The following is a 280,969-nucleotide window of genomic DNA, read 5'->3' on the forward strand; positions in this document are numbered from 1 at the left end:
AGCGTTTAGCTCATTTTTTTTAATTTTAAAACTGGAAAACGGTACTTCAGTTGGCGTCTTTGTTTTAGTTTACCAAGAGACGCTGCTTCATCTACCGTTTCAATTTGTTTATTAATAAATTTACACTAAAACGCCACTTCGTTCAGCGTTTTCAAAACTTTTCTCAACCTTCCACAATTCAATTTTGTTGGGCTTTTGGTGATGGGCTTTTTCAATTTGCTAAGACCTTGTACAAACTTTTCGTTCAGCATCAAAAACATTATTTGGTCTCACGTTTTTTTTAGACTAGTTACTCCAATTAATTAGGGTTTAGGCTCGAGTGTTTAGGGCCAATTTAATTTATAGTACAAATTAATCATTCTGCAACCCAAAACTAAACCCTAAAAGTTAATGATTGTAAATTAATTTATTCCGCCGGCATCTCGGCTTCAGGGCCTTCGGCCCTTCAGCCTTGCTTGATTAGGGTTTAGGCTCGAGGGAGTAGGGCCGCCGGCCCTACACCCTAAATCCTAAACTCTAACCGTCGACCAATTTAATATACAGTACCAATTAATCTTTCTAAAACCCAAAACCAAACCTAAACCCTAAATGTTAACGGTTGTAAATTTATTTATTCCGCCGGCGTCTCGGCTTCAGGGCCTTCGGCCCTTCAGCCTCGCTTAATTAGGGTTTAGGCTCGAGGGAGTAGGGCCGCCGGCCCTACACCCTCAATCCTAAACCCTAACCGTCGGCCAATTTAATATACAGTACCGATTAATCTTTCTAAAACCCAAAACCAAACCTAAACCCTAAATGTTAACGGTTGTAAATTTATTTATTCCGCCGGCGTCTCGGCTTTAGGGCCTTCGGCCCTTCAGCCTCGCTTAATTAGGGTTTAGGCTCGAGGGAGTAGGGCCGCCGGCCCTACACCCTCAATCCTAAACCCTAACCGTCGGCCAATTTAATATACAGTACGAATTAATCTTTCTAAAACCCAAAACCATACCTAAACCCTAAATGTTAACAGTTGTAACCCTTTTACCGTCAACCAATTTAATAAACAGTACGAATTAATCATTCTAAAATTCAAATATAAACCCTAACTGTTAACGATTGTTAATTTATTTTATTAAATTTAACTAATATTTTTATATATTTTTAAAAAAACATGTAAAAGGGTCAAATATATATTTTATAATTAATTTGAAGGGGAGCACAAGTATTTTGTGTGTTTTTACGGGCAAAAAGAAAGATTTGCAAGCAAAAAAGAAAGATTAGACAGTGGGGAAAACTTTAAAACGCTAAATGCAGCCGCGTGTTCCCTCTTTTGTAAGACGCTATCTGCCAAGCGTCTCTACTGGTCATTTGGGGCCACTTTTACAAAATCGGTTATTTAGGGCATTAAACTCCAAAATCGTGTTATTTAGGCCCATTTTTCCCTTGTTGCGCTTGTTCAATTTAAAACGAGTGGCAAATGAGCTCATCAAACTCCCCCTACTTAACTGTTGTTCTGTCGCTTCTTCATCTAAAACACTGGAAACGAGTAGACTACAGAGATGCATCTATGGCCATCAACTCGCCTCAGAGACTCGTTCAAGAAAGATTACTTAAACAAACTCCAACTCAACTTTCGTCGCATGAGCTCTCACAAGCAACAAAACTCACCAGACTCTAGTTCCAGCACTACCCTCTTGAACAAAGATGATGTCAATAATAATAATAGTAAAGAAGATGAAGATGATGGGGATTCTTGGGTCTGTTGCAAGGACGTTCTTTTGATTTTCTCCCTGTGTTTCTGCTGTGGAGGTGCTTCTTCTTGCCCTGTTCTTGAATTTACTCATTCTTGATTTATTTTTGTGATTTTAGTGGGCTTTTTTTTATTTGAAGTGGGTTTTGTTTTGTTTTTGATTTGGGTTTATGGGTCTTGTTCGTTTTAATTTGTTGTTAAAATGGATTGTGTGAATTTGTGGTATGATGTGAATTCCCTGTTCTTAAGGATTGAAATTGTAGGCGAGTATATATGAAGGTGGATTGTAGTGGACTGTTTGTAAAAGATTAATTTAGTTTCTGATCATGGTTTGGCGACTTGGGTATAATTTTGGAATCTTTGCAAGTTTTTATGGTTATGAATCCCTTGTTGAAGTTTTTTTTTTTTTTTTTAAAAAATAAATTAAATTTCTGGTATGGTTTTGTGAGTTATGCTTAATTTAGCTGAGCAAGTAAAAGAATTATTGTGGGGTTGAAGTTGAAATACTAAGAATTCTGTTTGTGAGATTTGTTAGTCTTTTTTTACTAACAGGCGACCTTGTTTGCTTAGACTTTAAAGTATGCAACGTTAAGCACAAGTAGACACTACGAGTCTACGAGGAAGAATGAACAGTCAGTTGTTTCCACCATGATAAAATGAATTTAGATGTTGTAATAGAATGAATTCAGATGTTGTGTGTAGAGGGAGTTGAATCCTTGAGATCAAAACCATATACGCAACTTGGTCATCCAAATGAAATGTTAGTAAACTCCCAAAAGATATGACATCGAGGCTTAAGCATTTGCCTCCTAGTCTTTTCTTTGCGAGTTGTGTTATGTGATCAATGCTATTTCTTAATCAAGAGTCAAGATTATTAAATTCTACGATTGAACTTGGAAGTGATACATGACTCTCGCCCAACCTTTGATTTCATGTTATTTAGTAGGTGTTTTTTATTTTGCCAGCACTGTTTCTTTCAGTACACTTCCTTTCTTTTTAATCAGCTAACTCATTTCGTTTAATCAGTAGACCAGTATCGAAACATAATATGGCATGCTAAAGAAACACATTCTGTTTAACCCAACTTATTACAGGAGTTGAAAGGAAGCTGAGTGTGTATAACTTGTAATAGTGTTTTTGCAAAGGATTGATCTGTTTGAAGTTTGAAGCCTCATGTAGATTGGTAAACACTTAATAGGGTCCTCCGACCTACATTTCTGGGCTAAAATACTAAGCGATCAAGGATTTAGTTTTTCATCTTGATTCTGTTATATATTATTTTTGTTTCATGTCCAAATGGGAACCTTAGATGGACAAGTAATCTTATAGAGTCCCCTAATGATGGAGTGACATCGCTTCTCTAGTTCGAACTTAGGTATCCCTTGGATATGAAGCAAAACAGAGATCTTGTTCTGATGCGAGTGATGGGAATAGATGTTACTTTCCCTTATTTATTGAATGTGTTTAGTGCATCCTCTTGTAAAGGGTTACATCAGAACCTGTTTTTTCTTCTTCTGGAAACTGTGGGCCTAAAAACAGTAGAATAATTATTTTGACCGCCTCAATTAAAAAAGAGAGATGTATGTGTATATGTAGTAGATACTCTGGTAATCTTGATATAGATTCTCGTATCTTATTTTTCGTTGTTAGATCTGTTCTATCCTATTACTGATTATCCTAAATATGTCGTCTATGGATGCTTTATGTATAATTCAAATCGGACTGTAGATTAAACAGTTTTCTTGATACCAGATTTCAGAGGAAGCTTGTGTAGATCAGTGATGCAATTCTAATAGTTTAGATATAACATATATTTAAGTTTCTCAGTTTCTCTTCACAGTTTTGTTATGTTATTTGTCTTTCTTCCTATCCAGCTTGTTGCTGACTGGTTATCATGAAGAAATCATCATCGAGCTACTAGTTTGTTTAGACAGCCTGCAACATGGAATGACTACAGAACCATGTATGCGGTGCACTTCCGCAGATTTCTTGAACAACTTTATACATACAATTATGCATTGTTGAAAGAACTAGGTTTTACTGGAATTCAGTCTCATATGTTAATATATATTATACTGTAAATTGTGCTCCATGTTATTGATCTTATTCGGGATCTTTCTGATGGCCCTATTGCTTCACATCTTATACTTATTTAATTTGCACGCAGTGCAGTAGAATATCATGAATTATGAAGCTTGTGTGTGAGCGTACACTACACACACTCGTGATCAGCAGATATCTTTAAATTTCACCGTCTTCTACCCTCGTCTTGAATTCTCCAGATAGTCTAGCTACTAGGCCTAAACCCAACCGAGAAAAGAGGAACTTTACAGATATCTGTTCGTTGTGCTCAATTCTAATCAATGTTTGCTTCAAGACCTGAGAAGGGGTCTATAGATTGGTACAGATAGTAATGGCCTCAACCTGTTCTTTCAGTTGTACTCTGAGCCAGCTTCTTTCTGGGTCTCAAGCTTCTAATTCTCAGCTTCTCAGTGCTGTTCCGTATGATAGGTCATTTAATTGTATTAACTCACTCATTTCGTATTACAGTCATCTTGTATAAGTGTAACATCTTGGGATAGCTCTCATCCAGAAATTTGATGAAAATGATTCCAAATACCACTGCCGGAGAAAATGAGCTCGTCGCATCATATTATAATTCAAAATGCTAGGTTGTTCTACATTTGTCCTCTTTTCTTTTCTACTGTATCATTTTGAAACACTGAACGCAATTTCATCTAAGGCCAGATCTAGCCTTTTCCAATTTCATCTAAGGCCAGATCTAGCCTTTTCATAGCAAAACATAACACGATCTAGTAATTTTTTTCCAAGAAAACAAAATACTACATTATCCAGCATTGATAACTAATATTTGGATCATTTCTCCCAATTCTTTTGAAATTTTGTCGTCTTTTCTCCTAAACAAACTATATGTGTCGTGAGATTACTCGCTATCAATTTCATTAAATGATATGTTATCAGGTAAATTAAACTAATACATCAAATAGTAATATAATACAGTATTATAAAATATTCGATTTTTAATCCGATCAATCTTTCAAATTAATCTCCGATTAATTCCCGAACAGTACTTTCATCTATTAATCTTGATTTCCGATTTTTGTAATATCATCATTATAGAATTATAGAAATACGTTAAAAAAAGACAATAAAGGTGGTTTACAGCTGCGGTGAACCCAAGGTAATGTCCCTTGCCGGTTTTGACTCCGACGTAAAAAGTTCTCAAATTTAGTGCTTTGTTGGGCATGAGTATGACCCTACTTCACAGCGTCACTTCTATCAAAAAGAGTAAAAAAACACTGACAGTGTCACTGACATGAGTCACGTTATCACGCATTCACATGGCTGATTCAATAATTGAGTGTCAATTTTAATTTGTTGAATTGAAAATTTTAATTTTAATTGAGTGACAAGTAAATTTTGTACATGTAAATTTCAATTTAATCCATTTTTACTAAAACATGTTATTTAAATCTCAGTAAAAAAATTTATCCGGTCACTACATATTCGATGCCAATATGTTGTTGTACCCCCGCAGATATTTCCCTCTCTAACCAAACAATAGTGAGTCATGAGCTGAGACTTACCTAAACTTTGGAGAGAGTTCGATCCTGACTCAAGATAAATGCTGGCGGCATGCTTAACACACGCAAATCGGACGGGAAGTGGTGTTTCCAGTGGCGGACGTCTTCAATGAAAAATTAAATGAGATAATAACATATTATAACTAATAATATTCTCAGACTTCCCTATTAAATCATGTTATAATCATTTCAAATATGATAGAATATAAATTTGATATAAAATTTGTTACAAAACACCTTGTTACCAATTGACAATTATTGCGATTTAACTGGAATGGTTGCAGTTTACTTTTACATGATAAAATATGCGGTAGTAATCACATCAAAGTCTTGTTCAGAAAAAAATATTATGAAATCATATATTAAAAGTGTCTTAAAAAATATGTCAAAAAAATATATAAAAATCCAAGGGATATAGAAAGGCAATTAATATGACCAATATTATCGAAATAAATGATATTATAATTTAACAAATTTAACCGTATATTTCATGTCCAATTTTTCCAAAATTATTAAAAATACTAGGGTGTCACAATGTTTTGGCTAGTTTTGGAGACGCTGTTTGTATGTTCGACATGACAAAATATGCTTTTTAGACTAAAGATTTTAGCCCAATAAGAAAACAAAAAATTTACAAACAACTACAAGTAAATATTACTACAGTACAAGTGAATTCACATGTCCCAACAACTCTATACACAGTTATATACCAACGTAGGTTTTTCCGTATGCAGCGTAATCAAATAATTTCATATTTCATAAATAAAATAATACTTCTATACACAGTATATATACAAGTAGGTACGAGGGGTTGTAAAAATAGAGGCTCACTGCCGCATCACTGCAGTCTCTCCACTCAGTTTCTCTCATTTCCACCCAAATTAAAACCCTAAAACCCTAATTCAGTAAGTTTCTTCAATTTCCCCCGTCTTCACTATGACCCATCTTTAATTTTGATGTAAAGATGGTTTCTTTACACCAATCTGTTGTAAAGATAGCATCTTTTTATTAATTTGTTATGACCCAACTTTGATTTTGATGTAAAGATTGAATCTTTATGTCAATTTGCTGTAAAGATGCTATCGTTAATGTTATGATCGTTTCATCTGTCACAGTGCGTGTTTGTGCTGCAGTGCATTGTGAATTCTTGCTTATGATGTTCTATATGAATTGAGTTGTTTGGATTAATTGTTTTTCTTATTAAATATGTGATTTTGTGTTGGGATGTGTGTTTATGCTACACAGCATGTAATTCTTGCTTAAAATGTTCATATGTAGTATGGTTGGTTTGATTAAGTTATTTTCCCTATTAAAAATGTGATCTTTTGGGGGAATTGGGATGATTTCTTGTTTCTTGTTTGGTTGAATATTTGATTTGCCTTCGGAGCTATAATCTTTCAGTTTTTGTTTGATTGATCTGTCACATAATGTTTGTGGTTGTTTGTCTGTGCTACACAGCATTGCGATTCTTTCTTATATTGTCCATATGTGATTTGAGGGGTTTGATTAGATTGTTTTTCTTATTAAAAATATATCGTTTTTGGAAAAAGTCGGATAGTTTTTCCTATGGTTAGTTGGTTGAATATTTGTTGCCATTGGAGCTATCATTTTTTCTGGTGAGTGTAGCTTGATCTGTCACATGGTTCTCTTGTGCTCCTGACCATTGTGAATCTTGAATATATTTTCCGTATTAACTTTTGGGCAAATCAGTACAATTCTTCCTTCTATATACATAGAAGACCTCGATTGTAAGTATATATAGATAACTCTAGAGCCGAAAGAACTTGTCATATGTCATGGTTTAAAAACCATGGGACCATCTGATTTATGAGTTTAGACATAATTTACATAACTGCTGTTGTCTAATATCTATAAAATCATATCTGCTTATTTGACAGATTCTGCTATGAGTAGTTCTGGGGAGGATACGGACATAAGTGATACTGAAATTGAGGAGTATCAAGAAAAATCCTATGAAGAGCTGAAAAACGGGGAGAAATGTGTGAAAACATCAGATACCACTTTTGCTTGCCCTTATTGTCCAAGTAAAAAAAGGAAGCGAGATTATCAGTACAGGGAACTGTTACAACATGCTGGCGGCGTGGGCAAAGGCAGTTCAAAGCGAACTGCAAGAGACAAGGCAAACCATCTTGGATTAGCTAAATACTTGGAAATTGATATGACCGATGCTTCTGGTCCATCTCAGGCTTTGGCGAAGGTTGATAGTCCTGCAGAGTATGATGGTGACGAGGTTTTTGTCTGGCCATGGCTGGGAATTGTTGTTAACATTCCAACTGAATTTAAGGATGGACGGTATATTGGAGGAAGTGGTTCTAAGCTAAGAGACCAACTAGCCGCCAGAGGTTTTAATCCCACGCGAGTTTCACCTTTGTGGAACTATAGGGGTCACTCTGGCACTGCTGTGGTTGAATTTAATAAGGATTGGTCTGGGTTTACCAATGCCATGGCATTTGAAAAGGCTTATGATGCTGATCAACATGGAAAGAAAGACTGGAAAGCAAAAGGCCAGAAGTCTGGTATATATGGATGGGTTGCTCGTGCTGATGATTACAAGCAAGGTGGCATTATTGCGGATCATCTGCGTAAGATTGGAGATCTTAGGACTATATCGGAAATTTTGGAAGACGAAGCTAACAGGACTAGTAAACTTGTATTAAACTTGGCAAATGTGATTGAGGTTAAGCAGAAGCATTATGAAGAGATGCAAACCAAGTATGCTGAGACCACCAACTCTTTGAACAAGTTAATTGAAGAAAAAGATAAACTTAATCAATCATATAACGAAGGTTAGTTTTCCTTTTTTGTTGTATAGTTTTTTGTTTATAATAAATCGGAATCTGGGAGGGGTGAACTGATCAATCACAACAGAGATAGACTTCTTTATTAGGGATCACTGACCATATTGTTCTGTCATTATGTATTCATATTTAGTCTACCAAACTGGTTTGGTTGAATGCTTCTATACTATTGCATGATGCAGAGCTAAGGAAAATTCAGGATAACGCTCGGCAACATTTCCAGAAAATATTTAAGGAGCATGAAAAGAATAAGCAGCTATTAGAAACTCAAAAGAGAGAACTCGAAACGCGTGGTCAAGAATTGGAGAAACGTGAGACCCAAAATGAATATGAAAGAAAAAAGCTCGCTGAAGATATTGAAGAGGTTTGCCAGATGTTACTTTGTTTTCCGCATTCTATATATTGATTGAATTATATCTTTCTTACAGGTTGAATTGATCACTAAAAGGATCTTTTACATAGTAATATTCTCAAAGCTAGGTTTTTAGTGTAATTTCTGACTTGTTAAACCTGTCCTTAACCTGTACCCTATGTAAATCAGTAAATGCCTTCATTTTTTAATCAATATTGGCTGCTGGTTTTTGAAGTGCTGTAAGCTATCATTTTGATTGTCCATCAAGGTGTTAGAGTATGGTGGTACATATCTATCAAACTGAAAGGCTATATAGAAAACCCAAGTGTGACCGAAAGATGTAATTAGCAGCAGTATCATCCTTTTCGAAGCAATTGTAGTTATCCAGCCATATAAGGCACTCGTTTAAGACAGCGTTGAAGACAATGGCTTCCATTTAGAAACATACAAGTTAAATTTGTTGATTACTCATCACTTGCATTTACGTGAATTAACTATATGATCAAGATGTGGTAGCTTTACTTGTACTTAAAAATATGCAGACTAATTTTTCCTGGCATTGTTTGTGCAACTAAACACTGATGAATATATGCAAGAGTGTGCATAGTGACTGTTTATATAAAAGGAAAATAAATCTATGAGTACTATGTTATTCTCTGATTTTATTTTGTAATCGTGTGAGACCATGTATCTCTGCTTTCCAGAATTCAGTTAGAAATAGTTCCTTGCAACTGGCAGCTGATGCGCAAAAGAGGGTTGACGAAAGTGTCATGAAATTGGCAGCAAATCATAAGGTCTGTAATTGTTTATCTTGCTTTTAATGACTTTCTGCAATGAATTAATGTTCAAATATCGGAAACTTATGATTTTTAACTCAATTTTATTTCAGGCACAAAAAGAAGATTTGGACCGCAGGGTACTGCAACTGCAAACACAGCTGGATGCAAAACAAGCTGTTCAGCTAGAAATTGAGCAACTCAGAGGAAATTTAAATGTAGTAAAGCACATGGTGGGAGACGATGGGGATTTGGAAGTTCTTAGGAAGGTGGAAGATATACACAAATCCTTAAGAGAAAAAGAAGGAGAATATGAAGATCTACAAGCGTTGAACCAAGCTTTAATTATCAAAGAACGGAAAAGCAATGACGAGCTGCAGGAAGCTCGTAAGGAATTGGTTACTGTAAGTTTGCCTGCTAAATTAAGTATATATCTATGCCATATTATAAAATCCGAAGTAATGCATGTGTGTTTGGTTGATTTGTAATTTGGTATGGCGGGTTATAACCGTTAGATATCTTTATGGCGGGCTATAGCTGTATCTTAAAGTAAATAGATCACAGTCGTTAGATCCTATAGAAAATAATATTCTATATTTTAATATCTAAAATGCAACTAAGGTTTTAAGGTTCGAATCCCCGTCAACAACATATTAATGTCAAACACTTATATCATCTGTTTCAAACATACAAACATAACATATTGTAGTTTATTTTTTAAAAACATACACATATATTTTTTAATTTAAAATTATAATTCACTGTTTACTTTAGAAACGCATATAAAAAATTATATAATGGTAAAGAAGACTAATGTGCTAGTATATATTAAATTTCAGAGAGATCTTTAACTTTTTCATCGAGTAGAACGATATAGTGTGGAGCTTTGCTGTTTATGGTGTGTCTTTTAGTCATATTGGTAATTGTTTATATCTAACTATGGTTACCATTGATAAAGAATTTTTGATCTGTAATAAATATTATGTTAGTAAAGCAATCTGTACGTATATATTCTATTTTTTCCGTAGCTGAGAGATTTCTGAGTATGATCTGGCTTTCCTTACTTGTCCTAGGTAACTAGATATATATATAAACTATATATGTTAGATAAAGCTTCTTATAGTATCTAGCTGCTTCCGCTTTTATGAGGAAATTACTAATCATATTTTTATTGCAGGCATTATCAGATATATCAAAAAATTCTCATATTTCTGTGAAGAGAATGGGTGAGCTGGATCCCAAACCTTTCCTGGAAGCAATGAAGCGAAAATACAGTGAAGAAGAAGCAGAAGACAGAGCTTCTGACCTGTGCTCTATGTGGGCGGAACACCTCCGAGATCCTGATTGGCATCCATTAAGAGTAATCGAAGTAGATGGGAAGCATAAGGTATTATTGTTCATTTCTATTTATAATAGAAGCAGGAAACATGTTATAATGTTTATGTTGTTTTTGTAGAATATATCTTATGTTTTATATGTAGCACGAGTTAAGTGACACTTGCTAATCTGAATTTGGTTCATCCTTCAAGTTGGTACATGGTGTTTAATTTAAGCAGTTAGAAATTATATTTTAAATTTTTTTGAATCCTTGTATGTTTTTCATGTGCGTCCAGAAATTGCGTGCATTGTGTAGCTACTAGCTAATGATGGACATCAGCTGAAACACAACTAACAGTTGCAAGTCCCTTTAGTTTATTGACTGTCAATGTGTACCTTTCTTTGGATTAGAGTGGAAAATATTAACTTGAGTAAACGCTAGGATTTCATCCACTAAGTGTTCGGTAGGAAGTTCTTATGTTTCGCAATTTAAGACCTCTGGTATCACTTGCAATTTATGTGTGGAACATGTATTACATGGTATTTGCCAGTTAAAGACAGTTCTATGATAATGTTGTAACTTAGTTAGGTGTGTTGTATTTACTACCATGTGCTTAGTAGCATGAGATGGAAAAGAATAGAGTGGAAATTTTCTTATTCTGCTTGCTTTTGTAGTTTTCTTCTGTCGGCTTTTGTTTTGTATTGGAAAATCATATTTACGCAATACAGTAGAGCTTCGAGAGCCTCAGCATTCCCATTTCTTTTTCATAATAAACTTGGACAAGCTATTGATTTGTTTAGTTAATATATGGTATTCCCATTTCCTATTTTATGATAAACTTGGATATGCTTTTGTTTTTTGAAATTCATAAACTTCGATATGCTATTCGTTTGTTTGGTTAATATATGGTTTATTGGTTCAGGAAATAATTGATGAGCAAGATGAAAGATTAAAAAGCTTGAAGAAAGAACTTGGCGAGGACGCGTACAATGCAGTGACTGCAGCTCTAAGAGAGGTAAACGAGTACAACCCAAGCGGAAGATACATCACGTCGGAAGTGTGGAACTACAAAGAGGGTAGAAAAGCTACTTTGGAAGAGGGAGTTAATTTCTTACTTAAATTATGGAAAGATCGGATGGAAAAAGGGCTTTAAAATTGATTGTCCTTTACGGGGCACCTGTGCTTCGTGGAAGAAGTTTAATCTCTGGATGTGTATAACTATCTACCGGTGAATGATCCGGGCATCACTATGATGTATGGATCATGCTTATGTACTCTGTTTCGAACTTGGTAACTATGTGAGTGTTGGTTTGCTTGTTTGTGTATGGGTGTGCTCTGTTAGTCTATTTGGAAGAGCAGGATACAATATCAAGCTGAGTAAAATTTAGCTGAAATGATAATATGCTTGATGAGTTTGCAACATCTCTTTGTCAAATTTGTTTCATGTCTGATTTTTCTTTTCCCATATAAAAATTATTATCTTTATTTAGAAATAATATTAAAGTTCATTTGATTAGTGTTTCGGTTAATGAAAACTAACAGGAAGCTTAGACTAGTGTCTTTTTTAGAACACCAATTGAAAACATTTGCATAAACTAGCAAATCTAAAATCAATAGTTGTTTGAAAGCATTGTTTTAAAAGTCGGTGATTAATATTAATCCCTGTTTCGTAGCCGTGATTACATGAGAAACTTATTAGAAGTATGGCTGTATGGGTCGTGTGTAACATGTTCATTCTGGCAAGTATGAGAGATCTTGCAGTATCTGCTCCAAAACTATTGAACAAGCAAACAATCCGAGCCCCCAGAGCCCCAGTCCTGCTCTAGACATCGCCGTCTTGTTCCCAGTGTCGTCGTAATTCCTCTGGTACATTACATAAGCCATTGCTGGTGGAAGAACTCCATACAAAATCGTCATGCAGTAACCTCCCTGTTCACGAACAGAAAGCGGAGTTATTTTATTCAGATTGCTTCACATTGGAGGATGGAATGGAATAGAGGAGAAAATGAACGTACTGCAATGTCCGTGGCAGCAGAGCATGCATCTGGAACTATAGTTGACACACAGAGGGTTGGCGCGACCACCATTGTTGTTGCTGTCACATTTGCTTTATTCTTTCTCCACCATTTGCTTAGCCAATGTTGTTTGCTTGGTTCCTGCCAGATTTTTGCATTTTATTTTAGTACCGCCAGACTGAGTCTAGTCGATGAGAATAAGAACATCAAGCAGATCGTTAAGCACCTAACTGGAATTAGTTTCGAGGGAGGACTCTCTGATAGCGTACTTAGTTGTTCCTTGTAGAACTGAGAGAAGCTCAAGAGAGTCCCGATTATTGATGTTCCTATAGCTAGTAGAGAGAAGGCCTCTACCATAACTGAAACGCCAGGCCATTTCGCGCTATATCAAGCACAAAGGCTTATAACTGGTTAAAATCAAGATTTCAGATGGATCTGTGCACTCTAACTCCATAAGGAACAAGTAAAATCAAGTTACCTCATTAGCAGTTCAACAGGGTCTGTGAACTGGTGAGCCTGAGATGAGAGGCCAAGTGCTATCGCGTTCCAAACAAGAAACGCTAACAATGGAACTACACTTCCTAGCAAAAGAGAAGCCCTTATACGTCGTACATCCCCCTCCAAATATGCACAAAGAACTGCATAAATGGCATTGTCATTTGCCTTGCCCTAAATCAATCATAACAGAAATGCACACAAACTCAAAAGCACACACTCTTACCAGGTACAAGATCATGATAGACCAACGAAAAGATCATCACTGGAATCGTGGATGGAACTTTTGTCCAGTCTCCGTTTGCCTCAAATCCAGACCATCCTCCATATGCCACCACCAGAACCTCAATCAACGCAAGCAAACCTGTTTCACCAACTCAAACACATCTTAGCCTAACATACAGAAACTACCATGACATCGACGCAGCCACACTGTAAACAAACACAAGTCTAATTTCCAGTTTCAAATTCATACCTATCATAGAAACAGTGAGCCATTGGTTAACTTGATCAGTGGTGCGCGTTCCACCAACAGTAATCAGAGTACTGAAGATAGCAGTAAACAAGAAGGCTGAAGCCGACTCGGGAATATTTAACAAATGGTTAAGGATCTCCCCAGACTTAGAACTGTAAGCAATCATAGAAGTGTAACCTAAGAAAACATAGGTGACAGTAGCCAAGGAACCACCCAACTCTCCAAGTGACTCTTGTGCCATTGTTCTAATAGAAATTATTTCTAATTCATTCTCTTTTAAGCCACTCTTCTTATTTTTCTTTAGCAAACCAACATTCACTTCAACTAGCAGAAGTGCTTCAATCAAAAGAAATGCCCAACATACAGTAATTGATATTGTGCTTGGAATTAGCCCCTGTTTGTCAAAGTAAACTAATCATATAACTTGCGTAAACGAACATAAAGGTATCTAATTAAAATTTATGAAGAGTAAGAGATTACTGCAGGAGAAGTTTTCTTAGGGAGAGTAAGAATTCCAGAGCCAATGCTGGTGCCAATGATCAAAGCAACTGCACCAGCTATAGTTCCTTTCTTCGACGAACCGTCTGGAGTCTCTTCTTTCAGCTGTGCAAGCCATTTAAACTTTTTCTGCGGCTGCACAGCACGAAGCTTCAAACTATGTGTTGATTTTTCTCGTCGTAAACTGCAGGTGTAAGAATTGCCACAGGTGCTGCAACAGTAGGGTTAAAAATGGGGCGGGTTCGGGGCGGGGACTTCATTTCCCAGCCCCGCCCCACATAATTTTTTCCTGCCCCATCCCCGCCCCATTCCCCGCGGGGATTTATTTTTAATCCCCATCCCCACCCCATCGGGGACTTAATATAATTTCGCCCCGCCCCGCCCCGCTTCTATAATATTACACCTTTAAATAATTATTTTAAAATTAATTAATTTTTTCTTCAGAATTTAATAAAAATATAGGAGACATGTATATTAAAAGCAAAAAACTAATTATAATAGAAATCAAAGAGACATGTTATACATTGTAAAATTATAGTTTTGTGTATTAAAAATAATAATATTAAATATAATAAATATATTATATTAAATATAATAAAAATATTATATTAAATATAATTATTTATTTATATTAAATATATGTGGGGCGGGGCGGGGAATCCCCGCGGGGATTCAACAAATACCATACTTGCCCCATATTTTGGCGGGGCAGAAAATCATTCCCCGTCACTGCCCCATTCCCCATATTAGCGGGGCGGATCTGCCCCATTCGGAGCGGGTTAGGGCGGGTTCCCCATTTTCCCCACCCCATTTTTAACCCTATGCAACAGTCATTAAAATCACAAAAGCATGAGAAATTAGTGATCTAAAGCAAAGTGGATTAAAATGATTGTGAGCAGGGGTGGATCTAGACGCACAGGGGAAACGTATCCCCCTAATAATTTTTTGACAATTTTACACCATTCTAAATCTTACAAAATTATAGAAGTTCGCCAGAAAATTTGAATATATATAAGTGTTTTTCGAAAATTTGTCTGGTACCCGAAGAAACCAATCCTAGATCCGCCCTTGACTGTGAGAGTGAGGAGTTACATCATACATGCTGATATTTGACTGATCTTTTATGTTCTGGACATAACATGTTGCCCATGAATCCGATATTGTCTTGGGATTTACATGATTCTTTTGCTGAGAATGCAGAGAGGAAGGAATATAGTGTAAATTCATGAAGGCAAACAAGAATACAGAGTTTGAATGAAGATTGAAGGGCTAAATGGAATATGCAAGATTCTTGGAAGTGGGGTCCTTGAAAGAAAACATGAGTGGTGAGAATGAGCTTTCAACTAAAAGCAACCAATGCTAGAGTGAGTGGTAGGGCTAGGATATTTTGACTTGTATACCACATGTTAATCAACTCTATTCTTGATATTTTGTATGAAAATATACAACATTGTTTTTCCAGATTACTAGGCAGCTATTTCTGATATTCTGAAAGTAAAGGACATTCACAGTGACCGCGATTGGATAGCCCAAGTGGTGCGTTTATACTCTGTTATCACATATCCAGATTCGACTCTCGCTCACCCAAAGAAATTATTAGAGCAGTCCTTAAAAAAACTCCAGTAAATTCACTTGCAAATTACAAGGGAAAAAAAAGTGGACTTCAAGAGTCGAGACTTGTTTTTAAATAAATGAAAACACAATATACGACATACCTGCAACAGATTTTTGTTGCAGGGAAAAACACTACCTGATCCTGGAACCAGATAATGAAAATATGAAGTGAAACAACTGAGACAATCACAATGTCAGACCAATCTTTACAATCTGATCCAGCCAAAGAACAATATCACTTATGCCAGCGCGTTCGTTTGGATTTTCCTTCAGAGCCAGCTCTGCAACGTCTGCAAGTTTCAGCAATGGTTCCACATTTCTTGGCAAGGCTGTGTTTCTGTCGAAAATGGCAGCTGCCCTGCCCCGTCTTATTAGAGGCAAAGCCCAGTCGACGATGGCTGGAGGTTCAAATTCACATTCGTAAGCCTTTCTGCCACTCAAAATCTCCAGAAGAACAATCCCAAAATTATAAACATCATTTTCTGTACTTCCAGTTGAATCCGTGTCATTAACACTCAAAAGTCCGAAGTCAGAAACTCTTGCATCCCAGTTAGAGTCCAAGAGAATATTTGAGGCCTTCAAATTATGATGAACAATAGGAGGAGAAGCTACTTTGTGAAGGTATTCGAGCCCTTCTGCAGCTTGTAATGATATCTTCAACCGCAGATTCCAGTCGAGAGGAGAGAGTTCCCCGTGGAGATGATCATGAAGTGTCCCGTGTGGCATGAGCTCGTATACCAGTAACCTCTCCCCCATATCCGAGCAATAGCCCAGCAAGTTCACAATATGATTATGTCGGATATTGCAGAGAATGTCTAGTTCTGCTTCAAATTCCCGGCCATTAGTACGGATTATAGTGGCAGCATTAGCCCTTTTGACAGCCACTTGAGTACCATCAGCAAGTGTGGCTTTGTACACAAATCCATAGCTTCCGCGTCCAAGCTCATTAAACTCCTTGAAACCATTTGTAGCGTCTTTTAATTCTGAGAGACGGAACACCTGTGCAGTTCCAATTGTAGCTGTTGCAGAAATGGATAGTTCATGGTCAAGGCTGGGCTCAGCCTCCACAGACTGCTTGCGGAAGCAGGAGAAGCACTGTGATTTATCCTTGTCCTCATTAGAACTTGCAAAAAATAGAGGAATAACACAGCAGCCTGTGACAACTAAAACCAAAAGTATTACACAAGATCCAACGATAATCACTAACATCTTGATGTTCCGCTCTTTAGGTAGGTTCTTGGATGAAGAGTGAACCCCGCAGACATCCCAGCAAGACTCGCTCTGGCAGAGAGAACACGCGCTGCATATTCTGTCCACATTCTTACTACATTGGCTAGATGGGAAAAATCCTTTTGAGCAATTTGACCCACAAGGCAAGCAGATCTTCAAGTCTGGCTGAACACATACACTAGCCAATTCCGCTTCATTAAGAATACTAACATTGAATGAGAACTTACCATCACCACAAGAACTTGCAGAACAAATCCCCGGACTACATAACTGCAATGGGGGACTGTAATTTGGGGGAGACTGCCCTTGAACATCCCAACAATCAAGAACTAAATCCGCTTCCCTAACCCCACAACTCGTGGATTCAGACGAAGCAATTGCAGTAAAGCCATAATCTTTTGGGATTGCAGAAGACTTAATGCTCCCCCAACATTCAATCCCATGATCATCCTCTCGAATTCCGCAGAAATGATGGGCACCAGCTGATAAGGCCACAAAACTAATGCCTCCAGGGAAATCACCAAATTCCCTGGAATCTCCCCAGCATAACAACTCACCAGATTTACTAGAAATCCCACAAACAGAACCCCTCCCAGAAGCTAAAATCTTCACACTCCCTGAAACCCCCAATTTACCCGATTTCGGACCCCAGCAGACAACCCCTCCATCCTTAAGCACACCACAGCTAAACCCATCCCCAGAAACAATATCCCTAAAAACAGACTCCCCCACATAAGGCTCAAAAAATGAAGCATTATACACAAGAACATTATTTAAAAACTCCCAACAATCCACATTTCCATACTCAACATCACCATAATAAGACCCCCTAATAGCACAGACATGATTCTTGCCAGCAGCTATTTTCAAATAAGTACTAGACTTAAAACCAGGTTGAACAAGAAATGTACCAGGACTAGACAATGTCCAACAATAAGGCTCCGAACGATTCGCAGTGATGCCGCACAGAAACTCCTCTCCACCAGAAAGAGCCACCATAGCTGGCAAAGTACTAACATATGCCAAAGAAGAAGAAGATGATTTGTTATTGTTCTTCTCCCAGCAAATAATCTCTTGCTTACCACCTGCATCAATGGCACAGAAGAAACCATTCTCACCAAATGCAGCTGCAATGGGGCCTAATGAGCCATACCCAAATGCAGATATGGCCAGTGATGACAGCAGAATGAGCAACAACATTATGTGATTTTGGTTTTGAAATGCTATGAAACTCTTAGTATCATGGAGTTGCAGGGGAAAGTCAGTTTCGAGTTGGATTGCAAGAATAAATATATATAGTGGCCTACGGCCAAGTTTGGAAAATATGGTCTCAAATATTTTTTCAAGATTAATCGAGAAGGTACCGATTTTTCGAGATCAGCCGATGATGGAAACAGTTGAAGTAAAAGAAAGGGAAGAATCTGAACAAGTGGAATTGACTTGATAATATAGAAATGGATACATGCAAACTAAAAAAATATTCTGAATCTGAGACCAAACTAAGGATCGATCTGTCATGCATGTGTATAGCGGATCAAAGTATTAAATACAATGTATGTACATAAGTACTTATTGACTTGTATTTACAGTCAAATTTTTGCCCCTTTTTTCACTCTTGCTTATATGCAGCATCTATATTCTTTCAGCTCTTGCGTTTCTTAGGTGCTTGCAGACTATTTTATAAAAATGGCGCTTCATGCAAAGTTTGACATAACTATAAACTGGTCTCTCAATCTTGTAGAAATCGGAAATTAAACGAGTGACTTATCGATTTATAATTTATTTGAGATTTATCATATATTTCTTTGATTAAAATAATTTTTAAAATTAATCAGAGATTTTCAAATAAATAAGAATCTTTAAAACACCGCTCCGATATATATATCCTATCTCTCTAAGTTTTTTATGAATTTCAAATTATTTTTCTGAGGATATTTTTATAATTTTAAGATGATGTGAATAAATTTTAAGAAGAGCACGTCTCCCAGAGCAAACCGCCAACTCAAGTCAACACCAACCGGAGATGAAACAACGATCATGCAGATCAGTTGAAACTTAGGACGCCAGATGATGAAAAAATAATAAATGACGATTGTTTAAGCATCGGCATAATGATTAATTTGAACGATTTAGCAATAATTAAATTAGTTGAAATAATTGTGACTAGATGCTGGGAATTTAAAATTATAGAATGGTGGATACTCATGTATGAGCAAAGAGAATAATACGGAGGAAACAGGGTGTAGGAGGGGGAGATAACATCAGGCTAATGTTTTCTTAATATTGTCTTTTTGTCTCCTGCGCCATCTCAAGATCATGGAATTAACATCACAATATTTTAGCTGATTCTGTTCGGTGTCTTTCAAAGATCGTTTCTTCTCTTTCCGATTTTTTTGGTATAATTTAGCATTGATTGATTTCACACTAATATTGATTAATAATGAGTTCAATATTAGAGAAAAATAGTATATATAGAAAATCATAAAGCAAAATAAGGAAAAAAAAGAATAAATAAATAAGAGAGAGGTTAAGAAACATGATCGCTCCGGATCAGAACCCGCAGTACGTATGGGCGTCCATTAATATTACTTAACATGACTTGTGGTGATAAATTGAGAATTTAAAAAAATTGTTTAAATTTTTTTGACTTATTAATAATTTATAAATTATTAAAAATATAATAATAATAATAATAATAATAATAACCTATGACTTATGATTTTTTTATTAATTTAAAAATATTAAGTCACTAAAAAAAATATCTGAAATTAATTTCTTTTCTAAAAGTTAAAAACAACTTTACACCCTTTTAAAATTGCACCGAGAGGCTCTGAGGAAATGAAGCAAGAACTCATTGTTCCGGAAACCAGATATCAAACTAGACTTCTAAATATTCCAAATGGGATTCTATTTAAATAATCATTCAAGTGTGTATAAAATGAGTCAAGTGCTTTTAAGGTGAATCAAGTTGAGAAGCGAACATGTTAAGGTGAATCAAGTTGACTACAGAGGTGTTTAATAGTAGAAGTACTAAAAAAAGATACACCCTGTACTTTTTGTGCCCGCAAAACTCAGTCTAATTCCAATATATTTCAAGATTTGTCTCTCTTTTATTCCTCCGTATTTTGTGTGTGTTTAATTTAACTCGGTAGATCATCATGTGGCTTCAGGTATATAAGATTTAAGATCATGAAATATGAGATCGCCTCTTCTCGATATATAGTTTGAGATTAAAAGCTTAAAACACGGTCTGAGTTTGCTTAGAAAAGCCATTTTCAATATCTACCGAAGTTTTTTCGGTAATCCACCAAAATTCAGGTACGTGACACGACATGAAAGTAATTGCTTCTCCAATATACACATTCGATGTGCGGAAAAATGAAGGAAAAAAATTTGTGAGGCATAGGCCATCATCAGCATGTTAAAGAAACCAAAATCTAACTTGGAATACAAAATGTACAATGTGCCTAATCACCTCCAGGTACACAAAGTACAGATTAGGAATAATATAAACAAGTTGTATAACGAAATCAAAGACAGTGAACTAATTAAATTAGTTTCTCCAGACTCTACAGCTGTGAACTTAATGAACAGACTAGTACGGTAAGGCCAGTACGGGGTTTGACAATACGGAAAAGTTGACGTACGACTCTACTGATTAGATCTAATGTGCAGCACTAATTTGCCGTTAAGTTATTAAACTATAACCCCATTGGCTTAGTTGCAGCAAATTAAGAACTGCAAGTGCCCAAAAAAATAATTATTTGACGAGGTTATTCGTTGTCAGGTTCTCTTGCATAGTAAGAACTCAACCCCAATTAGAAAATGTGCATCTAACAAAAAAGACTAATAACACCATATAATAAGACTTATAGCAGCAAAATAGATTCGTCAAAAACAGCAGTGACCCAAACTTAAAATCGTTTTAAGCAAGGTCTTTTTTTACAAGCATTTTACATTGATAATTATAGCATAACATAGACAAACAACATATTCAGAGACTAAAAGCTGATCAAAATAAAGATTTAGAGTGGTGGTTCTGGCTAACAAGTACCAGATGACCATTACCACAGGAAACAGAAGTGAAACCACTACAAATTTCGGAAAACAGATATATACTTGATGTTATATATGAACTGCAGATCATCTGTCCCATTCCAAATTCTTAACTCGGGGATCCACCATCGGTGCATTAGCTATGCTTTTAGGGGGCTGATTGATGTATCGGTCCCAGCCCATAATGTGAGGTAAAGCAAACTGCAACAGCATGTAATTACTTGATGAGAATACAGAGATAATATAGCAGACACTTGCATGTAGAAACCGGTAAAGAGAACCTGCTTTAAAAGGACTAAAAACACAGACATGCATGTTCCAAAGATACTCGTATTGGAGGAGATGCGTACGCAACCTTATTTCCAGATGATAATAGGTAGTGGAGCCACTAAAAGCCTAGGGGTATGTCTGGAGACTCTAATTTGTTTTGGAATAAATGTCTTATATGTATCGCAGCATGCAAAACTTCTAGTAACCAAGCTGGTTTAAAAAGTTATTTAAGGTTCAATTCCATATGAAAGAGTGTGGGTTAAAAGAGCCCACTTCTACTTTTTCTTATCACCCTGCCTGTATTCAAATTCCTCTTCAGATCCTTGATTTTTTTTTTTAAAACATATGATTTTGAGTACCCTGCAAAAAATTTCTCCACAACCATTGACGATATACAAGGAAACTAGAGGATGCTTGACAAAATAGAACCTCAAATTCATGGTACATCGAGGCACTAAATTAGGAAAAGAACAAAGCAATCTCACAACAAGATAAACCTAAATTAGAATAAATCTTCTAGAGGATGCTTTTGTTGAAGTAATATATCTACATAAGTTGGTAAGTTTGCTAGTTGGAGAGTGTTAAGAAGAGCATGACAAAAAACAAGATGTTTGATGAAGTTGGTTTATGTCAAGGTAAAATTAAACAAGAGATAAAAATTTGTTCACAACTGCTATTACAATTTTCAGGAACTTCCCCAAAGTCAAGACTGTACCAAATTTAGTAAAACCAAGTTTGGGAACAATAATGAAGAAATCTATGTCTATATCAAAGAATTAGGTCCTACAAACAAATAAGCAAGAAACAAAAGATTTGAAGGCAAAATCGACTGGTTTTATAATAGAAAAATGGCCACATGCCAAAGAGCTCTTCTAGACTATTCTAAGTGGTATGAGCTTGGAAAATATTGATATTTACTATATCCAAGGATAACCTTATAGTAAATGAGGATGATGCATGGATGATATCCTTGTTTAATATACGACATAAACAGAAATAATAAATGTGTCTGTAAGTTGTTACGTATGATAAAAGTTTTGTCCGGCTCAACACTAAGGCCAACTAAGCGGTCGCTTAGGGCCCCCAACCCTAAAATGGACCTCAAAATTTTATAAAATCATATATATTTAGATAATAATAATTAAATTTTTGTTTGTAAATATGAAAAAAAAACAAAATATCTAAAACGAATATGAGTTATTGTACTTTAAAAAAAATAATATATATAACATGAAATATTAATAAATATAAATAAGATTAACTTAAAAATGAGAATTAAATGAATCAAATGATTTTAATTTTTTTAGTCATATGTGTATTAAGTACTTACTAAATATAATAAAATTTTATTATCTAAATATATAATATTTATTTTTCATAAGCTTTACATTATTATAAAATTATATTATTTCTATTTTTTTTGTTATAATACTTTTTTAATGTTTAATTAATTTAAATGTTACATTAATGTACAAATAAACCTAATAATAAATAAAAAGAACAACATATAAAATGGTATATAAATTTTGTGTAAAATATAAAGATAATTAATTATTATTTTATCATAAATAATTTTTGTGTATAATTATTTTATAATAATCTAAAATATATACTATTTTAAATAAAAAATATTTTTTATATATAGAGAAGGCTCATGTTCAAGTCTGCTTAATTAGAGCCTCATGTTCAAGTCTGTTTAGGGCCTCAAATTTAATTGAGCCGGCCCTGGATAAAACCCATACGTAAACAAAACTAAAATCTAATATAAAACAAAACAAATAGACAACTTAATCATTTAAACCAGACTATTCTCTCACCTTAACATGTACAAAGCTGCAATCTATTCCAAATGAATAAGTAGCAGTCCATTGAACCTATTATACATTCAGTTTAAAAGTAATTATTAATTTCTGCTACTTAAATTTAAAAATTTACCATGAACAAATATCACAAATGGAGAAGCATAGCTACTTACATCTTACTGAGGTTTTAGCTACCAGATATTTCCTCAAAAGATGTTACTATATCCTTTTTCCAGACAAACAAGAGACACTAATGGTTCACAGGCTCTACTATGACAAACATAAAACATAAAACAAGTACCGACAAATCACAACCAAGAATAAGTGCATAAAAGAAAGGTTGATATATATCATACACTGAAAGCTGTACGCATCACTGCAAATTCAGCTTTAGTAACAGGCACTGTAACTCGCTCGCTGATTTTCTGGACATTGTTCACAACACCTGCAACGAATATTCATAGATTGAGAATATAATTAGCAGTTGCTTTATAAGGCTATATCTCTTGTGATGATGATTGGATATTGAAACTTCTGTTATCTTGTACTTCACCCAAGTATATTAAGCTATACAACATGTAGCAACTACTGCAACAACATAAATCCCAATTAAATTACACTGAATATTGATTTGATGTTAAAAGTATATAATAGGTTACGATGTTACATGATCATACAATTACAAAAGGTTAGGTAATGTCATAACCAAATCGTTCTTCAAAAAAAATAATATGGCACTGTAAAAAAGATCTGGAATTTACATAGAGTGCCCGTTTGGGTGAACTGGAAATAATCACTTATGGCTTATAGTGACTTAATGAGATAAGTGCGCAGCTCAAATTGTCTGATTGGGTAATTTTATATTATAGTTGACTTATGAGTTATTAAAAATATAATAATAAAAATAAATTTAATAGATAATTTATTCAAGTGATGATATTAACTTTTATTAGAAAATTGATAAAGATAAAATAAATTGTTCATAAAAGTACATCCTACCAACTTTTGACTTTAAGTCAGTTTCTGGATTATTTTAATTTCAACTTAGTTGTTGACTTATTACACAAATAGCCCTTCAGCTTAAAATCGAAAATGGCTTTCGGCCCGCCCAGGCAAACAGGCTCATAGTTTGTATAGTTTCAGATTTAAGCAGGTACAGATACAGAATCGACTATTCAGACTTACTCAAAGATATGAAATAACCACTACCATCTGCATGCGGTTTTACTTGTAATGTCTTCCTCACTTGGCCAGCATTGCTGTAATATTAAAAGTTATATAAAATCCATATCAAGCGAATAATATTTTTGGAACGGCAAATAAGAAAAGTGATAAAAGTAAGAGGATACAAAATATCAATACAGGAGGATTTGGAATAAGAAATTTAAGAAATATAAAACGGGAAACATCTGAACTCGTTTGAAACACCACAGAAAACTTACCAAGAAAAGTAATGAAAACCAAATCCCAAGAATAAAAAACAACTAAGCGGGGATTACATAATCTCTGAAAAAGTAACTTGCAAGAAGAAGATAGTACAAATATAACTTTCTAAACAAATCCTAACTTTATAAGAGGTATTTCCAGATGTATTAATTAACTTAACTGTTAGGATTTAAATAGGCTAATAGTGACAAGTGAGGATTATTATAGTAGGAATAAGATGGTACAGTATATTTAGTTTGGAGGTAACCAGGTCATTTCACAGAAGTTGGAAGCTGGAATCTACAAATACTAGTACCGAATGTACTTTTTCTGTATGCTGAATGTTATCCGAAAAACTAAGTAGCTTTCCACCAATTTGTTTCTCTCTAGATTCTTGCTGCTTTCTCACTCTAAAAACTATCTTTTTCTGCAAGAATTTTTTTATCTCTCCCTAAAATCTGTTTTATCTCCAAGTCTCTGCCATAATTCTCTGTAATCTCTCTCTTCTACCTGTAATCTGCAATTTACTACTTAGTTTGCATTTGCATTCTCGATCACTTGCAGAACACACCAAAATACATCTATAGAATTCACTGAAAACTTTGTAGCTTCTGACAAACTAGAAAAAAATTTATGTCAAGTCTTTTCGTCTTTTACATAAAATTTATCCTAATAATGAACCTAAATTAATTCTTACGACTTATTTTAACTTGAGTCCAGCAGACATCAACTCAAAGCCAAAGCATTTCAATTGTTAACAAAATAAATGAACATACGATACTAGAAAATAGAAGAAGCATAATAACTAAAGAAAAGTAAACATCCAGTTTATCACAGATGTACCTTGTCTTCATTGAAGGATCATGAAAAAACTCACAAGCTTCGTCAGGACCCAAACTTATCAGTGACCCGATCTCCGTGGGTGATAAAGCAAAGAGCTATAAGCCTTATACACAGTCAGTTAAGTAAATTTAATATAAAAAAATACAGGTATAAAGGAATTAAATAAATATTAACAAATGAAAATGTTCTGTACAAGGAGCAAAACTTCGTCCCCGAAAAAGTAGGGAAGCAATAGATGACATGTAAAACTATTATCCCCCTTCTACAATCTTTCTTATAGTTGGTGTAAAATAACAATTACCTCAATGAATACACATCTAAATTTTTATGTATGAACACAGCACACTACCTTAAAAATACACCAACGCATTTAAATAATACACTTTACAAATTGCATATTTCAACTCGGCCCCTCTTTTCTAAGCCCCTTTCTCAGCTCAAAAAGGGGAATGGATGTGATGCATAGCACATATCATTGGGTTTTATTAACAAGTTTGAGAGAAAAGGGGAAGTGGCAGCAGTCCTTGTTCAAGGGATTGCGACATTCGCTCAAGGACTAATGACCAAAAGTTTCTGTAACTTCACCATTCTTTGAGGCTTCATTCACTCGCTCAAGGGGCTTCAGAGTTGCATCCTTTCCTGGGGCTAGAGCGGGTTACTTTTGGCTCAAACTTGTTTCCTGTTTATGCTCAAAACCCCGACTCAAGTGGTCATTTATTTGGTACCTCAATGGCCCTTTTATATTAGGGGGTTTCAGAGATCCATAAGAGCTACTATTGGATTTTGATAGTAAAAGTTGTTTCTCCCTTTATTAGGTATTTTGAATCAATTAACCTTACTTGTTTATATTATGGTATTGTTTATAATCAACATACTTTGGGTCCGGGTCCCTGGCAAGTGATTGTTGCAGGTTTGCAGCAAACTATCCGCTGTCTTTTATTGCGGAAAGACATTAACACTAGGTTTATTATGTGCATGCAGTGAGACCATTACCCACATTTTATATGCTTATTTCCAGGTATGACTGGTAGTCCACAAGTTATAAGACTGATATATGGTATTCTGCAGAATTAACAGATAATGGACATTAATTTTCCTTTTTTCCATCTTTTGGTACGTCCGTTGGTATCCTTCCACTTCCTACTTAATCACCCATAAACTCAAGATTCAAACTTCAAAGTACTTTTACTAAATAATATTATTCTAATACTCATGTATCACACCAGAATCATATTGACAGCACCTACAAATGAACTCAACACCAAGATGTACCTGCTTTTTTTCCCAATCGTATTTGCGTTCCCCAATAGCGGGGGAAAATGACAACATGATAGTACCTTGACGTTCAACTTTGAGACTTCCAGACTGTAAGAACAAGAAAAATCAACAATTAAATTTTGTACAGTATAAGAAATGAAAAGAGATGGCGTAATCTATATATATACACAGATAACGTGAATCAATTCGATATGCAAATTTTACAGATGAACACAAAACTGAGAACTAGAATCAACCTTTCACTATTAAAAAAACAAAGAAGAAAGAGAGAAGCAAAACTAATGGTAGAGATGAAGATAGGAAGTCATATGATATATTCTTGTTGACCACAAAAAAGGGTTTAAATCTCTTTCTTTAGGGACAAAGGGAGCATGTTACAAAGGTCTCCATCCATTCCCCACAATGTCCTCAATCTGAATGATCCTTGTCAGCTCTACCAATAACACAAATTGGAATGAACCAATTTCATCAATTGTAACCACTTCACCATTTAATTAACACAAAAAACTGATATGTTTATTTAGAAGTATTATAAGCCTCTGCATATATATAATTTTGCACTCATTTTATTATTTTATCCTATATGATCCTTCGATAAATTCCCAAGCGACTATTTTTGTCACTATGTACATTATTTTGAGCTGAAAATAAATTTGTTGTTCGAAAAAATGATCAAAATCTCCGGTCAATGGGATAATATAAGGACAAAACATGGTATGAATTAAAGCAAACTGGCCAAATTGAGGCATATTAACCCAAACAAACAAACATAGCTAATAAATTTTTAAAATTCCACTCGTTGACACTGACTTTTGTATGAATTGGTAATAACTCAATCGCTTATATTTTATGCTTTCACAAATATGGCACATTATATTAATAGTAATTTTTTGCATAAAAGGATTGTTTCGCTATATTAATAAAGGGTTTATGCAACCACACATCAAAATTCTGCACAACACTTTCTACTTCACACTTTGACAACCATAATAATGAGAAAATAGCAAATCCAATAATAAACTTTGGGGGTGTTTGGATGGTAGGTGAGAATGTGAATCAAGAATAAGAATGAGGGGTATGAGTAGCGCTGGCAATATTAGACCCGAGCCGACAACCAGACACAAATTATTATAGAACATATAAACTTTTTTTATTTCATATGTTCTTAATTATACTTAAAATTAAAGACAGTTTGGTCAATTTGACCGTTAAAAGTCGAGACGGACCAAATAAAAAGGGAAGGCGGGAGTACCAACAAACTCAAAAGAGCATTTTAAAAACATATATTATTTTATATTTTTTTGAAACTTTATTCCATAATAAAAAATTTCAATCCTATATTATATTCAAAATATTATCAAACCATATAATAGAACCTATAATTTTTTATAATTTCATATGTTAGTAATTATAATTAAGATTAATTAGTTGGAAAAAAAATCAATGATAGAATTTTCAATGTCCTTTTAAAATAATTTTCTTTGATTTTAAAATAACTGAAGAAGAATTTATACATATTATTTATTTTTAAATCATACTCTCTCCGTCCCAAAGAAAATGACCCTTTGATTTTTCACGCATTTCAAATTTTTTTGTTTTGTCAAAAAATATGGATCATATATTTTTACACAAAACAAAAAAGTTTGAAAAATATTATTTATAAGTACCCCTACCGAACACATTGAAATGCGTGAAAAAGTCAAACTGTCATCCTTTTTGGGACGGAGGGAGTATAAAATAAGAAATATATGTCAAATTTTAATTTTCTAATATATTCAAAAATTTGGGTCGCGCTCAAGAGAGAACCAGTCCTTAAAATGGAATCATGAAACCACTAAAATTCTGCTGCAGAACCCTAAATTTTAAATAGATTTTTAGGATCCAAATACATTTTTTTTCTTTTTTTTCATCGTTGTATGTGTTCCAAAATAATTTTAAAATAAATAGATATTGACATTTTTTGCATGTGAAGTTCTGCTGCAGAACCCTGACTAATACTAGAAATAAGGTAAGGATTCTATGGGTTCTCTCTCTAATGGTTCGCCCTTGAACATGACTCGCACAAAATTAATACATATCTATCAAAATATCCCGAGAATCTTAATGATATTAATATAAGCAAGTGGTGGACCATTAGTAAAAGTACAGATAACTGCATGTAATTAACATTGATTTGCTAGTTGAAAAATAGCCCCGGGCCCAGGGATAATACTGTAATCTCTATACAGTTGACTCTTGAAATAATTAATATGCAATTATTGTAATCTTTAATTCTTATACAACAAATTTTATATTCCAAGTCGCTGTTTGGTGTAAATATTTATTACCGAGGTCTTTGCCATCCCTATAAATACCAGCTCACTAAGAAAAGACTTTCACATCGCTCTTGCATACAGATATAGTGAGGGAAGAGAATATGGTAAGGCCAAAGAAAGACCGATGGACTCCAGATGAAGACATCGTGTTGGTATCTTACGTTCAGGAGCATGGTGCAAGCAACTGGAGCCTTGTCCCTAGAAATGCTGGTATATGTGTACAATTCTTTTAAGTAATTTATATGTCATGCTTTATATTTATCTGGTTATATATTAGTTTTATACAAATTTTTGCATGATTTGTATGATTTAACAGGATTGAATAGGAGTGGAAAGAGTTGTAGATTCAGATGGATGAATCATCTTCGTCCTGGCATTAACAGAGGAAAATTTACTCATCATGAAGAGCAAATAATTATCCATTATCATGCTCTGCTTGGCAACCGGTATCGCCACTAGACAGCTCGTTTCTATTGTTCTTTTAAACCAACAATCAAAAGAAGAAACTAATGATCTATGTGTTTTTAATATAAAATCTGAAAATCGCTAATTAAAATAGTAAATAAGATCTTAGAAAGATTTTAAAAAGATGTAATTACTTATAAAATATTATTGTATATAATATTAATTACGGATTTTGATTTCAATGTTTTTGTTTATTTACATGTATGTTCCATTTTAATGAAATTGAAAATGCTAAATTAATTCGGTTGCATATGCAGATGGGCAGATATAGCTGCACACCTGACTGGTAGAACTGACAATGGTGTTAAAAACTACTGGCATACCCATCTTAAGAAGAAGCTGGATATAGTTAATGGTCATGTTGATGAACCAATAGGGAATCCAGTTGCTGCGCCTGCTCTTGTTTATCAGGTTCCTCCTGTTCCGGCTCCTGCTCTTGTTTATCGGCTTCCTCCTGTTCCGGCTCCTAGTTTTGCACCAGGACGTGAGGGTTTTGACTACCCTTCCATTGCTCGGGCTCCTAGTTTTGGACCAGGACGTGAGGGTTTTGCGTACCTGCCCATTGCTCTGGCTCCTAGTTTTGCACCGGGACGTGTGGTTTTTGCCTACCCACCCAACATCTTTATTTCTGCGGGTCATGAGTCATGATCAGATCTCTTTCGGCCCATATTAAATTACTCATCATTTGGTCTGTGAATTTGGGTCCTAGTTGCTCGGTCATTTGCTAAGCTTACTTTCTTTCAGTTCGAAGTTCTAGTTTCGAGTTTGTTGGTGGTTGTGTGGATATTTTTAAAAAAAAATTATTAGCATTGGATTTTCTATTATTTTTTTATCAATGTAATGAACTAAACATTGAAGTGGTGTTCTTGTTTATGATGGATTTATGGTGTTTTATTATTGAGAATATTAATTAATTTGTAAAACCATCAAAACAAATCAAAATTTTTGTTTTGTTAAAACCAACATGGCATGTTGTGCTTAAATTGGTTATGAAATTAACTTCAACAAGCTCATTTCACCAAAAAAAGAGAAAGAGAAAGAGAAAAGAGAACTGCAACAAGTTCACATTAAACTGTCATTAATGAGCTCGACTCGTTAAAAATTTCTCAAATTTGTTCATACTTGAGTTTGGAAGGAGTCAGAAATCTTTTCTTAATTCCTCTCATTAATAGATCACATGTAAGAAACGCTCACAATAACTTACACAATTTTTTTAAGAGATTACTTACAAAGATTATGTTTCATCTACATAACTGAAGACGAAAATTAGAGTGGAAAACAAAAATATTAAATAAATAACTTGTTAACCTATATTATATATCTGTAATTTTTTTACCAACAGATAACTTATGAATATGATCCGAACAAACAGTTTCGGCAAACAGAGATAATCGTTTTAACTTTTAAGAAATATTATTTTTTCTTAAATCATACTCGCTCCGTCCCAAAAAGTATGACCCTACGACTTTTTCACGCATTTCAATGTCTTCAGAGAGGTACTTGTAAATATTATTTTTCAAATTTTTTTTGTTTTGTCTAAAAATATGGTTCTTAAATTTTTATACAAAACAAAAGTTTGAAAAATATTATTGATAAGTACCCCTACCAAACACATTGAAATGCATGAAAAAGACTAACGGTCATCCTTTTTAGGACGGAGGGAGTATAAAATAAGAAATATATATATATCAAATTTTATTTTTCTAATATATTCATAAAATTAATACATATCTATCAAAAATATCCCGAAAATCTTAATAATATTGATATGAGTAAGTGGTGGACCATTAGTAATAGTACAGATAAATGCATGTAATTAACATTGATTTGCTAGTTAAAAAAATATCCTCGGGGCCAGGGATAATAATCCATATACAGTTGACTATTGTAAAAATTAATATGCAATTATTGTAATCTTTAATTCTTACACAACAGATTTTGTATTCTAAGTCGGTGTTTGGTGTAAATATTTATTACCGAGGCCTTCGCCATCCCTATAAATACCAGCTCGCTAAGAAAAGACTTTTACATCTCTCTTGAATACGGATACAGTGAGGGAAAAGAATATGGCAAGGCCACCTAAAAGCCGATGGACTCTAGATGAAGACATCATGTTGGTGTCTTACGTTCAGGAGCATGGTGCAAGCAACTGGAGCCTTGTCCCTGGAAATGCTGGTATATGTGTACAATTCTTTTAAGTAATTTATATGTCATGCTTTATATTTATCTGGTTATATATTAGTTTTATACAAATTTTTGCATGATTTGTATGATTTAACAGGATTGAATAGGAGTGGAAAGAGTTGTAGATTCAGATGGATGAATCATCTTCGTCCTGGCATTAACAGAGGAAAATTTACTCATCATGAAGAGCAAATAATTATCCACTATCAGGCTCTGCTTGGCAACCGGTATCGCCGCTGGACAGCTCTTTTCTACAGTTCCTTTAAACCAACAATCAAAAGAAGAAACTACTAATCTATGTGTTTTAAATATAAAATCTGAAAAATCGCTAATTAAAATATTAAATAAGATCTTAGAAAGTTTTTTAAAGATGTAATTACTTCTAAATATTATTATATATAATAATAATTACAAATTGTGGTTTCAACGTTTTTCTTTGTTTAAATGTATGTTCCATTTTAATGAAATTGAAAATGCTAAATTAATTCGGTTGCATATGCAGATGGGCAAATATAGCTGCACACTTGACTGGTAGAACTGACAATGGTGTTAAAAACTACTGGCATACCCATCTAAAGAAGAAGCTGGATATAGTTAATGGTCATGTGTATGAACCAATAGGGAATCCAGTTGCTGCGCCTGCTCTTGTTTATCAGGTTCTTCCTGTTCCGGCTCCTGCTCTTGTTTATCGGGTTCCTCCTGTTCCGGCTTCTAGTTTTGCACCAGGACGTGAGGGTTTTGACTACCCTTCCATTGCTCGGGCTCCTAGTTTTGGACCAGGACGTGAGGGTTTTGCGTACCTGCCCATTGCTCTGGCTCCTAGTTTTGCACCAGGACGTGTGGTTTTTGCCTACCCACCCGACATCTTTATTTCTGCGGGTCATGAGTCATGATCAGATCTCTTTCGGCCCATATTAAATTACTCATCATTTGGTCTGTGAAATTGGGTCCTAGTTGCTCGGTCATTTGCTAAGCTTACTTTCTTTCAGTTCGAAGTTCTAGTTTCGAGTTTGTTGGTGGTTGTGTGGATATTTTTTTAAAAAAATTATTAGCGTTGGATTTTCTATTATTTTTTTTATCAATGTAATGAACTAAACATTGAAGTGGTGTTCTTGTTTATGATGGATTTATGGTGTTTTATTATTGAGAATATTAATTAATTTGTAAAACCATCAAAACAAATCAAAATTTTTGTTTTGTTAAAACCAACATGGCATGTTGTGCTTAAATTGGTTATGAAATTAACTTCAACAAGCTCATTTCACCAAAAAAAGAGAAAGAGAAAAGAGAACTGCAACAAGTTCACATTAAACTGTCATTAATGAGCTCGACTCGTTAAAAATTTCTCAAATTTGTTCATACTTGAGTTTGGAAGGAGTCAGAAATCTTTTCTTAATTCCTCTCATTAATAGATCACATGTAAGAAACGCTCACAATAACTTACACAATTTTTTTAAGAGATTACTTACAAAGATTATGTTTCATCTACATAACTGAAGACGAAAATTAGAGTGGAAAACAAAAATATTAAATAAATAACTTGTTAACCTATATTATATATCTGTAATTTTTTTACCAACAGATAACTTATAAATATGATCCGAACAAACAGTTTCGGCAAACAGAGTTAATCGTTTTAACTTTTAAGAAATATTATTTTTTTTCTTAAATCATACTCCCTCCGTCCCAAAAAGAATGACCCTACGACTTTTTCACGCATTTCAATGTGTTCGGAGAGGTACTTGTAAATATTATTTTTCAAATTTTTTTTGTTTTGTCTAAAAAAATGGTTCTTAAATTTTTATACAAAGCAAAAGTTTGAAAAATATTATTGATAAGTACCCCTACCAAACACATTGAAATGCATGAAAAAGACTAACGGTCATCCTTTTTAGGACGGAGGGAGTATAAAATAAGAAATATATATCAAATTTTATTTTTCTAATATATTTATAAAATTAATACATATCTATCAAAAATATCCCGAAAATCTTAATGATATTGATATGAGTAAGTGGTGGACCATTAGTAATAGTACTGATAAATGCATGTAATTAACATTGATTTGCTAGTTAAAAAAATATCCTCGGGCCCAGGGATAATAATCCATATACAGTTGACTATTGTAAAAATTAATATGCAATTATTGTAATCTTTAATTCTTACACAACAGATTTTGTATTCTAAGTCGGTGTTTGGTGTAAATATTTATTACTGAGGCCTTCGCCATCCCTATAAATACCAGCTCGCTAAGAAAAGACTTTTACATCTCTCTTGAATACGGATACAGTGAGGGAAAAGAATATGGCAAGGCTACCTAAAAGCCGATGGACTCCAGATGAAGACATCATGTTGGTGTCTTACATTCAGGAGCATGGTGCAAGCAACTGGAGCCTTGTCCCTGGAAATGCTGGTATATGTGTACAATTCTTTTAATTAATTTATATGTCATACTTTATGTTTATCTGGTTATATATCAGTTTTATACAAATTTTTGTATGATTTAACAGGATTGAACAGGAGTGGAAAGAGCTGTAGATTCAGATGGATGAATCATCTTCGTCCTGGCATTAACAGAGGAAAATTTACTCATCATGAAGAGCAAATAATTATCCATTATCAGGCTCTGCTTGGCAACCGGTATCGCCGCTGGACAGCTCTTTTCTACAGTTCCTTTAAACCAACAATCAAAAGAAGAAACTACTAATCTATGTGTTTTAAATATAAAATCTGAAAATCGCTAATTAAAATATTAAATAAGATCTTAGAAAGTTTTTTAAAAGATGTAATTACTTTTAAAATATTATTATATATAATAATAATTACAAATTGTGGTTTCAACGTTTTTCTTTGTTTAAATGTATGTTCCATTTTAATGAAATTGAAAATGATAAATTAATTTGGTTGCATATGCAGATGGGCAGATATAGCTGCACACCTGCCTGGTAGAACTGACAATGGTGTTAAAAACTACTGGCATACCCATCTTAAGAAGAAGCTGGATATAGTTAATGGTCATGTTGATGAAGCAATGGGAGATCCGATTGCTGCTCCTGTTTATCAGGTTTCTCCTATCATGGTTACTGTTCCGGCTCCTAATTTTGCACCAGGATGTGAGGGTTTTGACTACCCTTCTATTGCTCGGGCTCCTAGTTTTGCTCCGGCTCCTAATGCATGTACCAGGACGTGAGGGTTTTGCCTACCCGCCCAACATCTTTATTCCTTCGAGTCATGAGTAATGATCAGATCTGTTTCGCCCCATATTAAATTACTCATCATTTTGATCTGTTAATTTGGGTCCTAGTTGCTTGGTCATGTGCTAAGCTTACTTTCTTTCAGTTTGAAGTTCTAGTTTTAGGTTTTTGTTGGTGGTTGTGTGGATTTTTTTTGAAATTTTTATTAGCGTGGATTTCCTATTATTTTTTTATCAATGTAATGAACTAAACATTGAAGTGGTGCTTTTATTTATGATGGATTTATGGTGTTTTATTATTGAAAAATATTAATTAATTTGTAAAGTATCGAAACAAATCAAAATTATTGTTTTGTTAAAACCAACATGGCATGTTGTGCTTAAATTGGTTATGAAATTAACTTCTAACAAGTTCATTTCACCAAAAAAAGAGAAAGAGAAAAGAGAACTGCAACAAGTTCACATTAAACCGTCATTAATGAGCTCGACTCGGTTAAAAATTTCTCAAATTCAAGTTCATACTTGAGTTTGAAAGGAGTCAGAAATCTTTTCTTAACTCCTCTCATTAAAAATTACTTGTAAGAAACACTCACAATAACTCACACAATTTTTTTAAGAGTTTACTTACAAAAATATGTTTCATCTACATAATTGAAAATGAAAATACGAGTGGAAATAAATATAATACATATATTAACTTGTCAGACTATGTTATATATATATTATTTTTTTTACCAGCAAATAACTTACAAATTTGATCAGAACAAATAGTTTCAACAACCCAGAGTTAATCGGTTTAAGTAATATAAATAACCAAGCACAAAAAGAGCAAAAACATACTTCTAATTTACTGAATTGCGGGAGCCTAGGAGAAGCAGAGAGTGCAGCTTTCCCTTTGTAAATGTTATAATCCGCAAACACTACGCCCGAGGCTTTCCCTGTATGCACCAAAAACAAGCACAACACAGTCAAAAACGCAAAAACGAGACACCGAAAATTAAACTACTCGAAAAAAATAGAGTCCTAACCATCAGTAGACAAACTCTGCGTAGCGGTAGAGATGTAAGCCTTGGACATAAACCCCTGCTCCTTGAAACTTTTCGCAGCACTTCCCCTGAACAAAAACATTCAAGTTCATACACATTTTTACGCACACAGTAACACAATTGAAACTGAAGACGTGCTCTGAGCTCTATGTTGTATTTTAGTGTGTGTTGTAAACGGTGTAAGAAGAGTGAGATTATATATAGAATTACGAAATAAAAAGAGAGAGGATGTGTAATTACCGAGCAATTTGGTGTAGAAATGGTTGGGCACGTCGGAGAATCGCCGCCATGTTTTTAGGGTTTTACCGCCTCTCAGGGGTTTTGAGGTGCAATACTCCTTTTCGGGGAACACGATTAGAAGCGGTAGTTTAATCAAATCAACAAAATTTTAATTTAGAGAAAAATAGTCTTCCGGACACTTATTTTCTTAATAATTTTTTATAGACAGGTACTTTAAGAAAAATATAATTACTAGTATTTGTGCCCGCTCCGCAAGGGCAAGTAAAATGTTTCTTAAAAAATATGTTTATATAAATTTAATGTGATCTAAATAAATGTAGGAAAAACGCTTTTGTGTATATATTTTAATGTGATATTTGTTGATTTATGTAAACCTCTACTTGAAATTAAATTATGTAAAAGGTACTGGTAGATTAATGTTCTAATTTCATAAAAAATTGTTTGTGAGTTAATATTTTTTTTTAAATTTCCCAATATATTCGACTGTGGCTACAGGAATTTAGAATATTTCTGCACTTCCGCCCTACATAGTAAGGGGCCAGAGAATAATTACCGCATAAAGTAGCATTGGGCAGTGTTATTGATTAAAGTCAATGAGTTAATGCTCTTTAAACCTCACCTAAATTGAATCATAACCCCCATTTGTGAGCTCTATCTCTATCATCTTCTCTCCCAATTTCTTGTTTGCATGCAGGTAGAAGTTCAAAACAATATAATTTTTTGTATGCTGTAATGGAGTGCTCTGGGGTTATTGTGGAGAAATTCATGAAATTTCTTACTGCTGATGACACTAAGAAGGATGAGATGGTGAGGTTCTTACTCCTATGTTTTTTGCATGTGCTGATTTTTATAGTTTCGTCGGTTTGATATGTCTTTGTTATGATTTGTCTTTTTTTAACAGAAAGTTTCTACTGAGATTCTGAGGAAATATGGCTCAAGGATTCAACCATCTTTCTTTTTAAAATTTCGTAATGGATATGAAAAAACCGTTGTCTTTAACGAAGAGACGGGAACTTTTTATGGGCTTTTTTCAATATTCTACGATTTCAATTTGGAAGGGGGTGAGATGCTGCTTTTTGAGTTCAATGGGTCTCGTGATTTCAATGTTTTTGTAATAGGGAAAGACCTAAGAGAAATTGAATATCCTAATATAGTTCACTACATGCAGAAGAAGCGACCACGAGTGGGTATGAGTCTCTTTTCAATTTTCATTTTGTTAGTTTGATATCCTAATGGGTCCTGCATTTTCGTTGTTAGTTTGATTTCTTAATTTTGGGTATGTGTTATTTTATTTCTGTCAGTCTCTGTGCGCAATGGCGGTCTGAAATTTGTTCACATTGTGAGGGATGAGGATCCCTTGTTTGATGAGTGTGTAAGTATTCATTGTTCCTGTTGTTCTCCTTATGGAAATGAGTCCTGTTTTTTAAATTTAAGAAAGCAGTGTCCTATTTCTTTTCGTAAATTACACATGATTTAATAGTTGTTATTTTAGTACTCGAAATGTTTCATGAATTGTAGGAGCCTCCTTATTCTTTTAAGAAAGCACTCCCCATGCTCCCTGGATATCAAAGTTTCATCTTCAGTAATGGGAAGAAGATAGTTGGTGGATATAATCATGGAAGAGAAAAATTTCACAGCCTAAGGAAGTTTTGCGCCATTGTAGGCCTTGAGAATTTCAGGGAATTTAACGTGGTTTTGTTCAGTTATGAGGAGAATGGTGTGAGCACTGTATCTGTCTTTGATGACCTCTTTGTGGAGTTTATTTTTCCTGGAACACCAGTGTCAATGGGTATAACTTTATTAATTTTTTGTTGTTGTCAGTTTGTATAATTTATGAATTTTGACATTACATAAACCGTGTTGTATTTGTGACGTAGGGCTGAACTCAGAGAATATTAATGTACATCATCGTATTGAGATCAATGTGCAAGCTTGTCACATGTACAAATACAGTTACGGAGTGATACTTACCGAACTCTTTGGTTTGTATTTTTCTATTTCCTACTGTCTTTGCAAAATAGAATTATGCAATATGACATGAGTTGCATTGTGTTTTCATATAGGATGTATCGACTCAATATGCTGCTGTTACAAATGTTTGGAGCAAGAAAGATTACATAAGTGTTTATTCAGGGGATAGGGCGTGGAAGCTGCAGGTTAGGACACGGCCTGGCAACTTAAAGCGTACGACGATTATGGATGGGTGGATCCAGTTTAGAGATGACATGGGTTTGCAAGCCGGTGATGTTATTGTCCTAGAGTGTACTCTAGCTTCTTTCCATCATTTCTCTGTTGGTGTGTTGAAGAATGAGGTTGCCTAGCTGAATATCATGTATTAACTACTTTCATCCTTTAAAACCTGTGTTTAAACTAATTGGTTATGTTTAATGTAGACTATCAAATATGGATTCTGTCTAACTTCTGATTGCTTGAGACAGAGTTATATATTTTTAAAATTTATAGGCTACCATATGGAAATATAATATATCTGCCTGTTACATAGATTACTGGAATACTGATAATAGATTAGAGGTACAATCGACTGAGATGACAAAATGAACATGTTTCACATTTTAAAGTACTTGGGGAACATATAGATAGGAAGGGTAACATAGAACCATCGTGTCGTTGAATGCAGGTCCCTTAAAGTTGTGAGATGTTGTCGAGATGAATGCTTGTTCCAGAACTCTGTTAAGGCAGAAGTGAAAATTAGTGGTTAGTTTATTGTAACTGTTAGAGTTTTTAGACATTGGAGTTTTACCTGTGCTTGTGAAATTTCTGTTGCTTGCTGGACTGTGAATTTCCTTTCCTTCATTTTAGGAACCATGTACGATCCTTGGTATATGTCATTGCCAATATACATCTCCTCCTTTTCTTTAATATTAAATTCCCTTATTTCAAGCTTGATAGTGTAGATTCCCTTTTCCATTGTCTTGAAAGTAGCTGGAAACTTACCCTTCTCCTGTGTAGGAACAAAATAAATGTTGGTAATATGTTTTGTTTGAATGATGTTTGAAGGTTTAAACTGATATGTACCTCCTCCTCCATTTCAAGAACAGTCTTGCCAAATAGTTTTCGAATAGGTCGATCCATCAATAAAATATTGATCTCCCCGGTTTCATCCTTGGCAACGATGATGATAGCAAACCTAACAGATTTAGTGTTAGTAACTAATACTTATGTGTCTAAAAGTCATAGTAATACCTACTTCTTATCTGGGTATGGTACAATCCTGTTGTTGCATTTGCTGCATCTGTAAGTACTCTCAACTTGATCGATTTGCTTGTAGCATGTGGTACATTGTGAATAGTACCAAGGGTTTGATTCTTGAACTGCGGTTATCTGAACTTGACAGATTACCTCTTCCTGTGGGAGAAAGTGCACATTATTTAGTATTTGATATGAGTGCACATTATTAGATGTGTATATTAACACTATCTGCACCTCAATATAATCTTCGCCTAATGTCTTGATTTGTTGTATAGTTTTCAGCTCCGGTTCTTTTTTGGTTTGTACTATGCTTCTGTGCTCTATCTTGAACTCTGGTTGAGTACTCCTGCAAAAGATAAGAGGTTATTTAAATTTTGTATGAATGACTACATGAAATCTATAATCAGAGAATTGTAGTGACTATGCCTTACATTTTGCGTAACTGTGCAACAATGTGGTGGTTGTAGTTGATGTAGTAAGCCGTTGGTGAGAAGTTGCACATATCATATTCATCTTTTATATAGCATAAAACCAAAAGAAAAGCAGGATGAACACAGGGGTGTTAGTGAAACATGTTTATTTTAAAGACAGTGGGCATACCCTGGAAAATACCAACTTTCCCCGCAGCGATAATAACAATCAAAGGTTCTTCATATTTGGAGGAAGATATGTCAGACTGAAAGCACTCGGCCAAATTGTTCCAGAGGGTGATATTTAAGTAATTTCTGCAACATAACACATATGTAATTTTTTTTACATGTAATGTAAAACATCTTGTTTTCAGAAGTTACCTCCCATCAGCTATCGTCATTCTTATCTGGTATTTATCGACTCCTTGTTTAGTGTGAACCAACTTTAGATCCTCTCTTCTAGTGACAACTCCCACAACATCTGGATATATTAACATGTAATTAGTTCTGCAATAACTAATAGCATAAGTGGTGTGTATGTTTAAATACCAGCCAAATATTTAGTCTGGTTTGCGAAGCTCTTAATGTCACCCAGATCGCAGAACTCAAAACAATTTTTTGCTATGAAATAATCATTGTCGCCAAGCTCTTTTGCTCTTGTTTGGTTTGTAAACTGGATTTGTCTATCAGTCGTAACACATCTCCATTTGTCCGTCTCGGTGTAGTTCTTCACCTGAAAATTTGAGATTGCATACATCTTGCCGAGAATAAACACTTTCTGCAGCTTCTCCATAAGAAAAAGTGGTACAAAAGCTTCCATCCTAACATTCTAAGTGTGAAAAGATAAAAACTTAGTAGTGTCAAGTGTTTGAAACATAAATATAAAAATTTCTTGTGGTTGAAGTGTACCTTTGCATCGAGTAGCAGCAAATTGTAACCTTTATAAGGTTGTCCAGTTATAGTTACTCCCCTCCACTCTCGAATAATTCGGACCTTCACCTTCCAGTCCGTTCTTCCTGAATGAACATTATTTAGATATTCGTAGTTGTTTGACATTGCTTCCTGAATAATTCGAAGCTTTAGTCGAAGCTTAGTTTTGTGAGATGATATTGCTTAGTGTTTCTACAGTACTTCGTTTACTTAGGTCTGATTTGTATTAATAGGCAGTGAAGCTTTATTTTGATATGATAGGGAACCATATCATTTAATGGTTGCTATTAACTTCTGAAGCTGTTCGTACGAATTTAGTTGGACAGATTGAATTTAAAAGCTTCCCATGCTGCAAATACCAACTGGTTCACTGGTACTAACATTGTGTACTCTTCAAAAATAGTTTAGAATACAAACGATTGTCAACATAGCTATAACAAAAGAGTACAATAGAATGAAAACCAAAATAACGCATGCTGCAGCAACCATAAATAAGGACCATCTACCAGGTGCACATGTCAAGCCTGCAAATAAAACAAAAAATCAGTATATTGTTATTTGTATCATAATGGCGATTTACATGACATTTATATGAAGAACTTACAATTTTGGTCTTGACATTCTTCAGCTTTGGTTCAGGACTTTTCTCTGGTAAATCACACGGAACAACATCAATTTTTTTCCTTGCTCTACTTTTGTTCGTTGACTCTCCAGTGGCAGGACTCGTATTGTTCAATGTAGTCCTCGACTGAAAATAATTTCCAATGTGAGCATGTGTTATCTGGAATAATCAATTTGCATGGTTAACTTACATTTGAAATTTCAGTTTGTTTTATCAGGACAGAGTTTGTTTCTGGTGGATCATCATTGGCTGATATCTCCTCATCCGCAGATACTTTTACAGCTGTGTACACATTTGAACCTCCCACCACATTCTCCTTTGTGACATGAAGGGTGAAATTATAAGTTCTCTTCTCAAACTGGAGCAGTATGGGTGGGAATTTATCACCGTCACCAACCTGGTTTTTAAAATGAGCAGAGTGCTTTATCAAGATTCACCACTATGGTCAATTATATACATATAAAACATAGCGTGAATTTTACCTGTGTTTCATCAGCAAGAATATCGTAAACCGTTTTGCCAATGAAACGAGTCAGCTCGTCATCAGTGAAGAGGATGGGGACGGTACCAGTGTGGTCAGCGCATAACATACAAAACTCATACCTGCATATCATACATTCAGTATTAAATAAATGTGGTAACATTTAGAGGTATGTCCTGTTGTATTTATGTTCATACTTGCGGTCAGGATAAGGCTTAAATTTACCACACTTCATACATTTGAATCGTTTCTCCACCAGCTGCAGGTCTTGATCACACGGTACACAATAATTACTATACCAACCCATACTCTTATCAATTTTCTTCACATGTAGTTTGGCAATGACTCTTTTCTGTTCGCAGAAAGGTAAACATATTAGTAGTAATGAAATTGTATTAATCTGGTAAACTATTGATCTATAAATTGACCTCTATGTATTCGTCCTTCAGACTAAGGAGCTCTTTGACATTAAATTTCGGAACCTCGTCCTCAGCTTCTTCTATGAAATCAATTTGATAGAAAGTTGATTCCGCAAGACTGCAACATGATCATTCAAATTACACAAAGCCTTATGAATTCATAACAACTGATAATATAAAATTTCTAACCTTGTACGGATTCTTTTCACACAATGGTGATTGTTGTTGAGGTAGAATCGTGTTGCGGGGTAATTAGCTAAACTAACCTCGTCTACAAACAGGAATAATATTGTTACTGGAAAAGTAAAAAATGTATAAACACAATGGTGAAAACGTTAGTCTCTAAAGTAACTACCATTCCATTCGCTAATCTTTCCACTTGCTATTATGATTATGACAGGCTCCTCTTTTTTCTGTTCAAATGCTTCGAGAAGAGTATCCCCAAAAGCATTAAAGAAAGTAACATTAAGATAAGACTTTCCATCTGTGACAGTGAACTTGACAATCGACCCATTGATGCCATCTTTTGTGTACTCAATCTTTGTGGGCTTTGCATCAACAACACCTACCACATCTACCAAATAAATAAAAGAAGATTACTTTTTTTTTCCATAATTAATTTAAGTGGATATGTGACACTTTGCATACTAATGTAACTGTCCAAAAACTCACCAATAAGGAAGCGATTGTCCTTTTTCAAAGCGTAAACATCATCCAAACAATACAGATCAAAACTGAGCGGCTGAATTTTCAAACAGGTGTCTACAACTTTAGAGCAAAGAGTATCGGTGTTGAAGTAAATATGTTTCCCACTCCTAACTGCTCTATAGGTTTCATCCCCTTTGTAGAACTTCACAGAGAAATTAGATATTTCATAAAGTGCTCCTTCCTCCAAGTCTTTCTTAAATTTATCAGTTAGGGTAGCAGCGATGAAAGCATGGATCCTATGATTCTACATAACAGTAAAATTTTAACAATTATTTTGGCATTTAAAAAGTACTGACGCAGTTTTTAATGTCTAAAATAGGTTTAAGCTAACTTACTTCATCATCGATAAATACAACATTGAGACCTCTGAATTCTTTGGTTTGCTTATTAATTCCTTGCCATATAGCTTGAGCGCGTACAGAAATGGTCCAGTCATATCGTGAATCGTTCAGGGCAGACAAACTGGAGTGCTCTATGAAAGACATGTCTATCAGTGTGCAGCGTGAATTAAATCCTGAAAGATTGACATCAAAATCGTGTTCAGTTTATGAAGAGGTTATGTAGATCTGTTATATATGAAGCAATAAAGACAGTCGTACCTTGTATGGGAAGCTTGAAGATTTGGTGGTTGAAGCTGGAATGGAGAGTATTAAAGCTCCTGTCAGATCTATGCTATGAAGACCACACAAACTGTTGATAAGGGGACATCTTATCTGCTAGCCACTTTTGGCATTATTTTTTAAAAGAAAGGCTAGTTTCAATGTCTAAACACTACTTTGGAAGCTAACACTGCTTTTGACAAAACTGTGCTCTTCTTTTCTTCATTTATATTTATATAGTATATGATAACACAGCCACATTAATTGTATTTATTAATTATTGGACTTAAAAATAAGGGCGCCAAAAAAAACACAAATGTTCAAATTTTGGTGTACAAAAGCCTGTATTATCTTAGAGTATTTTAAGTTCCTATTTTAGATTTATTACACACCTCTCAAATAGTGATCATGACTTGAATAGAAGTGAATTTTAAGTCCACACGAATCGTGTTCATGCTCATGTCACGGTATTGAATGGGCAGACCCCTTATGGCAAATAATTTAACCACAAAAAATTACATATGCAGACCATGAACAAAACATCTGTACTGGTAATTTTAGATGACAAAAGGGTACCATTTAAGGTCCATTACTTCATTTACACTCTGAATTCAATATAGGATAATTCAATATAACAGAGTCACAAAAATTAAACAATGCAAGACTCTGTTTTCAAGTTTCACTTGCAAAGTACCAAAAGTGTACCATGTCCTTTTAGGTTGTGGAACATACAAAAAACCAAAAGGATGAATGCAAGACAACCTAAGGACATGGCAAATTGTAAAATACTTCTTTATAGACTACATTTGCAGTTATATTAGTAGTCAGACCCATTTGAGATTCAACAAAAATCCGAAGGCCTTCAGGAGATGTGACGCGGCTGATAGCAACATACAATTGGCCATGGCTGAACACTGGTTTTGGCAGATATAATCCAACTTTCTCTAGGGACTGCCCTTGTGATTTATTGATTGTCATTGCATAGCAGATTTGCAAAGGCATCTGTTTCCTCATCAGCTTGTACGGCAACTTCGAATCTGTTGGAAAAAGTTCCATTCGAGGGATAAAGTGTCTAGTGCCAAGAAAACTCCCGGAGATTACTTCACATTGAACACATTGAGGAAGTAACTTCGTGACCATCATCCGTGTTCCATTGCATAAACCAAGCGTTTGATTAAGATTGCGCATGAGCATAACGACAACACCAACTTTCAGTTTCAGTTCATGGCTAGGCAAACCAGGGACATTTAAGGAGTTCAAAAATTCGGGAGGAAAACTATTATTAAGCTCAGTCTCTGTACCAGGATAGTCTTCTGCATTATCAACACTATAATATGATTGTGATTCACCGGGAATTCTATCCACAATCAAAGCATTGACATGAGCCACTGTGTTGTTTGTGGGAGTTAGAATTGCTCGTTCGCTCAAGTACTTGGGATCATTATAGTGTTCTGCAAAATCAGAAAATGTGGTATCAATCATATCGGCAATACAGTTCTCATTACCTATATTGCAGAATTCAGATGGGATTTCAATATCATCATCAAACTCTCCATTCGATGCTTTCTGAATCTTCCCGTCTCCTATATCAAGAACCCACTGGGCAAACTTTTTCATGCGCTCAACTTCACCTTCGTTGCTTCCTCTATTAATACGCATGTTTTTGACCAAGGTATGGAGACTAACATTACTCCAAAGTTTTGATCGACTGATTCCAGCAGCAACAACCTCACTGCGGTTAGATCCGGGTATGACCGGTAGAATTTGTCGAAAATCACCACCAAGGACAATGTTAATTCCACCAAAAGGCAAGTGAAAGCGCCTAGGCTCAACAGACTTCATGATATCACGCAGAGAACGATCAAGACACTCGAACGCAAATCGGTGTTGCATTGGCGCTTCGTCCCAAATGATGAGGCTGGTACGATGCAGCAACTGTGCAATATCTGACTGCTGAGCTATGTTGCATGTAGAACAATCATCCAACATAATAGGAATCTTAAATCTGGAGTGCGCTGTTCTGCCACCTGGCAGCAGAGTTGCAGCAATACCGGACGAAGCAACAGGAAGAACTATCAAGCTCTCGGAGCGCAACTTTGATATCAAGGTCTTCCATAAATAAGTCTTCCCACAGCCTCCACTTCCGTAAACAAAAAAAAAACCACCATCAGTCTTCTGTAGTGAATCCATTATTGCGTTGTACACCTGCAATTGTTCTTCATTCATTTCAGAAATTAGAGACTTGTGCTCCTCTGCCATCAGATCAAGATTGTAAGATGTCTCCTCAATGATTAGATTATTCAGACCACAGTCTAAATAATTTCTAGGCGGCTGAGGCATGTCATTGAAATCGTTCAATGACTTCCCTATAGACTTGGGTAGCTTGTGAATTTCTGAAAAGAGAACACAGAGTAATATTACTAAACTAATTGAGGACAGTTAAATTTTAAACAATACATATAACGAAAAGATATAATTTGAACATTGGAGCACAAAGATATTACCTGCAAGGGCAAAGTACTCTATTTGTTTCTCATTCAACACCAAATTGGGATTCCCACTGACTTTTCTTCTAATTAAAACAATATCATCAGTCATGTGCACAGAATGGTCATTCCATAATTTCTTCAAATCAGTGACACGACAATTCACCATGATGTGTACAAAAAGTTCACGGATTTGGGGAGCTAATCCACAACTTGAACACTGCTGCAGGACTTGGTGCCATTCATTATCATCGTCAAGGAGTCCATACTCTTTACAGGCCTCCTGAAATGTTTGACACAGCTTGCCATTTACAGTCCGCAAGTCTTTAAACGAAGTAGGACCTCGGACCTTAGTCAGCAGCAAACGCAGGTACCACAACTCACCAGAACTGTGATTAGTGTAGAATAGTCTCCCAATTTGTACACCTCGCTTTCTCACATTCCAAACTGTATCAAGTTCATTCCACACATAATGTCTAGGGATCTCGTCGTATGTTAATTTCCTAGCTTCCGGATCAGTAGCATTCAGTGCAAAAAAAGCTTCCAACTGACTGCTTTTTTTTCTCTCCCTTGCAATCACCTTTGGTAATGGATCACTATCTTTGAATGTGCAACTTCTTTCCCCTGGTAAATGAAATGACAGACGCTGAACAGAGTGTGTACGATAGTGTATGTTAAAACCAAATATGCGATAGGCTGCCTCACATGCACATATATATCTACCATCAAAATATTGGTTAATCTCATCTACAGGAGAGTCTTTACTGGACTCGGCAGTATCCTTTTTTCGGCTCTTTATCTCAACTGTAGCTCGATCATGACCTTTGAGACAGTACTTGAAGATGTATTTGATACTACGTGTATGACAACATATCTCAACATTTATATGACATTGAAATTTCACCAGTATGTGACAGCCCGAGAATCCGGGGGCCTGGATTCTGACGTCACCACATAAAACCCATTTTTAAACACTTTCGAAAACCTGTAAATTTTTTTTTTTATTTTTTTTTTTCAAAAGATAATAAAATCAGAGAATTTAAAACCCGAAAACATTTAATAAAAGATTTGAAAGACGTTAAATAAAAGATTTAAAAGAGAACATCTTTACCCCCAAAACAACAGGATCGCTTCCAGGTTACAGTATTGAAATTAGAATCTACCACTATTATTACACAACATCTCTTACCAAATCAGATCATCTTCGATAAGAAGAATCACTGTCAACTATTCCAGCTATGACTTACACTTGAATCTCCCTCGCACAGCTCTAGCTTGCACCAACCTCATCAACTTTCCTGAACACTCCTCGACCACTGGATCCTCAACTCTGTCTCCTCGCCTAGCATTAGCCTTACTCACCATCTCAATCAATCATCTCATCTTTAAGCCTTTCTGAAATGGTTAGAAAGGAATAGCAAGGGTGAGCAACAATGCTCAGCAAGTAATAATAAACAATGATAGTTCTGAAATGATATAATAGAAGTTCACGAGTTCAAGATATAAAAGGATTCAACCTGAGTTCACGAGTTTAGGTATTGTATAAGAAAATCACAATACCTTGCAGCAATTGAATACTGAGGAATTCAATCTTTCCAAAAGAATTATTGAATTGGACTATCACATTTTAATTAAAACCAAGGTTAGGCAGCTGATCAGTTCCGCACTAACCCCGAGCAGGCCCCGCCATGCTCTATCACTGGATCCAAGGCACTCATTGGCCTAACATGACCACGAATCTGGTCCACAGGTTTATATAAAAACAATAATCCAATTCTCTAATTCAATTCAAGAAGCCAATGTAAATTAACAGAACATCATCATAAATATCATCAACAACAGAATAATTCCAATTCAAACTTTGATAATAATCTATTCATAAATCATGATCCATCATTTCATAAATCACAGTTCAGGAAATCCTCAACTATTCAGTATCCTCCATTATCGGCTAAGCAACTGAATTTAGCCTGCTAAACCAGCATGACAATGGCGGGTTGAATAATCAAGAAGATCCCAATTCATTCAAAGCTCTAACTATCACTGAGCAACACATGCTTCAATGACAATCTGAACTTCGAATTAATTTGTAAAAACGGAAATTCTTTAGAAACTTGAAGATTAGAAAGAATGGGTCAAAATACTCGCACTTTCGAACATTGAAAAGAAAGGTATGAATACTTGAAACATATACCAAAGGAATGGATCAGAATATTTGCAATATATCCAAGAGAAAGGTTTAGGATACTTGCAACACATCAAAAGAATGAATCAGAATATTTGCAATATATCCAAAAGCAGGGTGCAGGATACTTGCCTTAAACCTGACTCCAGTCTCATAGCTCAACCTCATCTTTCCACTTTCACAATCTATGCATCTCGTAATCTCTAGATCATCTCTAGCTATACTCTATTCGCCACATCGCTTCGCTTACTCGATTCATCCCTTATTCGCTTTGCAATACCATTCCGACTTTCTGACGTCTTCGAGCATACACGTCTCGTCCAAATCCTTTACGAGAATAAGATAATACTATAGTCACTAAACAATATATCGCATATACATATCACGTATATCGATACCCACTTATATACCCCTTTACCTATCAAATATCACTTAACACATAATCATGCTTTGACTCTACCATATAATCATATCATTCTCCACATAGCATATTATCAATTAAATATAATATAAATCTTATCGAAAATCCGACATCGTCTCGTCTATTTATTAGACTATCCACCTGTTATCCTATTTTGTCCAACAACCAATCAACCAATTCCAATTCCTATAATCCATATGTCCTTATCCAATATTAATCAAATCATGACACTATGTCATATAAGTCATTTATCACGTATATAATATCAGGAATAGCCATATATATCACGTAGTCATCAATTAATAACAATCCACTAACATATAATCACGTTAGGCACATTTAACAACAATTATTCACATTCTCGACTCCATCATATTATTATGTCATATTAAAATAGACTTTATAAGCTTTCATCTCTCTTTCGTTTCACTCGATTCCGACTTACGAATCAAAAGTTATGACCACAACCGTTTTCTGACTCCGCTCTCAACATATAATACCTTACACTGATAGCAGACAACACATTACACATTAAGTCTCCCATCCCAATTGATTTCAAATCAATTCCTGGGTTTAAAATGATTTTTCGGGAATTTTCTGGAATTTTTAAACATTTTTCGGAATTAAAATCGATAAAAGAATCACTTTTCGGATAAATAATCAAGTTCCAAATACTTGAAATTGGACTTGAAATCATTCATAAACAATAATAGAGCCTTGAAAATAATTTAGAAAAATATTTCAAAGCTCGAAACTATTTTTGGGATTTTTAAATCAAAAAGGAATAATTAAATCCAAATAAATAATCAATTAAAATCAATTAATAATTAATCAAATTAATTAACCAATTAATAATTCAATTAATTGATCAATTAAAATAATTAATTACTAATTAAATTAATTAACTAAATAATTTAGATTTATTTTTGAATAAAGAAATAATTAAAACAATTTTCAAAATTAAAAAGAATAACTAAAAGCAATTTTTTTGAAAATTAAAATACAAAAGGTTTAAATTGTAAAGTTTTCAAAACTTTTGACAGAGGTCAAAAGTGTAAACTGATGAAACTTTGAGGGATGTTTTGTAACAACGGAAACCCCAGTATGACTACTTCATCATCTTCACAACTAGGGGGACCTAATCGCAATTTTCGCAGCGGCACCCCCCCAATCGCCGTTGATTCGCCGGAAACGGCGCTACAGCGCTTCAACACGCACCAAAACCTCCAGATCACAAGATTTTACTGCCAGGAATCTAATCATAGCCTCATAATCCACAACCGATCATCACACATCCCGGAAAAGCTTGAAGAACAGCCGCCGGCGACGCTGCGTTTCCAGAACCCGGCGGCTTTTCTTCGATTCCAACACCCTATCTGATGCTACCAACAGATTTTACACCTCAAAATACACATGCTAGTACCTTCCAATCATACCCCGAACTACCAGATTACAAACCCCCAATTTCCAATTAAAAATATCCAAGAACACTCAAGAACATTCAAGAACACAACTAAATAATCAAACCCACTTTTCTAGGTGTTATGGAACTCAAAAATCAACATATAATATACCAAAACGACGAGAAAAACACGTTCTACAACATAGAAGCATCAAAACAATCAAACAACCAAGTTTGCAAAAATTCACTATTTAAATCTTAATAATTCGAATCTTAAAGCTTCAATTACTCCCTACCTGTGAATCTCAGGTTGTTTTTGATGATTGATTAGAGTTCTACTCTTCGATATCTTCGATTTGACTATTCGCACGCTTGATTCTGACTCCAATAATGCCTTCAAATCTTCGTTTGATTATGAAGAACACGAAGAACACCGCTCGGTTTCTCTCGGTATTCGTGAAAAGAAACTGGTGAAATGATTTACGGTTGAAAATCAGCTATAGAAAAGTCTATTTATATTTACAAATAATTGGTACCCCTTTGGATCGTTTATGACATGAAAATACGTATTTAATAGCTTTATATTAATAAAGCAGGGTCCAATCGGTACTGGTTTTCGAGATAATCATCAAAACGGGGCTTTTTAATCAGTCATTAGTATGCGGGTCCCATTTGCAATTATTACAAGATAAGAATTAATATAATAATCAAAATATCTAGTTTCACGCTTATCGAGACAAACTGGATAATTATCAACAATTAAAATACCCGAAAAACTCCGCCGGACCGACTCCGGGGAAAACCGTACTCCGGATCGAAAAAGTCAAAACACGAAAAGTGTCCGAAATATTCAAATTAGGCTAAAGGTCAGTTTTGTTGAAACTTCCGGGAAGAAAATTTGCTACCTCGTTACGAGTGAACGGTTTTACGGAAGTCAAATAATTAATAAATACATATAAATATACGCCATTAAATCCGTAAACCGATTATAAAATCATCTAACATTCCATAAATCGATATAAAAATATCCAAATAAACTATATTTTCTCCTGAGCATAAAGAAATTGAAATCTCGCGAATATAAACACATACGAGCATTCAGCTCAATAAACTAGATAACACAAAATTCACAAAAAAATATATAATAATCACATAATAATCATAAATCACCATAAATAATTAAACGAGCAATACCACAAGTAACACTTAGTCACATCCCACATATATTCACATAATATTCATACAGAATTTTCAAAACAATATATGAAAATCAGTTTTAAAAATATAATCATTTATCAATAACACAATAACCCGGGGTTTTAAATATAAAACTTTGAAAACTCATTAAACTGGAATAAAATATTAAATCTTATTCCCTTCTTTAAAGAAAAATCACTTTTAATACTAATAAAAATATTTTCTAAAAATCCGGGTCATTACAAGTAAGTCGCGGTTATACGGAACAACCCACTTATTGTCCAAATGATGTTCTTTTCCAGCTGTAGCCTTGGTAAAATCTTTCTTCCGACGTCTATAAATTGGAAATCCAGATTCATCAAATGTTGTGGTGGCGGCATATCTATTTCAACACAATTTTTAAATCATCAATACAATGTGGAACGGAAGAAAATGCACTAATACTTAATATTGATACTCTTCAGTTTCACTAAATACACATATACATTAGTCAAAATGTTGCAGTAACCAAATATGTAACATTGTAGTCCTGTAAAATGATTATGCAGCAAGTAAAGGATTAAAATATGTATGAGGTGCAATCAGGTCTTGCTGTTTCAACAACTATAAAACTGCAACCTCATGATAATATATTAAAAAAACTCTAAACCATTCCGTATTATAAACTGGTAACTAAAAAGGCATGCAATTAAAGTCTAAATATATTAAACTTGTAACTATAAAACCTATAATTCAAGTATGGAGATAGGAGATTACAAAGGTCCTGAGGCCAATTTATATGTTGCCCCCCCTGACTATAAGCCGTCCTGCTTCTCTTGCAGGTTGCAATTTATCACCAAAATTTTAATCTATCACAATAGTCATTTTCATGTTTTCAATTTGTCTGAATTTCAGACCAACCCCTTACATTATTAATAAGTTTAAAATTAATATATAGCCATCAAAAGCATCCTACAATATTTTTATGATAATAAATTGGTATTTTAAAATCATGATTATATTGTGAAATGGAAGAAATGCATTAAAATAAAAAACTTACTTTTTGGGATAGTGTCTTATACACTTGTAGTCTTTCATGCATGGTGATTTTGGATTTTCAGATCCACAGGGACCATGAATCATGAATGACTGGACAGCAGCAAAACCGGCTGGATCTGCAATGGGATCAGGAACCTCTGCACATACAAACTTGTCTACATTTGCTTGAAGGTATTTCTTCGAATCAGAACTTAACCATATTAACATATGGACATGAGGGAGTCCTCGTTTTTGAAACTCAACTACATACATCACTGCATAGATTAAAGAAAATCCCAAAAAATTAAAACAATGACATTGAAAATTAGCACATAACAGAACAGCTGCTTACTTATGTTTAATACGGAAATTACCTCCGATACATTTGCCAAAAAACTCTTTGTTCTTTATCTCATCAACTAATTGGTCGAGTTTTAATTTAAAAACTCGGGCAATAATATCGGGTGAATTCTGAGGAAGACAATGGGGCAGCAACTTCATCATCTCATTTATCTCGTCCCAAAGAGGATTGGTTGTCATTGTCAAGAAAATGTCTGGATGTCCGATGTAGCGACAAACAGCAAGGGCATCCTGAAAGTTCTGCTGCATATACCTTCTCGAACCAACGAAACCAGCTGGAAGTATGATACCTTTCCCAACACGGGATGCATCTGTATTGCCACTACGTAAAGAATCACAGAGCTGTGAATAAAGGTCAGACCGCAGAGTGGTCTGATGAGTACGTATATACCATAATCGAGCCTGTTCAATGGTAGAGAAGGCATCCACTATATACTGCTGAAATAAACGGCCGCCTAAATGCGGAGTCATGCCTAAGAAAGAGGTGAGGAACTTGCAGTCAAAGAATGATATACCTTGGTTCACAAATCAACTAAATGTATACATTGGAAAACTGAAAACTACAAACTGTAAAATGAAGAAGTAAAAGGGTAATATACCTTGGTTCATGCGCACCTGAAGCTTATACGCGTAGTACTCCTTCTGCGTAATTAGAACCCTTTTCCTTTTTTTCTTATTTTCTCCTGTACCATATGCCAAATGTATGTGAAAACCATCATCACCGTGGGGAAATAAAAGGGGATATTGAAGCGCCATAATCTTTGGATGAATGTCACTTATCCTTTCCAGACCCTCTTTTTTGGAATGAATAACAATGTCCCGATACTGAGAATTATTATCTTGGTCACCGGCCATGATTCCAGCAACATCATCTGCAGGCATTACATGGTTCTCCCTCCCACTTTCAGCTCTAGATATTTTCAGCGTGATTTCAAAATCAGAAACTTTATCCTGCTCAAATCTATCACGATGTGATCTGAATTGCTTTACCAACTCATTGGTTTCATCAAGCATTTTCATTAATCCATCAACAATGGCAGCATCAACTTCACGACCATCCCTCACATTAATCCATTTCATTCTATTGGAGACTTCATTGCTGGTGTCGTAAATATATAACTGGCAAAACTTGGGGTCATCACCATCATTAGGAATAAGGGAACCAAAGAGATGATGGTTCTGTCCGTTCAATCTGTATATGTATGGAGCTCCACCACAATTTATCGAGTGGTCCATCCTACCACCAGTCGAAGTGAAAGAGAACAATGCGTTATATATTCGTATACCGTCTTTAAATTTTGGACCAATCTTCTTGTCATTATACAACTGCCACAGGTATGAAGGAGTAGGCTTTTCCTTTGGAAGCCGTATTTCACCATTAGCACAACATAATGAAAACAGTGGCATTCCCTTTGTCACATTTTTGTTCGTACGTTCCTCCTTCCACATTATTGCATCACATTTAGTACACTTGACATTAGGTGGACCCAGGCTCGCATAATCAGAAGGAACTACAAAAAAGATATTGATTACACGTACAGAAACATAAAATTACAGAGCAAGCCAAACTGATTATGCAGATTAAGCAGAAAGAAAACTACACACCTTTAGCTTTATTTGCCATTCTTTCTTTGCACCAGGGATCTTCATCATTAAGAAACTCTGCATTCAGGTTGTCATATGGTTCCTTCTGTCATCAATATTTTAAAATAAAGGAACATAACTGCACAAATGTTTAGGCAAGAAGGGGTCTAACCATCATGTTCATACAAATCTGAAGAATGATCCACGTTGACATTCACTCGCGAGAACTCTGTAATTATTTACAACAACGTATCCATTTAATAAAGAAAACATACAATGGAGAACTTATAAAGTTTGTCCATGTACATACCAGCATCCTCCAGACAATGATCATTATGTGTAGTATCCTTTCCCATGTCAAAATTCAAAGCTTGAGGAATGCTTTCAAAAGACTTCTTCTTCTTACAATCCTTCTCGACAGTGGTTGATGATCCAGGGGGTGAAGAAACTTAGAAGGGAAAATAATACATAATTATATAGAATTCAGAGTTATGGTGATGGACACAAATATGTGGGAAGACATTAACTTACAAACAGAACACAAAGTAGATTTTGGTGTTTTCTCAGCAAAGCTTTCAGAAATTAAGGTCTTCAGTCTAGTATTTCTAACACCTGAAAGTAGAAAGATAAGGAAGCTGGCAAGTACAGGAAACTTTACAGGAGAACATGCATCATAAAATATAATATACTGACAAATATGACAACCTATATTATTAGACGCCGAAGGTGCGATAAACTTCCGCTTGCAACCATCCAAGGTACGTGATTCTTTTAACTGTGGACTATGATAAGTCTTCTTCACCTCAGCCGGTTTACCTTTGTTTGCAGTATACAAAGCTTGCTGCTGAATCGATATATTTTTTCCCAATGTCTCATTTAATGGATTTAATGGATGACCTATTGCAGATAATATGTTTGTCAAGTCTAAATATATTTAACTTTATTTCAGATAAACAATAAAACAGAGATATATATTCTAATACCATTCAAAACCGACAAAGGTTTACGCTTAAGAAAAGCTTTAGGTTCCCTTTTCGAAAATGGCGTGTCAAAAACATCTTCCTTCCGAGACATCGCTTGATTTTGATGCTGAGGACTAATATTCTCTTTCTCCGACAAAACAGCTTCATGACAAACATTTAAAAGTCAACAGCGGAAGTAAAAAAAAATTATAAATGCAATGTATGATTGTAAAAAAAAAATACATACATATGGAGCTGAGAGAAGGTCGATTTGCGACTTCTGAACATCCATAAGGCTTCATCATCGAAGTTCCGTAATTAACTGTCAAAAAAAACTATTGTAGCACTTATCCAAAGTGTGAATGTGAATGTAAATGCAGAAGACGGAGAAAAGAGTAAAATGACTCACAAACATCAAATAAAACAGGAGTTTTGTTTTTTGAAGAAATGAGCTCCGCAGGAGCTTTCCTTTTCTTCAAATGCAGGTCTGTTACTTCATCTAAAAGGCAGAAAATTAATAAGAAAAACCACAGACATTGATAAAGCCATACAAATAGACATTAACACTCACAAACATTATGACATTGGGGTAGTGAAGCTGAAGTTTTGTTCAAATCATCATTGCAAATTTGGACACCCTCTGTACCACAAATACAATGAAATAGCATTAACAATTAAATATACATTTTTTTCATGATTCCATAAATAAAAAAAGCAGCGCAACTAAACTATTACCTACAGCGGGAGAGGGAGAAATGTCATGGGAGTTTTGTCGTATCTTCATCATCGATAAATCATAATTAACTAAATATACACATAAAAAAACAGTGAAGCAAAGTAAGAGTGTGGACAACATATACAAAAATAAAGGTAAATAAAAACTCAATACATTAAATAAAAGCAGACAGAATAAATAACTCCACCTACCAACATGAACAACAATAAAACGAATTAAAATACTTTAAAATAAATGAAACAAATCTATTACAGGAATATTAATTACAAACACAAAAACTTACAGACATTGAAGAGTGTAGACCCGGGGTCCTTAAATTTGTCTAAAAAACGGTTGTCGAAACCCATACGTGCTCCTTCCAGATAAGCATCTCTCACCTAAATGAATGAAAATGAATGTATGTCAATAAATATGTCCACACGTGTATGAATGAATGAATGGCAGTTAATATGTCCACCCCTGAATTAATTATGAACTGTTGCTGAATCAGTTAAAGCAAAAGAAGGCAAGCAATTAACCTGGTTATTCTCCATCAATATCGCGAAAACGGAAAGAAGAGAGTTGCTCAGTGGAAAGCGGATGCGTGACGGATTACAAAACCACGGAGCAAAGCTGCGCTCCACCGATATGGAGGAGCTAATTTTAATTTTAATTAACCTAATCCCAATGTCGAGCAGGAGTTTTGAAGAGATGACTTTGGTCTGAACTGGTTTGAATTAGGAGATTTTGGGGGATTAGGAGGAAGTAAGTAAGTGGTGAGGAAGAAGCCACGTGGCCAGTGGCCGTATAAACGTAATAACAGAAAATGTAGAGGGACAAAGTCGACTTTTCGCAGGGAAAAAGGCAGTAGGATTTATAAAGTAGAGAGATATTGATTATTTTAAAAAATTTATTTCTGAATAGAAATTTAAATATTATATTTTCATCGAGGAACTCTTTTTTAAAAAACTTATATAATTATCTTTTATAAGAGTTTTAAAATATGTATCAAATTATTTTTACTTGGCGCATATAGTTCCCCGGAAGTAACATATATTTTATCCGTGTCCGGTGTAAAAACTAATTATTCAGCTACCGAAAAAATTATGAAGTAATCATATTAATATTAGATGTTCTATTTTTCCGGGGGGGGGGGGGGGGGGGGACTATACTAGGACCATAAATTCAATTTTAAAATATTAATTTTATAATAAAATATTAATTTATCGAATATGTTGAATCCTATTTCACATGAAAAGCTGAGTTTATAAATTGTTCAATTTTATATTTGTCCTTAAATTTCGTGTGTATTTCATATATTTACTCAAAATCAATTTGTCTGGTCTCTGAAGTCCAGATCTTTAAAATACTGATCGGTTGATAGTTGATTGTATACCCTACTCTGCATCTATCTTAGAAAACTTGGCATCCAAGCCTTTTTTGCTCTTGTGATTTGTTCTATGTTATTTTAAAGCTCACACCAGCTCTTAGCAAGAACTAGTTCGATGCAACCACCTCAGGTTCCCATTTTTGCAGTTTCTCTATTATAGTTATACAAGGGCTTGTCGCGGCAAAAGCTGAAAAGCATTACTAAAATTACCAACACAGCAGCAACAATAAATTGGTTTTAGACAATTAAGCTACTGTAACTTCAAACTTGTAATCCACACTCATAAGATATAGGTACACATTAGATATACAAGTTCAGTTTTTCTCATCAGGTACATGATAATAATGTTTACAGTCCTCTAGGGATGACGATGTCTCCGATGTTGTTGTGCCATGGGTCAGCCAAGTGAGTTGCCAAGTTCTCCAGTGGTCCTGTCCCGGGGTAAGCAGATTGTTGAACGCAGAATCCCACGAATGCCAGCATAGCCAGACGGCCTAAAAGCAAACACAAGTGATCAATACATTAGCATTGGTCTTAACAACTAGTTTCAGCTTGAAATTGATTAATGAGAAATGAAATTACCATTTTTGACTTCCTTGAGCTTCATCTCCTCGAACTTCTTAGGGTCCTTGGAGTAGCCTAGGGGATCAAAAGCGCCACCAGGGTACTTCTTCTTTTCGATGTCCTTCTCCATGCTTCGTTGGTGCTCAACAAAGGCGATAGCAAGGAACTCAATTGCCAAAATGGTGGGAAGGGTACCCCATGGGACTGGATTGCCCAAGTAAGTTGCTTGTCCTCCGGGAATGGCAGCCCATTCTTGAGCTTGTACCCAGTTTCCCAAGCCCAATGCCTCAGGCACCAGAATTCCTGGCTGAAATACCAATTAAGTTAGTAATTATCCCTATTTGTTATTTAAAAGTTTTTAATCTTTGCAATGCAATTTAGATGCATGTAATATGAAATAAACTTACAACAGCAAGCATAGCCCATCTGCAGTGGTAGAGCTCAGACTCCTTAAATCTCTCAAAATTTTCCGGGACTGTTGCAAGTCCTAGTGGATCAAATCCGAAATCTCTGTAAACCAGAGAAATTCGCATTAATTTAATACTTAGGTAGCTATATCAGCTACAAACACTAACTATATATCTGATCATTAATTTTTTTCTGCTGCAACATATCTCCCCTCTTTACAGGTTTTTATTATATAGGGTCAAGGTCCACAGCTAGCGTTGGCTATGACCAACTTACTTCCTATGTTAAGTTATCAAAAATAAGGTCAAGGTCAACAGCTAATGTTAGTTATGACCAACACTTACTACGCATGTTAAGTTATCAACTCTCGTAAAACATTAAAATCTTGCAGCAAAAAAAAGTAACGTACCCGGGTGTTGATCCGTCGAGGTGAGCAGGCCGGGGCTGGCCGGGCATCCACTCAGCAGACATAGAGAACTTGGAAGATGCACCATTAGCACTAACCATAGACATTGGCAATGCAGCTGCAAATTTAGACTTGGAAGAAGAAAGAACTGAAGGGTAAACAGCGGCCACGCCGCAGCTCATCAGAGACTGAGCCGCCATAGTTACTACAAAAGATTGTGAACTGAGAAAAATTGAGAGTTTGAGAGAAATAAGTGAGAATGATGAGTAGAATGGCTGGGAGTACAAGTATATGCAAGAGGAGTGGGATATATGTAAAATCCTAATGTTGAATGTTATTGGCTAGAGATGATTGTATGTGAGTTGTGATTGGTCCATGTGGAAACTGCTGGATATCGATCTGGAATATCTAGGGGATGTGTGGCCCTCAAATTTGTTCCACTTTTTTGTGGTGATGGTTCACTTGGAGCACACAAGTTCTCTTTTTTGTGGACTGCTTTATTTCTTGCTTCAACTTCCTTTTATATATTACTCCCGACTGTCATGCAAATTTTACAGCAGGGTAAGCTTATCTTGTTTGGGTTAAAAATAATCAATTATTAGTAATATGTTTATCGAAAAAACGGAAACAAAAAATGAGTCGGTTTTCGTTTTTTCATTTAATGACACCATAATATATAAAAAATTCAGGATTAAATCATTTAATAATTATTCGACTTAAAATATATCTTGACGCACGAATATTTTACTCCCTCTTATTCTTTTTACTTTGCCCGTTTCATATGTCGTCACTGTTCATGACACGAGACAAATTACTTATTTATGTCTAATCTATAAGACTAAATATAGTGATGAGTGATCTTATTGGATTCGTAATTATAAGTACTTTAATACGGTGAAATTTATTTATTCAATACTAATACGAAATTAAAGATATTAATAATGTGTTGGCAAACGTGACAAAAGCAAACGAGAAAAGTATTTAGGGACGGAAGAAGCAGTGATTTTCGAACCGAGGAAAGAATGATAACATGATGAAACACGGACAGGTATTAAGCATCAGTACTTACATATGGGGGTGGCAATCGTTTTGTTTCGTATACTTTCGTTTCGTTTCGTGTACTCGAAAGTAAAATCCGTATCCGCCCGTTATTAATTTCGTGTACCTAATTTGAAACCCATATCTGATCTGAATCGTTTCGTGTATATTTGGTGTACTTTTCGTGTATATTATATATAAAAATATTAATATATTTTTTAATCAAAAAATGGATTTAATATATATTTTTCTTTATAAATTTATTAAATATAAATGATATATTTATACTTGTATACAATTCTCTATAAATTTGTTAATGTATACAATATATATCCACACATACATATAAATATATACTTTTTACTTAATTATATATTTAATATATCATAACATATATATATATAATAAATATTATCTATAAATATTTCGCGTACTTTCGTGTATTTCGTGTACCCCAAATGAAAACCTATATCCGACACGAAATCTATCGTGTAATTTCATGTTCGTGTACTTTCGTGTTCCGTGTATCGAAAATCAAAACCAATATCCATTTTTTTGTGTCGTTTCGTTTCGTGTTAGCGTGTCACGTGTCAAATTGCCGGGCCTACTTACATATGAACACCACAGTTTTTATGTAAAATCTAAATAAAATTTCAATAATAGCCTAAAGATTCAAGTTTGGGTTGATTATGGTGTAATTTTTTTAAAAAGAATTAAATCTCTGTTCAAATTTCAGTCGATTTAGATCTTTTAATAATTAAATATTAATTTTCCCTTTTTGTATATTTAGTTAATTAATTTATTATATGTTAATATAACTACTAAATAGTTATAAATTATATTTAATATTTTTTACTTATTTATATAGTTATATATTTAAATAATTATGAAATATAATAAAATTGAATACTCTTGAAATTTATTTAATTCAAGTTAACAATAAATTAAATATAAAATAAAGACTACACTTGATATACGTGGGAACAATTTATTAATTCAGAGTAGTATAGAATATTTGTGAACAATATATTCTCGGTTGTACACAACTGAAATTGGCTTTTTCCTATGGTCACATTTTTCACCTCTATCTTCCGTAACTATGTACTTATGTTTTTTCACATATAATATTATTCTTAATACAGCTGATTTCAAATTATAAAATAAATTATATATTCAAAATTCTTATTAAAAAAATACATGAAATAGACATCTGAATAATATAAATCGAAGTTAAAGTGATTGTTATGTATTTAAATTAAATTCATAACCAAAATTTAATAATTTATATTTCACTCAATTTTTTTTATTTTTTTTTAACGTAGGAACCCGCAGCCGCTACCCTTCGGGTGCGCACTGGGTAAACCCACGAGCTCACGCAATAGCCTACAAACTACGATATTTCACTCAATTTGACTTTGATTTATATGATTTAAAAGTCTGTTTCATGTATTTTTTTACAATATTGTCAGATATTCAATTTATTTTATAATCTGAAATTAGTTCTACCGAATTTTACATGACATGGGGGTGTTATACGTGGAAAACCATAAGTATAGAATTACAGAGATCGAACTAAAAAATGTGATGATGTGATTCGGAAAAGCCAATTTCAGGAATGTATCACAGAGAATATCTTTTTTTATTTATTTTGGTCACTTAAGTAAAATGTTAAATTTTCCTTTGTTTTCTTTGTTTGAATGTAATATTACTCTAATTTAAATTTATTAAGATTTATATTAATATGAAATCTTATAATATCTCATTAAAAAATACTGTGGAAACTCTTTAAATTAATACTCAGTAAATTAATCGAGTTTGCGTAAGTTTTGAGTTATATCGGATTTTAACATCGCAATGAGTTTCAGAAGAATCAGAACAGTGTTGCTCCGTTTGAGTTAGCTTAAAAGAAGTGAATTCTTGCTTATAGTAAAGAGGTGGAGTAGAAGTGAGAAGTAAATAAATTAATAAAGTGTTTGGAAAAGAAGCAGAAACTATGAGAGAAGCTAGCATTCCCAGTTTTTTAAAAGTACTTCTACTTCTTTACACAAACGGGTTAAGAAAAACAGAAAAAAGTAGGGATCTTTTTAAAAATACCCATCTGTAAAATTATTTTTTTAAAAATACTACCATCTTTTTCATTGTTTTTAAAAATACCTTTTCATAAAATTTTTTTTCAAAAATACGATTTGCAACCTTTGCAACCTCATTTGCAACCTTGGGCGGCGCAGCCGTAAAAGTTGCAAATGAGGTTGCAAAAGTTGCAAATAAAAATGGAAATGAGGTTGCAAAAGTTGCAAATGAGGTTGCAAAAGTTGCAAATAAAAATGGAAAGTTGCAACAGTTGCAACTGCAATTACAACTAGTTCAACTGAAAACTGTAAGTTGCAAAAGTTGCAAATGAGGTTGCAAAAGTTGCAAATGAGGTTGCAAAAGTTGCAAATGAGGTTGCAAATGAAGTTGCAACTGAAAACTGTAAGTAACAACAGATGTATGGTGTGCCCCTGGCGGGGCCATTAGATTACAATAGAATCAACTGAATGCAACCATATGCAACTGAATACAATCATATGCAACCATATATGCAATTACAAATCCTGATTTCAAGTTCCAGTTTTCAAATGTCGTTTTCGACCTCATTTTCGGAATCGATATATATATATATATATATATATATATATATCGATTCCGAAAATGAGGTCGAAAACGACATTTGAAAACTGGAACTTGAAATCAGGAATTCGGTTGCATATGAAGTTGCAAAAGAGGTTGCAACACGGCTGGCGCCGCCTGGAGTTGCAGATGAGGTTGCAAAAGTTGCAAACAGTATTTTTGAAAAAAAGATTTTATGAAAAGGTATTTTTAAAAAGAATTCTGGAAGGTAGTATTTTTGAAAACAATAAAAGAAAAGGTAGGTAGTTTTGTAGATTTCCCAAAAAAGTACTTCTACTTCTTTACACAAACGGGTTAAGAAAAACAGAAACCAAAACCAGCTTCCAGCTTCCGCTTCTCTCAACCGAACAGACCCTGTATTTTGAGGACAAAAGAACTGGTTTTACGTTTATCTATTTCTCTTGCATACCAATCTCGTGATAGGTGTCCAAAACCAAAAGAAAAGAGAAAACGTCTCCGTATATTTTAAAATTAAAACAAGAATTTCCGAAAGAATAAAAATAATAAACGTCTCCGTATATTTCCAATACTTCTCCCCTCTCTACAATCTAAACAACGTATTTCCGTGTTGTTTATACATTGTTCTTCATAATTTGCTCGGATCGATTCATCTGCTCCTATCGCTTCAGGTACAATTTATACCCACTTTTATCTCTATATCTCCGATCAATCATTCACCGATCACATGTATTTCTCACTATTAATTCAATCGGTTTGACTTGGTTCTGTTATTGTATTTAACCGTCTCTTTTATTGGATCGTGCCGTGTTTTTATTCACTTTTTGTATGTTGATTTGTTTATATGCGTTGATTCAGTTGGTGATTCGAGTAATTTGTTTTGCTTGTGGTGGCGTGATTTGTGAGAGATTTGCAGATTTTTATTCAAGAGATTGATAATTTTCGAGTTATATATTTTGGTGTGATGATCGTTTTTAGTGTTTAATTGTTCCTATGAGGTCTGTATAATAGTTTGCAGGTACGATAAACGGAGAATTATGTCAGGTTTAATAGCGTCGTGCCTGTATCTCTAGGTTTTTATCGACTACATGCTATAAGTAAATATATGAGTTACGAATTTAGGCGGTAGGTGAGGACATGGATCTTTCGAATACAAATGATGTCCTAAAAAACATTGATGTTCACAGTATAGAGTCAATAGTCGGTACATTGTGGTTCATGGCCTTCTGGGCGTACTTACACAAAGTTAACAGCGTGGGAAGCTAGCAGCCTAGCATGAGACTTTGCTCGGTGCATGGTGGTGTTTATGCACCTTTTGCCTCAGCTTGCCATTTATGCTAGCTACAAACGAACCACGCTTCTAGGGTTATGAACCCGAGTAAGATTAACAAAAATGTGCTTTCCTGCATACTAGTTGTGAAACAAAAATTAGCTGGTCTGTGAGTTGATCAAAGTACCCCCTTGAAAGTGAAAAAGCTGATGGTGCCTCTGTTCTGGATAAGATATGTCAAGCCTCGATTACAAGCAACCAATGATTGTCACTTGGTCCATGAGGAGTGAGGATCGCTGTAGATTTTTTTGTGAAAACCGCTACAATAAAGATATGTCAAGCCTCACAAATCTTCCGGGACATTTAGTTCTAAATTTTCCAAATCCACATATGAAAGTACCGACAGGATGTAATCCTTAGCTAAAACATAATGGTTCCCATTATCCCACTATAAGCATATACACCCGACTCACCCACCTTCTTGGATCAAAAGGGTCAAAAGGGATGCCAATTTTCACAGAAGATCAACGTATGACGTTATTCTCGAAGCAGTATTGAACTGAACTAAAGCCTCTGCATTTGTTCTCTCTATTTTTACGGTTGTGACAAATAAAATCCCATATTTCAAAGTAATAGATACATCTTCAACTGATTTCTGTATCTTAAGAGCTATAATTTTTTCATTGTTGTTTAAGGCTCCTCATGTCCTAGGTTTTCTAAAAGTATATCCATCTATAATGGACAATTACATTATATTATTGACCAGACTGTGCTTATGAGAAACATGCACTATGTCTGAACTCTTCGCCAAACATGTCATGTGCGATCTTGTGAATGGAGCCATGAGCAAATTTTGGTGCATTTGCACAAATCCTATTATTTATCACCTCATATATGATGGTTATGTTGTCTTGATATCTTGCCCCTCAAACTTTTTTAAAGTGGCTTCTCTGATTTCTCACAGCTAATTGATCTGCACTTGCAAAACACACAGTAAGGTTATGGCAGTAAGGTCATGGCGTGGTCTTTCTGTTTTCAAGAGTGTACAACATACATTTGTGTTTCTCGTGTTAAGTTTTCCTTAAATCGCATCAATATTCTCTGAATTATGATATATCTTACAATGGTCACGCCTTCTCTCAGTATGGTCATAACTCGGGTCATGGGGTATAATGTTAATTCTGTACTTCTATGTTTATATTTCAGATGTTGAATAAAGTTAAGGTTCTTCACTAAATTACTACCTATGTCTATTTCATGCAAAATTTTCAGTCTATTCCCTTTTTTTGACAAGTACAGAAGTCGGTAGAACTTAAAATGTGAAAGTATTTTTCGTAAAAGGTAAAACTCTTCATCCAAGATTGAACTGATGGGCCTTGATTTATATGTTGCCTGATTGGGCCAGAAGAAAAATTAACATGTGGAATGATCTGCACCAGTTGCTCATAGTCTCATACTCTCTTGTGTAATGAAGTATTCCTCTATATTATGTGGCATCACCCTCACTATAATAACAATGTATAATATAAGATTGCAGATATGTTGACAATTGCAAAATGATATACAAGTGATCCAAAAATATCTATGTATTGATAGATAACTGCAATATGTTATACAATTTTCACTAAATTAGTTATCTGATCTGTTTAAAAGCAAATTATTTCCTCCCCAGGAAACCAAACTAAGTTTTGCCATCCCTGGTTTTACCAAGGGCATCAGAATTCAGATCACAAAGGTTCATCGTTGTTCAATGTCAATACTTGCAGAATGTGCTTATAGCTATATTATTATAGTACACAACATAACTCTTTTAAGTTGGAAGAAAGAGTGCATAGCTTTTAAAAATGTTTGAACCTTTTGATGCATCAAGATAAATCAATCTATGAAGTTATATATGTTTATGTGTGCATAGATTAGTATATGTATTGGATCATAGAGGCTAGAGCTGTAAATGGTCATAATAAATCTATCGAGTTTATTAAGTTGCTTTTATGTAAAATAATAGAACATTTTGATATCTCATAAATTTTAGCATTGAAATCTTCCCATCTATTTTCTTCCACACACACACAAACACAAATACATACAGATATATATTCTGAAAATCAAGACAGTTTTTTTACAACTACAGATTTTAAAAAACGGGATGTTCTTTGATTCTTAGATTATCATATATCTTACAGTTATATTGCTAATAGTATCTTAACACAGAGATTATGGCTGGTCTTGTTGGTCTTGTCTTGATGAGTGATTAGATAAATTTCAATATTAGTTCAGGCAGCATATCTTTAGGTGTTATGAAAGGAATTCACGCGGAAGTTGCACCAAAGCTCTCTCATTTTTCGGACATGAATATTATAAACTATTTACACGATGGCGGATTCTTCATTCCTACACCTTTTATTCAGCAGCATAGTGCGGTTTCAATGATGTTACCCTGTAACCTCTGGAGTTAACAGTGTGATCATTCTCCCCCTTCCGGGCTTTATTCGTAAGTAGGATGGCCGGTTTAGTTTGTGCTGGTTCAAGAATGCTTGTGGTATCTCTTTATTTTCTTACCACCGGTTATTCTAGTAGAATGTGCGAAAGATCAACCAGCTGCAGATTTGCTCGAACATGTGAGTATTAATTGCAATAAAATTTTTATGTCCTGTCTTTAAGTGTTATTCCAGTGCATCAATCTTTCCTGCATCTCTTGTTTATTATTTTTTCTTTATTTTTAATTGAGTTTCGATCTTGCTAATATACTTAATTTTTTTGTTTTAATTTAAGAGTAAAATATAAAGTGGTGGCCAAACGTTATCCATATTTATATTTTAGTGGCCGGAATTTCAAATTTACAATAGAGTGGCTAGACATTGGTTTTATGTTTCAAAGAAATGGCTAAAGGCCACTTTTCTGAGGAAAAAAAACTAATCTTTTTTCGCAAAACAGTGGCCCTTAGCCACCTTTTTGATGAATTAAAACAATATCTGGCCATCTTTTTACAAATTTGAAATTCTGGCCACTAAAATTTAAAAATGGATAAAGTTCAGCCACCAATCTGCACTTTACTCTGTTAGTTTATACTTGATCTTTTCATAATTACTGTGGGTTTCATCCCACCCAAGTAGATTTCCACCAATGATTAAGCCTTTTCACTTCATACTGTGTATGTGAATTCCACAGATCTGATCTGATTTATCTCACCCCTTTTTTTAAAATCCATTTCTCACCATCTTAATCTTGTCAGCTAAACACGCACTCTCTCTCTATTTTAAAGTAAATCTTTTAGTCCTTTTAAAAAAAAAAATTATACACACTCGCACACCCATTCATCTTTTCTTTGACAATATTCGAACCCACCTCCGTTAAGGATTGGACCAAGAGGTCATTGGTCTTTTCTTTTCTTTGGTGTAGGTATATTGTGATCTTCTGCCCCCCCCCCCCTCCCTTCTTTTTTTTTTTTGAGGTAGGTAAAATGTGATTTTAACAGTCGGGAGTAGAGGGGCACATATAAATTCAGTTTTGTGGTTTTTTAGAAAATCCAGTTTATTGAAACTTGTAGGAGCTTTGTGTAATAGATTCTGCTTAAACATTTGTTCTTCTTATCAATCACAATCATGAGCTCTTTTGCATTGCAGGGCCTTTGTTTTGATGGGGAACAGGAGGTTATTCCAATCTGATTCAGTATTCCTATCAGAATCATATAAATGAACAACTGCTGTCATCAATTTATATGGCGGGAATCTAAATCTAGTGATTTATTACAGATCCAATTTTTTGATTTGGCGAATTACCAAAAGACTGGTACACTTGGAATCTGAGTGATGACATGCCTACTCCTAAATCTGAGATCATATATGACGCGTTTAGGATGTGACAGTATCACTTGCTGAGGGCTAGTATTATCCTAGGGGCATTATGTATCGGTGTATATTATCAGAAATGTCATTCTGGTGAGTAACGAATTATGAAAAGTACCATGTAATGTTACTGGTATTCATCTTTCAGCTTAAAGAAAGGCCTCTGACGAGTCTCGTACTGACTGAGATAAAATGATGTAGAACCTACACTCCGACATTCAATTTCTGTAAGAGATTGCAAAGTGTTACAAAATCCTGGAATTTGAGGTTTTCGTTCACTTTGTTATTATTGGGTTATAAAGAAATAGCTGAGTTTCTTTTTAGTCCTATAAAAAACAGCTGCAGTTGGCCTGAATTTATAGATTGCCTTTTCCTGCACTGAATATATCATTGGTAGCACTCCCCAAAATCACTACTCCATCTCTAGTCAGGCGAATGATTTGAGGACTTATTTGCTGTCCAACCATTGGCTAGAAGTTACATGACATTGTTAGTTGGATGGTGATGAAGAATGGAATTAAAATAGGATGATGAGTTATACTATTGACCAATAGCTACTTTCATGATTGGAGTGAGTGAATTATTCAGTATAAGGTGAAGTGAAGTATAAGTGAATAAATGAAGCATGTATTGTCAAATATTTCTCTATGGCTGAAGAAGTTGCCAAAGAGGCAAAGCACAATCAAGAAAGATTTGATAACAAGCTTATGAACTAGGGTTTCCTTGCTGACTATTTCCTTTGTATGCAAGCTGTACGAGGTCAACTGGCTTTTATGCGAATTTTATGTATTTAGTATATCCCTTCTGCTTTCAAGCATAATTCAGGATAAAGCTTCCTTTATATGTACAATGATGCTTCATGTTTGCTGTGGATTTGCATCAAAAGTCCTTGAGATCAAGAAGTTTCTACAAAAAAAACTCTAGGATCAATAATTTGAAGTGTTTGATAATATTTCTGGCACTGTAATTATCTGGTCATCCAAAAGACAAGCTGATAATGTATTAATTGTATGAACTCTGTAATTTGTAAATACTGTTAATGTCTATGTAATATACAGCACAAAATATGTATGTTTAGTTCGAATTGTATAGTGTCGGAGTCTTGATAAGATACCTATATTCTCCTTTTCATATGGCGTAGTTCATGCTATTTGTTGCCAGTGGGTATGCCATCGATTGTCTTAGGCCATCCTTTCGTAGCCTTGTTGGCTAGCATCAAATTTTTTGACAATTGATTTGTTTAAGTTCTAGATCCTTGCAATTTTATATTTTGTCATGTAAAGTAGACTCCTAGCAGACATTCTCTTTATGTATAGTTCCATCCTTACATTAATTTTTTGTAAAATTTCTGCTCCACACTTGGTCATTCGGAGTTCTCCCTCCCTTATCACTGTTAAATCACTTTGTTTTATCACCTTTATTTGTCAGAACTGCATCAATTAAGGTGCCTCATTAATGGTGCTCTCACAGCCATTAGGAAAGACACATCACTATGTTATTTATCATGCACAGTTGCACACATGTTCCTTTTAACTTTCATACTTATGTTCGCACACACAAGTATCATCCTTTATGTTTGCCGTTTCTTTAATTAATTTGTTTCCTAGGGAGTATTATTTTTTATGCAGTGCAGGAAATTAACATAGGTTGCAGTTATTGCAAGGAGATACAGGGATACCTTCCTATATGGTGTTTGTGTAGTTTAAGGTTCAGGTGTAGCCAATTAGCGTAAGATCGCTTTTGATCTGAAACAAATAGAGACCTGGGTATTCACCTTTTACTGGTTTTCAGTCAACGTTAAAAATATCATCAGTGTGGAGGTCAGAACTAGTGAGTAGAAGATGATTTGTTTTGAGCATTGCTGATTGCTGCAAACTGTATGTCTTTTGAATATATACATATCAGGTATGCTGCTCACCTCTATAAGTAGTAAACGTATCTTGCAAAAAAAAAGAAGCAGCAGCTATCTATATATAATTGGATTGATCTTGAGTAGATTATAGTGATTTGATTTGCATACATTAATGGATATCTGAGGAACAACATGGTTAATGAGGATGTATTGGCTAGAAATTTATAGTATAGGCAACATGCATTGTAAGTAGCTATTTTATATATCTCAATTAGCAGGTCGTTGAAATGTTTGGATCAATCTCTTCTGCTAACTCAATACATGTGCAAAGGAAACTGTTGGACTGTTTTTAGAGGATTCAACCGTATTAATATATCATCTGTAATGAAGTTGTCATATATGCTATATGTAAACATGCTCGTATATGTAGTTTGTGCTTTTTTGACCGAATGTACTCATGCACTAATTCGTCTGCAGGTTGGTTTGAGTATATTACGATTGCAATTGATTGAAGTGATCTTGAAGTCTTGAACTATATTATGGGCCATAGACACTTCCCCAACTTGTCGAATATGTCGGGGTTCAATCAAGGTCATGATAACAATCATCAATCACACCAATTCTACCATCCAACAGGTATTATATTGCTTTTACTTGTTCTATTTGATATTTTATCAGATAAGTTAACAGTTAACACTGCTAGTTGCAAAATTGCAATCACATGAATATGGTTTTCTCATATAGCAGATTGAAGAAGAATTTTGTTTCTTTCCTGTTAGCAGAATAAAGATAAAGATTAGAATTATATAAGGACAAAAGGAGGATGAAAAAATTTGTTATATTAAAAGAATTTTGTTTCTTTCCTGTTAGCAGAATAAAGAAAAATTAGAATCTATAATGATGATTTGTGCACAATGAGTTTTTGGTATTTTTAAAAAGAATGGCCTTCCTATATGTGTAGCAGCATGGTTTAATTTTGGCTAGTGGTAGTACATAATAATGCTGCAGTTGATTTTTAAAGGTGTTGAAAATGAGCATACATTTTTTTCCTGGATATTATTCATCATCTTGCCTCAATTTTGTTACTGTATCTTCCTTGTTTTTGTCAGAAGTGCTTGCCGTTCCAGAAAATGGGTCATTTGTTTCACCATTGATTAATTTATCTAGAGGTGGAGTACGCTCTGATCATCAATATAATCCAGAATACAGACAACATGAGTATGCTACCCAAAGCTTTTACAGGGAAGAACACGGTTTACAACCACCGTTTTCAGGGGATTCTTATTATTCTTATTCCGACTTGGCAGCTGGTGGAAACTTGTCTATGAATCCAAACCTAGACATGAATTCTTCTCAAATGAATTATAACTATTACAATGGACAAAGTACACATGATTCTGAGGGGGCTGTACCATATCCTTTAAGAGGAGGTGAAAGGGGGTCCTATAAAAGGAAATGCCCGGCGGAGCCAACATTTTATGGTCCATTTGAAAGAGGAAGTGCAAGCAGATCATCATATGGTGCGGGAAGTTCTTCTAGCTCTTCGCAGCTTCAGGTTGAAAAGCCAAATTTTGATTATCAAGGCATCTCTTCAGGCCCCATTGGCTTGCCTCACCATAGAGGAAGTGGCCTTCCATTTTCTCATGAAGATTCATTAAGAAATGTGAGAAGCCGATCTAGGCTTGACGTTCATCCCATGGCTGTGAGAGCGCATTTCTCAAGTCACCCTTCTCAACATTACCATTCAGCAACCTTTCAAACATATCCTCCTGGCAGGGCGAATCTTGCCAGTTCAAATGCTGATCAGGCAAGACAAGAGTGGAATCGCATACCTATTTCTTCTGTTGCTGCTTTTACTCCTGGAAGGGGCTCAATTGCTGGTTAGTTTCAGCATTGATGTTTCATCATTCATACAATATTGAGCTTTATTGTTTTTCTAAAAAATAATTGATTTGCAGGTCATAGTGGCGTAAGCCCCACGGCGGATCAGTATATTGTTGGAGGAAGTACATCCAATGTCACTGGTGGTCATCATAATTACACTTCAAGTGGACATCCTGTTTCATCTTCACATTATTTTAATGGCACCTCTGCGCAGGTTGCAAGGGGAAGTGGTACCGTTCAATCTAGGAGTAGTATATCTGCATACAGGAATGGCCTCAGCTTCTCAAGTGCAAGGCATGAAGCTGTCGGTTCAGCTGTGAATTCTTATGTAGGAAGTTCAGCTTCTACATATACGGGGTCATTATTGACCAGTGGAGTACATAACAATTACAGGAATGTAAGGTCTAGCTTAGCTCTTGAGAGGGTTCAACCTATTCCTGGTCTTGTGGATACCCAACATAGAATTGGTGCCGAGGTGTGTAGTAATATGTTTTCTTCTACAACTATGTTAATAGTAAAGAGCTGGTTCTGTTATATTTCTGTTTTGTTGTTGAAGTTTATTGAGGACTTTGCGACTGTCACAGTGTTTGGCCACACCTCTGTATATGCAGATCAGTGAATATTAATTTGTTTCAGTTTATATATTAACCATTTTTCTCCATTTTCACAAGATGAATTAGTCTGAACTTATGGCATTGTTCTTTACCTGAATCTAGTATAGTCAGAGTAAACCTTAATAGCTTGTTAGGAGTTATCTCATAGAATTTTTTTGGAGTAAATACTGGAACAGGAGAATGGAACTTCTGTAGTATAAGATTTTATGATTTTTTTTTAAAAATCCTTCAAGCAGATATGCCCTCTTGGTTTGGATATGGTTTTTCATTTTCCGAACATATATTTTGATCATGTCAATTATTTTTGTATCAGAATGTAGCCAATATTTGCCATGTCACTTGTTAATTACATAGTTTTGTAAACATGGCTCATTCAGTGTGTGCTTTTTCTAGTTATAACCCGGGGTAATGAATGGATGTATTAGTCATTGTTTCATTCTTCTTATGGCCTCTGTGTTTATATAATTTTTCCTCATATTTTGAAGTAAAATAAAAGCTGTAACAGCTATGTGGTCTTTTGCTCTGGCCCTGTCAAGTCTCTAGTTTTTGTGATCTCTCTTTTCCAGTGAAAGCAAATTCTATTATGTTTACTGAGAATGCAGTTTAATCGGTGTCCCTTTTTTTTTATCAACGTTTATTCTAATGTTCTATGGCCCTCCAGGTTTCCATGATCTATAGTGCTTCCAGAAGTTCATATGATCAGTATAGAGACATGAGGCTAGATGTTGACAACATGAGCTATGAGGTGGGGATGTCAAAACTGATATTATTGTTCATTAGTTTCTTCTTCTCATTGGTACTGAAATTTAGTGATTTTGGGCAGGAACTTCTTGCTCTGGAGGAAACAATCGGAAATGTCAGCACTGGCTTGTCTGAAGATATGATCATAAAGTGTTTATCAGGAAAGATGTACACTTCTGGAGATCAATATTGTGTGGAAGGATCTTGTGCCATCTGCCTTGTAAGAACCTTGCGTATATGCACTCTCTCCCCTACAAATAGAGTATTTTGCATAATTCTAATCCAACGGAAAATTGGTGTTTACTTGATGGAATGTTAAGATTATTTTTGAAACATGCAATTGCTTCTCTAGGCACCGGTGGTTCTTTAAATTATGTCCTGGTCTTAAGCTTAATCTGGTTTCTTATGTGCACTAGTAATGCAGAAAGTATTAGTAAAGTGATCTGAAAATAATTTTTTTGGATTTCTATAGCTAACTAAAATTAGAGGTTGTAAAATATAGATTCAAGTCTATATTTTCTTTTATGAATTACAATCTTGTGATTCTGTTTGTATGTTTTAAAGTCCTTTGCCTTAAATCCCATCAATTTTGTAAATGCATAATAAACTTGAATATATTGACCTTTTCTTTCTTTCCTGGCTGCCCCCAGGGGACAAAGTAAAATCTTGTTGTCTCATTTACAATTTTGTTTTACTAGTGGACTCTGTGGGATTTCAATTGACGATGTTATGACCATTGCAAGAGAATAAGAAAAGATTAGATTTGTGGGATAATTCTTTGCTTTCTTCTGAAGAGACAAGAGAGAGACTAACACATATCTCTTTCAGGGATGGTTTATAGTAGGATTGAACCTATTGTTTCTGTATTTAACCGATTGTCCCGTCATCGGTAAATTTTGTTAACAAATATATGCAAATTATATTAGTTGAAATGGTCACAACCTAGTTAAGTATTTGAGAAGTACGACATCGTGGGAGTGAGTGATACTGTGAATCGGAAAGTAGCTAGATGTAAAGTGAAAAAAAAAAATGATATGGCTAGTAAATTAGAATATGTTCACATCTGCAAAAAGAATGTTAATCCCACCTTGTAATACTGGGTGGGATTAGGGAGTTGGCACTCCTCCCTAGTAAGCATTTTCTAGTTCCGAAAATGATCTCAGTGTAGTATTTGATGACTATGTTGCCCCGACTCTTTACCTGAGCTCACGTACCCATGTTGTAGACCGGACATTACGACATGTGGGGGTATGGACTAGACCTATTAATCGTGATGTTGTGTACTTTCGTGTTTTGTGTATGTTGGTGTTTCGTGTACTTGAAGGTGAAACCCATATCCAACCTGTTTCGATTCGTGTATCAAATCCCAAAACCATATCTGTTTCGAATCATGTCGTGTACTTTTTGTGTACATTTATTATAAATGTCATAATAAAATTTAATTAAAATATACTTTAAAATACATTTTGTATGTATTATTTTATGAATTATATATTAAATCTTTATATTTGCATATAATTGTGTACAAATTTGTACTTGTATATATATACATAATAAATATGTGAATATATATTTTTTACATGAAAGTATACTTATTTATTTTAAAATATATTTATATCATGTACATTCGTGTATATAAAATGAAAACCCATATCCGACACTAAATTCACCGTGTACTTTCGTGTTCGTGTATCAAAAATTGAAACTCAAACACTAACTTTTCGTTTCATATTCGTGTAGTGTTTTCGTGCCGTGTACCAAATTGCTAGGTATAGTATGGGCAGACACTCTATCATAGGAAATAAACACACACACACACATGTGTTTCAAACCATAGCGAGTGTGATACTTGGACACTATACCAGTGGTTCCAATCCTCGTTAGCAAATACAATCATACAAATTTACTTTACTAGTATGCGTTAGCACAATCTCCCTGTGACTGCAGCTACGTCATAATTTTTCCATAATGGCCTATATGGGAAAGTCGATTTTGTTTAAAATTCATGATTTGATGAAATGACATGTTTAAATAAATAAAAGAATTTGAATTTGGATTTCATTTGCAATCCAAAAACATTCAAATACTAATATAAACTTGTGAATTTGAAATGACAACTCAAATCATGTCATTTGAAATGAATTACATGCTCCCAAACACAATCTAATTTGTGATTTTGTTAATTATCAAAACAGTTGTCTTGAATCTTTATCGAGTTCTGACTTTATGCATCTTGTTTGCTACTAAACTTGACAGGAAGAGTACAAAAGTGATGATGGGATTGGGACTTTGAAGCACTGTGGGCACAATTACCATGTTGATTGTATTACTAAGTGGTTATTGGTGAAGAATGTCTGCCCCATCTGCAAGGCCGCTGCGTTTACTAATTAGTGATGGGTTCTGATCAACTTAAATTCCAAAATTTTAGTTTATCTCTGTATAAATATATAGCGTGGCAAAAGTCTGTGTGTTTAGTTGCAAACTTGCAATATAGATGAATGTACTACATTGTGTTTCACTTGTATAAATTTATTACAATCGCTAGTCTTTATTACAATCGCTAGTCTTACTTTTGACTATCGGGTAAAGTTGTATGGGCTTTTACGTGTAAATACGACGTCTAAGTTACTCTTTAGGAAAATACTTCCTATACAAAATTGGGTACAAAATATTTTATAAAAAAATATGTATCGAGTTATGATAGGAATGAGTTTCTTGTATACGAAACATCCAATTTGAATAACTCGAAACAATGGAGGTCAATGTTAGTCTAAATATATTGCTCAAGTAGATTCCGAGAGTTATTTTGGGCCGAGGTGATGATATATGAAATATTTCATACATATGTATTAATATATGAATTTAATTATTTTAACTTTCTTTTTCAATTTTGTTTTCTTAAAACTGTATTGCAAATTATGTGACTGTTTGACTAAAAATACATGAAATTGTGTTGTTTTCTGAAATAAGTCCTTACTTTTGTGCTAAATAACAGGTATAAAACATTTCTTAACATTTATATCTAAAATAATTGTAGACGTTCGTCACTGAGTGTACCACACCACTATCTTGGCAAGTCTGTGGTGATGCTCAAGTGGTTTGATGAAGACAACGTCGAGCTGCTGCATAAATGTTTGCCCAAGCCCACACCAAATTTTCTCTCCATGAAAAAACCAGGTTGCTTAGGGTGAGGTAGTTTCATTTTAGAGCTCAACATTAGCACCACCTGCGACATAACTGGCCTCTCTATCGGATCTTCTTGAACGCACAATAATCCTATTTGAACAACTCGAAACACTTCGTACTGGTTGCTTGTTTCCAATATCACCTCATCAACTAGTCCCATAAGCGCGTCTTCTTTGTATTTCATCCATGCCTGTAGGTTTCGTTAGTAACGTTGAAATATAAGATTAGCCAAACGGGGACATAGTTTTGTAAACTTACATGTCCGATAAGGTTTAAGCTGTGATCAGGATGACTAAACAGTCTGTTTTTTGTTCCTGTCACTATCTCTATGAGTAAAACACCGAAACTATAAACATCAGATTTAATCGAGAATAGCCCGTCAATAGCATACTCAGGAGACATGTAACCACTGCATAAGATATAAAATTATCATTTCTTAAGCAAAAAAAATAGCGAGGATTTTAGAGCCGTTCAAATTCTTACTATGTCCCAACGACCCTTGATGTGTTTGCTCCGGTTATGCTTCCTTCGAAACTTCTGGCAAGGCCAAAGTCTGAAATTTTCGGATTCATCTCGTGATCAAGTAATATATTGCTGGCTTTGAGATCTCTATGAATAACCCGTAGTTTTGAATCCTGATGAAGGTAAAGAAGTCCTTTAGCAATGCCTACTATTATGTCATATCGTTTTGGCCAGTCCATTTTCGCCTTTTCTTCGCCTGAAAATATTTTCTCGCCTTAATATAAACTTCGTTTACATCAGTAGAATTGTGTGGTAAATCGAATAGAAAGATAGAGAAGTACCGAAGATGAAGAAATCTAAGCTTTTGTGAGGCATGTACTCATAGATCAGAATTCTTTCCCCGTTTTCGACGCAGCAGCCAAGAAGTGCCACAAGATTTCTGTGCTGGAGTTTTGCTATGCACGAAACTTCGTTCTTAAATTCCTCCAATCCCTGTCCTGAATTCTTCGAAAGCCTCTTCACAGCTATCTCTTGTCCGTTATCCAACAATCCCTGAGGACAATTACGACGATGATTCCATCATTTCACCAGAAATAGGTTCATTCATACAGTTTCCATGTATCGAATATTTTTTAGTGTAATCACCTTGTAGACAGGTCCGAAGCCGCCCTCTCCAAGCTTATTGTTGTCGGAGAATGTATATGTCGCCTTTTCAATAATCTCAAAGCTGATCAGTGGCAAGTCCAACTCCTCGTGCTCAATCTTGGTTAGGGCAACACTTTCTGAAATGAATTTCAACTTTTCTGCAAGATAAGAGTATAATTAAAATACAAGTTTCGTATTTTGAATTTTGGTTTCGCCTTTTTAAAGTAATGTTCATTGAAATGGCTACCTCTAGTCTTCAGCTTTCTCTTCTTTAGTATGAACACGGATACTGCAGCAAGCAGTACAAATAGTACTGCAGAAACCGCGATGATCCATATTTGCCTCTCTTCTCTGGTTCCCCGTGTTGCCTCTGAACAGCCAGATTGTTTAGAGAAAAAATCGGAGAAAGAAAAGGAAACAATAAACTGTGATTCACTGTTAGCAGTAAAATTTAAAGACCTTTGATTTGCAGAGTATCCGTTACCTAATTCAGATGCCGCCATTCTTATGTAGATATCTTGCCCATCTTCAGTGTAGCCTCTGATATCAATCAGGCCATTAAACCATAAGAAGCATCCACTTCCGCCTTTTCTGATATCAGCCTTCGCGTATGCTGTACATGAGCAGTTCTTTAAGCACAACTTCTGGCATTCCTCAAGGCTCATTTTCATGGTATACCATGAATATCTTGTGTCAGGCAACTTCACGCCTGAGTGTTTCACAAAACCTTCTCCAGTCACACAAGCTAATGACTTTTTGCGGACACAACCATTAGACCAGTCCAGTGTCTTCCACTTGTCTGGGAACCGAGGAGCAAATCCTCTTAAACACTCACATCTCGGTGAATTGTTAATGTTACAGATACCATTCGTGCCACACAAACCATAACGATCACAATCACTGACCTGTAGAGTGACCAAAACCATCCAATTTTCATTCTGAGCATTCCACAACAAAACGTTGGAGACTCCATTAGGATGCAGCAAAAACCTCACAATGGCAGAAGTACTTTTATTCACGAGATCAAACTTATAATACCTCTCCTTGTCATTGAACACAAAGTTGTCTGTATAAATTCCATTTGGATAGTTATTAGGATTCCCACTGAACTGACAACCAACCCATGGTCCAGTCCTGGACCAAACCACTGAACCTCGCCACAGAAGTAACTGCGGATAACCAGCATGATCAAGCCGGTTAGTATAACTACCTGCAGATGGATCTTCAAGACTTTTCCATGATGTGAAGTACCTGTTGATATGGAATAACCCGGGTCCTGCTTCCTATGGACCCAGGCCCCTTCGTGGACCATGATCCTCATATAACACAGCATCTCAGGACCTGCTTGAGTACATCACCCGAGATAGGATCTGGACCCGGACACCTCTCAACCACACCCCTCGACCGGGGTCCAAACATGTACCTGCCGACATCTACTGCACGGAGCACAGACTGACACGATAAAGACAAGCACAACGGTCAACTACTGGCGATAGAGACAAGCCAGGGAACATTCCAAAATACTACTCCTACGCTGACACCTGGACACGTGTAGGGGATCAAACCCCTACACGTGTAGGACCAGGATCCAGGTAATCACCCTTAAACCCTAATCTTTGGCCTATAAATAGACCAAGGATCAGGAGCTTAGGGGTGGACTTAACTCTCTCTTTACACTCATTTTACACACACTTACACTCAGCATATATTAAAACACTCTCAGCCACCAGCCACCAACAACCACCACACATACACCTTCACCCACCACATATAGATAACACACTTTCTCTAATCTTTATCCTTCCAAAACCTGCTCTTACTCTCACGCCGGAGGCGCCGCGGGGTCAAAACCCCCCTCCGGTGTTGTTTTGTAGGAGCCCTTCCAGCAGCTACACCGCAGAACCGTCATCCACGACGGAGGAAGGACCAGGATCGGAGATTGGCGTTATCATTTGGCGCTAGAAGGAGGGCGGAGGTGTCCTCTGTCCTGTGGTCACGGTGCCACTGGACTCATCTTCTTCAACAAACCCCCGAAACGGGGGTCCAAATCACACCAGTAAGCTTTCGTAAAACACCCAGCTCCTCAAAACCTTCAGCCATGGTTTTTCTTGATGTGTGCATGATAGCAAACCCTGCCTGAGCAAAACCCTAATCTTGTCTGTAGCACATAAAATCTTTTTGTCTCACACCTGGTCACATTTTGTCACTTAACTACTTATAGTATTTCTGAAAATAGTAAGTTGACTACCTGTACACACTATTTCTGTCACTATCTATACTATTTGCAAGCATTGTCACCAAAACAGCAACCATACACCCTGTGTGAGTTCTCGAAACCATGACAAAAAGAACACGCTCCCACCTGGGTCTTCCCCAGAACCCGGACAACCCTCAGACAGACCAGGACAACCCGAACCAGGATCATGCCTCAGGACCCCTTTTCACACATGTGAACCCGGAAGAGAACCAAACAATCAACCCCAATGATGCACGAGTCACGATCGAAGCAAACCAGTACAAGTACACCGATGTCTCGGTCACCACACTCCACCTGTCCCAACTCACCAATCTAGAGTTGGCTGAAGCCATCCGGCAGTACCATGATCGCCGGGAAAGCAACCGCAGACTTGAGGACATCGGCGAATCCGAGGACTCCGGGAACAGCCGTCAATCCCGGGGTTCCGTCTTCGACCGGATCGGAGACAAAGCCAAGAAAAAGAAACAGAAGGATAGTGAGGAAACCCGGCTAAGAATCTTAGCTGAAAGGAAAGAACAGATCCGAAAAGAGGAAGAGGAAAAACTTGAACAAAAAATTGCCATCCGGATGCAACTCGAAGAAGAGAAATTGATAAAAGGATCCCGGTCCAAGCGCTACCGGAAGGAAACAACACCCGAGCTCATCTCTGATGACGAGGATGAGAGACCGGGGCAAACCAACCTCAGAGACATGATCAATGAACTCAACCGGAAAATCGGAAATGATGCCGGGCTTGAAATTGGGGGAACCCTGACTCCCTTCAGCCACTCCTTGGAATCCATACCCCGACAAAAGGGCATGAAACACTACAACTTTGAATCCTTCAATGGACTGGGAGACCCGGAAGAACACCTGCACTACTTCGAACAGATAGCCCAGATCTACTACTACAATGATCTGACCAAGTGCCGTTTCTTCGCTTCCACATTCAAGGGAGGGGCACAGAGATGGTTCAGCCGGATCCCCTCCCGGAGCATCGGGTCCTGGAAAGATTTCAGGGAAGCCTTCCTCAGAAGGTTTCGAGCAAACAAGACACACGAACTCCATATGTGTCACCTGGAAACGGTTCGCCAATATGACAATGAGGCACTCTCAGACTACATGAAACGTTTCCAGGAAGCAATCAACAAAATTTCCAACCTGGATGAGCGTGAGGCTCTGAGCATATTCCGGAGGAACCTGGACCCGGAACAAAATGAGAGATATGTGGTCGAATTAATCAACAAAGAGCCCCAAAGCCTGGCAGCTGCCTATGCCATGGCCGCAAAATTCATTAAGGAGACCGATGTACTCCAAGCAATGAGGATGACCCGACAGGGCAGTTCGAAAGGAAAACAAGTCGAAGATAGACCCCGGAAAGAATATCACCAGGATAAAAAATTCAAACCCGACAGACAGACAAACTTCATCCAGCAATCAGGTTCCAAGAGGACCAGCCAACAGGGATCCGGGTCCAAGAGTGACCCCGGTCCAAACAAAGCAACCAGGGAACCAAAACCAGAGCCCGAATGGACCCCCCTAAACAGATCCCGAGAGGACATACTCAAAGAAATCAGAGACAAACCCTTCTACTACCCACCAAAACCTATGCAGACTCCTCCGGAGAGCAGACCTGCTAACAGACATTGTGACTATCATGGCACCCACGGTCACAAAACAGAAAACTGCATATCCCTCAAATATTTCATTGAAGAGCAAATCAGCAAAGGCAACATGGGGCAATACATAGCCCGGAACACAGCAAACAAGGGAGAGGGATCAGGGAAACAAAAGAACATTGTCAACGTGGTACTGGGCGGCACCTGTTCCCCTCCTCCCAGCCCGGACTCCTGTCAAGAAGTCATGTCCATCCAGACCTTCCCCGAACAAGTCATTTCCTTCAGCAGCAAGGACTTCGAGGGTGTTACCCGGGGTCACAATCAAGCCTTAGTGGTAACCCTTGACATGGCCGAAAATGAAGTGAGGAGGATCCTGGTAGACAACGGCTCTTCAGCCAACATTCTGTTCAAACACACCATGGATCGGATGGAACTAGGAAGCATCCGGATGAACGACTACAGGGAGGATCCTTTATATGGATTCGGAAACAGCATTGTCCCGGTCCTTGGCACACTTTATCTCCCGGTCCGATTCGGAACTCTCCCGAACCAGGTCACCCACACCATCAAATTCTATGTGACGGATACACCCTCCCCGTACAACGTGATCATCGGCCGCCCAGGTCTGAACAAGATCGAAGCTATTACTTCCATCCCACACCTAAAGTTCAAGTTCCCAACCCCGTTCGGGGTAGGGGAAGTCAGAGGAGATTCGGCAACAGCCGGGATGTGTTACAGCCAAGCCTTGGTCATGGCGGAAACACACCTGGACAACAAAAGAAAGGCAACCGTCCTCCAAAAGCAGAAAAGCAACAAGAAGCATCGGCCTTACCAGAGAACAAACCCCAAGGGTGAAGTCCAGGTCATCGACCTAGACCCGGGCAGTCGAAACCCGGGAGCAACCAATCCTGGTCCTGGACAAAGCAACCAGAAAGCAATCATGAACCCAGCTCAAAATTTCGTTGAGAAGAACACCGATGCCCGGATCCAACAAATGATCTCGGCACAAGAATTAACCAAAGTCGAAGCCGCGGTCGAGACCGAGTCGGTCCTGATCGAAAAAGACAACCCGACAAGGAAAGTCAAAATTGGAAAAGGCTTGGAAACCGTTTTTAAAGAAGAACTCATCCAGCTACTTCGGAGCTACGCAGATGTTTTCGCCTGGAGCCCGGGCGACATGCCCGGGTTGGATGAGTCACTAGCAATGCACAGCCTTGACGTCGATCCCAAGAAGAAGCCTGTTAAACAAAAACGAAGAAATTTCGCCCCGGAGAGACAGAGGGCAATAGATGAGGAAGTTGGCAAATTAATGAAAGCGGATATCATATGTGAGATCAAATACCCGGAATGGCTCGCCAACGTAGTCATGGTCAAGAAAGCGAATGGAAAGTGGAGGATGTGTGTCGACTACACGGATCTGAATGCAGCATGCCCCAAGGACCCTTATCCTCTACCAAGCATTGACCAGCTTATCGATGCCACGTCCGGACACCTGATGCTAAGTTTCATGGACGCCTTCTCCGGGTACAACCAGGTCAAGATGAACCCAGCAGACATAGCCAAAACAGCCTTCATAACCCACCGAGCAGTCTATGCCTACAAGCTGATGCCTTTCGGGTTAAGGAACGCCGGGTCTACTTACCAGAAGGCAATGAACGAGATTTTCAAGGACCAACTTGGAAGAAATTTGGAATGCTACGTCGACGACATCATCTCCAAGTCTACATCAGTCCCGGGTCACATTTCTGATCTCAAAGAGTGTTTTGAGAACATGAGAAGAACTAAACTAAAGCTCAACCCGGACAAGTGCACCTTTGGAGTTGAAGCTGGAAAGTTTTTGGGTTTTATGGTAAGCAACCGGGGTATCGAAGCCAACCCGGAGAAGATCAAAGCTGTACAAGAGATGCAACCACCTCGGACTCAGAGGGAAGTCCAAAAGCTAGCAGGGTCCTTAGCAGCACTTCGAAGGTTCGTCTCAAAACTTGCTGAAAGATGTCTACCATTCTTTGAATTGTTGAAAGGGGCAAAAAATCAGAAATTAGTGGAATGGAATCCGGATTGCCAAAGAGCCCTTGATGAAATCAAAGCATATCTATCCAAACCCCCAATCCTGACAAAAGCCTTACCCGGGGAACCTCTCTACCTATACCTGTCTGCCGGTCCCTTGGCCGTCGGAGCAGCTTTGATCCGGGAGGAAGCCGGGCAACAGAAGCCTGTTTACTATGTCAGCCAAGTCCTCAAAGATGCGGAGACCAGGTACCCCAACCTAGAAAAATTTGCATTTGCACTGATCACCGCATCCAGAAAACTCAGACATTACTTCCAAGGAAGAGAAATCAGGATCGTCACAAACCAACCACTAAGGAAAATCATTCACAAGCCAGACATCTCGGGGAGGCTAGTGAACTGGGCAATCGAACTTAGCCAGTTCAGCCTAACGTTTCTACCCCGGACAGCAGTCAAAGCCCAGGTCCTGGCAGATTTCGTAGTAGAATGCAACTTCCCAGAAAATCAAACAACTCCCATGGAGACCGAACCAAAAGCCCCGGTAGACTCTAACCCGGGGTCTTGGATACTACATGTCGACGGCTCCTCAACAACCGAAAGGTCAGGAGCCGGGCTAATCCTGAAGAGCCCGGATGGGTTCACCATCAAAACAGCAATCTCCTTCGGTTTCGCAGCAACCAACAACCAAGCGGAATACGAAGCCCTTCTAGCAGGGTTAAAGTTAGTCCGGACCCTGTCTATCCGAAATCTCACCATCTACAGTGATTCCCAGATCGTGGTCAGGCAGACCAATGGAGAATACCTTGCCAAAGACCCGATCCTGACCAAGTATCAAGCCTTGGTGAAAAGCTACCTTACTCTGATCCCCGGATGCAGGATCTTGCAAGTCAACAGGGAAGAGAATGCTGAAGCAGACAACCTCTCCAGGCTGGTCCAAAATTCAGCGGACCTAGATAGCTCAGTCTATTTCGAAGAATTGCACAAGCCAACAATAGAACATGAGGAAGTTTTCAAGATCAGCCCTACCTGGATGACTCCCCTGATCAACTACATAGAGAAGGGAGAGTTACCCGAAGACAAGGGGAAAGCGCAACGGCTGAAGGCTAAGGCAGCCAAGTTTTTTGTTGAAGGCGGGATCCTATTCCGACGAACTTACTCAGCCCCGATCCTGAAATGTATCGGTCCAGAAGAGTCCGAGTATTGTCTAAGAGAAGTCCACGAAGGAATATGTGGAGACCACATGTCGGCCAAAAGCTTGGCCTACAAAATCATCAGACAGGGGTACTACTGGCCGACTATCCACCAGGATGCAATGGAATTTGTGAAAAGATGCAAGAACTGTCAACTGTTCAGCAATGTGCCCCGGGTAAGCCATGTCCTACCTTCTTCAGTTTTATCCCCAATCCCGTTTGCTGTATGGGGGATAGACATCATGGGACCTTTTCCCCGGGCTAAAGGAGACCTCAGATACCTGCTTGTCTCCATTGATTATATGACCAAGTGGGTCGAGGCCAAGGCAATGAGAACGATCAACCAGCAAGATGTCATCCGGTTCATGGACAACATCCTGATGAGATTCGGGCTACCAAGAGTCCTGGTCTCAGATAATGGACCCCAGTTCATAGGGTCAGACTTTGAAACCTACCTGGCTGAAAGAGGCATCAAGCACAAGAAGTCTTCAGTCGCCTATCCTCAAGGAAATGGCCAGGTAGAGGTTACCAACCGGATCCTCCTGAGAGGAATTGAAAAAAGGCTAGAAGAAAGCAAGAGCAAATGGCCAGAAGAATTACCACATGTTCTTTGGTCATACCGAACCAGTCCCCGGACAAGCACCGGAGAAACTCCTTTCAAGTTGGCCTATGGAACGGAGGCAATGCTCCCAATCGAAGTCGGGTCACCTTCCCACAGAGTAATCAACTTCGACGAAATCGCCAATGAGGAAGGACTCCGGGTCAACTTAGACTTGGTAGATGAGGTCCGAGATCAGGCAATCGCGAGAATGGAGAAATACAAGGAAAAGACCCGGGATCACTTCAGCAAAAAGTCCCGGGTCAGGAACTTTCAAGCAGGAGACCTGGTCCTACGGGACACCGAAGCCTCAGATCCGACCAACACAGGAAAACTGATGCCAAAATGGGAAGGCCCATACAAAGTTAAAGAAGTCCTAAGGCCGGGCACCTACAAATTGGAGCATATGGACGGGTCAGAAGTATCCAACACCTGGCACGGTCTTAGGTTGAGGAAGTTCTATCAGTAAAATCAACGAGAAGGAAGGATTCTGGAAGACAGCCATATATACCTAAAAGCAGTCATGTACTTTTGATCATTCTCAAAGCTGTGTAATAGTTTTAATATCAATGAAGTCTTTTGCTATTGATAAATCTACGTTACTATTTACTTAGAAATTTTCTAAGGCAATCAAGCAATCAACCCGGGTAAACCTCGCCCGGGTCCACCATTTTTATTTACTTGGAGAAATTCCTAAATGCAAACATATCAAAGCAATCAACCCGGGAAAGATCTACCCGGGTCCATCCACTTCGTTTACTTGGAAAAATTTTCTAAGTGCAAACATGTTAAAGCAATCAACCCGGGTCCATATTATTTACTTAGAAAAAATTTCTAAGTGCAAACATGTTAAAGCAATCAACCCGGGTCCATATTATTTACTTAGAAAAAATTTCTAAGTGCAAACACAAATAAAGCAATCAACCCGGGTAAGAACTGCCCGGGTCCATCCATTTTATTTACTTGGAAAAAATTTCTAAGTGCAAACACAAATAAAGCAATCAACCCGGGTAAGAACTGCCCGGGTCCATCCATTTTATTTACTTGGAAAAAATTTCTAAGTGCAAACACAAATAAAGCAATCAACCCGGGTAAGAATTGCCCGGGTCCATCCATTTCATTTACTTGGAAAAATTTTCTAAGTACAAAACTATGTAAGCAACCAACCCGGGTAGATGTTACCCGGGCCCACCTATTTCATTTGCTTAGAAAAAATTTCTAAGTACAAAACTATTTAAGCAACCGATCCGGACGATAAGTATATAAAGCAAGCAACGAAGCATTCACGAGTCTATTGTTGACAAACAAATAGTTGATCAAAAGCAGCGAAGTAAGCATCCATAGTACCCGGGTACACACAGACCCGGTCAAATAATCAATCCTGATACACAAATATACTTGATATTACAAAAACATTGTCTTTCAAAAGCAAAGGCAAAAATCAATCTAAGCAGGAGGAGAGTCTTGGACGGGATGATCATCGGCAAGAGGATCTTGAACAGGAATCTCTTCATCCACCGGTTCGGATTCAGTCGAAGAATCCGAGTCCACATCCTGACCCGGGACAGCATAAGGCTCGGGCTCCGCCCCACCTGCATTGATTCTGTTCTTCACAGCAATGTATAAGTCAATGAAGCTTTGAGCATTAGCACCCGGGTCAGTTTTGATATGCTTCTCAGCCACAGTCCAGCAGCGCATGACTTCAGCAGCTGCGGCCTTGGCCAGGGCATCCTCATAAACCTTCGACTTTTGAAAGTCGGCGATGACCTCCGCAGGCGCTTTCCGGGTCTCCAACTCCTGCTTCAAGCCAGCCACCTCCTGCTCCAACCCGGTAACCTTCTTCTCCGCGCCCGCAGCCCGGGCCTCAGCATCTTTGACTCTCTGCCCGAGCTCAGCTTCCTTACGAACTTCAGCCTCCTTGACTCTGGTAGCCAAACTCGATTCCAACGCTTCCCGGGCTGACCTCTCTATATCAAGATCCTTCTCCAACTTCACTGCTTTGGCATGATTAGCGATAGAGAAATCTCTCTCCTTCTTCAAGTTAGCCAAAGCATGGGTGTTGAACCCGGCCAAGCGACCACCGAGCTAACAGAGAAACATCAGACCCGGGTCAGAAAAACCAGAATTATAAAAAACAAGGAAAACGAAGCAAAGTACAAAAGAAAATTGAACCCGGGTAGGAGAATTACCTGACCCCACAGGTCCCCGATCTCCTTAAAATTCTCGACCAAACCCTGATCTTCCATCATCTCCCAATCCTGGTCAGAGGGGAGCTCAGACATTAATCCAATCACTTTCTTGACCGGATATTTTCCAAACCTGGGCGCTGGGCGGGAACCACCCTCGAGTTCGATCCCCAGGTCCACCACTTCCATCGCAGACTTTCCCGGATCCTCCCCCGTCATATCAATCACTTGTTTCTGGGAAGAATCAGTCTTCTTCTTCTTTTTCTTCGGCTCGTGGACCGGGCTCTCCACCTCCACAGCATCAACTCCCAGCTCCTGATCTTCAACTGGGACCTCCGGGTCCGGAGTAGCACTTGAATGCCCGGTCCCATCTGTCTCCTGGCGGGAAGACCCGGATTCCCCCCTCTTGGCGCCCCTTTTCTTCTTTGCCGACTTATCCTTCGGCTGTGGCTTTGGCAGGGTATGAACTCCTCCCAAATTTCGCAGAGCAGCAGCAAAAGAATCGTTCGCAGACATGGCCCTCCAAAGATCCGGGTCAAAGTAGGGAAGACCTGTCAAGAATCAAGAGAACTCGGGTCAATACAAAGAAATACTACAATAAATCATTCTAAGGAATATGCTCCAAGCAAAAAGACCCGGACAGGATGGCAACATACAGATTGCAGATAAAAGGACCCAGACAAGACATTAATATGCAGTTGACAAACAAGAGGACCCGGACGAGATATTACAAAAGTAGCAACAAAAAGCTGAGGAAAAAATGCAACTCACAGCCACCCTCGTGCAATTGGTTGTGCTGCATAAACGTATCCCGGGTCAACTGAAACCCGAGACAAGTGCAGAACTCAACCAACTGAGTCCGGAACTCTCCAGCTGCTCCGGGCGCTCCAGAATCCGTCTTCACCCTCTTGTCGTCCGTCTCCATGTAAGGCATGAAGGCCAAGTCCAGACCCTTCAGCATAAGGACTTCTCCGTTCCATCCCTTCAGCGAACTCTGGTGCATAACCGGGCTCACAAACCCAGTGCCCAGACCACACTCCTTCGCACGAAAGCGTAGCTCATACAGGGGCTTTACCCCGGACTTCTTGAACTGGAACAACATGCGAAACAACCTCAAAGTGGGGTAATAGTTCATCTTGTTGCACGCCCATAGGAACCAGGTCATCCACTTGACCGCGTTCGGCGTCAACTGCATCGGGGACACCTTCCACTCATACTTACACAGGTGCTTGAAGAAAATATGCCATCGGGGATTCCACCCGGATCGAAGATGTTCCATCCACACCGGGACGAAACCATCTGCAGGCCGGTGGTAAATCATTTCCCCGGGCACAGGCCACCTCCACTCGACTTCCGGAGGCAATTGGAAAGCGGCCCGGATCATTCGATCGGCCGCGTCCGGAGACATTTCCCTGATATGGCTCTTCAGCGGGAACGGAGCCCGGATCCCAATCAGCTCCCGGAACTTTTCATCAAACTCCTCCTTACTGTAAGGTCCCAACATCCCGTTTGGGTGCTTACGCCTGTAGAATCCGGACATATTGGTGTAAAACCCCTTCTCCTCGACCAGGGGAGCCTTGGTGACAAAGTAAGACTTAGAGTCACACCAGATACCTTCCGGGGACATAATAACCTGCTTCCCGATCGTCTTTGTCACTTTTTGGAACTCGGACACCACTCCCGAGGAAGAAACTTCTCTTTCAGCCATCTTTACCCGGGCGCGGAAAGCAAGGGTTTGAACCTCGTCGCACTCGGTGTCACTAGAGAATTCCCCGGGTACAGCTGAGTAAGCAACGATTTCTCTCCTTGGCGGCCTAGGGATCCGGACCATAAACCTAAATGAAAAAGCAACCCGGATCAGTTTTAGAATTCACACATGGTTACAGATTTTATTTGGGTCCGGATCCCATCCTAATTCTATGTGGAAGAGCATCAAGAAAAGAGAAACGATCAAGCACAAACAACACTACCCGGATCCAAGCTAACAAGAAAGGGCACCCGGGCTACCCCAAAAAACTAAAGCAGCTCACCCGATCCTACCCGGGTCCCCTCCTTTCCCCAGGTTTCCATGGGGAGAAGAGTACTATGTACTAAGAAGGAACCGGGGTCTATACATACAAGTTACAGCACAACAAATTCTCCTAAGTACGAAAACAAAGCAGCCCAAAACCCCTACCCGGACCTAAAGTACATACCCGGGCAAATACGCTCGCGACTCACAAACATCTAAAACAGCCATGTCCTAAATCTACCCAACCCGGGTACAACTATATAACCCGGGTCCAGTTCAAATCACCGAAGAATCCCAAACGCCACAAACATTTTCACAGAAATTTCAAAACGAAATCAAGAATCAAAACTCAAACCCCCAGCCGTTATACACTCACTATACACATATACATACAGTTACACTCAAGAAATCCAAGAACATTCAAAACCAAAACCCAGATTTCCGAAATACAAAACCCCAGACTAAACACAAACGCCTACCCATTTCGAATCAAACTCACAAAACCCCAACAAACACATGCAAATATCCAAACACAAGCGAGACAAACGAGCGAAATGCTTACAAATTTCAAAGACTACAAAAGCGACATCAAACACATATCAAGCGATACAATGCAAAAGCGAAAGAGGAAAAGCAACACTTACTTGAAGAAAGAACGAAGAGAGAGACGAGGCACACAAGCGACGGCGACAAAAATCCTCGAAGAGCACTCGAAAACCCAGCAACCTTAGAAGAAAACTCCGGTGAAAAGATAATTTCGAAAACAAAGGCAAAAGTAAAAAATGAAAACTGAAAGGAAGGGCCGAATTTATAGCCACACCGTAGGCCACGTGGCAACGTATCAGTGGGCAACCAGTTTTAATTATTACTGCTGTAATAATTAAACACTCCCCTCAAAAACCGCGACGGCTCAGATATCAAAGCGTTAGAAGTGGTTACAAAACCCCTCGAAATTCCAGCGTACTGCAAACGCTTCACTCTCACGAAACAACTCGGGCGGATCCTCGTGACCCGGGCTCTTCCAAGTAAGAAAGCAGAACAAACTCCCTACTTAAATCTACCTGGGTCAGAGAGCAACACCTGGTGAAGACTAAGCACAACCCAACCCGGGTACACCCGACCACGAAAGTAAAACACCCCACCCCCACCCGGGCAGGGGGGCAAACACAAAATCTCCGCTTTACCCGGGTCTACTCGACAAACAAAGCAATACAAAAGACCGCAACCGCTACCCGGACCCAAGGGAAATCCCAGAACTCCCACCTCTACCCGGAGCCATCCGAACGCGGAGCAAACACAAAGACCCAACCTTGCCCGAGTCCACTCTGCCAAAGACCCAACCTTGCCCGAGTCCACTCTGCCAAAGCAACAAAAGCAAGAACTCCGCTCTACTCCCTCACATAGAAGATCTATATAAGGGAGTGGGGGGCAAATGATATGGAATAACCCGGGTCCTGCTTCCTATGGACCCAGGCCCCTTCGTGGACCATGATCCTCATATAACACAGCATCTCAGGACCTGCTTGAGTACATCACCCGAGATAGGATCTGGACCCGGACACCTCTCAACCACACCCCTCGACCGGGGTCCAAACATGTACCTGCCGACATCTACTGCACGGAGCACAGACTGACACGATAAAGACAAGCACAACGGTCAACTACTGGCGATAGAGACAAGCCAGGGAACATTCCAAAATACTACTCCTACGCTGACACCTGGACACGTGTAGGGGATCAAACCCCTACACGTGTAGGACCAGGATCCAGGTAATCACCCTTAAACCCTAATCTTTGGCCTATAAATAGACCAAGGATCAGGAGCTTAGGGGTGGACTTAACTCTCTCTTTACACTCATTTTACACACACTTACACTCAGCATATATTAAAACACTCTCAGCCACCAGCCACCAACAACCACCACACATACACCTTCACCCACCACATATAGATAACACACTTTCTCTAATCTTTATCCTTCCAAAACCTGCTCTTACTCTCACGCCGGAGGCGCCGCGGGGTCAAAACCCCCCTCCGGTGTTGTTTTGTAGGAGCCCTTCCAGCAGCTACACCGCAGAACCGTCATCCACGACGGAGGAAGGACCAGGATCGGAGATTGGCGTTATCACCTGTCTATGCCAGTCACCAAATCGAAACCAAATTTCATGCCTGGCAGCAAAGTATTTCCTGGATAATCAAAACTCTGCCATATGAAATCTCCTCCAGCCATGCCATCCTCATCTCTTATGATCAAATTCCCGGTATCCAGTAGCTGTGCAGTAGGATTCTTCACCAATCTAGACGTATTCGATGACCAAACAACTTGTTCACTTTCACTAGTACTCAGCAATTTTATTCCATTGCCATCAACTCTTACCACACCGAAAGCATTCCTAAGCGGAGTTTCCCTGTTAGCTACCCATACAACTGTTCCATATGATATTTTCCTGTACCAGATACCTAAATACCGATCCCTGGAACTCCCCAGGCTGAAAAATCCAAGTTCAAATTCTCCACGAGGGGATGCAATGGTGTCACCATCTTTAATGGACTCATGTAGTCTAATGGTGTCAATTGATGCAGAAAACATGTAGGTAGAGAATAAGGTGGAGCAAAACAAAAGAACACTAAATGTTTCCATTGTTCTGGTCTTTCCTTCACTGATTGTAGTTAACACAGTGACCTACTTAAAAGAATATGCATTATGAGTCTACAGGCTGGTTGACCTGGGCAAATCATTTAACAGGGTGAGTCTGATTTGGTAGGATTACACGGCTGTGATCTTTACAGATAAGAGAGCTGTCTTGATTTGCTTTGACGATTTCATGCTGCTATTCGCGGTCTTCGTGGGTCAAGTACAGAGTGAAGCAAAGAAAAACAGAGGTGACACGTTTGTGTAACTTATAAGTTACGATTTGACAAATCTACATGAAACTTGAACCCTCGACCTATTATATATGCTCGATGCCATTTCTGTTGGGCACGGGCCTACTTGAAAGAAAATACAGTAATATTATCCTGTCATTACGGTGGGAAGGAAAAATGGTACTTAGGCTGCTTGACCAGGACCAATTATTTGAGCTATTCATTCATATAGTTGCAACTTGCATGGGAATGAAATCATATTAAATGCAGAGAAATAATGTCAATTTTCCTTTAATAAATAGTGCAAATTTAACAGTTCATATCATGGCACCATTATCTTTTGCTACAGTTGCAGTGACTAGTTTACCTTCTTTAATTTGCTTCCTCTTCTTGAATGTTAGCAGCAGTCTTAAGCCCAGTGTTCTGCGTGTCTCTCGCTAGATCTGTACCCGCTTGCGGCTTGTGAGCATTTTATGTCAAAGTGTCAAAACACTGCTTGGGTTCTAGTGCTTTCAAACTACTCCTACACGGATATGCAGGTAAAGCAGTTACACTCAGCAGACTAACATGAAATATTAACCGATGGTCCATCCAATAAACCACACACACATAATAATGACAGATTTATGCACACCCTGAATTGATTTATGCACACCTTATCTCTTTTTTAGACCAAATTGTCCCTCTGGAAATCTCCATCCCCCACAAACCCCTGCCTCATCTGGGAATCATGCATATTACGGTGGGTACAATTTTCAGCAAATATTAAACTTCATGGTTGCTGTTTCGTACTCAGACTCTGGCAAAGCAACCAGACCAACATTCATAGTCAACCATACTGTTTCTATAATTACACATTGATTCATTTGATTAAGAACACTCTAACTAGCTAGCCAGACATCCCTCATCTATCTTTTTCAATCCCCAAATCAATGGCAACAACAACATTGCTAAATGCTCAATCAAGAAGCTCAACTCCATCCTTATGTTTCACTATATTCTCCTTGATTTCATCATGTCCACGCTGTCTGCATTATCTCTCTTCTCCGCTACCACATTTTACAACACCTATCTCTCATTTCATAATCTCCAGCAACGCCTATCACGGGGATTTGGACCTTCAAGTCTTTGATTATTAAAAAAATATGACAAGCTCTTGATTTGGATTACCTCAGTACAGCCTTGCACTTTAAATTTCAAGACTTAGTGTTTGGATTCAATAATTCAAGGAAGTGTTTAGTGAAGAGTATACTGTGATGCATATACCAGGACATAATCAAATCCGCAAACACCATCACCAATAGAAAGAAATAAGTCTTCCAACTCCAAGAGAGATCTTGTCTGAAAAAAAATAGATGGAGCTTGTATAAAAGAACAAAGCACGACTAAAAGATATAAGGGCAATTTGGTCTAAAAAGGAGATAGGGTGTGCATAAATACATTTGAGGTGCGCATAAATCAGCGCCCTTAATGGGCAATCATGCATGTTTGTTGTGCACTTGCGGTTCATTGCAATGGCAAACACGCTTGTGTGCTACTGTAGCAACTATAATATACAGACATATACCATGCATCAGATTAATTTGAGTAGATAAAAAGCAACCTAAAAGCATCCACCTCGCACACCACCAGTTTTAGCTCCGCAGTTCCATCTCCTCGTATCCTGCATCACCGCCACGGTGCCACGTCATTTCCGCCAAAGATTTTATTTTCCCCTCTTTCTCTAATTCTTTTTTAACTAGCTTTTTAACCCGTGCAAAGTACAGGTTGTTTTAAATTTTTTTTCAATATATCTTGTATCTTTTTGTTCATTTTTTCTAAATTAAGATTATTTGTATTATAAACGTAATTTAAATGTAATATTTGTTTGTATTTGAAGTCATATCATCAGTATGTTAGGCTGCCTAATCGTTTTCTACTTTTCTTTACCTGTTTATGTAAAAGTTCAGAAGCACATATAAGAAGCCGAAAATTCCATCTTTTTATCGGGACTTCTACTCTCTTTCAAACATTTTAATATATTTATAAGTCTAGACTTACTTCTTATTTATAATCCCCTTTTTTATTTTAAAAAATAAGTCATTTTTTTAAGTTTACCCAAACGACCCCTATGTTGATGTATATATATATATACACACATATCCTCACTATTATGATATTTATTAAAATATAAATACAAAAAATATACACTATTAAAAATTTTATTATATAATTAAAATACCACTCACCTAAAATTATTGAAAATTTGTTACAAAAAATGAGACTCACACAAAGTAAATAAGTTAGTTCTTTCCAATATCTAGCCCAAACAAATCTATTTGGATACTTTTATTAGAAGAGAACCAAAAGCCTGCATCAATGCGGAAACTATCGTTTGCTTTAATGCTGAAATAGTATAGAAGTTTTTGACAATAAAGTTGACATCTTTTGCAAGTAAAAAATATCTGAAAACATTTGACTATTAATTTATTAAGATAATCTATATCTCAATTATCCAGATATTTGTATACGCACATGATAGACGACAAACATGGCAGTACTGCCACGAAATAATATGCAACCAGTTTAGTTAAACTCGACTTAGAACTGTGTATATACAATCAGACATTGGCACATGCATAATTTACACACAAAAATGCACATAGCAAGAAAGCAGGGATAGGGAGTGCTTACATATAACTTTTAAACTTGGGAATTCACGTAGCCCATGCCTTGATGAGCATACTGCCATTTTAATAGGCAATAATGAAGTGTTAATTGGTGCAGTCTATTTTATCAGATATGCTAATAAAGAAATAAAAGTGATTGAAAATTTAAAACTGCTCTGAAAACAAACCTGCTGACTTGAAAGCTGAGAGCCAATTGGATCTTTCTTAGCAGATCCCTCCCCTCCCCTAGCAGATCCCTTAGTATCACCCTGACACATGTATATCATCACATTAGTGAGGCTCCTACAATAACTAGTAAAATATATCATCAGCATAGATTAGGTTAAATAGAAATAAAGTCACATAAATACATACCTCCAGCTGTAAGATAGCAATTTCACGAACCACGAACCAAACCAAACATAGGAAGAAATAAATGGTGTTAGATGAAACTCATGATGGTAAAATGTAAGCCAGCATTAGAACATGGACTAATACAACAGCAATGCTATCAGGTAAGAATAATACCAAGAGCAAAGATTAACTACACTGGTGTTGACTAGACAAACTGAATGGGAAGTCCTTTGTACAACAAAATAAATAGTTTCAAAAAAAAACACAGCTGTCTTACAAGTACATACTCAAACAAAATGTTAAAATTTACAATAATTATATCAATTACCTCTCTGTAACGAGCTAGGTAAGCCTTGAGGGGATCGATGTAGTCTTCAAAACCTAGAGTGGCCATTGCCCAAAGCAAATCATCCCCGTTGATGGTCTTCCTCTTTTCTTTCTGACACTTATCACTTGCCCTACACAGTATAACACCTTTACTCACTTCCATTTACAGACAGGGCTTTCATCTTTATATGTAGAGCACAGCATAAACTTTGAATTGCCAACTGGGTATTTCTAAAATCAATCACCCACACACACTGAATTTGACTTTTTTTTTCATGGGTATTCATTAAGCAACACACATACATCCACTATATTCAAGGCCTGTATATGGGTATTTTAAAAATTAAACACACTATATTCAAGATTTTTACATGGGTATTTGGAAAATCACACAAAGTAAATAAGTTAGTTCAGAGTGAAGTACAGAGTGAAGCAAAGAAAAACAGAGGTGACACGTTTGTGTAACTTATAAGTTACGATTTGACAAATCTACATGAAACTTGAACCCTCGACCTATTATATATGCTCGATGCCATTTCTGTTGGGCACGGGCCTACTTGAAAGAAAATACAGTAATATTATCCTGTCATTACGGTGGGAAGGAAAAATGGTACTTAGGCTGCTTGACCAGGACCAATTATTTGAGCTATTCATTCATATAGTTGCAACTTGCATGGGAATGAAATCATATTAAATGCAGAGAAATAATGTCAATTTTCCTTTAATAAATAGTGCAAATTTAACAGTTCATATCATGGCACCATTATCTTTTGCTACAGTTGCAGTGACTAGTTTACCTTCTTTAATTTGCTTCCTCTTCTTGAATGTTAGCAGCAGTCTTAAGCCCAGTGTTCTGCGTGTCTCTCGCTAGATCTGTACCCGCTTGCGGCTTGTGAGCATTTTATGTCAAAGTGTCAAAACACTGCTTGGGTTCTAGTGCTTTCAAACTACTCCTACACGGATATGCAGGTAAAGCAGTTACACTCAGCAGACTAACATGAAATATTAACCGATGGTCCATCCAATAAACCACACACACATAATAATGACAGATTTATGCACACCCTGAATTGATTTATGCACACCTTATCTCTTTTTTAGACCAAATTGTCCCTCTGGAAATCTCCATCCCCCACAAACCCCTGCCTCATCTGGGAATCATGCATATTACGGTGGGTACAATTTTCAGCAAATATTAAACTTCATGGTTGCTGTTTCGTACTCAGACTCTGGCAAAGCAACCAGACCAACATTCATAGTCAACCATACTGTTTCTATAATTACACATTGATTCATTTGATTAAGAACACTCTAACTAGCTAGCCAGACATCCCTCATCTATCTTTTTCAATCCCCAAATCAATGGCAACAACAACATTGCTAAATGCTCAATCAAGAAGCTCAACTCCATCCTTATGTTTCACTATATTCTCCTTGATTTCATCATGTCCACGCTGTCTGCATTATCTCTCTTCTCCGCTACCACATTTTACAACACCTATCTCTCATTTCATAATCTCCAGCAACGCCTATCACGGGGATTTGGACCTTCAAGTCTTTGATTATTAAAAAAATATGACAAGCTCTTGATTTGGATTACCTCAGTACAGCCTTGCACTTTAAATTTCAAGACTTAGTGTTTGGATTCAATAATTCAAGGAAGTGTTTAGTGAAGAGTATACTGTGATGCATATACCAGGACATAATCAAATCCGCAAACACCATCACCAATAGAAAGAAATAAGTCTTCCAACTCCAAGAGAGATCTTGTCTGAAAAAAAATAGATGGAGCTTGTATAAAAGAACAAAGCACGACTAAAAGATATAAGGGCAATTTGGTCTAAAAAGGAGATAGGGTGTGCATAAATACATTTGAGGTGCGCATAAATCAGCGCCCTTAATGGGCAATCATGCATGTTTGTTGTGCACTTGCGGTTCATTGCAATGGCAAACACGCTTGTGTGCTACTGTAGCAACTATAATATACAGACATATACCATGCATCAGATTAATTTGAGTAGATAAAAAGCAACCTAAAAGCATCCACCTCGCACACCACCAGTTTTAGCTCCGCAGTTCCATCTCCTCGTATCCTGCATCACCGCCACGGTGCCACGTCATTTCCGCCAAAGATTTTATTTTCCCCTCTTTCTCTAATTCTTTTTTAACTAGCTTTTTAACCCGTGCAAAGTACAGGTTGTTTTAAATTTTTTTTCAATATATCTTGTATCTTTTTGTTCATTTTTTCTAAATTAAGATTATTTGTATTATAAACGTAATTTAAATGTAATATTTGTTTGTATTTGAAGTCATATCATCAGTATGTTAGGCTGCCTAATCGTTTTCTACTTTTCTTTACCTGTTTATGTAAAAGTTCAGAAGCACATATAAGAAGCCGAAAATTCCATCTTTTTATCGGGACTTCTACTCTCTTTCAAACATTTTAATATATTTATAAGTCTAGACTTACTTCTCATTTATAATCCCCTTTTTTATTTTAAAAAATAAGTCATTTTTTTAAGTTTACCCAAACGACCCCTATGTTGATGTATATATATATATACACACATATCCTCACTATTATGATATTTATTAAAATATAAATACAAAAAATATACACTATTAAAAATTTTATTATATAATTAAAATACCACTCACCTAAAATTATTGAAAATTTGTTACAAAAAATGAGACTCTTGCCGAATTAGAGTGTTTGTCATATAGTTATTTATTACTACCTCCGTCCCACCAGGTTCTTTACGTTACTTTTTGACACGCATTTTAAGGCTCCTGTAAAGTATACTTACATTATATATATTTTTTTTAAAAAAATTCTTGAAAAAATGTTTAAAGTTTAAACTTTTATTCAAAAAAAGAAAAAATTAAAAATACGTTATGTAACTATACTTTACGAGAATCTTAAAATACGTGCAAATAGTGTACGTAAACTCCCTGGCGGGACGGAGGGAGTATATTTATAATCATTCGAATGTGTGTGTGTGTATAATTTTATTAAATCATAATAATTAAATTCTAAAAATCGGCCGAATTAACAGATTAATCAATAATCGAACGGATTTTGATCCGATTTGTTAAAATCCAGTTAAATCGATGTCTAATTGGTAAGAGATTTAAATAATAGCTCGAAAATCAGCGACAATACGAAAATATACAAAAATTTATGGGGAAAAATTAAAGTTTAAAAATTAATTATATATTGTTTTAACATATATAATATTAAATTAATTTTAAATAATGATCATGTTAATTATTCCCATTAATCGTCGTTTTTTACAACACTAGATATCTATGTACTTATATATAATAAGACAACGAAGGGCAAAATTGTCAAGAAAATGATCGTGAAAAGTCGAATATACCCCTGCTTATCTTATAATTACAGAAAAATCATCAATTAATGCATTTATTACATTTAAACTATTATATACTATTAAATAATTATATTCCTTTGTGAGCTATACTTATGTTAATTACATTCATTGATCACTCATTTATAATAGCGTCATTATTTAATTAATTTTCACATATAGTATCAAGAATAAGTACTTAAACTTGATAAATGCCGGGAATAGAATGAGATGTATCAAACTTGATAAATATGGACAAGTTTTGTTAAAGTGACCAGAGTTAGATTCAAAATTAAGTTACGTGTCATGCAAATAATGTAAAACTCAATTAAGAGAATGATCTATTTTTAAATATCGACTGAGTAATTTCGTAACACCAAATCTAATAAATGAATGATAGATAAATAATCATCATAAAAAATTCTTAAAGAAGCATATAATATATAAATACATTTTCATTAATAATAAAGCAATAGATGATCAACTAAACTCACAATAATGGGGTGGCAATTTCGAGTAACAGGTCGTGTTCGTGTCAGCAATCGGGTCGATTTCGGGTCAAGTTAAAATCACTTAAAATTGAATAAAACTAAAAATCGAAGTGTTTAGAAATGAAATTCTAATTTCGGGTCATTTCGGGTCCATTTCGAGTCAGTCGGGTGATTTTCGGGTCACTTTCAGGTTTTATCTCAGTAAATCGGGTTGCGGTTCGGGTCAGGTTCAAGTCGGGTTCGGGTCGTGTCTGATATTGCCACCCCTTCTTAATTGATTGTTTCAGATTTTCCGGATTCTACCCCTTTCAATTTCAAAACAAAAGGGGTCAATAAAAAAATCAAAAAATCTACTAACTTAAAGATATTTTTCGAATTTTATATATTATCTAGGTCTTTACAAAAGACTTTAAAGATAATGAATGTATTGTCCAGTCGACGAGTGACAAACTGTAAGTATATATTAATAAGTTTAAAATTAATGTCGGCCATGCATGTTCCCTAGATAAAATTCAATTAATGGTCATCTATCATATGATTATATCAAATTAATTTGTCCGGTATATCAGTATAAATGTCTCTACAAATTATGTTTTGTTAGTTCAAGTTGAATAAAAATATTATTAACATTAGTAGTTGATTTTTAAAATAAATTTATATTTATAAAATTATTTATCAAATATATTATACAAAAATTGAATTAAAATTAAAATATAAATCATAATTATAAATATGTATTGGAGTTTTAATCATATAGTAATTAATGTATATTAATTAAGAGACATTAATGTCTAATAAATATGTTAGTATAAAAAGTCAATAGTACCCTCACTATTTATGAATATACATGTATAAGGAGGAAGGGCAGTTTAGTCTCAACGAATTAAATTACTCACATTTGTTCTATTAGATATATAATAGATGAATTGAAATTGAAATTGAAAGATTATAAGTGTATTGAATAGTAGCCGATTAATCACTGTTCGGACGGGTTCCGTCTCGATTAAGCGTTAATCGGGTTAAATTCATTTTTTGATAAAATCGGCTAATTATAAACAATTTAAATTTTATTGTGAAAATTTAAAATTAATCTATTTAAAATAAAAAATAAAAAGGATAGATTTTTGTGTGAAAACTTAAAAAAAACATATATTTATTTTGTTAATGATATATTAATTTATTTTTTCCTAAATTTGTTGATGATGTTTTTCATATATATGATAAAAGAAATATTTTTGTGATATATAAATTTATCCTATTTTGATTTTATAAAATATATAAAATATTAATTATATTTTAAATTTAAAAATAATATTTAATTAATTTCGATGAGTGATCCGATTAATCATTCCGACTAATCCGTCTCGTATTTTAAAACACCGGTTTGAATGGTTAAAAATATCCTAATCCTTGATGAATGTGATAGGATTTGAAGTGTGTGATCAATAGCAATTGAAGTCCAGTCTATGATAAAGAACATGATCAAATGATTAAAAAAAGATGCAAGTGGTTGGTTTTCATGAAACCAGTGGAGTCACGCTTGCATATGCATTCAATCAAAGGCCGAGATGTGCATTTGATTAAAATTGTCATGATTTTAAACGGATATAAGAATCTACAGTATAACACAGGAATTCAAACTCACCAATAATAGCCTTTCATCTGTATCCTCAGATTAGTATGCAAAGTATATCGGGATACATAAAAATAGCAGTCGTATTATCATGCCTGACCAGCAATACAATACACATGTGTGTATATCTGCTTTCAAATGTAAATGTATGCGTGACTTTGTATGAGACTGAGAGAGACCTGTTATGTATTTTCAGCTTTTATGCATGTGTATGCAATTATAGATATACAATGCATGGTACGTGTTTGATGGAATGCCTAATAGTTTGAGAATTATGTGAACTCTGAATTGTTAAGAACTTGAATTCATGTCTTTTAAATGTGTGTATTAGTCCCTGTTTTTGTTTAGTAAGTGCATGCTTAATGTCATCCTTATATGTTTACATGGTGAACTAATGTTGCATACCTAGCGTTTTAGGAATTTTATTTCGGTAGTGAATCGATTCAATTTTGTTCAAGGCAACACTCTAAAGTTGTAGTTTCAATTCTTTTGTTGTTTTGCAGTATGAACCATGAGGTAAAGCGATGATATACTCAGTGTTCAATATTTTGGAGTCATTGCATTCACAATACAAATATATTTACGCCGTACAGAATTCCAGAATAATCACATGAAGGTCAGAAGACAGTATCTTTTTCTGTATTGTTTTCTTGTTTACATATTTTTGATTCTTTTACCAAGTGAAGTTTTTTAAAAAGAAGCTTGTTGTTTGGTGAAATTATTAGTTATTAGATTCAACTTGGGAGACAGAGTTCATACTTAAAGCAATATCAAGTTATTAATCCGTGTAACTCTATTTATAGTACTTTCTATCACTTATTAGATTTGCTGGGCACTAGCATAACTATTTAAGATTAAATTTTTGTAAATTTTGTTCCTATGGAGTTGAAATGACACTATGCATCAATCTCGAAGTTGAAGTTAGCAGCGGCTCTTGCCCGCATTGCATGATGCATGTGTATGATCTATCTAAATTTTAGATTTTAAAAAACAAAAGTTCCATATTTACATTGTAATTAATAGATAAGAAAATTTATATAGGACATCGAAACTATTTGTATAAAGCAAGCCTTAAGTATAGAAAAATAATTAAATAAACAAGTCTATCATATACAGAAAAGAAAATAATCATGCAAGTCAAGGAACAAGAAAATTTATTTAAATAAAATAATTCTTTTATTTATAGAAAGAAAATTGTTAGATATGTCAAGGGATGATAAAACTTATACGAAATAATTTGTACAAGGAAAATCTTACGTTGAAAATTAATTAATATAAGCAGTCTATTATTTGTAAAAAAAATGATTATATGAGTAAAAGAAAAGAAGTAATTACAAAATAAAGCCTTGTTCAATATCTACAAATAAATAAAAATCAGGAAGGCTTTCTAAGAACGTTTCATGAATCTTGTTAAATAAGTAATATATGACTGTCAACAAGGCACAAAGACATTTACACTATTGTCGAGGTAGAAGAGTGGTTATGGTAAATTGGTTTGATGATGACAGATTCGGGCTGCTTAATGAATAGTCTGCTTCAAGCAAATATCTCTCCATGAAAAACCCAGGTTGTTTAGGATGAGGGAGTTTCATGTTACTACTCAACATTAAAACCACCTGGGACATAACTGGCCTGTCCTTTGGATCATTCTGAACGCACAATAATCCGATTTGGATAACTCGGAAAACTTCAATATGGTTACTTGAATCCAAGATTACCCCATCGATTAGTTGTAAAAGTTTGTCTCCTTTGTAACTTAGCCATGCCTAAATATTTAATTACAAAAATATCAGTAGTAGACTATTGGATAAGCATTATAGTATAAAAAAGTGTCATGATAATTTGTACTTACATGTCCTAAAAGGTTTAAGCTGTGGTCAGGATGAGTGAATAATCTGTTTTTCACTCCGCAAACTATCTCTATCAGTAAAACACCAAAACTGTATATGTCAGATTTAACAGAGAATTGTCCGTCAATAGCATATTCGGGGGACATGTAGCCACTGCAGGAAATATATAAGTATGAGATATCAATTGACAGTTGTGATGCAGATATAACACTTATCTGCCGAGTCGTAGAAATTCTTACTATGTGCCGACAACTCTAGATGTATTTGCTTCAGTTTCATTTCCTCCAAAAATTCTTGCCATGCCAAAATCTGAAATTTTTGGATTCATCTCATGATCAAGTAGAATGTTACTTGCTTTGAGATCTCTATGTATGATTCTTAGCTTTGAATCTTGATGAAGATAAAGGAGGCCCCTAGCAATGCCGCTTATTATGCTGTAACGTTTCGGCCAGTCCATTGTGTTTTTTACCTTTTCATCTGTTCGTTTTTCATTAAATTAGTCCACAGTTGTCATACAAAAAAATATTCGAAATTTGAATTTAAATACAATGTGAAATGTTTAGATCAGGCCTTACCAAAAATGATTAGATCAAGACTTTTGTTAGCCATGTACTCGTAGATCAATATTCTTTCTCCTTTCTCTATGCAGCAACCAAGAAGCGTTACAAGATTTCTGTGCTGAAGTTTGGCGATACATGAAACTTCATTTTTAAACTCATCTAGTCCTTGACTTGAATTTTTTGAAAGCCTTTTCACAGCCAATTCTCTCCCATCATCCAATATGCCCTGAAAATTATCGTTGTTATGTTTCAATTTTCATAGTGTTATGCTTTTAGTTCATTGCTGTAGTGACAAAATAGTTGCAAATGATCTGTTGGGAACAATATGGTAAAGAACTAAATACAACGTTATATTGAGTTATTGCATGAATTTTTCAAATCTGCAGATGTTTTATATTACTGTGAGTCATGGTTATGTAATGCATATCTGGCGTATCAGTATTATCACCTTGTAGACAGGTCCAAAGCCACCTTCTCCAAGTTTTTTGTCACGACAGAAGTTACTTGTTGCATTTGCAATTCTTTTGAAGTCAAATAATGGCAAGTCAAAATCTTCGCTCTCCATTTTGGTTAAGGCAACACTTTCGGTTTCGGAAATTGATTTCAATTTTTCTGCAATGCGTGAAGTGGAACAGATGCACAAAGTGAAGTAATCAAATGGTTGCATAAATTTCCAAAGTAACGAATTAAATATCTGTATCAGTTAACCGTATGAAATAATGTTTACTTATTCCATATACCTTCTTTAATGAGCTTCCTCTTCGTGAATATTAGGAGGAATATTACTCCCAGCAGGGTTACTACTAGTGCTGCAGGAATGACAATGAACTGTATTTGCCTCTTAGATCCAGATCTCCAGCTTTCTCCTGCGTTGGCCAAAAATTCAAATCTGAAAATAGTCCTCGTCAGAAGGAGCTTTCTCCTGAGGTAGTTTTTTTTTTTTGCTATATATTCGGGTAAAAATTTTGTCATTCAAAGTTTATGAAATGCGAAGACACTCTTAAATAAATATAACAAAGTAGTTGTACCCATTTCAGAAGCTGACATTTTTACATAAATATCTTGTCCATCTTCTTTGTAGTCTCCAATATCAATGAGGTCACTGAACCACAGTAGACATCCTTGTCCACCTCTTGTTACATATGCATTTGCATAAGCTGTACAAGAACAATTTTTCAAGCATAAATTCTCACATTCCTTAAGATTAATTTTCAAGTCATACCGTATGTGGCGTGTGTCTGGCAATTTTACACCCGAATACTTAACAAAACCCTCTTTTGTCCCACAGACCAGCCTAGTCTTCCGGACACACCCATCAGACCAATCTGCTGCTTTCCACTTCTCTGGGAATTTTGGAACAAATCCTCTCAAGCATCCACATCTTGGTGAGTTTTTAATGTCACATATTCCATAAGCACCACACGATCCATAACGACCACAGTCAGTGTTCTGCAGGCTAAGGTAAATACTCCACTGTTGTAGTTGATCATTCCACACCAGAAGTTGTGTAACTCCAGCCGTGGTCATTATATACCTCATAACGGCAGAAGTTCTATTTGTAAGATCAAACTTATAATAGACTTCCTTCTCGTTAAAAACAAAGGTGTCTTTATATATTCCATTTGGGCTACTATTGGGATTGCCATTAAATTTATAACCATTCCATGGTCCAGTCCTCGACCAAATCACTGAACCTTTCATCCAAAAAAACTGCGGGAAGCCACTAGGATCAAGTCGTTGGGAAAATCTACCTATGGACGGATCATTATCAGTTTTCCAGGATGTATAATACCTCTCTATACCAGTTACCAGGTCTATTCCAATCTTCATGCCAGGTAGCAAAGTGTTTGCCGGATAATCAAAGCTCTGCCAGACAAAACCTTCTAAATCTTCACTCATGAGAACCAAATTTCCTGAATCTAATAGCTGCACAACAGGATTCTTTATATAGTTAGAAGTGTTTGCTGTCCATATTATCCCATTAGTACCATTAACACTTTGCAATATTGTAATTCCATTGCCATCAACCAGTACCGAGCCTGAGCTATCCGTGAGAGGACGATCTCTATTAGCAACCCACACAACTGTCCCTTCTGATATTTTCTTGTACCAGATGCCAAGATATCGATTTGTTGAACTGCCTGGGCTGAAAAATCCGAGTTCGAATTCTCCACCTGCCGATATGATGGTGTCACCGTCTCGAAAGGTCTGATATCTTGTAATTTTGTCTGCTGCCAAGGAGTTTATCAAGATATATGTTGCAGTGTAGCAAAGTAAAATGATGGTAGTTAACTCCATAGTAAGATATAATCCTCTGGTGTTTATCAAATTTTATATATTGAAAATAAGTACTTATTTCCGCAACAAAACTACCTTAATGTCTTTTTCTCCGATAGAATTTAAACCAAACAATTGAAACAAAGACCCCTGGAGTCATATTTACAACCACCTGTCACTACTTTGAAATATTCTGTAATATGTTAATACTCCATTACACAACACGATCAAGTAATTAGACTAAAGTATAATTGTTGAACATTCAACGTAAGATTTTTAGTCTTTCGTGAAAGTCATTTAGAATTAATTATGCACACACTTGTAATAAGTCCACCATTATCATTCTCCTAGCTTATTCAATGTATTTTTTATAATATATTCCATATTTACAATTATTTAATTACAACAGTACTTTATCCATTAAAAAAAAATCATTTCAGATAGAAAATGGAGTACTCCGTTCGCCATCAAAGTCATTATCTTCCTAATCTTATTATTAGAATTTTGCACTAAGCCAATATTTTTCTTCCAAATATTCACACCCACCTTACTTCACATTGTCATCCGTTTACTTTAATTTTTCTGAATCAAACGTTACATAAGGGCTGCTAGTTCTATTCTTTTAGACATATACTCTTTTGAGAATATGGAGTTTCTCTATTTTTGTTATATGGAGTGTCGAAGCTCTACTCGATTAGTTTCGATGAGTGACTAACATAGGCCCTGTTTGTTTACCAGAAGCAGAAGCTGCTTCTGACTTCTACTTTTCTTGACCCGTTTGTGTAAAGAAGCAGAAGCACTTTTAAGAAGCTGAGAATCCTAGCTTCTCTCTCACTGCTTCTGCTTCTTTTCCAAACACTTTATTCACTTATTTACTTCTAACTTCTGCTCCACTTCTCTAATTTAAGCAAGAAGTCACTTCTTTTAAGCTTGCCCAAACGGCCCCATAATATCTTGTTGCAGCAACAGTTAGTTTTATCTTCTTTGTAACTCATACAAGCCTGAAACTTAAATGATTAGGCAGTGGATGATAGACTCAACTTACATAATGTAAGCGTAGATGCAACTCAGTTGTCATCTGACAGCAAATATGACACAAATTTGCTTCAGACTCTATTGCGACAAATTTTACCTAAGAATTTCAGTGCCTGTCCTGTAGAAAAAAGTAGAGTGAACCATTTTTATGGCAGTTGAAGGTCTTCTGCTACTGCTTATGCACTTGAGACAGACACTATAGATCGTTTAACCTTCTATCAAAAGGCTCGTCGTATGCACTGTAGATTTGTAGATCAGACTTAAAGGGCAACATTAGCACCAGTGCATCTTTGGTTGCAGTTTTCCCTTCTACCCCAAAGAACATGGAACGACACAGAATATTTGAATGGAGAATGATCGTAATGATTTCAAGCTAAGCCGTTTTTATATATGTACAACTAATTTGCTAAAACAATTACTAGGAACATCTAACAAATCTTGTTTTGGCCAGAGAAGGCAAGGTAACTAAAAAGCACTATGGTCGAGGTAGGAGAGCTGTAATTGTCAAGTCGTTGGATGATGACAATTTTGCGTTGCTCCCAAAGTGATCTGCTTCAAGAAAATATCTCTCCATGAAAAAACCAGGTTGCTTAGGATGAGGTAGTTTCATGTTACTGCTCAACATGAGTACCACTTCTGACATAACCGGCCGGTCCTTGGGATCATGTTGAACGCACAATAATCCAATCTGGATGACTCGGAAAACTTCGGTATGATTACTGGACTCCAAGATCACTTCGTCTATGAGTTGCAATAATTTATCTTCTTTGTAGCTCATCCATGCCTGAAATTTAATGTTCTGAATCAGCAGCAGGCTTATAGATAATAAATGTCGTATAATATACTTCATTCTTACATGCCCTAGAAGGTTTAAGCTGTGATCAGGATGAGTGAATAATCTATTTTTCACTCCGCTTATGATCTCTAGAAGCAGTACACCAAAGCTATAAACGTCAGATTTAACAGAGAATTGCCCGTCAATAGCATACTCGGGGGACATGTAACCACTGTGAGAAAAAACGTATGAATATCAGTCATAAGTCATGATGCAGAGAGCCACAGTAAATTGCAGAGTCGAGAAATTCTTACTATGTCCCAACAACTCTTGATGTATTTGCTTCAGTTTCATTTCCTCCAAAACTTCTTGCCATGCCAAAGTCTGAAATCTTTGGATTCATCTCATGATCAAGTAGAATGTTACTGGCTTTGAGATCTCTATGTATGACCCTTAGCTTTGAATCCTGATGAAGATACATAAGTCCCCGAGCAATTCCATTTATTATGTTGCATCGTTTTGGCCAGTCCATTGTGTTTCTTGAATTTTCATCTATTAATTTTTCATCAAATTAGTCCATGAAGGAAATGTCCATGATAAACCTCAGAAAAATAACATTGACACATATACATTTATGATTATGATATAATATTCTCAGGTCGGGTCATACCGAAAATAATTGAATCTAGACTTCTGTTAGCCATATATTCGTAAATTAAAATCCTTTCTCCTTTTTCTGTGCAACAACCAAGAAGTGTCACAAGATTTCTGTGCTGAAGTTTGGCAATACAAGATACTTCATTTTTGAACTCATCTAGTCCTTGACTTGAATTGCTTGAAAGCCTTTTCGCAGCTATTTCTTGTCCACCATCCAACATGCCCTGAAAATAATGGCTGCAATAAGTAAGTGTTTGTGTGCGTGTGTGTGTGTGTGTGAGATGGCATATTATGGCTATTTGTTGTGATCTATCACTACTCACTAGTATCACCTTGTATACAGGTCCAAAGCCACCCTCTCCAAGTATCTTGTCTGGGGAGAAGTTACTTGTGGCATTTGCAATCGTTTTGAAGTCAAACAGTGGCAAATCCAGATCTTCATTCTCAACTTTGGTCAGGTGAACACTTTCCGAACTTAATTTTAAGCTCTCTGCAAATTTTAAAGTTGAACATATATGCAAAGTGAGAAACTATTCAAATGGTATCCACCAAATTTCTGATTAAGAATTTAGAGGTAATTATTAGGTTTCCTTTTTTAAAATTCAGTTTAATTTTGTTCCCAAGAAGCTAGGATCTGCATTTTATGGCACTACTATTTTCTCTTGATCAAAATTAAAAAAATTCTGTATTCGATAAGAGTTACTGTAGCAGTGAATAAGTTACCTTCTTTCTGCAGCTTTCTCATCCTGTGTACAAGATGTAATATTCCACCAAGTAACACTACTGTTAGGACTGCAATGACCACTAATTTTTTCTTTCCTCGCGAGCTCCAGCTTTTTTCTGTCCTTGCCAAAAATGTAAAACTTCAGTGATAGTTGTTGAGGTAGTACCTTGATAGAGCAATGGGTTTTTGTAGTTCTGTAAAAGGTAAAGACACGAAATATCTACAGAAGTAGTCTTACCTATTTCAGATGATGGCATCCTTACATAGATATCTTGTCCATCTTCCGTGAGGTCCCTAATATCAATTAGGTCATTGTACCATAAGTGACATCCATGTCCACCGCTTCTGACATCTACATTTGCATAGGCTGTGCAGTTACAATTTTTGAGGCACAATCTTTTACATTCTTTAAGGTTAATTGTCATGTCATACCAAGAGTGGCGCATGTCTGGTAACTTCACACCCGAATATTTCACAAAACCCTCCCCTGTCCCGCAGACTAGCTTAGTTTTCCGGATGCATCCACCAGACCAATCTGCTGCTTTCCACTTCTCTGGGAATTTAGGAATAAATCCTCTCAAGCAACTACATCGAGGTGTGTTGTATACGTTACATCTTCCATAATTACCACACAATCCATAACGATCACAGTCCGTGTCCTGTAGAGTAAGGTAAACCATCCAATTTTGTTGATGATCATTCCACACAAGACATTCTGAATCTCCACTTGGAGTCAGAAAAAACCTCATAATAGCAGAAGTTTTGTTGATAAGATCAAACGTATAATAAATCTCCTTCTTATTGAAAACAACCTTGTCTGTATAAATTCCATTCGGGTTAAAATTCGGAGTGCCACTCAATTTATAACCATTCCATGGTCCAGTCCTAGACCAAAACTCTGAACCTCTCATCAAAAAAAATTGTGGAAAACCATGAGGATCTAGTCGGTTGGTAAAACTACCTACGGATGGATCATCATCACTTTTCCACGACGTATAATACCTGTCTATCCCGCGTACCAGATCTATTCCCAACTTCATTCCAGGCAGCATATTGTCTGTCGGATGATCAAAGCTTTGCCAGATAAAATCCTCTACATCATTGATATCTTGATCTTCATCCCTCAAAACCAAATTCCCTGTATCTAGTATCTGCACAACAAGATTCTTTAAGGATGTCGACGTATTTGATGACCAAACTATCCCATCACTACTATTAACCGTCTGCAATGTAATCCCTCTGTCAGTAACCTGCACCACGCCCGAGTTTTTCATCAGAGGGTGGTCTCTATTAGCAACCCATACAACTGTCCCCTTTGATATTCTGCTGTACCATATGCCAAGATATCGATTCGTAGAACTCCCCGGGCTGAAAAATCCAAGCTCAAACTCTCCGCCTGCTGATATGATCGTGTCACCATCTCGAAAGGCCTGATTACTTCTGATAATATCTACTGATACCGAGTTTGTTAACGTTGATGCTAGAACCGAACAGAGCAAAATGATGGTAGCTAACTTCATTTCATGGCGCAGTCCTGAGTATTGAGCAGAACAAAATGATGGTAACGAATATAACTTTTAGTAGTTATCTGAGATTTATTTTCCAGAAAGGAACTGCTTTGAAATTTTGTACCTAATCTTATGCATGATGAAAATTGTACGTGTATTATGAACCCAAAGGTCTCGTTCTGCTACTGTAATTTTCCCAGGGAAAGCGAGTAACCATTAATCATTGTTTGACGTTATTGTGGTAAGAGTGCAGCAAAGTCAAAAAGAAGTAAAACATGCGTCGAAATACTTCCTCTATCCTACTCATTTCTTTTTGTATTATCTTCCGTTGAATGATACTGTAAAATCATGTATATACATAAAAATACATAGGGATAAGTTATCCGATATTTTTTCTGTTAACATATACTACTAACATACGTATGTCAGCGGACATACGTATGTCAGCGGACATCCGATCTCTGATCCTAAGTTGCCATACAAAAGATAACTCTTTTGCAAGTCTGTTCTGGCGGGCGGCGGTCTTAGTTTCTCAGCTCTAACTTTGGTCAACCAAAATGTCTATATACTTTGACAGCATGATTCTTGTTTCATTCTGCATCCGGTTCTAATGAATGTAGCCGCATGATTCTTTATTATTATTTCATAGTAGATGATAAATAGTGACTGTAGTTTATACTGAATTTCAAAAATATTAACTTTTTTTTTGCCAGAAAAAAGTATTTAAATTCGCTTATTAATGGCTGGTTTTAATTTTGCTTTTTAAAATAAATTGTTTGTTAACTTTTGTTGACTCTTTTTCCAAAAAAAATAACCATATTTTATTTTCGTTTTTCAAAATTAATGACTCCCTCCCGCATCACTACTATTATCAATCTACAACGTAATTTCCCTATCATTAACCACCTGCACCGCGCCTGAGGTATTCTGTAGAGGAGAATTATCTCTACTAAAGCATCTCTAGCCAAGGGCCAAAGATGATTTGCTAAATATATGATAAATAATTCAAGTTCTAAAAGTAAAGATTTTGTATTGATTGACACTTCAATAATAATCTTTATACATGTTCTATATTGTTATTATAATATTAAATTCAAATTCTTTTAACAAAAAAATAATAGAAAAATGTGGGAAAAAATTTGCAAAAGATAAAAATTGAATAGCTAATCATTAAAAATCAAATGGGGAATGGGTTAGACATTACCTATTTATGAATATTTATGAAGAATGAAAAGTAGATCGTTAATGTTTAGGGAATGAGAGTCTGTTGGAGTAAATTTTTATGCATATTTTTTGAAATTATATTGATATCATATAGCTAACCTGCTCAAGATGTTTTTAGCAACCGGTTAATATCTATTTGTTTGAACTGTTAGAGTGAATGTTTGTGCATATTTTCTAAAATTATAGTTTACAATATCATATAGCTAATCTGCTCACTATGCTCTCAGCAACTTATATCGGTTTGTTTGATGGGCTGAGAAATCCAACCTCAAACCCTCCATCAGCTGACATGATGTTTTCGCTATACCGCCAAAGCAAGTGTATACCGAGTTTAAAATTTATATTTTTCACTATACCGTCAAAGCAAGTGTATCCCGAAGTCAAACGCCTTAAGAAACAAGAGAGAGAGAGTATTATGGTTTAAAATGTGGTGGAATTATTGATCAGAATTTTATTTTATATTATTCTGTAACAAATTGCACGTCTAGTAATAAAGCTTATTCAATTGAAATGTTTCAAAAGGGAAGATTTGAATTTTAGTAAGACGGTAACTATTACACAGGTACCCTCTGTAACCGAATTTTCAACTTACATTAAAAATTATATGAAACGCAGCCCTATTGTCTTTGTAATTTCTTTTTTCAAGGATATATATTGAGGAGCAGGAGTCCTTCGACCAGATTTTCCGGCACAATGAAATTAAGATTACTATATAAACTTTATATGCTTACGGTAATTGTAGACTTGTATGGATCAGCTGTACCTGCTCTATTGAACTGAGCTTGGCATAGGATTGTTCAACAAGAATGATCTGAAAAGTATAAAAGCTTGTCGAGGACGATGAAGAGGGACCTCATGTCCTGCTCCGGTCACTGTTACAAGAGTTAGCCCCTTGTATACTTGGCTCCACCCACCCACCTATACAAAAAGGAATACTAATCTTGTTAGAAGACTCATTAAATGATTTGTCTATGCCTAAAAACAAGCACGGATCTAGTCTCAATGCTTTAACCATAAATAATCAGGAATGTGAATATTATAGCAATAAAAACAAGGCCAAGATATTGATGGATAGCCTCCTTATATATTGTAAGAGCAAATTTGCATAAACCCCGTCACAAGAAAATGATGTATCAGGTTCGAGGCAAAGACAACATATTGATGGACCTCTGCTTAAGTTGAGGAGATGAGACGTTCGGCAATGCAGAACTACATGTGTGTACACAAAAAGGTTTCTATTGCAGTCCTTGTTTAAGAATGTTGATATAATTCAGGTTTGTCCTATCATTATTTCATATATCCTTCGGAAGGATTAATCATATAGAGCATATGTGCACTGCTGTTATCCTATCTATTTCTGTAAACATAGCATTTCATTGGTAGTGGAATAATAAAATATATATCCGAAGACAAAGGAACTAAATTGTTAGAGTTAATAACAAAAATATATATAGCTCTGAGAATTGCCTTAGTCATGTACCCTAAAGTAAATAGTTCCATTTTACACTTGCCTATAGATATACCACCTTCAGCCCATATATATAGGACTGTGTTCAGGATGAATTATAAAAACATTGAACAGAATTGTGTTCAGGATTTTCTATTTGATAGAACTGAGTTCAGAATGGTTCTAGACTTCTAGTTAATTATTTAAAATTTATCTTGTTGATAAGGTGATCAGGTGAAGTGTAGTAAGATGCAGCAGAGTAAGAACAGAACCTAGGCCCTTGCAGCATTACAAAAATAATCACCAACAGGAATTAGAGATAAAGCGGCCCTACCTGTTCTTTGAGATTGTTAAATGTCCAGAGCAATAAGTGGGAAAATAACAATTGTTTGAATAGATGAGGTACCTTTCCATTGTCGTACCATGGGAACCAATTAATTACTGTTGGAAGCTTCAATGCGTCAATTGAATATCGGGTTGCAGTCAGTGGAACAACTGAATCAGTATCTCCACTACAAACAGAGTCGAAGAAAGGTTAATATCACATTAATTCATAGAAAGCTAACTAGAATATAACGGTAGCATTATAACTGCAGGAAGCTAGAGTATCATACAACCATCCTCCAACATGTTGATAGGAATCTAAATCATAAACCACTGTTGCTTATGCTGGAAATTATTGTTCCTCTTTAATTGAACCTAGTTGCTCTACCCTTATCTGATGGCATAGATTATTAGGTCTAGTAACATTATTAAACTCTAGTGTCCATTATGTTACATCTACATCACCTAATATGTCAACCCAATTAAATTTATATTATATCATTTGAATACCCATTATTTCCACCAAATGTGATTGTGTTGGCCTCTGAGGGGTGTGATAAATATATGCTTAAGAAAACTACTATATTTACCTGAAAACCCATATTTGAATGCCACCAGCTATCAGTTCCTGGTATATAGGAAGCATGGATCTTGGAGAATCTCCCCAGTACTCCCCCACAATGTCGCTGCAAAATAAGATATTTGTAAAATGCTTCCCAGCATATATAAGATGTACTTTGGAAGTTCCAAACTGTGAAAGCTACCTGCAAGTTTTCCATGGATAAGGAATCTTGGTTATGTTGGCATGGAATGCCTTCTGGACTTCTGGAATATTAAAATAAACTTCTGAATGTCTCTCAGTGCATGGATCATATGCCCTAGTCATCCATGGCTACACTCGAAAGCAGCAGCATTTAGCTCAGACAAAGTTCATGGACCAGAGACAAACTTATATAAAAAACTTAATATAGAAGATAACCTCAGCTACTCAAAACCTAGAGTTCAGAAGTTTATTTAAAAGCCAGAAGTTGGTATCCTACTCGTTGCTATGCTTAATGTCCTAAAAGATCAAAATAGAACAGGTAATCATTTTGTGTTTTTTTTATTTTCATAACAATATACAGCCAATTTTTTTGGATTCCTAAAATCTAGCAACAAGTGAAAGCAGGCAAATGGAAATAAACTTTTACTTCTCAAAAAGGTAAATTAAAGAAAACTTGAACAAATGTCATCCACAAAAGCATGTAAAGGCTCATTCAAGTATCAACACCTTAACAGCAAGTAGCGAATAGAACAGGGGAAGAGCATTTATCAAAATAGGTAGCAGTACTAACATAGCAAGTTTGCTTGTGAACTTCAGTTCAAGAGAGGTTGAGAAGACTTACATAGTGACCTCCCAAGTTGCGCCTCAGTGATGATGAACTATTGCACGGACGTGTATATATGCTATATGGATCTATATTTCCTTGCTCCCTCTCTGCAACCCTAAGAGCCCTAATGCAATCAATTGAAGGGTGCTGAGATGATCCAAAGTCACAAGCCACTCTAAGGACTTTATAAGTAGAATCGGAAATTAAACCGTGGGTCCACCAATACTCAAATGTGCCGATATAATCATGGAAATCATCAATAACAGCATTACCCACCTAGAAAGAACATTTTATTAAAAATGGTGAATGAAACTATGTGAACAAAACATAATCAGAGAAATTATATTCTATTTACCATAAAACCCTTGAAATTGATGATTGGATTCTCTACTCCTTTGTTCCTTTCGTATATAATTTTAGACAATTGGGGAACATAATGACCTGAAAGAAATGAAATATATTAGGTTCCGAACCAACGATCCAGTTGGCACTACTACAAGATAAATACTCTCTCCAACCTGAATGAGGTCCCATTTGTTAGAGAAAATCGTTTTAAAGAAGACCATAAGAAGCACAAATGTCCTTAAAGTTTGACAGTTTAATTGCACAACTGGAAAAGCTTCTACTCTTACTTACTGAAAATATCGGAATTTCAGTTGAAAATTACATATATCTATATTAATTTATTTTATTATTATTATTTCTGGGGGGGTTTGTGGGGGGGGGGGGGGGGGGGGGGGATCAAATGGGAACAGTGAAAGTATACACCAAGCACACGATAGAAAAACCTAATTTACCTGCATAACTTTCTCCAGTAATGTAAAATTCCCTATGTTTGTATTGAGGAAACCTTTCCATCCAGCCGAGTAGAAATGCATATGTTTCGACAGCTGCAGATTTAAAAAATGAGGTTCCAAATGATTAAGAATAGTTAAACCCTAAAAAGCTCATTATGAAACGTTTCAACTATCTAAAGGATATCAATGTCAAGATTGAACAATTCTCGGAAAACAGAAAATATTATTATGCATTACCTGTTTGTCGGTCACCTGCAGTATATAACTCTGATGATGTGTTTGTATATGAAAAACCAACACCAGCAGGAGCTTCAAGGAAAAGCAAATTTGCCACTGCCAACAGAAACAGATTCCTCTAATCATTAAATAGATCATGGGAAAACTACTACAATAACTAAAGAATACAAAGCGGTAGTAGCTCCATACACTTGTTCCAAGAATAAGGATTCAAGTAAAGGCTTTTTCCATCTGCTTGAACATGAAAAGGTCCAATCTCTTCAGCTGCTCCATAAGCAACAGAAGAACAGCCAGGGCCTCCATTAAGCCACAACACAAGCGGCCTTGACTCGGGATTACGAGCTTCCGGTGATTCAGTAAGCCAGTAAAACAGTGCCTTCCCAGCCATCTGATTCACAGTCACATACCCAGAATACTGAGCAAAACCGACATTCGTCGGCTGCCCAGGCAATTCCGTAATTCTGTCCTTTTCTTGATCAGACAAAGAATAACAACTACCCACATAAAGAATTGCCAAGCAAATCACAAAGAATACTGAACTACCCATTAACAAATTATTAAACAATAATCACATAAAACAAGAAAATCTGCAGTTTCTGGAAAAAAATGATGAGCTCATAAAACTAACAAAAAACAAAAAGTACCCAGAAACACCAATCCCAAAGTATTCCTGGGTGCTCTGAGAGATCTACTGATACTCACATATATAATAAAACCCACACCACAAAGTAGCTCAATGACAGATAAACATAATGACCCAGTTACAAATTCAAGTCAATGTATAATTTGTATACACATGTTTAAGTACAGATAAGATGTAAAGGGTAGTAACTAACTTGAGTTTTTTACAAAGGAGTGTGAATATATAAAATTAATTAGTTGTCAAAAGGGTGTTGAATAGTCTCTTTACAATAACCTATTAAGGTAGGTTTTCATTCAGGCATTTAACCGAACAGCTAAGAGGCGCACATGGGGTATGTTTTGAAAGAGACAGCTCTTAATGATTTTTCTGCGCAGAAAATGTTGAAATTAATATGATTTAATAATGAGCAAAGGTCCACAGCTTTTAATTGATTCGGGTATCATGTGGTATCTGATCAGTGAGAATGTAAATTACGTAGTTAGCAAGATTGGAGAATGAAAACATGTGACAATTTGCAAGGTGCAGGAAAAATTTGTTCACAGATCCTGATTGGTGCTCGGCTGCTCGCTCTCCGGTGGATAGCAGACGTTTTTCGAGATTTTTGTTTGTTTAAGTTCATAAAATGTTTTGTGACAAAAAAAAAAGTTCATAAAATGTTTGAAAAGAAATGAAGTTAACACAACTGAGAAAAGTTAACACAACTTGTTAAAAATGCTTTTATTTATTTACATAAACGGGTTAAAAGTCAGAATCAGCTTCCGCTTTTTCAAAACAAACAAGCCCATTAATTTATTTACATCCAATTTTAATCCATTTTTTAATTTTAAGCAAAAAATCATTTTTTTAAATTTGCCCAAAAGGCTACTCGGTTCCATAATGTTTTCTAAATTTTTATTTTATTAAATAAAAATTTGAGCATCAAGTTTTTTATTTAGAAAAAATATATTATAAAACAGTACTTTAAAGGAGTTCATAAAAATCATACCAAAACGTAATGTATACAATTCGTTGGGATGGAGAAGTATTTGATTGGTTTACTTATATTGATTATAATGGAGCCTTTTATGCGCACTGGTTATCTGAATAAAATCGGTTAGTTGTATGTTGGAGATCAAGAATTTGTTCTTAAATATTTTCGATTGAAATTATAATTGAAAATGTCTGATTAATTATACTCATGAATAATAATAGAGCTCTCATAACATGCCACGTCCGATAATAAATTTAGAATATGCAGTAATACTTTTGTTGGCACGGTCATTTAAGAAAAAATTGGACCAATATTTAGTTACATAACATTACTCGTTGTAATTTGATATTATTCATTTATTCTAACAAAAACATGATGAAAACGCATTTATATTGAATATTGATTTATATTTTTGAATCAAATACGCATTGAAAATACTTAACATTTTTTAATTTTAAAAATACTATTTAATAGATAATACAGACACTCTTTTATTGATAAGTATATTTTGTATATGTTTATATTTGCTCATATAAAATCTGACTAAGTAACATGTAGATTGATATCGTTTTTATACATGTCTTGTAAGAAAAGAAATAAGCATGAAGTACAATATGTATGATTTAAAAATAATAATCATTTTGATAACTGAAATTGTCTCGCTTTTATATCCACATTAGTTAACAGTATTTATTAATTATAATATCGTAAAAGGTATAATCGAGATATGTTTATTTCTTAACTTAAATCTCAATTTCCTGTTAGTGATTTCACTTAATTTTTTAAATATTTATATAATGAAGAAATCTAAAAATATCAAAAGATTATCTATTAATAATATTAATAGACAATTGTTTTAAAAATCAACTTCTGTAACTAAAAAATTAAACAATTAAATAATATGAGAACACATGATTGAAGCAAAACTGTTGGGTCGAACAATTTTCAAAAGAATTATAACTTAAAAATATATCATCACAAAAATTGAATAATACACATTAATATTTTTGAATCAATGGTGTTTTTTTAAAAGCGAATTTCAGTCGATTATTATCTGTCAACAATTTAACCTTGACACCATGGAGGGGTAATTGAATACTCTATATTCTTTATATTTTTCTGAAGTTTTAAAGAAAATTAAAAGAATAAAAGTTATAATATATATTATAGATCCAAATAAAGAAGACAAGATTTTAATTTTGTTCAGGTGAACCTATGTATTTTGGAAAAATAATTTGGAAGTATCAATGTATCATAATTGAACATACATTTAGTGTGTAAATATATATCCTTAATTAATACAATTATCCTCAAGAATCCGATTTGCACGCCAGAAACTTTAAAGTTAAATTAATTAATTTGTACTCCCTCCGTCCCATAATAAACGTCCTTTTTTTTTCAAATTTTTTTCACGTATTTTCAAGTTTATAAAAAATATAGAATTTTTTTTGTGGTTTTTGTTTTGTATAAAAATAAGAAGTTCAAATTTCAACAAGCAGTTTGGGAAGGGGTTTTGATTGATAAAAAGAAGAATCTACTTCAACCGATATGCCCTTAGGCACGGTCATACATAACATAGAAATCACACTTGAAAAGGGTGGACAATTAGCTAGAGCAGCGGGTGCTGTGGCGAAACTGATTGCAAAAAAAGGGAAATACTTTTTTCGAGTATATCTAGAGAAAAAATCCCGTATCTATTGCAATTCGTATGAAAGAGACCGATTACTTTATCACAAAAAACAAAAGGATTTTAGAGTATATCCATTACCAACACAAAATAAAAAGTATAAGAAAATAATGTTCACAATTATATTTTTTATAAGTTTAAAAACGGATAAAATATTGAAAAAAAAAAGTTTATTATGGGAGGGAGGAGGGTTATTTTTTTATTGGGAAAATTAAATTGCAGGTCCCTGAACTATTGACGTTTTATTGTCTAGGTCCCTGAACTAAAGATTCCGTATTTCAGGTCACTTAACTTTTTTGTTTTCTGATCTAAGTCCTTCCGTCAAAAAGATTCTAACAGTGTTAACTAGGGTTTTTGAGTTTCATACAGATCAAATCAATTTTGAAGGTGTTAGTGATATCCAAATTCAAAGTTCAATTAGTCAAATTGAAGCTTGAGTCGCTGGCGACACTCATATGACACCAATTTTCAAAAATTATGTTCAATTTAAAATTTTATAAATTTAGGTCACTAAATTCGATAAAAAACCCTAAATTTATGGTCAAATTTGGGGTTTTTTAAAATTAAATCTAATTTGTGAAAATTGTTGTCATATGAGTGTCGCTAGTGATTCAAGCTTCAATTTGACTATTTGAACTTTGAGTTTGGATATCACTAACACCTTCAAAATTGCTTTGATCTATATGAAACTCAAGAACCCTAGTTAACACCGTTAGAATCTTTTTGACGGAAGGACTTAGATCAGAAAATAGAAAAGTTAAGTGACCTGAAATACGGAATCTTTAGTTCAGGGACCTAGACAATAAAACGTCAATAGTTCAAGGACCTATAAATTAATTTGCCCTTTTTTTATTTCGTAACCAAAATCATGTTATACTGCATACACAAGCAACCTGTCCAAAATCTGTTCTCGTCCTCCGAAACCTAAAAACAAAATCATCTCCTACTGAGCGGCCGTGCAGGTAAATCAAACTCTCACCCTCTCCGTAACTTTCATCTCTATTCCACACTTTTTTAATCCGTTTTTACTGTTCTTATTCTCGATTTACAGGCTCTAATTAAGCAATCGCGTGCTTTTCTGTCCATGTTATTCAAACTCAACGTTCATGCCGCCGGAAATATCGCCGTGGGACCGGAGCGAGTTTTTCCGGGAGAGAAAGAACGAGAGGCCGTGGAGCAGAGACGTAGGCGCCAGGTGGAGAGACAGAGATAGAGGTAGAGAGAGATATGGAGAGAGAGATGGAGAGAGAGATAGAGACAGAGAGAGAGATGGAGGGAGAGATGGAGAGAGAGATGTTCGTGTGTCTCGGGATCGGCATTGGCGATTGAATGAGTTTCGGAGACCTAATGGTTCGTTTCTTTGGTTCTCTCTCGGTTTTCGTTGTTTGATAGTTGTAGTTTTTTATATGATCCACGAATGTGTTAGTAATAAAATTTGTAATTGAAGAATTGTGAAGAAATAAGATGTAGATGCTGTATATGAATAGGTTGTGGAAGATGTGTAGACGTGAGCTTTTGAACCTTCATCTAGGCTTAACTGAATAAGGTTAAAAGAGTGATGTACAGATAAGTTATGATATAACGAGAGAATGGAAATATGGTTTATAATATACACGATACGGGAAAAATAAACTATTGTAGGTAGAGTGTAGGATATAGTAGAGCGATTGTCGAGGACGGAAGGCTTTGAGTTTTTCATATGTGGTGGTTTGGCGAAGTTTTCCGGTTGTTATTTGAACCAGATGTTATATATGTACGCACGAACAAGATTTTAGTGAAAATGTGTACCGGCTTTGGTGTGTTGACAAATTGGGTAGTATGCATGGACAAGCTTGTATTATATATTTGTAGTTAAGCCGTAAGTAGGAATACTTTAATAAATATGTGTGTGTATATTCCTTTCATCTTGTGTTCTGCTTACAGAAATGATGTTGGGCTTTTGTTTCTTTTTAATCTTAGTTTTCACGTTCAATTGGCGTAGCATTAAATTGAAATTAGATATTTGCTTTCAGATAGTAGGGGTAAATGTGATGGCTATTTATGGTTTGTATTTGTAGCCTTGTACTAATTTCGGGAACTTGACAATATAGAGTTTCGTGTTTTTCGTTGGTTTTGACTTTTGGGAATGCTTTCATGATGCAAACAAATATAGTAGCTTCTTCTGCATATAAGATGATATAGTGTTGATAAATTTTGGTTTTCATTGGCTTTAAAACTGAAGGTTATGGTAAGCAGGGTTGGCATACGTATACTGAAGATCTTGCTCTCATGCTGGGACCTTCTAGGCCAAATAAAAGGTTTTTTAATGATGGCAGATGTCTGCAAATTGATAAATATGGGAGAGATAGCAGCAGGGTCATCAGTGGTGAGTCCTTTAGTCAGAGAGACCGGAGAGGACATTATTGGGATTCTGCGCCTGGACGACGTTCAAATGGCCATGCCAGTATGCCAGCTCATGCGATTGTGAAGAGCTCAGCTGATGACATGATGGCCTATAACTCTTATCCTCATTCAAAAATTGGAAACAATTGGGGTCAGTTCTACTTCAAAGATCAGCATTATAATAATAGTGTAGCAAGTGGGCAAAACACCCGTAGAAGATTCGGAAGAAAGAATTCGGCTGGCTTGAATGGCCGGAAGGCTCTTAAATGGACCCGCTCTGGAAGCTTGCATTCACATGGCTGTGGTTTTAGTCATTCAGGCAGTTCTGGAAGCGTGGGTTTAGATTCTGGTAAGATTAAAGCTACCTCAAATTTTCAGAATCCGTCACCCGTACATTCCCTTTCGGGGAACTCTGCTACATGTGCATTTACTGCTCCTGAAGAAACAAATTCACGTGGCGGTGGTATTAGACATTCAAGTAGTCCAAAAAGATTGCATTTAAATTCCAGTGCTTGTGCAACTTCTGCTGGAGCTTTAGAAACAAATTTAAGTGGCTGTGGTTATAGCCACTCAAGTATCCCTAAAATCTGTGGTTCAGATTCTGATGAAATTAAAGTTCCTGTGCATTCTCAGAATTCTACATCTGGAAGTTCCTTTTCAGAAAAGGCCGTTTCTTGTGCAGCTTATGCTCCTACTCAAGAAACAAATTCACGGAAGAGGCCACGTATTGGATGGGGAAAGGGGCTTGCACAATTTGAGAAGATAATCAATGGGTCCACTGACACAGCAGAGAATGATGGAACGATAGAATCCCCACATTCACATTCTAAGAATTGTACAGAGTCTGTACATCCTCACAACTCAGTCATGGCTCCTAGATGCTCTAGAGTTCAATGTTTCACGGAATGCCGATCTCCTGTCACGCACTCGCATGCTTTCTGTTCATCACCAGGTAAAAGCATGACATCACTTGTTATATGGTGTGGTTATACATTGGCTAAATTTGGAACCACCTATTAATATATATTATCGGTCATATATCATTTTGCATTCTGAGGTTTCAATAGTGTTTCCATCGCTGTTTTTTGGTTATCCTTTTACATGACAAAACACTTGAGGCTTCAGGAATCTTCTCTGATAATTTGCAGTACTGCCTACTGCGTAACTTGACTAGTATATTACTCACATAACATACTCGATCTGTACTATTTATTTTCTTATTATCTAGTGATGGCATCAGGGCCGTCTCAACTAAATATGAGGCCGTAAGCACGATTTAATAGGAGGTCCTCTTTTTATATATAAAAAGTATTCTATTTTTTAATATATAAATTTATATATTGTTTAAAATAAATAATATGATACTTATTTGTTTTATTTGAAATAGTTTATATTTTAGGTTATAATAAATAATTATACATAAAAATTATTTATGATAACATAATAATTATATTTACATTTTACACAAAATTTATATATTATTTTATATATTGTTCTTTTTATTTATTGTTGGGTTAATTTGTATATTAATGCAACATTTAAACTAATTAATGTAACATTTAAACTAATTAAATATTAAAAATGTACTATCTATAACACAAAAGATTGTAATAAATGATGTGGAATTTTTTTACAGATCTCCAGAGGTTCAACAAATATAGTCAACAATATGAGGTTGGCTAAATTTATTGACAGGGGATGTCCCATTGGAGTTGATTTTTTTTTACTTAATCTCTATATTTTTTATTTATAGTATGTATTAATCACATTTAGCTAAGGGTTCTTTACAGCTGGAGATGCTCTAAACACTTAAAAGTTATATTGCAATTAGAACTGAAAATAAGAAGTTGAGAAAAATAGTTATGAATTTTATAATAAGAATCATATTCTATTTATAAAACCTACTTCTATTTGGTTTTGAACGTAAAAAGAACAAGAGTCGTATTATATATACAGAACTTACTTTAGTTTCATTTAGAACATAGAAAGTATATGTCATATTGTATATTTAAATATTATGTATTAATTTTTTTTAATCTTAACCATTTATCAAACAACAAGATCTAATGTTTCATATTTAGTTTGCGGTACTATACCAAAAAACCAAATTATCCCCCCTTAAGCTTATTATATATGAGGATGTAATATAGAATCCTTTGCTATTCTCATGCTTTACTTTTACTTGGGATGTTTGATATCCTCGTTAGGTTCATCTGCACATTTTTAAGTTCGCTTAAAGCATTAACAATTGTCTATCTGATAATCTCATTAGAAAGTTAATCTAAGTTTGTTACTCCTACTTTTTGGGTCTGTGTCATCTTTCAGGATTATATCCCCTTTTAGCAATAACTGATACAAAACCTTAACTGGCTTTCTGTTCATGGTAATGGTTAGATTGTCAGGACAGCCACTGGCTACTAGTATTCTTGATGATGAGTCTGATATGAGTAGTACTAGTTGTAAGGATGTGTAGGGATTAGTATAAGTAAGAGTATATTAGTCTTTCCTGCAGTAGTAGACAAGTGTATATAGTAAGACAAGTTTGTAATTCAATATGTTGAATTTGAATATCAGAGAATGGAATATATTTCCACCAATTACGTCTCTCTTATGTTTCCCTCTCTCTCTAACTCTTTCTCTTTTCCTTGAAACAGGTGAGGATAACTTATCTGTCAAAGCGCTTGAGGTTGACACTTCTAATTTATGCAGTCCTCCAGGTCAAGAATATAAAAATAGAAGAGATGATTTTAATTTGGAGAATTTGGAAGTCACTGGACTTGCGACTTTAAGTTCTTCAATTAGCGAAATCCTTCAATTCGATAACCTACACTCCGCAGAATCTGATTGTATGAGATCCTGTGAAATAAGCAAGTTGCTGGTATTGAAAGATGACATTGCAAAGAAAGTGGAAATAACTGAATCTGAAATTGATTTACTTGAAAATGAATTGAGGACATTGATTTCTGCAAGTGGAAATGCCAGTCCTTGTTCCACTTCCTCCAGCCTTCTGCCAGTAAAGTGCATCTTGAAGCCTTCAGAAAAACTATGTGCCACTTCTAATTTAAATGCCAGACCTGCTCCTCTGGGACATAGTTGTTCCGAAGACATGATGCAGATGCCACTTGGGGGCTTGGAGGGGGAGCTGGCAGAATCGAGAAACGTGGACATTGATAGTTTAGGCACTACGACATCTCAGGTTGCTGAATCCCTTTTAGCAGGGACGTTATTTTCTGAGAAAACACATAGATATGACGAAAGTACTTGGAAAGCGGATGAAGACAGAGAAGGAAAGTCTATTGTATATTCTGTCAAGGAGGAGAATTCAGGTGCTATATTCACCAAACAATTCGCAAGTAGGGGATGTATGCTTTCAGTTGACGTTAAGTTTCAGAAAGAACATATGTTTTATGATTTATTAATAGCTTCTAACCAAGATTTTGCACGTAGATCTGCTAAAGTATTTAGTAAATTATTGCCAACAAACCTTTTGGGTGTTGACCATTTGAGCTTCAATGTTACTCCTTGCTGGAAAAAAAAAGCACTTGTCAGGGAAAACCTTGCACTGAGGAAGCGTTTCTTAAGGTTTAAGGAGAGAGTTTTATCCCTCAAGTTCATAGCACTGAAGCGCCTGTGGAAGGAAGATTTGCTCCGCCTCTTTACTAGCAAGTCCTGTCCTATGTCTCAGAAGAAGATGGATTTGAGCTCGCCAGTCGTGTACTGCAGTAATCCAAAGGAGGGGTCCTCCATTCGCGCTCGATTCTCATCTCGTGGTAAGTAAACTTGATATTTGGAGTTAATTTGATCTGTTATGTCTCGACTCTTTTTTTACATAGTAAAACTACAATATAATGTTTTTTTTAATAATAATAGGTGTTATGTATCTGGAAATTTTAAATTCCTGCCTTGTGTTCATTTTCTTCATTGATGAAACAGAAGTACAGATCATGAAATGTTTGTCTGCTTTTTGAAATTTCTTCCTATGTTATCAACATTAGAACATATCTAACTTCTATCCTAAGAGCATCTCCAACCACCTTAGCAATAACCATTAGCTAAAATATAATAAAATAATAATTAGCTAAATTATACATAATCAAAAAGGTGATTTGCTCCAACCATATTAGCTATAATAGTTATCTATATTCAAAAAACAATATTTTATCTCAAAGAAAACATAGTCTGCCATTCATTTGATTAGCTGGAGATGGAGGGAGATGAGGTGGAGTGGCTTACAGATCTGTACATGTTTGACAGATATAGATAAGCAGAGGGTGTTATGTATAAAAATTATTAGCTACAGACTTGCGTTGGAGCTGCTGCTTTGCTATCTCAATTGCTAAATGAGTCTGCCATGTAGGATATTGCTAACAGATGTGGGCTGATTGGAGATGCTCTAATTGAATTAATACGGCATCATTGTTTTCTTACGTTATTTGGTATCTTGTGCCTGCTGTCTTATGTTACCAGCTTGCTTACTGAATTTCATTATTTGATATATTGCACCAGAAAGCAACGATATTATAAAACTATAACTATATGTACGTTCTCCTGATGCTTTGGTGGAATGGAGATTGATCATGCAGAGCTTATGTGTCTGGATATGTAGATAATGGTCCTTGGCACTTGGAAATGATATGCATATTTCTTACTCTCCTATATTTGAGTGTGTGTTGTTTGGTATTGTTTCCCCAAAGAGTTGCATGGTAGTGGATTCCCCAAAAGTAGTCTCATAATATCATTTGCTGCCGCTTACGAGCCTGAAGAAGTAGAATTGGATCCTGACTCGGAAATCATTTGCATGTCATGTTTGGTAAGTTTGACAATATTGGAAGTTACTCACTCTGTCTCATCTTTTGGTGAAGTCAAGCTCTTTAATTCTAAAGTTTATACACACACACTTTACATTTAGGCGGGATTAAATCTGAGATTATAGAATATTTCCTGTTTCTGATGGCTAATTTGTTTTTTTTTTTTTTTGCAAGTATAGACTTAGAAAATAGTATAATATTGTAAATTTCGTGAGAGTCAAATTGAGCCAAATGAACTGGGACAGAGGGAGTACAAGTCTTAGCCTAAAACTATCAAGTCTAATTTAACAATTATTTCTTACAAATTAAACGACACTTCAAATATCCTGCATATAGGTGAAATAAAGTTATAACAACTAATTTACAGACCACTTTCTAGCTGTTATGTATAAATAAACTGAGTATAGACATTTACAAACAAAAAATATGGTGAATGAACTAGAATTACAAACTCGTATATTTTTTCTTTATCAAGAAAAGTGAAACTACCTTGTTCTCTCACTAATAATACGAGATATATGTCTAGATTGCACGAACATGACTTCAAGGGATCAGAAGAAAATTTTGAATGAAGTGCAGAAATATATTTTTGTGTAGTTTATTATTTTATTTTTTATCTTTGTATTATCCACCGGTCAAACATGTTACTATCTTAAAGCCTCCAAATCTTTGTAAGGGAAAGGATCATTTCAAGTTGGAATGTCTTAAAGTGATCTTCTTTGGCGAGGAAGCAATCAGTGTTTTTAAATTTGTTTGGGAATATATGCTGTGTTACATTTTTGATTTTTTATATTAGTCCGTTGGGATAGGAGGTTGTTTCTGAATTGATAGTCTGTTAGATGTTCACAGTTTTACATGTTCTGACTTATGTTTTCTTTTGTACCTTTGTAGAAGATCCTTAAAACATGTGGGTTTCTGTTTAAAGGATTTTCACTCATATATGATTTTTTTGAGGATGCTATTATCTCAGGCTTAACATACTTCTTTAACTATCAATTAGAGGTGGAAACTCAAGTAGTATTGATCTCATACTGTCATCCCTTTTGAATTTATATCTGCCTCGTGTATTTGCAGGCAGGAGTCTTAGTTTGGTCCCTACTGCAGACACTATTAATTTTGCAAGCAAACTGCTAGAAGATTCCCGCATAAAGGCTTACAGCAGTGCTCTGAAGATGCCTTCTTTAATACTGGATGATAAGGAAAAAAAAGCTTCAAGGTTCATCTCAAGTAATAGATTAGTGGAAGACCCCTCTACTGCTGAGAAGGAAAGGGGTATGTTTACCCCTTGGACATCAAAAGAAAAGGAAATTTTCCTGAATAGATTAACTACCTTTGGGAAAGACTTCAGAAAAATTGCGTCTTTTCTTGAACGCAAGACAACTGCTGACTGTATCGAGTTTTACTACAAGAACCAAAAATCAGATTGTTTCCGGGGAACAAAGAAAAAGACAGAATTTCCGGAGCAGGGAAAATACTGTTCAACCTTCTTGGTTACTGCTGGTAAACGACGGGCTAGCATCAGTAGTAAAGCTTCTCTTGACATGTTAGGTGCAGCCTCATTAATTGTACATCATGTCAATGACAAGTTAACTGACCAGCAGAAATGTCCAAGAAACGTCTTTGGCAAGTGTACTCCCAAAACATGGAGTGATCATGAAATTTGTAAGAAGTCAAGTAGTCCTTCCATTTTGGGCAATGAAAAAGATTGTGTAGCAGCTGATTTGTTGGCTGGTATATGTGATTCCTTTTTATCTAAAACTATGACTTCTTGCATTACAAGTTCTATGGACTTTGGAGAGAAATACCAAGAGAGGAAGAGCTTACAATTGGGTTCTTCAGTAAAACGACAATTGACATCTGAGAGCACTAATAATGCTAATGAGGCATGTTCGGATGAGAGCTTTGGTGAAATAGATTCTACCAATTGGACTGATGAGGAGAAGTCTGTCTTCATTCAGGCTGTCATGTCCTATGGTAAGGACTTTAAAAAGATTTCACAGTATGTTAGATCGAGGTCTAGTGATCAGTGCAAGGTTTTCTTTAGCAAAGCCAGGAAGTGCCTTAGGCTTGATACAGTGATGCATTCTAACCAGCATATACCAGCAAGTGATGATGCTAAAGGTGGTGGTGGTAGTGACAATGGTAATGCTTGTGCTGTGGAGACTATTTGCAATGGCAAATCAGGATCTAGGATAGCTGAAGACCAACTTTCGTCCAATTTCAAGGAATTTTTTTTTGGAAGTCAGCCTGCTAGGACTACAAAGATGCAACCTGACTATGAACACTTAGAACAAAAGCAGATAAAAAAAGTTGGAAGATGAAAATATCAAGCATAGCTCATATAACCTTGATACAAGTAAATATGCAGAGGAGAAAGCAGTACAGGAATTGGAATCTGGCAGCAATATTGAAAGTTGTTGTCATAGGGTGAATCTTACAGTGCAGGATATTGAAACTGGATTTTGGGGAGCTGATACAAATATTTACAGGAATGATGCAATTGTTAAAGAAGATAATGGCCATGGGATGCCTAGTAATAATACTGAAAATGTAGGACATGGAATTTTATTTACCTGTTGTAGTTTGAGTGGTAAAGATGTTGGATCTGGTGATGTCAATTTGAGTAGTTTGAGTGGCATTAGTTGCACTATACAAGGGACAAAGACTACCTCAGCGGACGGAAGCACTTTCGTTGCCTTTGGTGAAAATTCTCTGGAAAAAGGTGTTCTCCGTGGGGGTAAAAATAAAAACCCAACGTTGTTGGATCCTTCGCTAAGGCGTCCTATATTTTCCTCAAAGCAACGTAGTTCTTGTAAGTCACAAAATCCTGTGGTCCAGAGTGGAAGAAGACATGATTATGATTTGGCGTCTCAATTTGAGTCTGGTAAGTTTAGTAATAAGCAGTTCCAAGATTCTGCTCGAACAAATAAGTATCACAAACATTCCTGTGAAAACTCATCACTTGATCTTGTGAACCCTTCCCAGATTTCTAGGGGTTGTTCAGTGTCCATTATGACGAAGAATGGTATCAGTTGTACAAAACCAGTTTCAGCTCAGAATAGATTAAGCGTTGTTGAAAACTTCTCAGCTCAGAGCTGCCACCTCCAGAAGTGTAAGAGTTCAAAAAAACATCTGGATGCACAGTCTCAGTACCAGTCAAAGGATCATCCAGGAATCCCTGAGCTACAATGTTCCTCAGATACAAGCATGCCTAAGGACAGTGATGTGACAGCCTTCGGGCAAATTTGGAGTTGCCCTCCAAATTGTAAAATGCAAGACGACCATTCTGTTGCTAACTTATATGAGGATTCTTTCAACCCAAAGTTCAGTGCCAAGCAAAATGTGGATTGAATCTTAGCTTCACCGAATTTTTATCAGAATAGCAATCCGGTGTTGAAATTCGTCCAGAGGAGTTTTGGTTTTCAGGCTTAAAAGAGAATACAAATTAGCATTCATCTTACCAGATTCTGTTACTTGACTACCAAATGAAAGATAGAGTAGCAACAGTTAGAGTAATAACTATCAAGGTAGGGATAGTTGATTTTGTCTCACAGATAGTGGCAACAGTTAAGAGCTATCAAGGTAGGGGCTGTTAATTTCTAGTCTCACAGCAATTGAGATGTTAGAGCAAGTCCAACAATGTCCTAGTTGAAACCCTAAATATAATATAAAAAATTATGTCCTAGTAGTTTAGGACATATTCTACTAACTTCAACTCCAACAATGTGCCTTATTTTCACTATATGTTTAATATTTTATTATTAAAAGTTCACTTTCATCATTAAAACATTATATAAAGTAGAGAGAGAAAGAGATGTTGGTAGGAATTTATTATAAAATATGAGATAGGGCAAGGAGAGAGAGTGCCTCAAAAATAGGGCTTGAAGGGGTTGTCCTGGTGATATAAGGCATCACTAGGACATTGTTGGAGCAACCTTTTTTATCAAATGCCCTAATTTTTTACTTAGGACATGATATAAGGCTTCTCTTGGACTTGCTCTTAGTAACTTGTGTGTCTGAGAATCAGTTTATCATAGGGTTAAATAGCTAATTCATAACTAAGCTAGTTAAAAACTTGCAGTTTGGTTATGTTGTTGAAAAATCTTTCAAACACATAACTTTGCTTCATATGATTTTCAATCGAACGATCGTACCAACATAAACTTACACGAATGTTAGAAGTCATTGACTTTTAACGTTTTTTGTAAAATTACCCATTTACTTGATTTGTCTCGATCCTAATTACATTTAATTCAAAATAAAATATAAAACCATGTTTTATTACATCTATTACATCAATATTGATTGAGCGGGAAGGAGTGAACTCAACGGAGAATTAACGCAATGGCGATTGAACTCACCGGCGATTGCTCGATTTTGTGCATAATGGAGTAAATTTCCTCTCAAATCCTCTTGCTGATTCAAAAGCCTTCTTTATTTTGTATGCTTGTATGTATGAACCCTAAATTCGTATGTATTTTATGTGTCTGTATATTAGAATTGTATTGTTTTATAATGACGGTTTGTTACTAAGTTAACTGGTGTTATAGAGTATGTGGGTAGGGATAAAATGAAAAGGATCGGGGTTGAAGTTGAGAAATTGAGTGTAAGGTATATAAGAAATATGTTTGATTGTGTAACTGTAACTACAGGTGGGATGATAATTCCTTTTTGTAACTGCAAGGGGGTGATGCTTATTATGTTTGGGATGATGTTTTTGCTTTATTGTTCTTGTTCTGGTGATCTTTTTGTAAGATGGCTTATTTCCGTTATGTTTTTAACATAGTTCACGGGAATTACTGATATGCAAGTTTTTAAATACTTCATTAGTTGATTGTGAGTTTTTTTTAACAACATGACCAAACTGCAAGTTTTTAACCATTTTAGTTATGAATTAGCCATTTAACCCATTTATAATATGTAAGAGTATTTCCAACAAGGGGAGTCAACGCCTTACAAGTTAATTTTTTTTTTTATTACAAATATGACTTATAACTTACAAGTTAGTATCTGTTCTAACAAATTCTTGAAGTGAGTCAGGACCGTAACGAGGACCTGGGATGACAGAGGATAAAATCTTGACTTTAATCATGTATAAAACATTAGTACGATAATATAAATTTTATATATTAATATAAAGATATCTTAAAAAAGTATTTATATATTATACAAATTATTAAAACAAACTTATATTTTTAAAAAATATTTGTGCATGACATATATGATAAGCTAGTTACAAGTAAAAGCAATAACTGAGACACGTAAATATAGCAAATCACAAAAAGTGTTTTCGAATCTTTTACATAAAAATTTGAATAATTCTATAGGTTGGTATGAATTTTTGAAAGATGCTCCTTTTTCAGTTAGTATAGCTATTTTTGGAATATTTATAGCCTTCTTTTTATATAAACCTGTTTATTCATCTTTACAAAATTGGGACTTAATTAACTCTTTTGTTAAAACAGGTCCTAAAAAAATTCTTTTGGACAAAATAATAAATGGTATATATGATTGGTCATATAATAGTGGTTATATAGATGCTTTTTATGCAAGATTCTTTATTGGGGGAATAAGAGGATTGGCCAAGTTAACTTCTTTTTTTGATAGACGAGTAATTGATGGAATTACTAATGGAGTTGGTGTTTTGAGTTTCTTTTTAGGTGAAGGTATCAAATCTATAGATGGGGGGCGCATCTCTTCTTATCTTTTCTTGTATTTCTTTTTTGTAGCAATCCTTTTATTAATTATTAATTTTTATTAATTTAAACTCGATTCCGATTTTCTATCCAATTTACTGATTAAAGTAAATAAATGACGATTTTCTGTTGAAAAGGTTTTTTTTTTTATCAAATTGGTCCATTTTCTGTTCAAATTCTTGGTAATCAGTATCAGGAAGAAGGAGACTATGAATCTTATTAATTTCCAATGTCTCTATGAAATTTTCTAACGAAATTTTATTTATGATTGAAGGTGATTTTTTTTTTTTTGGATTGTTTCCTGATATAACCCATTCAAAATGGGATCATACATTTTAGGCAAGTAATATTTTCTAGTCTTATCATTACACAATCTAGTACTTTTTTCGAGTATATCTAGAGAAAAAAATCCCGTATCTAGAACCTCAATTCTATTTAAAAACTCGTTGTTTAAGTTGTTATTTTTGTGTTGGGTTAAATGGCTAATTCATAACTAAGCTAGTTAAAAACTTGCAGTTTGGTTATGTTGTTAAAAAAGCTCACAGTCAACTAATGAAGTATTTAAAAACTTGCATATCAATCATGCCAGTTAACTCCGTTAAAAACATTAACGGAAATAAGCAATCTTTCAAAAAGGTCACTGGAACAAGATCAATAATGCAAAAACATCACCCAAGCATAATAAGAATCACCCACCCTCTGCAGTTACAACACCTAACAGCAGCCTCTTTTAAACAACCACCAACCTCCATCATCTCCTACACACGGCCATGGACTCCCCTGTCGTCGACGGCCGGCCTCCGGCTGCCAACATCCAACCCCGCCTCAACTTCGATTAAGAGCAGCCCAAACAACAACTATCACCGCCACTATTATGCATACACAACCGTCTCTCATCTCTTCCACCTCTCTATCTCCTTCCAACCCCATCTCGTCATCATCTATAATGGTGGAATCCGCCATGTCATCCCGACTGATCCGAGCTCCACCACCATCAGCCGTGCCTTCGTTGTCAAACCCAACACCCCACGCAACAACAACATATACACAAAATCAACCCTCTCCCGACTCACGGCGGCTAATGAAACATGATTTTATATTTTATTTTGAATTTAGATTTAATTAGAATTGGGTCGGGTCGGATAAACGGGTATTTTAACGAAGAACGTTAAAAGTCAATGAATTTTAACGTTCGTGTGAGTTTCTGTTAGCAAGATCATTCGATTGAAAATTATATGAAGCAAAGTTATGTGTTTGAAAGCTTTTTCAACAACATGACCAAACTGCAAGTTTTTAACCAGCTTAGTTATGTATTAGCCATTTAACCCTTTTTGTGTTGGTTAGTATAAACCCAATGATTGTACAGTTCAGCCGAAGAGAGTTTTTCTAGTGTGGGCAGGGACATCCTTCTTTGTATCATTTCTCCAAAAGTTGACAAGATAGGCGGATACGTAAAAGAGATTCTTTCTTTTCCATCACTTCGGCATGTATAAAAAAAAATATTGTGACATTTCTTTTCTTGTAGTCCTTTCAAATCTATTATTTTTTATGTATCGTAATAGGCGATTCCATCGTTTATAATCGAAAAGAAAGGTCAGAAGAGGTTTTTCAAACCAGAAGATGCCTTTATAAATTGGGCTATTGTTATAGCGTATCTCTGTAAAGTGGAATTCATCCTTTGTGTTTTCCTTTCCATTCACTCGGATCTCTTCCGTTTCATCGATTTTGTCCGGATCCTCCTTTTCTTCCGAAAAAAGGGAAGGAGAAGGATCTTCTTCGATGAATCCCTTTTGTTCCTGTTTAGTCCCCTTGGTTTCGGAAGCTGTTTCTATTTCTACATCTGTTTCTTCCTCACTTTCCAATCACAAAAAGTGTTTTCGAATCTTTTTGGTAATGTGGGTTAGTTTCACACATACTCATTATAATAATAATAATAATGAAATCAATGCATATAAATCATCCAATTAAATTAAAAATTTGTTTGTCAAATAATTGAAAACATCATCACTCACAAAAAATATATATAACATAACTAAAATTTAGCCACTAATTAGACACCATTAAATGTATAAATATTAATTATATAATTGAAAGCAAAAAAAATCAAAATCAGTCCATTGTTGAACTCGTACATGATAATCCATTACCATCGTTGCCCTCAAATCATAAAGATTCATGACTCAATATAATTTTTTTAAAAAAATTGAACGCATCATAAACAAATTGTTTAGAGGTTGGGAACCATGCTTCAAATGATTATGATCTACACGGACTTTTCTTTAATAAATTATTTCATGAATTTAATTTCAAAATATAATCAAGAATCATATTGAAACAGCAAGTCACTATTATATCCTGGAATAGTGGCTGTTAGCTAGATTTTCAAATTTTGGCTGTCAAATCAACCCAATCACCTCTTTTTCAAAAACGTAAATTCCCCAATTTATCAACAGTAAATTCTTGAGAAAAAAAGGCGCTCAATGGCCATCACTTCCTCATCCAAGGTATAGTATCTTTCTCCCTTTACAAAATGTTCGAAATTTGAATATGTCGAAAACTAAGTCGGGTGTGAGAGCGTGTTTAATTAGAAAAAGAAGTATATTTGTGCATGTATATGTACCTATGCTTGTATTGTCTAACTAATGATTATAATGACTTGTTCCTGTATACAGATTAGCAAGGCCTCGGACAAGAAGAAGAAGACTTTCAAGAATAAGCATAGTGGGAGCAACCACAAACAAGTAAATATTCTTGAAATTACTTTTTAAGTAATGTGTTTTTGTTTGTTTGTTTTTTAATTTTAGCATATGATATTTTCAATTTCTGATTCTGCCACTACGTGTTGATGATGTGTATAGGCTCTGTTCACTAATCGTGTCTACACACATTTTGTTTATTTTGAGATTTTAATGTTGACTTGCCTGGTTGAAAGAACTTGATGTTATAGATTCAGATTTTGTTTAATGTTCACTTGCCTGGTTGATTGGAACATAATGATAATATTAACTTGCCTGGTTGATCGGAAGATAAGGATCAACAAATATGTTCCTTTGTATTCTACCATCTTCTGCGTAAAAACTGGTATGATTGGTTAACAAATTGTTGAGAATCAGTTCATCTAGAACATTAAGGTGTTAGAGGATCTTATGTTCTATTTCAACACTCCCCCTCACTCGAAATTTCATTTTTTGGGTTGAAGAGTGGATTACGTGCGCCCATCTTCGAGGCAACTAATGTCTTCGTGTACATATTAACTTGAGACTTCCCCCAAACTGAGCTCTGATACCATGTTGAGAACTATTCCGGTGTCGGAAGTCTCGGGAGAGTGGTTTTAGTTGAGAACCAGTCCATCTAAATTATTAAGGTGTTAGTGGAAGACCCAAATGAATTTTATGCTCTTTTTCAGCACAGATGTTTTCTCATCTAAATGCCACAAATATAAGCTTTAATATCATTTGAAGGTGGTTAGCTTTGATGCACAACAATCCTCCCCGATGGAGCGAGCTCGAGAAATTCAAGCAAACTTACCATCCAGGTTCCCTAGTTTTGTGAAGTATATGCTCCGATCACATGTTACTGGTGGATTTTGGCTGGTAAACACTTGGTTTTTACCTAGGCATCATTCTTAAAGATTAATTTGGCTTGTGATTAGTGCATTATGCTGCAATGACAGGGTCTTCCAAAGAACTTTACTTGCAATCATTTGCCAGAGAAAAATGACATTGTGGTTCTGGTGGATGAAACGGGGGTTGAACACGAGACTAACTATCTATGGGAAAAGAATGGACTAAGTGGTGGATGGAGAAAATTCTCCCTTGATCATCAACTGCGGGAGGGAGATGTTTTGATTTTTCATTTGATCGATGAGTGCAAATTTAAGGTACTAGTTAAACAATGTATTGCATCAGTTATTTGTTAAAATTGCATCTACTATAGATTGGCGTAAATCAAACACAATAAGCACGAAAATAAAAAACACGAACAGTTGACGTGAAAATTCCTCAAAGTGAGGTAAAACCACAAATCCACTAAATATGAATGTATTAAATGATTGAAGTCGCTTCGTCACTCAACACTCTTTTGAATACACACAGCTCAACTTGATCAGAAAAGTTTTCTCTTGTGTATCTGTCACACAACTCTCTGAATACATAAAACTCCTACAAATAACTATATTTACAGGTACCATAAATATTATAATACTAGTTTATTTCAAATCATATTTGTGATAATTATCATCTTTTCGTATCTTGGATATAAATCCTTCCGCAATTAGTATTTCTGCTAAAATAATATTACCTCAATTATCTCAAATAAAATACCTTCTCAATTAGGATTCTTGACTTATTCAGGAATTCGGGACGGACCCCAACGTTAACTTCCTCTCTTCAACATTGCTTAATTTCCGATTCCATGCCTTGTGCATCCCTAACCCCTTGTAATACTGGCAATATATCTGTAAATGTGCCAAATAGATAACTTTGATCATTATGTAATGCTTGGAGTTATTATTTTATTTTACCTCGGCATTTAGAGGCAAATAATAAAGCTGTCATTAAAGTCCTGAGGAGAAAAAATAAAGCAAACTCTTCTTTATGCATGTTACTGCATATATTTTGCAGGTCTATATTGTGAGAGTTAAGTCGGAAGCTTTAATTGAAACTGATATAGATCTTAGCCTTGTGAACTTGGGTGCTCGTGCAACAGAGATGGTTGGTGGTAAGGGCACTTAATGTTTTTTATTATCATGTAGTTCATGCAGGCAATTGGTTGATAATATAAACAAATCTAATATTCTCTTTGCTGTAAACTTATAAGATTATCAAGAAAGGGACCCGAAGATCACTGTTTTGGCACGAGAGGAACATTTGGAGCAATATCCTGAGAAAGACATGGTTGCTCTTCTTAATGATGAAGATGCTGCAGAAAATTATTTTGAGATGGATGTCGATGACTATGACTCAGGCATCAGGTTTTCTCAACCAGTTATTGATTTCAAAGATGTAAAGACTTTCTCACATTTCAATATTATTGTATATGGATTTAGTATAGACCATAGGATTTCACAGCACCTTCGGGTGAAGTACTATGAGCTTTGCTGCAGTCAAAAGTCATACCTCCACGACCAACTCAAGGACGGGCTGAATTTGCAACTAGTGGTTGGAGTAATTTCAGAAACCATCAGCATTGCTGATGCTATTAGATCTTCCATGCCTACCAGTTCTGAAAATCTGATATCATGGGACAAGATTTTAGAAGGCTTTGAGATTTTAGGCATGAAAGTTGGATTTTTACGTGCGAGGATTAATAAGCTAGTGACTATTTCATCTGATGCAAAAGATGCTCTGGAACGCAAGATACTTGAAAAAGTGAATGCTGAAGAGGAATTGAGAGCTCTTATCCTAGAAAAAGTGAAAGCAGAAAAGGAAGTGAAAGCTCTTCAGATAAAGCTAATTGACGTAAAAAAGGTGATTGCAAATTCAGATCACAAGATTGAGTATATGAAGAAGAGAGCTGAGAGACTTGAAGCTGTGTTTCTACAAGAGTCAAAGGCACCATGGTGAAAGAGGAATTATCTTGCACTAGGCACTTATAAAGCACCACTTTTTTGAGCCTGGGCATTTGCCTCGTTGCATCTTCATCTCCTGCATGAGAAAATTAATAGTGCAATGAAAAAATTGACATTGAAACCTATATTGTAATGCATGTGGTAAGAAAGAGCAGATGAGATACTCTTGAGTCTTGAGACTTGATGGTAACTGGAATGGCATTTCCCTTATACTACTGTGCTGTTACAAAAAGTGTCGAAAAAAATAAAGACAAGATACAAAATTTGAGTCTTTTTAGTCTATTTTCTTGTTTTGGGGTGAAAAATTCTTATAGAAATTAGATAACTTTTTGGTAATTTTTTTGATATTCGCATATTTTGCGTTATAAAAATAAAAATAATGTTTTTGACGAGTTTTGATAATGAAATCAATAACATTTTCTTGCAAAAATTGGAAAACAACCTTTTCCAAAAATATGAATACATATTTTCTTAAAAGCAGCTTTTTAGCTAAAAGTTGTTGTGAGGGAAACTGATTTTAAATTTACCAAACACTTTTTTAAATGTTTTTCAACAGAAAACTGTTTTTGTTTGTAAAAACAATACCAAACAGAACCAAATTGAAATAAGAATGCATTTTGCTACAAGGGTCAAGTCAAGTCCATAATTCTCTTCGTTGAGCAATTTGTCAAGTTTGACTACTCCAAACTATAATCATAATAATGGCATTTGTAACGCAACAAATCCTATTAAACACTCAGCTTATAAAGAACACCATCTACAACTCATACTATTCATGAGTTAAATAGTCATCCGATGATGATAAAATGCCCTTCATACTAACAGAATATGACATACTGGATATCCTTCCAGAGTAAGTTATACTGCAACAGAATATGAATATCCTTCCATCATCGTATAAGAAGATATAGAAAACTTCATACTGGATGTCTGACGCTCTCCAAAACAATCAAACATCAAACTGACAGTCACCAACTTAATCAAATGTCCGACTGCAAACTATGATTGCAGAGGATGTCGGGAACAACTAACAACGTAATCTATTTATGCACAGGTGCTATTCGAAAATAAAAAAATTATAATAATAATAAGAACAATAGTAGCAACACAGGAATGAAATAACCATTGTTTTTACAATTTTTTCAAAAACAAGATGACATCGTCAGACGTCAAAGTTATTGTTTTTCTGACAATAAAATTATCTGATGAACATTGTCAAAGGAGGCTGAGCAGAGAATGACTAACAGCTTTTACAATTAAGTTTCTATGGTGCTAGATCAGGGTGAAATATCTAGCCGAGGTTCAAAGCAGAAGCCTGAGAAAAGCTGAAGGGCATACCTCTTCTTATACTGAGGTTTTTTCTGGCACCATTTCCATGCTTTCGACTTCATATCAAAAACAAGAAGTGATGGTGATCCATAGGCTTGGATGTAAATAAGATCCCCAGTACCGCTGCTTGCAAATACATCATCAACTTCTCCGAACCCCTTAAAGAAAGTGTCAGGCACCCATGAAACCTCTTCCCATTCTGTACCTTTAAGCATCCAGATGCCAATCTTTTCCGGGACATCATGACTACCAAGACCTCCCACCATAACAATCTTGTCTTGGACGTTCATCAGGCGCACACAAGTGAGGGAGAAGGGAATGGGGTTCAAGGTTGTCATTAAGTTGCAGTCAGGAGATGAGCTGTTTATATTGTAACTTAACAATGCATGGGTATTAGGCATACCATTTTTTGTAACCACAAAATGAAGAACCCCATCAAAAACAATGCTATCATTTCCTGCGCGCCACCCACTTAATGTTTCACACATAGGAGGTAACCAAGTCATACTTCCTGAATTATAAATGTGAATCGACGTATACCAATAAGAAATAGTATCATGGACTTGCCAGGACCTCACAATTGCAATGGTGTATTCAGATGATGGCTTATCGACAGAAAAGGCAAGACTGCTATACGTCGACTCTTGTACCCCGAATTGTTCCTCAAATTTTCTGCACCTTCTGGTCATGGGATTACATATATAAATCTCAGAGTTGCAATCAGTTTCCTCAATCATGCAGATTAAACCACAGGATGCCGCAATTTTCCCACTATGCTTAATTTTGAAAGGGAATTCAAAATCAGACCAATGGCGCTGTAGAGGATTGTATATGCTAGCAGTAGGCTCGTCAGAGTTTGTAAACATGAAGTACCAAGGTTTCTTGGACAAAATTTCAGCACACTTCATCTTGAACTTTCCTGAGTGAATAATCTGCTTCCATTTCTTAGAAACACAAGAAGATCCAATTATGCACGGAAGCGGAAGAAAAGACAAAACCAGCTCTTGCAACTCATCTGGAAGGGAATCAATACAAAAAAGATTGCTTTCTCGATCATTTCCATTGGGACTCACAAGACTGCTTCTTCGATCAACTGTGCTGGGATTCACAAGATTCCTTTCTCTATTAACTCTGTCGGGAATCACCACATTTTGTTCTCGTTCAGCTCTGTTGGGAGTCCCCAGAAGCTCCAAATTAGGATGGAATACTCCAGTCCCTTGATCCAACCTGGGAATGAATACTCCTGTGCCGATCCTGCTGGGAGCAAAGTCATAATGATATGGCCAAGGTGCACCTCCAGCCAAGAATACATTACGAGGATCCTGAAAAGTAACCAATAGTCCATATTAAGATGGAAAGATCTTGTTGTTACTCATTTAAACAATCTGTAGCATTATAATGCAACCAAAACAAGAAATAACCAACCTGGATGACATGCATACTAATTTCTTATAACATCATAACCGAAAACTGAAGGTCTGAATAAAATTAGACTTCAAACTGCAGTAGACTATACCAGCATATGACAGAAGTTGTCAAAACATTTTTGACAAGCATATATGTTAGGCTTTGTAACATGTACAGTAGAACTCCTCTAAAGTGATATCCTTGGGACGAGAGAAATTTATCATCTCAGGAAGGTTATCATATAAGAGAAGTTTCTACATACGGATTCATTTCACATACAAAATCTTTTAGTGATATGGTAACATTTATATGCGGTAACACTTGCAAAGCCGAATTAACATATAAATTTGATATCTTTCCCTGAATTGATGAAATTTTGTCATAAATATAACATAGAAGATAGTATCGCAAAGATGAATTAAAAATAACTCAAATGATAATATGGTAGGGAAATCATTCAATAAGAAAAAATTGCACAATTAGTATCAAAGAATATATTTCATGTTCACAAAGTGTTAAAAATACCTGTACATTGTCGAAAATATCGCTTTATGCGAAGGTTGAGATCGTTATTTAACACTAAGATTTTCCAAAAATATATTGGTTATCAAGACAAAAAGCGTTACGAAATTTAATACTCGTCTCGACTTGGGACACAGATTTTTTTTTAACAATTCAAAGGTTTATCACTTTGGAAGGGTTATACTTTATAAAGACTTATATCTCAAGATGATGCCAAGCCCATGGTCAAGTTTATGTGCGGGAGCTTCCATAATTCAAGTTCAACACTCGATAACCAAAAACTCTGACTTGTTTGGATTACAACCCTATTCAAGACTACCTTAGCACCTTTAATTACCATAGTGATAACACCAGAAATACAAGTCCTCTGCACGCCAATGGAGTTAGCTAGATGGGGTTGGGGACCTGCAAAACAATGCTTAGCCGGTGGTTTGGGCCGTTAAGCAACTCCGGTGTGACAATCAATAGTTTGTTACTGGATTTGTATATTAAGAGTGATACAAATCCAGTAACCTACTATCATTACCAGAGAACTGATTGTCACACCGGAGGTGCTTAACGGCCCAAACCACGGCTAAGCATTGTTTTGCAGTTCCCCAACCCCCATCTAGCTAACTCCATTGGCGTGCAGAGGACTTGTACTTCTGGTGTTATCACATAGTCATTAATACTTGTGCCCTTACATTGTAATCAGCTTAAGTGCAGATCAACAATTAATTTAAAAAAATAAATAAATTAACACATCAACAATTCACAACAGCAGTTACAAAAAAAAATAATTTGAACTGATAAATCTGCAAACAACAGTTAAGAAGAAAATGACAAATCGAAAAAAAAGCTAGAGCATATATATTAAGTTTTGATTCGAGCAACGGATGCGCGCGAAAATATTTAAATTTCTGTACTTAACCGTATCGATACGAACAAAACAATAACAACTATAAAAGAACATTTAAATTTCTGTAATCAACCGTATCGACATGAACAAAACAAGAAAATCTAAACAAAATCATCTAAATTTCTGTAATTAACCGTATCGATACGAACAAAACAAGAAAATCTGTATACATTAAAGAAAACATACATACCTGATCCAATCGAAAAGCATAATGATAATCATCCCATCCACTATTACTGTAGATCGGGTACCCCTGAAAACAACAAATCAGTTCAAAACTAGTAAAAATCTACGAAAATTCAAGAACACAATACTACACCAACTTATATATATAATTATTCAAATAAAGTGCACTGTAACAAATTTACCATCAATCGATAACCATGGTACATGTTTCGGTTGTCCATTAGAGAAATTGCAGCTCAGGTCGGTGAAATGAATGGTACCTTTTTATAATATATTTTAGAGAGATTAAGAGGAAAAAGAACGATACGGAGTAATAAAAAGAGAGATCCGCATGGTACTTTGGGTTCGAGGAATACACGTGTAAATTTTCCCGTTAACGTATTGATTCTAGTTTTATTTTCTTTTTAATTCATGTATTCGAACTTTGCATGCAGCATAGAAATCTCCGCTAAAAGCATACGATAAGTATCAATAACGTACGTGACATCAGAGTGATCATATGCGACAAGTGCTTACAACATTACCCAGCTGTCCATGCATCTCATTTCTTTTACTTTTCACGTGAGTTAAGTTCAATGAAAACCACATTTTTTCTGGAGACCACATATGTTCTTGACTCGTTTGAGTCCGGAAACAACTTGTAGCTTCATTATTGACTATATTGAAGTTGGAAACAATTTGTAGCTTCATTCCAGACTCGTTTGAATTTTAAAACAACTTGTAGTTTCATTCTTGGCTCGTTTGAGCTCGGAAACAACTTGTAACTTCATTATTGATTAGATTTAAGTTGGAAACATTCCAGACTCGTTTGAATTTTAAAACAACTTGTAGCTTCATTTTCGGTTGTTTGAAATTGGAATCAACTTCTAGTTTCATTCTTGGCTCGTTTGAGCCCGGAAACAACTTTTAGCTTCATTATTGATTAGATTGAAGTTGGAAACAACTTGTAGCTTCATTCCAGACCCGTTTGAAGTTGAAAACAGAACAAGTAAAATATTTCATAAAAACATTGCAAAACGTATAGTTTGACAAATCATGTTCTACGAAATCATTATTTTATTTAAAATTTTGAATATCATATAAGTTTTACATATGAAACATTACAAAATGTTTGTTCATTCATATGTTTAGTTTGCTGAATATTTGTTCAACTTGCAGAACATACATTATCTACTTATTAAACATAGATGATTTTCAACAATTTTAATGAATACATGATATGTGTAGAACATATTTTACAAAATAATGTATTTTATAGTGTTTTGATTGCTGAACATACGTGGTCTTCGAGGCCTCCGATGAAATAGCGGTCTCCATAGAACTTTCGTCTACTTTTCATTATTTAACACACATTTTAATATATAAAATGTATTCTTATAATTATTTTTAAAATTTTCTTTTCTTGTATAAATATTTAAACACTAAAATTTTATTTAAAAAGTAATAAATTTACTAAACAATATTTTATAAGAAATATAAAAAACGTATCAAGTCCCTGTCTCCATGATGAATACCTTTGTTCTTTGATACTATTGGGGTAAACTTCTTTTCTCCGACGTTAGAATTAGTTTATTCATATCGTTTTTATAAAAATGTTATAAACTAACATATAAGGGTGTATTTAATTCCTTCAAAAAAGAGTGTATTTAATTGAGATTTTAAATGATTTTTCCATCCATGAAATCCAAAGATACTCAACTTAGATTTTAAAAGGTATAACATAATCTTTAGATATTCAAATGAAACTTTAAATTATACTACAAAATTCGGTGGTATTCAATTAGGATTTTAAATTATGATTTAAAATCCGATGATATTTAATTAGAATTGCTTAAAATTCATTAGAATCTGATGAAATTGAAATACTGATGATTTTTTTGAATTTCAGAATATGATGGACTTTTGTGTGATTGTTAAGTATGTTTTAAATTTTTTGAAAATCCTGCCAGAATTCATGAGATTTTGAAACATTGTTTTTAGACCGTAAAGATTATATATCAACTCATCAAGAATCCGCACAAATCGTAAAGAATCTATTCCCAAACAAGTAATTTGTCCAAGATTTACAAATAAAATCCTTGTTTAAAACACATTATAATATATTTTTAGTTACCCCATACTATTACTTTAAAACTAATATCACATATTTATACTATATATATTATTATTATTATTATTATTCTAAAACTGAAATATTAATAATTTTATTGGCCGGTCGAGTTTTATCAGTCGTTCGATATTATTCTAAGGGTTTTCTTAATATGTAACATGTTCTAATAAATTTTTTTATTATTAATTAAGTCAAATATTTAAAATTTCGATCAATACGTTCAATTTGTATTTTAATTAAATTTAAAATATACCCATTAAAATAACAAATATTATAAATCACGGTGAATGACATGGATTATAAGTCAGTTTTCTTGTAAGTTCAATTTAGCCAACCATGCTCTAATAATATTGTTATATATTAATTTTTATGATAATTTTTTTAAAAATTAAATGTAAATAACAATTTTTTTTTCTAAATAAAATAACAATTTTTATGGACAAACGGACGGCGGATAGCGGAACACCAGAATAGTAAAATGCGAACAATCGGAGAACCCTGGCCGGAATTTAACGACGGCATCTTCTACTCCGACCGCGTCCGCCCCTCCGATTCAGGTATATATCTATCCTCATCTATCTATATATAGCTTATATCTTCGAATAAATTTATTAATGTGTAAACAATATGTAATTATGTGTATATATACATTGTATAGGTGTTACACTTGTCGACTATTACTCCACTAAGTACAAGAGTTCAGCTCCTTTACAAGGGTAAATTCTATATCCCCAATTGTATGATTATCTTGTGATATTAATTTTATATGTTTTTACTGGAATTATGCGTAATTTGATTCTATAATTAGTTGTGAATTGTTGTGAGTTTTGGAGAAGTATGTACTTGAGCATGATTCGAAGCTCGGTGCGCCTGTTGCCTGTATTATAGGTTTTTTTCGGGGATATAGGGCAGGACATTAGTTTGGACATAAATCTCGAGTTCTGGAAGATGTCTAGAGTTCTATTTGCAGTCTCTCTATACTTGAAATTATGTCGGTTACTGTTGATAAACATCTGTATTATATTACATAGATGTATTTTTTGATAATTATAGAGAATTTCTTCTTTTAATTATTATTCTCTTGATTGATTGTGTTAATTGAGTATATTAAGAAAATAGATATTTTGATTTGGAACGTGCTTGGCTTGAGTGGGTTATCCGGTTTTGACAAAAATCTTGAGCGAGTGATTTCGTTATGAGTGACGAATAAACGGATTTGGGACGTTGTTCTGTATAAATACGAGTATCGTGAGTTTATGGGCGGATGTTAGCATATTAGCATGTGCATTATATTAGATAAATACATATTGTTTGAATATTAAAGAGAATTCCTATTATCTTGATTGATTGATTCAACTAATTATATTAGAAAAGATATAAATTCACAGTTGGAAGGTACCTGGCTTGCACGCCAATAATTTACATATTAGAAGTGTTTCCGTAATTATGTTTTGAATGCTGGCTATGTAAACAATTGTGTAATAGATCAAAGCCTTGATGGTTGAATTGAATGAGAATTTAATTATATGATAAACTTCTACTTATATTTATATTATATCAATTAAGAAGCTAAGAAGTTAAAGCAATAAAGGTTATAAATCTGTAGCTTTCTTGGGCCTACACTGGCCACACCTGTGTGTGTGAGATAGAGAGAACTCTAATTTCTTTCTCTTTTTTATGATTATTACTAGATGGTTGCAGAGAATTGGGAATGGACAGGTTAGTTTCATTAGAATGTCATAAATGTCTGCTGACTGGATGGGGTTGTAAAAACTAGTGTCTTAATGTGCGATTTGTACTTGCAGATAACTGTTGACGGTAAAATTGTTACAGACCCTACCAAAGTTCTAAGGTATTGTCATAATATTTGGTACAATTTAGAACATCTTGGTACTGTGTTTTGTTAACTTTGATTACAGTGCTGCTTCAGATTTGCAATATCACCGACTTCCTTGGAGAGAACCTGATGCACCGTACTTGCTTGGAGTTTTATTTGAAGATGACCATTTGGTAATAACAAACTTTGGTTGTGTTTTAGTTATGGTTCAGGATGTGATATAATGTTATTTAGACTTATATATTTAGGTCGATAGAAAATTAAATAGGGTCTGCATTTAAGTATTATCAAATATCTATCTGTATTAATTGTTTTCCGTTGGGCTTTTTCTTGAATCCCCTTGTTTTGTCTGGAAGAGTTATATTGTAATATAATCTTTGATATTATTCTGTGTTCCACAAGTGCGAAGAAAAACCTTTCTGCTGGCTGCTATTATGACATACATGGTTGGAGCTCTAGATGATGATTTGCATGTAAACATAACATTTCTGATGCTCGCTTGATTGATGTTGAGGTTTATTTATTGTATGCAGATTGCACTAAACAAGCCGTCAGGTCTCCAAGTTTTACCGGGAGGACTATTCCAGCAGCGGACTGTTTTGACTCAATTACATTGGTATGCAAGCAAACAGAGATCATTATTATCATGTCAAGATACGAATGCTGTCCCTGTTCATCGCCTTGGAAGGGGTACATCAGGTATGTTTTTGGTATCATATATGAATCTTTGACCAAATTAAGCACAATAGCAATTATAGTTGAATTATTGTTCGTAATAAATTAAATAAATATTATGGAATAAAATATTGATGAATTTTTGAATTCTAGGACATAAGATGATAATGAGTATTAGGTAAGATTCCGCTTTAAAGAATTAGTACATAGTTATAGTATTGATATTTTAGGATACATTCTTATAGAATTGGAGGATGGAAATATATCTTAGATTTCTTGCCTGATAACTTATGGATGCTGCAAGACTACGGACACTGCTAGGCTCTAAATTTACTCATGGCTAATATCTATATTATTCTTTAGTTGTGGTGATATTAAATTAATTGCTTTTATTTTTTTCCTGTATTAATATAAAATTTCTAATCCTGCACTAGTGTTTTCTTGCCCTAGGAATATTGCTTTGTGCAAAGACAAAGCTTGCAAAAGCTCGTATCTCGGCATATTTTGCAGATGGAACATCAGTTGTCGGGAGTAGCAGGTTGGGAAAAACATACTATAGTATTTTCGCTCAGTAAAAAAAGTGCTTATATGTACAAATATCCAATGCAATTATGTCTTATCTCTTGAAAGATAGTCTAAAGATAGTATCTATGGCATTTATTTGGTTTAGAAAAAACTTTGAACTTAAATTTTTTGGCTCAATTTGTTTGAAGTAAAATAAGTTCCTGGGAAGTATTCCGTGAAAAATAATTTCAAAACTTGACAAGAACTATTATTACCGAGCATAGTGTTAGGGAGATAAACTAAAGAGATACTGTTACTGTCTTACAGATAGAGTAGTTAGGGAGAGAGATGTATATAGATTCTTAGGCCTCTCCTAGATTCTAGTAGATTTCTATTTTCTTAAAACTGTTTACTAATTATTGATATTCTGAAAACTGTTTTTAAAAACAAGAACAAACACCTTGTTTGTTTTTTGAGAACTGTTTTTATGTTTTTAAAAACAGAAAAAAGTTTTCTTGTAAAGAAGCCAGACTGGCACTAACATTCTACGCACTTACTAATACCTATATTTATAAGTTCTAAAGGCAATACTAGTAGACTTGGTACGTAATCAGCATAACTGAAGGACTTGCTATAATAGTAGTACTAGTAGTTAGACCAATCAATAAGGAGTGTTCGAGGAAGTTAATTGAACTTTAGAGGGCATATTTACATGTTAATTATTTATTTTCCAGTGGTTTGTATTTTAAATTCTTGGATTATGATTGTATATATGCTAATAAGATATTGACTAAAGTATATTTTACTGGATTATAATTTTCTTTGCTGGTCCATTACAGGATCATTATCTGGTTACATGACCTATTAGGCCATTAAAATTCTGACGCCAATTTTCCTTTAGTCTCTCTTTTTTTCTTTGTTTTTGTGTGAAGCAAACTGTGAGACCAGGAAATAGGTGTTTGTATTTTTCTATTTTATTTACTAATCGAATCACTTTATTGTCATTTGTAAGTGAGTGCAGATTAATCAAGTGCTTAGTCTATTGTTATTAAACTGAGAATATTATACTGTTCATCTTTGCAGAATTGAAGATGCAGATATTAGTAAAGCTAGGAAAATCTCAAAGACGTATCGGGCATTAGCAAGTGGTATTCTTCATGAGAATGAGGTGAAATAATTTCTTTGCAACTACTATTTTTTTTAGGGGATACTTGAGGATCTTTCAAATGTTTCTAGTAATTTATATAGTTGTCTCTTTCCATTATAGTAATTATACATATTAATAGTACTATGCACAATAGGTCATCATCAATGAGCCAATTGGGATGCTACGATATCCTGGAGTTGCGAAAGGATTATATGTTGCTTCACCCTCAGGTTTTCTCATGCTTCCATGTTATTTGTTATTAAGTTTAAGATTACTATGTGATAGAGGAAAGAATTGAAAACAAGGATTCATGGATTTAAAAAAGCCTAAAATACTGCAGAAGAACCATTACCTCTAGGATATCCCAACCGCAGAAGGGAGAAAATCATATGGATCACAAAGCACAAGACAAGATTCACAATTTTAATAATAAAAATTTACATCTTATATAGGGGAGGAGAACCCTTAAACTTATCCCAACTTTTGGATTCAATATCTTATTTTATTTATTGTTTTATTGTGAATCTACCACCATAAATAAATACACAAGCAACTCTTTTAATTACTCTACTGTCATAAAGTAAATGTTCCAAATAATGCACTTAGCACTTATTAAGTATATTTAATATTACAATTAACTCTATTCCTGGATAGTAATATACTAATATATAGAAATTCAAATTGATCTTGTAATGTTTTGTTTAGCATCATTATACCTGTTGTATTTTGATAATTTTGCAATTTCTCATTGGGGAAGGAATTGGATTCTTTATCGGTCACGTGTTTACATATTCAGTCTTTGACAGGAAAACTGGCACTAAGCAAAGTACGTGTTCTTGAGAGGGATATACAGAATAATCGCACTGTGGTGGAGGTACTAGTCAGACAGTGTATAACTATATCTTATACTCTTTCCAGATGCATTGACCCTATATCCTTCACTGTCCCATAGTTTTTGGCCACCGAAAAGTCATCAAAGTAGATATGTAGACTTAATTTACATGTGGTGTACCACTACTTAGTAATAATCAACATCAGTAAATGTAGAAAAAAATTATTTACTTTAAGAATATGGGAATATTATGAATTGTGCAAAAATGTTGTATATTCCCTATTTTTTTCAGCGTTGTACATTTTTAATAAAGTGTAAACAATTGATAGAACTCCCTAGCATACTAAAAAATTTAGTGCTAAAGAAAGTTGCAACTTCAACAAACATTGTCCCTTACATAACTATTGTGATATATATTTATATATTTTATGTATTTCGGTGTTTGATAGGTTGAAATACAATCAGGAAGGCCACATCAGATTCGCATTCATCTTTCCTTTATTGGCCACCCGCTGATAGGTAATCTTTAGAAGCTTGACATCTTTTCTCCTTTAAAGTTATGATTCCCAGTTTTTTGTTGAATTAGGAACCATCTTGGTCAGGGGTGTCGGGGATTGGGGGATTATGGTAGTAGATCTTACATTGTTTAGTGTCATAGTTGGCAAAGTAACACCATGAACAATTAGAAAAGTAATGTTGTAAATTGGTCCGATATGTAATTATTTTGGTCTTCATTTTTAAACTACAGTATCTTTTGTTTAAAAAGTATAATGTATTAGATCTAACTAGTTGGTGAGGTTAATTTCTTGCTGTTTGACTGTTTGAGGCTCATGGTTTAATTTTCAATGTTATTATGTTCGTTAGTGTGTTTAAGAGATGGTAGTTTGTAGAGGGAATTCATCGTTTTGTTATTACATATTTTCCCCAATAAAAAATTGGGAGCTACAGTAAGTTTGGATAATGACATTTGTAAAAAAATTCGAATTGCTTTTTGACTATCTGTCTATTTGGGTTCATTAAGAACTTTATGTCATTTTGAAGCATTTAATTAGAATTTTATATAGTATTTAACATATTAGTTGGAAAATCTATAGGTTGGGCAGTTTACTTGATTTATACATGTACACGGAGAAGTCTTGAAGTTATCACCCTTTTTGATTTTTGTTATAATGAATAGGAATCCCGCTTCCATAGCATACCAAGAAGGACAATAAGGTTGCATTATTTGCTTCTGTATAAACTTGTGTACATATGTAGGCCCTATGGAATCTATTCTTTTGTAGTTAAATTGTACAAGTAGATTGTCCAGCAATGTTATGTATTTATACGATCCTTATACTTTGTATATACGAAGTTGTTTGTTTGAGTATCATACCTAAGCAACAGTGTAATATCTGTTATTATATGCTATCGAACTGTTGGGCATTTGTTTAAAATAAAGTTCATACATCTATTGTGCGGATGATTTGAATGACAGTCATCTTTTGCCACTTTATAGGTGATCCTTTATATGTTACTGGTGGGCAACCACACTGTTTTGATCCTGAATCTGTGGAAGAAAGTTTTGCTCAAGATGGGTATAGATTAAGACTGCTTTATTGTATTTCATTTTACTGAGAGAAAAGTATCTTAATTTTTAATTCAAGCATAATACCTTTCTTCATTACTGATACAACTTATTCATACATAAAATTCAGGGGGTACCAGAGACCTCTGAATCCGGTTCCAGGAGACTGTGGATACCACTTGCATGCACATCGATTAATTTTCTGTCACCCGTTAACAAATAAGGTTAGTACTAGAACATCAGGTGCAGGACACATTGAGTTGACGCCTCCGGTCTCAAGGCTTATGTTCTTAGTTTAACTCTGAAAAGATCACTTTTCACACCTGATCAATTTGTATTAACTAATGCTGATCTCAGAATCGGGCTGCTCATTGTCGTGTTTCTTGGAATGTTGACTCAAAATTTTTCCAGTGCGTCGATGTTTGATGATTATCTAAATCCAAAGTAAACTTGCAGGTCATAGAAGTAATTGCACCTCTACCATCAATATTGCAGACGCAGGAAGAGAGCAAAGAACTTAACCATTCTGATCAAGATGTCAAGTAACAACTGGGGACTTGCGAGTATTGATTAGGACCTTTTCTTCTTTTTCTTCAAAACTGCCTCGAGTAGACATTTTGCTAAACATTTTGGAGTCTGTTCAGTGCTATAATTAGATTCTTTTCAATGATTTTGTAAGATTAACATGTTTGAGAGGACAATATAAAAATTAGGGAAAAAAGTTTGTATAGTTCACAACTTTTATATAGATTTACCTTGATTACTATATTTTTACCTTTTTTGTTTTAAAACTTCAATCAATATCTTAATATACAGTTTATTTTTTTTTGCAGTTATGTAGTATTAATCAATTTCATAACGATAATAGTTATTTTTATATAATTTTGAGAATGTAGGCTTATTGATATGTTTATGTAAAAAAATTATCATTACAAATCCTTGTACTTGTAGTAACTTTATTTAAAGAAAATAAAGAAAATCTGTGGACTCACTTATTTCCATACTATCAATATATCATATTTTCTTCTTATTCGTAATTATGAGTTAAGAACTGCACTAACAAGAGGAGTACTAATTAGATTTGGGAAAAAAATGAACTTATGAAAGAGTCGTGCTAATTAGATTGGGAAAAAGAAAATTTGAGAATACTTTTTTGAGTATCCGAATTATAAAAACTCAAATTTTATTAATTAATATTAATTGATGGGTGTAAAATTAATAACTAATATAGAGCTTATAATTTGTTGATTATACTTAAAAGTTTTATTTTTTAGAATAATATATGAAGTCTTCTACTTTTATAATTATTTTTAATAAAATATAATATGATGGTTTCAAAAAAAGTAAAATATAATATGATTGTTAAAATTTATATTAATTATATTTATAAAAATGATATTATAAATTTAATTTTAATATATTATTTATGATAATCAAATCTTAAATATATAAGAGGAAAAAGTTTATTATTTGCGTTTAACTATTGTTCTGATTAAGTTTTTTTTTTTTTTTTTTAATTTTGTTCTGATTAAGTTAAATTTTTAATGATCATGATTAAAATAAATACACCACATTTATCAAGATAGGATAATCAAATTAAAATTTGGGAATTTATCAAATATACTACTTTTTAGGATCTTATTTGCAAAAATACCATCTTCCTAAATTAATTGCATATTTACTAAACTAAGTTTTTAAATTGCAAAAATACTACCCCCTCCCCTTGCAACTAAATGCAACCTCATATGCAACTGAATGCCTGATTTCAAGTTCCACTTTTCAAATGTCATTTTCGACCTCATCCTTGGAATCTATATATATATATATATATATATATTGATTCTGAAAATCTGGTCACTAGGCGACCCGCTGAGCTTCTGCAACTGAATGCAACCACATGCAACTGCAACTCCTGATTTCAGGTTCCAATTTTCAAATGTCATTTTCGACCTCATCCTTGGAATCCATATATATATATATATATATATATATATATAGATTCCTAAAATCTGGTCGAAAATGACATTTGGAGACTGGAACTTGAAATCAGGCATTTAGTTGCATTCAGTTGCATTTGGTTGCATTCAGTTGATTCTATTTTGATCTAATGGCCCCGCCAGGGGCACCCATACATCAGTTGTAATTTACAGTTTCCAGTTGCATTTAGTTGCTTATGAGATTGCATATTCAGTTGAATATTGCCCCTGCGGGGCCTGCAACCCAAATCCACCACAATATCACCCCACCCTAAAAAAAATTCAGTTGCTTATGAGGTTGCATTCAGTTGATTCTATTTTGATCTAATGGCCCCGCCAGGGGCACCCATACATCAATTGTAACTTACAGTTTTCAGTTGCATATGAGATTGCATTCGACCATTTGCAACTGAATGCCTGATTTCAGGTTCCAGTTCTTAAATATATATATATATATATATATATATATATATATATATATATATATATATATATGGATTCCAAGGATGAGGTCGAAAATGACATTTGAGAACTGGAACCTGAAATCAGGAGTTGCAGTTGCATGTGGTTGCATTCAGTTGCAGGAGGGAGAGGTAGTATTTTTGCAACAGTTGCATGTGGTTGCATTCAGTTGCAGGAGGGAGAGGTAGTATTTTTGCAATTTAGAAACTTAGTGTAGTAAAACTGCAAATAGCTATTCTTGAGAAAAGTAAATTTGCAAAAATTTACTTTTTCTTATATATTTATGAAAAAACCCCTTAAAATTTTAAGTTTACCGTGAGCTTATTATATTTTAATATAATAATAATGGAAAAGGGCAGAGCGCGAGAGCAAGGGTTTTGGTGAAGGGGGGAAATTGAAATTACAGAGAAACACACACACACAAAACACACAGTAATGGCGTCGTCGTCGTCAGCATCGATGATAAGCCAGGGGTATGAAATGCCATGGGTGGAGAAGTTCAGACCTTCCAAAGTCTGCGATATTGTCGGCAATGAAGACGCCGTTTCCAGGCTTCAAGTCATCGCTCGTGATGGCAACATGCATAATCTCATCTTAGCTGTATGTAGTAACTCTTTTACCCCTAACTAATTTCTTTATTTTTTTAATTTTGTTTTGTGAACCCTAATTTATTGGTTGTTTTGTTGTATTGGGTGATATTTGGTTGTGAATTGTATATAATTGCTGTAGTTTTCGGGTTTGTAAGAGTATTTGATAAGCGAACAAAGGGTTAATTGACTGTGGATTTATAGGAGATTGCCTCTTTTGAGTTAGTTTGTGATTCGAATAAGATGAATGTGGCTTCAATTGAATTAACTCGGAGCAATTAAAATAAAAAAAGGTAGGAAACTTCTGACTCTGTCTTTAGAGGCAAACTATCAAACATGTGGCCGTGTAGTAGCAAACGAAAATATATGAGTAGGGTGGAATAGCGACTAAAAGGAGTACAGGTATTATAATGATATATATGACATTTAAGGTGATTTGTATGTGGGTAATAATCCCTGCACCCTCGGAACACACTTGCTTACGAATTACATTTTTTTCCAAATATATATTTGCATTTTCTAGATACGCAGGTGCCTTCCTTCATCAGCATTTTTGTTGATTGTGATTTATAGGGACCTCCTGGAACTGGTAAAACCACCAGTATACTGGCTCTTGCACATGAGCTCTTGGGACCAAACTGCAAGGAGGGAGTGTTGGAACTCAATGCATCAGATGACAGGTATGCGATATCTTTACTTGTTTTGCTTGTGTATTAAGATCATTACATTTGAAATTGGAATTTGGCTTTGCAAGTCTCAACATATCAAACAATTATGGATTTTTTCAGGGGAATTGATGTTGTGAGAAACAAGATTAAGATGTTTGCGCAAAAGAAGGTCACTCTACCTCCTGGGCGGCACAAGATTATCATTTTGGACGAAGCTGACAGGTCAGTGATGGTTTTATTTTGATAGATTGCCCAAACATAAAATAACCTTTAGGTTCATCTTGTTTATAATTTACTTTTATGTGTGCCAAAATTGGCCCAGAAACCTACTTTTGATTCTGTTAAGGTCCTGTTACTCTTACATATATGATATATCTGGATTTTGTCTTTCACTTCTGTTTTAATTTTGATTTATCTCTTGAATATTTTTCCATCCTAATTGTGGTGCTTGGGCTCTGGGATGCTATTTGCCTGAATAAATCACTACTTTTAGCATGACATCTGGAGCACAACAAGCCTTAAGGAGGACGATGGAGATATATTCGAACTCCACACGGTTTGCTCTTGCTTGCAACACTTCCTCAAAGATCATTGAGCCTATTCAGAGTAGATGTGCCCTTGTAAGGTTTTCAAGATTATCAGATCAAGAGATCCTTGGACGTCTCATGGTGGTGGTTGCAGCAGAAAAGGTGCACTTTCACTATCAAGCTTATTTCATATTGTCTTATAAAGTGTTATATTTTCTGGTGATTGATTACTTTCCTCAACTAGTAAGGATGACTATATCTGATATTTCATCTGTAAATAAGACTGCTGTGTTCATGTGTCATAGGTTCCTTACATTCCAGAAGGCCTTGAAGCTATTATATTCACTGCTGATGGTGATATGAGACAGGCATTGAATAACTTGCAAGCAACATTTAGTGGATTTCAGTTCGTGAACCAAGAAAATGTGTTTAAGGTCGCTATTTCATTTATGTTATTATTAGCCTAATGCTGGCTTTCCGTTTCGACTCTTAAAATATTTGAGCTTGATTTACAGGTCTGTGACCAGCCTCATCCCCTGCATGTAAAGAACATGATCCGCAATATTCTCGAGGGAAAATTCGATGATGCCTGTTCTGGTCTAAAGAGTCTCTACGATCTCGGCTATTCGCCCACTGACATCATCACAACGCTTTTCCGAATCATAAAGAACTATGATATGCCAGAATACCTGAAATTGGAATTTATGAAGGTACACATGGTATACTGAACCACCAAATATGTTGCTCCTATTAACTTTTCTGATGCCACGTTTTTGTATTATATTATTCCAGGAAACTGGTTTTGCCCATATGAGAATCTGCGATGGAGTTGGTTCATATCTTCAACTTTGTGGTCTATTGGCTAAGTTTGCATTGGTCCGGGAGACAGCCAAAGCTGCATAAACAAATTCCTCTAGTAAGAAGCTTATGTTAAATGGATTTCGTCTTGGTTTCTTATATACTACCTTTTGTCAGTCAATCTTCAGCGTTGTATGAATGAAGTGTATTACTCAAGTAGCTTGCGGATATTGAGGATAGCAACTTTGTGGTTCAGTGTTTCTGCAACTCTTTTAACCAAGCAGTGAGGAACAGATCTGCCAAAAAAAACTTTCATGGATATAAATATGCTTTCCCATGAGTGTTTTATTGCTTGATTTATCCAATATTTTAAAACCTTTAAAGATAAGTTGGGACACAACTCTGATGTTCATCATTATGGGCAAATCTGTACGCGACTCTGAACATTTGTGTCACGAAATATACGTGACCATTCCTTATAATTTAAAGCTGAACAGAAACTACAGGAGCAAGTCACAAAATAAGTCCTGTGTCAAATTTATATAATACTCTGATACTAATGAATAATGATAAAGAAACTTGAAATGCTGAAAGCAAAATTATTGAACAAATTCTTAGAAATGGATATTATAGAAAATTTTAAAATGGTTACTATCAGTTAATAAAATAAGTGCAGAAATGTGACTCAGAATGTATTATTAAAAATTAGAATGTATTTTAAACGACCTTGAATATCCATGTCAGTGTTGTAAAAATCCTGATTAATCTCCGAGTAGTCCTTAAGAGCATGAGCATCTCCAAAAGCTTTCTAATTGACTCTTAAATATAATATAAAAAATTAGGCTCTTAATGATTTAGTACAAAGTTAAGAGCATGTATAGTGCTCTTTATATTTCTTCTCTATATCATATTTTATTCATGTTGGACTCCACTAAAACAAAGATCCAAATTTAAAAGTGGGAATGAATTGGAGGGAAAGAGTTTTTTATTAATAAAAATAAGTTAAGAGCCAAGTTGTGGCTCCTAAAAGAGAGAAGAGAGAATGAGCTCAAGGGGAAATGTTATTTCCAGAGCAGAAGAGCAAGAAAAGATGAAATTACCCTCACATTATTTTTTTCCTTTTGTTGTTATTGTATATACACGGGGTCAGTTTTGTCTTTTTATCCTTGTTTGCTCTGAATATAAAAAATCAGCTCTAAATATAGTATTTCCCTTTTAAAAAGCCTCTAAGAGTCATGTGTGGCTCTTTATTTTTTCACTTAAGAGCTTGAATACTGAATAGAGAACCTCTTGGAGATACTCTAAATATAATTTTATTGATTATACACTGATTTGACCAAAAATCCTCGATTTATAAAAAAAAATTCTGACAATTCTCAATAAATCCCAAGTCGACGTCAATTGATTAGTTCCGATGTGATCTCTACGATCATGCTCTAACACAGCTAATCAAGTCGAACGGTAAATCTGAAATGCATCTGTTTATTATCTGTGCTCTAATTGGACAGAGAATAACACCCTAGATTGTTGCAAGAAAAGAGGGAAAAAAGCACAAGAAATGTTTTACTACAATTTTCTTACATTCAAATTGTATTACACTGGCCAAGATTCATATCATGTATGGTTATTTCTACTTTCTTATGCAGTAAAAACTAAGTTAAAAAAAATGTAAAAAAACAGAATCAATAATTCATTTCAGACCAACTGAAATGCTGCTTATAGGATTGTAGGTAACCACCGGACGTGAAAATGAAACATACTGAACATATATATATAAACATACCCATTCACCGAAAAAGGTTGGTTCAAATTGAAGTTAGCTAACAAAATACCAACAAATTTGTGAATCCGTCTTTATATATTAATAATTACCTTTTCACATACGATATTTTTCTTCAATGTTATAAATCATACGACTTTTTTCACCTATTATCACGAATCTTGACTTCATAGTCATAAATAATTTTTTTTATTTTTAATAAAAATAAATTTTTTAAAATTTAAATTAAATCCAAAAATGTAAAATTATAATTTATAATATTATAATAATTGGAGCAGCAAATCGTGTATATATAACTTGAAAACTTCCCCATCTCCCAAATTGCATTCAGTTGAAGTAACTCCCTTTACTACTCCCTTCCAAGTTACTTCTTTCAGTTTCATCTAATCCACCTCTACATACATCACAATTATATATACACACAAACAAATACTACCCATTTGCACACATTTGCAAAGCTTCAAGATGGCAAATTACAGAGATCCAGAGAGCAGAGGAAGGCACAAGAGAGGTAGCAGCTCTTCTGGGGAGACTCAGTGGACTTCTTGGTTGGTTCCTTTGATTGTGGTGGCAAATGTAGCTATGTTCATTGTGATTATGTATCAGAATGATTGTCCCAAGAAGAATTCTGGGGCCAGAGGTGATTGTGTGGCCAAGTTTCTCAAAAGATTTTCTTTTCAGCCTCTTAAGGAGAATCCTCTTTTTGGGCCCTCTTCTTCTGCGTAAGTTTGCTTTCTTTTTTGCCCAAGTTTTGATTTTTTTTATGAGCTTTTTGAGATGGTTTGGTGAGAATTAACTAAATGAGCTTTTTGGTATTTGGGTTTTCAAATTATGTGTTTTTAGTGTTTTGAATCTGAGGATTTGTGGAGAAGTTGAATGGGGTTCTTGGTTGGGAGAAAGGGGCAATAAATATTGGAGCTTTAGTATTAAAAGTTCGATTTAGTGAAATTTCGACTAGTTTGAGTTTTTTGCGATGATGGGTTTTTTGTGATGTTGTCTTTTGTTATTCTTAATTTGAGACTTTTAATTAAGAAATAGTAAATAAGTGGAAAAAGGGTATTAAGCTTAGTATAACTTTGAAACTTGTAGTGTTCTGCAGAGGAATTGTGAAAAAGCTTTTCCCTTTTGCCCTTTTGGGAGTGCCCTTAACTGCCTTTTGTATTTTTTGGTGAACTAAGTTTTAGGCTTGTATATTAGGCACTGATCTTGCTGTTCATACGCTGATCTTGCTGTTCATACGCAATTGTTTAGTATTATGCCATTAAAACATGAATTTAGCAAGTTTTACATTTCCTGGGGCCAGAATGTGTTTGCAAGCCATTTTAGGAATCGAGAGAGGTGATGGATTTAAGTTATCTTCTTCTAATTTGTTCAAATATGGCATAATATCCATTTGGGGCCTTCTTCCAACACCTAAAAATTTTAGATGGACTGATTCTCAACATGGTATCAAAGCTCAGGTTTGGCGGATGTCTCAGGTTCGACTCTCCGCCACCCCCAAGATTCTCACAATATAATATGGACAATAGCTCTAATGCGAGGACTTGCATAAATTATATTTGATTAGAGTTAACAAATCATAATTTGGTAATGGTAATGACAGCATCTTTTGTACAAATCCGGAAAACTTAATATAATTGATAAAAATATTAAAAGCTAAGTGATGTTATTTGTTTGCGCTAGCTGGAAGCTGAGCAGTTATAGTTATAATTTACTCGATCTGAATTCTGCCTTTACTTGTGCAGACTGGAAAAACTAGGAGCTTTAGAGTGGAACAAAGTAGTGCACGGGAATCAAGGATGGAGACTTTTCACTTGTGTTTGGCTGCATGCCGGTGTAATTCATCTACTGGCGAATATGCTAAGCTTGGTGTTTATAGGGATTCGTCTAGAACAGCAATTTGGATTTGGTATGTTTTTATATTGCATTCAGAATGTGCAAAAAGAGCTAGTAATGAACTTTGAAATGAAGTAGGAAAAAAGAATAATAAATACAAGAGTCCTCTAAATTTACTGTGACAGTAGAACACAATAAACATTTATTATGTTATAACTCCACTTCTAAAAATATTTATCTGTAGACCTTATCGATTAAACTCTTCTCTGGTAGATTATTTTGTAACCAGTTTTGCCTTCAACTGATATTAAGCAGAGTTGATTTGCTTACTGTTTATATATGGGTAGCCTGATGTGTCATGAACAACCCTAGTTTATTCTAATATTATTCTTAATTTTCTAATGATTTTGTTTTTTGATTTACTATTGGCAGTTCGAGTTGGGGCTATATACTTGTTATCCGGATTTGGCGGAAGCATACTCTCTGCCCTTTTTATTCAGCGCAACATATCTGTTGGCGCTTCTGGTGCTCTTTTTGGACTTCTTGGAGCAATGCTATCAGAACTCTTAACTAACTGGACTATTTATGCTAATAAGGTGAGTGTTCCCGCAACCCCATGTCTTTACCCATCACGCAACCCTATGTAAATTTCAAGCTTTTAGAGAAAATGAGTCAAGAGTCTTGTCACGAGATACAAAAGTATGACAGTGGACATAAATACATCTTGTCCTATCGATGAACGGTTTCTTTGTCATCATTTCTTGATATCATGTATGAAATTATGTCATCTATAAATTGTTGAAGCAGATGTAACTGCCTGCTGTTATTTTGTTTTCCTGTGTTATGATGGAATTCGTCAAACTAGTTCACGAAATTGATACATATATTCTATTTTTGACCTTGTAGGCAGCAGCTCTGATAACTCTTGTGGTCATCATTCTGATAAACTTAGCGGTTGGAATTCTTCCCCATGTTGACAACTTTGCACACATTGGAGGCTTCTTGTCAGGGTTTTTTCTTGGTTTTGTGTTTCTTATCCGTCCCCAATTTGGTTGGCTGGAGCGCCAGCATCTTCCCGTCGATGCTCGACTAACGTCCAAGCACACAGTGTATCAATACATATTTCTGGTGGTTTCCCTGATTCTGCTTATTGTAGGGTAAGTGATATCTCCCAATATAAATCAATAATAACAAACAATAATATAGCTTAAAATGTTTTGCAACCCTCAAACTTAGCCCTTTAAAGCACAAAGTTTGTTTGTTGACCTAATGACCTGTTGTGAAAATGTTAAATTCAGTTTTTTTTACAAATTGATTCCAATCAAGATTTCATTTTCATCTTTTCCTGTGATACATTGCAGGTTTACTATCGGACTAGTCATGCTCTTCCGCGGAGAGAACGGAAACGACCATTGCAGCTGGTGTCATAACTTAAGCTGTCTGCGTACTTCAAGATGGAAGTGCGACTAACCTGAGTTTTTTTAGCACCTACACCATTTACTTACTGTCCCCTCTAATTCTGTTTCTTTTCTCTCTTATATTTTCTTGCTTAATGTTGTTAATATAGTTTTCATATTTTGCCTTTGGCTTTTGTACATTTTTATATTTTATTATTGAATTTTTATGAGAATTGAATGCTGACAAAGTTGGTTTTTGTGGATGACAGGCCTGATTCCTAATGTCCTCCAGGCCTTTATGTTATTGTTTGTTATATTTTTCGTGAAGTTGGCTTTGGTTACTCTTTCCTGGATCAGCCCAATGGTTATTAGATCTCAGCTTGATAGGAAGAAAAGGTAAACGATTTGAATTTTTTTAACTAAACATGCCACAGTATGAGTTAATGATTAATTTACATAAGAACCTGAAAAATACTCAAGGGTGTATAGACCTTCTAGTTGCTCTGCTTGCCTGAGGTGTATAAAAACTTCAAATTCACCCCCGAGAACTTGTATTGTTTCAAGAGTCTCCAAGAATGATATCGAGATTTGTCACATAGAAACAAAGGGAACGCCCTTGGAAAGTGCACTCATCTGATTGTGAACAAACTGTCTGATCTCTCCAATTAGATATCCTGCTTCACGCAGCTCTGGAAACACATAAAATGCATGAACCATAGTCGGATACTCTAATATAGTCGCTTGTTTGTTGTGGCTTCTAAGCCACTCATAGTATCTCCTTTGCCAATCTTGCAATATATCAAAACCACCTATGACCACTAATGTGGCTGGAAATTCCAGCAACGATGATATGTTCACAGCCTTCGGACCGCTGACATTGATGGCCTCGTGATCGCGGTCCGAGTCGGGCAAGAGTGCCTTCCACATCCAATCTGTTCTTGAGATGTTGACAATGGGAGCCTTCACTAACCTTCTTTCTGATTCTGTTCGCTCTTCTCCCCCGAAAAATGGTTGAATTGCCACAAGGCCTATCACCTTTAATAACCAACAGTATTGCACAGATCAACAATATATTTGTCTCATTCTAATAACAAAAATGAAATGGCTAGTTGAACTGTATTGCACAGATCAACAATGTTAACAGTGAGTAGTAAATTTCTTGTAATGGCAAAAAGTTATTTTGATATCTACCCGTAATAAAGAAAGAGAGTCATATACGCCAAGTTATATACATAATAAATTATCAAATTAAATTCCTTCTATATTTGTGTTGTAAATCACATGTGTCTGGACTCTGGAATAATAACTACAGTTTGTTATAGAAGTTAATAATATATGTCCATTCAAAATAATATAAATTAATATATGATTAATATATGATACTCCCTCCGTCCCAATGAATTGTATACAGTTTCCTTTTTGGGACGTCCCACCAATTGTATACATACCAAAAGTAGTAACTTTTATAATATAAAATAACATTACACCAACTACTTTCTTCCACTATCTCCATTCTATAATAATATAAACACTATTACACCCACTACTTTCCTCCACTATCTCCATTCTATAATAATATAAACACTATTACACCCACTAATTTCCTCCACTATCTCAAACATATTATTAAATATAAATGGGTCCCACCACTATACTCACTTTTCATCTAACTCTACTCATTTTTTACACTTTTTCTTGGTCTCCGTGTCCCAGCCATTTGTATACAAATGACTGGGACGGAGGGAGTATAAAAATAGAAATATAAAATAGTTTACATATAAATGATCTTCTACGTTTTTAAAATCCCGAAATTCATTCAATTTATTATAATATAAAAAATGATTTAATTTCTATATATTGTAAATTTGACTATCCAGTCAAAGATTAAAATTATATAATTTTTAATGAAAAATAAATACAAAATATAAGATGTATTGACATTTTTGGGGACGTGAGGAGTTGTCATGCTCTTTTTGTCCTGTCCCAAGCACGAAAAATAAATATATAAAATATAAGATGTACTGGTATTTTAAGGATTAAAGATTTTAAAACGTAACAAAATAACTAACAAAGTGACTAAAATCATATATGAGAAATGCATGCATGTAAATTACAAGCCATAAAAAGAAAGTGATCGAAGCATCACTTGCCTTGAGTTGCTGAAACGAAAACCCAGCGGCTTTGACAGCCACATGATGAGCAATATTTCCTCCGGCACTGTCTCCGACTAAAAAACAGCACGACATGTCAGCATAATCCGGCAAAAGCTTATCCTTCTTGTTATTCTCATCCAAATACTTCAACGCATCAAACCCATCGTTAATCTGCGCCGGATACCGATATTCCGGCGCCAACCTATAATTCACCGACACCATTACCGCCGGAATTTTCGTACAAAATCTCCGGCAAACGGCGTCGTAGTTCCTACTATCAGCACTCATATAAACAAAACCACCACCGTGGAAAAAGAAAATGACCGGCAGGTGGGCCGGCTCGGAGTCTTGGGTTACCGGCAGGTAAATCCTAACCCACAGGTTCCGGGTTCGATCCACGGTGACATCGTAGGATTTAAAGCCGTTAAAGGGGTCGGGGTAGGTGGGTGATTTGACGTTGAGAGCGTTGAGGAGACGGCGGTTGACGGTGCCGTTGGGGCGGCGAGTGAAGTCGGTGATGAAGGAGGCGACGGAGATGGCAATGCGGGTTTTCCAGGGGAGGACTGGTGATGATGTTGTAACCTCCATTGTTTTTTGGAGAATTTTGTGTTTATATTTGTGGGAGATTTGTTAGGTTTTATTTAAGAAAAATGACCTACCAGGATTATATATTAGCCTTTTCAGACGGATATTTGGGTTTGAGTTTGAGGTTTTGATTCTTGGATCATGCGTTGATGATGATATGAAATGAGAAAGAAGATGAAGCAAATGAGAGGCTTGATTCCTGGAACATGTATTTATAATGAGATGAAATCAGGAGAAAGGAGGAGATGAAACAAATAAATGAATGAATTTTGTGTGTGATAGTTTTATTTAAAGGATCTGATATTTTAGGAAGTTTTATTAAAATTGAGATCTGCAGTATTCTGTGTCAGGACAGGGGATGAATTTTTTTTGTGTTTGTAAATATGAGTTGGTATAATTCTTAATTATTTAATTCAGAGAATTATTTGTATATTATTTGTATATAGTATAATAATAATATACAATATTTCGAGAACGTTTTATGATCCTGCTCTAAATACAGTAGTTATGGGTGATGTGTCGTTATTTCTTGAATTTGAAAAGTGATTTTTTTTTCCAGAAGAAATGAAAATAAAGAAATATTGGAGTTGAAATTTGTTTTCAGAAGTTCCCGGAGAATTATTTATAGACGCCATAATATACAAATAAAATAATTATTTTTGGATGTCTTAAAAATTTGTCAAATGATAACTCCCATCTGTCAATATTAGTCCATTTATCAAATGATAGCTCCCATCTGTAAATATTAATCTGTCGAAATGTTAACCCTTCAGATGTTAGAGACTAAAAAAAGAACTCGTTCAAGTTGACTATCTGTATGTGGTTCAGTGTCATGAATGTATATAAAAAGAGATCAATTTTAATTTTTAATTTTTAATTCATTTACTGCAAAACATATTTATATAAGAATATATTTGTAGTAAGGGAAACAACCTGGATATTTGGATTATAAAATTTTAATATCTTAAAATTAAAATCTTGAATTTGATCATTAAAAACATCTAAAAATGTCTATAATTTAAAAATCTTTAATTAAAATCTAAAAATCATGCAATATAAATCGGCAAGACAAATTTGTCAAAAAATCATTATATATATTGGCACTTCCCCTGAACATATATACATGATAATTCAAAGAGTTTGAACCAAAAATCTGGTCAAGAAATTGTATGTGAAAATTACGAAAATTTTAAATTTTGAGCGAGTGATTAGTCATTAAAGGATATTCTCAGCCTCAATTTTGTCGGGCCCATTACACAAAATTATAAAAAAGTCAAACATCTTTGATAGAAAATGTTTGTAGTGAAACCCATCAATAAAGTTTTTATTGATAAATTTATTTTATTGCAATGATATTTGTATTAGAATAATATGCGTTTTTTTGATTAAAGTCGCGATCCTATGCCCTCCCGAGAGATTCATTACGAACACTAACGCAAGCAACGTTTTTTTTTGTCGTTGATGGTTGCAGTTTCTTCTCTTCGTTCGATCGAGATGCTTCGCTCCAACACCTATGATATGAGCTGAGTACCATTTGATGAGTAACTGAGAACAAATGAGAGGAATATGGAAAGAATGAAGTATTGAAAGAGGAAGTCATTGCTAGTAGTAACGCGCGAGCTTGTTGTAGTCGGTCCTAAAGGGAGAACCTTGCTGCTTACTTGCTATATCCTCGCGCCCTTTTGCATGGCTCGGCTTCTTCTTCGAGCCCTACTTCTCCCTCCCCACTCCTCCCTCCCCCCGTTCTGCCTTCTAAAACCTAGCAACCCTTTCCTTTGTATCGGATCTTTCCCGCTTTCCTTACTTTCCTTCCTTGGCTAGTTTTAATTTTCCACTTTGTTGTGTTCATACAAGAAGTCAGAAAGTTGTAACAATTAAGATTCATAAGAGGAAGAACTGGCTTTTCAGCTGAAAGGAGGTGGAAGCTAATATATTTTTTAAAAAAAAATTCATAAACGTGTCTGAATTAATATTTTAATTAGATATGTTAAATAAGTATGTTTTTAATAATAAAAATCTTATAAAAAATGTGCAACTGAAAGGTATTTATAAATAAAGATCACACACACACATATATACACACACGTTATAAAAGTTGCACGTGGATTGAGATTTTAAATAAAAACATTCCTCCTAGAGTAGCTGTTAACACGAATAAGAGAAACTCTGTAATAGCCATTTCTGTACATTCAATGTACTCTACAGATAGAGGAATACATAGTAAAATAAGAAATTGAAAGATTTCGTTGAAATTGTTCGTTTGAAAATTTCCCGAAAAACTAATCACGAGTTCTTCTCTCCATCGGAACAAGAGGGCCGTTATGCTCATTACCAAACTTGTTGAAGAGATGAAATATAACCAAGGTATATCTTTTTGATCAGAGGTTGAATCGATCATCAGAAGAAGAATTTTCATTCATGAAATCCGAGAGTATTCGATTGGGATTGTTTGAAATCCACAAAAATCTTGGGGTATTCAATTTGGATTTTAAATTATGCTACAAAATCTGGTGGCATTCAATTAGGATTTTAAATTATGCTTTAAAATCCGATGGTATACAATTGAGATTGTTTGAAATCCATTAAAATCTGATGGTATTCAAATGCTGATGTATTTTCTTGGATTTTATAAAATGATGAATTTTGTGGCATTATTCAGTGAATTTTAAGTTATTTGAAATACCACTAAAATCAATGGGATTTTGAATCATTACTCTTAAATCCTATCAACTCTATTACATTTTATCAAGAATCCGATCAAAATCAAAATCACATACAATCCATTAAAATTCATAAACTAAAAGCAATCCATTAAAATCTCAATGAATACACCCCTCTAAATATTGGATCTTAATTATAGTTGATCATGATCTTGTATGACTACCCAATCAGACCCCAACAATTCAAAATTTGGATTGTTGGTCTGGGCCTAATATTTCATGCAATCACATATTGTTATTAATATTTTTATTTCATGAAATTTAATTTATAAATATTTAATTATATATGAAATTTGTATATCAAATATCTATAAGTATTTTTTTTATTATTAACAATTCAAATGCGATGGAATACACATTTTGATATAAATTTAATTAAATAATAATAACTATATTTGATAGCTATAATATAAATATTTTGTAAGTGTTAATATGTCATCCGTGCGCGCGCGCATAGAGTTATGAAGATAAAATTTTAATTATAATTTTATAATATTATGTAATTTCTATCGTCAATTTATGAATTTATAAAAGATAAATCGATAATTTTATTAAAATATGTGGTATAATTTTTTCAATTCAAAAAATTTTTATCTTGAAAAGTATCTTTAGATATTTGAATGAGTTTTCTATTAATATTAGTAGTTTATAGAAATATCATTTGTTTTTTGAATTTTTGTTTAGAAGATACTTATAATTTGATATATATTAGAATATCTTACAAAAATATTAATTTATCATCTAGGAAAATCTTTTTTGGAGTATATTCCAACGGCTAATGCTTTCTTTTTGTGAGGAAATTCTTTTTAGTAGGACCCAGCTGTAAATTTTGAATATCTTTTCGATATCCTCGAGAAAGTGCGTTTTCGTCTGTGTGTGTATATAAGATCTGGTGCATTCGTGTGGTTGCTACAATAGGTCTCAGGTGTTTTGTGCTGTGCGAAATATTTAGAGACTCTCTACATATCATTTCTGCAGTTCACAAGGTCTAAACTCTCTTGTTGTATCCCATATTATTTTGAGACACAGATGATGTTGTCTCCTTCATATAAGATATATGTGTGCTGTATCGTTTAATTTATGTTTTCTTGATGTTATGTCTAGTTTTAATTGATAAATGGTTCGTATTGATTAATTTCAGGGATTCACTGATAATGGAGGATTTGACGAGGGGCTGCAAGGTATACATCTCCTTTTTATTTTGCCTTTTGTTTGTAAATTCTTTTCGAATACTAAATTTTGATGTTTCAACTATCATTAAAAAATGTTCTCGTCTCTTCAAAATCAAAATTTTGTATAAAATTTCATATAAATCATTTGTGTTCACATAAAATTGATGACATTATGAGCATTTATATAATTTGTTTTTTCCTTGACAAAACAACAATTTACGGTCTGTGTATTTAATGGCAGATAGTAAGAGGTGCACCGACCATGTGTCTCTCCTAAAAAAAATTGACATGTTTTTATCATTTAAATTTTATAAAATTATTAAATGTTTTTCCAAAATATTGACATGTTTTTATCATTTAAATTTTATGAAATTATCAAAATATCTAATTTGTAAATACAAGTTTTTTTTTTAAAATATGGTTGGTACCTTTCTCAAAATTAAATAATCCCAGATCTGCTCATGTGAGCATTAAACCTTCATATAACCTTGTACTTCATAGGACCTTAAATATGTACTTTGCTTATTTTGGCCAATATTACTCTCGATGATATGATGAAATGAAAACGATGCATTAATCAAAAATTTAATAAACTTGATAATGAGTTATTGTGTATAACACTTATAAAGCCATGTAATATGTGGTTCGTCTTTTATGTTTTATTATTTGAGTTGTACATAAATCGCTATATACATAAATTCATCTCAACCTGTAGTCAAAGTTGGGGGAATTTCGAGTTAAGGAGCTACGTGATGTTCTTAGCCGGCTTGGTCTTCCAAAGCATGGATCAAAGAGGGTATGCTATCAATTACTTACATTATATTTTGCTTCAATGCAGTGTGTTTCTAATGCAATATGTTGACTGGAACATTTCTCTGCTGATCTTTTTTGCATGCATATCAGTGTTTTCTGTGTTGTGTTGTTTATATGAGGTGATTAATTGAGTAGTTGGGTTAAGTACATGGGTTAACCGGTTAAGTACTCTATTGAGGAATCCTTCATTTTACACATACCCCTCACTGGAGAAGCCCTTAATTAGCTACACATCTGTCTGGAATCATACCACTCTGGCCGGGAAGTAGTTGATGAATTGCTTTTTCTCTGCTACTTCATTACTTATTAATATTGGCAGGGTCGGGGTCTTTCTTGCTAGGCGTTTATCTTGTCGTTGCTAAGATATATTGCTTTCCTTTTTTTAGGTGTACTTCCATAATTACTTCTTCTTATGGTTCTTTAGTATTCAAGAATAATTTTGCATATGCAAGGCTGTTTATATGTGTTAATCAAAATTTTGTTTTTTTATGATATGCAGGACCTTCTAGCCAGAATATTAGATTTGTTTACTTCTGAACAAGGTAATTAGCTGCATGCTCATTACTTTATCATTCTCAAAACTGCTTTTGTAGGTGATCAAAATACCTTTAGACTCCACCCCCAATCGTTGTTTTAAATTATTGATGTTGCTCACCTCTCATGTGGCTAGCTCGCGGTGTTGTATTAGAAGGATGTAGAAGTTTTCAGTTTGTTCTGTAAAGAATCTTCTCAACCCATATCTAAAGAAACAAACTATGCTCCAGAGTTATACTAATTACTAAGTAAATTAATTGATTGCCCCTGTAATCCACTCAACAGTATCAGCGACCTCTAATAACTTATATAAAAAGATGCATATTGATTTCTTTTTATTCTTCTTTATATTTAATCATCCTATCACTTTTTCTTACATATATCTTAGATTAAAGTTTTGCTTATGCATTCCTCAATTTTTCCAGTGCCATCAACAAGTGCCTCAACTAGTGCCACAGCAAGTGTTGACGGAAATGTAAATGTAGTGAAAGCTATCGATGATGTTTACGGGTGAGTTGATACTACTTTCTATTGATTGAATGGAAAATAACATATTAAGAAAAACTGTATGTTATACTTCTTGTTTCGTTCTTTTTAAATGATCCTCACATTCTACTCTTTTGGTTCAGATGCATGCTGGAAGAAGAGTATGAGATAGATTCAGAAAGAGGGAGTAGACCAAAGATCTCCTGTATATGTGGTGTCTCAGCAGCATATAATAATAGGACTGATTACATGGTTGAGGTACTTTCTTGCAAAATTACTTATCAAGGTGTTAGTAACCCTAAGACAGAATTTCCAAATTTTGGTTTATTTTACCTGTCATATTATGAATTATGTAGTCCATCACTAGCTAATTCCACTTGCAAAAGTGTCACCTTTTTAATCTACTCTGATCAAATAGTTCTTTTTGTTCTAAATTTTTTCTTATCAGTGTGGAAATCCAGATTGCCGCGTGTTGCAACATAAAACATGCGTGTTAGGCCTTGGTCCAGCTCCACCTCACTTTTATTGTGAAGTTTGCCGGATTAATCGGGCAGACCCGTAAGTATTTTTCAATTTTTTGTTTTACCTAGAACTGGTCTACAGTCCTTTGAATACTGTAGGCTTCTTATTTTGACCTCATTAATTTATCACATGGCTGCCATATATAGTTAGGGTTTCTTGTGCAGCTTTTAAGTTTATTCCATATGAAACTTACCTTGTATATATAGTGGGAGCTACAACCCAATAATCCTAATGTTGAACTTGTGTTAAAATATAATGATCCTGGTGTTAGAGCTTATGTTGGCCGGAGGGTCGATTTAATACAGATATGAACACAAATTTATAAAGATAGGGGGAGTTTAGAAGAACCGGTCACTAACACCTTGTTTAACTCAAATTGCCATTTTATGTGTAGTCTAGTCGATATATATTCTGTGTCCAACACTTCACATGATGGCAAATTGTATGTATGTATACTTTGCAGCATTTCATTTTTCTGCAATTTTTTACACCTAGCTGAATTTTTTCCTGTTGTTTCAACCTTCTGCAAAAGCAGGTTCTGGATCGGTAGGTTGGATTTTGTACACAATTTAAGGCTGGGCCATTCTGGAAACCAAGCCGATGGGTTAGTCTGTAACTCTAACTTGTATGTGATATTCAGTAAATAATATTATAAGGAAGGAGAGGGGAATGAGCATAATATAAATGAGTGGAAATAAAAAGATTGATACATATCATTTGTTACATTCTAATTAAGCATAATATAATGATTTTATTGATCATTGTGTTACTTGTGTAGATTCTTTACATTTGTATGTTTTACAGAATCGGTCCAGATGAGATAAATTTTGATACAAAACTGGATATAAATAGTGAAGATATGTACCTTATTGAACATAAGGGTTATAAAGTTGAGGTAAGCATTTAACTGATTCATGTATACAGTACTACTTGTCTTCTAACCCGAATACATATTGGGTGACTGAAGATTAGTAATTAACACTCCTTTTTTAATCAGGTCTGGAGCATTCTTCTTAATGATGTTTTTCAGTTCAGAATGTGTTGGCCAAAATATGGTTATTTGAAAGTCAATGGTATGTAAATATTAGTAGATGAATAAAAAATACTTGGTACGTGTCTCTAGACATTGGAGTTTTAGTGTTTGGCCATGAAATTTTTATGACCTAAAAATGGTACAGTTAAATCTGTTCATAAATTTCATGAGCATATGCTTTTAAGCTTCAAAAATGCGCTTACAATTCTGTACTAATTCTCAGGGGTTGTAGTAAATTGTTGGTTAGCCACAAGTGATCGCAATAATGGTGCACTCGTAAGTACTCCTCTCTTATGTGATCATCTTTACCAGCCAACATTCACTTTTTCTTACATTATATACCCTATAGTGTTCTACTAATTTCTGGATATTCTGACTGCTTATTGCAGATTTCATCAATGTACCTAAAAGAGGGAGCGAATGAGATTTCCATTTCAGCTGTTGCTGAACATGATGGAATTTACTGTATGGGTGTTAGACTGGTAAAACCGCGCAGCGTTCAAGAGGTGATTAACCCTGAGTTACTATTCAAATCGTTATATGATGAAAAGATTTTCAGTTTTAGTTTTATACAGTTCTGCAATAGAAAGGTATACTCATATATATATATATATACTATTGTCAAGAGGATCCTGCCTAGCTCATAATGAATTGTCAGATAGTATACATATTTTTATGTATTTTCATTTCATTTTAATGTGAAGGAATGAACCATAAGAAACAAAATCTAGTTATTATGAACAAATCCTATATAAATCACGACATCACATCTCTCGCTTCTTTCACGTGCATATGTTTGAACTATTATAGTAATATGTTAGGGTGTCCATAATAAAAAAAACTGTTAGGGTTTCAAAAAAAGTACCATAATAATCATGCAATTACGATTGCACCAGGTCTGTATCCTGGTTGATTTTCATTGTCATCTTGCATTTCTGTTATAATCTCACTCCGTCATCTTTCTTGTTGTATGACGTTTTTTCTTACTAGGTCTGTACTATAATTTCTAACAAACAAGGAACGGAGCCTTTGAATGTTGCTACAGATCGCGTCATTCATTGCCTTACAGGTGGAGGGGCACTTGATGATGCTGGCAAGGAGTTAGAAGTCCTTGCTGCCACTGTTGATCTCCGCTGCCCAGTAAAGTCAATTCCTTATTCCTTGTTATTATACATCGCTTTGATCGATCCTTGTAAAATGAAATTCGTTTTGCTAACTCAACAATTTGAGAAATTTTATATATGAAGAATTCTTTTTATTTATTGTTGATGCCTGAATGGCAGATAAGTGGTGCTAGAATGAAGACTGCTAGCCGATTTATGTCATGCATTCACATTGGCTGCTTTGATCTGGAATCGTTCATAGGGCTTGCCCACACAACAAGAAATGTGAGCGACAGTGTCTTTAGCAACTTCGTTTTTACAGTTTAATTTTGTTTGTGACTAGTGTATAAGAATGTCCATTTGGTTGCAGTGGAAGTGCCCCATATGTTTAAATAGCTATTCATGGGAGGATATCACTGTAGACAGCTATTTCAATCAGGTTCTCCGTGAGGTACATCACAATAATATAGTTTTTTCATAATTTTAGTTTGGTCTATTATATTCATTTAAACATTTTGACAATTATTAACTTGAATGCATTGTTTTTGATTATTTAGATTGAGCAGTCCGGGGCAGACACCACGGAGATCAAGATTAGGCCTGATGGTTCATGGTTTGCAAACAATGAACCCAACACACCTGCAGGGACGAATTCAATTAGGTGCGACTTAAGCTCCACGTCCGGGATTACTAATTATGGAGCTTCTTTATCAGATCCAATAATTATAAGTGATGATTCTGAGTAAAAGGAAGAAGAAAATGGTAACCCCAGGACATGAGCGCAACAGTTGGGTTCTTTGAAATGAATGTTTTGATTAATCCAGATGTTTGAAACCCTAGTCTTTAACATGTGGAGGGATTTGATCATACCATTGAGGACCAAAGCTTGTAGTGCACACATATAACATGAACCTTACATATAGAACACCATTTTTTCATTTTCAAGGACTTGTTAAGTTAGAGGGAATTTTATGAAGTATTTTCCGTATCATTAATATTGTACAACTATGATATTTGTTAAGGAGTTGATATTACAAAATCTTTGTTACTTTTTACTTTATAGGGTTATAAATTATTGAATGCATTTGTTCTTGTTTTATAGTAAAATTAAATTAATATATTTTTTATGTTGTTTTTTAGCTGAATTAGTATTGTGTAATAAAAATAAGATCTTAGATAGGCAAGTTTAAGTATTAATTTGTCGAAGATTAGGATAAATTATTTATATATGAATTTAATTATTATTTTAGATTTTTATTTCTAAGATCCTAAAATGAATTTCATGGCATAGTAATTTTTCCTTTCTTTAACATTCTTTTAAAGAGTTATATATAAAACTTCAATTATTCTAATGAAGATTTTACTGTCAAAAGTAAAATATGATGCACTACTTAAGACAAAGGCGAAGAACTCAAAAAAAAAAAAAGGTTTTGTGTGAACTTAACCTCTTGTGAGTGTTCTATCATACTGTGGTGAATCACTAAGCTGCAGAGCTAGAACATACACATGTATTATGGTAACAATATGGTAAATAATAATTAAGACTACCAAATTTAGAACGGGATGACAATTATATCTGGCGTTAGATATAAGATTTTAAGCATTCATAAAAAAAAAGGAGAATTATCTTGTATACTGTTTTTTCAATCTTATTTTCAAAAATACTACCTTATCCAATCTTATTTTCAAATCTCTAAAATATTTTCAAAAATACTACTTTTTTGAAAATATTTTCCAAAAATACGGTGGTTGTATATGCAACCATATATGCAACTAAAAATCCTGATTTCAAGTTTCAGTTTTCAAATGTCATTTTCGACCTCATCTTTGGAGTCGATATATATATATATATATATCGACTCCAAAGATGAGGTCGAAAATGACATTTGAAAACTAGAACTCGAAATCAGGAATTCAGTTGCATATATAGTTGCATATGGTTGTATTCAGTTGCATATGGTTGCATTCAGTTGATTCTATTGCAATCTAATGGCCCCGCCAGGAGCACACCATGCATTCGTTGCAACTTACAGTTTTCAGTTGCATATGAGGTTGCATTCAGTTGATTCTATTGCAATCTAATGGCCCCGCCAGGGGCACCCATACTTCAGTTGGAACTTACAGTTTTCAGTTGCATTTAGTTGCATATGAGGTTGCATATGAGGTTGCATGCGGAAACTGTAAGTTACAACTGATGTATGTGTGCCCCTGCGGGGCCATTAGATTACAATAGAATCAACTGAATACAACCTCATATGCAACCATATATGCAACTGAATCCCTGATTTCAAGTTTCAGATTTCAAATGTCATTTTCGACCTCATCTTTGGAATCGATATATATATATATATATATATATATATATATATATATATATATATATATATATATATATATATATATATATATATATATATATATAGGTTGTCGACTGGTACCATCTACTACCTTCAAAGGGTTCAGAATGGTTCCTCAAAAGAATGATCACTAGTTCATGAGTTACATAATTGAGCATATATACAACAATTCTCAAGTTACAGTCAGAATGTCTAGAATCTTTACATCCATTATCAAGTAATGAACGTCTAGCATCCAAACTATTTTTTGCCTTCTCGTTCAGAATCACTTTAATCATTGGATCTCATGATGAAGCCCCATATATAGTGATCCTGGATGCCTGGATGGTAGCTAATTAAGTCACATGTGGTCGGATTTGTCGGATATGTATTGGATCCATTATTCGCAAACCATGATCCATCATGCTTGATTTTTATATCAAATTAATCATTTTTTATCAAGGATCAAGGACAATCTTTTTTTTAAAAAAAAAAACTTGAAATTACATATTAAAATAGATTGTATGTACTTTACAATAGTAATATTTTAGGAGCCGTTTGGTTAGGGGTAACTGACAAAGACAAATACCCCCATCAGGTATTTCTTTTCCATTTTCCGATTCTTATTTTATTTTCAATTATAATTTATTTCAAAAATCATTAACATTAAAAATTTATATATAAAATATTTTTGAAGATCAAAACTAAATTTTAATTTAGTTTTTACATATTAAAAATAATTTTAATATAATTTATAAGTCAAGATATTTATCAAATTAATGAAATTTTTAAATAATAAAATATATCAAATTATAAATATAAATATATTTGACTCTTTTGATATTATTTAATATTTAAAATTTAAATATAGGAATAATCATATAATATTTCATTCCGTTTCCAGATTAAAACCAAACAGGTAATACAATTCAGCATCATTCCTTTACTTTCTCTCCGTTTCCCTTTCTGAATTCCATTTCGTTTCCTTAACTCGAACCAAACGGCCCCTTAATATTTTTTAAATTATATAATATATATGTAATTCAGTCAAACTTTGATCAATTTAATTATGAAAAGTTAAAACTGTAAAACTAAGAAGGTACGGAGAAAGTAGATAGAACTATTTTTTTCCTAAAATAAACCTTTATTTGTTTTTATTAATACATAAGGAATATAAAACTCCTCCTTAACATTTATATCTTTAAAAAAATATAAAAATATGCATCTTTTATTAAAATATTTAAACTCTTAAATTTTTTTATGAAAAGAACTCGTCCAAACACGTCTTTAGTAAGTCCAAATTAATTGATTACAACTATCAACTTCATTTATATAAGTTTATAAATGATTTGTTGAAAAAAAAACGGCTAATTGGTGGATCATTCTCTTTTGGCAGGTGAAAAAGACAAATAGTTAAAAAGATTTCAGTTAAAATAGTATATGAGTTATTTTTCAAATTTAGCAGGTCCAAATTAGTGATAGCAATTGTCAACTTCAATTGTGTAAATCTGCAGTAAGATCGCTGAAAAAATTATTAACAAAGAGGGGCATTCCGAGAATTGAACTCGGGACCTCTCGCACCCTAAGCGAGAATCATACCACTAGACCAAATGCCCAGTTGCTCGAGGAAGCAATTCTAGGAAATTAACTACAATTGACATAATATAAAACCCCACAACTATACCCGAGCAATTACGCAAATCAAACCATGAATTTCAAGAAAATAAAATTGGGAAGAGCAGCCATTTTTCAGCTGATTCGTTCGGGAACTACTCATTGTTAGTTACTACTCTCACTGGCAGTGGTTTTATGTTTAAGGTTATCATCCTTGTAAGTTTGAACCATGTCACCAGTGACCAGACTGCTGGTGCAAAATTGAACCTCAATTTTTCAACCACTCGGAAAAGATTGGCATCTCTCGATCGGCTGCGGAAGAAGAAAAAAAGAATTAGCATAGGACCTCATAAAAAAGAGCTATCAAGGAAACTAAAAAAGACACTTCAATTTTTTATCAGGGTCCAATTTCGACTACTATCAAGAAAGTAAAACTTCTTTCTCTTTCCACTTGTTGCCTATCAGTGAGTTTGGGACCTGTAATGATCTTCATGAAATCTTAAGACATGAATGTAATACTTAAAGGTGCGGTGACATCGTCAGTTATATTCTTAAGTGCTTTACTACAGCAGCACTTCACTGGTTTGTGAGCCCCTACATTCATAAGCTCAGATGGCTACCTGGTTCAGACACCTTTGATGTGGAAATTTTTGTCATGGCTGGCATCACATAACAACTGAAGATCACTTGCATTGCTTCCTTTTCTCAGTCTGTGGGCTTGCAAAACAACCTCTCTCCCCTGTCTCTCTGAACTTCCATATTTCTTTATCTCAACAAAAACTACATAAATCTACTTCCTCTTCTACTTCCAAATGGTTTCGACCATGCTCGAGTATGACCTAGAAAAGTTGAATGTTCCTGTCAGCTTTTTAGGATCAGTTCTTATTAACAATGAACATCTGATCCACTGTTTTGGTTGGTGTTTCAGGTTCTCAATATTCGGTTTGATGCTTTATCAGGTCTATGTTAATATACTGTGAAATGTTCACAAAGTGTATACTACAATATGTGTATATGATCAAATATATCATTTTATTCAAAAATTGATTTTAACCGACTTGAGATTGGGATTTTGATTTTATCATTTTAGAAAATATTAGCAGAAGGGGTTCTGTACATCAATCAGAGTTTTAAATCTTATAACTTGAGTTCATCAATTAGAATTTTAAATCTAATATGATCTTAATTTCAAGGATATACATATGTATACATAGCACTTGTAGAAACAGAAGGGAATTGGAAGATCAATAATCCAAAGTAATCCCTTCATTGGTTCTTGAAAACCTAAACCTGCATATGGGGACAATTTAGCATCCCAGAAATCCACAATCCCCGGGCATTTCATAGCTTGTGCAATCTCACATTTTGCCCCTATTGAGCTGTTATCTGATGAACCCTGACTTGAAATGATAACTTGCAGCCAATGCCACAATAACAATAACATTTGCTTCATCAAGAAAATTACAGCTGATAGAGAATATAAACATGCATCCAGAACAGCAGGTATAAAATCCTGTTAGTCCACAGGTAGGTGTTCATAACATCAAACCAAGTTTCAACACAAACAGAACATACTAGTAACAGAAGGCATAATGACCCTGCCACCGCCTATCAAGCACCCAGTGCTCAGACCAGGTTCCAGTTGACGGAACAGCCACAACACATAGACCTAAACAGAAACAGACTGACACACAATACTGACACTTAATAAATATCCGGAAAATAGAAAATAAGTCTTTATTGGAAATATGATAACTGCCCCCTAGGAAACAGGGGACATCCTGCACGGTTCACTTCTTCTTGGCAGCAGCTTTTGTGACCTTCGCTCCTGTGGGCTCTTTCTTCTCCACACTCTTGATGACTCCCACAGCCACAGTCTGCCTCATGTCCCTAACAGCGAATCTGCCAAGCGGAGGATACTCAGCGAAAGTTTCAACCACCATAGGCTTGGTGGGAATCATCTTAACCATGCCAGCATCACCATTCTTTAAGAACTTGGGCTCCTTCTCAAGTTCTTTACCAGACCTCCTATCAATCTTGGTCAAAAGTTCGGAGAACTTGACAGCAATATGAGAAGTGTGACAATCAAGAACTGGTGCATATCCATTGCCAATCTGTCCAGGGTGGTTCATGATAATAACCTGAGAAGTGAAGTTCGCAGCCTCCTTGGCAGGATCATCCTTTGAATTTGAGGCAACATAACCACGCTTAAGATCCTTGACAGACACATTCTTCACATTAAAACCAACATTGTCACCTGGAAGGGCCTCTTGAAGAGCCTCATGGTGCATTTCCACTGATTTGACTTCAGTAGTCAGGCCAGAGGGGCCAAAAGTCACAACCAAACCGGGTTTGATCGTACCAGTTTCAACACGTCCAACAGGGACAGTTCCAATACCTCCAATCTTGTAGACGTCTTGGAGTGGGAGACGGAGGGGCTTATCAGAGGGCCTCTTGGGCTCATTAATCTGGTCAAGGGCTTCAAGAAGAGTTGGGCCCTTGTACCAGTCAAGGTTTGTGGACCTCTCAATCATGTTGTCGCCTTCAAATCCGGAAATAGGTATGAAAGCAATCTTGTCAGGGTTGTAACCCACCTTCTTCAGGTATGAAGCCACCTCCTTAACAATTTCATCAAACCTACCCTTAGAATACTTGGGAGTTGTGGCATCCATCTACATGGAGAAAAACATCAAAAATTTCAGTATATAAAAATTATACTAGTTATCATATAAGCAAGCTAGAATAGTAGCTAAGCTACAAATTGCTAAACTAAACAGCAGAGTAAACTACCTTGTTACAGCAGCAAATCATCTGTTTGACACCAAGAGTGAAAGCAAGCAATGCATGTTCACGAGTCTGCCCATCTTTGGATATACCAGCTTCAAAGCCACCAGTGGTTGAATCAATAATAAGGACAGCACAGTCAGCCTGAGAAGTTCCAGTAATCATATTCTTGATGAAATCACGATGTCCTGGAGCATCAATAACAGTGCAGTAGTACTTGTTGGTTTCAAACTTCCACAGAGCAATATCAATGGTGATACCACGTTCACGCTCTGCCTTAAGCTTGTCAAGAACCCACGCATACTTGAATGAACGTTTGTTCATCTCAGCAGCTTCCTTTTCAAACCTTTCAATCACACGCTTATCAATCCCACCAAGCTTGTAGATGAGATGACCAGTGGTGGTCGACTTTCCAGAATCGACATGGCCAATGACAACAATGTTGATATGAACCTTTTCCTTGCCCATAATGATCAACTGATAACTTTCTTACTGAAACTAAGAAAAACACATAAACAATCCATTAAAATAAAGCAACAATTACCCTGAGAATCAAATTATAAGACGATACGGCAGCTCAGTAAATCTTACAATATACTTTCTTTACCTATTAATCTGTAGGCAGCACTATATATAACAGAATTTCACTAAAGGCTTAAAATCATATATGCTGCTAACTGAACAAAGTACTTTCACAGAAATTTCGTATGAGGGTTAACTATTCCTTTCCAAGTACTCCAAAAGAAAAACACGATATTAAGTCATCCAACAAGGCAATATACATAACAAGGTCCAAGATTAACACATTGCACACAAATACTGTCATTCTGTTATCAAAAATCATACATCATAACAGAACACAAATCGAAAAACTAAACAATACTCAACCAACTTTTAACTGAACATTACAAAAGATTGTGCCATCAAAACAATGGGGCCGATTGGATTAGCTCAAAAGAAGTGCTTATTGTTTATACGTTTATAAGCAAAAAGTAACTTTTAATTTATGTTTTTGGATAATTTTTTTGGTATTTACAACTCATCGGGTATAAAAATTGTTAATATAACCATATCAAATAAGCAGATTGTGCCAACAAAATAATAGATTATAGATCACTCAATTATTTTGAGGAATAAGCGAATTCCGACTCGAACTCGTCATCGGGGCAATACAAGCTCAAATTATTAATCGAACACAATTATTTCATCATTAAACCAAGATTATAACAATTAATCGAGACAGGTATCAAAACGAAACTAAATAATCGTACGGATCACACAAATTAAACACAAATTCATCGAAATATTATATATATAACAAATCAAACAACACTATACGCAAATATAGATACAGATCTAGATAAATACAAAATCAATTCACGTAACAATATAAACAATCACGAACAATTCAGCACAATGTAACAAACTTATACATAAGAGCAGATGATAATATATACAGATGCGTGTGTGTATAGGTGTATGTATAGGTGTAAGTATATACTGACCGAAGAGATGAAGATCGGCAGAGCAAAAACCCTTGGAGAAAAAGATGTGAGCGAGGATTTGAGATGAAATCACGTAAGCTGCATATATAGGGAGGGTTTTGTGTCAATTGACGAAATTGCCCTTGTGTTTATTACTACTTCCGGATTGACTGTTTTGACCTCGTGTTATACTTGGAGACCAAGGCGAACATTCTAGAATTGTGTTATTTATAAAAAAAAATCCGTGTTGATTATGATCGTATTTGTCAAAATGGTTATCTTATTATTAGTGCGGGAAGTTTTATTATTTCTCGTTTTAATTTTCATTATATTATGAGCATTATGTATAGTCGAGGTTGTTTCAGAATTAAAATTTTATTTATATTTAGAGGTAAATATTATATGGATTCTTTATCTTTCAAAAATTATACGATACACATATCTTGGCTAAACTTGATTTGATTTTAGTGAATATATGTATGATATCTTTCTTACTTTTAGTAATTTATTCAGGCGAAAGATGCATATTTACTTAATTTATTTTGTATTTTACCAGTCAGGGTAAAAACATATCAAATTCAAAATGAATTTTCTATTATCTTTAGTTTTTCGGAATAGAAAAGATAAACAATAATTAAAAACATGAAACCCACAGACAAGAGTCCCACAAAATGAGACCGGGACTCGAACGGTTGAACATTTGTCTAATGGACCGCTCACAACGAGCTCACATGGAACTGTGATGGAACGTCGACTAGAAAAGCCCATCGATTTTGGGCCAAATGCCAAATACTGGTCCTGAGTGGTTCAAGTTAAATCTCAATTCTGTAGTTCCGAGAATTCCTAGGTGTTGGGCTTCTGAATTTTCTATGCATTCTTTTCGGATTTTTTCTGCATATAGGGCTGTAATTCGAGTCGGGCGGCTCGCGAGCTCGCCCGGCTCGAACTCGTTTAAGTGGGCTCGACTCGACTCGTTAAACGAGCCGAGTTCGGGCAAAGGTTTCGGCTCGTTTAATTAAACGAGCCGGCTCGACTCGACTCGTGAAATTAAACGAGCCGAGTTCGGGCAGAGGTTTGGGCTCGATTAAGTATATTATACTGCATTAGGTGTTTTAAAAATTGCGGTATAGATTAATTATCAAAAAATCTCTGATATATTTAAATATTAATCTAATTTGACTAAAAATCTTCAATTTATTAAAAATCCCGAGTTTATTCTCAGAATCCATGCCACCATGACAAGGAGCTTCATACAACCATACTACTACACTTCAACAGAGTAATTAAAATGAGTTTCTTAGAAGAGTTTATGAGATCAACAGCTCTTCCAGATTTACTCACTGAGCAACTAATTTTCCTCGCCAGAATTTAAAGAACCATGGGGCACATCCATCAGAGAGAACCAAGACATGTAAACAAAAAGGTAGTTTTTCATATATGTGATCAAGCATATAGGAAGAACATTGACACAAAATTAAACAGCTGGTCTGTCATACAAACATCAAAATAACATAAGTCTTTTCAACAGAGATGGAACAAACACAGGATAACAAGGCTAATAATAGCCACACCACCGCCTGTCAAGCACCCAATTCTGAGACCAGGTGGCTGACACAGCAAAACACATGACACGAAACAGAACAGAAACTCGACTTGAAATTAAAACAACAAGATGGGAATAACAGACCCAGAATGCAGTATCGCGACGACGATACCCATCAACGGCGCCGGTTCATTTCTTCTTGATTGCAGCCTTGGTGACCTTGGCTCCGGTAGGATCCTTCTTCTCCACACTCTTGATGACTCCCACAGCAACAGTCTGCCTCATGTCACGAACAGCAAACCTTCCAAGTGGAGGGTAGGACATGAAGGTCTCGACCACCATGGGCTTGGTTGGAATCATCTTAACGAATCCAGCATCGCCATTCTTCAAAAACTTGGGCTCTTTCTCGAGTTCCTTACCAGATCGACGATCAATCTTGGTTTGGATTTCAGCAAACTTAACAGCAATGTGAGAAGTGTGGCAATCAAGCACTGGAGCATAACCATTACCAATCTGACCAGGGTGGTTCATGATGATAACTTGAGCAGTAAAGTTGGCAGCCTCTTTGGCGGGATCATCCTTAGAGTTTGAGGCAACATACCCACGCTTGAGATCCTTGACAGCAACATTCTTAACATTGAATCCAACATTGTCACCAGGAAGAGCCTCTTGTAGAGCCTCATGATGCATCTCAACGGACTTGACTTCAGTGGTCAACCCTGAAGGACCGAAAGTCACAACCATACCGGGCTTGATCACACCAGTTTCAACACGTCCCACTGGCACAGTTCCAATACCTCCAATCTTGTAAACATCCTGAAGTGGGAGACGAAGAGGCTTGTCTGATGGTCTCTTGGGCTCAGAAATCTGGTCAAGGGCTTCAAGAAGAGTTGGGCCCTTGTACCAGTCAAGGTTTGTCGACCTATCAATCATGTTGTCACCTTCAAATCCAGAGATGGGAATGAAAGCAATTTTGTCGGGGTTGTACCCAACCTTCTTCAAGTAAGATGACACCTCCTTGACAATTTCTTCAAATCTAGACTTGGAGTACTTGGGAGTTGTGGCATCCATCTATGCAAGTTTAGCAAAATACCAAATATAAACAGTTAGGAATGCTTTGACATCAATTTTACTGAGCAATTTACTATTTACAACTTAGGTAAGAGTTTAAAATAGTGGCATATAGATCTTTTTATATTGCTTTCAAAGATAGTTAAATATGTACAAGAACAGAACATAGTAAACAGCAATTATAAACCAACTTGTTATAAAGCCATACCTTGTTGCAGCAACAGATCATCTGCTTGACACCAAGGGTAAATGCAAGTAAAGCGTGCTCACGAGTTTGCCCATCCTTGGAGATACCAGCTTCAAAACCTCCGGTGGTGGAGTCAATAATGAGGACAGCACAATCAGCCTGAGAAGTTCCAGTAATCATGTTCTTAATGAAATCACGATGTCCTGGAGCATCAATGACTGTGCAGTAGTACTTGGTGGTCTCGAACTTCCACAGGGCAATATCAATGGTGATACCACGTTCACGCTCAGCCTTAAGTTTGTCAAGCACCCATGCGTACTTGAATGAACGTTTGTTCATCTCAGCAGCTTCTTTCTCAAATCTCTCGATGACACGCTTGTCAATACCACCAAGCTTGTAGATAAGATGACCAGTGGTGGTAGACTTTCCAGAGTCGACATGGCCAATGACCACAATACTGATATGAATCTTTTCCTTACCCATACTGAACTAGCTGCAAAACACAAAACAAAAAAAGGTTAAACACAAATTCAGCATTCCAAACCAATGATACACAGACTTGTTTAACAAATCCATGCCAGAGTATGACCAAAGTTACCCAACTAATCATCTAGCTTATAAACATTTAACTATATCTAAAAAACAAATTGTAAAACCCTGCACAGGAAAATAGAAGCAGACAAATAAGAGTATTTAAGCATTACGGAGAAAATATAACATGAATCCGTAGCCATTCTTCCGCAGAGAATAGTTCGAAATAAATAAGATACATATCAAACAAAATAGTTTTCAGAAAAATTTAGTTGAAAAACATAACAGTTTTAAGAAAAATCCAATCTAACATCAAAAAATAGAAAGTCTATACATATCAAGTGAATAGACTAGTTTATTTAATAAAAGTTGATAAATCCAATTGACCAGAGCAAATCAGTGATTTAACATGCTCACAAACAAGTAAACATCAAACATAAAGTAAAAAAGTAAAAATCAAATCAATCTGTATATACACAAATCAAAACAGTATATATATCATTTTCATAAGAACAGATTTCAAGTTGTCATCAAATAAACCAGATCAAGAAACATATATAAACTTGAATATAAAGCACAAACAAGCTACCAAATCAGATCTGATAATCTAACTTGTGTAAATTCATAAAACATGTTTGGAAACTAAATCAAAGTCAAAACAGAGTCAAATTCAGACAGAACTAGAAAAGACATCAACATACAGTTACATATGCACATAAAGATAACTAAGGCTCATGTAATAAAAGTAGAGAAGATCTGAAACATCAACATAAAGCAAAGATTAATCAAAAAACATGGTAAAACATGTAAGAGAATGAACTAATAACATACATATAAGAGAGAGAAAGAGAGAGGACCTTAGAGAAATCTCTTGCAGCGGCTGAAGAGAAGGGAGGCTAGTGTAAGAAAGTGAGAGTAGGGTTTTTTGAGGAGAATGAGTTGTATTTATAGGGAGAACAAACCCTAGTTGTGAGTAGTTTACGCAAATGGCCTTGATGAATTAATATCATTATTTTATTCATCTCTGTGTGTGTATTCCACTTTTTGGCAGATGGCGGTAAGAGCTAGACAAACTAGCAGCGTTCACGGGAAGTTGCTGTTGGGAGGACTAGGAGTAATGGGCTACTTAGCCCAACTTGATGGCCCAGCCCACCTGGGTTCTCGGGTTGTGAAATATATTCTCTGTGTTTTCTTTGGGCCAGATTGAGGATAAAAACAAAATGAATTATCTAGTGCCTTTGGATGATATGGTATATCGAAATGGGACTGAGTGAGGTTATAGAAATGAGTATTTAAACGGAATGAATTAAATGATTAATCTCTTAAGTTGGAGAAAGGATTTGATTTCATATCATATAACGGTTAATTCAAACACAAAAGTAAATTCTCGTTAGGGCGCTAATCATCAACTAAACACAAATGTAAATTTGAAGTTATAGATTTTCATTTTTAAGTAGGGTTTTTCATCTAAAATTTATAGATTTTCATTTTTAACTAGGATTTCGTATCTATGACGTTATTTTACACTCTTTTTCTTTGATCCTGATCCAACCAAAACAAAAGCTGAGCTACTGAATAACTCCGACCCGTAGTTTATACACATCGTTTTGTTTTCGTTTCTATTTAGGATTTCATTTGTACTGCAATATATAATTTTTAGTCATCGTATCACAAAATATAATTGATAATTATAATAACATGTTTATTCATCCAATAATAAATTACGCCATGTGGTTTATGATTTCATATATGGCTAACATGATCAAATCCTACACAGTTTTATTAAATAGAGAAACTATTACCTATAATATATCAATATACCAATATACTAATTATATCAACTAGTAATTTTTGCCCGCTACGCATGGGCATAAAAATGATTTTTTTACAACAAATGAATTCATAAAATTTTAAAAAATTATTATAAATCTTATAAAGTAATAATGAGTATATTAATTTGAAAAAATTGATGTATTTTTATACCTATGTTTATATATAAAAAAGTTATTAATCACTTTTGATCTGTTACACGTTGTGTAGATGACTTTTGACATTAATATATGATCAAAATGTGTGAAATATTAGACGCGTTATTTTGGGAGTATTCACAAGAATCGGTATCAATAAATTTATTGTAATATTATAATGATAAATAAAATCTTTTAATATATTGTCTAAAATAAAATACTAATTAAAATTTATCTCAAATACATTAAAAAGTAAAATATCAATTTACTATAATTTAAGCAGCCAACTTAATTTTACTTCCTTTAAAAAAAATGTATGTATCATCATCCTTTCTTTGGTTGTCATAACAAAGATTAAAATATGCCTGTAAAAAGTTTTATAGTATAAAAATAAATCTTAAATAATTTTCGCCAAATTTTCTCAAACGGGCATTTATTAAAAGGAATGTTTTTGTCAAATTTTCTCAAATGGTCATTTATTAAAAAGAATAGATCTTAAATTAGTTTCGTCAAATTTTCTCAAAAGGTCAAATTTATATACATCTTAATCAAAAATATTTTTAGAAGATGAGGTTCTGTTTATGATAGAGTTATTAACTAATGAATGTCAACAGGTACAAAATTTCATTTTTTACACTATATTTATACAATTTTTTGAATGCCCTACCCCAAATAAGAAAATGATAGAGAATAAATATTTATTTGCCACACTTTTCATCATTTGTTGATATACCGTCGTTTACAATTTAACTTCACATTAAATTTAAACTGAAAAGTTAAGAAATGTGATATAAACATTTATACCTGGAATTTGAATTAGAAAATTTTTAAACAATGATAGTTACATGGTCATTTTTCATTTAACTTTACTTGGAATTTGTATTTAACAGGTTCAAAATATTGATATACACTTTTATTACTTCATTTTAAATTTCAGACTTATTATTCATTTTATTACATTTTATTTACATCTCAATCAAAAATGTATTTGAAAAATGAGGTTCGATTTCATGAGAAACATAACAAATATTCACTTAATCTCCATTTTTACATTTTCCTGTGAGATGTCAACATAGTACTTGGTACCTCAACAGAAGCTGCAGCTAAATTCCTAGTTGTGGGATTAAACTTCTTTGCCAATGCATTAGTCAAAAGCAAGAAATCAGTACTCCATATTTTGAGATCTTGGTAGCATCCATGACTAAAATATGTATTACACCATGGCAAGAAATATCACATTAAATTTCTATAAATTAAACAGCATTATCAAAATATGAATCTTATTGGGAAGACAGAGCCTAGACATTGAATAGCCAGACATCACATATGCACATCCACATATCACCATAATAGTCATAGCCTAGAGAAAGAACCTCCGCATACCATACTCTGGACAATTGAGCAACCAGAGCTTCTAGGTCTGGTCTTCCTTGCAATTTCCTTCCTCCTTAGAGGTTGAAGTACAGCCTTGATAGCAGTATCGAAAACAGTTTTGACATTCTGCTGAGTTTTGAGATCAGTAGGAAAACATCCAGAATTCCCGTGTCTTTACATTTACACATGAATATAAACACAAATCACTAAAATTACACACACTTTAATACTTGGCCTAAGACTCCACTAATTTAAATCAGTGACTCAGATTCTTTCACCAAAATTTGAACAACCCTTTCCCTGTAGGCCTTGACATATAATCTGAATATAAATATGCTCCAGAACTACACTCCTATTCACTTGTACCCTTTGATCTCTTGTACCATCCTTCTGAAATTTAGAATTTCACATTTTTTTTATTTCTTTATTTGCAAAAAGAACTCAACAAATTTTGAAGCAGCAAGTCATCAATGTTCATTGCTTGTCAGATAAGCAAGATAATGGGAGATCATGCTATTATGCAAATAATTGTTAATAGTTTCCTGCAAAATACCTTAATTATCTCATTTTCCTCCTACCATGGTATCTAATGAAGTTTCACCACCATTTGTTGTCGTGGAGAAATTTAACACAGAGCCTGAATAGAGGTTAAAATTAGTATCCAATACATAGTATTATTATAGAACAAAGAAGGAAGATTATGAGAAGATAAAGGTTAGGATTCTCGTACTCTCATTTGTTAAAGAGGTGAGATGCGATTTGGTATTGACAGAGGCCTGTTGATTCTGGAAAAACATCGACCCTAAAAAACATAGAAGTCTACTTAGTTTAACCAACTTTAATTTTGCCACCTTGATCATTCCAAATGCTGATAACTTAATTTATATAGAAAATAATTATCACCATTCTGCAATATCCTATTGAGCACAGAGCCTACTGCCTGATGTGCTTTCACTGTTTCTCATTGAAGTGGTGTGCGCGAGACATTGATTGTTGAGATGCAGACACCTAAATAATCATATGAATAGCAGAATTTCTTATCACTGTTTCTCATTGAAGTGGTGATGAAGCATTTATCTCTGTTATGACTAATGGTGATGGCTGCATTTCTAAATTTCTTTCTCACAATTCAAATATTGGTTTTATAAATAAAAATGTCACTTGAAGTCTCCCCTACTACTACAGAGCTTATACCAGTAACCACAAAATATATATATCTTAAGCTCGAATGCCAGGATTCTTCTCTCACCCGTCGCCCTTGTACTCATACAAATAAAAGTAAAATACACGAAAATATAAAAGACTAATGTGCTTACATAAGTATTCAGTTGCCTGACAAAGCTGGAGAAATTGTTGTGCTTGAAGTAAGTTGGAAGCAAATCCTTAGCAAACTCCGGAGGATTGACCACAAATATGCAGCCTGTGTGACTCCAGGAGAGCACAGAGTCAGTCACCGGATCTTGAATCATCTCATAAGTCTTTGTAAGAAACGGAGCTGGTGAGCTCGAACCATGGGAGACCCTTCCATCATAATAACAATATAGCTAAAAACTTAATCTTCGAGATTTAATTCAGGTACAATAAAATCAAGAAAATAATTTCGAGTGACACTTTTAACTTGAAAACAGATTGAGGTGGAGAGCAAAGAGGCTCTAGAGAAGTGTGTAGCAGGGAAGACTACAATAAAATAATGTGAATAGAAACAAATTTAAGTATTATCGCAAAGATTGAATCATGAAATTCAAGGTAGAGAACTGGAAACACTATACACAGTGGCGGATCCAGGATTTTAACAAAGGGGGGGCTTGTGTGAAGTAATGAATCATCTTGATCAGGAGCAACAGAGGAGCAGAGGCACAAAGCAGTAGCACAATTTGTTTTAATTCAACAAGTAGTAGCAGACTAGCTAGCGTATCACGTGGTTTTTTTTTAATGAGTGGACTAGACTAATAATATAAAGGAATGGGCTGAAATTGTTGGGTGGGCTCACTTCTAAAACCTAAATTTTTTATACTAAAACATGAAGTTGCTATGGGCTCAGGGGTGGGCTTAAGCCCCCTGAGCCCCCATGGTGTATCCGCCCCTGACTATACAATATACATGTAGCTTTCTTACCGAATCAAGTGAGTCGAAACTAATCCACAAAAATATTAAAACAGACTCATAAAAACTCCACAAAATTCAACCAAAATCATTATTCTCTGTACAAAAACTGATCATGATTCTAAACATAAATTTATACAAAACCCAATAAACATAGACATATTCTATCACAAACACTTGGTATTCTATCACAAACACAAGCGCGCACACAGCACATACATATTCATCCAACATCTTGGTATTATTACATCAACAGAATTCAAGATCAAAACTTGACAACATCAACTTATAATCAAATAAAAAAGCTTACTCTACTCTTACAATCATATCCATATATTGCGACATACCACTTTGAAACAATCTAGGAGATACTGATGGCGTTGAAGGTGGATTCCCAGAAGTTATATATTAAAAACTTGATGTGTCAACAGGAAGCTATAAATACACATCCATATGCTAGAGAAAAAACACTCACCGCTGCTAAGATGTTGACCATGAGCTGGTAGAGTATTCTCTTTATTGGTTTGAACCACCCGCCTTCTTTGTTTCCCAGAGGAACCTGCGTAAGAGACATTAAACCAAACACATAACTACAACTAAAACAAACAAAGATCCCAGGTAAACTAATTGAGAAGATTAGGCGTCAATTTACCAGAACCATCGTCGCTTAATGATGGAAAGCTGTCAAGATTCAGGTGATGATAATTATCCTGAAAAAAATGCAAACATATGAAATTAGAATCTGATGGTGAAACTTGAAAGTGGTAAAGCAGCTGGGGACGATACCTCTTTCATAGGGGTGAAGATGTGTTCTCTGCTGTTGTTTTGAAATTTTGAAATTGAAATTGAAATCAAAATATGTTTTGAATTCAAAATCATGGTCAAACTGTGAGCCGGCTGCCAAGAATCACAACAAAGGAAAGCTTCAGTACTTTGAAGCGATTTTTTTTTGTTTTATTGCCAAATGAAGCCATAGCAAAACAGAGAGGGATGAGTTTGATTATCAGAATCGGGTTTGACAGTATCACGTGCTGCAGACAGTCCAAACTCAACAAAAAGGGAAAGTTAGCATGTTTTGGAAAGCTGCAGGATGGAAAACTTATACAATAGTAGAAATTTGGATGGCATTTTTTGTAAATAAGTATGAAGAATTGGGGTAGGGGGTGTAAAAAACCATTGAAATAGGATTCAGGATTTATGATTTAAGGGATATACCATCTAAACCGTATAAATCATCCGTATCGCATCATATCACATCACAAAACGCGATTCTAATTTTCGTGGTGCGATTACGGATAGATTGCGGTGTAAGTTACGTTTTACTATTTCAGGAATGTAGGTTTTGACACTGTGTCACATTATCTTACATCGCGATAGCATCTTAACCATTCCAATAACATGCTTTAGTTTGCATTAAAAATGACATGCTCTAGTTTTACAAGATTTCACATGTATAATTGAAATCAATCATAAATTATACTATTAATTCAATAAATAAGGCGCATTATTAATTATTTTTCTATTTTTCACTTTTGAATTTTCTTTTTATTTCTCATCTTTGGAATGAAGGAAAAAAGCCCTACTCTGCTTTAATCCTTTTAATTCTTGGTTGTTAACACCAATAACTCATTATTATATAGCTATATTTAGATTAGTGATATGTATCTAAATTTATTCCAAATTTTATCTCTTAAATAACACAGTATACACGAGAATGATTTTAATTAAATGATTGATATGCATACAAATATGAGTGAAACTAATTAAATATTGACAATCAAGATTATTAGGATTTTTGGAATAAAAATTGTGAACAAATTTTAACATATTTAATATTTTCCTATCTTGGGGTGCTATTTGACAAATAAGTTGTAGTTAACATAAGTCGTTAATTTTGTTTAAAAAATATACTTTTTGAACAATATTAAAAATATTAGCTGAACAACTATATTATAAACCTTTTTGGCAGAATCCAAACATTTACGTACTGAAGTCAGGAACATTTTACATGAATCCCGGGACTTTTGCTACACTAGTTCATTATTACCACAAAGTCTCTCCACCTCATAACATACCGGAACATTTTTACTTGAGTTCAATGATTTTTGCCACAACAGTTCATCATTGTCAAAAAGTCTCTCCCCATGTCTATCCACTGTGATTAATATGTCCGTGTATATGTGTTTATGTCGCTCATCTGACCTTAAAATGTTAAAAAGAATCTCAAACAATTTTCATATTATATTTTAACATTATCTTCTTTTTGCCATCTCATTTATCTAATTTTTGAGTGAAAAATGGATCATGGATGTCTATTTCTTATATTCATGAAACTGAATTATTCAGCAGTACTCGGCACAATGATTTTTTCAGATTTTGGTTTTCCACCTTGCAATCAAAAAACGTAAAATAGGCTAAAAGATGGATCGAACTACTCCGAAACTTATAAGTAGTACCCAGTACCCACCAGCTAGGCATACCGCGTTTTTCTAGTAGATTGAACAGTTCTATGACATCAGCCGTCTTAGCTCAGCTGGTAGAGCGCGTGACTTTTAATCCCGTGGTCGTGGGTTCGATTCCCACAGACGGCGAGTGTTTTACTGCCGGTAGCTGGTTTTTTACTGTGTATCCTCGTGGTTCGATTCCCACAGAACGCGAGTTTTTTACTCTGTATAGCCGATACAAGTATATGCAACTATCACTCCATCCCTTAAGAAAAATACAAACATTTTAACCTTTCTGTCTTCATCCAAAATGTTTTAAAGCCTTCTAGAAAAGCTGCATTTCATTTCAGTCTTCTCTATGTCTCTTAATATTTTTTCACAAAATATGAGTTCTATTAATTTTAATTAGGCCGGTCAACTCCCCAGTATCTTTCTGACTCCTGGCTGCTAGCATAACAATGAGCACTAACACATGGACCCCATCTGTCACATAACCCGCTCCATCTATCACTCTTTCACAAACCTACAAAAACAAAACTCCAAATAAATATTTATAAAAACAAATTTCACTAATTTACCTTTCCATTAACAACACTTTAGCCTGCATGCCCTTCTAGAATCACCAAACTTTCATTCCCTACTAAGACTTTTAACATTTTAATATCTCATACCACCTTTATTTTTTTAGCTTTACCCTACTTTATTCTAACTCTTCCTCATTATACTCATCATAAATAAACATCAAGGCCTTCACATCTATGCACATTATGACAATGGAACAAAAGAAGTCCTCTGCTTGTCTAATGCATCAGGATTCTCTCTCGGACGAGGAGGGGGAGACGCTCTCCCTCCGCGACCTTCCAATTTATGGCGAAAGTGATTATGCAGAAGACGAACATGGCTCGTCTTCTGATGAGCATTTTCTTGACCATTTTGAGTTTTTTAGTGAGGAATGGAGTAGCCCTGTATCTTTTCCTGCTGATAATATTGTTTTCTGCGGGAAGCTCATTCCAAACAAGGATTACAAAGAGAGGAGAGGCGGGAAGCACGCTGTGAGGCTGGGGTCTAAAACGTCGAGGTCTTGTGATCAGAAAGGTGAATGTGGGAATGCAAATAAGGGGTCTGGTTTAGGCTATGCGCAGAATTTTAACTCTGTGGCCGCGAGCAATTGTATGAATAAATTAGGGAAGTGTGAGGACAAGAACGATGTGCTGGCGTACAAAATTACTATCATCAAGTCGCCTACAAGGTCAAGGTGGTTTCTGTTCTTCTTTGGATCAGGTAAGGGTCCGCGAGATATGGAGATCAAAGATATGAGGAGGAGACAGATCAAGAAATCGCTGTCACAGCAGTCACTTGGTGGTGGCTCTGCAAAGATTTCGAGCAGAAAGAGCAGAGGGATGGGGTGGTGGAAGTTCATTCGGGCTCTGGGCTGTGACAGCCAGCATCATGCAGATTCTGTGATCAAGGCCTCATACAATTGCGCGCCACTAATCCGTGAATGATCATTCTACCAGCATTTTGCCTAGGGATATGAACTATTCTGCCAGCATTTGTGCCGTTATTTTATTCAATGCTATTAATTATCTTACCAGCATTTTGTTCAAGATATGATGTATTAGACCACTCCACTAGCATTCTGTCAAGGAATGTCAGATAACATAACCTATTTATCATGATTGTAATTTGTAAATGTTTGAGATTTGTTAATATAGATGTTGACTCGGTCGAAAATTGAAGGGAGGCTCCTTTTGTATTCATCACTAGCTTTGCACGGGTCAAGATAGTTCTGACAAAATTTAACTCAAGATTCGCAAAAGTTAGATTCGAAGGTGTTAGAATATGAATATGATCTTGGTAATTACTCCTCTTGGCACTCTAAGATTTTAGGATAAACGGTAACTTACATAATATCATAGCATAACTTAAATTGGCAGGGGGAAAGGCCGCCACCTAATATTCTTATAATTTATTATGCACGTTAAGACAAATTTATGTCTTAAAGATGGATGTGTGTGAAAATGGGCTTTCGAAGAAGGGAAAGTGTTAAAATATGAATATGATTATGGTAAATCTCCTCTTAACATGTTGAAATTTTAGAAGAATTATAATATGATATCAGAGCTCAGTCATCACAGAGGACGCGCGTATGATTTCATCCCACCATAAGCCCTCCTTCTAGAGGTTCGTTTCTTATTAATATCATATTTCTATTGTTTTTATAGCTATGCCCTCGGTTAATTCATACTACTCTTGGATATACTACTATTCTTCTAATACATATTCTAACTCCTTGGACTCTTGAGTTTTCAGAATACTTGTATTATAATTAATTGTAATCTCTTCAATCATAAATTATTAATCAAGTGGTTAATAAACAATGTCATCATAAGTCTAGTGTTATATAGTATCCACTATTGGTCAAATCTTTCATACTATACTTTATGTACTGAGAAAAAATGGCGAATTCTTCAGGGAAAACTGTGGTAGAAATAAAATTAAAAACAATTGAAGGAACCCCAGAGAATTTTGAAGAATTTGGCCAGGTAATTGGTCTGATGCCGGATGATAAGGACTTTGCGCCGCAAGCTGCTCAGATGGTTCTCAGCCAAGGAACCCCCAGGTCCTTCCTCTTTCTCCCTTTTCTACGGATTTGATCTTGATCGTATAATTTCAACTTCTTGTCGAAATTTGGTGATGTGATCATAATTGAACTGAAGGCCGCTGAGATACAATTAGTTAGCAACTTAGCACTGTGGTCCTTCTATTTGCAGGCATAGTTAATCCGATAATAAATCTGTTCACTAATGTTTTTCTTAATTTGCAAGAATATGCTCTGGATGATGAAATATTTATGCAGATGATGATTACAGCAGCAGGGATAAGATTACTGATAATAGAATTTTAATTAATGTTTTCTGTTGTAAGAACTCTTGTTTAGTTAAGAAACATTAAAACCGCGATCCCTTAAAAAGAAGTTGAGAAGCTACAAGATTTATAATGTCTAAACCTTTGTCATCTTTATGCAAATTATTGTAACAATGGCCGGAATTCCTTTTTTAAATCCATCGTTGAGTGAAATTGTTTTCATAAGTTGGCCCTGGGGTTTTCTTTATATTGACAACTAGAACATGAGATAAAACTTCAGCCTTATCTGATACTGCATTATTTTTGGTTGATATCAGGTTCCGCATCATGAGTCTTGGTTGTCGTTCACTTAAATTTTCTTCCATAATGCACCATCCTCGTGTGACTCAATGCTTTGGCTCAATTGGTGGCCATGTTTGGTATCTTGGAGTTGCGAAACCTTCTCTGCTGGATCCTGACCAAGTTGAGGGTGACAGGGGATCAAATGTTGTACAATCTCATGATGGTCATTTCTACATGCCACCTGCAATAGAAGATGTACGTGTTTTCAGATTTTCAGGTCGGAAGTTTGTGAAGTTGAATATGGGTACATGGCATGCTGGACCGTTATTTGATCCACAAATGAAGATGGACTTTTACAACCTTGAACTCAGCAATACTCATGTGAGTTTTTCTATCCCTATTTTCTCACTACCTCTGTACCTCAATGCGGTTTGCTCTGTGAAGCTGTTTATACATCAAAATATGACATCTTTCTTTCGTATATATGTAATAATCAAATGTCAATGAACTTCCTGACTTAGCATCACTCTGTTTGCAGCATGTAGAGCAGACAACGCATTATTTCAGGAAGGATTGCGGAGAAGTAAAAAACGGAAAAGTGATGTTCACCTTTGTTGAGTAGTTCATCTAGTTCTCAAACAAAGCAAGTATGCAGCATCACTTCTGCAACCTGAAAATAACTACGGCTGTAATACCATGTTAAGTGATCAGTTATCCTAAACCTCAAAGTGTTAGGAGGTGGGCATATCAGGATCATACTGGATCAACGTTTTCATTAAAATCTTGTACTGTATTTTTTTAATTCTTGCTACACCCTTTCTAAACCACTGCACTACACTTGTATATTCTATTCTTGTAATACGTATTCTAAGTGCTTTGCAATCTTGTGATCTTGGAATACTTGTTTAGTGACTAATTGTGATTTCTTTAATCATAACTTAATTAGCATGTTGTGAATAAACAATGCTATCATAACAATAATCGATCTACACCAGCTAAACCAAGATCTAGTGTTACATAGTATCCACTTTTGGTCAACTCATTGCATACTTTGTGGACAGAGGAAAATGGCGAGTTCTGGTAAAACTGTGGAAGAAATAAAATTGGAAACAATTGAAGGAACCGCGGAGAGTTTCAAAGAATTTGGCCAGGTTATTGGTCCTACTCCGGATGATGAAGACTTTGGACCGCAAGATGCTCAGCTTGTTCTCAGCGAAGGAATCCCCAGGTCCCTCCTCTTTCTCCCTTCTTAGAGTTAGAGTTCTTGTCGAATCTTGGTGATGTGATAGTTTTTAAACTGATGGCATCCTTAGAATATAATGAGTTAGCAACATAGCATTGTTATTTTTTCTCAATTAGAAGGATATATGCTATGGAATGTCGTAGATGATTATACCTGGAATAAGACTTCTGGTAATAGAATTTTAGTTAATGCCTTTTATTGTAAGAATTCTTGTTTAGTTATGAAACATTAAACACCATGATCCCCTAAAAGGAAATCAAGAAGCATAGAAACTTTAGAAAAGTACGAGATCTGATGTGTATAGGACACGAGTCAATCACAACGTTGGCCAAGAGTTGGACTTGGGGTTTTCTGCTTATTCTGATAATGCATTATTTTTGCATGATAGCAGGTTGTATATTATGACTCTTGATTGTCGTTCACTCAAATTTTCTTCCATAACGCATCATGCACGCGTGACTCAATGCCTTGGCTCGATTGGTGGCCACGTTTGGTATCTTGGAGTCGCGAAGCCTTCTCTGGTGGAGCCTGACCAAGTTGAGGCTGACAAGGGATCAAATGCTGTACAATCTCATGATGGTCATTTCTACATACCACCTGCAATTGAAGATGTACGTGTTTTCCGATTTTCAGGTCCAAAGTTTGTGAAGTTGAATATGGGTACATGGCATGCTGGGCCGTTATTCAATCCACAAATCAAGATGGACTTTTACAACCTGGAACTCAGCAATACTCATGTGAGTGTTTCTGTTTCCATCTTCTTACTCCCTCTATAAGTTTACTCTTTAATTGTTTCCAAAATTCTGGCTTAATTACCTAAAACTTTTGCTTCCTTCTGCAATATTAGATGCATCGGAAATAAAACTAGTTGTTCTGGCATACAGAAGAACTGGATTAGTTACCTAAATCTTGCTTCCTTTAATTGTTTGCAGCATGTAGACCAGACAACGCATTATTTCAGAAAGGATTGCGGAGATGTGAAAAATGGAAAAGTCATGTTCACCTTTGCGGAGTAGCTTATCTAGTTCTCAAATAAAGCAAAGTATACAGCCATCACCGGAAATAATGTTGTATACAGTTTTCTCAGTTCTGTATGCTGTGTTGTATTGATTTCATCGGAGGCATTCAATTTACGGGTTTAGTAGCTTTTGAATGATAACCTAAAATTCATTCAAGCCATTCCTCAAACATCTTAAAATTTTTAAATGAACTACTCTTCAGCAAGATATCAAAGGTAATTTGATGGAGGTCTCAAAGTTCGACTCCCCGTCATCCGCTTCATTCTCGTTCTTCATTGACCATATGATTCATTGTTTCAAACTCTACTCCATGTTGCAATTATTCATATAATTATTATTATCACTACTTAAACTAAAATGTAAAATTTTAACACTATTTCCTTCTTTTGGCATATGCAATTTACTTGGACAATTCAAAATTTTAGTGAAAAATCGACATTTAAGATATAATAGGAATAACAATCATGTAGGTGCATATTACGAATTTTTTTCAGAGATCTCGGTATAAATAATAATTAAATACAGATCCTCTTAGAAATACTTGATATGATATAATATTGAAAATAAGTCACTTATAATATCTCAATTAAATTTTCATGAAATTAATTCAAGAGATTTAGGACAAAATGCAGATACATATACTGAGGCTGTTTGAGTGAATTTAAAATAAGTGCTTTTTGTTTAAAATAAAAAAGTGAAGTAGAAGTTAGAAACAAGACTTATAAGTGATTAAAGTGTTTGGGAAAAAATTAGAAACCATGAAACAAAAGCTAGTATCCATAACTTTTTATAAGTATTTCTTGATTTTTTACACAAACGTACATACCAATAAGTGCTTCTAACTTATAACTCCAGAAGTCGGGCTTAAAAGTCGGGGCCAAACACCCACATCATAATCTGAAAACTTATTTCAATTTTTGTCAAAAAAAAAAACTTATTTCAATTTACTTTTCAAATATTATATATCTTGAAATTTTATCACAATCATATTATATCACCTCTTCCTGAGCACACGTCAGCACTCAAGTTAAGATGCAAGACATCAGGATCGTTTGAGTGAGTTTAACATAAGTGTTTCTATTTAAATTAAAAAAATGAAGTAGAAATTAAAAGCAATACTTTTAGTGGAAAATCGACATTTAAGATATAATAGGAATAACAATCGTGTAGGTGCATATTACGGATTTTTCAGAGATCTCGGTATAAATAATAATTAAATACGGATCCTCTTAAAAATACTTGATATGATATTATATTGAAAATAAGTCATGTTACAACGTCTCAATTAAATTTTCCATGAAATTAATTCAAGAGAAATAGGACAACATGCAAGGCAATCGTTTGAGTGAGTTTAAAATAAGTGTTTTTTATTTAAATTAAAAAAGTGAAATAGAAGTTAGAAACAATACTTATTGATGATTAAAGTGTTTGAGAAATAATTAAAGGTTATCAAACAAAAACTAGTATTCATAACTTTTACAAGTACTTCTTGACTTTTTACACCAACGTACGAATAAATGCTTATAACTTATAATTCTAGAAGTCGGGCTTAAAAACCGGGCCAAACACCCACATCATAATCTGAAAACTTATTTCAATTTATTTTTTCAAATATTATAAATCTTGAAATTTTATCACAATCATATCATATCACCTCTTCCTGAGCACACGTCAGCACTCAAATTAAGATGATATTCATCAGTTTTATTGTAAAACAATCATATTAACGATACTCCCCGTATCTGATTAATAGATCTTTGGAAAATCTTACCGTATCTGCTGGGATATTATATTTGCATTTAAACTGCTGTTTTAACAATTAATTCCCGCTGCATATCCAACATGCAAAATCTGCGCTATCTGCCTATAAATACATATCTTAGTTCCGCTACTATGTCATTGTCTGAAATCCAAGAGTTAGTTGAAATGGGAAGTGAAGAAGAAAAAAACGAGAGTTTTATTGGAGTGAATGATATCAAACTCATCGATTTTCTCAACGAGGATGATTTTCTCGTCGATCAACGATATCGTGATTCTTTAGAAGATCTTAGACTTTCGGGTTCGATTCTTATATGTTGATATAAACATAATGTTTAATTTTCTGTACAATGTCTAAATTGATTTTTAAAGGATTTTCTATAACTTTTGTTTCGATCTGGCGGGAAAATGGATTTTTGAAATTTATTAAAAATGGTGGATTAATGTGTTGAAACTGAATTTTAATGAAAAGTGCATATCTGATTGTGTTAAGCGATTTGGTGAATGATGCTGTTTTTTTACGATCTGTTCTTTAACTTCTTTTTGCAGTTACATTCAATGACATAACTGAACATGCCAAGGCGTTTAAAAGAGTGAATCAGTTGAAGGTGGCAAAGAAAGAATCTGTGAAGCCTCAGGTGGATGAGAAGCTCTCGAATTCGGGATCGTTGGAGGCAAGGGAAAGGATCACGAGGCCTAATGCATTTGGTCCTAGTGCTGGTACTGAATTGTTGATGATTAGACATGGAAACATGTTTTTTGCAAATGCTAATACTTGATTTATATGTTTGGAATGAAGATGCTTAATTGAATGCCTTGTTACATATATGTCAGGTGTGTCGGATCTTAAAGGATTGTCCCCTATAAATGAAGAGCTCAAGGGACAGGGATCAGTTTGGTCAGAAGATACATCTGCTGACTCTGATTTTACATTTGAGACGTTTGATGGTGATGCATTCTCTCTGGAACGTCTGGAGGATGAAGTATTTGAAGATGTAAGAGCGTCGATCTACAGATCCTGTGGCACGCCAATTTTTTCATCTGCAAGTCGTGACTCGGGTGTGGCTAAAGCAGGGAAGCTAAATGCACTCTGTGAGTATATATATTGCAAATCCTTTGTATTTATGACCTGAACACAATTCTTGCCTATTTAATGTTTGGTATTTTATTTCCGAATGGGGTAAGCCTAATGAAATCTATTTGAATGGGGTAAGCCTAATGAAATGTGTTGGTGAATGTTTGGTATGTTTGATCTACTGGTATCTAGTTTATAAGATTCTGAATATTTGTGTGGCCTGGTCGTGTTTACATCGCTTCCTTGCGTTTTTTTTCTTATTAATTATGAAAAGCAGCCTCCAACAAGGGACATGTCAGCTCTCAGAATCCGGTATGTAGTTCTATCATATACTTTTAGCTCTCTTGTGTGTGGATGTTTAGCAGAGAATACACTCACATTTTCCAAATTTCAGAGAAAATCCGGTGCAAATTCAACAAGGCAATCACCAGCTATAAGGAAATCAAAGGCAGTGACAACGTCGTCTCTAAATTCACAAACTTTTCAGGTACTAATTACTTGAACACAATGCTAGTATTACTTGCACTCATTAATGGACACAATATGTAATTGTACACATTGCTGAACTCGAAAGACTACTTGTTTATTGCTTGGATAATTGATTGAGTGTTGTTTAGCATGCTTGTTGCCAGTTTTTCATGGTGCACCAGTAGATGTACTGCAGAAAATTTCAATTTTAAAAGTATAGTATGGACTAATCGACTGTTAATTATCATGAAGCAAATTAAGGGAGGATACGACTCGACGCTGACTGGCCAAAGCAAAAGGGGTTTATCGGGCTATGGAAGTGTGAAGAACAGGAAAACTGGTAATACTGAATTTCTTTTCGTGAAGAATGACAATTTTAATTAAAAAACTCTTGTTAATATCTTTACTGAAGTCGAGTGGTTTATAATGTTACAGGAGAAGGTTTGATGGCGCATAAACTATCTGCTTCCGTGGACTCGCCTGGTTTTATGAATTTGAGAACACCTCCCACCAAGCAGTCTTCTCGCACTGCAACCAGAGGCACCAGAAGCCCAGCACTTGCTCGTTCTTCGTGCGATCAATTTTCCAGTACTTTATCTGCTAAATCTATCTCGAGTCAGGGAGCAAGAACTAAAGGCACAAGCAGCAGTAAGATTGCTTCCTCCAGTTCAATCTCGAAGCCTCCTCTCCCAAATTCAGGCAGAAGTAGATTAAGCAATCATGCTTCTCCAATTCATTCATTGTCCATGTCACAACAATTCAACAGCTCGCCTGCCAGCTCCATTGGTAGATGGTCCTCTCAGTCATCTTCTTCAACTCTTAGAGCTAATGCAAAGCTAAGAGCTGGTAACTCAGAGGGTAAGCTAAAACCACAGACTAATAAAGAAACTGGTGCACATCAGTTTACTCCCACAAAAATGTCACTGAATCAACATAGTGAAGGAGCAGCAAAAGAAGCAAGTCCCGTGGCAGCAGGAACACCAGGCAGTTCCAAGACTTCAGGCCTCCGCATGCCATCACCTAGGCATGGGTTTTTTGACGATGTTCATGTTAGTAAATCATTTTCATCATTTGGAGGAACACCAACAAGTTCCAAGCCTTCAGGCCTCCGCAAGCCATCACCCAGGCACGGGTTTTTTGATGAGGTCAGTAAATAATTTTATCAACTTGGTATGAACCTGATTCCATGACTTTCTTAGACCTTAATAGTTATTATCTTTCTGTGGTGTTCAGGAAAAGTTCATGGTGCGAAGTCCAATAGATACTATGCAGTTCAGGTTAAGTTCGCCAGATGGTTTGTCTGATCCGGGTGCAGATGCATTTCTGAGAAGAAATGTACATGGAAACAGAGAGAATTTTGGTTCTCCACTTGCTCAGTCTCTGCACTATACTGCAAGCACTGGGCCTCAACATCCCGTGCTATCTGAAGGGATAGATTTTTTTCCTCCACAATCAACTGGCACACAAACTAGTATGAAGACAGGAGAGAAAGGAAAGAAGAGCACGGTGATGAACAAAATAGGCAAGGAGGACTATGAGGCTGATCTTGAACTGCTTTTTGAGGATCACCAATTGCTTTTTGAAAGGAAAGAAAACTCTGAGGATCAAGCAAAAAACTTGAACGTATATTTTGAGGTCATTGATCTCCCAGAGAATGCAACAGTGCTTAGTGGCCAAAAGAGCAATGCTGGTGAGAACAATGAATCTTTGGCTGGAGTGCAGTCCTTATCTGGCCAGCAGCAGAATTCACCAAGCATCAGCCGTGTTCCATTTGCTGATAAAAACTCCGCCTGCCATCAAAGTGGATCGCTTCAGCCGTCCACAGAATTTCCAGCGTCATTCGATGACCTATCAACCTTTCCCTCTTGGGAAAGTGCTCAGGAGGAGAATCTCTAGGCCACACAAGCTCTTCAGAGTTCAAGTCAGCATTTTTTGCCCCCTCCCATCGCGTTGGTCTTGTGGAAGAATTTACAGAATTCTTCCATAAATTAATTATTTTGAGTTTACATGAACTGGAAACCTTTTTTTTTTTTTTTTGCCTTTCTGTTATTTTGGGACACATGAGTTGCATTCAGTCAGCTTCAGCATTGCTAGCCAATCAATGGAGCTGACTAGTATGTGTTTGCAGGTATGAGCAACTCAGTTTTGGATTCCCAGAAATCTAAATGTTGTTTAAATAACATTGCAGCAGGGTTTTTTTTTTTTTGAACAATAAAGAGACTACATTTTATGTCTGTGGTATGTTATGAATTTATGGCTTTAATCTCATTTTAGTAGATTGTGAATGATATTAAGTAAAAAAGAAAGCTTGACTGTGGCCTGCAGCCGGAGCCACCCAGCATTACCGGGATCCGGTTTGCAGATAAAAATTCTGGCAGCCATAAGGTGGATTGCAGCAGCTGTTCACAGAGTTAACGACATCATTTGATGATTGATGAAGTATCATTCTTTTCCCCTCCTAATAGTCCTAAGAAATAGTTGTCATGTAAGTTTAATTCTTTTATCAGTTCAGAAATATGCCATATGTGGCAGGCTACAACATATATGTTGCCTAAATATGCTTGCAACCAATAGAGCTGAATTCAAGTGTAATCAGCTCAATCCTGCTTTCCAGAAATCCAAATATGGTATAGTCATCATCATGCAGCCCCGTTTCAAACTTTACAAGAATTTTTGCCGCACAAGTTGCACCTGGTGGTGTGGTGGTCCAATCTATCACTTTTTCCGGAGACAACGCTCCAAATATTATTGTTGAAAAAGATGATCCGAAATAATATTATTTTACAATCCAAAATCCTAAATTGTTCACAGTTCACTCCTCTTTCACCTTTTAACGCCGTGTTATCTAGCCGTGTTATCTAGTATTTTCGTTACTTCATGTAACATTTCACTCTAAACAGCTCGTCGTGTTATGTTTTGTAATCATTTTCAAAACTAAATACACAAGGTTTCAGACTTTTTTCTATAAATTAAAACACAAGATTATTCATATTATTTTTCAAAATTTTGGTATTTCGAACTATACTTATGGAAATTGTGTTATATAAATTTTATCTCCTTTATATTTTCGCCCATATTCAATTTAATTCTTTATTCACTTTTTTAACCAAATTATTTTACCAACCGAATTATTTTACCTACCTTAAATAATTTGACAGCAACCTAACAAATTGACAGGAACCTGATAAATTCTTTATTACAATAATAATAAAAGTATAAATAAAAAATAAAAGAACCTTCATATATAATTTTACAAATTAGCCCCACTATTACTAAAACAGCTGTATCAATTTCAAACTCACACACGAATCAAACACATAGGAGTATTTGGTAGCGGTGTAGTTTTGGAGCAGAGGAGAAGCATGTCCAACCTCGACTTTCTGTTTGTCAACGGCGTCGTTTCACCACCCTCTCTCACCCCTTCTGTTGCTACCTTGCTTGAAACTCACCCAGGTTCGTTTTTCTATGTTATGATTATATAATCAACTCATTGCTTATGTTAATTAAACAAAATTGATATATTTGCTTATCACATCAACTGTTGCTATTACTACAAAAACGAGTTATAAAATTGTGTGTTTGTGGGTGTCACGCTCACACACAGAGAGAGATTGATTTGGACAGCCAATTATGTTGACAGGCTTGTGTAGTAGTGTATAAATGGAGGGAGGGAGGGGGAGAGAGAGATGGAGGGAGGGAGGGGGAGAGAGAGAGAGAGAGAGCCAATAATGTTAACAGCTTGTTTACTAGTGTATAAAGCTAACTGCTAATATGTGTACCCTTTTTAGGTGCTTACACGACCTCCAGAACTCATAACAATGGGTCAGTCTTGTTGTTTTGGGAGAGGCATTTAAATAGGCTGGCCAATTCTGCCAGAATTTTGTTAAATTCAAAACCTGAACTCTTGTTTGAAATTGGAGAGTCCAGGGCTTCTTTTTCCGGAAAGTTTTCTAATTGGGATTCGGCCATGAAGTCGCTTGTTAATGATTTGATGAGAACGGCATTGCCGGTGGCAGTGGAAGATATGAAAGTTGGTGAGGAATTGGCTGTTACGACTCTTGTGAGTGGGAATATGGAGAATTGGAGGAGAAATGAAGGTTTAGATGGAGAAGAAATGTTCCGCGAGGTCTTTGACGTTTATATACGTGTGGGTTTATACGTTCCTTTGGAGTTTGGTTTGCGAGAGAATGGGGCGCATTTGGCAGCGGTGGGTCCTGGGAGAGCTGTTGCTAATGCAAAATATTCAGAGTGGGTAAGGTAATTTTATGTAAATCTACGAGATATGTCTGCTTTTTTCATAAAAATTTATATAGGACAGTTTGATGTATTTCTTTTCTTGTAAAATTTTCTATTTGGTTGTTTATGGTTAGGGTGAGGAAGCATTTGGAGAAGTTAAGGCCGCCTTCTGCCACCGAACTTATATTGTCAAACGATGGTGATCATATGCTTGAAGGTTGTTTGACAAATTTTTTTGTTGTTTGTCTTAGGGTGAGATTTTTATCCTTGCCCACTTTTTTCTATTAGTCAATATAAGTTTACTTACGTGGTTTTCAGTAAATTGGTTTTGGGACCTACTTAGATAATGTAGCCTCTCCAGTTAAGTCGATATTATACATGTTGGAAAGGTTTTATGTATTTTGGTATAATATTATCCCTAATTTACATTATTGCTAACAATTTTTTTATGCCAAATATCTGCCAAAGTTTAAAAATTCCCAATTTTAATTCTATTTTTTTTTCATGTCTGTGATATACAATGACACGTAATTAGATATGCATCGTGCTCTTAAAAGTTTTGTTGATTTTACAAATTCTGCAGGGCTTTGTTAAATTTTAGTTCTAGTTGCAACTTATAAAACGAAATCATATGTAGCATTAGATCTTCACAAGGAATGGATACAGTAATTTAGTGAACAACAATTTCATCCAGTTAAAACGAAGGATGTTCATATCTGAGATGGATTTTGACACTATGATTTTTATATTCACTTAACAATTTGGTAACTTGATTAAGTGAAATATATCATAGTTTCAACATATATTAAGGATTTGGGCTCTGCATTACCATATATGAACTGGACCTAGCCTACTTTCCGTATTTAACTTGTGAAGTTGATTCTTTCATGTATTTATTCTACAAATTCTGTCTCTGTTTTATGAAATACAAACTTGTAAATGGTTTTTATAGTCATGTTAGGTGAAATCTAGGATATATGGATTTAAGTTTTTTTTTTTAATTTCCCTCTTTCAACATTTCCAGTAATATTAACGCACTTAGGCAATAGGCTTATCTATGTGAGATGGCGGATCATATATATGCAAGTTTGAGATTTGATGTACTACATTAATCAGTAGCAATCTTAGATATCCGGTTTCTACAATTTTCATGAAAATGTGTAGGATGGCAGTGAAGATGATGCCAAGGCTGAGGAGGACTTAACTGTTTATGAAGTTCAGACAGCTCCTATATCTGATGGTGTCCTCCCTGGAGTTATTCGCCAAATTATCATTGAGTAAGTGCTCTCTCTTCAGTAAGTAAAAACTTCTGTGTAAGCATTACACTTTTCAGGCTTGATAAATATAGATGTGTAAACATAGAAGGGTATAAAATAAAGTAGAAGTACTAGATCAAAATTTTGATTTAAGCTCTGTTAATTGTAAAGGTGTAGCTAGTTAAACTTGTGTAAAATTATACCTAAAAAGATAAGTAGTTTCCTAGATTAAGGCACTCTTACTTGCAATTCCAGTTGACATTACTACTTCAGTAGTTCAATTAGAGTCTATTTCACTGAAACTGTTTGCTTTGGTTAGATGATAGCTTTCAGTACATCATTACTAAATTTACTTTTAATCTACTTTCAGAAAGTAACTTACTTTTGTTAAAAGAAAACTCGAAATTTTATATGTGACAGTACAGTAGTAATTCTATAGAAAAATTGCAGTGCCAACTCTTAGAAAAAATTAGTTTTCTGTTGGCTCCATTTTATTGGTCAAAGCATGTAACAGTTGCTGGTTTATGCAGAGCATGCTTAAAACATGGAATCCCATTTCGAGAAGTTGCACCTTCGTGGTCAAGACATGAACAGTGGGAAGAAGCTTTTATTACCAGTAAGTTTTAATTTTTTACTAAAGCTTTAGAGATTGCTTGAATGCTTGGTGCAGTTAGTGGACCATGGCATCCTTAATTCCATTGAGTTAAGTTTGAACCATAGTAATAACCAATCAAGTACATGACTTAATTGTCGCAAACCTCAAATTATGGTATGCATCTCTACCGCAGTGATATGACATTTTGCATTGATAAAATGCTACATTATGTATATTCATTTAATAATGAGCTATATGATACCTTATACATAATTATATTTATGTTGGCTTCTCATAAAATATTTTGTTATCCTAAATAGATGCACTATTGATATGTATTTATTATATTATTCTCTCAGGTTTATATCTTTCATTAAATAGTATTAGATTTGACTTTCTTTTCATAAAGGACTTAAATAGCATGTTATAAATTTATGCATCTGAATGCTGATAGAGATATTGTAATTCGTGTATTCATAAACTTTTCTTCCATACCTCTAAACAGAAAGACACATTTTTCACTTATATTTTCATCTATAACAATGCTTCTTACTTCCATAATTAACTATATATATACACCAGAAGTATGCCTCTCTTTCTCCTTTCCTCTTTCCTATTCCACAATTACTTGATACAAAATTGAAGCTTATTTTAAATAAACAGAGATACCTAGTGCAGTAATGGAAAATTATTGTTTTTTTTATACATTTGTGTTCCAAGACGGAATCAAGAGAAGCATTTAAACACATTAAATGTCAGTTGATCTAAATATTAAACACAACCTGCATACTGCAGATAGTTTAAGGCTTTTGCAGCACGTAGAAACAATTCGAGTCCCGTGTTCGTGGAGCTCACTTGAATCAAAAAGTTGGAAGGACGTTAATTGGGAGGAAAAACAATTTAAGGTGTGTAACTTTTTACGCTAATATGATAACAGGGTGTTTGAGCTGTAATAATGTAATATGTTTTTATTTTCTTACATTAGGAGGGTCCTGGAACCATCACATCTGTACTCCAGGTAATTACCAACTTACCTAATGTATAAATACTGTTATTTTATGTAGAAATTATTGCATTTTTTGGTTTTTGTGTTGTACCCAGCCAAGACATGCTTATTAAAATATCATTTCCCCTCCACACCAATCATGAATTTGTCTCTATTCCTTTTGTATATTGTCGTAACACCCTTAATGCTGAGTTTTGAAGAAAACTCTATGGTCAGTTTTTGCTGAGAGTACTATTGCATCTAACCTGCATCTAACATGTCAAGATTATTGGATAGTAAGAGTAATACTAATGGTGATGGTCAAACATTCCAGTCTTTGCTATGCTACTAGCTTGTCTAGCTGTATTAAAAAGCCATTCCTAGAGGAGCACTTGTGGCTTGTGCTACCATTTATGATAAGGATATAAGCATCATTTGTTATATAGATATACTATAAGCATATGCATAATTCCATTGCCATAGGAGGGGTGAAGCAAGCAATTTAACTTATTTTCTTGTGCAGGAAGAGATTATGGCTAAAGCTGCATTAGAAGGTTACCCGGTGACTTCATTGCCCAAATGATTAAAATCCTGACCCAGATGATTATAGGGAAATTCCACCCCTCCCCTGTGTATGAAAATTGTAAATATAATGGCATTTATGAGTAGATCACAACAATGTTTATGATGTATAATATGAACAATGAAATTGTGGAATAAGGTCCATATTTCATAATTTTTTGATTTTAAATTTATAATATCAACAATGAAATTGTGGAATAAGTTTCATATTTCATAACTTTTTTGTTTTAGATATATTTTGGTTGGAATTTTTATTTTTTGAAATTATCTAAATATTTGGAGCAAGTTCATGATTCAGTATAGTTTGGTTTGACATCAAAGGTTAACAATACCAATGAGTTCTGTAGATGTACATAAAAGTTTCTGTTTGTGTCTAACCGGTGTATTCAATTGAATAATACATTGAAATTAGGGCGGCAATTTCGGGTAACGGGTCGTGTTCGTGTCAGCAATCGGGTCGATTTTGGGTCAAGCTAAAATCATTTAAAATTGAATAAAACTGAAAATTGATGTTATGAGAAATGAAATTCTAATTTTGGATTCATGTCGGGTCAATCCGGTGATTTTCGGATTTCTGTCTCAGTAAATCAGGTTTCGGGTTGGATCGGGTTCGTGTCGGGATATTGACACCCTTAATTGAAATTTAGGGATTTTTTTCCATTTAACAGAATCTTGAGTACTTAACTAAGTTTTTAAATTATGTTACAAAATTTCAATTGAGATTGTTTAAAATCTATTCATATTTTTTTGGATTTTATAAAATAATGAATTTTATAGAATTGTTAAGTGTATTTTAAGTTTTTTGAAATTTTAGCAGAATTCATGAAATTTTAAAGTATTGTGTTTAAATTCTAAAAAATTGTTTTATTTTACGTTTTTTCTGAGAAAATCGTATTTCAAGTTAATTCGAACATTTTGATAACATTGATCATTTATTAAAAAAAAAAATTCGAAAATAGTTATGTTTTCAATTCTTTCCAAAAGTAAGGAAATGAGATTGTTGAAAACATTTGTTGTTTTCTTATTAGAGCATCTCCAACCATGAAGACCTCTTAGCTAAAAGGTGAGTTGTCATATCAAAAATAAAAAATTTAGCCGACCACTTCAAAAGTTCACACTCCAACCATAGTGACATGTTGTCTATAAATCTAAGCCAACCTCCCGTGGATGGCTAAATTTGTCGAATCTCTACAGGTCTGTAAAAAAATCTGTATCGCACATCATTTTATTACCATATTGAACTGATATATTCTATTTTAATAATCTAAAATATTAATAACATACTGTTTTTAAATTATAGCCAACCAATATAGCCAATACCATTGAAGCGAAATGTCTTACAAGTTCAGCAAATTTTACATAACGTCTTACAAGTCCAATTTAACCAACGATTATAACCAACACCGTTGGAGATGCTCTTATGGATTCATTGTATTTTGTTGAATTTTTTTCAAAAGCAAAATTTTTTTAGAAAGTTCAAGTCTCTAAAAATAAATTATAATTATAAAGTGATATGATATTTATGGAATTTGAAATTTTATATACTTTAAGCAATGTTAGAGAATAATATCGGAGAGATTATAATTTGAGAGTTTCTTTAAAAGAAACAATCAAAGATAATATATAATGAATCTTGCTGAAATAATCCTGTAAATTGATATGCTTATGTCATTATAATAATGCCCTCATAATTCATAAAATTGAAAATTTCATGTTTTATCATTCGAACTTCATTTCTATTATATGCTAATTTGAATAATAAGATATAAAATATTTATCTATCAATTCTTTATTTATTTATGTTATAGAATTCTTAAAGAATTAGAATCGAATAAAAATGATTATCATTTTAAAAACATTATTCATGTGAGTCATCTATTCTGTAAAACCCACACTTTTCTATTCATTCATAGTAAAATTTGTGAAATAATTACAAAAACTCAAAAAATATAGCAACCCAGACACACAGTTTTAGGTGAGCACCAGATTCTCGTCACAAGTGTCAGTCAGAAACACAGACAAAGAAAAAGGCAAGAAATTTCCCAAAAATCTCCTACTTTTTTTAATCTTTCCTGCTCATCCATCCATCCATTCACCCCTCTTATAGTTCTCTCTTCTCCAGCGTCCGATCTTGCTCATTCTCTCCCTCAATTACCCTTTAAACCCCCCGCCAAATACAAATTCTCTCTAATTTTTCAATACCCTTTTCAGGTCTCTTCTTTTTCTCACTTGGGTTTGTTTTGGTTTCTCATTTAGTTGATTCTTTGGGTTTCTTGGTTTTTTGTGATGATTTTCTTGGTGGGTTCTTGGTTTCTTAGGTTATGGCTGATGGTTCGAGTAGCCCTGCTGGGGGGAGCCATGAGAGTGGAGGGGACCAGAGTCCAAGGTCTAATGTGAGGGAACAAGATAGGTTCTTACCCATTGCTAACATTAGCAGGATCATGAAAAAAGCCTTGCCTGCAAATGGCAAAATTGCTAAGGATGCTAAGGATACAGTTCAAGAATGTGTCTCTGAGTTTATTAGCTTTATCACCAGCGAGTATGTGATCCATCTCTCTCTCTCTCTCTCACACACACACACACACTCCCTCCCTCCCTTATTTACTTTGTGTGATTTTCCAAATACCCATGTAAAAATCTTGAATATAGTGTGTTTAATTTTTAAAATACCCATATACAGGCCTTGAATATAGTGGATGTATGCGTGTTGCTTAATGAATACCCATGAAAAAAAAATGTCAAATTCAGTGTGTGTGGGTGATTGATTTTAGAAATACCCAGTTGGCAATTCAAAGTTTATGCTGTGCTCTACATATAAAGATGAAAGCCCTGTCTGTAAATGGAAGTGAGTAAAGGTGTTATACTGTGTAGGGCAAGTGATAAGTGTCAGAAAGAAAAGAGGAAGACCATCAACGGGGATGATTTGCTTTGGGCAATGGCCACTCTAGGTTTTGAAGACTACATCGATCCCCTCAAGGCTTACCTAGCTCGTTACAGAGAGGTAATTGATATAATTATTGTAAATTTTAACATTTTGTTTGAGTATGTACTTGTAAGACAGCTGTGTTTTTTTTTGAAACTATTTATTTTGTTGTACAAAGGACTTCCCATTCAGTTTGTCTAGTCAACACCAGTGTAGTTAATCTTTGCTCTTGGTATTATTCTTACCTGATAGCATTGCTGTTGTATTAGTCCATGTTCTAATGCTGGCTTACATTTTACCATCATGAGTTTCATCTAACACCATTTATTTCTTCCTATGTTTGGTTTGGTTCGTGGTTCGTGAAATTGCTATCTTACAGCTGGAGGTATGTATTTATGTGACTTTATTTCTATTTAACCTAATCTATGCTGATGATATATTTTACTAGTTATTGTAGGAGCCTCACTGATGTGATGATATACATGTGTCAGGGTGATACTAAGGGATCTGCTAGGGGAGGGGAGGGATCTGCTAAGAAAGATCCAATTGGCTCTCAGCTTTCAAGTCAGCAGGTTTGTTTTCAGAGAAGTTTTAAATTTTCAATCACTTTTATTTCTTTATTAGCATATCTGATAACATAGACTGCACCAATTAACACTTCATTATTGCCTATTAAAATGGCAGTATGCTCATCAAGGCATGGGCTACGTGAATTCCCAAGTTTAAAAGTTATATGTAAGCACTCCCTATCCCTGCTTTCTTGCTATGTGCATTTTTGTGTGTAAATTATGCATGTGCCAATGTCTGATTGTATATACACAGTTCTAAGTCGAATTTAACTAAACTGGTTGCATATTATTTCGTGGCAGTACTGCCATGTTTGTCGTCTATCATGTGCGTATACAAATATCTGGATAATTGAGATATAGATTATCTTAATAAATTAATAGTCAAATGTTTTCAGATATTTTTTACTTGCAAAAGATGTCAACTTTATTGTCAAAAACTTCTATACTATTTCAGCATTAAAGCAAACGATAGTTTCCGCATTGATGCAGGCTTTTGGTTGTCTTCTAATAAAAGTATCCAAATAGATTTGTTTGGGCTAGATATTGGAAAGAGCAAAATTCTTCTTCCCAAACTGAGTATTACATATTGATATATTAGCAAAAATACTTTATTTTTTAAATTTATTTGCTATTCTACTATGGCCCTGAAAATATTTGCAAAAGTATGGTATGCAACTGATTGAAATGTAAGTAATTTCTCTTTTTGTATTTAATTGAAAGTAATTTTTTAATGTTTTTTCCATAAAATACTGTAGTTGCAGTTGCATTTGGTTGATTATGGTTGCAAAATTTTTATGTTTGAGTTACATTGGGTTGCATAGTTGTATTTTTGCAAGTACTTTTTAAGAAATTCATATATTTTGAACAAAAATCTGAAAAACCTATTTTTATGCAAAAAAAGTTTGTATTTTAGCAGGAAAGTCGCAATAAAAAGTTTTTCAAAATTTAAAAGTCTCTTATATTTCTGTTCAGAAATTGGAAGCTTTGTTTGCCAATGTAAATCTTGGTGTATAGTCCATAGATTTGGAGATAAGTGCTTCCTTGTCCAGAATAAAAGATCTTTATGTTATACCTCGTTAGTCGTTAGTGTCATGTATATGTTTGTGTGTGGAACCTGAACTACTCAAGTGTTATCTTAGCTTGAATTTACGTTGTCTGCATAGTTCTTTAAAATAAATTAGTGTGTGTGTGTGTGTGTATACATATAAAATATATATTTAGAGAAACTGGTTTTTGAGTAGGCTCATAAGTTGCAGTTTATGCTTAGGCCTATTATCATAGTTGCAGGCAAACCATATGTGTTGGTTATATTTTAGTTAAAAAGTTACTGTAATTTGAAACATATGTATCTAATATATAGGCTTGTACACTAAATTCTTCTGGAAAATTTACCGGCTTCACGTATATCTACGCATATCATGTGATGAATAAATCTTGTTTTTTACCATGTCTATTTAAAAGCTAAAACATTTAATGGGTTTTTTTATAAACAAGTTGGCCAAGTAAATAAAAAATTACCACTTAAACGTCTTGTGCAGTGTAATTATATAATAATCTAATTACACCTCGAGGTAGATATCAGAATATGCATACTAATTTTTATCAAGCAATATTGGATTTGTGGGATTAATACCACCTCAAAAATTCAAAACATGGTAACTAGTGTTTGAAACTGTGCACGTCAACATTTAGATCAGGTAATGTTGTTTCACCAATATTGTCCTCTGTTCAGAGTGAATATTATCTAACTGTAGTGATGTTTGCAGTTTATGCTTATGCCTATTATCATAGTTGCTGAGGAGCAAAAAACTGGCACTTGCATACACTAGAATACACTCCCACGTTACTAATATTATAAGTTTAATTCACATCACTAATAGTTAATATTGAGGGAGGGCATTGAGATTGAAGGGGGGAAAAAAGAGATGGAACATGTCAGCAGATCATTTATGTAATATTTTCAAATCTGGTAAGAACAAACAAAAATGAGGACACAACTTTAAAAGCAGAAAACTGTTCTCGCCGCCCTTTTTATGACGCGTTAGCAATCTCCTCTTACCCTACCACCCTACGTCTCTTACTAAAAAGCAAAGACCTAATTAGGCATCTTCTCTTTACCAGTAACCTTATTTGCCAAGATGCCAGCTTGCTGCTGCTAAGTACAGGTATCCACCAGGGCACTTCTGGTGTGCCATCTCCTCTTACCCTAGAACCCTACTTCTCTTACTAATAATTAAAATCTCCGCTCTTCTAATCACCTAATTTGCCCATGCTGCCACCTTGCTGCTCTAAGTACGGGTACCCACCCTGGCACTTCCGGTGTGCTCTCCTGCAAAATTTCTCAGGTAAAAAGCAAAATGTTCCTGTCATGAGGAAGCAAACTTGGCACGCCTGCCGTGTAGGGTATATATGTAGAGAGCACTTGAACCCCCCTCCTCTCCAATTTTAATAAATATATAATACAAATTAATTGAATCATATTTATAAAAAACTGTCCAGATTCGGAGCAATCATTCTGGAAGATGTTGCTAGTGAAATCTGTATTTCTTTGGAACTATGAAGAAAAGTTTCCATGAGATGAAGCTTGTGCCATAGATTAATGTGTTCATATACACATATATACATCTGATTCGAAACTAGCATCTTAATCAATGTGGCATGGGTAAAGACAAGAACGATTTCAAATAGATAAAAGGATATATATTTTATGTTATTAGCACTTAATTTTAATAATAATTTATGTATGTTTTTAAGGAGTATTTGATAAGGCTTTATAGAGTTTCCTTATTCGAAGAAGTAGCCAAATGGCTTTAGTAGATCTTGTACTTCCCAGTACCTCCTAGCCTAGGAATTACAAATAGGTTTTTTGACCACTTTAGGGTGGAGAAAAAAGAAGCCATTACTTAGACAACATTCTTTGGCTTATAAGAAAATATGCAAAATACACGTACTATGTCGTAGCTGATCAATAGTTGTAAATCAAATGGGAAACATAATCTCGAATCTAGATTAAGATGATTTTATATTACTTGTTTTACACGAAATAAACAATATTATGTTTGTCCGTCATTTCTCGCATTGTGTATACGTAACTGTTGCCAATAACCTTTCAGTTGGATCTGTAAGGCACTACACGAAATTCACATATGATTTGGCAGCATTAATTTTAGTTCTTGATACACATATTTGTTTTCAGAGATAATTCACTTTCTTCTTTTATCAGCAAGCGAGTTGACTTGAAGTAACATTTAACATGATTCATAATTGTTTTTTAGTTTATTATTAACTCATCATATCTTGTAATCTTGGTAGGATGAAGCTGTGCTGATCTCTCTGGATTCAGATTGTGTTGTTGCCCTGGATTCTAGCTGATCGCGTATCATATATATAGTCAATTCTCATGCAAAGCAATTATTAGTTCTGTTTATGGGTTCTACTATGTGTCCCGTAGTTACTGTTTAACATACATAGTAATTACTTTACAGTTTATATAGGTTTTTATTATCAAATACATAGTACTCAATATCCTTTATCCAGTAGTTCATAAGAGAGGAAATATGAGTGAGCTACATTTACATATTCATAAGAGAGGAAATATGAGTGAGCTACATTTGAGTATGTTATGTATATCCGGTGTTCACATAATATATATATTGATATCGTCTCAGAGTATATAGTTTGTGTAGAATACTAGAATGCACATTCCCACATATATTGTAGTCGACACAGTTGAAGGTTTATGTTGAACTGTTGGTTAACCTTTGGCTGATTAAGACTTGTGCAAGTCTTACTTCCAGACTATTTAGGTTGCCTTGTTGCATTGGTTAAGCTGAGTTTGCTAGTTTACCAGAGTATCAGAGATGAATATACTTTGCTTATGGGGGTGGAGGGAATGGAGGAAACGTTATATAATGATCAGGGAATGGAGGAAATGTTATATAATGATCTAGTTTTATGATGATGTATAGTGATCGAAGTGGTGAGATATAGTAGAGAAATATGCCATGCAATGCAGTGAAAAATGTTGTGGATACATGTCTACCTAGGTATTGAATGATTAACAATTACGAACTTATGGGTCCAATTTAAAGGTGTGATTGATCATCCATCTAGACAGGTTAGTAGTGGACTTGTAAGTCTTCTTTTTACTGCACCTGAACATTGATATGATGATATCTATACATTGATATGATGATATCTATTTTAAAACGACGTTGAAAGTTTGAATTGTTTAGGGATGTTTGGATGGTCGAAGAGAACATAAGAACTGGTATTTGTGGGTCAATCTAAATGATTAAATTATTTGTGATTTATGTTGACCAATTTATGAAGGGAAAGAGGTTGTATCATGGTCATACGGGTTGAATTCCTGTTTATATGTATGAGTTGAACGTTCATTGAAAATATGATGTTTTAAGAGATTTTATTAAACTTTATGGGTTGGATATATTTCAGTATGTTGGACGATATGATGAAAAAAAGCCGAGTAAAGAAAAATGTGTATAATTATGATCTTCTATATTTATTGATGATTTTCATTTAAATGCAGAGTTGTAGTTATTTGGAATTGAGTCAAAAAAAAAAAAAATCCTTATAATATGATAGAAAATGAATAATATGAGTTTGGTGACGCGTAATAGTTTGATTGGTATGATTGATGTGTAATGGTTTGATTTGTATGATTGATATGAATACAATTTATATATCAATTTCATCATTAACTAAAACATAACATATATCTTTTTAATTCTTTGAAAAATAATATGAATATCCTTATTCTTTATACTTTTCTTTTCAAAACAAACATCCAAAAATTGACATTGATTAAACAAAATATTATCACATTCTCTATTTTCTTTAAATATGACATGATCTAACAAAAAGTTGCTTAAATTTTCTTTTCATTACAAATCAGAAGGGCTGTGCATCCATTTAAATACACAGACACGTATTTATCTATCAATCTCAATACAATAACAAATACTAATATAATTTCATTAATACAAAGTCAGTTTAAATTCATAACACTGACATTATAATTGATTTAAGTAATTTAAATTCACAAAATCAACATTATAAATTATGCTACATAAAACACAGATATTCTAAAAATAAAATCGAATAAATATATGGATGATCGAGATGTAAACTTAACAAACACATGCACACATGAGTTTTAAGACTCGAGTCAATGGAGAAAAACAACGATGAAACTATTATTGATAAACAAAGTCTTTAATCAAACAGAAACAAATGCAGAAACAAATGCTATAACAGCATGAAATCTAGCTCTAACTCTTGAGTAGAAACCTACAGAGTTTCGAACAAATTCAGCGTACGCTCAACTGTACGCTAAGAAATCTAGCTTATTATTCAAAAACGAAAACTGAAGACAATCTCGAAACTTCAAATCACAATCTGATTAAACCCCAGGGCTTAACTGGCTTCGTGATCTGGCTGTTGGCTGGTACTCGCGGATGAAGACATTCGAGAAGATGATGCCCCATTTTTCTTCCTTGTGTACCGTTTTGCCCATACATGCTTCCCATTAATCACGTACTTCGTCCTCACACTCGGATCCATGTCACAGATGAGGGGAAGGATGGAGGAGTTTCGCGCAACCAGACGAGCATACAATGGTTGCTCCCCCTCGGCCACTTCTTCGACATGAATCGCCTTGATGAAGTTGCCAAATCTCCTGTCATGGGGTCATTTTTTTATGTAGCTAAGTTTGTAAATTTCACAAGTGACTTAACATAACATTAATCATGCTAAAAATGAGGAGAGGGGAATGAAATGTATGCGTACCTTGTAAAAAAGCCCCAAATATCGGATTCCGTGAGAGGATAGCCTCTTGAGAATGTCAAGAACACAGTCCTATCATCCTCATGAACATCAGTCTCTTCATCTGTGATGTTCAGGCCACGTAAAAGCACGGCCAGTTCACTCTCGGCAATTGGGCTCCTTGTGTTCACCTGATCACCATTCGAGTCCACGTGTCCCATCCTCGGACCATATGGTACATTGTTCAAAGATGGCTCAACAGCAGATCCACCATCATTCATGTTCTCGGGTTGTTGATAACCGAGAACAATGTCGTCCCTCGTTCCAGATCTGGGTACATTCGGATTCATTGCATAGTGTAGAGGATGAGGGACAAAACGATGGACAGTTTGTGGAACTGGTGATACAGGAGCAGACCTTACTCCATATCCAACACCATAACGATTTTCGTTCATGATTCGTCGAGGATCATGAATGTATCTTTGGCTAGCATTAAATCCAGCTCTGCCAAGATTAATATTCCGGAGATGTGGAGCACCTAATTGGACCCCAAAACTACGGGGACCATAATGATGTCCACCAATATTTCCGAAGTGAACTCCAGTCCTGGATCCACCAGCAACATTCTGAACACCAAATCTGTTACCAATTCCCAATCCAGCGCGTCCAATATTGTTACGAAGGACTTCTCGTGGACCAATATTCCCCGTACCACCAGCTCCTAATCCACGTTCATGAACTCCACTATTATTTCGAGAATCATAGCCAACTCCACCATTAGTATTCCCGACACCAGCTCCTGCACCATTTCCCAATCCGACATGGTCTTGAACATTTCTGTTCTCATATGATTCTCCAGGAAACGTCTCCCTGAAGGCCCTTTCAGCCATTTCACCTTTGATCTGATCCTTCCCCTGCATAATTTCGAACCGTCTTTGATGGAGATTTATGAAAGATAAAACCTCCTGACACAATTCCTGGATCAGGGAAATGTCACCACGCCTTTCCCAGACGAGTACGTCGTTTCTCAGCCACTCCAAGAGAGCCAGAACTTGATCCGCAAGCATGCCAACCAAATGATTTGGCCACTCCGTAAGAACCTTATAAACTCCATTCACACTCAGCTTATCTTTTTCCAGCCACAGTAGGAAGGCCACAACATCAATGGCATCAGTAGAATTGCGGTTAAGGCTACGGATCAGTTTTCTCGTCAGCATTCGATCAATGGTGTGGAACAATGTGGGTTCCTCATCAGTGACCTGGTTGTGAAGAGGAATGCGGGGGAAGACAGTGTTTGAAAAAGCCATTTTTGTGGGTGTAGATTGTGTAATATGATTTTTGTGATGCAAGTGAAGAAATGCAGATATAATTGAGAGCAAGATGTGGGGGTTGTGGCAGTGTCTTGAAATGATTTATATAGCACCCTCAAGATATTATGAAAATCTTTCAGATATTTACATTTATTAGAAATTTAATCTCATTTCAATGAGAAATATGATATCTTCATTGAATAGATTATAGTCTGATTAACATCTTAGATTTCTTTTCTTGAAAAATGTAATTAAAAGATTTGATTTTGAAGATATGGGTCTGCCATGATATATATTTTAAGATTTTATTAAATTTGTGTATTTAAAAGATTTTATTTGACATGTATTAAAAGATGTTATTTGAAACTAGCGGCATGTGGTATATGTAATCTTTTGCATATCTTCTTTTCTGGTTGGATTTTAATAAATACTAGTTTATAACCTATAATATTTGTAATTTTATCGTTTATAATTTAAATTTAATTGAAATACAAACCGATAATACTGACCGAATTATTAGAACACGTTATATACTAAGGAGACCAACCGATAAAATTCGACCGACCAAAAAATTATTAATAGTATGATATAATATAAATAGATAGTATGGATTCATGATATTATTTTTGAAGTGATAACACTGAGTAATTAAAGATAAATTAAAGTATCTAACTGAAACATATCATCAGTTGTATATTAATAATTATATATAATAAATCCTTTTATATGTATGTTGTATGTGAGAATATATATTGAATAATAGTAGTTGAGGTAGGTATATCTTTCTTTCATTTCACGAATTATTTAAATTCAAATTTTTATGTGATGTTCACATTTCGGAGTTATCTAATAACAAAGAAAATGCTATAATATAAAAATTAATCACAATATTATTTTATGTACAAGTTCGCATTTATTTATTTAAATTTTGTTATAGAACACTACAAGAAAAACAGCCTCAGAAACACACGTTACACAACGGTTTGAAAAAATTCCGTTGTGTCATTCTGACATACAACGGCAAAATATTTTTCCTTAAAATACAGTTGTCTGAGAGCGGAACAGACATTGGTTACGTAAACAATTGTCTATTTGAATATATTCAAAACTCGACAGACAAGCGTTATTGTTGGAAGTGTTGTGTGACATTTTTAACACAATGGTCTAGTAACCGTTGTGAATCGAGGTGGTTAACACAATGGTTTTTGATGTAGTGTTGTGTAATTCAGACTGTGGTTTATTCATACCATTGTCTTATTTTGTCTCCAACAATGGTTTATAAATACCATTGTAACATAGGCAGCTAACAGACAATAGTTATATGCTCTGTTATTTATAAGGTTTTCTAACAACGGGTATGAGTAGCCATTGTCTAAAGCACCTCCATGACATAATGGTTTTGAAAAACCGTTGTCTATTTACTGATAAAAAAAAGAGTAAAATGCAGATGGTGTACCTCTGTTTGCAGGGTGGCTGGGGGCAGTGTGGTTGCTTTCTTCTTTGTTTTGTGTTGGTTGTTTAAATACCATGAATATCATCAGTTGTTTGGCTCTTGTGTGACCAGTTGACATAGCTTTTACTTGTCTTAAAATATATATGCATTTGACTATAGAAAGCTAATGAGCTTAAACAAGGATACATAACAAGGCACAAATTTTATTCATAGTTAATAGTGATAATAGTTCACAGATCCATTACAAACCAACATCAAGCACAACCAGAAACATAAAAACACTTAAACTTTCTCCTCCGAAATGAGGGACTCCATAAAACCAGGCACATCACCAAACTCTTGCACTCCACCATCGCAGCCATTGAGCTCTGCAAGAGTAGTAGCAGCAACATTGCTAGAGCTTGGGACATGAACAACCACACAAGAATCCCAAGCTTCATTGAGGAGACCTGTGATCAACTCCACCATCTCAGCAAACCAGAAAGCAGGGTCCGGATTGTTCACTTGATTAACAGCCTCCAAGCACTCACTCTCAATGACCACATGCTTGATATATCCCTTCTCCCATGCTAATTTCAGCCCATAAAAAATGGACCAAAGCTCAGCAGCAACTGGCACAACCAGGCCGATCATCCCACCAACACCTCCAAGCCACTCACCTCTAAAGTTCCTCATCACACATCCCACAGATCCTCTCATCATTCCCCTGTCAAACACACCTCTGCAGTTCACCTTAACAACATGAGGAGAAGGCTTGCTCCAACCTGCCATGATCAATACAACTATATGATGTGATTTAGTATATAAGAATGTGTTGCTGTGCAGAAGCTAGTGCTTGGTGTGTCAATTTATATTAGAAGAGAAATTAATTCACAGCTCAACCACCTCACAGCCATTGGTGCACACAGTCAAAAATGCAACTTACAAAGCTCTGAATGCAGCACATAATCCTAACCAATAACAGTAGTCATGGTTGAAAAAGAGTCATTTATAATCAACCAACAGAATCAACCAACCACAAATGCATTTAGAAACTGATTAAAAAATTAATCAGTTCTCAGACCAAACCAAAGTTCTCAACAGAATCAACCAACTACAAATGCATTTAGAAACTACAATCATCAACCAAATTAACTAACAAACTATAATCAGATAATACATAAACCAAACAAAATAATTGAATAACATATTATGTTAAGATTCCATCAGTCCTTGAGGCCATTTGAGATAGAGAATCATGGAACTTGGACTTCAAATTAAAATCCAAGTGTTGCACGGGCAGGCAGTGCATGTCAGTACCATTGTGGATGCTATCCATTCTCTTACGACCATTGAATGATTTTTTTTGCTATGTTAAAACCATCATCTATAAAAACAAGACATTCATATCTTATCAAGGTAGATGATGATTTTACCACGGCAAAAATAATCTTATCAATGTATAATATCAACAGCAAGGCATATGGACACCACTGGAGAGCTCTCGAAGGCACCCTGCACACCCTGAATAATCAAAATTAATGAATTAGATACATATGCATGGCTTTAATTCCTTATAGATAATTCAAATTAAATAAGATGTTATTATGTATTACCCTCATGCAAGCTGGATCAATTCGTCTTCCTCCCGCATGTAGTTAGAGTTTTGTTCCTCGTGTTCGTCAACAGTGGGGAACATTGGCACATCTAGCTCATTCTCAAGTTCAATTTCTACGGATCCTTCATTTTCATCATCACTTTGATCATAATAGTTCTTCTCAGGTAATCTCAACACAACAGACCACATTTTCTCAAGAGGGTTGTCAATATAACAAACTTGCTTAACATGTTTCCCTAAAACAAATGGATCATTTACAGAACCTAATTTTTGTAAATTCACCAATGTATATCCTAAGTCATCCACTTTAACCCCTCTGTTCATATCTACCCAGTTACAATGACATATAGGGACTCTAAACTCGTTATAGTCTAACTCCCATATACTAGTTATGACTCCATAATATGTGTGTGAAGTATGTTGAATATCTATACCCTTACTCTGCACAATCATTGTATCTGCAACAACACAAACACCGCTGCCCTGAACTTGCCGTTTATCATCACGCTCTTTGGTGCTATAAGTTACACCATTAATTTTGTAGCCGCTGAATGTTGGAACATCCTCATATTCTAAAACTCATGTTTTAAATTACATATTTTAATTTTTACAAATTCATGTTTAAATAAAACAATAATTTGTAATTAGTCTTGATCAAATTTGTTGACTAAGTTTTGTATAACTAACATTGTCCAAACCAAGAAAATTTTGTTGGTTGAAAATTTTACATCATTCATGATGAGTGTGATCATATATAATTGATATTTTTTTTTTGGCATGGACATGATTGACAAGTAGAGGCGGATTTATCACACAAATATTAAGGGGTACGAAGTAAATTTTCAAAAAACACTTAGATCCGCCCCTGTTGACAAGGTTATATGTGAATAATCATTTTGTGTCATTTTAATTGATTACATTTATCGAAGAATACATATATATTTTTTAAATATTTTGTAATTTTGTCTATATATATTTTAATTAGTGTAGGAATTTTTTGTGTAATTTTTTGACTTTCTAGTGTTTAAGAATGTTAGATAAAATGTTGTATTGGAGGTACTCTTATCATTTATCATTTAAATATCTTGTTATATCTTTATATTTTTTTCTTTTAGATAAAAGATTTTATTGAATATCAGCTTTGTTGGATCTTGTTTCTTAATGAGATGATTGAGGAGAAGGGCGTGGACAAAATTAAATTAAACCATAGTTTGCTGCGAAGCCACAGGTCGCACACGTGATGATTGAGGAGAAGGGCGTGGACAAAATTAAATTAAACCATAGTTTGCTGCGAAGCCACAGGTCGCACACGTGATGATTGAGGAGAAGGGCGTGGACAAAATTAAATTAAACCATAGTTTGCTGCGAAGCCACAGGTCGCACACGTGGAAAAGCCCGAGGCTTGCGAAGCCATGAAATTTGCCGCACGTAGGTGGTGGAGCAATACACTAGTAACACATTTAGACACTACCAAAGTGTTTTGCTATATAAAGCCTTTAAAGGCTTTTTATTAAATCAATGTGGGACTCAAGGTTTACTCTCCAATTTTCCACTACCAAGGAAGCAACTTTGGATCATCACAACTCATCCATTCCTTAGTCGTTTTGAGTGAATTAACATACATCGGAAAGCTCTCTCGGAGAAGAACATAATCCAAGTATAACCTGCCACGAACACGCAGGCGAGCCTCACTCAAATTTATGCTCAAAATGACAAACTTCCAACACACATACAGTCTAACTCTCTAGAGATTGAAGTTCAAGAACAATTATAGACGAAATTCAAGCACCAATTATGATGATCAAATCAAAGAGATACAAATACTTGAGCATAAACTTTAATTCCAAACTAAAGATTACACACAATATCTGGGAAAAGCAGAAATGTTTGCTGCTGATTTTGTTGTTGTGCCGATTAGCAATAGTAGATCAAGGATAATCTAATTAGAAGGGGGCTTCTTCTCATACTTCTTCGCCCAGACATGCTTTCCATTGATTATATACTTTGTTCTGATATTGGCTTCACATATCAGAGGCAAGACTGAAGTGTTGCGAGCAACCATCCTAGCAAAAAGTGGTTGCACCCCCGGCAGCACTTCTTGGAAGTGAATTGCTCTGATGAAGTTGCCGAATCTCCTGTCAATTAACCATATGCATTCCAAACTTTTGTTAAAATATATGTGATTTGATTGCTGAGTAGAGGGTAATATACATACCTAGTGAAGTAGTTCCAAAGTTCATGTCCGTTGACGGGGTAGCCCCTTGAGAAGGTCAGAAAGACAGTCCTGTCATCATAGTGCACATTAGTCTCTTCCTCGGTAACATTAATGCCACTAAGAAGCACTGACAGTAGATGTTCAGAAATTGGCCTTCTTCCCGGATGTTTGGTCTGGCTCCCAGCTCCACTTGTCCTCCCCATTTCCTGACCCTGATTACTTCTCATTTTATGTAATTCGGCTCTCGGACCAACTACTAATCCCTTTCCATTATTTATGGTCTGGAGTTCTTGAGGATGAGGGATCGATCTGACACCGAAGTGATTTACACCTTTAAAATGACTAAATTGCCCAAATCCAACTCCAAATTCATGCTCGAAAGCCCTCTGACGCATCTCCTGCACAATTTTAGTCATCTCCTGAAAAATCTCGAAACTCCTTTGATGCAATTCCACAAACCCGATTTGTTGATCACACAACTTCATAATCATAGAGATGTCACCACGCATCTCACAGTCAAGAGTAGAGTTTTCGAGCCACTCTAAGAGAGCCAAAACCTGATTTGCAAGCATGTCAACCATAAAATCAGGCCAGTATAGATTTCCCAATTTGTACACTGCATTAACACACAGCCTGCTCCTTTCTAGCCACAAGAGGAATGCAACAACATTAATTATGGCACCAAAATGGTTGCGGCCGAGCCTGCGAATTAGGGTTTTTATGAGTTTAATGTCAATGGAGTGGAAAAGTCTGTACTCTTGGTCAGAGACAACTGTGTTAAAAGATATGAGAGGAAAGAGAGTGTTTGGAAATGCCATCTTTTGGTTATTTTTTTAATTTTTTGACAATGGAGAAGTGAAATGAAGAGGAGTTTTAGAAATGCAAGATGCAGAACTATGGAGGTAGTACTGGTCTATATGGTACTGATCAGCTTACAGACCATTTCATCTATAAAGCTATATTCACATCAAGGCATTTACTAGTAATATCTCTCATGTTCAAAAGTCAGATTACTTTCTTGTATATAGTTTGTATTCTTGTGGAGATTTTGGTTAGGAGTTGTCAACAAGATAATGCTTACAAGTAACATTTAATATAAATATTGAATAAAAACCCAATTAACTACGATAGCAAAATCTTCAATGTCGTACATCAGCATCAAATTTAAATTCAGTTGTTTATAATGAAACTGGATGGAGGTAGTATGGAAGGATGGAGAAATCGAAAAATATTTAATTTAATTTAGTCTATTTATATTGAGAAATTGAAAAAAATTAATTTAATTTAGTTTATTTGTATTGAGAGGTCAAAAGTTATTCGATTTAATTTAGTCTCTGTTTAATTACAATCTAAAATTAGTAAAATATTTTTAGCCCCATGCATTATGATTTATAGCTTCAAAGATTAAAATGTTGGATCAATGCAAAAGTATTATACACTTATAATAGATATGTTGGGAAAATTAATCAATGAAAATTTGAAAAGTATCATTCCGGTTAAATGTGACAAATATTTTTTTATCTCTAGAATTAAATCACCTAAGATTTTTATCTTCATCTTTCATTATCCTCTTACGTTTGTTCAAGTAACGGACATTAATATATTAAAACAATATTTTTAGGTAACGGTTGTTTGGTTCATCATAAATAAGACATGTCCGTTAAAATGAAAGAATTCTTTAAGCTAGCAATTATTTGATTCCAAATATTGTTAAGTAACAATATATTTAGGTAACGGTTGTTTGGTTCATCATAAATAAGACATGTCCGTTAAAATCTTCAATATCTTACATCATTATGAAATTCAAATTCAGTTGTTTATAATGAAACTGGATGAAGGTAGTATGGTAGGTGGATGAAGGGAGTATATAATCACTCTCTAGAGTTTACGTGTATTGAGAAACTGAAAAATATTTAATTTAATTTAATTTATTCCTATTGAGAAATTGAAAAAATTAATTTAATTTAGTTTATTTGTATTGAGAGTTTAAAAATAATTTGAATTAATTTAGTCTCCGTTTAATTACAATCTAAAACTAGTAAAATATGTTTAGCCCCATGCATTATGATTAGAATGTGCGATGAATGCAAAGAGTATTAAGCACATACAATAGATATGTTGAGAAGATTAATCAATGCAAATTTGAAAGATATCACTTGGGTTAAATGTGACAAATATTCGTTTATATCTAGAATTAAATCACCTAAAATTTTTATCTTTATCTTTCATTACCTTCTTACGTTTGTTCAAGTAAGTAGTAACGGATATTAATACATTAAAACAATTTTTTTAGGTAGCGGTTGTTTGGTTCACCATAAATATATAAGATATGTTTGTTAAAATGAAAGAATTTTTTAAGTTAGCAACTATTAGTTCACCAAATAAACTATGTCCGTTAAAATAAATGAAACTGACCAAATTATTAAATAATAACTAATTTAATATAAAATAAAATGAATCAAGACCCCACCCAAATGAGAGAGTTGTCCTTGACAATCTATGAATCGAACTCAATTAGTTTTATTTACGAAATATAATTGATTAACCGAAAACATGTATACAATCTAATTGGACATAATTATATGTGATATGTGATTAATCTTGGAAATATAAATTAAAAATATATGATGGGGAGCTGATTGGAAATATAAATTTACATTAAAAGTTGAAGTGGACAAGTATTTTGAAACAATTTTTTTTTCCAAAATCAATGATTATACTAATAAGACATGATAAAAATATAGATATCACTTTCGTGCAATCAAAACCAAAACAATATAACCAACATAAATACTTGAGTAAAATATTTCATTTTTTAATATATCTTAGTTCAAATGGTACAATGTGAAATTTATTTGTAAACATTACAAATTTTATACCAAAATTAAATTAAACAAAAATTTTATTACAGAGAAGTTAGTATAAAACCTACATTTTTATTCTTTATAAATTTGGATGAAATCATTAAAAAAAATCAAAAAAATATGGCAACCGAGCACACAGTTTCTTCTCTAAAATAAGCACACAGTTTTAGTTGGGAACCAGATTCTCATGACAAGTGTCACTCACACAACACTACAAACACGCACAAAGAAAAAGGAAAGAAATTTCCCAAAAAGCTGCCTCTACTACTCGACACGTTAAAAACCCTCCTTACATTTCTCTCCTCTCCGGCGTCCGATCTTGCTCACTCTCTCCCTCAATTACCCTTTAAAACCCCGGCCAACACAAATTCTATCTAAAATTTCACTACCCATTTCAGGTCTCTCCTTTTTTCTCACTTGGTTTTGTTTTTTTTCTCAATTAGTTGATCTTTAAGTTTTAGGGTTTTTTGTGACGATTTTCTTGGTTTTTTAGGTTAAATGGCTGATGGTTCGAGTAGCCAAGCTGGGGGGAGCTCCGAGAGTAGGGAACATGATAGGATCTTCCCCATCGCTAATATCAGCAGGATCATGAAGAAAGGCATGCCTGCAAATGGGAAAATTTCTAAGGACGCTAAGGATACAGTTGAAGAATGTGTCTCTGAGTTTATTAGTTTCATCACCAGCGAGTATGTGATCCACCTCTCTCTCTCTCTCTCTCTCTCTCTCTCTCTCTCTCTCTCTCTCTCTCTCTCTCTCTCTCCCCCTCTCTCCCTCCTCCCTCCCCCCTCTCTCTCTCTACCCCCTATATACTTTGTTTGTGTATATAATTGCAAAAACCTTGAATATTGTAGTGTGCCGATGTCTTTAATTTTCAAAATGCCCATTTAAAAGCCTTGAATTTAGTGGATATATGTATGCATTTTATGAATAGCCATGAAAAAATGTCAAATTTAGTGTGTGTAATTGATTTTAGAAATATTAGGTGACAAATTAAAGTTGGATATGCTATGCTTTACACATATAGATGAAAGCTTTGGCTGTGCATGGAAGTGATTTAAGGTGTTACACTGTGTAGGGCAAGTGAGAAGTGTCAGAAAGAAAAGAGGAAGACGATTGATGGGGATGATTTGCTTGGGGCAATGGCCAATCTAGGGTTTGAAGACTACGTCGGTCCCCTCAAGAATTACCTAAGTTGTTACAGAGAGGTAATCGATTAATTCATTATCGTAATTTTTAATATTTTGCGTGAGTAGATACTTGTAAGATAGCTGTGTGGTTTTTTGTAACTATATATTTTGTTGTACAAAGGACTTCCCATTCAGTTTGTATAGTCAACACCAGTCTAGTTAATCTTTGCTCTTGCTGTTTTTCCAACCTTGTAACATTAATGGTGTTGTATTAGTCCATGTTCTTATATTGGCTTACATTTTACCATCACGAGTTTAGTCTAACACCATGTATTTCTTCCTATGTTTTGGTCTGGTTCATGGTTGGTGAAATTGCTAACAGATGGAGGTATGTGACTTTCTTTCCATTTAACCTTATTCATGATTAGTATATTTTTTACTAGTTATTGTAGGAGTCTCACACTGATATGCTGATATACACATGTCAGGGTGATACTAAGAGATCTGCTAGGGGAGGGGAGGGATCAGCTAAGAAGGATCCGGACATTGGATCTGATCAGCCTTCAAATTAGCAGGTTTGTTTTCAGCGCATTTTTTCACATTTTCAATTACTCTTAGTTCTTTATAAGAATATTTGATAACATAGACTAAACTAATATTAACACTTCATTTGTCTATTAATTTGACAGTATGCTCAAGGCATGGGCTACCTGAACTCCCAAGTTTGAAAAATCTATGTAAGCACCACCCATTTCTGCTCTCTTGCTAAGTGCCTTTAATTTGTATGTGTATAAATTATGCATGTGCCAATGTCGGATAGTATATACACAGTTCTAAGTTGAGTTTAACTGAACTGGTCGCATATCATTTTGTTGCAAAATGTTCCTGTCATGAGGAAGCAAACACAGCATGCTGGTCTTGTAGGGACGTATATATGTAGAGAGAACTTAGCTAGAGTATAATCTGTCACTTAATAAATTAATTTAATTTAAATAAATTGATAAATAACATTTTATAAAAACTGTCCAGATTGGGTGTAATAATTTTAGAAGATATTGCTACTGAGTTTAGCATTTCTTTGGAACTATGAATTAGAATAGTTTCCATGAGATGAATCTCGTGCCATAGATTTATTTGTCCGTTTATACACATATACTACATAAATACGATGGAATGTATACAGCTGATTCTGAACTAGCATCTGAATTAATTTGGCATGGGCAGAGACAAGTACAATCACAAATAGAAAAAAGGATACAGATTGTACGATATTAACACTCAAATTAATTTATGTTTGTTTCAAAGGAGTATATGTAGAGGCTTTATAGTAGTGTTCCCTTATTCCAAGAAGTAGCAAAATGGTTTTATTGCATCCTGTACTGCCAATACCTAGCCAAGGAATTACAAATATGTGTTTTGACCACTTTAGAGTAGAATTATTAGAAGCCATTACATAGACAACAGTCTTTGGCTTATAAGAAGGTATGCAACACACATGCTATGTCCTAGCTGATTAATAGTTGCAAATCAATTGAGAAAAGATTTTGAATTTAAATTCCGATGATTTGCTATATTATTATACACTTGTTTTACATGAAATAAACAGTGTTATGTTATTTCTGGCATTTTTTATATGTGTTGCTAATACCTTTTAATTCATGATGAATTTTTTACCCACTACAAGAAATTGGCATATAATTTGTCAGCTTTAAAATTAGCTCTAGATCCAGATCTCTTCTTCACTTTGTATTTTATATATTTGGTCAAAGATAATATATTTCTTCTTTTATCATCAATCCGGCCAGTTGACTTCAAGTTTATTAACATGATTCATATATAGTTGATTTTTTACTTTATTTACTCACCATATTTTGTAATCTTGGTAGGCTGAAGCTGTGGCAATCTCTCTGGATTCAAATTTTGTTGCTGCCCTAGATTCTAGCTGATCGGCGTATGACTTCGTTTCTCAGGAAATTCGCGCGGCTTCTAGTTAATTTTCATGCAAGGGAATTATCAGTTTCTGTTTATGGATGCTACTATGTGTCTCTGTTACTGTTTACATACATAGTAATTACCTTACAAGTTACAACTTATATTGGTTTTTTATTATTAGACATATAGTGCCCTATTTTCCTTTCTCCAGCATTTCGTGTCATGGGGAGGAAGTATAGGAGGGATCTACATATGAGAATTTGTATGTTATATGCATATATGGTGTTTACATTATATACACATACATATATATGACATCGTCTCAAAGTATATAGTTCATGTAGAATGTACCGTCACATTTATTGTAGTTGGAAGAGTTGAATGTTAATTATGTTGGTTAACCTTTGGCTTATTAAGACTTGTGTAAGTCTTACTTCCAAACGCTATTTAGGTTGCCTTGCTGCCTTATTGCCGAGAGTCCGGAAGATTAATATACTCTGCATGTTACAATGGCTTATGAAATGGAGGAAAAGTTATATAATTAAGGATCTAATTTTGAGATGATGAATGGTGATTGAACTGAGAAATGATAGAGATATATGTCTAAATTAAAATGCAGAGACTGTATATTTACTGATGCCATGTAACATTGAAAAGGTTTGTGGATACATATATACCTAGCACTACATTAAAACAGGATTTTTACGATGGAAATTAAATGTAGCTAGTGGCACTACTTACGGTTGGTGGATTAAAAAATTTTAATTCATGGAATTTACGATGAGTTGTTCTTTCCGTTGTAATATTTTCGCCGTCGTAAGCTCCGGTAAAACTTTACCGATGGAATATTTTCGCCGTCATAAACTCCAGTAAAACGACGTCGATGTAAGAAATAGTACTTTTTTAATTTTTTTTTAAATCAAGGGAAATATTTAAATAATCTAATTTACGACGGATATGTTATCCGTCGTAATATCTTACCACATATATTTAATTTTTGTCGTAAATTCAGGCCCCAGCAGATCCGTCGCATTGTAAGTTATCCGTCACAAATGGTCCAGTTTCTTCCGATGTGGTATGCAATAATTAAAGATTTAAGCAGGTTATTCTTAGTGTGTTATTGTCATTCGACTTGAGAGTCTTGATTATTATTATAACATTATTCATGGAATTTTAGAATATCTCAAAACACTGTCATTGATTTGGGATTTTTGGACGGCTAATGAGAAAAAGAATCTAATAATGAGAGTTGGGAATGAAAATAAAGTATAGGGGAATGGCTATATGAGTAATATGAAATTATGTGAAAAGGCAATGATATATACGAGGATAATGTTATATTTTAAATAATTAAAGTACCTCCTATTTATGTTAATCAATAATTAAATTTTTGAATGGAAAAGGGAAACATCAATATGAAATTATGTGAAGAGAATGATATATATGAGGATAATGTTATATTTTAAATAATTAAATTACTTCCAATTTATGTTAATCAATTAAATTTTTGAATGAGAAGGGATTGTTTCCGTCCATATATTTGAGACTATCTTATTTTTAAGAGTCCAATTCATCATATTCGCAAAGACCACTTGACTTGAAAAAATATGTATAATTACGATCTTGTACAATGTTTTATACTTTGTTGATGAGTTTTGTTTTAAAATTTTATATTTAGATGACGAATTCTATTTTTAAAGAAGAGAAATACTGGATATTGATACAAAAAAATCCCAATGATGTGAAGGGGGCAGGAATGAACGATTTTAATTGGTATGATTGATTTGAAACTGTATTCCTAATATTTTTCTTCAAAAGAAAAAAAGGAGGAGAAAGGAGAAGATGAAATCCTTACCATTAGTACGAGCATAAATTATTTTTATCTCTAGCTTCTATTTCTGTTTTCGGCTCTCTTCTTCCTTGATTCTATGTTAAGCCAACTTCAAACACTTTTTATAGCCTTTGTTTAGCTCAATCGGGAGCCTATTGTTGGCGTTGTGTAATTACCACCTCTACGACAAGCAAGTGAATGGGCGCGATTCCTGACGAACGGATAGTTCATCAATAATATATTCGCCTCAACCCCTAATCAAGTATATTGTTTCATTTGTACATTCTGTTTAATCACTTCTTAACCTTTATTTGATCACTGGACGACTTTACCTTAACATTCAATTTGTCTTGTGTCATGTAAGCAAAACTCACATGGTGACTAACATTTATGGGATTAATTGATTGGATTCCCGATAACCATAATCTTTCCGTGAAACAGCTCTTCAAACAGTATGGTAGCCTTTGAGCTCGTACTCCTCTCAACGGAGTTTTACTTTGTTAAATTCTTCAAATTGTGTTACTATGTCCTTTTATAAATCAGCAACTATTTTACTATCATGTAAAGTATATGTATAATTATAATATCAACACATGATAATCTATAATTCTATTGATATCTATACAATAAATTTGTAAAACTTATGTACTAACACACATGCATAGGCAACTTTGAAGTGCAAGAACAACTATTAATTAAAATTTAAGCAAGGACAGTGAAGATCATATCAACCTGATACAGATACTTAAGCATAAACTTGAATCCAAACAAAAGACTTGCATAAACTACTAATAAGAAGCAAAATGGCTAGGAAGTGACTTCCTCATCACAAACTTAGCATAAACTTTAATCCAAATAAAAGACTTACATAAACTACTAATAAGAAGCAGAATGGCTAGGAAGTGACTTCCTCATCACAAACTTAGCATAAACTTTAATCCAAATAAAAGACTAATTACATAAACTACTAATAAGAAGCAGAATGGCTAGGAAGTGACTTCCTCATCACAAACTTAACATAAACTTTAATCCAAATAAAAGACTTACATAAACTACTAATAAGAAGCAGAATGGCTAGGAAGTGACTTCCTCATCACAAACTTAGCATAAACTTTAATCCAAATAAAAGACTTGCATAAACTACTAATAAGAAGCAGAATGGCTAGGAAGTGACTTCCTCATCACAAACTTAGCATAAACTTTAATCCAAATAAAAGACTAATTACATAAACTACTAATAAGAAGCAGAATGGCTAGGAAGTGACTTCCTCATCACAAACTTAGCATAAACTTTAATCCAAATAAAAGACTTACATAAACTACTAATAAGAAGCACAATGGCTAGGAAGTGACTTCCTCATCACAAACTTAGCATAAACTTTAATCCAAATAAAAGACTTGCATAAACTACTAATAAGAAGCAGAATGGCTAGGAAGTGACTTCCTCATCACAAACTTAGCATAAACTTTAATCCAAATAAAAGACTAATTACATAAACTACTAATAAGAAGCAGAATGGGTAGGAAGTGACTTCCTCATCACAAACTTAGCATAAACTTTAATCCAAATAAAAGACTTACATAAACTACTAATAAGAAGTAGAATGGCTAGGAAGTGACGTCCTCACAAACTTAGCATAAACTTCAATCCAAATAAAAGACTTGCATAAACTACTAATAAGAAGCAGAATGGCTAGGAAGTGACTTCCTTAGAAACTTCCTAGCCCAAACGTGCTTGCCGTTAATTATATATTTTGTTTTTGTCTTGGTGTTGAGTTCACATATCAGAGGCATGACGGAGGTGTTTCGAGCAACCATTAGAGCAAAAAGCGGTTGCACTCCTGACAGTACTTCTTGGAAAATAATTGCTCGGATGAAGTTGCCGAATCTCCTGTCAACCATATTTTTCAAACTTCTGTTACAACATATGTGATTTGATAATTGACGTATTTCGGTATAACAATATTATATGCAGTGCTTCAAGTGAGAACAGTTTACTTATAATATCACAAAAAATTGAGCAGAGGGTTGTAATTAATACAAATACCTAGTAAAGAAGTCCCGAAGCTCATGTTCAGTTACAGGGTAGCCCTTTGAGAAGGTCAGAAACACAGTCCTGTCATCACAGTGGACATTAGTGTCTTCCTCCGTAACATTAATGCCACTAAGAAGCACTGAGAGTAGATGTTCAGGAATCGGACTCCTTCCCGGATGTTTGGTCTGCCTACCAGCTCCACTTGTACTCCCCATTTCCTGACCCTGATAACTCCTCATTTTCCGTTCTGCTCTCGGACCCACAGCTATTTCAGACTGCAGTTTCGGACCATTTCTGAGTCGCCTCCCTCCATCCATTTCCTGGCCTTGTTGATGACCATGAACAATTGGGAATCCCTCTCCATTGGCACTTACGATCTGGAGTTCTTGTGGATGAGGAATCAATCCGACACGAATTTGATTTACAGATCCATAATTACTGACTTGTTGAGGAAAACCAACTCCATTATTAAATTCGAGCTCTGAATCAAATTCATCCTCGAAAGCCCTGTGATGCATCATCTCCTCCACAATTCTAGCCATCCCCTCAAAAATCTCCAACCTCCTTTGATACAATTCCACAAACCCTACTTCTCGATCACACAAACCCTCAATCAAAGAGATGACAGGGAGCATCTCCCAGTCAACAGTAGTCTTTTTCAGCCACTTCAGAAGAGCCGCCACCTGATTGGCAAGCATGAGAAGCATATTATCAGGCCAGTATAGATTACCCGCTTTATACACGGCATTAACACAAATCCTGCTCCTTTCTAGCCACAAGAGGAATGCAACAACATTCATGGCATCAAAATGGCTGCAGTGGAGCCCACAAATTAGGGTTTTTATGAGGTGGATGTCAATGCAGTGGAACAGTCTGTACTCTTCATCAGAGACAAGTGTGTTGAGAAATACGAGAGGAAAGAGAGCGTTTGGAAATGCCATTTTATTCTGGTTGCTGGTTATTGTTTTTCGGTGATGGAAGTGAAATGAAGAGGAGATCTGGAGCAAGATGAAGAACTATATTGGGTTCAAAAGTCAGATTAATTTCGTGTGTATTTTTGTCTTCATATCCAATTTTGGTTAGTAGCTAGGAAGGAGATAAAACTTGCCAGTAACATTTAATATAAAGATCCAAGAACAATCCAGCTATGTTACCAAAATCTTCACTGTCTTGCATTACTATCAAATTTGAATACCAAAAGAGCAAGAGTAATGTTACCTACCCTAGTTAAATTCTGCCCAAGAATTTTCTCCCCAATAACCTGGTGAGATGACTAATTTTAATTAGGTGATTTATGTCATGTAGTCCTATTATTATTAGAGTGAGCGGAAAGAAAAAGAATTTAAGAGCACTTTTTGTTATACCTAGCATTCTCGCAATATTATGTTTCAGAATTATGTCTTAATTTTTTTTGCCAATATATGACGGACATATGATGATTTCAATTTGGTGATGTATAGGATCTCATTATTATTATTATTAATGTGAGTGAAATTAATAAAACTTGGGTAAAAATTTTGAAAGCAATCTTGGGGTAGCCAACATTTTCTATACCACAATATATAAATATTTCACAAAATCAAATCAATTATTAATTTGTAGGTAGATAGTATATATATAATCACCCCTACCTCTTTATTTGTATTGCGAAATAGAAAAGTATATAATTTTATTATAGTATCCCTTGATAAAGTGCTTGTTTGGCAACCCCAGTTAAGCACTTCTTTTCCCAAGAAGTTTTTCTACTTTTCTTGATCCGTTTGTATGAAAACACACAAGCACTTATAAAAAGTTTATAATACTAACTTTTATTTCAAAAATTCTACTTATTTCCCAAACAATTTAATGATATTTTTTTAATCTTACCTAAACGATCCCAAAATCTAAAATTAGTAAAATACTTCTGGGCCCTTCGTTATCATTACCTATCAATTAATATGATGATGTTAGATGTTGGATGCATGCAAAAATATAACGCACATACACCAGGTACATGCGTTACAAAAAGTAACCGAAAAATTGAAAAACATCACTCATGTGACTAGATACGGGAAACAAATTTATTTATCTCTAGGATTAAATCACATAAGACTGTCTCATCTTTATCTTTCTACACCCACTTACATTTGTTCGAATAATAAAAATTAATATAATTCTTTTAGCTAATTGTCACAAGGATTAAATTATGTCACTTAATATATTAAATTAAACAACAAGATTAAACTAATTATATAAAATTAGAAGGAGAAACTCAAATCAAGACCCTCCTAAACGAGGGGTTAGTTGTTCGATTAGAGCCAATAGCATGACTCGATTAGATTAAATTCATTTATAAAAATATAATTCATTAACTAAGAATTATATATATAACCCAACTTTGTTATATTAAGCTGACTGCATATCAATAATATCACTTTATTTGTAGTGAGAAACCAAAAAATGAGTTTGGATTTAATCTAAGTGAATTCTAAAATTAGTAAAATACTTTTGGGTCTCATGCATTACGAATTACTCTGACTTGTGAGCTTTAAATGTTGGAATCGTGTAAAAATTATTACGAGCATTGAGCATATGACATATATATATATTAAAAAATAATCAATGCAAACTTTAAAACGTATCATTTATATAATTATTTAACAATTAATGTTATTTCCACCTAACAGTTGTCTTGATCACCAAAAAAGAAGATATATTTATTAAAATGAATGAAACACATCAAATAAATAAAAACTTTAATATATCACAACCCCTTTTAAATGTGCAGGGGGTGAACAATAGTTGGGCTGAATGATTAAAGCCAATAATATGACTCAAATTAATAAATTTGATCTAAAAGATACAACACAATAAATTTATTACTCTTATATATATGAATCTATAAAATTTACTTACATAGTTGAGCTAAATTCGGTTTTGATCAACACACATAACTATTTTAATCATCAAATTTGTTCATCATTATTTTTTAGAATCAAATATATTCAAACTGTGACATTTCTAGAACAATAAATACACATGAATTATTTTATTATAACATTTTTTACACATAATCTCTCTCTAAATTGATGCACAAATAATATTGCTTGTAATATTGGCTTACATGTATGATCGATCAAATAATAGGATTATATAATATCTAGAAAAGCAGTTAACAGTGACAAAAGAACTAATTACTGAAATAAGCTTAAGGAAGGTATTAAATTGGAACCTGTCATCACTTCATATAGGCAAACACAAAGTGGTAAGAACAAACAAAATGAGCTAGGAAGTACAAGTTAAAAGCGAAATTGTTTTAAGCCATTTGCTCTAATTAGCCTACCATTCTGCTCTAAATAGCCGTTGTAATGCTGCTTCTCAAATTAAGAAGCACCTCTGATATGCTCTCTTGAAAATTAGCTCACTTAAAAAGAAATTGATACCTGTCAGTTTAGGGACTAGTTTGAAATCCCTAACATTTTTCTTAGAATAAAAGGTAAAAATACACAGAAGTGAACATGATATCTTTACTCTTACTATAAGAAGAAATTATTTATAAGATATCTGTCCCTCTCATTTGCCCTTTCAACTATATTTTTCTCTTATCTTTTTGTGCAAAACCTCCGAAAATATTATACTGTTAAAAGTAGGATATATATCACCTGCTTTTTTTTACCCAATCCAGATTGAGGCACAAATTTTTATTGATCAATCTTAACAAAAAAAAAAATTATTATTACATACTCCATTAATTTACATTCACAAGACCAACATTAATTTATATTCACAAGACCGACATTATAACTTATGTTTTATAAAGCATAGATTTGTAACTAATCTTAGCATCATTATAAACTAATCACTAACATTCTTCAACTTTAACAATAATTAACAACATTTTCTGGTTATTAGTTATATTGTAGAATATAGTGTACTAAGATTTATCAAAGTAATTTTTCGCACTTGTTAATTATGCTGTAGAACATAATCTTGAGGTTTTCGAATATTTAAAAATATTGTAAAATAGAATAATTAAAATAGAAATCATTAGAATATATTTATCCAATATTAAAGAATAAGACTCGAAGAGTACTCCACCTTAAATTTGGACTTTATGTAATTTTTCTAATATATATGTGTATACATATATACCTATACAAGCAGTGATTCAAGTGAGAAGTGAGAACAGGTTGCTTGTGTGAACAATGAGAACAGTTATCCTGAACTTTTCTAAAAAGGCAGAACAATTGTTTTGCATTTTTTGTAATGTTGTATTGTTCAGGAGAACAATAGTATTCTCAGGCTGCTAAAACGTGTTCCTAATCGAGCGCGACCCTACACACACACACATATATATATATATTATATATATATATATATATATATATATATAATAATTGGAGTTCTAAACTTAACAAACACAAACGCATCCCAACTAGATCAAACAACTATGAAAATTCCAACATCCACAAATAAAGTCTTAAACCAAATAAAAATAAATGTTAACGCAACTTAAAATCTAGAATTAAGCGTACTCCCAGCTGTACGCTACAAGAAAATCCAACTTAATCCAAGAAAACAAGAACCAAAGAGATACTGGGAACCTCAAAAACACAGGACTTGGCATATGTGTATTTGAAGAATTGCTAGGTTTCGGCATTTGGCTGTTGGCTAGTACTCCCTGAGGAAGACACTCGAGAAGGTGGTGGCGCGTTATGCTTCCTTACATACTTCTTTGCCCATACATGCCTCCCGTTAATCACATACTTGGTCCTGACATTAACGTCACAAATCAAGGGAATGATGGAGGAATTCCAGGCAACTAGACGAGCATATAGCGGTTGCACCCCTTCAGCCACTTCTTCGAAATGAATTTCTTTGATGAAGTTGCCGAATCTCCTGTCATAGACACATTTGAAAAGTTTGTATGAAGTTAAGTTTGTAGGCTTCATATTTAGTAACTAAACATAAAAAATGACAACATATATCATCTAATCTAGTGATTAATTAAACATGCATTGTAAAATGAGGAGAGGGAAAATGAGATCTATACGTACCGAGTAAAAAAGGCCCAAATTTCAGGTTCTGTAAGAGGGTCACCTCTTGAGAATGTCAAGAACACAGTCCTGTCATCTTCAGGAACATCAGTCTCTTCGTCTTCGATGTTTAGGCCACGTAAAAGCATATGAAGTTCACTTTCCGGAATTGGTCTCCTCGTGTTCACCTGATCTGATCTCTGGATTTGACCATTGGTCCCCATGTATCGCATCCTCGGACCATATGGTATATTAGGGAGAATTCGATCATTGTTTGAAGATGCTTCATTCGCAAATCCACCACCAATGCCACCAATACCACCATCATTGACGACGTGTTCAATTTGTTGATCACCTTGAATAGCGTCACTTATTGTTCCAAAAGTAAGTAAATTATGATTTGTAGCATATTGTAAATGACCTGGAACAAATGTTCGAATGGTTTGTGGGAGATGAACAGGAGATCCAGCAGCAAATTGTGCTCCAACACCATAATGATTCACATTCATGATCCGTCGAGGATCATGAATATATCTTCTACTAACATCAGATTCAGCTCTGCCAAGATCAATGTTCTGGAGTTGTTGAACAGCTGATGCGACTGCAAAATCACTCTCCAATTCTTGAGGACCATCAATACTTCCAAACTGAATTCTAATCTGATTCCCGTGACTCCATTCACGAGGATCGTAGACCAATCCACCAGCAATGTTTTGAAAACCAACTCCTCTACCAATTCCCAATCCAACACGACCAACATTGTTGTCGAGAAGGACTTCTTGTGGACCAGGAACTCCAATATTATTTCTGTCAACAACATTCTGAAAACCATAGACAGCTCCATCACCAACATTTCTGACACCAACTCTAGCGCCAATTCCCAATCCGACACCGTCTTGAACATTTCTATTGTCAGGTTCTCGAGGAAACATCTCCCCAAAGGCCCTTTCGGTCATTTCACTTTTAATCAGATTCTTTCCTTCCAAAATTTCAAACCGCCTTTGATACAGATATACGAAAGTGACAACATCATGACACAATTCCTGAATCAGAAAAATGTCGCCACGCCTTTCCCAGACAAGTTCTGTGTTTCCCAGCCACTTCAAGAGAGCAACAACTTGCTCCACGAGGATGCCAACGAGATGATTAGGCCACTCTTTCAGAACCCTGTAAACAGCATTGACACTCAGTTTTTCTCTTTCGAGCCACAGAAGGAAGGCAACAACATCAATGGCATCATTAAAAGTGCCGTTAAAGCTATGGATCAGTTTTTTCACCAGCATTATATCAATGGTGTGGAACAATTTGTATTCCTCGTTGGTGATCTCAGTGTGATCAAGAGAAATGAGAGGGAAGAGAGTGTTTGGAAAAGCCATTATTTGTGTGTGTGGATTGTTGATATTCTATTGGAATGCAAGTAATCAAATGCAGAAAAAAGAGCAAGATGTGGAGATGTGAAGGTGTGGAAGGCCTTATATGGTTTATATAGCATTCTTCATAATTTATGAAAATCTTTAAGATTTTTTACATTTAATAAAAATCTAGTATCTTTTAATGGGAAAATATGATATCTTCATTGAATTGAATATATTAAAATCTCATTGGGATCCTAATTTATTTATTTTGAGATTTTATTGATTAAGTAAAAGATTTTGTTAGAAGATTGTTGTTATGTTTTTTGTGATGCAAGTGATCAAATGCAAATGATCAAGTGTACGAGGAAAGAGAGAAAGAAAGATGTGCAGGTGTTATGGGGTGAAGTGTATTATTAAAAAAAATTAAAAAATATGAATTTATTGATTATTTATATATATTTTTAAGAAATGGATAAGTAAAAGTTTTTTCTTCTGTCATTTTAACTCATATTAGCTTGCAAATCTACTATGACAAAAAAAAACTTGTAAATCACATGTTTATCCTTATTAGCATATTGTGATAGAATTGAAGCTTTTTAGATACTGATGTAATCTCATCTGTAAATAAAATTTAGAATATTAAATTTAGAGTTTATTTATCATTTTTCTTATATTATGTATTTTTTAGATTTGATCAAAGGATGTAATCCAAAGATTTTATTTTATCAAAGAATACAGTCCAAAGATTTTATTTGTAAGATTTTATCAAAGGATATAATCTGGAGTTTAAATTCGACCGGTTAAATTCGACCCGCTTTGTTTTCGATCTAAATCGGTCGAATATAATATTTTTGGCCGTTTTTTTTCGACTGCTTGTAATTTCGACCGTATAAAGTCGAAATAAGCCACCAATTCATATTAGAATAACTTGATCAAGCAAAATATTTTTTATTAATATAATAATTATAAGAAATTAAGCTATTTATGCGTCATTTCTATTGACAATATATTAGTAGACATTTATGCAATCTATTTATCTAATTATAACTTATATATTTAGAAAAAATAATCATGAGTTAGTTTATGAAGGATATATAAATTTTAAATATAATATAAGACAATACATTATATGTTTAATCACTTTTCATTTTAGTTTTTCAAGTTTATGAACTTTATGAAGTATATCTGAAGTATATATGAAGTTTCTCAAGTTTTAAGTCCTTGGAAAATGTTTAGTATTAGATAAAATGTCAAGAAACGTAATATTTATTTCATTATAATTTATAATAATTCTTTTCTATAATGTATATATATCAATAATTTTTTCATATTTGAATATTTTTGAATTTTTGTTTATTAATTTATTAGCTCACTTTTTTATTTTCAATATAATTTTTGTTTATTATTTGAATAGCATGATAGGACAGAGAGTTTGATTTTTGTTAAACCTTAAGCCAATTAGTTAATTAGTGTGTTGCCTATATTAAGCTATTTCATGTATATAATTTAGTACTCTACTTTTTGCATCACATATATTTTTTTAAAATATACAATCAACAGCCTCTTTCTAGAGTTGAATGTGACAACTCTTTATTTTCTGTTCTGCTCTTGGACCAATTGCTACATCAGGCAGTATAAGACGATTTCTTAGACGTCTCCCTCCATTCATGTCTTTGCCTTCTCCATGACCATAAACACCTCCGAATCATCTCCATTATCATCCATGATCCAGAGAGTTCTCGAGGATGAGGAATCAATCTGACACCGAATTGATTTACACCTCCATAATGATTAAAGTGCCAGAGATGCTGAGGAACGTGAAAAGGTCCAGCAACAAATCCAACTCCATTTTCATATTCGAGCTCTGGACCAAACTCATTCTCGAAAGCTCCCTTTGACGCATCTCCCCCACGATCTCAGTCATCTCCTCAAAAATTTCGAATCTCTCCTTTGATGCAATCCCACAAAATTGACTTCTCGATCACACAACTCCTCAATCAAAGAGATGCCACCACAAACAAGAGTAGGGTTTTTCGGCCACTCTAAAAGAACCACAACCTGATCCGCAAGCATGTCAACCAAATCATTATGCCAGTAAAAAAAAAACAATTTGTCCACTGCATTAACACGCTGCAGCCTGCTCCTTTCTAGCAGCAAGAGGAATGCAACAGCTTTCATAGCATCAAAAAAGTTGTGGCCGAGCCTGCAATTAGGGTTTTTACTAGGTTGGTGTCAATGGAGGGAACAGTCTGTACTCTTCATCAAAGACAACTGTGCAAGAAATATGAGAGGAAAGAGAGTGTTTGGAAATTCCATGCGTATTCTTTTCTTTTTTCTATTGTGTTGGTTATATATTAGTGTTTTTGCTTGGGGGAGTAAAATGCAGAGAGGAACTATAGACTTTGAGATGTAAAAGTACTATGGAGTTAGCGCACCAATTTAGTAACTATATAACTTATAGTCAAAAATCATATTACTTTGTATATAGATGTCTTCTTTCTAAGACTTTATTAGTGAGGAGATATAATACTTTCAAGTAACATTTAAAATAGAAATTATAATTAAATTGTAACATATAATTTTCAATGAGATATTATCATCTAAAATTGCACAAATATAAGTGTGGAAATTCCTAACAATTTTAGAAATATCACATGCTCATGTCAAAGTTTGCTCTATTAGATTTGTGAGTATTTGAAGACAAGAGTATATACTTGATTTTTATATAAAATTTTATTGATAAAAAAAATATTTAATATTTTTAAATTTTAATATATAAATGAATGATAAAAATTATAGATATGTGTTATACAGCTAAAAATTATAAACGTGTATTGAATATAGTTTATGAAAAAAAGAAATATATAAATATATTTGATAATATAATAATCTTTAATGCATACATAGACTCGATTATCATTTGATACAAATCTAATTTAATGACTATTTTTATTTAATATATAAATAATATAACAAATAAGTAATTTTAAGATTTTTGAATAATCTTACAGATGTATTTAATTTAAGAATTAAGATGATTTGATAAATAATCAAATAAATAGTTTTTGATAGTTTTTTTTTACTTAGAGACCTCTTGAATACATTTAAATTCAAACAAGAATTTAACAGCATCACTTTTGAAAATTAATAAAGAGATTTTCCGGTGGATACCTACACTAACAACCATTTATTTTTTAGTTGGTTTCAAAATTTTGATTGATGGAGATTTTTATGTGTGATTGATGGAGATTTTTATGCATGCAGAGACATCATGGAACATTTTAGTTAAATGAGAGATTTTGTGGGTGTTTGGGTGGGTGGAGTTTTTAAACTCCTGGAGTTATAAGTTAGAAGCACTTATTCATACAGTTTGTCAAAATATCGAGAATCACTTATGAAAAGTTAAGAATCCTAATTTTTGTTTCATGATTTCTATTTTTTTCTCAAACACTTTAATCACTTATAAGTCTTAACTATCTTCTGACTTCTACTTCACTTTAGCACTTATTTTAAACTCGTCCAAATGGCTGCTTTAATTGATCAAGATTTTGATGCTGGCCTGAACCACCAATATTTAGTGCTCTAGGCATACGCTAAGCAAACTTCTGATTTAATAAAAAACGGTTTTTCTGGCACAATAAGCATTAACTTCTATGAGTTTAATGCATTTTTATTAATCATCTAATCATAAATAAGGATGGCCCTCTTGCATTTACATCAAGTCCACTAATTAAAATCCACCAAACTCATCAAATTTAGTGAATTATGGGGCTGTTTGGGAACCAGAAGTTGTTTCTGCTTCTGGCTTCTGCTTTTTTTTACCCGTTAGTGTAAAGAAGTAGAAGCACTTTTAAAAAGGTGAGAATGCTAGCTTCTCTCTCACAGCTTCTGCTTTTTTTCCAAACACTTTATTAACTTATTTACTTCTCACTTCTATTCCACTTTTTTACTTTAAGCATGGAATCACTTTTTTTAAGTTTGGTCAAACAGCCCCGATGTATACATGGCCACACAATAGAAAGATCCGTTAAAAAAATTTATCACCTAATTAAAAAGGTTGTTGACAGGTTACCTCCACCAGAAATCCTACTGTATTTAATAAACGGTTTTTCTATGGTGTGCCCATGGGCACACAATAAGCACAAAATTTGATAGCTTTTCCTTGTTTTGATTGGCTTACACCCCTTTAATAATGATGGCCCCCCTGCATTCACACCAACCTCACCAATCAAAACACACCAAATTTATGAGTTTCCGTGCTTAGCATGTGCCCATGAGCACACACTAGACAAACCCTTTAATAAATCCTGAGTAAATACTTGTACCACCTAACTTGGAAATCCAGGAAAATCCACATTAAATACAAAAGCATCTGTGTGCACACGTGTACAAAGGAAACACAGCATCGCATAGCATGGAAGTTTACGCCCGGGGTCCCCAAATACATACACACTCAGAAAAGTGCAAGTCGATGAGTATGAGTTGTGAAGCCAGGTCAGTTAAACTCAGGTAACGTACCCCCACTGGCCCCACCTATACATACACATATACATACAATCCAAATCCAACCACAAAACGCGTCTCAATCTTGTGGTATTCATTACTAGTGTTTATGCCAGCCGTACTCTCTCTCATTTCTCTCTGCACTCTCATTCTCTCTGCACTCTCTCTCTCGTTTCTCTCTGCAGTCTCTCTCTCTCGTTTCTCTCTGCGGTATATTTACATACATATATTTTATTTTTTTATTTGCCTAGCTTTGCAATCTCACATCACTGTAAGCCATTTTAAGCTTTAAGTAATTTTGATTTTATGTTTCTGCGTTCATTGCTTGATTATTCTCAGTTTCGGACCCTAACTTTGTGTTTGAAATGACGCATTGTGTGTGTTTATGTGATTTTTGTTTGAACGGTTGGATTTTTTATGTGGTTTTTATGTGCAATGATGAATTTTGTTGGTGTTGTGTGATTGATTTTGTATATGTGATTGTTGTGTGGTTAATTAGGGCTTGTGAATTTAATTGTGTGTGTGTGTGGATTTTTTTAATTTTTTTTGTGTTTTGATGTGAGTTTGTGTCTTTAAGGGTGTTTTTTTTTGTTTAAGTTAAGTTTTTTAATGTAATAAGTCTATGTTTGTGTGTGTGTAATTGCTTGGTGTTTGATGTGAGTTTGTGTTTTTCATTTTGTTGAAGTTACTGCGGAATTGTTTGGCTTTTTTTTTATGTGAATGTTTTGTCGTTTCGTTAAAGTGGAGTTTGTGAATTTAAAGATAATTGATTTGTTTCATGTATTGGTGTACTAGGGAAATGACGACTATTGAACAAGGAAAGAGGTGTCCTCTTTGTGCTGAGGAGATGGACTTCACGGATCAGCAGCTAAAGCCGTGCGAATGTGGTTATCAGGTTGTTATTATCTCGATATTGTGTTCTTCATTTGATGTGTTAGTGTAAAGATTGCTTAGTATCACGGAAGCTTGACTATATAAGTCTTTGCCTTTTTGTTGTATCTGTTATTGTATGCTGCTCTTGAAACATTATTATATATTTTATAGCTCGTTTGTGCTATATTATGGCATCTGCTCAGCTGAAGGTAGGCTTTGTTTTTTAAGTTGGTTACTTTAAGGAAACCTATTTGTTTTTTGTCTAACATATGTCAGTTTAGATAATCAATTTCTTCAATATAATTTGTCACTTTAGAGTTTGCTTTTCCAACACCAAGCTTGGTAGTCTTCAATATATATGTTTTATATCAGAGTTGATGTTTGTGGAGTATCTTGCTATCACTGATAGAAGAATCTAAATCAACAGATTATATAATTAATTTGTAGGTACTTCCAATCGACGAATTTATGGAACATTATATGGATATGGATCTAGAATCTAAATTTTTGAATCTATAGTTTTTAACTGGAATAATATGCCTAATAAGGTCTCATCTGTGATTGTAATATATGAGTCGTTTATTCCTTGTGTGTTTATTGTTCATTGTAATGTATGAGTTGTTTATTCCAGGTGTGTGTTTGGTGTTGGAACCAAATAATGAACATGGCTGAGAAAGATGGGACAGAGGGGCGATGTCCTGCTTGCCGGACACCTTATGACAAGGACAAAATTGCTGGGATGGAAGCAAACTTTGAAAGGTTTATTTCTTGTATATGTTTATATGATCTTTTTCCTTAGATGTTTACACGTAATGGGATTACAAAAGAAATTGAATCTGGGGCTTTTAATACTCACTTATTTTGTGTAGAGTTGAGGCCAATACAAATCGAAAACATAAATCACTAAAGGGAAAGTCAAAAACAAATGAAGGGAAGAAGGACCTATCTACTGCCAGGGTGATTCAGCGTAAAATGGCATATGTGATTGGACTCCCCCTTAGTCTCGCTGATGTAGATGTGAGGAATTCTTTCAATTTCTGTACTTCTCGTTCTCTGGAGATATTTAGCATTTATTTTTGTGATCTCTCCTCACTGTTTAATATATATTTATGTGCAGTGCTTAATGCGCAAGGAATTCTTTGGTCAATATGGTAAGATTTGTAAGATTTCCCTATCTCGGAGGGCAAGCGGAGCAATCCACCAATATGTTAATGACAGTTGTAGCGTGTAAGTAGGCACTTCCATAATTATGCAGCTCTGCAATAAATGTGTCGTTAGTGTATTATGATGCCTGAAAGTGTCAAGTTATTATGCTGTTGATGAAGTGTAACAAGTAATTTTGACTTGAATGTGCAATTTACAAGAACCCTTCATTGTGAATACATGGTCCACCCTGCTAGATCTGTGATCATGTCACTTGTTATCTCTTAATGTCATTCAACATTTAGCAAGCTAAACGTTCTAATTTCGGTGCCAGTGAAATCTTTGGGTTTATGCAAATGACGTTGATTTCATCTTTCTTATGCTAAGATACGTGTCAGCCTATTTTATATGCATCACTGTATATTATCATTGAATCATTGATGACGGGCCAACAGATGTATGTACATCTTGATAAATTACCGCAGCATCAACTTAGCCTTTTGTGCGCATCCCTAGGCTAATTGTTCTGACTTTAAATGACTTTTGAGTTTTGACCCCTTCTTATACAGGACAAATAACTATTTTAAATAAAAGCTGTTTGCTGCATACAACTGAGTAGCTAAGTGCTTTTATTTGTATATGTTTGATATATCTGTTCTTCCTTGTGTAACCTTTTAATCTCTTTTCTCCAGATATATTACTTTCTCAAAGGAGGAGGAAGCTGTGCGGTGCATTCAATCTGTACATGGATTTGTGCTGGATGGCAGATTTTTAAGGTCCGTGGCACTTTTTGTCAGTCATCTGCTGATCTGCATAAGCTTTTTACTTATTTATCGTTGTTAATTTTTGGCAATAACAACACATTTTTCATTGTGTTCCCTAACATATACATGTTTTTTGTACAGAGCTTCTTTTGGAACTGCAAAGTACTGCCATGCATGGTTGAGAAATATGGTAAACATAAAAATCGCAGAAAGTTGCAATTATTCCTCCACCTTTTAATATTGCTTTTGTTACATAGATGAAATTTGTTTATGAATTAGATTTAAAAAGACTTGCTGACTAGTTTCATGTTTGTCCAGCCTTGCAACAATTCAGCATGCTTATACTTGCATACTCTTGGTGCTGAAGAAGATACTTTTGGTAGGGATGAAGTAGCTGCTGTTCATACAAGGTATCACAAGTTTGTGTTTCACCAGCAATTAGAACTCTTTTCTTTTTAAAGAATTTAGACACCGCACAAACAAAAGTACTTTATCTTTTATTGTTTCAACTAACAGTCAATAAAAATATCGTACTTTTGAATTTAGTACTCGTTTGCTTAATGCTTGATTATAAATCTGTGTAAATTGATATCTTACTAATGCTGGCTTGTTATGCATTTAAACTTTATATAGTCAGATATAATTGTTTATCTTATATTTTTCCAAAATTACAGCTCCTAGCTCGAAAGCAGCATTAATGCTACTTACATAAGCATATTTAGAGTTCCTGATAGGACTGCATTTGTATATTTATGTGAATCAGAGTTTATAACATGTTATGAGAAACATAGGAAATCTTGCTACGCTGATCTCTTAATTCATATTGCGTTTAGATAAATTATTTATCAGTGCTGTTAAGAATTATGATTAGCATTATTCCCTTTTTAAATATAGTAGGTTATGTCCTCGTGGCTCTTATACTATAATTTGGAAAATCGTGAAGAGCTCAGGCTTGTATAACCACGTAATCCAAACAAATTCTTGTATTCTGTGCTTCTCTTTTTGCTTGTAGGTTCCCTTTTCTGTTCCACTGAATTCCTGACTTCTCTTGCTAAACCTAATTGGAGACTGCACTTTATATATGTACATTTATTTTATTTTAATTTTTTTGAATTTGATACTGCAGGAGTAGGGTCCAACAAATTGTTGGTGTAACGCATAATTTGCATAGGCGTTCCGGAAGTGTTTTACCTCCTCCAGAAGATGAACCTTTTACTTACAGTAGTGCTTCTGCTGAGGAGCCAACTGTGGAAAGTGATGAAAAGGTTTGTACTTTATATATTCCTTGCGAAATATATCTCTTCTGTTAAATTTAAAATGATTAATTCTCTTAATATAACATATGTGCTATGACCTATGTGTGACGTAAAAAAACCTTCTTTGATGTATTTAAATCTTTAAGAACATAGCAAGTTCTCAATTTTGATCGTTAGGCTTGTTTCTTCTTGTACTCTCGTATCAGATAGACTTTTCTTACTATGTTTTCTTTTTTAGGAAATATCTGGGGATGTGGAAATTTGCAGTGGACACTTGACTGATTCACATTTATCTAAAGATAAAGATGAACACAATGGAGCACCTAACAAAGGTACAGCTTTCGTGGAAGTTGTTGGAAGGCCATCCAGTTCCAGTATAGAAAAGGAGGGAAATGTGGCTGAAGATAGAGTGGTTGCAAACTTAAGCTTAGAGTTGTCTTCCGTAGAAATTCACGAAGACAGTCATGTTGAGGCTGCATATTCAGATCCAATGATACATGCCGCTGGACTCACAAGTAAAAAAGATATGAAGGAGCCATATGGTGAACCTTCAATTAGTTGCGGCTTAGGAGGTAAAGGAACTTTAAATCGTGCATGTATAAGAGAGAACTCTGGACCGCAGTCAAAAGGTGACAAAATGAAAGAAGTTGTAAGTTTTGGTCAGGAAATTCCATTATATCCTCCATCTTATCCTTTAAAGGCTTCAGAATTTTCTAGTAACCATATTGGGCAACATGGACAATCTTCTAATGCAAGTGACTATAGTGCCAACCTCAACACTGTGCATGGTAACAAGGATGCAAATTTGGTGTTTACATGCACAAACTCATTGACTGATGGATACAATGAGAATATATTTCAAAGTTCTGCTAAATCAGATAGGATATATAGAAGCTCTAAATCATTTTCCAATGAAGAAATAGTGGAGCATTTGAGAAGAATAGATGACGTCGAAAGAATTGTTGGTCAGAATTCTACAATAGATGATGCAGAGAGGAATATACTTTCAAATATCATGTCAATGAGTGTAATTGCTGATGATCTGGCGACCTTGCATCCTAGTATCGTTGGATCGTTTAATCACCCTGACAGGCGGCAAGGCTCTTCATTGAACCTTTATAACAATGACCAATCAATGTTCTCATTTGGAAACCAAGAGGACTTTGCCAATCAAATCCCTGGTCTGGGATCATCTTTCACTGATGGTGGTCAGGACTCGATAAAATTTCCATTGCCTCGGGGTTTAGAGGAAAGCAAGGACCGCTACTTATGTAAGCCTCAGTATCTTTGTAAGTATTTTTTGTTTTCGTATAACTTAAACTAATTAGATAATCAAAATACGTCTGCCTTTTGTTTTTAGATACTTCTAAACAGTGCAAGATATCTATCTTATTATAAATTAATGGCATTTAATGTAGTGCAGTATGGAGTTGAGACCTATGTTGTATAGAATATGTTCTTAAGTTTTTTGCATGTACCAATCTTAAAGGAGATCAAGTTGGATGTTATTGTGAAACTAATTGTTGCTAACTTGTGGTCTAGGGTTCTATCGTATAGATAATTTCTGCTCACGTTGACCAATCATTGTTTCTTTGACCAAACTATTACACTAATAATTCAAATATCAAATCAGCAGCATCCAGTGTCGAAGTACCAACTCCCCAAGGATTCCCCATGCCAGCGCAAGACGTACCAGGGTTTCGTGCATGTGAGAGAAGGGATCAGGTTTTCCATGCCAACTCTGGTATGCCATCATTATCCTCCCCTCTATCTCACCATGATGGCATTCATGATTGATTGGGCTCTTCTTTCTATTTGTTGTATACTGTACATGAATTTCAGTGGCAAAGCTTTAATCCATTTTTCCTATAATAAAGTGTTGGTATTACTTCTTTCAGGGAGTCTCATGTCCAGGACGAATTCTTTCTCAAATAATCATCACCAAACACCAATAGGACGCAGCAACAACACCAGTGATGTTGGTATAATTGATCAGGCCATGATGTCTGTTGGTAGAGGTAATCCACCATATGGTGGATCAAGCAACTCAGGTTTTGATACAAGGCCAAATCATGCTTCACCATCAAGTGGTGTTGATGACGAGGCAAGAGTTTGGCTTCTGAATCTTTTGATGCAACAATCTACTCCTGCAAATCAGGATCTGGAACATCCACATACTTACATGCAACAGGCTCCAGCTGCATATCAAGCACCAAGATATGTTGGTCAAATTGGAGATCGCTGTTCTTGGAATGACATGTTCCAACAAACTGGTCAGATTCAGCAGTCAACTAATACATCATCCTACACCCCATCACAGCAAGAACCCGACCATGGCATGTACTCGAATAGCTATCAGCCAGCTGTGGATGGGATGCGATTAAGAAATGAACCGGGTATGGCAGAAGTAATGAGCAATGAGAGATCAGGTTTTAACAGGTACTGTTCAGGTTATGGAGATCATATTTTCCAGCCCAGTTCAGGAGATCGTTATCCCAGAGTATTTGGGATGTAAGTCTCTTCTCACTTGTCACTGGGAAGGATCCTTCCGGATGATGGTACTATGCGCAATGTGGTTGGAGCGAAAGTAAAATATTATGGTTGTTGCCCTTGAAACTTTTTTTTTTTTTGGATTTTGAACTTAGTATTACATATCAGAAAATTTCTCATAGGTCCTTTGCTTAATATTGTTGTACAATTTTGGAAGGTTTTTTTTTTATAATTATAATTATGTTTTAGGTTGTAGAGTATATTCTGCCTTGACATGTTTCTTTTTTATGCTTGTTGACTTGTTATCTGTTACTGTTAATACCTAATAGGAATACAGAATGAAATGTACTTGTGCCCCCCACCAAGAATCTCTACCTTAGATATCAATAGGACGCTGGATGTGGGAAATGGCTAAACACTATGTTACCCGGACTTGCAAGAGTCAAATTCTTAGTTTTAGGATAACTAGGATGTTTGGATATGAATCTGAATTTTAGGATAGCTTGACCCTTTTGCATATATTTCCCGTGATGTAAATTTTCAACTTTACTGGTGTTGGCACTTATGGGAACAATGCTCGCTACAACATACATCAAAATAGTGGATGTGACCTGAATAACTACTTTTGATGTATGTTGCATTGAGCATCGTTGCTAATGAGCCTCTGCCCTCAGGCTCTTAGATAGTTAGATGTTCGTTGTTTTTAGCTTGAAAATTTTGAGTGACATACATATGTTGCCCTCACTCCGATATGGATCTCTTGAGCTGTGAAGGGGAAATAATTGAGAAAATTTGATGAGAATCAAACTTTCAGATGTTACATGAACAAGTGTTTGGTTCTACTCTACGAGAGTACTAGCGTAGAAGCCCGTGCAAGGCACGGGCCAACATTTATAAAAAATATATATTATTTATTTTAATTAATAATTTTGTTTGTTTTTATAATATAATTATGTTTTTATTAAATTTTTAAGTACAATTTTATTTTGAAACCAACTAATAATATCAATAATATCTAATTCGGGATAGTAAATATATTTTTAATTACTCAGACTAACACGAAATAATTTGTATATGAGAGATTTTTACAATCAGTGAAGTCTAGTGGGCTATTTAATCCAATTATAATGACATAGGTAGAATTTTTAGACGCAAATTATATATTTCAATTTATAATATAGGTAGATAGTTGAAATTGATTTAATATGTTCACAATTTACGATCACCCTTAGTAATACGATCGAATTCAAGCACATGAACATATAAATGTTTAACTATACGAGTCGATCAAAGTTCTGATACACATAATAGTTGTGATCTCCCTTTGTCTCTCTTGCTCCCCCTCTATCTCAATCTTCTCATAACCGCTCTACATATATTTATATGTTGAACAATACTATGATCATCAGTCGGTGATCATTAATCGGTCGAAGAACGATCATTTGCTACCTTAATCTTATCATGAAAATTTATAAATATTTTAATAAGTTGATCTATTTTTTATAAAATCATATGTGATTATTTAATTTAATAGTCAACTGTCTAAATATCGACTGATTTGAGTTGTAATTCGGTTGAGTACCAGCACTCGAACTCTTTTCCAATCTAAATTTATATTGTTTGGATGATAACTCAATTTTGAGTGCCACTCGAGTAAAATTCGATTTTTGTTTGTTTGTATAATATAATTGTGTTTGTATTAAACTTTTAAGTATATTTTTATTTTGAAACCAACTAATAACATCAATAATATCTAACTCAGGATAGTAAATATATTTTTATTTACTCAAACTAACACGATATAATTTTTATACGATAGATTTTTACAATCAGTGAAGTCTAGTGGGCTATTCAATCCAATTAGAATGACACATGTAGAATTTTTGGACGCAGATTATATATTTTAATCTATAAAACATATAAATAGTTGAAATTGATTTAATATGTTCACAAGTTACAATCACACGTAGGGATATGATCGAATTCAAGCACATACACATATAACAATTTAACTATACGAGTCAATCAAAGTTAAGATTCAGATACATGTAATAGCTGTTATCTCCCTTTGTCTCTTTTTCTCTCCTCCTCTCTCTCGGTTTTTTCTTATTACCGGTCTACAAATATTTATATGTTGAACAATACTATGATCATCAGTCGGTCAAACAATCATTTGCTACCCTATTACTATCTTATCATGAAAGTTTATCAATATTTAACAAGCTGATTTATTTTTTATTAAATTATATGTGATTATTTTATTTAATAGTTATTTGTCTAAAACTCGACTGACTTGAGTTGTAATTCGGTTGATTACCTGCACTCGAACTCTTTTCCAAGCTAATTTTATATTGTTTGGATGATAACTCAATTTTAAGTGTCACTCGAATAAAACTCAATACAAGCTTGGGCCAACTTGAATTAGATGTTAAGAAATTTAATAAATGGAAAAAGGCTTAAAACTGAAAATATTGAATATAGTGACATAATTATCCAAGACTAATTAAATTGGATAATCCAATTTTTTCCGAGTACTTCTATATTTGCCCGAGTACTCGTTACTCGATATAATCAATGAGTCAAATCATAATTTGATTTTTAAAACAGTGGTTACAGAATTTAATTAAGTTGTCACTTGAGAGTTGAGTCCATTACATGTAAATAATTTTTATTTTTTAATAAAATGATAATTACAAGATCTTGATTTAAATTTATAATTAAAATGATAGTTTGATTAAATGTTTCAAAATCAGTTGGGATAAATATATTTTTTGTAAATTAACCAACTATTAGCATTTAATATTTTTTGTATGAATATATTAGTTAAAAAACTTTTGTGAATGAGGGGTAATAAATAAGTGAAAAGTGTAATTAACATAAATATTAATGTGCAAATACCTTAATCAATGATATTTAATATGTTGAATATAATAAATGAACCATATTGGTATTCTTGTAATTATAGGTTAAGTAGGGGTATAATGGACATTTCACGCCTAATTCTTTTGCTCTTTTTACCTTTGGTTGCAATTTAATATATAGAAGTAGATTATTCATGCTTTTTGGCACCGCAGGTTATGCATTGAAGCACCAATTTCAGATGACTTGGTACTTTGCACCGAGAAGCTGTATAAACTGTGTTCTAGAAACTTGTGTGATGCAAAATGGAAATAAAATTTGTAAGTTGTTTTTTTTTTTTGCCAAAATTTAGAGCAGATTTCATTAATACGATAAAGACTCAATCGGGACAAAGCCCCAATTGATCATGCAACCAGGTTGAAAAACAAATAAACGAGCTAAATAATTAGCCGTTTTGTTTCCGGATTGCTTAACTAACTGAATACAATTATTCTGAAAATTAAAAATGAAGATGATGGTTTCTTGTGCAATCCAACCTGCATCTACTCCGAAATCAGTAGCTTCACAATTGACCCTCACAGTAATTTCATGGATAGTACAATGTTCAGAGGTCTCGGTTGGCCTCATGTTATGAACAAATATATTTTGTGAGAGGTGAGCACATCCGATTTTCACTACTGTTCCAAACGCAACCCAGCTATCTACCTGCCGGATATCAGCTATAGACTTGCCAAAAGTGTTGTTGATGCGAGTTCTCCGGATCTCCCAATACACCGTAAAATTCATTTTCAATACAAACACATCGCATAAAACGAGACACATCACACAAAGCGAGACACTCAAACACACAAATAATGACTCAGACAGAAGACAACGAAAAACTCAAATGAGTTTTCCGAATTTTGTGGAACAAAATTCGATTTTATTGAAGAGAAAACATACAAAGAGGATTATTGATTGAGAATTGAAAAGAAGAGAAGATGTGTTGTGTGAATGGAGAACGGACGGCTGGAGAATTGAGCTGGGAGGGAGGGAGATAGATAGGGATGGATAGAAGGGGTGGAGAAGGAGATGGAGCGGCCTGAGTCTCATGAGAGGGAGAATTGGCGCCGAAGTATTATTAAAATACTACTGTACAAGAGTACAAGAAGTTTTTAGGGCAGCGTATTTTCAAATTTGTAAGTTGTTATGTGAATAATGATTTTTTTTTGAAAAAGGAAAATAATTCAATAATGAAAAGCCATACGGCATCTACATATATAATCGAAATTGAACAAACGCAGAATAATATCGCCGTTGAATCCTTCCTTCTTCGGTAGGCAACCAAGCGATTTTTTGAAGAGATATATACATGCTGTAATACTCTCATTGTTGTTTTGAGCAATCGACCATAAATGCATCACCATACAAACCTTTATCATTGAATCATCATCATGAAAATCCAGCAGATCTGTAATCCCGGACATGATAGAACACACAAAACCCAAACAAAAATCAAACTCTCACAGAAGGAGAGACCAAACAAAACCCAAATAAATTGGGAACTTATTGAAGAAAACAAGAGATTAACTAATAGTAAGAAAAGAAGACAATATTGGGGCTTTCCACCGGTGAAATCCGATGGAAGCCCCTCGGATAAAAAGACGGCGGCTACTTCAAGGTGAGAGAAATTTAGGGTTTTGTGACGTCCTCCATAGTTTGTGAACAGAACAAACAAGTTCGAATATACATCTTTTACAAACTTTTTACCTTTTATTTTTCTTCATTCTCAAATCATTTTTTAGTTTTATTTACATAAATACAGTATTTTTTTGGTTCTCGGTTGGACATGCAAACTAGATTGGAATGGATCCACGAAAAATCTAGGGGACTGAATTCTATATATGAAAATACTATATTTTTGATATTTGTTTTTAAATTTACATAAAAGGTAATATCATATTAAAAATAAAAAATAAAAATAAAAGATATATATACCAAATAATTGGTTCACGTAGTCTATGTCAAACTCTTTTCGATCTAATCAAATTTTGTTTATACACCGATACCATATTTATTTTTGAAGAATTATAATTTTTTAAATTAATGCATTATTTATCTTATTCATAAAATTATAGTTTCATGAGTTCATATCTGATCATTATTTTAATTTATTTAATTGAGATTATAATATTGAGAAAAGGAGAAGAAAGTATTATAATCTCATATAAATGTATCAGAAAGATGATTGCAATACAAATATTTTACTTTATAACTTTTAATTTTGAAAAGTTAATAAAATGTTTCGAAAATAAGTAAAAAAAAAAATTTTGAACGTGTTTCAGCTTTTTCACACCATCGGTCAAAAGAAGCAGAAGAACGAAACGGGCACAATACCTCCAAAATATTTGGGAACACAAGGGTTTTCTAGTGAGCCCTGAATAATCAATCTGGGGTTTTAATTAGAAAGCGGGGCTTAAATCCAGAGAGAGAGAGAGAGAGAGAGATTTTACGCATCAAAGGGGAAGCTGAATGGGTGATAAAGCAGGAGGAAAAGGGGGTGCTAAATCAGCTCTCAAAACCCCATGTAACTCCCCCTCTCCCCACTTAATTTTATCATTACATGCAATTCCCTTTTATATACACTCTTTATTTTATCTTTTTCGTATTTGATGTCATCTCACTTTCTCATGTTGATTACTCTTGCTCTCTGTATTTTCCCTCGTGTAGTAGCTATATAAACACTGCATTTTGCCCTCTACTTCATTTTTATGGGTTTTTTTTGTAGGCTTCATTTTTATTGACCCTTTTTAAGATTTTAGATCAACTTAAAAATATTTTTAATATACACGGAGAAATGATTGCATTGACATCTTGGTAACAAGCTGCGCTGCTAGCCCGTAGTAATTTTGTGCATGAGTTATTGGGCTCTTCTTGCTAGGAAATCAATGTGTAATAAGCAGACAGAATATGCGGTGATGAGTGTGTACAGGGAGAATTCGCGACCAATCCATTCGTAAAAGTAGCCTATATTTTGTCGTTACCTACCCAGACTTTTTTGCTACTATGATTAGGAAAAATAATAATTACCTGTTCTATTCATTGTTTTCGGTGCTAATTGGTAGTAGTAAAACAGCCTGCACTGTGTTTCTAGAAAATTGTTATATGTCAAATGAGAAGATGTTATATGTTAAAAGAAAGCGGTTAGAATAGATACCCATGGTGTTTAATGTAAAAGAGGCTAGATTTTTGTAATTAATTTGAACTAGAGCTGCTTATTGTCTACTTTATCATCTGATTATTGTAGTTTATTAAGATTTTAAGAACTTTTTTTTGACTTAATTTTCTTTTTACATCAGTGTCTTCAGGTTTTGAGCTGAACAACGGTTCAACAAAATCTAGGAAAGGAATGAATGTTCAGTTTGAATTTGAAGGTTCGACCTCATCAATTTTTCTCTTTTTTCTAGAATTTTTTTCCTGATTTATCTTCTCTATTGACTCTTTTTATTGTTTAAAGCAGCCTCAAACTTTTAAATCTGTTTTCAATCAATAACTTACATTTAAATCTTAGATTATAGCTCTTAATTTGTTGTCATTAAAGATATTTATCAATGCGCTTTGTCTTTTTTTTTTCTTTCTAGATCGTGGGGGAAAGAGAGATAAGGCTGCAAATGGTGGTAAGAACCCAGTGAAGAAACCAACACCTCCTTTGCAGCTTAGAGTTGAGCAGGGTAAATTCATTGTTTTTGTTGGTATCTTGATGTTAATATGACCGGTGATGGTATGATGGAAAGTAACTCTGTAAGTTGAAACTAGACCAATATTTCATAACAGGATTCTATTATACTAGTAATACTACTGTCAAGAAATGGGATACAGTCAAAAAGTATGCGCATAATCTTTGACGGTAATTACTCCTATATATTTATTTGTTTTTTTTGGATAAGTATTAGTATCTAGTTTGCTTGTACATGGAACAATGAAAGATGTAATTATCAACCATACAGTGCAAGTTGTTCATAATTTGCAATGGAAATGATCAGAAGCTTCATACATTAGAAGCATAAATGCATGTTTGTAGAGGGACCAAGCTATAGTAAAAAATATGATACTGCCACATCTATCCTGTAAAGTTCAGTCTATATTGTTAAATTTTAGGAACAAAGCACTGAAGGATAGAAAAAGAAAGGGGAGGGGTTCACAGAGAAAAAAATGCATAAACCCCCCCCCCCCCCCCCCCAACCCAAAACACCCCATCTCCCTACACACAACCTGTACGTAGAGCCAAGATTCAACGGGAAGAAAAAGCAACATAAAACAATGTACATGTTCCAACAGAGTCCGGCCTAGCGCTTTGTGTTCACTTCCATGATAATGTGATGCTCAGAACATATTCCCCGTGAGGTAGAATGATACCTTAAAAATATAGATGTCCGATACTAGCAGGTTAACTTTTGATCTAAATTAGATTATAGCAGCAGTTAATCTTTTTTTCCTGCTATCTTCAGGAGTTACATCTGCACGTCCTCTTTTCCCTCATACAGATGTATCAATTGCAGACTTGGTCTTATGTGATCTCTATAAAATGTTTTTGGCCAGACACTCAAGTATTATATGTAAAATACGATGTATTCTTCTTTATTGAAATATATGTTTATGTCTAAGCAGAGCTCCCGGAGAATGTTACATGTCTGATGGACTGTGAAGCTGCCCAAGTTTTAGAAGGGATTCAAGAGCAGATGGTTGTGCTCTCTGAAGATCCAGCTATTAAAATCCCAGCGTAAGGCATAGTTCAAAATTAACTAGCCCTTTTAAAGAACTGCTGTTCCCCTTTATAATATCACATATTATACTATGTCATCCTTTATGTTCGATAGCAATCCACTTATGTCTTAAAGAGTTGTACTGTTTCAGTTCATTTGACAAGGGACTGCAGCGTGCCAAGAGAGGCAATAATTATACAAGTTTACAGTCTGTTCAAGAAGTACTTCAGTATCCTTTGAATATTTTAATATAACGTATCTATCTCCTTTTGTTTCATCTGTTTGCAATAAATAATTAAAAAATAGCCTCAGTTATCTTGTCTTGTAACTGGTTGCATATGGTTAAAGAGGTTGACATATGTATTATGATGTTTCAAAACTACTATCAGAGGACAATTGTCATTGTTCTTTATCAATAAGTTTCCCTAAAATGCCTCCTTTACTCCATGAGGCACCCATGCAGGTTTTATGCCACAAAAATACATATAGTAGAATACAAATAAAGGGTTAGTGAGTGCTGCTTTTATAAAAACCTCAATTAAGAAACACTTCTCCCTCATTATGCACAATTTGAAAGCAGCCAAGAGTCATCCATCTGAATGCCTTAAAGAAGTACATGATTTCCAAATTTTATATAAATGGAAAGCACTTGGTCCTTCCCTTGCATGCAGGTATGGTTTTCGCAATCTGACTCTGACTTTAATATGGCCTTGTCGTTCAATGGGACTGTTTATTGCTTCGTCAACGGGAGTGTTTCTTGCCTTGTTTATATACAAGAACATAATATATCAAAGTTTTTTTTTATCATTTCAGAAGGCATACATGACATTTTTAAAGATTGGAGGTAGTATATATATAGCTCATGTTCATGATTAAACTGTCAAAGAGCCTCTCTTACCCTATATACACCGGTATCTAATATCATAGCAATCTTTTGTTGATCCATTAACTCAAGTTCAGAAATCTGAAGAAACACGGTGTTGCTGATAGTGAAGTATGAGCCTCAAATCTTACTTGATGAGTTTATTCATGACCTATGTAATGGATTCTAACATCAATCATTCTGATTGCAGTTATGCTTGATTGCCAATATTCACCCAGAATCTGCTGATGAGGTCTTTTCTCTTGTTCCATCCTTGAAGGTATGCACTTCCATCTTTCAGGCCAAGTATTTTTTTTGGATAAGCTCAATTGTAGGAATTAAAACTCTCACACGCACAATGCCTCCACCAGGCTTTGAACCCTCGCCTTCCACTAAACTATTAATTAAATCTTACAACCTATGACCGGTCAAGTTGTGTATCATGTTAGTCCTGATAAACCAGTAATGGAGACCCAAGTTGAGTACCGTCTTACTTTCCTGTGACTCATTTGCTTAGATCTAGGATAGGAAATGTTTGACGAATTCAAATTTTAGTTGTATGATTGTTAAAAGTGATATATGTTGCAGTAAAGCTCTCATAACTGTAATTTCCAGTAAATACAAAAGACCTCCAGGGATGGAACTTTGAGGTGTCCTAATCTAATAATATGTTATCCGCCTTCAGCTTTCGCAGTTACTTACCAGTTTTCCTATCATATTATGAAGGCTAAAATTAACTACAGTGGTTAGATTATTTCCTTCTGTATACAGGACTATTCTCATTAATCATTACCAATTGCTTTTATTTTGCTAAATAATCATCACCAACTAAATTAACTGAAGTATATGTATTACTAATAGTATCCCAATAATATTTAACAGATTATTGACAAATTATTCATTTGGTTAAATAAAGAGTTTATTCCCTTTTGCACCCTGCTGGTTTTGGCCAAAATCACTTTATTACCTATACTTTTTATAATTGCACTATGCATCCCTTTACTATTTTTGGCGCATCAGTTTGCACCTTTCCGTTAAAAGACACAGGGGTAGTTTGGGCAATATATAAAAATTAATTATAGATAGATCTTTATTTATTTTTTTTGACCCTTTAAACGATATTTTTTGAAAATTCTTAAAGAATGAAAGTTGTAGACAACAAAAAGATCCTTTTAAAACAATAAAATTCAAAATTATTGAAATCTTTTTTGTAATTTTTTACTAGATTACAAAAATTAGAGATCTTATAAAAATTCGTAATAAATTCAATTAATTTCAGATTTTAATAATTTTTGATGATTCAGAAACCCTTTCAATTACCTATAACTTTCGTTCATGTTGTCTCCTCATATTATGTTTTGAAATATTTTTGAAATAATAAAATGTATTTACAACTCATGTTTTTAGTTTAAAATTCAATTTTTCAAAAATATTTCGAAACATGATATGAGGAAACAACATGAACGAAAGTTATAGACGATTGAAAGTGTTTTCCGAATCATCAAATATCATCGAAATCCGAAATTAATTGAATTTATCACGAATTCTTACAAGATCTCTAATTTTTGTAATCTAGTAAAAAATTACAAAAAAGATTTCAATAATTTTGAATTTTATTGTTTTAAAAGGATCTTTTCGTTCTCTACAACTTTTGTTCTTTAAGAATTTTCAAAAAATATCGTTTAGAGGGTCAAAAAAATTAAATTAAAATCTATCTATAATTAATTTTTAAATATTGTCCAAACTACCCTTGTGTGTTTTAACGGACAGGGTGCAAAGTGCCGCGCCAAAAATAGTAAAAGGATGCATAGTGCAATTATAGAAAGCATAGGTAATAAAGTGATTTTGGCCAAAACCAGCGGGATGCAAAAGGGAATAAACTCTTAAATAAATCATTGTATTTAATTTCCCCATCACTTCCCGAGTAATATATTGAATCTGCTGGTAGCTTTATGTAGCTTGCACTGCTGTCACTGTATAAATCCCTGAAGTTACTGCGTGAATGTTTAAAGTCTAGTTTTACATGGCCAAACTGTTTAGGGTCCTGTACCCTGACAAGTGATTGTCAGGGAACGTTTATTTAACATACTGTGTCTCAGCCGTTGGATCGACGATCCAACGGCTGAGACAAAAGATTTTTTTTTTTAGTATCCGCTGTTTTTTATCGCGGACACTATGTCTTCCGCGTTTTTTCACGCGGACACATCTTACATTCCGCACAAAATAAGCGCGGAAGGTCCATCTTTCCGTGTTATGCTGCATTATTTGGCACTTTGCTGGTTTTGTTGGTGCTTTCTTCTCTCTTACAAGTCAGTCCCTTTATCTCTGCCTCTCTCTCAAACATAAATCTTCGATCTTTTCCGATTCATCGCCCATGATTTCTGGCATTTCCTTTCTTTCTTGATTTTCCGCACATGGGTTCTCGAGTTTTTGGCTTATTTTTGTTTCTTATCTCTGCTTTTTTGCCCTCTCTCTCACACATAAATCTTCAATCTTTCCGATTCATCGCTCATGATTTCTGATATTTCCTCTCTTGATTTTCCACACATGGGTTCTTAATTTCTTGACTTATTTTTGTTTCTGTGCAATGATTGTGTGTGTTTTGGTCTTGTATGAAATGGGGTTTGTTTGGTTTTGTGTTGCTTTGATCGTGGCTCGTTGATGTTGTTTGGTAGTTTGGGCTTGTTTCTTGATCTGGGTTTGGATCTGTTTGGAGTTAAAGTTTAGTTCCGTGCTTATTTTGTGCGGAAGGTAGGATGTGTCCGCGTAACAAAACGCGGAAAGAAAGAGTATCCGCGGTTATTTTCCGCGGACACTTAAATACCAGGATGTAGGATGTAGGATGTAGGATGTAGGATGTAGGATGTTAAATACCAGAAGTTAGTTTTCATATAATGTGTTTGGATGTATCTGCAGTTCCTTAGGCTATGGATATTTCAGTATCTTTGTACATACTATACACGGTTTCCTCTGGTTTATTACAGGATTAAAGCGTTTTGTTGTAGTCAATGACTGCATAATCAGAAATGTTAAAGTGATTATGTGATGCAAGTTGTGTAGGATTATCTAGTTTGATCCTCATTTATAAGAGAACCAAGTGCTTTTGGTTTATTGTTGTTTTTTTTAATCAGGGAAAGAAAAACAAGCTGCTGGAGCCCCTCAATTCTGCATTGGATGAATTATCAAAAATAGAATGTTCAGCATAACATGTAATCGTAATTCCCTAATTATGGCTGTCTTGATGTAGACCTGAATAGTTGTCCTTGGTTTTGTAAGTAATCGCTTTAATCAACATTCATCCATATTCCGTTCGAAGCAGGTCTGACTTTCTTGGGCGACCGGTCAAAGTAAACTGTTTCTATCGTTATGGCATTTAGCTAAGTCAGTTGTGTCATGGAATTGTCACGGGGAAGGGTAGCACTCCATAGCATACCCTCTTATATGGAGTTACTTGGCACACCATTATAAATATACACATATTATATAGGCATTTGCTCAAATACAAACCAAATCTCGCCTACAAACTAAAAACCAGACGCGCAATCACTAAAACAAGCGGCGCAATCACTAAATAATAAACTTACATCAGGACACGGAACTACTAAAACAGATCGATTAATCACTAAATAATAAACTCACATTATACCAGAAAACCTGGATCCCCACCAGCCCCCACCCCCACTCCATGGTTCAAAATCACCATCACCACGAGGACTCCGACCATCACCATGAGCCCCATCACCACCATTCTCGTCCTTTCAACTCTTCAAACACGAATTTATACATTTTAAATCATAATTTTTAATGAATCAATTAATGCCCCTCTATTTGTAATAAATTGACGAGTTCGGTGGTAGTCGGAACCTATGATGGTGGCTGGGAATCGGTGGTGGTGGCGTTGATTGGAAGTTGATGTGTATATACGTATGAATCTGGTATTGGGTGTGTGTAATATTTAGTGAATAATCTGGTGTTTTTAGTGATTCCGTGTCTTGTTGGGTCTGGTTTTTAGTTTGTAGGTGAGAATTGGTTTGTAGTAGAGTAAGACCCTATATTATATATTCTATTATATTTTTTATGAAATTTAATTGCAAATTTTGATTATTAAACCGAAAACGAAGTTATACCATTTATTTATTCCAAAGATCATCTAAAATTATGCAATATCTAAACATGATTCTATAACAGAATAATAATCATCCAGAATTATTCTGTTGTAGAATCAGTTTCGAAAATATACTTTTTTTTTTTATCAAATTATAAGTGTTAAATTACTTAAAATAGATATATTTTATAGTATTCTATATTAGAATCACATTTTATATGTATTTTATAACAGCATTTATAATAAAATTGATAATTTATAGTGGCGCACTATGTAACTCCATATAAGGAGTCCCTCTCTCGAATGTTTGACCTAGTTATATTTCTGTAAGAAGTTTTAGTAAATCTGTATCTTGTATTTTTCTAAATCAGAAAGATCCACTTTAAATATGTGTGAATGAATATGAACATACAAAGAGCATGTTTATCTCTCTTTTTTAGCGGACTTATTTCAGGAAAATTTTCATACAGTATTTATTCAATAATTTTTAATAATAAGTATGACACATATTTAATATTTTTATTTGTATAAGTAAGTTATTTATTTCCAGAAAAAATACATATTTACATACTATTTTCAAAAATAATTGATATATTTCAGGGAAATAAGATAAATAAAACGGAATTAAACAAACAGTGCTGCCTTAATTTTATACACAATAGCTTATACCGTAAGCGCTGGTTATTATTCTATCAAGTTTGACATTTGACACTTCATCACTTAGTTGTCTCTTTCTCCCTCCACAACCGCCATATCATATGCATGCAGCAATTACAGAAGCATTGTCATCATACCAACTCAAGTACTCAGCTTTCTAATCTTTTTGTGTGCGGCGTTTATTACATTCCACGGTCGGCCGCTCAATCTCATAGACATGGTCTATGTAAGTCGATTTCGATCTAAAGCAGAAAAAAGTTTGATTCCTCAATTTCTTGACGATTGGAGTGGGTGGCCAGAAAATGGGTGGAAAAAATCGGATCAGTCATGTCTCGGTTATTCATTGTGTTGACATTATATCAAATTGATCGGAGATGCGACGAGGCAATATCCCTACAACATATTAACAGGTGTGATCTTTCCAAAACATAAAATTACATGATTATAATAATTTTTGATTTATAATATATATTATTGTGGTGCTGTTTATATTCCATTTTTTTCATGGTTAGGGTTCATTTTTTTCATGATTAGGTATAATTGTGTGCTTGAATCTATGATGTTATGGGTTGTTTTGTATCCTACTTTGTCCATTTTTTAAATATATTTTTTTATCATAATTAGAGGAAATTGAATTTGTGGTATCAATCTTATAGTGCATGATTAATTAGATCTTATTTGTTATTTATCCTTATTTTGATTCTTAGTTTCTCGTTAGTGTTCTTGACAAATGTTTGCGGTTCTTGGGCGATGGCGGTGGAGATAATGTAGCGGTGACTCAATTAGTGCGCGTAGATTATTCTGATCATTTAATTTTATTGCATGATTTCGTTTTAATTTTGTAATTTTGAATATTGTTTGTTTTAAATAGAAGTAAGTGTAGGCCTTAATTTTAGTTACTTTTTAAATGATAAGTTGACTATTTTTAAATTTGTTTATCTTTGGTATTTGACTTTCCTCTACGTGCTTAAATTTGAATTCTTGTGTTTTAATTAGGTGATTAATTGATAAACTCTTTATTGCTGATTATTGTGCCTGAATCCCATAATTCATGGGGGCTATATATGGGGCTATATATATTCTATATGATTTTATTCTCATATTTAATTATATTTTGCACTGATTTGGATATTTATTTAATATATTTTCATGTTTTATTGTAGGAAATAAAGAATTCCAAGTTGAGAAGGATTTGGAGATAAATTAGCTATTTTGGAGCTAATTTCTACTAAAATTCGGATTTATTGGGTTCAACCCGATTTGTGCACTGTTTGGGCCATATCTTGAGTTCCGGGTGTCGGAATTGGACGATCTTACAGCCCACGCGAAGCCCTTGAGATTTTCTTTAATTTAGAAGTGGCCCAGCAAGAAAAGTCCAACTGGAAAAGCCCGAAAACTGGACAGAACAGAATGCTACGAATTTTGAGACTAAATCCTACTTGGTTTTGGAATTTTATTTGTATACTAGCCTTTAAACCCGTGCAAAGCACGGGCGGGTATATGATTCGGAATTTATTAATTATAATTTAATTCTTAACACCATTTTATTAGTATTTTAGTATTAATGAATTGGATTTTAGTTAAATTATATTAAGCAACTCGTTATATCTTCTAACGGAAATTTAGCTTTCACAATTTATTATCTATCTATAAATATTTTTCTGTATTAATATGTGACAGTTTATTATTCAATTTAAATCAAATTTTTTATATTTCATATATCTTCATATGTTACGTAATGGCTCGTGTTTGTAATGAAATAGAATACGTAAGTGTTAAATTTCGAGTAGAATACGTTATAATTAAAAAGTAGCGTCTTTAATTATTTATATGTACTTTAGACAGAAGATATTCAAAATTGTATATTTATAATTAGTTATACGTTTATTTATAAGTAATTTTTAATATTAATATATGTTATTAACAATAGTTTCACCTTTTTGTTAACTAATTATAAATTATATTTAAAAAGATATTAATATACATAAGGACTGTTTTTAGTATATGAAACTGTTTAATAGATATCTACTTGTAGACTTTTAGTTTTAGAGGAGAGTACCAAACCAAAATTTTGTACGACTACAAATTATACCTATGTTGGCTTATTATAGTATAGTATAGATTAGTTTTAAATATTAAAAGACTTTATATTATTAGAGATAGTTGTTAGTTTTATCAATACTAGCCTTTAGCCCGTGCGAAGCACGGGCGGAGATATGTAGTTCTTAATTTATTATTTATAATTTAAATTTTAACATCATTTTATTAGTATTTTAATATTAATAAATTGAATTTAATTAAATTATATTATTCAACTGACTATATTTTCTCTCGATTACTTGAAAATTGACAAACCCTAACAAATATATATATATATATATCATATATATATATATATATATATAATACATTTAATTCGAATTTAGTACATGTAGATTTAAAAATCAAAAAAATCAAAAAATTCATATCTTTTCCAAACATAGACGATCTTGTAATACATTTGAAAGATTCAGTAATCTAATCAATCGAATTTCAACATAATTCTGCAATCTTGATTTTTTTTGACAACAGAAACTTTTAAGATTAGAATTAGAAAGAGTTATGTAATGTGTGGTGTTTATATTGATATAGAACACGTTAAAATTAAAAAGAGTTATATAAAATTTTTTGTTATAAAAAGATATTCAAAATTATTATTTATAATTTTATTTATAACATCATTATAATTTTTTAATGAAATATTCTATGATAAGTTATTGTTTGGAGTGTTTTTAGTATTTGAAACTGTTTAACAATGTAAGACTAATAGACTCCACATTTGTAGACTTGTAGTACCAAAAGGAGAGTACCAAACCAAAAAAAATAACTTAAACATAGGACTACAAATTATACCCATGTTGGCTTATTATAGTATAGTATAGATATACTATTAGATTAGAATTAGGGTTAGTGACTTATGAGGAGGCCGTGACTTCCATGGATGTGACAACAATGGAGGTTAAGGGTTTTAATCTATAGTTTTCTTCTCTACTCTTATTAGTTTATTATGTTTCTTTATTGTCCTAGTTGTTTTACTTGTTTAGTTATTATTGAGTAGTGCGTTCTAGGGCTTAAGGGGAAGCCATGTTTGCACTATGATATTGGCATGATTTTATAGTGATTTGTTTGATTGGTTAATTCTAATTGATATGTTTAAATATTGATTTGTGTAATCGGCCGATATCATGAATTGATTCTATGCGAATAGGAGTATGATCGAGAGATATACTACTAGAGGCACACATACAATTAGCAGAATTGAATTTGAGTGCGAGAGCATCATTGGATTTCTGAAAGCGTTAATACTCGAGAGTGATTAACCTTGCTTTAATTACCTGATTAATCGAATTACTAAAAGTGATTATTTGTGTAAGCATGTTTCGAGAGTGTTGATACTTGAGAGAGATTAACAAACTCTAGTTGCATGACCGCTTTAATTGCTTTAGCTTAGAGCCAATCATTGTATGAGCATGGTGGACCTGATTGCCCTAGACTTTAATATATTATTTTAGTGTCTTTTTAGTTAGTGTAATTTAGTTATTTAAAATATATTTAATAATCGTTTTGTTCTGGAAACAATTGAATATAACTGAATAAAATTGATAGCATCTGTCTCCTTGAGGATACAACCCGCATTTGCCAGTCTGCACTACGATAGACACCGTGCGCTTGCGGTTAGTTATAAAATAACACATCACTTAATGAGGTATTATTGCAACATTAATGGTTGATTTGTTGATTGGTGTATACCAAATTTGTATAGTTCAAGTTTGTTTTGTATTTGAGTGGATATATCTTAGTTATGGTTTCAATTTTCAGTTATATTTTTCTATTTATATTTAAAATATTTATTGATAGCAATAGTCAGTTGTATTCTGTTGGATTTAAATTTTATAAGGTATCTAACCAAAGAGATTTCACTATCTCTTTGGTGTAGATTTTTTTATGATTTGTTTCGCATTAGTTTTATTTTACTTTCCTTATTCTTTATATTCATATTTTTTGAATGAGTTTGTTGGCTTTCCTCTTTCGTTTTTCGATAGTTTTTATTATTATTCTATTGTGTGTGTGAACTTATTATGTTCTATTTTTTTGTATTTTATTTTTTCAGGATACGCAAGTAGAAGAAAAAATGATAGTGAGACCTCCTATGGGTGTTTTCTTATCGAACATTAAAGCTTTATTGTCTAAGTGTTCCCGGTCATCTCTGCATGTCCGAGGATTAGATGGTAAACTTTCTTGAACGAAAGGAACTCCTGACAGCTGCTATTGTATTCTGATACAATTTATTATACGTGAAAGTATCTTGTGACAAAAAAAAAAAAAATATACACAATAAAGGTTAAATATTTTGGAAGAGTAACACAAACGGTTTAAAATGCATAAACTACACCATCATTCCTGCAAAAAAAGATGAGGTGCCGAGGCAGTAGGATCATACAGTTTTTGTACGAGATGGTCAGCTAATCCAAGGCTTGGCATTTCAGGCTGAAGACAATCTCGAATAATGAGAAGTTACAAGTAGAGATCTTCACTCTTCAGCAATAAGCATATGTTTGCTCAAACTTATCTTTTACAAGAGTGATATTCACACAAAATGGACAATGAAACAATTCTCAAAGATCTTGGTTGTTTCACCATCTAGCTGTCTTGGTTAGCTAATCATTGAAGAAATATAAGCACGCTATGGCCTTCCCGAAGAAGTTAATTTGCTTCTGTTTTTCTGGCGTGGTATAAGGTAATCTCGATGAATTGTGTTGGCAAAACCGAGTTTCTTGATTTGATTGTTCAGCGATAGGAGGGAGGCTGAAATGTCCGGGAAGTACAAGGGAATCCTGATGATGCTGCTGTAGAAAACAATGGCAAGGTGTCGACGACTTGCCTGTTTGCTTGCCATACCCTGTTGGAGTTTCCTCGTGATGGAACAACTTGGACTTCCATTTCCTTATATGATGTTACCTGTTGACAAAAAGTTATGCTCGCTGTTTATGATCATTGATGATATATTGATGTATGAGGTTTGGTCATATTAGAAATACAGGAGGTATTGAAATCACAAAAATAAGCCAACAGATATTGCGTTCATAGTTTCAAATTCAAACTCCACCTCATAGTTTGGTGCCAAGCCGGGATGATTGCCAGGCCAGGAAGAAAAGTAGTAGGGACTTTTTCTACCAGCAGGAGCATATCTCTCATCCTATGAAATACAAGAAAGATAGATAAGGGGCATAAGCTTAACCATTATACTGAACTTGTTAATCTACATAGACAATGACATGGAAAGAGAGGGTTCGTCATGATCACCCAAAGCTCAAATGTCCACAGAGGTAAAAGAACCATATCTACCTTGCTTCCTTTTACACCAGACAAGTGAGAGGCTGCATCATGGCTATGGGAGGGAGGAGAAATCCAGAGGTTGAGGTCCAGATTATGGTGTGTCTCAGCAGAATCTGCTAACATAATTCAGGTTTAGATTGTAGAACATTCTTTTACAGAAACATAACATAAATAGAAAAATTTAACTTCTAATTTACTGTACCTAGATTTTTGTTTGCCAGGCTAACATTGTTGTGACAAGTCCTGGGCACAAACTTCGTCTCTGCTACAGGTCCATCACCTTTATTAGAATCCCTGGATCAGATGTTGGAATATTAGATACATAGAACAAGCTAAAAATTCAGTCAGATGCAGTATGAACATATGATGGCAAGATGTTTTGTACAGTTGCAGCTCCTATTTGGTTAACGATCTAATCCAATATATACATATATGATATACCTGCAAACAGGCATTGTAATCCTCTACACAACAATAAAAGGAAGAGGCAACAAGAATACGAAACAGATGGTTATATTTTTAGTTGCAGCGAATCTTACTTCTTCCCCAGAAAGTTATCCAGTTGAGTTCCCCATTGAACATTATTATGCAAAGTTACCCCTCTGTATTTTGAGCTACTTCGAGATAATACACTACTCTGACGACGAATTATGTGAACAAATTCTTCTTTCGTCAAGTCCTTGGTCTACAACAGAAATTTTCATCAATAATTTACACAATTGAAATTAATGACAAATAAAAAATCTAAAAGAAGTTGGAGCAATCTCAATCCACACCTGTTTAAGATCATCTTCATAGTCACTTGCAGTAAAATTGATATCAGCATCTGGCCCCCGGAACTTGACAGCAGCACGATCATAAGCCCTACATCAACAAATTCAAATTAGCCAAACCGAGAGCAAAACTACAGCAACTGAAACATAGTAATTGAGATCAGAAACTAGATGATCGAAAAAACTCAAACCTAGCAGCGGCATGAGCAGTATCGAATCCACCTAAAACAATTGAGGCAAACAATAGACCATCAACATTCCCTCAATAGAAACTAATTGCAGTAAAAATTAATCACATTCTAATCCGAATATTTACCTAAATAAACCTGTCTTCCGCAATCCCTGTAAAACAAAATTCAGAACACACATTCGTAATCAATTCAACAAATATCAGTATAATTTAGCTTGCAAAATATTACTCAGATACCTGATGTATATTTAATTATTTATTGTACATTTCTACTTATAGATAAAAATTCAAATTTAGAAGTTCTGTATATAGCTCATTATCATCATCAACTACCTATATATTGGCAGTCGACTATAAAAAGATTATATGTACGGTAAAACCTCGATAAATAAATTAATAATCTCGATAAATTAATTCATAGGAGTATTTTATATCACGAAATAACAGAAACGAATATTTTTACTCTCGATAAAATAATACCAGATATGAGATTCCCAGCGACCAGTTCTGCGATAAAACGTAACACCACGAAACTGAGAGCTCCGAGACCTCGGTCCTCTCCGGCTCTTCTTCGCCTTCATCAACGGCGGCGTGGCCGACATTATCGCCTTCTCATCCACCAAACCTCCCGTATAAGCACCGGCTCGCGGCACCGATAAGTTCAGCCACTGCGACTCCGCCTCGGTTCCGTGACTCGTCTTCTCGGCCTCGAGTCCACTCACCGGAAAGAGCTGCCTCGTTATCAGAGCATTATCGGCGGGAATAGCCGGAGATCCGTTGACTACGGAGGAGATAGAAGTGTCGGAGGATGAAGTTTGAGCTGTATCGTTGATATTCAGATCCAACATCTTTAGATGAAGAAAACACAGAGCTGTGAGAGAGTGGGGATGGGAAAGATGTGATTGGGAGAGGAGAGGGAGAGAGAGAGATTACATGTGATTGGGAGAGAGTTGAGGAGAGTATCTAAAAAGTAGAGTGGTTTGATATTACAGGAGTTGGTTGCTTGCTTTGTTTATATTCCCAGCTTCATTATAATATTTCCATTTCTGTGTGTGTAATGTAAGTATAGTTAAACGTAGATATGACTTACTTCTGCTTCAAGACAAATGCTGCGGGTCTTGTCAAGGACAGCTCATAATAATGCACCACATCCCACTAACATTTCTATATCTCTCACCGGTCAAAGATATTTCCACTGCTCTTTCTCTAACTTTTTATCTCGTATCGCCCGGAAAATTTGTACTTTTTTTTTTCTCTATCATATTAATAGGGTTATAAAATATACTCCCTATGTACCAAAAAACATTTCCTGTTTTGACTTTTTGCACTGTTTATTGTAAGCAATTGACTACTAATTTATACATAATTTATAAGATAAAATATAATCATGAGTGATCTTGTTTGATTCGTATTTATGAGTACTTTAATACAGTAAAATTTTTATATTTAATACTAATACGAAATTAAAAATATTAAAGATAAGAAATGTGTGTTGGCAAACGCGCACATGATTAACAGAAAAAGTATTAAGAGACGGAGGGAGTACTAGTTGTTAATTAATTTTTAAAAAACTTTTATGAACATAAAATAACTGATACATACATACTACTCACGGAGACGAGAGATTATTATACAAAAAGCTTCTTTGGTTTTTGATTTTGTGATCCAGTTATGAATTAATATTTTAATGAATATATACGCACTTGTAATACATGTTGCGGTTTGACATATTATAATTTTATTAATTATTATATAAAATTATACTATGACACGTTATTTATAATTATGATAGCTGTTAAACCTTTTGAGATAATTTGAAATAATTAGTTCAATATAAAAAGAACTAGAATTATTATCATACTTGATTTTTACAAATGAATCTCATATATATATAATATATTTCTTAATATATATTATTATCGTATTGACATTTTAGTTTATATTTTTATTGTCACATATTTAAAATTATACTCGTATTTCTGTCTAAAAATAATAATTTTTAAATATATAAATCGCATAACTCATATCAAATCACATACTATGTGTTATATAGCATTATATTATAAATATTACGATTTGAAAGATTGACCAAATCACATACCTTAATTGAGCCGGGACAATCCTGAAGAGATCTAATTTTATCATATCCAAACACAATTTTTAACAATGATTTTATCAAACAAGATCTCCTATATATATTATTGTATGTAGTACCCAGGTCCAACTTCATCGTATAATTTTTATCGTTAAAATCAGTGTTACAGAAATCGAGAATCGGACCTAATCGGTTGACCGATTCAGGGATTAATCGGAAATCGGGGATTAATCCGAAGGATTAATCGATGTGAAAATCGGATTTATTTTAATATTAAAATATTATTTAACATTTAGTTATTATAATATTAGCTATTTAGTAACTAATATATTTATTATATTCATAAATTTTATAATTACTCATATTTAAAGTAATATAGTATTTTAATTCTAATAATTTATCATATATACTTCAATTAAGAAATATATATAAGGATTAATCGGATTTCAAAATTCAGATCGGTGGCCGATCATGCAGGGGATTAATCGGTTAAATCGGGAATTTTTAGAACAGCGGTTAAAATAAGTTATCACAAACGATGATAAAGCTGATTAATCGTATAATAATAATACAAGAAAACTCCTCGTATTAATTAATTCCAGCCCAGACACACCAAGATTTAGTACTGGTATTTCTATATAATCTGCTACAGCCAGCCTTTGACCTGAAGGCAGCGAATGAGAGAGCGACAAGTGGACAGACAAATCACAGCACGGAGATATTGTAGCTAGAAGTAGATAAGGTACTCGTGTGGGAAGAAGGGATATAGGAAAAACATAGTAAGCTCCCACTTGCCTCTTTTAATCATGTGACCACGTTGTTGTAGTTCTATATATGTACAGCCTACACACATCCTACTGCAGCCCTCCAACGTCGTACACATGATCTTATTCATGTGTCTCTCTCCATCTCTTTCAATCAGTGGCTGGGATTGCTCCTCCCGCCTTTCTTTTCACTTCCTTTTTCATACACTCCTCACTCACAAGTCAGAAGAAGTTCTCACCACCTCCTAAATCAAACTTTTCCTGTTCCCTAATCCCCATGTTATTTACGTCGGGATAATAATCATGCGGCAATATTATAATCCCACCAAAACAGAGAAGTATTACAATATAATTAAACAATGATTATCTAAAATACTGGCAATAACAAAATTAATTGAAATATATCTAAATGGGGCCAGGTCCCTCTCGCATATGTATGACAGGGACCTCTTAATCAACACACTTTTCATGATTATCAGATGAATATTCAGCAACGTAGGATTATATCAAAATTTTAATATATCCAGCGCTTTTTAATTGTTGGACGGGATTAAATAAACCCCCTAGCGGTTAAAAAGCGTAAGACAGACAGTGTTGTAAAAAGCGCATTAAGCGGACACCTAAGCGGAATCGGCCTTAAAACGCTTCGATTTTGAACTAAGCGAGTGATTAAGCGTTTTTGAAGATTAAGCGGATTATTAAGCGGATTAAGCGGTCAAAATGATGTTGCCTTGCAAATTTTTTTATTTTAAAATATTAATTTTTTTATATTATAACAATAATTATATTAAAATATTCAAAATATATATTTTATTACAAATATTTTTAATTTAAATTCTTACCACAACATAATATTATTTTTGAATATATTAATATTATAACTAAATATTTAATTATATATAATTAATCCGCTTATTGACCCGCTTTAAATTCCGCTTAAGTGTCCGCTTTACCGCTTAAGTGCTAGAAGGTCCTTTCACCGCTTAGAACCGATTTACGCTTTTCACAACATTGAAGACAGGTCCGTCCCGCACTTAAAAAACACTAAACATATGTTATATTGTTATAATCTTACCTGCTGAATATTCATATAACGGTTAACGAGTTGTAGGCTAGTTAAACAATATCCATTCCCCGCTACCCTATCTAAATTGATTCCCTATATATTCAAAATAATGTTTGATTATTAAAAATAGAAGATGGGCTGTGTAATATACAGTCATACAGTATTTAGTAAAATAAGAAGGTTGAAGGCAGTGGGAGATGATGCGGGGGAGTGGAGATGCTTTTATGATACATGTAAATAATAATAATGATAATAATTGTTATGATTATTATATTTCTGAAATAGAGGAAGTAGTTTGAACTTTGATCTCTTCTTAAACTGTTTTCTCATGTAATATAAAGCAGTTAACTATCTAAAATTTACACAAAAACACTTACTAAAATTATATTATATTGTTTAACTAATTTAAGAAGAAAAATTTGATTTACTAACAGAATATATGTGATTTTGTTACAAATTGTCTTTACAGAAATATAATGATGAGAAAACATCACACGTGAGTGAGATATTTACCTATTTTTGGGGCCAATAATAATAACAATAGTGGGAAACATAGTCATGGAATATATTAATATTATAATCATAAGTGATAAAGTATGTATAATAATGAATTAATGATTAGTTGGATGATGAATGAATGGTAGTAGTTGCCAAGACACCTAGCCGGGAATGAGCTTTGTCTTGTGCTGGGAGACGTGGTTTCATCCTATTCTTTCCTTTTTCCCTATAATAAAAACATTAAATTAAACACAATTCCTTTAAAAAAAAATTAAATTAAACACAATTGAAAATCAGGTGTTTGTAGTGTAGATTGTGTAAAACAGGAACCATGTTTAACGTTTTCATGTTTTTGTAAATAGACTTACCCTGTATTACCTGTGCAATATACTTTTCTTATATTAAGAAAAATGCAGGAGTATATACTTTTCTGAAATTAGCAAAAATAATCAAATAAGAAATAAAATTAACTAAAATAAAAGAATCATTTCCTTGCTAAGGATTCACTTGGGTATGTTATAAGTTCATAGCTACAGAAACAAACACATCCTTTTCATCCAATTAATAGAGGCCCTCAAGCCTCGACCAGAATAAAACTTGTGCTATATACAAGAGTCAACGGCTATTTTAAAAGAATTTTTCAAACCAATGATACACAGCTTTTAATTTTAATAGACAACAGACCAGAGAGGAATAAATACCAGAGGTGGTTGAGGAGATCCAACTGCTTCAAAAGGGACATATTTGGTTGCCAGTGGCCTCTAGGAAGGACGCCTGGCTCAGCAGTGGCAGAACCAAGTTTCAATTGTTGTTCGAAGGTCAGTCGAGGCTGGAGCACCCCGCCGCTGATACCACCAGTGTCGAGCATTTCATAAGTGGACTACAACTACTTAACACAGAGAGTGACTTTTAGATAGGAAAAACAGACTTCTACCGTTGTTCTTCCCAAACTTGTCAACAAGCTACATTCAAAGACAGTGAAGGATCATTGACTTCAGCCAATGTACAATATCTTTCTTCAGTCTCTCCCATGAATAAATTCTTCCAGTCCCAATTCAAGCTCCAAAGTTTGAATAGCAAATTCAAAAGAATAAGACAACATTCCACCGTGACAGCTATCAGCGTAGAATAAATCTTGCGATCAGTTGATTACAGCTAAAATCGGTCAGGCTAAATAGAAACATAAATATTTTGTAACGGACAGAAGGAAGATAAAGAATCTTATATGCAAATACTCACCAAAACATTGGTTAACATATATTGTATATCCACATATACATTGAGGATCCAAATTATTCTGATAGGGTAGTCGTAGATCGCTGGAAAGCTGCTCTCACTACAGTAGCGATTCACCTATAAACTGAAAGAAAATCTGTCCTTTGTTGATCAAATAAGATATACCATATTCTTATACTTGGTAAAATTTTCTCTCAAAATAATATTAACCAATGAGGATTCATTTAACATTTCAGCTATCCCCACTTCATCATGGCTAACTAGCTCATCTATACATCTATACCTTTGTTTGTACATCGCACTTCAGCATTTCTTTATATATACGATGCTTCCAAATGATTCAAGTTTCATATTTGAGAAAGAATTAAAGATGTGCCTCTATCGAGGACCAAACGAACAAAATTTTAACAAGTGAGTCACTTACAACTGTTGGCAAGCTGTCATTCTGTTTCTCTGACAACTGGATATCAGGTGCCAATAGCTACCAATAGTCACCACAGGAACACGAACCATCACGGAAATGGTGGAAACGATTAGTGTCTCTCAGTATGATTTCTCTATCCACCAACTTCGATACAAATTTGAATGCTGAATGGCAATCACCGCACACTCTAATGTTCTTTTTAATCCGAATGGCAGATCCATCAGGAGTGTTAAGTAGTGCAAATGCTAGCGCCAACTTCTCGCTATGGTATTGCAATTTGGCCTCACGCTCTTGCTGGTCCACGAACAAAAGGACATGACTCGGGTCTGGTACATACCCAATTTTCTTAATTTCAAAAGTAATCTTTTCCCACATCTTGAAGACTTCTTCTCTTTGTGGGTGGGTATCATCATTTGCCACGAACATATGGACAGCATTCTCAATCTCTACCCAACTACAGGCAGGTTCTTTCTTAACCCCCCTCTCTCTCATTGCTTTTCTTGCTTTAGCAGCTTCTTTCCATCTGCCAGCAGAGGCGTAGATATTGTACAGGATTATATGAGGTCCTGAATCGTTGGGATCAAGCTTAAAAACTTGTTCAGCAGCATAAGCACCCAACTCAGCATTCTTATGCATCCTACAGGCCCCAAGTAGTGCTTTCCAGACTGCTGCCTCTGGTTTGATTGGCATATGTTCTATAACCATTACAGCACGATCAAAGTCACCTGCGCGGCCAATTAGATCAACAACAGTCACATAGTGAGAGGTGTCTGGTTCAATGTCGTACTTCTTCATCAAATTAAAGTAATGCTCCCCCTGCTCCAGAAGACCAGCATGGCTGCAAGCAGTGAGAAGACAAAGGAAAGTAATAGCATTAGGTTTGATTCCAATTTTAAGCATTTTCTCGAAGTATCTAATAGTGTCACTTCCGCGCCCATGCTGTGCACATGCAGTTAGCAGAGAATTCCAAGAAACAACGTCCCGTTTCACTAGTCTATCAAAAACTTTTATAGCATCCATAATACTACCCGATTTTGCATACATATCAAGAAGCGTGTTGCCAACAAAAGCAACAGGCTTTAACCCCGACTTTATCATATGTCCATGAACCCACTTACCCTGTTCAAAAGCTCCGATGCTCGCACACGCACTAAAAACACTAGAATAAGTAAAATGTGTCGCCCTAAAATCTTCCTTCTGCATCTGCTTAAAAACCCGAAGTGCATCCTCCCCCTCTCCTCTCCTCGCATGCCCCGCAATCAAAGCATTCCACGAAACATCATTCTTACTCGACAACCCACGAAACACCCCTCCCCCCTCTTCCATCAACCCACACCTCACATACATATCAACAAGTGCACTCCCCACATACACATTCCCATCACACCCATACTTCAAACAAAACCCATGAATCTGCCTCCCTTCTTTCCCACTCCCCATCCCCCCAGCAGCCTTAAGCAAACTCGAAAACGTAAATTGGTTCGGCTCCAACCCCACTCTCAACAACCCCAAAAACAATCCCAACGCCTCCTCATACCTCTCATGCTGCGAAAACCCCGTGATCAACGCAGTCCAGGACACAACATCTCTCACCGGCATTTCATCAAACACCTTCCGCGCGTCCTCCAAACACCCACATTTCGCATACATATTCACCACAGAATTCAACACCACCTGATAATCCCTAAACCTCGACCTCAACAAATGCTGATGCACGTCTTTCCCCTCTCTAATCCTCCCCAATTTAGCACTCTCATTCAATAACTTATTATAAAGACTCGCCTCTAACTGAATCGACCCAGAATCAATTAGCTCAAGAATCCTAAGCCCACCATTCTGGGTCTTGTGTAAAAGATCTTTATCTCGAATTACACATGAAGAATCAAGATTTGATTCTTGTTCTTCATTTTCTGATGAATATGCATTGGCTAAATGAGCAGCTGAAGCTGTGAAAAATCTTGAAGCCAATGGAAAAAGTGACTGAGCATTGTGTAATATGGGATTGATATGTGTTTGTCCTTGTTTGTATATATTCATGCGGGCAAGAAGAGACTCAGCCGAGGTGACACTGTTAGCAGTTAGCACCACCTCAAATCCACGAGTATTTATATTTCGGTCAGGTGGTTTATATAACAGTATTCGAGAATCATCAATATATATATATAAAGGAGGATGCGGGCGTCTCTAGAATTGTTCGATTCAGTCTTCTGATTTTTCTTGAATTTCGGATAAAAAATATAATTATAATTCGAAAATTCATGTTTAAGAATTCTAAAGGTACAATTCTTTTTCTATTGAGTTCCAAAAATAATACAATTCTTCTTCTTATTTAGGAATCATAAAAGTAATACAATTCTTATTGTTAATTATATATTAATATATGAATTATTAAAATCTTAAAGTCCTAAACAAATGTTTATACTAATTATAATATTTTTTATTAATGATATGTTTAACGGAAACATGACTCAAAATAATTTTTATGCAATTATAATATTAATTCGTATTAAAATTTATAAAAAAAATATTCTTAATTAGTATTGTGTTTGAGGGGAGGGCGGCCCAAATTAATTTTTATCTAAATAATAAAAAAATTATTAGTATTATGTTTGACGGGAAAACGGTTAAAACAATTTTTTACCTAAGTTATAATGTATTTTTTTTTATTAAAACGGGATCATGACTTAAATTAATTTTTATCCAATTATATCTTTAACTTTATCATAATTATAATAATTTTTTATTTGTATTGTATTTGACGGTAGGGCGACTAAAACTAATTTTTTATTAGTATTGTGTCTGATAGGAGGGCCACTTAAACAAATTTTTATACTAATCACAAATTTTTATACTAATCATAATATTTTTTATTAGTGATATGTTTAACCGGAACATGACTCAAAATAATTTTTATGCCATTATAATATTAATTCGTATCAGAATTTTTACAGAATTTATAACGCCGCCGCAAGGCGTCTCTAGAATTGTTCGATTCAGTCTTCTAATTTTTTTTTAAATTTCGGAGAGAAAATATAATTATAATTCAAAAATATGGTTCAAGAATTCTAAAAGTAATACAACTCTTTTCTTATTGAATTTTAAAGATGATACAATTCTTTTTCTTTTTTATTTACTACTTCTTATTGAATTCTAAAGATGATACAATTCTTTTCACTTTGGATTTTAAAGGTGATACAATTTTTTTCTTACTTAAGAATCCTAAAAGGAGTAGGATTATATTTATTTAATAATCATAGATAAAATACAATTTATATTTAGGATTTGTAGGGTAATACGTACGATTTTTCTTTTCGATTTAGCCTTAAAATTTTATTTTTAATTTCGTATAGAAAATTAAGGATTGTAAAGATATTAATCATTAAAAAAACTAATAGTAAAAAAATTGGGTACATAAAAGAATAATAATTTTTAACTAATAAATAGGAATCATAAAATAAAAATAATTAACAAAAAAATAGGATATATAAAATAAGAATCATATATTAATTTTATAGTAATGTAAATGATTCGTGATTAGTATTGTGTTTGACGGGCACGGAAGACGGCCCAAACTAATTTTTATCTAAATAATAATAATTTTTGTATTAGTATTATGTTTGACGAGAAAGTGGCTAATATAATTTTTATCTATGTTATAATTTTTTTTTTGTTAAAACGACGGTTCCAAATAATTACAAAAAAATAGGATATATGAAATAGGAATCATATATTGATTCTATAATAATGTAAATGATTCTTGATTAGTATTGTGTTTGATGGGCACGGGAGGCGGCCCAAATTAATTTTTATCTAAATAATAATAATTTTTCTATTAGTATTATGTTTGACGGGAAAATGGCTAATATAATTTTTATCTATGTTATAATATTTTTTTTGTTAAAACGGCGGCTCAAAATAATTTTTATCCAATTATAATTTTTGATTTTATCATAATTAGAATAATTTTTATTAGTATCGTGTTTGACAGTATGGTGACTCAAACTAATATCTAAATTATAATATTTTGTTATTAGTATTGTGTTTGACAAGAGAGCGGCTCAAAATAATTTTGATTTAAATTATAATATTTAATTTTATCATAAAAATAATAATTATGAATTAATATTGTCTTTCATGAGAGACCGGTTCAAACTAATTTTATTATTAGTATTGTGTTTGACAAGATTGCCACTTAAACAAATTTCTTTACTAATTAGGGAAATTATGAATGGTACCATTGTGTAATTGGCTTCTCTAAATGGTACCATTTCGTATTTTTGACTTACAAGTGGTACCACTCAGTTTATGATCCGTTAACGATACTACCATTCCGTCCATTAAAATGTTAAAAACGTTAGTTGACCATAGTTGACCTTATTTATTTCGTATTTTTCCTTTAAAAAACACATAAAATACAACTGATATCCGTATTTTTTCGTTGTGTTTTTGAGTTCTTGAAGATTAAACAACTTTTTGATCATGTTGCCGGTATCCGTTTTAAGAGTATGAGTAACCAAATCGAAGCTTGAGACGAGCTCTATCTATTTTGATCATCAATTTCACGATACAACATCATTTGAAAAAGTTGGTTTTGCTATGGTTTTCATACTCACACTCATACTCTTAAAACAACATTACAGCAACCTCATAAACTAGCATAGCCTAGACAAAGCAAATAAACACACCCGACTCAGTGACTCGGCGAAACTCAGCCATCGAAACAAAACTAGCAAGCGAACTCAGAACTCAGCTAAACACGAGGCTATGACAATTGTGACTCGGACAAACACGCTGCAAATCAGTTTACGAAACTCAAGCAAAACTCAACAGATTCTACAACTCGGACGACGTAACTCGACAAAAAGAACAGATAAAGCGACTCGGAAACGAAACACAGAAAGAATCCATCTCGATTGTGACTTAGTGGACAGACTCTGTGCCTAGACATCAAAATAGATACAACGTGCTCTGGTTTTCGAAGGATGTTGTATCGTGAAATTGATGATCAAAATAGATAGAGCTCATCTCAAGTTTCGATTTGGTTACTCATGCTCTAGAAACGGACACCGGCAACATGATCAACAAGTTGTTTAATCTTCAAGAACTCAAGAACACGAAGAAAAAATACGGATATCAGTTGTATTTTATGTGTTTTTTAAAGGAAAAATACGAAACAAATACGGCCAACTAACGTTTTTAACGTTTTGATGGACGGAATGGCAGTATCGTTAACGGATCATAAACTGAGTGGTACCACCAGTAAGTCAAAAACACGAAATGGTACCATTTAGAGAAGCCAATTGCACAATGGTACCATTCATAATTTCCCTACTAATTATAATATTTTTTTTATTAGTGATATGTTTAACGGAAAGATGACTCAAATTTTTATGTTATTATAATATTAATTCGTATCAAAATTTATAACGCCGCCGCGAAGCGCGGCTTTATTCACTATATATATATATAAAGGAGGATGCGGGCGGCTCTAGAATCGCTCGATTCAGTCTTCTAATTTTTCTTAAATTTCGGAGAAAAATATTCAAAAAATCATGTT

General features: G+C 34.7%; 36 protein-coding genes, 1 long non-coding RNA gene and 3 other non-coding genes across 73 annotated transcripts; 19 read left to right on the forward strand and 21 right to left on the reverse strand.

Annotated features, from left to right (window-relative positions):
- Nucleotides 1-1,431: 1,431 nt before the first annotated feature.
- On the forward strand, nt 1,432-3,841 carry LOC108220786 (uncharacterized). The gene is made up of 2 exons (XR_001806794.2): nt 1,432-1,785; nt 3,601-3,841. It is a non-coding gene; the product is annotated as an uncharacterized LOC108220786 (long non-coding RNA).
- Nucleotides 3,842-6,097: 2,256 nt separating this feature from the next.
- Nucleotides 6,098-12,016, forward strand: LOC108223355 (protein INVOLVED IN DE NOVO 2). Its single transcript, XM_017397559.2, has 7 exons — nt 6,098-6,236; nt 7,230-8,138; nt 8,333-8,514; nt 9,207-9,296; nt 9,392-9,682; nt 10,456-10,665; nt 11,519-12,016. The coding sequence occupies exons 2-7, from the start codon at nt 7,238-7,240 to the stop codon at nt 11,747-11,749; spliced, it is 1,905 nt and encodes a 634-aa protein (XP_017253048.1). The 5' UTR covers nt 6,098-6,236; nt 7,230-7,237; the 3' UTR covers nt 11,750-12,016.
- Nucleotides 12,017-12,213: 197 nt separating this feature from the next.
- On the reverse strand, nt 12,214-15,337 carry LOC108222121 (uncharacterized). 2 transcript variants are annotated; one of them, XM_017396024.2, is made up of 8 exons: nt 15,179-15,337; nt 14,062-14,290; nt 13,582-13,975; nt 13,333-13,470; nt 13,090-13,249; nt 12,843-12,993; nt 12,612-12,752; nt 12,214-12,525 (listed from the first exon to the last, which is right to left on the reverse strand). In XM_017396024.2, exons 1-8 carry the CDS (start codon nt 15,304-15,306, stop codon nt 12,328-12,330), a joined length of 1,539 nt encoding a protein of 512 aa, XP_017251513.1. In that variant the 5' UTR covers nt 15,307-15,337; the 3' UTR covers nt 12,214-12,327. The 2 variants fall into 2 exon arrangements, 1 of the variants encoding a protein (XP_017251513.1); XR_010291908.1 differs by having other exon boundaries at nt 12,384-12,525; nt 12,838-12,993.
- A 401-nt stretch (nt 15,338-15,738) lies between these two features.
- On the reverse strand, nt 15,739-18,441 carry LOC108221769 (serine/threonine-protein kinase-like protein CCR2). Its single transcript, XM_017395627.2, has one exon. The coding sequence runs from the start codon at nt 18,121-18,123 to the stop codon at nt 15,880-15,882; it is 2,244 nt and encodes a 747-aa protein (XP_017251116.2). The 5' UTR covers nt 18,124-18,441; the 3' UTR covers nt 15,739-15,879.
- Nucleotides 18,442-20,827: 2,386 nt separating this feature from the next.
- Nucleotides 20,828-36,206, reverse strand: LOC108220116 (single-stranded DNA-binding protein WHY2, mitochondrial). Its single transcript, XM_017393793.2, has 8 exons — nt 36,041-36,206; nt 35,783-35,868; nt 35,595-35,692; nt 26,592-26,684; nt 25,320-25,414; nt 24,237-24,310; nt 23,408-23,496; nt 20,828-21,180 (listed from the first exon to the last, which is right to left on the reverse strand). The coding sequence occupies exons 1-8, from the start codon at nt 36,088-36,090 to the stop codon at nt 21,067-21,069; spliced, it is 699 nt and encodes a 232-aa protein (XP_017249282.1). The 5' UTR covers nt 36,091-36,206; the 3' UTR covers nt 20,828-21,066.
- A 535-nt stretch (nt 36,207-36,741) lies between these two features.
- Nucleotides 36,742-38,361, forward strand: LOC135152893 (uncharacterized). The gene is made up of 6 exons (XM_064094056.1): nt 36,742-36,847; nt 36,942-37,227; nt 37,342-37,412; nt 37,559-37,829; nt 37,918-38,000; nt 38,104-38,361. The coding sequence occupies exons 1-6, from the start codon at nt 36,773-36,775 to the stop codon at nt 38,359-38,361; spliced, it is 1,044 nt and encodes a 347-aa protein (XP_063950126.1). The 5' UTR covers nt 36,742-36,772.
- A 1,209-nt stretch (nt 38,362-39,570) lies between these two features.
- Nucleotides 39,571-40,716, reverse strand: LOC108221770 (uncharacterized). The gene is made up of 5 exons (XM_017395628.2): nt 40,570-40,716; nt 40,210-40,489; nt 40,042-40,141; nt 39,851-39,975; nt 39,571-39,596 (listed from the first exon to the last, which is right to left on the reverse strand). The coding sequence occupies exons 1-5, from the start codon at nt 40,714-40,716 to the stop codon at nt 39,571-39,573; spliced, it is 678 nt and encodes a 225-aa protein (XP_017251117.2).
- A 201-nt stretch (nt 40,717-40,917) lies between these two features.
- On the reverse strand, nt 40,918-42,124 carry LOC135153027 (uncharacterized). 2 transcript variants are annotated; one of them, XM_064094656.1, is made up of 5 exons: nt 41,891-42,124; nt 41,695-41,815; nt 41,403-41,609; nt 41,195-41,338; nt 40,918-41,114 (listed from the first exon to the last, which is right to left on the reverse strand). In XM_064094656.1, the coding sequence occupies exons 1-5, from the start codon at nt 41,998-42,000 to the stop codon at nt 41,109-41,111; spliced, it is 588 nt and encodes a 195-aa protein (XP_063950726.1). In that variant the 5' UTR covers nt 42,001-42,124; the 3' UTR covers nt 40,918-41,108. The 2 variants fall into 2 exon arrangements, with proteins under 2 accessions (XP_063950726.1, XP_063950727.1); XM_064094657.1 differs by having other exon boundaries at nt 41,919-42,031.
- Nucleotides 42,110-43,305, reverse strand: LOC108220208 (uncharacterized). Its single transcript, XM_017393909.2, has 5 exons — nt 43,156-43,305; nt 42,785-43,064; nt 42,468-42,686; nt 42,302-42,383; nt 42,110-42,230 (listed from the first exon to the last, which is right to left on the reverse strand). The coding sequence occupies exons 1-5, from the start codon at nt 43,303-43,305 to the stop codon at nt 42,110-42,112; spliced, it is 852 nt and encodes a 283-aa protein (XP_017249398.2).
- Nucleotides 43,306-43,320: 15 nt separating this feature from the next.
- Nucleotides 43,321-56,557, reverse strand: LOC108221771 (uncharacterized). Of its 6 annotated transcripts, XM_064094651.1 has the most exons (18): nt 56,288-56,557; nt 56,053-56,146; nt 55,769-55,837; nt 55,605-55,673; nt 55,443-55,532; nt 55,281-55,355; nt 55,055-55,195; nt 54,777-54,968; nt 54,603-54,683; nt 54,382-54,519; nt 54,244-54,300; nt 54,093-54,149; nt 53,087-53,998; nt 52,502-52,960; nt 52,150-52,402; nt 50,210-51,492; nt 43,420-43,492; nt 43,321-43,334 (listed from the first exon to the last, which is right to left on the reverse strand). In XM_064094651.1, exons 1-16 carry the CDS (start codon nt 56,300-56,302, stop codon nt 51,318-51,320), a joined length of 2,877 nt encoding a protein of 958 aa, XP_063950721.1. In that variant the 5' UTR covers nt 56,303-56,557; the 3' UTR covers nt 43,321-43,334; nt 43,420-43,492; nt 50,210-51,317. The 6 variants fall into 6 exon arrangements, with proteins under 6 accessions (XP_063950721.1, XP_063950722.1, XP_063950720.1 ...); XM_064094652.1 differs by lacking the exon at nt 43,321-43,334 and having other exon boundaries at nt 43,419-43,454; XM_064094650.1 differs by lacking the exon at nt 43,321-43,334 and having other exon boundaries at nt 43,419-43,487.
- An 803-nt stretch (nt 56,558-57,360) lies between these two features.
- LOC108219925 (chlorophyll a-b binding protein 6A, chloroplastic) lies at nt 57,361-59,010 on the reverse strand. Its single transcript, XM_017393523.2, has 4 exons — nt 58,520-59,010; nt 58,110-58,212; nt 57,721-58,009; nt 57,361-57,632 (listed from the first exon to the last, which is right to left on the reverse strand). Exons 1-4 carry the CDS (start codon nt 58,714-58,716, stop codon nt 57,487-57,489), a joined length of 735 nt encoding a protein of 244 aa, XP_017249012.1. The 5' UTR covers nt 58,717-59,010; the 3' UTR covers nt 57,361-57,486.
- A 3,684-nt stretch (nt 59,011-62,694) lies between these two features.
- LOC108223152 (probable E3 ubiquitin-protein ligase ZFP1) lies at nt 62,695-74,941 on the forward strand. Of its 7 annotated transcripts, none has more exons than XM_064093607.1 (8): nt 62,695-62,853; nt 65,725-66,070; nt 67,076-69,785; nt 70,259-71,029; nt 71,108-71,508; nt 72,309-72,392; nt 72,471-72,608; nt 74,645-74,941. In XM_064093607.1, exons 3-8 carry the CDS (start codon nt 69,689-69,691, stop codon nt 74,777-74,779), a joined length of 1,626 nt encoding a protein of 541 aa, XP_063949677.1. In that variant the 5' UTR covers nt 62,695-62,853; nt 65,725-66,070; nt 67,076-69,688; the 3' UTR covers nt 74,780-74,941. The 7 variants fall into 7 exon arrangements, with proteins under 7 accessions (XP_063949677.1, XP_063949678.1, XP_017252755.1 ...); XM_064093608.1 differs by having other exon boundaries at nt 62,700-62,853; nt 65,730-66,070; XM_064093609.1 differs by having other exon boundaries at nt 62,716-62,853; nt 65,864-66,070.
- A 386-nt stretch (nt 74,942-75,327) lies between these two features.
- Nucleotides 75,328-91,763, reverse strand: LOC108222685 (G-type lectin S-receptor-like serine/threonine-protein kinase At4g27290). The gene is made up of 8 exons (XM_017396568.2): nt 90,659-91,763; nt 77,166-77,932; nt 76,929-77,051; nt 76,682-76,839; nt 76,378-76,588; nt 76,058-76,292; nt 75,833-75,983; nt 75,328-75,764 (listed from the first exon to the last, which is right to left on the reverse strand). Exons 1-8 carry the CDS (start codon nt 91,168-91,170, stop codon nt 75,453-75,455), a joined length of 2,469 nt encoding a protein of 822 aa, XP_017252057.1. The 5' UTR covers nt 91,171-91,763; the 3' UTR covers nt 75,328-75,452.
- LOC135152702 (uncharacterized) lies at nt 81,874-91,850 on the reverse strand. Its single transcript, XM_064093612.1, has 3 exons — nt 91,762-91,850; nt 86,521-87,068; nt 81,874-86,416 (listed from the first exon to the last, which is right to left on the reverse strand). Exons 2-3 carry the CDS (start codon nt 87,031-87,033, stop codon nt 85,778-85,780), a joined length of 1,152 nt encoding a protein of 383 aa, XP_063949682.1. The 5' UTR covers nt 87,034-87,068; nt 91,762-91,850; the 3' UTR covers nt 81,874-85,777.
- A 1,087-nt stretch (nt 91,851-92,937) lies between these two features.
- Nucleotides 92,938-97,023, reverse strand: LOC108222687 (nuclear transcription factor Y subunit B-8). Its single transcript, XM_064093613.1, has 5 exons — nt 94,725-97,023; nt 94,418-94,423; nt 94,231-94,311; nt 94,068-94,118; nt 92,938-93,057 (listed from the first exon to the last, which is right to left on the reverse strand). The coding sequence occupies exons 1-4, from the start codon at nt 94,884-94,886 to the stop codon at nt 94,077-94,079; spliced, it is 291 nt and encodes a 96-aa protein (XP_063949683.1). The 5' UTR covers nt 94,887-97,023; the 3' UTR covers nt 92,938-93,057; nt 94,068-94,076.
- Nucleotides 97,024-101,457: 4,434 nt separating this feature from the next.
- LOC108221773 (uncharacterized) lies at nt 101,458-110,029 on the reverse strand. The gene is made up of 14 exons (XM_064094057.1): nt 108,332-110,029; nt 108,093-108,209; nt 107,702-107,859; nt 107,383-107,593; nt 107,027-107,264; nt 106,794-106,944; nt 106,414-106,721; nt 103,654-104,954; nt 103,366-103,491; nt 103,074-103,237; nt 102,641-102,851; nt 102,305-102,542; nt 102,068-102,218; nt 101,458-101,981 (listed from the first exon to the last, which is right to left on the reverse strand). Exons 1-14 carry the CDS (start codon nt 109,611-109,613, stop codon nt 101,673-101,675), a joined length of 4,965 nt encoding a protein of 1,654 aa, XP_063950127.1. The 5' UTR covers nt 109,614-110,029; the 3' UTR covers nt 101,458-101,672.
- A 1,279-nt stretch (nt 110,030-111,308) lies between these two features.
- On the reverse strand, nt 111,309-116,216 carry LOC108222686 (serine carboxypeptidase-like 27). Its single transcript, XM_017396569.2, has 9 exons — nt 115,190-116,216; nt 115,001-115,096; nt 114,764-114,856; nt 114,322-114,407; nt 113,982-114,242; nt 113,361-113,488; nt 113,187-113,282; nt 112,679-112,784; nt 111,309-111,743 (listed from the first exon to the last, which is right to left on the reverse strand). Exons 1-9 carry the CDS (start codon nt 115,545-115,547, stop codon nt 111,594-111,596), a joined length of 1,374 nt encoding a protein of 457 aa, XP_017252058.1. The 5' UTR covers nt 115,548-116,216; the 3' UTR covers nt 111,309-111,593.
- Nucleotides 116,217-118,828: 2,612 nt separating this feature from the next.
- LOC108223425 (hypothetical protein) lies at nt 118,829-127,811 on the forward strand. The gene is made up of 5 exons (XM_017397685.2): nt 118,829-119,262; nt 119,352-119,650; nt 120,522-121,634; nt 123,337-124,452; nt 126,565-127,811. Exons 2-5 carry the CDS (start codon nt 119,407-119,409, stop codon nt 127,809-127,811), a joined length of 3,720 nt encoding a protein of 1,239 aa, XP_017253174.1. The 5' UTR covers nt 118,829-119,262; nt 119,352-119,406.
- A 5,733-nt stretch (nt 127,812-133,544) lies between these two features.
- On the forward strand, nt 133,545-136,988 carry LOC108222305 (B3 domain-containing protein Os01g0234100). The gene is made up of 6 exons (XM_064092980.1): nt 133,545-133,690; nt 133,859-133,927; nt 134,648-134,779; nt 134,860-135,066; nt 135,809-135,905; nt 136,005-136,988. The coding sequence occupies exons 1-6, from the start codon at nt 133,667-133,669 to the stop codon at nt 136,748-136,750; spliced, it is 1,275 nt and encodes a 424-aa protein (XP_063949050.1). The 5' UTR covers nt 133,545-133,666; the 3' UTR covers nt 136,751-136,988.
- Nucleotides 136,989-138,032: 1,044 nt separating this feature from the next.
- LOC108221774 (F-box/kelch-repeat protein At3g61590-like) lies at nt 138,033-141,303 on the reverse strand. Its single transcript, XM_017395631.1, has 3 exons — nt 141,280-141,303; nt 141,102-141,164; nt 138,033-139,406 (listed from the first exon to the last, which is right to left on the reverse strand). The coding sequence occupies exons 1-3, from the start codon at nt 141,301-141,303 to the stop codon at nt 138,033-138,035; spliced, it is 1,461 nt and encodes a 486-aa protein (XP_017251120.1).
- Nucleotides 141,304-143,627: 2,324 nt separating this feature from the next.
- LOC108220410 (RNA pseudouridine synthase 5) lies at nt 143,628-150,601 on the forward strand. Of its 3 annotated transcripts, XM_017394170.2 has the most exons (14): nt 143,628-143,764; nt 143,866-143,923; nt 144,899-144,926; nt 145,013-145,059; nt 145,127-145,217; nt 145,578-145,743; nt 146,170-146,257; nt 147,307-147,391; nt 147,525-147,600; nt 148,177-148,244; nt 148,652-148,721; nt 149,701-149,779; nt 149,900-149,993; nt 150,226-150,601. In XM_017394170.2, the coding sequence occupies exons 1-14, from the start codon at nt 143,686-143,688 to the stop codon at nt 150,313-150,315; spliced, it is 1,119 nt and encodes a 372-aa protein (XP_017249659.1). In that variant the 5' UTR covers nt 143,628-143,685; the 3' UTR covers nt 150,316-150,601. The 3 variants fall into 3 exon arrangements, with proteins under 3 accessions (XP_017249659.1, XP_063950699.1, XP_063950698.1); XM_064094629.1 differs by lacking the exons at nt 149,701-149,779; nt 149,900-149,993; nt 150,226-150,601 and adding an exon at nt 149,380-149,529; XM_064094628.1 differs by lacking the exons at nt 149,701-149,779; nt 149,900-149,993; nt 150,226-150,601 and adding an exon at nt 149,297-149,408.
- Nucleotides 150,602-152,533: 1,932 nt separating this feature from the next.
- On the forward strand, nt 152,534-155,127 carry LOC108220544 (replication factor C subunit 2). Its single transcript, XM_017394346.2, has 7 exons — nt 152,534-152,807; nt 153,368-153,474; nt 153,583-153,684; nt 153,956-154,151; nt 154,295-154,423; nt 154,505-154,699; nt 154,782-155,127. Exons 1-7 carry the CDS (start codon nt 152,643-152,645, stop codon nt 154,890-154,892), a joined length of 1,005 nt encoding a protein of 334 aa, XP_017249835.1. The 5' UTR covers nt 152,534-152,642; the 3' UTR covers nt 154,893-155,127.
- Nucleotides 155,128-156,883: 1,756 nt separating this feature from the next.
- Nucleotides 156,884-160,127, forward strand: LOC108220490 (RHOMBOID-like protein 2). The gene is made up of 5 exons (XM_017394273.2): nt 156,884-157,289; nt 158,313-158,476; nt 158,836-158,999; nt 159,310-159,560; nt 159,765-160,127. The coding sequence occupies exons 1-5, from the start codon at nt 157,033-157,035 to the stop codon at nt 159,871-159,873; spliced, it is 945 nt and encodes a 314-aa protein (XP_017249762.1). The 5' UTR covers nt 156,884-157,032; the 3' UTR covers nt 159,874-160,127.
- A 118-nt stretch (nt 160,128-160,245) lies between these two features.
- LOC108220489 (probable carboxylesterase 18) lies at nt 160,246-162,672 on the reverse strand. Its single transcript, XM_017394272.2, has 2 exons — nt 161,951-162,672; nt 160,246-160,835 (listed from the first exon to the last, which is right to left on the reverse strand). Exons 1-2 carry the CDS (start codon nt 162,539-162,541, stop codon nt 160,392-160,394), a joined length of 1,035 nt encoding a protein of 344 aa, XP_017249761.1. The 5' UTR covers nt 162,542-162,672; the 3' UTR covers nt 160,246-160,391.
- Nucleotides 162,673-166,412: 3,740 nt separating this feature from the next.
- LOC108221775 (E3 SUMO-protein ligase SIZ1) lies at nt 166,413-171,667 on the forward strand. Its single transcript, XM_017395632.1, has 15 exons — nt 166,413-166,439; nt 167,146-167,226; nt 167,743-167,785; nt 168,203-168,287; nt 168,407-168,521; nt 168,712-168,821; nt 169,321-169,389; nt 169,590-169,680; nt 169,783-169,858; nt 170,042-170,094; nt 170,208-170,408; nt 170,809-170,958; nt 171,102-171,206; nt 171,292-171,372; nt 171,479-171,667. The coding sequence occupies exons 1-15, from the start codon at nt 166,413-166,415 to the stop codon at nt 171,665-171,667; spliced, it is 1,476 nt and encodes a 491-aa protein (XP_017251121.1).
- Nucleotides 171,668-174,801: 3,134 nt separating this feature from the next.
- TRNAP-AGG (transfer RNA proline (anticodon AGG)) lies at nt 174,802-174,873 on the reverse strand. Its single transcript has one exon. It is a non-coding gene; the product is annotated as a tRNA-Pro (tRNA).
- A 1,502-nt stretch (nt 174,874-176,375) lies between these two features.
- Nucleotides 176,376-179,276, reverse strand: LOC108222823 (elongation factor 1-alpha). Of its 3 annotated transcripts, none has more exons than XM_017396745.2 (3): nt 179,161-179,276; nt 177,662-178,147; nt 176,376-177,543 (listed from the first exon to the last, which is right to left on the reverse strand). In XM_017396745.2, exons 2-3 carry the CDS (start codon nt 178,121-178,123, stop codon nt 176,662-176,664), a joined length of 1,344 nt encoding a protein of 447 aa, XP_017252234.1. In that variant the 5' UTR covers nt 178,124-178,147; nt 179,161-179,276; the 3' UTR covers nt 176,376-176,661. The 3 variants fall into 3 exon arrangements, with proteins under 3 accessions (XP_017252234.1, XP_017252233.1, XP_063949458.1); XM_017396744.2 differs by having other exon boundaries at nt 177,662-178,153; nt 179,161-179,261; XM_064093388.1 differs by lacking the exon at nt 179,161-179,276 and adding an exon at nt 179,113-179,141.
- A 1,275-nt stretch (nt 179,277-180,551) lies between these two features.
- Nucleotides 180,552-183,503, reverse strand: LOC108222822 (elongation factor 1-alpha). Its single transcript, XM_017396742.2, has 3 exons — nt 183,329-183,503; nt 181,962-182,433; nt 180,552-181,753 (listed from the first exon to the last, which is right to left on the reverse strand). Exons 2-3 carry the CDS (start codon nt 182,421-182,423, stop codon nt 180,872-180,874), a joined length of 1,344 nt encoding a protein of 447 aa, XP_017252231.1. The 5' UTR covers nt 182,424-182,433; nt 183,329-183,503; the 3' UTR covers nt 180,552-180,871.
- A 2,269-nt stretch (nt 183,504-185,772) lies between these two features.
- LOC108221976 (heat stress transcription factor B-2b-like) lies at nt 185,773-189,120 on the reverse strand. Of its 3 annotated transcripts, XM_064093106.1 has the most exons (7): nt 188,702-189,120; nt 188,568-188,625; nt 188,391-188,474; nt 187,129-187,232; nt 186,716-186,820; nt 186,543-186,614; nt 185,773-186,449 (listed from the first exon to the last, which is right to left on the reverse strand). In XM_064093106.1, the coding sequence occupies exons 1-5, from the start codon at nt 188,792-188,794 to the stop codon at nt 186,764-186,766; spliced, it is 396 nt and encodes a 131-aa protein (XP_063949176.1). In that variant the 5' UTR covers nt 188,795-189,120; the 3' UTR covers nt 185,773-186,449; nt 186,543-186,614; nt 186,716-186,763. The 3 variants fall into 3 exon arrangements, 2 of the variants coding, with proteins under 2 accessions (XP_063949176.1, XP_017251337.1); XR_010292017.1 differs by having other exon boundaries at nt 186,716-187,333; XM_017395848.2 differs by lacking the exon at nt 186,716-186,820.
- Nucleotides 189,121-190,433: 1,313 nt separating this feature from the next.
- Nucleotides 190,434-190,506, forward strand: TRNAK-UUU (transfer RNA lysine (anticodon UUU)). Its single transcript has one exon. It is a non-coding gene; the product is annotated as a tRNA-Lys (tRNA).
- Nucleotides 190,507-192,689: 2,183 nt separating this feature from the next.
- Nucleotides 192,690-194,391, forward strand: LOC108220704 (uncharacterized). Its single transcript, XM_017394551.2, has 3 exons — nt 192,690-192,982; nt 193,545-193,890; nt 194,048-194,391. Exons 1-3 carry the CDS (start codon nt 192,819-192,821, stop codon nt 194,129-194,131), a joined length of 594 nt encoding a protein of 197 aa, XP_017250040.1. The 5' UTR covers nt 192,690-192,818; the 3' UTR covers nt 194,132-194,391.
- A 55-nt stretch (nt 194,392-194,446) lies between these two features.
- On the forward strand, nt 194,447-195,985 carry LOC108220705 (uncharacterized). The gene is made up of 3 exons (XM_017394552.2): nt 194,447-194,737; nt 195,144-195,489; nt 195,685-195,985. Exons 1-3 carry the CDS (start codon nt 194,577-194,579, stop codon nt 195,766-195,768), a joined length of 591 nt encoding a protein of 196 aa, XP_017250041.1. The 5' UTR covers nt 194,447-194,576; the 3' UTR covers nt 195,769-195,985.
- Nucleotides 195,986-202,345: 6,360 nt separating this feature from the next.
- LOC108220690 (uncharacterized) lies at nt 202,346-206,943 on the forward strand. Of its 5 annotated transcripts, XM_017394528.2 has the most exons (8): nt 202,347-202,525; nt 202,861-203,329; nt 203,443-203,560; nt 204,473-204,585; nt 205,095-205,180; nt 205,955-206,064; nt 206,145-206,177; nt 206,668-206,943. In XM_017394528.2, the coding sequence occupies exons 1-8, from the start codon at nt 202,435-202,437 to the stop codon at nt 206,725-206,727; spliced, it is 1,080 nt and encodes a 359-aa protein (XP_017250017.1). In that variant the 5' UTR covers nt 202,347-202,434; the 3' UTR covers nt 206,728-206,943. The 5 variants fall into 5 exon arrangements, with proteins under 5 accessions (XP_063950880.1, XP_017250017.1, XP_063950883.1 ...); XM_064094813.1 differs by lacking the exon at nt 202,347-202,525 and having other exon boundaries at nt 203,185-203,324; nt 203,443-203,525; XM_064094812.1 differs by lacking the exon at nt 202,347-202,525 and having other exon boundaries at nt 203,189-203,329; nt 203,443-203,525.
- Nucleotides 206,944-208,694: 1,751 nt separating this feature from the next.
- On the forward strand, nt 208,695-213,890 carry LOC108220573 (nuclear transcription factor Y subunit B-8-like). Its single transcript, XM_017394377.2, has 7 exons — nt 208,695-208,937; nt 209,045-209,265; nt 209,598-209,727; nt 210,029-210,034; nt 210,141-210,221; nt 210,334-210,384; nt 213,531-213,890. Exons 2-6 carry the CDS (start codon nt 209,048-209,050, stop codon nt 210,373-210,375), a joined length of 477 nt encoding a protein of 158 aa, XP_017249866.1. The 5' UTR covers nt 208,695-208,937; nt 209,045-209,047; the 3' UTR covers nt 210,376-210,384; nt 213,531-213,890.
- Nucleotides 213,891-225,939: 12,049 nt separating this feature from the next.
- LOC135146760 (nuclear transcription factor Y subunit B-1-like) lies at nt 225,940-226,658 on the forward strand. The gene is made up of 2 exons (XM_064094058.1): nt 225,940-226,127; nt 226,517-226,658. Exons 1-2 carry the CDS (start codon nt 225,940-225,942, stop codon nt 226,656-226,658), a joined length of 330 nt encoding a protein of 109 aa, XP_063950128.1.
- Nucleotides 226,659-226,722: 64 nt separating this feature from the next.
- On the forward strand, nt 226,723-228,848 carry LOC108222504 (uncharacterized). Its single transcript, XR_010292575.1, has 3 exons — nt 226,723-227,143; nt 227,258-227,305; nt 228,455-228,848. It is a non-coding gene; the product is annotated as an uncharacterized LOC108222504 (transcript).
- Nucleotides 228,849-243,126: 14,278 nt separating this feature from the next.
- LOC108220200 (uncharacterized) lies at nt 243,127-250,025 on the forward strand. Of its 6 annotated transcripts, none has more exons than XM_017393896.2 (12): nt 243,127-243,245; nt 244,035-244,134; nt 244,744-244,871; nt 244,982-245,129; nt 245,230-245,339; nt 245,948-246,031; nt 246,161-246,209; nt 246,338-246,429; nt 247,146-247,284; nt 247,514-248,564; nt 248,909-249,019; nt 249,174-250,025. In XM_017393896.2, the coding sequence occupies exons 1-12, from the start codon at nt 243,151-243,153 to the stop codon at nt 249,788-249,790; spliced, it is 2,724 nt and encodes a 907-aa protein (XP_017249385.2). In that variant the 5' UTR covers nt 243,127-243,150; the 3' UTR covers nt 249,791-250,025. The 6 variants fall into 6 exon arrangements, with proteins under 6 accessions (XP_017249385.2, XP_017249383.1, XP_017249384.1 ...); XM_017393894.2 differs by lacking the exon at nt 243,127-243,245 and adding an exon at nt 243,298-243,449; XM_017393895.2 differs by lacking the exon at nt 243,127-243,245 and adding an exon at nt 243,298-243,449 and having other exon boundaries at nt 248,912-249,019.
- A 4,969-nt stretch (nt 250,026-254,994) lies between these two features.
- LOC108220612 (DNA-directed RNA polymerases IV and V subunit 4) lies at nt 254,995-261,526 on the forward strand. 2 transcript variants are annotated; one of them, XM_017394420.2, is made up of 8 exons: nt 254,995-255,190; nt 255,963-256,037; nt 256,245-256,334; nt 257,272-257,383; nt 257,518-257,595; nt 258,327-258,360; nt 258,440-258,508; nt 261,360-261,526. In XM_017394420.2, the coding sequence occupies exons 1-8, from the start codon at nt 255,136-255,138 to the stop codon at nt 261,432-261,434; spliced, it is 588 nt and encodes a 195-aa protein (XP_017249909.1). In that variant the 5' UTR covers nt 254,995-255,135; the 3' UTR covers nt 261,435-261,526. The 2 variants fall into 2 exon arrangements, with proteins under 2 accessions (XP_017249909.1, XP_017249910.1); XM_017394421.2 differs by lacking the exon at nt 254,995-255,190 and adding an exon at nt 255,702-255,854.
- A 5,832-nt stretch (nt 261,527-267,358) lies between these two features.
- On the reverse strand, nt 267,359-270,321 carry LOC108220390 (ethylene-responsive transcription factor RAP2-7). Its single transcript, XM_017394142.2, has 9 exons — nt 269,810-270,321; nt 269,456-269,481; nt 269,331-269,361; nt 269,143-269,230; nt 268,906-269,051; nt 268,569-268,660; nt 268,376-268,479; nt 268,137-268,226; nt 267,359-267,988 (listed from the first exon to the last, which is right to left on the reverse strand). Exons 1-9 carry the CDS (start codon nt 270,175-270,177, stop codon nt 267,818-267,820), a joined length of 1,116 nt encoding a protein of 371 aa, XP_017249631.1. The 5' UTR covers nt 270,178-270,321; the 3' UTR covers nt 267,359-267,817.
- Nucleotides 270,322-273,706: 3,385 nt separating this feature from the next.
- On the reverse strand, nt 273,707-277,548 carry LOC108219801 (pentatricopeptide repeat-containing protein At3g24000, mitochondrial). Of its 5 annotated transcripts, none has more exons than XR_010292292.1 (4): nt 275,413-277,548; nt 274,992-275,112; nt 274,454-274,886; nt 273,708-273,978 (listed from the first exon to the last, which is right to left on the reverse strand). XR_010292292.1 is itself a non-coding variant. In XM_064094355.1 (1 exon), the coding sequence occupies exon 1, from the start codon at nt 277,447-277,449 to the stop codon at nt 275,470-275,472; it is 1,980 nt and encodes a 659-aa protein (XP_063950425.1). In that variant the 5' UTR covers nt 277,450-277,546; the 3' UTR covers nt 275,189-275,469. The 5 variants fall into 5 exon arrangements, 1 of the variants encoding a protein (XP_063950425.1); XR_010292291.1 differs by having other exon boundaries at nt 273,709-273,978; nt 274,454-274,867; XR_010292290.1 differs by having other exon boundaries at nt 273,707-273,978; nt 274,454-275,124.
- Nucleotides 277,549-280,969: the final 3,421 nt, after the last annotated feature.

This window comes from Daucus carota, chromosome 5 (genome assembly GCF_001625215.2).
Source record: "Daucus carota subsp. sativus chromosome 5, DH1 v3.0, whole genome shotgun sequence".
Taxonomy (NCBI): domain Eukaryota; kingdom Viridiplantae; phylum Streptophyta; class Magnoliopsida; order Apiales; family Apiaceae; genus Daucus; species Daucus carota.

Coding starts and splice junctions, on each gene's coding strand:
- LOC108223425 (XM_017397685.2), top strand. CDS start 119,407: ATGCCGCCGGAAATATCGCCGTGGGACCGGAGCGAGTTTTTCCGGGAG. Junction 119,651..120,521: donor TGAGTTTCGGAGACCTAATG/GTTCGTTTCTTT, acceptor TTAAAACTGAAG/GTTATGGTAAGCAGGGTTGG. Junction 124,453..126,564: donor CGCTCGATTCTCATCTCGTG/GTAAGTAAACTT, acceptor GTGTATTTGCAG/GCAGGAGTCTTAGTTTGGTC.
- LOC108221775 (XM_017395632.1), top strand. CDS start 166,413: ATGGAGGATTTGACGAGGGGCTGCAAG. Junction 169,681..169,782: donor ATAAGGGTTATAAAGTTGAG/GTAAGCATTTAA, acceptor TTTTTTAATCAG/GTCTGGAGCATTCTTCTTAA. Junction 170,095..170,207: donor ATCGCAATAATGGTGCACTC/GTAAGTACTCCT, acceptor TGCTTATTGCAG/ATTTCATCAATGTACCTAAA.
- LOC108221769 (XM_017395627.2), bottom strand. CDS start 18,123: ATGTTGTTGCTCATTCTGCTGTCATCACTGGCCATATCTGCATTTGGG.
- LOC108221773 (XM_064094057.1), bottom strand. CDS start 109,613: ATGAAGTTAGCTACCATCATTTTGCTCTGTTCGGTTCTAGCATCAACG. Junction 107,860..108,092: donor GAGAAAGCTGCAGAAAGAAG/GTAACTTATTCA, acceptor TAAAATTTGCAG/AGAGCTTAAAATTAAGTTCG. Junction 104,955..106,413: donor GCTCTCCTACCTCGACCATA/GTGCTTTTTAGT, acceptor CAATATATAAAA/TTTGATAAACACCAGAGGAT.
- LOC135146760 (XM_064094058.1), top strand. CDS start 225,940: ATGGCTGATGGTTCGAGTAGCCAAGCTGGGGGGAGCTCCGAGAGTAGG. Junction 226,128..226,516: donor ATTAGTTTCATCACCAGCGA/GTATGTGATCCA, acceptor TACACTGTGTAG/GGCAAGTGAGAAGTGTCAGA.
- LOC108222823 (XM_017396745.2), bottom strand. CDS start 178,123: ATGGGCAAGGAAAAGGTTCATATCAACATTGTTGTCATTGGCCATGTC. Junction 177,544..177,661: donor TGATTTGCTGCTGTAACAAG/GTAGTTTACTCT, acceptor TTCTCCATGTAG/ATGGATGCCACAACTCCCAA.
- LOC108220573 (XM_017394377.2), top strand. CDS start 209,048: ATGGCTGATGGTTCGAGTAGCCCTGCTGGGGGGAGCCATGAGAGTGGA. Junction 209,266..209,597: donor ATTAGCTTTATCACCAGCGA/GTATGTGATCCA, acceptor TATACTGTGTAG/GGCAAGTGATAAGTGTCAGA. Junction 210,222..210,333: donor CTCAGCTTTCAAGTCAGCAG/GTTTGTTTTCAG, acceptor TTAAAATGGCAG/TATGCTCATCAAGGCATGGG.
- LOC108220490 (XM_017394273.2), top strand. CDS start 157,033: ATGGCAAATTACAGAGATCCAGAGAGCAGAGGAAGGCACAAGAGAGGT. Junction 158,477..158,835: donor AGAACAGCAATTTGGATTTG/GTATGTTTTTAT, acceptor TACTATTGGCAG/TTCGAGTTGGGGCTATATAC. Junction 159,561..159,764: donor CTGATTCTGCTTATTGTAGG/GTAAGTGATATC, acceptor GATACATTGCAG/GTTTACTATCGGACTAGTCA.
- LOC108220390 (XM_017394142.2), bottom strand. CDS start 270,177: ATGTTGGATCTGAATATCAACGATACAGCTCAAACTTCATCCTCCGAC. Junction 269,362..269,455: donor CGGAAGACAGGTTTATTTAG/GTAAATATTCGG, acceptor CAATTGTTTTAG/GTGGATTCGATACTGCTCAT. Junction 267,989..268,136: donor GCTTGGCACCAAACTATGAG/GTGGAGTTTGAA, acceptor TTTTGTCAACAG/GTAACATCATATAAGGAAAT.
- LOC108220200 (XM_017393894.2), top strand. CDS start 243,349: ATGCCAGCCGTACTCTCTCTCATTTCTCTCTGCACTCTCATTCTCTCT. Junction 244,872..244,981: donor ATGGAAGCAAACTTTGAAAG/GTTTATTTCTTG, acceptor TATTTTGTGTAG/AGTTGAGGCCAATACAAATC. Junction 246,210..246,337: donor ATGCATGGTTGAGAAATATG/GTAAACATAAAA, acceptor ATGTTTGTCCAG/CCTTGCAACAATTCAGCATG.
- LOC108220489 (XM_017394272.2), bottom strand. CDS start 162,541: ATGGAGGTTACAACATCATCACCAGTCCTCCCCTGGAAAACCCGCATT. Junction 160,836..161,950: donor TTTCGTTTCAGCAACTCAAG/GCAAGTGATGCT, acceptor TGGTTATTAAAG/GTGATAGGCCTTGTGGCAAT.
- LOC108220544 (XM_017394346.2), top strand. CDS start 152,643: ATGGCGTCGTCGTCGTCAGCATCGATGATAAGCCAGGGGTATGAAATG. Junction 152,808..153,367: donor TGCATAATCTCATCTTAGCT/GTATGTAGTAAC, acceptor TGTGATTTATAG/GGACCTCCTGGAACTGGTAA. Junction 154,152..154,294: donor TGGTGGTTGCAGCAGAAAAG/GTGCACTTTCAC, acceptor CATGTGTCATAG/GTTCCTTACATTCCAGAAGG.
- LOC108221976 (XM_017395848.2), bottom strand. CDS start 188,794: ATGATTTTGAATTCAAAACATATTTTGATTTCAATTTCAATTTCAAAA. Junction 188,475..188,567: donor ATTAAGCGACGATGGTTCTG/GTAAATTGACGC, acceptor TCTCTTACGCAG/GTTCCTCTGGGAAACAAAGA. Junction 187,233..188,390: donor TGGTCAACATCTTAGCAGCG/GTGAGTGTTTTT, acceptor GGAGTCACACAG/GCTGCATATTTGTGGTCAAT.
- LOC108220410 (XM_017394170.2), top strand. CDS start 143,686: ATGCGAACAATCGGAGAACCCTGGCCGGAATTTAACGACGGCATCTTC. Junction 144,927..145,012: donor AGAGAATTGGGAATGGACAG/GTTAGTTTCATT, acceptor TTGTACTTGCAG/ATAACTGTTGACGGTAAAAT. Junction 145,744..146,169: donor CCTTGGAAGGGGTACATCAG/GTATGTTTTTGG, acceptor TTCTTGCCCTAG/GAATATTGCTTTGTGCAAAG.
- LOC108220612 (XM_017394420.2), top strand. CDS start 255,136: ATGGGTGATAAAGCAGGAGGAAAAGGGGGTGCTAAATCAGCTCTCAAA. Junction 255,191..255,962: donor ATCAGCTCTCAAAACCCCAT/GTAACTCCCCCT, acceptor TTTTTACATCAG/TGTCTTCAGGTTTTGAGCTG. Junction 258,509..261,359: donor CTCTTGTTCCATCCTTGAAG/GTATGCACTTCC, acceptor TTTTTTAATCAG/GGAAAGAAAAACAAGCTGCT.
- LOC135152893 (XM_064094056.1), top strand. CDS start 36,773: ATGGAGTGCTCTGGGGTTATTGTGGAGAAATTCATGAAATTTCTTACT. Junction 36,848..36,941: donor ACACTAAGAAGGATGAGATG/GTGAGGTTCTTA, acceptor TTTTTTTAACAG/AAAGTTTCTACTGAGATTCT. Junction 37,228..37,341: donor GAAGAAGCGACCACGAGTGG/GTATGAGTCTCT, acceptor TATTTCTGTCAG/TCTCTGTGCGCAATGGCGGT.
- LOC108223355 (XM_017397559.2), top strand. CDS start 7,238: ATGAGTAGTTCTGGGGAGGATACGGACATAAGTGATACTGAAATTGAG. Junction 8,139..8,332: donor TAATCAATCATATAACGAAG/GTTAGTTTTCCT, acceptor TGCATGATGCAG/AGCTAAGGAAAATTCAGGAT. Junction 9,683..10,455: donor CTCGTAAGGAATTGGTTACT/GTAAGTTTGCCT, acceptor TTTTTATTGCAG/GCATTATCAGATATATCAAA.
- LOC108220705 (XM_017394552.2), top strand. CDS start 194,577: ATGGCGAGTTCTGGTAAAACTGTGGAAGAAATAAAATTGGAAACAATT. Junction 194,738..195,143: donor CTCAGCGAAGGAATCCCCAG/GTCCCTCCTCTT, acceptor GCATGATAGCAG/GTTGTATATTATGACTCTTG. Junction 195,490..195,684: donor TGGAACTCAGCAATACTCAT/GTGAGTGTTTCT, acceptor AATTGTTTGCAG/CATGTAGACCAGACAACGCA.
- LOC108222822 (XM_017396742.2), bottom strand. CDS start 182,423: ATGGGTAAGGAAAAGATTCATATCAGTATTGTGGTCATTGGCCATGTC. Junction 181,754..181,961: donor TGATCTGTTGCTGCAACAAG/GTATGGCTTTAT, acceptor AAACTTGCATAG/ATGGATGCCACAACTCCCAA.
- LOC135153027 (XM_064094656.1), bottom strand. CDS start 42,000: ATGGGTTGGTATAGTAATTATTGTGTACCGTGTGATCAAGACCTGCAG. Junction 41,816..41,890: donor AAGCCTTATCCTGACCGCAA/GTATGAACATAA, acceptor TATGATATGCAG/GTATGAGTTTTGTATGTTAT. Junction 41,610..41,694: donor TTCTTGCTGATGAAACACAG/GTAAAATTCACG, acceptor TTTAAAAACCAG/GTTGGTGACGGTGATAAATT.
- LOC108222687 (XM_064093613.1), bottom strand. CDS start 94,886: ATGGAAGTGAGTAAAGGTGTTATACTGTGTAGGGCAAGTGATAAGTGT. Junction 94,119..94,230: donor CTCAGCTTTCAAGTCAGCAG/GTTTGTTTTCAG, acceptor TTAAAATGGCAG/TATGCTCATCAAGGCATGGG.
- LOC108221770 (XM_017395628.2), bottom strand. CDS start 40,716: ATGTCAAACAACTACGAATATCTAAATAATGTTCATTCAGGAAGAACG. Junction 40,142..40,209: donor CCAGACTAAATATTTGGCTG/GTATTTAAACAT, acceptor TAATATATCCAG/ATGTTGTGGGAGTTGTCACT. Junction 39,597..39,850: donor GAAAGTTGGTATTTTCCAGG/GTATGCCCACTG, acceptor TATCTTTTGCAG/GAGTACTCAACCAGAGTTCA.
- LOC108222305 (XM_064092980.1), top strand. CDS start 133,667: ATGGCCATCACTTCCTCATCCAAG. Junction 133,928..134,647: donor GTGGGAGCAACCACAAACAA/GTAAATATTCTT, acceptor TATCATTTGAAG/GTGGTTAGCTTTGATGCACA. Junction 135,067..135,808: donor TCGATGAGTGCAAATTTAAG/GTACTAGTTAAA, acceptor TATATTTTGCAG/GTCTATATTGTGAGAGTTAA.
- LOC108220690 (XM_017394528.2), top strand. CDS start 202,435: ATGTCCAACCTCGACTTTCTGTTTGTCAACGGCGTCGTTTCACCACCC. Junction 204,586..205,094: donor ATTCGCCAAATTATCATTGA/GTAAGTGCTCTC, acceptor TGGTTTATGCAG/AGCATGCTTAAAACATGGAA. Junction 206,178..206,667: donor CCATCACATCTGTACTCCAG/GTAATTACCAAC, acceptor TTTCTTGTGCAG/GAAGAGATTATGGCTAAAGC.
- LOC108220116 (XM_017393793.2), bottom strand. CDS start 36,090: ATGGCGGCGATTCTCCGACGTGCCCAACCATTTCTACACCAAATTGCT. Junction 35,869..36,040: donor TTTCTACACCAAATTGCTCG/GTAATTACACAT, acceptor GTTTTTGTTCAG/GGGAAGTGCTGCGAAAAGTT. Junction 23,497..24,236: donor TGGTTATTTCATATCTTTGA/GTAAGTCTGAAT, acceptor TATTCGTTGCAG/GTGTTGTGAACAATGTCCAG.
- LOC108223152 (XM_064093607.1), top strand. CDS start 69,689: ATGGGCCATAGACACTTCCCCAACTTGTCGAATATGTCGGGGTTCAAT. Junction 71,030..71,107: donor TGGAAGGGGCTCAATTGCTG/GTTAGTTTCAGC, acceptor ATTGATTTGCAG/GTCATAGTGGCGTAAGCCCC. Junction 72,609..74,644: donor GATCTTGTGCCATCTGCCTT/GTAAGAACCTTG, acceptor TAAACTTGACAG/GAAGAGTACAAAAGTGATGA.
- LOC108222685 (XM_017396568.2), bottom strand. CDS start 91,170: ATGGAAACATTTAGTGTTCTTTTGTTTTGCTCCACCTTATTCTCTACC. Junction 77,933..90,658: donor TTGGTGACTGGCATAGACAG/GTGATAACGCCA, acceptor CCATATCAACAG/GTACTTCACATCATGGAAAA. Junction 76,293..76,377: donor CTTAGATTTCTTCATCTTCG/GTACTTCTCTAT, acceptor AAATATTTTCAG/GCGAAGAAAAGGCGAAAATG.
- LOC108221774 (XM_017395631.1), bottom strand. CDS start 141,303: ATGTACCATGGTTATCGATTGATG. Junction 141,165..141,279: donor ACCATGGTTATCGATTGATG/GTAAATTTGTTA, acceptor TGTTGTTTTCAG/GGGTACCCGATCTACAGTAA. Junction 139,407..141,101: donor ATGCTTTTCGATTGGATCAG/GTATGTATGTTT, acceptor GTTACTTTTCAG/GATCCTCGTAATGTATTCTT.
- LOC108219801 (XM_064094355.1), bottom strand. CDS start 277,449: ATGAATATATACAAACAAGGACAAACACATATCAATCCCATATTACAC.
- LOC135152702 (XM_064093612.1), bottom strand. CDS start 87,033: ATGTCTGCGAACGATTCTTTTGCTGCTGCTCTGCGAAATTTGGGAGGA. Junction 86,417..86,520: donor TCGGGGACCTGTGGGGTCAG/GTAATTCTCCTA, acceptor TTTCTCTGTTAG/CTCGGTGGTCGCTTGGCCGG.
- LOC108222121 (XM_017396024.2), bottom strand. CDS start 15,306: ATGAATTTACACTATATTCCTTCCTCTCTGCATTCTCAGCAAAAGAAT. Junction 13,250..13,332: donor CTATCATGATCTTGTACCTG/GTAAGAGTGTGT, acceptor CCATTTATGCAG/TTCTTTGTGCATATTTGGAG. Junction 12,994..13,089: donor CCTGTTGAACTGCTAATGAG/GTAACTTGATTT, acceptor TGCTTGATATAG/CGCGAAATGGCCTGGCGTTT.
- LOC108219925 (XM_017393523.2), bottom strand. CDS start 58,716: ATGGCGGCTCAGTCTCTGATGAGCTGCGGCGTGGCCGCTGTTTACCCT. Junction 58,213..58,519: donor CTCGACGGATCAACACCCGG/GTACGTTACTTT, acceptor TCTGGTTTACAG/AGATTTCGGATTTGATCCAC. Junction 58,010..58,109: donor GATGGGCTATGCTTGCTGTT/GTAAGTTTATTT, acceptor TTGGTATTTCAG/CCAGGAATTCTGGTGCCTGA.
- LOC108220208 (XM_017393909.2), bottom strand. CDS start 43,305: ATGTCTTTCATAGAGCACTCCAGTTTGTCTGCCCTGAACGATTCACGA. Junction 42,384..42,467: donor AAAGATTAGCGAATGGAATG/GTAGTTACTTTA, acceptor TCCTGTTTGTAG/ACGAGGTTAGTTTAGCTAAT. Junction 42,231..42,301: donor GTGAAAAGAATCCGTACAAG/GTTAGAAATTTT, acceptor ATCATGTTGCAG/TCTTGCGGAATCAACTTTCT.
- LOC108222686 (XM_017396569.2), bottom strand. CDS start 115,547: ATGGGTAGTTCAGTATTCTTTGTGATTTGCTTGGCAATTCTTTATGTG. Junction 113,283..113,360: donor TATCCATGGAAAACTTGCAG/GTAGCTTTCACA, acceptor CTTATTTTGCAG/CGACATTGTGGGGGAGTACT. Junction 112,785..113,186: donor ATTCAAATATGGGTTTTCAG/GTAAATATAGTA, acceptor CTCTGTTTGTAG/TGGAGATACTGATTCAGTTG.
- LOC108221771 (XM_064094651.1), bottom strand. Junction 52,961..53,086: donor TCAGGTGCGCATGAACCAAG/GTATATTACCCT, acceptor CCTCTTTCTTAG/GCATGACTCCGCATTTAGGC. Junction 51,493..52,149: donor ATAAGACACTATCCCAAAAA/GTAAGTTTTTTA, acceptor GTGTTGAAATAG/ATATGCCGCCACCACAACAT.
- LOC108220704 (XM_017394551.2), top strand. CDS start 192,819: ATGGCGAATTCTTCAGGGAAAACTGTGGTAGAAATAAAATTAAAAACA. Junction 192,983..193,544: donor CTCAGCCAAGGAACCCCCAG/GTCCTTCCTCTT, acceptor GGTTGATATCAG/GTTCCGCATCATGAGTCTTG. Junction 193,891..194,047: donor TTGAACTCAGCAATACTCAT/GTGAGTTTTTCT, acceptor CTCTGTTTGCAG/CATGTAGAGCAGACAACGCA.